The sequence below is a fragment of the Mixophyes fleayi genome, chromosome 1 (genome assembly GCF_038048845.1).
Source record: "Mixophyes fleayi isolate aMixFle1 chromosome 1, aMixFle1.hap1, whole genome shotgun sequence".
In the NCBI taxonomy this organism is placed as follows: domain Eukaryota; kingdom Metazoa; phylum Chordata; class Amphibia; order Anura; family Limnodynastidae; genus Mixophyes; species Mixophyes fleayi.
Window position 1 is genome coordinate 446,911,027 of NC_134402.1, and position 244,926 is coordinate 447,155,952.

General features: G+C 43.3%; 4 protein-coding genes across 16 annotated transcripts in view; 3 read left to right on the top strand and 1 right to left on the bottom strand.

Moving 5' to 3' along the window:
• LOC142101711 (elongation factor 2-like) overlaps window positions 1–21,045 on the top strand; it is a 22,615-nt gene extending 1,570 nt beyond the window's left edge. Inside the window, exons 2-15 of the mRNA XM_075186098.1 lie at window positions 4,508–4,722; window positions 6,727–6,908; window positions 10,076–10,287; window positions 11,044–11,225; window positions 11,846–11,951; window positions 12,048–12,161; window positions 14,452–14,590; window positions 15,021–15,216; window positions 16,069–16,327; window positions 16,748–16,855; window positions 17,436–17,793; window positions 18,718–18,896; window positions 19,372–19,504; window positions 20,708–21,045. Of these exons, the coding sequence (XP_075042199.1) occupies window positions 4,508–4,722; window positions 6,727–6,908; window positions 10,076–10,287; window positions 11,044–11,225; window positions 11,846–11,951; window positions 12,048–12,161; window positions 14,452–14,590; window positions 15,021–15,216; window positions 16,069–16,327; window positions 16,748–16,855; window positions 17,436–17,793; window positions 18,718–18,896; window positions 19,372–19,504; window positions 20,708–20,901 (2,577 nt within the window). The 3' untranslated portion in view covers window positions 20,902–21,045. The remainder of the gene's footprint in view (window positions 1–4,507; window positions 4,723–6,726; window positions 6,909–10,075; window positions 10,288–11,043; window positions 11,226–11,845; window positions 11,952–12,047; window positions 12,162–14,451; window positions 14,591–15,020; window positions 15,217–16,068; window positions 16,328–16,747; window positions 16,856–17,435; window positions 17,794–18,717; window positions 18,897–19,371; window positions 19,505–20,707) is intronic.
• A 19,087-nt stretch (window positions 21,046–40,132) lies between these two features.
• On the bottom strand, window positions 40,133–91,015 carry PIAS2 (protein inhibitor of activated STAT 2). 12 transcript variants are annotated; one of them, XM_075186124.1, is made up of 15 exons: window positions 90,913–91,015; window positions 83,151–83,604; window positions 79,819–79,903; window positions 77,699–77,749; window positions 77,509–77,599; window positions 64,788–64,922; window positions 64,556–64,661; window positions 62,185–62,258; window positions 59,429–59,589; window positions 58,374–58,507; window positions 56,108–56,273; window positions 48,794–48,924; window positions 45,226–45,288; window positions 42,896–42,924; window positions 40,133–41,007 (listed from the first exon to the last, which is right to left on the bottom strand). In XM_075186124.1, the coding sequence occupies exons 1-15, from the start codon at window positions 90,934–90,936 to the stop codon at window positions 40,819–40,821; spliced, it is 1,893 nt and encodes a 630-aa protein (XP_075042225.1). In that variant the 5' UTR covers window positions 90,937–91,015; the 3' UTR covers window positions 40,133–40,818. The 12 variants fall into 12 exon arrangements, 11 of the variants coding, with proteins under 11 accessions (XP_075042225.1, XP_075042249.1, XP_075042210.1 ...); XM_075186148.1 differs by having other exon boundaries at window positions 40,133–40,978; window positions 90,868–90,958; XM_075186109.1 differs by having other exon boundaries at window positions 90,868–90,955.
• Window positions 91,016–102,839: 11,824 nt separating this feature from the next.
• ATP5F1A (ATP synthase F1 subunit alpha) lies at window positions 102,840–111,026 on the top strand. The gene is made up of 12 exons (XM_075186205.1): window positions 102,840–103,018; window positions 104,003–104,081; window positions 104,702–104,871; window positions 105,392–105,565; window positions 106,840–107,006; window positions 108,033–108,181; window positions 108,902–109,053; window positions 109,315–109,539; window positions 109,626–109,733; window positions 109,894–110,038; window positions 110,151–110,301; window positions 110,800–111,026. The coding sequence occupies exons 1-12, from the start codon at window positions 102,959–102,961 to the stop codon at window positions 110,876–110,878; spliced, it is 1,659 nt and encodes a 552-aa protein (XP_075042306.1). The 5' UTR covers window positions 102,840–102,958; the 3' UTR covers window positions 110,879–111,026.
• A 15,345-nt stretch (window positions 111,027–126,371) lies between these two features.
• PSTPIP2 (proline-serine-threonine phosphatase interacting protein 2) lies at window positions 126,372–238,234 on the top strand. 2 transcript variants are annotated; one of them, XM_075186217.1, is made up of 15 exons: window positions 126,372–126,493; window positions 177,495–177,595; window positions 185,202–185,279; window positions 186,277–186,311; window positions 197,315–197,421; window positions 215,547–215,609; window positions 218,223–218,324; window positions 219,619–219,664; window positions 220,168–220,247; window positions 228,164–228,262; window positions 228,699–228,795; window positions 230,238–230,319; window positions 231,375–231,424; window positions 232,852–232,906; window positions 236,314–238,234. In XM_075186217.1, exons 1-14 carry the CDS (start codon window positions 126,461–126,463, stop codon window positions 232,896–232,898), a joined length of 1,020 nt encoding a protein of 339 aa, XP_075042318.1. In that variant the 5' UTR covers window positions 126,372–126,460; the 3' UTR covers window positions 232,899–232,906; window positions 236,314–238,234. The 2 variants fall into 2 exon arrangements, with proteins under 2 accessions (XP_075042318.1, XP_075042327.1); XM_075186226.1 differs by having other exon boundaries at window positions 231,375–231,407; window positions 232,850–232,906.
• The last annotated feature ends 6,692 nt before the right edge of the window (window positions 238,235–244,926 follow it).

The following is a 244,926-nucleotide window of genomic DNA, read 5'->3' on the forward strand; positions in this document are numbered from 1 at the left end:
TTGGGTAAAAAAGAGATTATTAAATTGCTAACCCCTAATATCCCTTATGGCATCATTGAATCATCAACAGCGCACCCTAATAAAATAACGTTCAGTAGAGCGTAGTATACCATGACTGATGCAGGACTATCGCAGCGTATTATAGACCTAAACGGCATTGTTTTTAAAAACCTAAAATATTTAATGAACTTGGTCAGTACTTGAGTCCCATATCGCGTGTGCAGCCTGATTGGTACGGTACAGCAACTCGCACCATTCTCGCTAGTAGCACTGACACATTTTGTTTACAATAATAGAGCAAAAATGCAAGTAGTGATTTATACTTTTATTTTACTCAGCAATTGATCACTTTAAATGACAGTAAAAGAGCTGCAATTCTACTTGCACATAAAAATGCAGAATTCTCGGTTACACACATTTTCAAACGCATGATAAGCCACCCGCCACTTCAAGGCGCTTCTGCTACTAGGGTGGTCCTAACTGTAAACTGTGAGAGTCCCTATTTTTGGGTCATACATACATATGTGTTTTTAAATTGAGCCTGCAGTGTTACAGTGGGTGGTGTACGATATCCGTGCTTTAGGAAATGTTCTATGAGATGCCGTTATTAATGACGTCCTTGAAAAATACATTAACAGCCCAATTTGTCTGGGTTCTATTCATTGTTATAACTGAATATCTTTGTTCAATGAACTTGCTGTTGGAAAAAATGCCTCTAACATGCAGGATTAAATATCATGTCAGTGAATGTTGAACACTAGAACAGATCTGGTATTATTCCTGGGAATTAGGTTAATGAGGCCCGAGGTAAGGATGGGAATCATTTGATGTTTCACCAGAATCTTCGGTGAGATGGTTCCGATGTTCGATGTTTAATCTTGCAGTGTGGAGGATCCAATGTCTCCTTGCCATCGCTAGATTTCTCCTCCGATGCTTAATGATGGTGGACATATAGTGAGACAGTATTTGATAACTGGAGCTATGTTGGTTCCTTCAGAACGCCTCTTCTTTAGGGCTGGTAAAGTTAAAACCAGAAATAGGATAAAGTAGCAGCTACTTTCAAGTTTACTATTTCTTCACAGCGCGAATGAGATAATTTTGGGGCTAATTTATAAGTGCACTGGACTGGAGGTCCCCACACCCCCATTTCCAGATACATTTTTTTAATATTCTCCTCCCATGTTCAATAGTCTTTTCCCCTTGGTGTTGTGAGGCCTATAATTAATCTACCCCAATAGTATACTCCGATATTGCAAAAAAACCCAAAACAAACTCCCAGTTTCAATGTATGTTGTGCTGTTTGTACAGCTTTTGTTATTTTATATGTTTACGCTATTAACCTGTTGGTACCGCTACAAATCAAGTTCAATAAATAAATAAATAGCTCTGTGTGGGCAATAGGGCCAGTGAGCTGTTCCATTACAGTGTTACTAGCTTATTGTTAATGCTTCGTGTTTTGTTTTTTTCTTCAATAACAAGTTTGCATCTTTATGATTTTTGCACCACTTGTGTGTGTATGTATATATAATATTTCTGTAAGCATAGATTTAGATAACCATAAGGATGATTTCAGAAGTAGTGTATTATATATTTAAGCAGCCAGTTTACTTAAAAAAATATAGACACATCTGTTCTAGAGCTAATGTTTAAGACTAAACATCGCTACAACCAATGTGTTGTTTTGAGGTCCCATCACTACCACAAGGTGGTAACTAGGAAATCTCATGGTTCTTCCCAAGAGCTGACAGTTACTCCACCTCTCCGGAGTCCCTTTTTTACGACACCCCCCCAGCTTATTACATAACATGGCTGTGTGCCCTAGCCTATGATATTTTTTTGGGGGGGGACATGCAACACAAGGTCCCCTCTAATCACAGACCAGAACTTATGCTGACTGCTTTAAGTATAGGACCGAATCATCCCCTCGGGTCCCTATGTAAGGGGCAAAGGATCGACCAAACCCCATATCCCATACTCCTCGGCCCTCCAAAGGGTAAACTTGATTACCTGTGTCTTTCTTTTGTCCGAAAGCTGCCCTCACAATTAGGAGGGATTGTCCCGTACTTGCGACGCACATTCTTTTCCCACACAGTGTTTAGACAATTGCAGTATCCCTCGAGTGATACAATATGAAAATGAAGCATATTGTGTCATGTGATCATTACTATATGCAAAATTACAAAATGCACAGAGCAACAATGAAAACCTCGCCCCATAAACTGCACCCTAAACTGTAGACATCGAGTTCTGGTGCTAACGTTTCAGTGATCATTAGGAAAAATGTCTATAATAAGGAACAATACCTATTACTGTAAGTTATTAAAGATATTAGAAATCACTTCAGAGATCCGTATAAGGTATATATTTATATGGAGATCCTCTGTGACTATTAAAATAACGTGGGGTTGAGTGGGTGGGATATTTTTGCTGATTATATAAGAATAAACAGATCTGTACAAGTCAATATATATGTATATATATAGGTGTCTCTTCAAGTAGTTCTTTCTTGTCTTTGATACAAATGGTATATAACGATATCTCCAAGGAGTCAAGACCATCAGAAAGGAATAATCCTCAAACAGAAAGAAATTGGTATCAGTGTGTATATACACAATACATTACGTGTCCCACACACCCAGTGTGAATCACATCACCACACCTTAATCACCAGAACAAGGTGAAATTTTAACCCCATTATTAGCATAATACTAACATGGCATGCATAATAAGGGGCATAGATGCAAGGGTAGACAGTGTCATTTTGCCACTGTATAAATCGTTGGTAAGACCTCATCTTGAATATGCCGCACGGTTCTGGGCACCACTCTATAAAAAAGATAATTTGGAACTAGAAAGGGTTCAGAGAAGGGCGACAAAATTGATAAAGGGTATGGAGTCATTAAGTTATGAGGAAAGGTTAGCCAGTTTAGGCATGTTTACTTTAGAAAAGAGACGTCTAAGAGGGGATATGATTACTATGTACAAATACATTAGGGGTCAATACAGAGAGCTTTCATGGGAACTTTTTACCTCAAGGACTATACACAGGACACGCGGTCACCCTCTAAGGTTAGAGGATAGGAAATTTCACAACCAGCAAAGGATGGGGTTCTTTACAGTAAGGGCAGTCAAGATATGGAATTCACTGCCAGGGAAGGTTGTGATGGCAGATTCAATAGATATGTTTAAGAAAGGGTTAGACAATTTTTTAGCGGAAAGGTGTATCCAGGGATACGACCGTTAATTAAAATGTAGGATAGTAGTGAAAATAGGGTGAAAATAGGACTGCAATACTGGGTCTGGGGGGATTTTCACAATTGAAACAGATTGGCGGTTGCTTACTCTGGATTAATTTCAAATATAAGTGCAGGATCGCAGGAGATCCAAAATAGGTTGAACTTGATGGACTGGTGTCTTTTTTTTTCAACCTCATCAACTATGTAACTATGTATGTAACTATGTAACATGCAAGATAAAGATAGGGGATATATAGGTAGGAGAAATATTGTTCAAAAACACACACAATACAGAAAAAATTGGAACACTATTACGATGGTATATCACAGGTCCCATATGCAGTCAACACTCCTTGCATCAAAATCCTCTCAGTGTGATTCGAATCCGGGGGTATAGGAGAGATATAAGGAGGTATATAGTGTTTTATCTTTTATTAAGACTTAAAAATAAATCCTATACACAAACATAAACATTAAAATTTCCATCCACAAATGCAGCGTATGTAATAGGGGAAAGTCCGCCTACCAGAACTCTGGAAAACAAACAGCGTGTAGCATGCTGATATCCTCTGTCTGCTTTCAGTAAAGATGTCAATCAGCTCTGTAACGGCGGTCCAGCGCCCACGGTAGCCAACGCGTTTCGACCCTATGTCTGTCGGGTCTTTGTCAAGGCTTCCTATATACGCTGATAACAATCCTTTTTATAGTTGTAACGAAACCCTCTTCTTTCATTTATGGCATAATCGTATTTTCTACACGTTATATTTCTTTATCGTGAAGAAAAGCTATGATTTACTGGGGCAGTTTACTAAAGTACTTCAGCCGGGACCGCAGCTATGATAGGAATGTGTGTGCATTGTATATAGGGACCACTCACAGTGGCCGCCCTTGTAAGTCACATTCAGACTGTAGAAGTCTTTGGAGTCTGAAAAGTATGTTTCCATTAATCATTTTCACATATGTGCACAGGTGCTTATTTGGTATTTTAAAATAAATGTTTCATTTTTTGGTCCTCCTTAATAAGTGCAGAGTTAAGGAAATGTTGGGTATGTGCGGAGAGGGTTCAGCTAAATTAAATCACTGCACAGCTCTGGGATCCCCCGTCCTGACCAGACACTGGCTCGTTTCCCTGCATTCAAAAGAACGCTCCTTAAAATACTGACCCTGTTTATTACTATAATGATGCTCATTGCTTAAGGCCGAACCAAGGGCTACAAAGATTTCTATTTTGACATCAGTCTTCACCTAAGTCCTTGTATTTCTCCTCATAGGTGAACTTCACGGTAGACCAGATCCGAGCGATCATGGACAAGAAGTCCAACATTAGAAACATGTCTGTAATTGCTCATGTTGACCATGGCAAATCCACTCTGACAGATTCCTTGGTATGCAAAGCCGGCATCATCGCCTCTTCCAGAGCCGGCGAAACGCGCTTCACAGACACGCGCAAAGATGAACAAGAACGCTGCATCACCATTAAATCCACGTAAGTACCGCCAGTCGTCTGCGGAATGCGTTGGGTCCTACGTAAGTTTTCTATTATACTTCGAGATTTGCTAGTCTCCTGCTCGGGTTTCTTATCACGTTAAGCATAATTTCCTTAGTTGTCTTTAGGTTAATGTGTGCGTGCTTTTTTCCTCATACTGTGTTGTCAAATTGGACGTATATATCTGGTGGTTTGTTTTGCACAGGTTGTATTTATGTAACACACTGCTTAAGCTACCACAAATGCAGACTAGAATCCCGACTGCTGGTCATCGAACTCCAGAGTCAGGCCCAGTTTCGTCCCCTCCCCTAACTCACTGCTGGAAGATTGAATATCTCCGTCTCTTTTTTTAGGAGGAATGGATGTCCTCTTCCCCTGCCTCCTCCACTCCCTTTTTTTAACTTCTCCCTGCAAGCTGCAGCCTGAGGAATTGAAATGAGTTCAAGACAGCGAGTGCTGATTATTTTTAGACTCTGCTTTCATGTAGTCAACAGTTTCCCAACCAACGTGTTCTGTATCCACGTTGAAGCAAATTGGCCAATCACTCTGGAATAAGCATCTGACAGCAGTGTGTTGTATAAGGAAAACTAATAATATATCTGTTGTCCCCTTTACATTAAAGGACCATTTCACTCCACCGTTGATATTCTCTGATATGAACCTTGAAGCTTATATACATCATTCAGGTCTAGCAGAAAACCTTCAGGCCAAGTTACATGTATTTATATCGGACAATGATTAATGAAAAAGAAGTATTCGAGTGCAAGCGGATCTGAAGAAATATCTCTTGATGAATACATGTGTATGTGCGCTCTGATCTGACCAACATAATATACAGCGGGATATGTACAATACATATGAGGAATACAGGGAACGGACCGAAAAAAAGAAATTAAACCGACTAGGGGCGTATTCAGTTAGGTCCGGCACTGGCGGCTGCGCGTGTAAAGTGAAAATATGGCACCACAACAACGCGGATTTCCCTTCACAACCCTATGGAGTGCGCACGGAAATCCGCGATGTTGCGGTAATGGGACTCGTACAGCCGCACGTAATCGCGGACTGGAAAGCTAATTATACATGACCCTGGATGTCACCTGTTAATAATATATTCATTAATAATTAAAATTAAAACTAGAGTCCCCCGACCCCCCACCCCCCAAGCAAGCTTGTCAGTCACTCTCTCTTCTCAGAGAAGCACCTGCTATGGTGGACATATTTAAAGGATAAATCCACATTTTGTGGATTATTTTCTTTTTAGGGAATTAATATGCAAAAGAGACCCAAAGGGTTTAGTTTCCAAATGTAACCACTATCCTCTATGTAATCGTTTGCGGGATACACTCTCTAGCACTCGCCCTTCCTGCAGATTCTGGCTTCTGACCTGGCAGCAGGGTTCAGGCGTTGACCGATTACTGCATATACCCGGCAAACTGAAGGATGAAGAACCCGCAGGAGTGGTAAATGCTCGATCCAATTGTCAAAATTCATTTAATTTTTTTAAAGTGGTTTTATGTTGGCTCTGTGACCTCTCAGTGGTTTATTAAAGGACAAGCAAACGCTCCAAAACAAAATAAATACGCACCTGCCCATCTACAGACAGACAGCCTAACCTGCGAGTGCATGCTGAGAAGAGAGCCAGATTTAGAAAACCTGCCTGTATTCTGGTTTTCAGACCAAATTGGGTGTTGGGGGAGGGAGAGGGGGTTGACCACAAATCTGCTGGGCTCATCTGTCTGAATCCTGCAGTGCCAATAGGGGGCATGCTTTCCAACCTGGCCATCCTAGCCTGCGCTTGCAGGTTTGGGTGTCCGTCCATAGATGGGCGGTTACGTATGTATTAGGAAGTGTTACATGTCCATGTGAGCAGCGAGCGTGTGCACCAACAATCCCAGTACTAGCAAAGAGGGGTATAATGTCAGAGAGTTTCAGCAGACTCTCCCCTCCAAACTGCTAATTAATAATTAATTGCGTTGCTAATGGCATTTTGCATTGATCTTGTAGGGCAATTTCCTTGTACTATGAACTCTTGGACAATGACTTGGCTTTCATCAAGCAATGCAAGGATGGCTCTGGTTTCCTCATAAACTTGATAGATTCCCCCGGACACGTAGACTTTTCTTCAGAGGTGACGGCGGCGCTCAGAGTTACAGATGGCGCACTTGTAGTGGTTGATTGTGTATCCGGTAAGTTCTCCAGTTTGGTGTATAACTGAAAACAGAGCAGGAATCTCCTCTTACGCCCTCCTTCTCTTTCCTCATGAAGTTAATATTGCTTGCATGCTCATAGGTAACATTAAAAAAAATATAATGCAATATTCTGGCCTACTTTAATAAATATATTTTTGTGGTTATCTCTCTCGTTTGATTAAAGCCATGGTAAATCTCAACTCAATGTATACTTTTCATTTATGGAGAGCCTGTGTATGCTCTATAGTTAATCATATAGCCTGCACATGGGAACTAATTAACAAATGAACCTGAGACAATGTCTATGGTTTAGACCGAGTGTTTTACCACTGGTTACATTTTTGTATTAAACAATATTTTAAAAAAAAGCATTTTATATAGTTATATAAAGAAAATACCCCAAGGTGAAAAGACAGAGTTGTCTAGATGTAAGCTCAATAATTAATTCTCCAGTAGATTAATTTGTCAACCAAGTCGTTAATTACATGCTCCAAATAGGACGTTATTGATAAAGTGAATTCAAAATTCCTCTTTAATTAAGACATATTTGCCTACTTCTTATTTTTTCTCTCCGGGAGATCCTGGAAGTGGCCAGGGCGCCACGATTTGCGCTATTATCCCACTGACGTCAGGGACACAATTATGTGATTCGTGGCACCCTGTATGATGCGGGAGAATGGTCTGCTCTCCCGGTAGTCCCACCTCCGAGAGTCTCCCGAACATCCGTGTAGAGTGGGAATTATGAATAAGGGGAAACTCCACCTCTGCAAGGAGATGATTTTAGAATATTATATGCCAACTGTAGAGTGAGAATTGGTCGCAGTGCAGCGGTCGCTGAGTAATGTGTATAAACCAATGTCTGTGTCCATATCGTAGTGGACAATGTTGTGTTTCATGATAGAAACTTTCAAATATATCAAGGGTTATAACAAGATGCAAGAGGGAAACATTCTTTAATGGAAGAGTAGTATTAGAACACGAGGACATGTACTGACACTGGTGGGAAGAGAAGTATTAGAACACGAGGACATGCACTGACACTGGGGGGAAGAGAAGTATTAGAACACGAGGACATATACTGACACTGGGGGGAAGAGAAGTATTAGAACACGAGGACATGTACTGACACTGGGGGGAAGAGAAGTATTAGAACACGAGGACATGTTCTGACTCTGGGGGGAAGAGAAGTATTAGAACACGAGGACATGTACTGACACTGGGGGGAAGAGAAGTATTAGAACACGAGGACATGTACTGACACTGGGGGGAAGAGAAGTATTAGAACACGAGGACATGCACTGACACTGGAGGGAAGAGAAGTATTAGAACACGAGGACATGCACTGACACTGGGGTGGGGGAGAGAAGTATAAGAACACGAGGACATGCACTTACACTGGGGGGAAGAGAAGTATTGGAACACGAGGACATGCACTGACATTGGGGGGAAGAGAAGTTATTAGAACACGAGGACATGTACTGACACTGGGGGGAAGAGAAGTATTAGAACACGAGGACATGCACTTACACTGGGGGGAAGAGAAGTATTAGAACACGAGGACATGTACTGACACTGGAGAGAAGAGAAGTATTAGAACACGAGGACATGTACTGAGACTGGGGGGAAGAGAAGTATTAGAACATGAGGACATGTACTGACACTGGGGGGAAGAGAAGTATTAGAACACGAGGACATGTACTGACACTGGGGGGAAGAGAAGTATTAGAACACGAGGACATGTACTGAGACTGGGGGGGAAGAGAAGTATTAGAACACGAGGACATGTACTGACACTGGTGGGAAGAGAAGTATTAGAACAGGAGGACATGTACTGACACTGGGGGGAAGAGAAGTATTAGAACACGAGGACATGTACTGACACTGGGGGGGAAGAGAAGTATTAGAACACGAGGACATGTACTGACACTGGGGGGGAGGGAAGTATTAGAATACAAGGACATGTACTGACACTGGGGGGAAGAGAAGTATTAGAACACAAGGACATGTACTGACACTGGGGGGAAGAGAAGTATTAGAAAATGAGGACATGCACTGACACTGGGGGGAAGAGAAGTATTAGAACACGAGGACATGTACTGACACTGGGGGGAAGAGAAGTATTAGAACAGGAGGACATGTACTGACACTGGGGGGAAGAGAAGTATTAGAACACGAGGACATGTACTGACACTGGGGGGAAGAGAAGTATTAGAACACGAGGACATGTACTGACACTGGGGGGGGAGAGAAGTATTAGAACACAAGGACATGTACTGAGACTGGGGGGAAGAGAAGTATTAGAATACAAGGACATGTACTGACACTGGGGGGAAGAGAAGTATTAGAATACAAGGACATGTACTGACACTGGGGGGGAAGAGAAGTATTAGAACATGAGGACATGTACTGACACTGGGGGGAAGTAGGTTCAGAGGGAATCTGAGGAAAAACTACTTCACAGAAAGAGTAGTTGTTAAGCGGAATAGCCTCCCATCAGAGGTGGTAGAGGCTAATACAGTAGAGCAGTTTAAACATGCTTGGGATAGACATAAGGATATCCTTACAAAGAATAAAAGATCAAATAGGGTTTGAGGTTATCATAGGTTAAAAAATGGGCAGACTGGATGGGCCAAGCGGTTCTTATCTGCCCTTATATTCTATGTTGAACATAAAAACTGCTTTGTTCGTAAAACTGTTTATTAATAAAGATATTGTGTATTTGAATCGGTGTAAATGTACCTGACTGCAGGGTCCCGCACTGATCAGCTGTCGGCCTTTCATTAATTAATTACTAATTGTGATTGGTGGTTCTCTTTTTACATTTGTAACTGCAGGCCATCAGCCAAAAGTAAGCAAAACATTTATAATAATAACGTTTACGTGTTTCCTAAAGTTATTTTCATCAGCAAAAAACCCTAATGAAATAATTTTTAAAATCACCCATTTTATTAATGTAAAATGGTGTCTGCTGTCCGAGTCTATACCCTGTTTATATCTCTTACAAACGTTTACCAGTTCCATGTGTCTGTTTACTCCCATGTATCCCTATGTATAAGTGTGTACCAAGCAGCAGATTGTCTAGCCCCCTTGTGTGGTGATACGGTTACATCCTGCTTGTGCCAGCACTGAGCCGCCGTCTCCTGCTATTTCTACGTCTCTTTCAGGTGTTTGTGTTCAGACTGAGACCGTCTTGCGGCAGGCTATCGCCGAACGAATCAAACCCGTCCTCATGATGAACAAAATGGACCGGGCGCTGCTGGAGCTTCAGCTGGTGCCAGAGGAATTGTACCTGACCTTCCAGAGGATAGTGGAGAACGTCAACGTCATCATCTCTACGTACGGAGAGGGAGAGACGGGGCCCATGGGGAATATTATGGTAAGCACCACTGTGAGCTGCTCACCGTGGTCTGTGCTCCCGATTTAGAACAGGCATCAAATCTTAGATCGACCTTCTGCGTCATTCTGGTTTCCAGCTGTATTTTTTATTTTACATACTTGGGAGATCTCTGATCAAAGTTGGAGGAAAGTCTCTGGGGTTGCACAAAATGGGAAGAATTCAGTAAAAGCGTAAATGTTTTTTGTTGGGGTTTTCTTTCTGTGATTTCGTTCTATGCCCATAAAATAAAGATACTTAATCCAATATGCTGCCAATTGAAAGCACTATCTCTTCTGAATAAAACAGTACACAGTTGGCTTAATTAGATGAAGTATGCGTAAAACCCATTATTCCCAACCCAACATAGTACAAAAATAATTCCAGTCATTAAGATGAAAACTACTTAAAGAGGTTAAAACTGCCTTTGTTTATTCAGCTTTCGGAACATTTTCGGAAGCGGTTTTGCAGTAAATATAATGATGTCTCACTTTCCCATTTAATTATCTACCTTTTCTTTGTTGTGTGAATATCTTTGTCCTTTCATGATTGGGCAATTTCCTAAAAGACTTGTTTTATTTTCATCACCCTGACCAGTCTGTATAGTATCAAAGTTTTAATTTATTTTTCACACAAGATTTTCGTACCTTTTCAATAAGTTAATGTTCTGATTAGCTGCTTAATTAGCCGGTTTGAATTTGGAGAGTTCTGAATGATTCCTTCTGTGCTGTCACCCACAAACCCTGTGTTACCCCATAGATCGACCCAGTGATTGGCACTGTTGGCTTTGGCTCTGGTCTGCACGGCTGGGCCTTCACCCTCAAGCAATTTGCAGAGATGTACGTTGCCAAATTCTCCGCCAAAGGCGAAAAGGCGCGGCTCCCCCCGGCCGAGCGAGCGAGGAAAGTGGAAGAGATGATGAAGAAATTGTGGGGAGACAAGTACGTAGTAGCATAACACTACTATGCAACAATAACCTATCCCCATAGACACCAATAGCAACAGTTCCACCAGACCCTGTATTGAAAAAATTGTGCCGTTCTTGTAGCTAGAAACATGAAATACAGACAGATTATTGCAACTTTTGCACTAGAAATGGACAGATGGATAGTGCTATAGTAATTATACCAGGCTTCGCTGACCTTTTTCGTTTAAATAAAACAGATCTGACTACATTTTTAGAGCTTTAAGGGCTTGCCGATAGGTTTTCCAGGGAAGAGAGCAGCATAAAGATCTTGTACCACGCCACCGATGACGTCACATGGGCAGCAATAAAATACTCGGTGGAGACTATGAGATAATGATGGAGACATCAAATGCTTGTACTTCGTTGCTGTCTCTGTTGACGGCTCACCGTCTATAGTGTCTATCCATGGTGAGATAATGCTCATGTAAAGCTCTAGTGTTTTAGTCTTGGTAGCACCTTATAATGTACCTATTCCTAGTGAATTGATAGGCTACATTATCAGCTGCCTGCTTCGTGTGTAGCCGTTACACTTTATCCCCTCTTGTGTAGTTAATGTTGCTAAGAACTTATGTCTTGTGACACTTGCGTCTTTAGGTATTTTGACCCAGCCGCAGGCAAATTTAGCAAATCTGCAACCAGTGCCGACGGGAAGAAGTTACCGCGGACGTTCAGCCAGCTTATCCTGGACCCCATCTTTAAGGTATTGGGTAAATTTAATGTTGCCTTTTTAAAAGTTCAGTGTATTTAGGCCATAATATAGATGTTGTACTGAGACCAGCATGCACTTGAATTGTAGGTATTTGACGCCATCATGAACTTCAAGAAAGAGGAAACTGCCAAACTGATCGAGAAACTGGACATCAAGTTGGATGTGGAAGACCGGGAGAAGGAAGGGAAACAGCTCCTCAAGGTAATGGGTCCTTCCACTGGAGCAGAATATCAGGGTCAGCGTGCCCAAATGGGAATCAATATCTTCCCTTAGCTTTAAGGAGGGGGGGAGCACGGACGACTGCACTCTGGAGTTATGCTCCACGGCGGGAGGCGGGTCATATTAAGAATTAATCTCCTCCTCTATCTTACCCTCTCCAACTGCCAGGTAGGATCTGTTTTACAAGTGTCCTCACCATTGCACTATGTGGATATTCCCAGTCCCTTACTTTAGGAGTTAGTGTTGCTCCCAAGTCCGTGCCCAGTTAATAAATCATTCGGGGCTACACACGATACAGGCGGCCATAGTTGTATGCTCATTTGAGATGCTTTATTTCACTACCGACAGGTACACAGAACAACACAATGTTTCGGGGATTTTTCTTAAGATGCATACAGGTTTATTAGTATACTCTAGTACACCTGTCTACAACAAACTTCACAGTAAACTGTAATTGTATGAACTTCCTTGTAGACAGAGGCACGTGTGTGTAATGTGCCTCTATATGAATTAATGTTCATATGCCAAGTGAAACAGCATGGAGACAAGAATTTGTAGGTCTATGTTCAATTCAATCTATGGAGCCTTGCTCGTAGGCAGTTGAAAAGGAAAAGACAAACATCACTTAAAATAAATACAATAAGCGTTGACACCCCATTGTAGTAACATGCTTAAAAATCTTTTGTTATGTCGTTAAGTGAGAGAGAAGCTTTTACAGTATATCTAACCCATACTCTACATCTGTTATGGCTGATAATTCCTGTCCTTTCCCTTCTTTCTTCTCTAACCGTTCTCTTTCAGTTCAGCCCTTATTCTGGGATTATCCAGAGATCCGTGAGGACCTCATGTATACTAATCACACCTTTATTCCAGGTGGATTATGTCTAATGTGTGATTTCTCCGTGTCTGTTCTTCTCCCCGTCTAGGACGTCAGCAGTAATAATTCTTAGTGGCAGGCAGGAGGACATTTTATTTCAGGCACTCTTGCATTTCTCATCCATGGACCCCCCCAGGCGTAAGCAGACGTCCCTCCCCCGGGTTTCAGGATTCCATATCCGACAAAGGTGTGACCATATTCGACAAGTGGGGTACAGCGATAACGGGGTTATATTCTCACTCATTATTCAGAACATGAATTGGACCGAACCATTCCCAATTTTAAGATTTTAAAATATCAGTTTGCAATACAGTGGCATTCTACATTGCTAGTAGGATCTTCAGTGGGACTATGGAATATTTACCAGTCTCTACGCCACATTTAATGCTTAAAGTACACCTGTTGTCTGCACAGAATGGAAGCAGACATTTTTTGGGCAATGTCGGAATTCTCCAAGAACCAATGACAACGCTGAAAGCGCAGCCTATCCATTCCCAAAGGACCAGTGATATCACCGAACTACTTTGTGATGTCACTGGTTCCTAGTGAAATGATCCTTTAAATGGAGCTGGAGGAAAGCTCTGCGGGGCCACATCCGGCTCCAGGGGGACATCTGTTGGACGTTCCTGATCTAAGAGGCAGATTGTCTTCATATTAAACCCCTTCCCTTTGTATAAATGGAAGTAACGCAGGTCTGTGTAATGATATATTGCTATCACTAGCTCTGCCTGGCACCAATGTGTAAGTGGCACCTGCAGAAGATGGTGTGAATAATGGTGAGAATATGACCCCAGGAGCACATTATATTGGGTACTTATTACCATGGAGTTTGCCAGAATTTGTGGCTGGCAGCTCCGATTTGTCACATGGTGCTGAATAAGCGTTTGGGAGGGGGTGAGAGTGAGGGGATAAGCAGGGGTGTAGTTCCTGTAAGAAATTATTTGTTGGAACTGTGAAGCAAATACAGAAAGAAACTACATGTAATCTTATAACTGCTTGGGGAGCACATTTTCTAGAGAGCTCTGTAAACTAATAATTACTAAAAGAGAATAAGGTGTTCAGCAAGGAGACTGTGGGTTCCATTAACCATTAATAAAAAATATTTTTTTACTCCAGCACTGGTGAAATTATATTATGGTTAACAGTCAGGTTTATAAATCTTTTGTAAGGTCCGGAGTCTGGTGTGGTAGGGGTAACCCTGGTGTGGTAGGGGTAACCTGGATTATAGATATGTCCAGTGCACGGTGCCAGCTGAGATTGTGTATCGTTGACGTTCCTCTTACATCCTGCCTGTGGTACCTGGACGCTGAAGAATGCTACTTCTGATTTCTTTCCTCCTTTGGTGATAAAGCGTTCAGTCCCGGGCACGTGTCATTCTGTATTCCTGTGCTGCAGGCCGTCATGAGGCGCTGGCTGCCGGCTGGAGAAGCCTTGTTGCAGATGATCACAATCCACCTGCCTTCCCCCGTGACGGCGCAGAAGTACCGGTGTGAATTGCTGTACGAGGGGCCGGGAGATGATGAGGCTGCTATGGGTAAGGTCGCCACCTGGGACACTTCAAAACACAGGCATTGTTAGATACACATTGTTGGGTACGGAACAATTTCTTATCTCGACTGTAAATGTATCAAACCTTCTGAAATGGAAAAGTAGAGGTGTTGCCAATCAGATTCTATTTATCTATCTAGTACATTCTAAAAAGCACTAGAATCTAGAATAGATTGGTTGCTATGGGCAACACCTCCACTTTTCATTTTCAGATGGTTTGATATGTTTACCCCTTGTTCGCTTTAGTGTACAGTGTAGCAAAGTGTTAGAGCCTTGTAATACAGAGGTGATTCATATTCTTGTTGCCAGGATATTCTGTTCTGTAAGACACTTGTTCATAAATAGTATTGTGTTTGTGGAAAGATCTGGAGATATCCTGGAGTTTGAACACAACTTTTCTTTATGATATTACATAGGTGTGAAAGCCTGCGACCCCAAAGGTCCTCTAATGATGTACATCTCTAAGATGGTGCCCACATCTGACAAGGGACGTTTCTACGCCTTCGGCCGCGTATTTTCCGGGATTGTCTCGACAGGACAGAAAGTGCGTATTATGGGTCCCAACTACACTCCAGGGAAGAAGGAAGATCTCTATCTGAAGCCTATTCAGAGGTACGTTCACCAGCAGAACTTTGTCTCCTCTGAAGACCATACAACTGCTAACAATTATAGGATCCTTTTTGCACGTTTTATCTACAAACATATTTTCTCCATTAGCCATCTGGGGCACACAGATTTATTAAGGGGGTTAAGTCCAAAGATTAGGGTCCCCTGAGTCCTTCTGGGATGAGCCAGGTATTTGTGCTCTCAGCATGGGAAGTGTGGATCAGATCTTTGCTTGGTCTTTATATCCGTTTAGTTAGGTGATTATGACTACAAAGAGTTTCTGTACTTGAATGACCAGGTTGTGTCTGACACCCAGAGTGTTGCAGAGTGGGGTCCTGGTCTCTTCTCCTTCCTCTCCTGCCGTGTGACCCTATCACTCACCCTTGGAGGTAAGATGAAGCCACAAGCTGCCAGGAGAGTGTACTGACCTGACTGGCTGGTAAACTGCTGTCTGCTCTCCCCTCCGTCTCCCCCGTACACATAAATACTCTGGGTGTTCTCCTAAGCAGCACTGAGTGCTGGACGTATTGGGGAAGCATTTAATCATTAGCATGAAGGGAAACCGCCTTTGTGGCCACTTATTGCCGACATGCCTGAAGGAAGGTATCTGCCATTTGGTTGTGCACAGAAGCCTGGTGCCTAATTCTAATATACCAATGTTCAAGAGGTGACCATTTAGGCTGATCATGGACTCTTGGAAGCTTGTTTTAGACCCATGTGAAGCATATTTCCAATGTGGTGCATGGCACATACCAGCACTCAAATACAGGGTCACGTATGCTGCCCTATTGTACATTCCAACCTCCATCTATAGACTATAATGTCCATAACACATTCTTTTACCTTCTTAACTCCCAGGACCATCCTGATGATGGGTCGTTACGTTGAGCCCATCGAGGACGTTCCTTGTGGAAACATAGTTGGCCTCGTTGGCGTGGACCAGTTCTTGGTGAAGACCGGCACCATCACCACCTTTGAACACGCCCACAACATGCGAGTGATGAAGTTCAGCGTCAGTCCTGTCGTTCGTGTGGCTGTGGAGGCAAAAAATCCCGCCGACCTCCCGAAGCTGGTGGAAGGCTTGAAACGTCTGGCCAAGTCTGATCCTATGGTTCAGGTAGGGTCCGGAGATCCCAACAACATTGTACAATGGGCCGTTTACCACGCAGCACTTCTGTGTAACATCTTAGCTGGAATAACCGTCTCCAACACGCACATCTTAAATGCAGCCGTCTTAGTAATACAATAATATTTGCAGATCGTTTTAATTAACAATTCCCTAACATTTTGCATTTATACGTCTGTTATCTGCACCACCTACTTTTTACATTCTCCTCTAAAAATCTGGTGGCACCGCTTGTTTTACATAATTATGATTAACGGTCACTAATATCCTCATTAATCTACTGCACTAGTTCTAGGACCATGAATTCTGGGTCCATAGACTGCAAACCTGACCTGTCTTGTTCATTTTTGATGATTTTGGATGATGTTGCATTTGCGGAGTTGTAAAATGTGGTCCTTTCTATCTGTTTAGTGTATAATAGAAGAGTCTGGAGAACACATCGTTGCAGGTGCCGGGGAGTTACACTTAGAAATCTGCCTTAAAGATCTTGAAGAAGATCATGCATGTATTCCTATCAAGGTATGAGCCCAGTTTTACACTGTCGTTGCTGAAGAAAGTACGACTTCGCCGCTGGTCACAAGTTGGCATTTAACCTATAGTCTATTTGCTGTGTCTTTCTGTTTCTCTGCTGGTCTTAATGGCCACGTAGAAAGACATTTATATAATTGGTAGAGGAAAAGCATTGAAAGGTTTCTGTAGGTGTTCCAAGTAAATGTCACTACTGACCCCTGAGCTTGCTTGCTGAAGTTCCCCAGTCCAACTTGGACTGTGAACAAGGCTACAGAAGGAATGGAAAGCTGTTTGGAAGAGGTGAGAAAGGAAGCACAGGAACAGTTATCCGTTTCCACTCTTATATGTTCATGTTTTGCCTTTAGTGTTCGCTAATATACAACCTCTGGCTGATACAAAATAAATTTAATGATGGACGTACTCCCTATAAACCATTAAGTTTTCCTATTGAACAACACCAGTTATTTATTGTGATTTTCCTATCTTGTTTTCAGTTTATTAATTAGATGAGCATAAAGTTGATAAATTTCAGTTTGCAGTGTGTATTTGTGTTTTATGTCACTGACTAAGTTTTATTGTTCCCGTATAGAAATCAGACCCTGTTGTATCATACAGGGAGACAGTGAGTGAGGAATCCAACCAACTCTGCTTGTCCAAATCCCCCAATAAGCACAACCGTCTATATATGAAAGCCAGACCCTTCCCTGACGGCTTGGCGGAAGACGTTGACAAAGGAGACGTCGGTTCCCGGCAAGAGCTGAAACAGCGTGCCCGTTACCTGGCAGAAAAGTACGAGTGGGATGTGGCAGAGGCCAGAAAGATCTGGTGTTTTGGCCCTGATGGAACAGGACCCAACATCTTGGTAGATGTCACAAAAGGTGTCCAGTATCTCAATGAAATAAAGGACAGTGTTGTTGCCGGATTCCAGTGGGCCACCAAAGAGGCAAGTTCTTCACCATTGTCTGCCGTTCTGATGTTTGTGCCAACAAATATGGAGATAACTCCACTAGTTACCCGCTGTAGGATAGGGAATTGTGACCTATATAGAGAAGTGGTGCTGAACTGTCCGACAAAGTCTGTCAAGTTCAGTCATTCACTAGCTGTAAATGCCCATTGTTGATTGCTGTTGATCCAGGAGGTGAAAAAGCTTAAACTGAGTTGTAGACAATAGTCTCAGGATAGAAAAACAATAAACCTGCTGCTCCGTAACTGCATTTTGATTTCATTTCTAACCTGAATCAACAACCTGGCATTAAACGATTCAATAAAATTCATATTGTTTTAAGCCATTAAGACATTGAATCCAGGCTGAGACTGATGATCGGAAAATACTTGACGCAGAAGTATTGTAAATTTAATACGCTAGTCAATAGGTTAGAAGAAGGGTTACCTTCTTCCTTTATCTGCAGAAGATAACAAGTAATTCTACCCGTAGCCCTTATTTTGCTGCCTATTTGTGTGATTGCAGCCTTGTTAGTGTTTCGCTGAGAGGATGTGAAATGTCCTACATAAGCTCTTATAGAACAATATGTCAATTGCTGGTCGGACCAAAAATACTACAAGTAGCGTTCATGTGTGGCCCGCATAGGAGGTACATTCAGTCAGTTTGATCTGTTCCAGTGAAGGAACCCAGACGTAGGAGACTGGATGGAAGCAGTAGTCAGTGCAGTCCACCATTTTTCAGTGGAGATATCCTTTAATAATCTTAAAGTCATGACGACCATGGTGGCCGAAAGAGCCAAACCCATTCAATATACAGAATGCAAAGTCACTTATCCTGTGTTCTCCACTATGTCAGATCACCTATATTTTCTTTTTGTACTGAATAGAACAGCAGTTAAATATGGATTTCAATGTCTCTGTGCAGGGAGTTTTGTGTGAAGAGAACATGAGAGGTGCGAGGTTTGACATTCACGATGTCACCCTGCACGCGGACGCAATTCATCGAGGAGGTGGACAAATCATCCCCACAGCCAGGAGAGTGCTCTATGCCGCTGCCCTTACTGCCCAGCCCAGACTGATGGAGCCCATCTACCTAGTGGAGATACAGGTAAGGGCCAGGTAGTTGCACCAGATTCAAATGGAAACGTATCTTGATTTCCGCCTAGATCTACAGTCGTAACTAGGCACAAGTTCCGTGCTCTTCCTTCTTTGTAAACGCTAGTTGCATGCAGGTTGCGTCCAACGTGAATCGGGTTGTTTATGTCTAGATTTGACATTTGAGACATTCTGGCACTTGGCTGGCCCCGTGTGATCAGGTCACAAGATCTAAGTGCTGAGTGACTGGATCCAGCCAATGATGCCGCCTACGTCGTGGCCACATTGATCACAGACAAAGTTGCTGGGAGCTCAGGCTGAGTGACTGGACCTGTCCATGCATGGATACTGTAGGGTAACTTGTCATCGGCCTGTTGGTCTGATCTCATTTCTCTGGCAGCTACTGATTTAGACTTTCTGTTCTGTATAACATTGATTTAATGATTTAAATGTACACAGAAGCTGACCTCTGTATCCTATCTGCGCAGTGCCCGGAGCAGGTGGTTGGTGGTATCTACGGTGTGCTGAACAGGAAGCGTGGACATGTCTTTGAGGAATCTCAAGTTGCTGGAACACCCATGTTTGTTGTAAAAGCTTTTCTTCCAGTCAATGAGTCCTTCGGTACGTTCTTCCAGATCCCGTTACTAAACATTGCTGAATCTATATGGATAAGGTTATTTGGAGGAATTAAATGTCTAGTAAAGCTCTATTTCTGCTACGTGTTACACAATGCAGGGGTGCAGACTGCTAGGGTTAAGAAGTACTGTGTCCATCCATCCCTTGCTCTATGAGAAGGCGTGCACTCAAGAATGGCGCACTGTATTTGAGCATTCTTTTCTACAGGTGTTTTTAATTACAATTGTCGAGGTGTCAGTCTTATGGCAGCAGTAGAAGCCTGGAAGACCTAGTGCTAGTGCAGGAGTTGAAACCAAGCCACTAACTAAAAACCGAAGGTGGATTATAATTAACACTGTACCATTCAGCCTCTAGATTGCCCGTCAACCCAAGTTTTCTGGTCTTTGGGGGGCCTCAGTCGAGGATGAGCTTTTCACCTTACTACAAACTCCCCTTCAGGGGGACTTACATGATGGTCTGAGCAGGATTGTTTTGGTTAAATTTGTTTCTAGACCCCCAAAAGTAAGTAACATCTAGGCCAATATCTTAACCTCAGCACTACATTCCAGTTAGCATAACAGAACACTCTCTTTCCATTTCACCCTCTCGCATTCAGTCTATCACTACTCGTTTTACAAGACAACGTGAATATAGGCTGAAGAGTATAAATGAGGGCTTCAATGTGTGGCCATTTTTCAAAAATCTGATGCGTCCTTGAGCCCTAAATTAACTGTTGCATTGTTTGCAGACCCTTTTGTAGTTCCTTAATCAGTTTTTCATCTATGTCCAGTTTTCACAAGGCATAGGCTGTCCCCAAAGCATATGGAGGTAGACTTACATTGATTGGAAAGGACTGTGTCATTCTCAGTCACTTATGATTTCATTCGTCAGGCCCTTCTGTTGGTTGGGATATGGGAGAGAGTGTGAGACTCTGCAAGCGACCGTCATCCACAGACACATAGGAGACTGGGCTACACTGAACAATCCATGTATTAATTCATGTAAAAAGTTACTTTTTTATTACTAATTAATGGAGGGGTCCTGCACTTCAACCAAGGTGGCTTTGTAGCAAGAAAATAGTTAAGTATTATAATGGATAGAAAACATAAGGAGTACTATGGATTTGCTTGATCATATTATCAGGTAGAAATTACGTAGGTGTATTTTGCTTAGCTGATTCCATGACTCCTCTTCTCTCCCCTACGACAGGTTTCACTGCTGATCTCAGGTCCAATACGGGCGGCCAGGCCTTCCCTCAGTGTGTGTTTGACCACTGGCAGATCCTACCCGGAGACCCGACGGAATCCACCACCCGCCCTGCCCAAGTGGTCGTAGAAACCAGGAAACGTAAAGGTTTGAAGGAAGGCATCCCGCTCCTGGATAACTTCTTGGACAAATTGTAACCAGCATAATCAGGATCCCATTTCTCATTTAACTACACAGCAAAGGCAGCATTCTCTCAGCTGATCCAAACACCCCGCGCATAATTTGCCCAGAAAAAAAAAAAGTTTGAAAAAAAATAATAAAATTAAAAGAAGTGATGTAAATGTTGGGTGTGTAGTGTAATTTCCGTTTCTATGTAAGACGATCTGTAACATTAACCTGTCCTCCGATAGTACTTCTGGATTCTTACACAGTAGTACAGACAGATCCTTCTGACTGGTAGTTGGAAAGAGCCACAGATTTATGATGCATGACCCTGTTGTTTGGGACATGGACCATTTTTGAGTTTGAAGTTCAGCACTTCTGATAGAGGCTTGTGTGTTGAACACATAGATCAGTCAGTGACATAGGACAAACCAGCGGTTCAAAACTTTTTACCAACTGCAATAAGAACAAACCTCTAAAGAAGCATTAGGGAGCACAGGAACGAGGATAGCCTAAAAGACCGGGCCAAGTCATTTAGAGTGTTTATGTGGATTTCCTCCGGGTGCTCCAGTTTCCTCCCACACTCTATAGGTTAATTGGCTGCAGACAAAACTAACCCTACTTTGTGTTGGAGAATATATACTGTAATCTCCAATAGGGCAGGGACTGATGTGAATGACAAATATTCTCTGTACAGCGCTGCAGAATTGGTATATAAATGATGATGAAGTCACTGGACACCTGTTGTTCTAATATTTGAGTGGAGGGTTTAATATGAAGTAATGCATTTGGGTGGACATCTCCTTTAAAGGCAATATAACCTTCTGCCAACATTTGACATGTGAGCCCGTAACTTATTGAACAGTGCCTGGCAGTCACATTTAGTAACCATTTTTCTTTCAATATAGTAATGATGGTGGTATTCCGAGGAGTCTACATAGAAAGAGTTGGTGCTCCACTAGCCTCTATTTTCTAAAGCAGTCGTTGGTCCAACAGTCACATGTTGCAGATGTACGCACAGGAACAGAGATTAGTTTGGTTGTTAATGCTTGTGTAAAGGGGGCGTGGCCTGGACAAGCATAAAGTAGAGCGTATCGTTGCTCTCTGGCCCATATATCCTGCTAAACTCCTGTATGGTGGCTAAGGTGAAGGTTTTGACACAGAATCAGACTCAATAAACTGCAGACAAATTGGAGCTTAGGTGGTGGTCTCGGCACATTAGAGAGGTACCTTTCGCCCCCGTCGGCGCCCTGCCTCTGTGGTGGTAGTTGAAGCAGGAGTCCAGGACAGCACGAGTGCACCCAATAAATATATTTGGCACCCCTTACTAATAGCAGACCCGGTCTGTGTGATTATTGATGCTGGATTTACTATTTGTTACCTCTGTGCTGGCTGACTTGCTGTGGGAGCGTAGTGGCTGGCGGAGAGCAGCTCCCTCGTACACACCTGCTGTGAAGGCTCCTCGGTTTGATCCGGTGGGCTGCATTCATGATCTGCGCTGTCCTCCTGCAGTACACCTGTGGGGGAGTTGCTTGTGGTTGCCGTCTGCTCTTTCTTTTCCTGCTGCTCCATGATATGGCCGCCATATTGCCTTGGGCTGAGGAACTGCAAATCGGGCCTCAAGGTGACAGAGGGGAGGGAGTCTCCCCGTCCTCTTTAACATTATATAACAGCTTGAGCACAGGTACGAGTGTTTACACCTCAGACACCTGTTCAAGTCATTCCAGACTCCTGAACTCCAGAAGCTTGTAACTGTTACTGTGATTGGATCACTTATAAATAATATGGTATAAATTTATTTAAAGGAAATAGCACAGGGCGCTTATTTATATAATTGCCAATGCACTTATTTTTGATATTGTGCATATTTTGATAAAGGAAATCGTTACTTTGTTTTGAAAGCCTTTTGTATATCTTGGTGTAAGGAAATGTCTTGTTTGGGGTTTACAACTTTTCTTGGGGAATTCTTTTCTTTGGAGGAAATGTTTATTCTGCAACTGTTGGAAGAACGACTCATGCTAATTAGACCTTTTGATGTGTGATGGTCATAGGAAGATGTAATTAGACTTGCTGTCCACTGTAAGCTGTAGGAGCTCACAGCAAGGTTTTAAGATGGCACAGATAAGCGTAAATATTGTTAGCTTTGCAATGTATGTAAATCCATGATTGTGTAAACACATTGCATCCTGATTCTAAAAATAACCTGTGTCCTAATCAATATAAAAAGCAGTCTTGTACACTGAAATGTATCTTTCTGATGTTCCATCTGACCTGATCACCTGGTACCTTCAACCAGTGCAAGAGCAAATGAACACCACTACTTCAAGACCTGCTTGAATACATCTTCAAGCTGTAATCCTGTGACCTGCAGATTAGACCTAAAATCTAATCCGTTCTCCGAATGTTTCTGAGGTTGGACCCAGCTTTTCCGGTACCACCGCTCTGCCTGCTACCCTGCATCTCTGGTCAGCGTGACAAGCCAGGGGATATCCATCTACAGCAATCCTGACCCATAGTAAGAGGTCCGGAGTACCAGCCCAGGTACACCAGCAAGGGGATACCCCAGCATTGACAGTTACCCATAAGGAATGTGGTTCTGAGCGCCACAAAGGAGCCCAGTGGTGGCAGGCTCCTCCTACTGTGGCAGGCGGGGTGTATTCAGAATAACGAAAGGGGACGGTGGCAAAGTAAGGCCAGCCAGTTCCCAGCAACAACAGACAGGGTGGCATAGGCAGTCTATCCTGTCAGTTATCTTTTGCACAAAAGGCTGGGAGTGCGTTTCATTCTGTAAAATATGGTGGAGGATGAGTGCAATCTGTCCAGTTGTATTCCGACGAACCGAATCTACAGCTAGCATTATAACCTCTGATGCACAGAAATTTGTTTAACTACAAGGCTGGTGCTCAGCTATACACAAGACTGTAGAATAAATACACTTCAGCATCATTGCAAGGCAATATACTAACTCTCCTAAAACTATGGGCAAGTATAGCCAGTCCGCTGCGGCGGGAAAATTGGAGTTTTGCCATTCCACTACTGCATCTGGCTTGGGAGATACACTGCGCTCAGAGTCGTTGCGGTCCTCCACCTCTCCTTCCTCGCTGACCCATAGGTCACGCTACAACAGGTCTTATAGGTCATTGGCACATCTGAAAAACGTGTAACTGAAAAAATTGGGGAGGTGAAGGCCGACCTCTCCCTTCTCCGTCACAATATGCAGAAAATCAGGGAGAGAGTGGGTGAGGTGGAGACTCGCATATCTATATTGGAGGATGCCTTTGCCTTTGTCCCGGTGGTGGGACAGTTTGAGGGTTTGGAGTCACAAGTTTACCTGTTCAAGCAAAATATCACGGATATCAAAGTGCGTCTACACTGCAATAACATTCGTTTGGTTGGGCTGCCTGAGAAGGCGGAGGGTGCTGCCGCAGAGTCCTTCATGGAGAAGTGGTTGGTTCAATTGTTTGGTACCGATTTGTTTACAGGCCAATTTGTGGTGGTGGAGCGGGCCCACCGCATTCCAACCCAGGCACCTCCACCTGGACCTCATCCCCACACTTTTGTAGCCAAAATCCTGGACTACCGTGACCAAGATCCTGTGCTACGCTTGGCCTTGTAATACAATGGCCAACGAGTAGCTTTGTATCTTGAATTCGCTCTGGATGTACAAAAAATAGGGCTCAATTTATCCCGGTTTAAGAGATTACAGGACTTAGATTCCTTACGCTATGATCTTCCCCGCTTGGCTCAGGGTGGTCTTGGGAGGGCCGCACATCCTTCTTCAATACGCCCTGGTAGGCTGCTGTCTGGATTGACCGTCTGGGTGCTGGTGATCGCTGACCAATGATCCTTGATGACTGCTATTTTACTTCTCTTCCTTGTCTTCGGGACATTTTGGTGCTGAATGTTTATTTGCATCATGTGTTGGAACTGGTAGATATAGTATAACCTCTAATTCTCACTGTCTTAATGTTGTTTATTGTGTTGATAGGACATAATGCTATATCAACGGCACTATAAGATGAAATGGGCTGGAGGGTCCCCAGTTTTAAGGCCGATCTAGATCTCCGTTTGCCCCTTTCCTTTCTCTTTCTTCCTATTCCAACCCTTATTTCTAATATCTTAAATCAAAAATTAATGTTTGGCGGAAGCTGCCCCTCTGTCACTGGATAAATTTGATAAAGATGGCGGTACAGCAAAAATTCTTATATATACTCCAGCAATCACCCATATATATGCCACCTTCCATCTTCCGCAGCATTGACCAATCCTTGGTCTCTCTGATTTGGGTAGGGGTGAGGGTTAAGCTCATCTTCGTTGTATAAGTCTAGATTCTCTGGTCACTGGTAGCCTGGCGCTTTCTATCTTGAAATTAGGCAGCATGGTGGCTTAATGGTTAGCACTTCTGCCTCACAGCACTGGGGTCATGAGTTCGATTTCCGAACATGGCCTTCTCTGTGGAGTTTGTATGTTCTTCCCGTGTTTGTGTGGGTTTCCTCCGAGTGCTTCGGTTTCCTCCCACACTACAAAAACATAGGTTAAATGGCTGCTATCAAATTGGTCTATGTGTGTGTATGTATGTTAGTAAATGTAGACTGTAAGCTCCATTGGGGCAGGGACTGAAGTAAATAAGTTTTCTGTACAGCGCTGCAGAATTGGTGACACTTTATTTATAAAGAGATGATGATATTATGTTGCCTTTCAGTTTGCCCATCTGAAAACATGGGTCTCTGATCCTGATTATCACAACCTACATTGGGAATTAGTGCATCAATTTAATGCTAATTATAGGCTTTTACAGTCACTGCTCTCGGAACAGCTCAATTCACTGACTTCCCTGCTGCCGATAAAAGCAATTAAGATTTAGACAGTTAGTAAATAAAATGGTGGCATATACCAACACTGACCTATGCACACCTATTTGGGGGACAAGGAAGTTAAAGGAATTGGACACAGTGGAAGGGTCCAGGCGGTGGTCCCAATATGGTGTAAAGGTTCTTGGTCAATTATATTACGCGGATGTTCTGAAATCATTTGATCAGTCGTCTAGGGAATTTTCCATACCCAGAACCTTCTCTTCCATCCAACTGCGACATGCTATGACAACACAATTTAAGGGGAAACCAATGGTAATTCTTATAGCCCCACTAAGAAAGCAACTACAGGCCCTTGGTAACAAGGGTTTGATTTCATATATGTACTCACATTTCCTATATGAAATATAGGTCCTCTGACAAAAACTGGGGGATTGTCCTGGACAGCTCTAGAGGCTACACAGCTACTGTCACAAACATGCTCTCAGCTGCCGCGAGTTTGGGGTGTTTGCTATATGAGGTCACACGATTCCAGCCCGCAGTCTCTTTACCTATCACACAGGTTATAGACCTACTGAATCTCCCCAAACAGTGCTCACACACCCACACACTTCAGGTTTGCCACCACCTATTGAATACGGGCAATAGGACCCCAATATACTGTCCCACAAGGCTTCTAGCTATCCACAGACTAGCAAGACCCACCCCAGCAAGCCAAGGGTTAACTCTTCACACCTCCAGACTGTTACACAAATGTAAATGCAAGCACACTCAGCTTGTTAATCAAATGTATCAACAAATAACACACTGGCATTCAAAGGGTTAACTTGGTCGAGCTATATTCTTCTTAACAGGCTAATGGATTCATTAGAGAATCAAGGACGCAACATATTAAATTATAGATGTAATATACAAAAGTACAGGGCATACAGATATAATAATAATGAATAAACAATAGATTAACATAATAAGCAAAAACTGTTTAAAATAAAAGGAATTGAATTTAGAGCATAACATGCAGATAAGTGATATATTCTGGCCAAGGGAAATTGGCTTGGAATATGGACAGCTTATCAATGTGAATTCATTTCTCGAAAAGTCCGACCATATGCTGTACCTGGTCTCAGCCTTTAAAAGACACTTCCACACCTCTTTCTACCCCCAGGCGTTTGTGGCCTGTGACACTTTTTTCAATCACCATTTGCATGTTGCCTGATTTACTACTCAATTCTACTATGTGACCTAACTTTTCTGTGGAGAGTCACACAGGCCCAATTTTATTATTAACAAATTCCCTATGACTCTGTCCATCTCCTGATACCAAACACCTAAATACAGTGTATTTGCAGAGCTTACACTCATTTCCTTAACTTCTCTGTGGGGCAGAATTCTTAACTTGACGTATGCGCTGCTCTTCATCCTGCTATTGAGGAACATGTGGTTCATCACTACTTTTATTGATTTTAAGTGGCATATTTTAAACTGAATTCTTCTTATCTATATCACATATAGCCAAGTCAGCAGATGGCCTCTTTGAGCCAGACAACATGCTGTTCGGGTCCTAAAAGTCTATCCAGGTGTCACAACTCCATTCCAGGCTAGGCCATATCTCACAGCAGGAGTTCGTTGAAGCTGCCATAGGTGACACTCCTCTTCTCACACTGGAATGTGCAAAGACGCATACACCAGACTTTCTGTCTTCACATTTTACACTTTAGTAGCTGAACTTATCAATGGATTAATTTAATATAACATATTTACACTGCAGTTAAGATTTATCCCTTATTCCCCACAATTATGTGATGTGTTAACCCTTATAAAGTTTTCTATGTTCACGACAGCGTCCTTAAAGTTCCTACAAATACAAGTTTTCATTTTACATAGGGGCTTATCTGACCCCTATTAAATTGGAAAAATTCCACTGAGAATACTCCTAATTGCCCAAAATGTAATTCAGACATTGGTAACTTTTGGCACTTTCTTTGGGAGTGCCCCCGCATACAAAATTTCTGGCTCGGGTCACCCACTGTATTAAAAAAACCGGAATTGGGGGAGTAGTTTAGCATTCAGTCTGGATGGCCGCTTGTTAGAGATGCTCTCCCTTTGCCCACATTACTAACCCGAACCCTCGAAGGCATATTGCTTGAAATAAGTCGATTACTGAGGGGGAGAATTGGGGCGTCTGTCTCCTCCATTTAGAGGTGTTTTATCACCTCTAGTGCTGCCTATGGGTCCGGACCAAGTGACTCCCCTGTTCCGGCTTCACACTACTGCGCAATTGGGATCGATGACCTGGGAATTCTGGAGAGTTGGGTGACTGAACAAAATAAAGGCTCTCCATCGCCCTAAGACTGGGCTGTATAAGATGAAGTGGCCTCCTCTGTGTGCAGCTCATCAGCACAGCTGCGGGCGGCGGTGTGGGAGACACGGCGGGACTCGCAACCCCCTGTCTCCATCTGCCCTTCCTTACCAGGCTGGATCCCCTGAGCACCGGGCGTAATCTGCCAGAGCAAAGCCTCGTGGTCCGGCGATACCGGAAGTCAGTTGCCATCACAGCCTTCACTTCTGGTCCCACATATATACAGATATCCAGCCGGACTCTATCCTGAAGGCTCCGGCAGGTGGCGCTGTCATCCTCTCCTGCGTTGGTAGGCTGCAGCTCTGGTCTGGTCTCCTCGCATAACGACCATTTCAGGGCATTATCTCCTGCAGGATGAGGTCACTAGGCATAATGACAAATTGGTAGACCTAGAAGATAGATCACGTTGCAACTATTAAAGTGATTCTATCGTTTTCAAATAAGCATTGCCCAAGCGATTGTATTGTGTTTCCAATGCACAAAGTGATTTATTTTAGCAGATGCAAATTTTAACAGTTCAATACATGATTATAATATAATACAGTACAGTACAGTAGTTCACCCTGTGGTCAGAGAATGACTGAAGCTAGTGGGAGCACAGCTATGATTATATACATTCAGTGTTACAGAGAGAACAATGGAGATGACGTGGCTTGCTTCTATAGGTCCAGACTTCAGGTGGGTCCAATGTAAACAGGTCATAGGCTAGTTCAAACAACCCCCTCTAAGGCTGAAGGTCAACATTCCAGATGATTCTCCCGCTCAGAAACCAGTTACAACTAGTCCATTAGCATTTTATAGTTTGGTATCACTCTATTTATTCAATAACATCAATAACTAGAGTATGCAATATGCGAATGAACCGGACAGCTGCTGATGAATAGGGGATTAAAATGATATCAGACATGACACCTTTCCTATAACCTGAACCTTAAATAACACTAAGGTGTATATATAATCATAATATATAAACTAATAATAAACTAGATACTATCTGCTCATAAATCACTGTATAACGGAACCAATATGAATATGAATTATATAAATAACTAAATGTTGTAATGCGAGTGTGTGCGTGCTTATTTTACCGTGCGATCGCAGTATGCCATGTGTAGCGTGGCATACTGAGTGCAATCTAACACTAAAACAATATTAACCAATATACTTTCGTTCATCCAATTATATGACTTCGACAGTCCACCCTTTGATAGTATATAAACTATCACCTTAAAGATGTTATATGCAGGATCTCAGTACCACGTTTCATTGCTATGTAATGCAAGTCCCCCTTGGTGTATGACCACGCTGTTTGTAGATCTAAACAAGTTATCACAAGAGAGAGTCTTAATCCTCAAAACGATTTCTTCTTTTACTAAAGACCTCTGGAGCTTGGAGATGACCTTTTGTATGCCCTTCAAGGGTGCAATAAAACATGTACTACATTATTTGGAAGGGTGCAGAGTACAATAGAACATGTATCAGTTATACAGAATACTCTACTACAGTTCTTCAAGTTTAACAGGTTCATCCGTCCAACGCATGTCTTTAAGCTCAGAATACATTTAAACACTTCATGTTCATCAATAACATCATCCTATGTCTATCAATAATGTCATATACAATCTCCTTCAGCTTGCGTTAATATACACACTTCTAATAATGTCATCAGTTCTTTTCATCAACACTTGTGGGCGGGCTATTGTCTGCTCGTTATTCCCAGTCTCCCAATACTCAGGTTTCTTTGTGCGTGAAATAGCGGTTGGCTTGCCAAACATTGGGAGACTCCAGATTAAGGGACCTAGGTGTCGTACTGTTCCCCTAGTGGCCTCCCACACATAATTCGGGTACCTCAAGAATATTTAGTGGAAAGAGAACTAATCCTACTTGATATAATCACTGAGGCACGTGAGAGCATGCCCAGCACTTACTTTGGTCTAAAACCTTACCCACCCAAGAATGATAATCAATCATTCTCAAGGATGCCTGCTCAAGTCCAAATATTACTGGGCTGGCATCGCTGGGTGTACCTCTCTTTAACTATGTGGTCAACATACTTACGGACGTAATGCTACTCAGACAATAGCCCCTCGCACTTTCTCCAAGGTTTCCAAATTTTCCTTTACCCCTGAATTGAATAGAGTAATTGGCCGGACCGATTATGCTGCTAACTTCTCCTTCATCCCCAATACCTCATTATCATTCATCATCATCATCATCACCATTTATTTATATATATCGCCACTGATTCCGCAGCGCTGTACAGAGAACTCATTCACATCAGTCCCTGCCCCATTGGAGCTTACAGTCTAAATTCCCTAATATACAGAGAGAGAGAGACTAAGGTCAATTTTGATAGCAGCCAATTAACCTACCAGTATGTTTGGTTTTTTTTGGAGTGTGGGAGGAAACCGGAGCACCCGGAGGAAACCCATGCAAACACGGGGAGAACATACAAACTCCATACAGATAAGGCCATGGATGGGAATTGAACTCATGACCCCAGTGCTGTGAGGCAGAAGTGCTAACCACTTAGCCACCGTGCTGAACCAGCCTCTGTCACCTGTCGACAATCAAAAGAATTGACCGTCTCGAAAAGAGAACGTGATGAGAGAAACACAGAACAGGAAAACTACAACTTCATGATGGACAACTGTCTTAGCCTCTGGCTCAGGTGCTACTAACTGCATTCGAGGCCTCCTAGAACAGATTCATGAGTGCACTTGGACCCTTCTTTGAGTGTTGGCCCCTCTACAGTGGGTGAAATGGGCACCAGTGTGTTTCTGCTACCCTTAAAGCCGTGATGCTGGTAGCCTACACCTGGTACCTGTCTGTCAAATAACCTGAGCCTAAGAAATTACTGTTCCAAAACTTACTCTCCCAATCCAACATCATGACAGTTAGTGTGACTTTTCAGGAAACAGTGTTTTGGACATTCTCAGTTGCTGTCTCACCATTTACCTCCTCTCAAGGTCTAATCTAGCCTCTGTTAGGAACCCCTCCAGCCGGCACAACACAACCCGGAGTCTACTCTGCCAGTCAGGTGTTCACTGGAGCCCCTGATGGTGGGGACAGACTGGGCTGCAGACTGACAGAGGGTCGTGAAGTGTGTACCGGCTGGGGAGAACCCAGGCAAGAAGAGTCAGGTCCACGCAGAGGTCAAGAGCCGGCAGCAGGTAGCAGTATCGATGAACAAGCTGAGGTCAGAGGTCACAGGCAAAGTAGCGGAACGGGTAAACAAGCCAAGGATCAGGGTCACAGGAAACACGAGCAAAGTCCAATACAAAGCCAAGGGTCATACACGGGAAGTCAAATATAGATATCAGGATACAGGAACTGGAACAAGCAGGTCAGCAGACTGGAGCACAGAAGCTATAACCATCAATGAGGCAGCAGACCTCATTGCCTTAAATACAGACACAGACCAATCAGAAGTTGAACACACTCCTGCAGGCTAATTTACTAGTATCCAACAGGGCCAATCAGGGCTTGCCCCTGACCTACACAGTTGCAGGCTAATGCCTGTTAATAAGCCTAATAGAATCAGCCCACAGGCTGCCTGCTATGCGCATGCGCCCGGCTACCAGCACCGCCGGGACGCAGCGCTAGTGTACTAGCGTCCTTCCGTTTCCCTGGTGACGGCCGGACAGGAAGAGGAAATGACGTCTCGGTCGTCAAGGTGACGGCCGGGACGCTGGGGCGCATGAGAAGCGAGCCGCGGCGGCTGTGAGTACCGCCGCGGCTCGTGACAGCCTCTCAGTTACAATCTCATCTCAAGAGGGGTCAAGAACATCTTAAAAATTGACAGGTTAAGAGGCAGCCCAGGAGTGATCTTTGGTAGTGGGGAAGGACTAGTGGCCAAAGCTATCAACCACTTCAATCAAGTTCCAACTCTCATTCTATTCAATTCGTTCTACCTAGTACTGTTACTTTATGTTCACACTGGTTTGTGGCTAATCGAAAGTATGTAATTTGTTACCACTACTCATACATTATACATCTATTATCAATAACATGAATACCCCTATCACCTATTATAACTCTAGGGCTATCACATTGAATAACAAAAGCTTTGAGTATGACACAGTAATCCATTAGACACATTTCAATACACCTTTACCCAGACATATTTCATTGGTACACCAGTGTATACTTGAGGATCCTGCATGGTGGTAATTGGATGACGTGGATTTGTTTTACCTGGAGAAAAACCCATCAGCAGGAGGGATATAGGTTGGCGCTATTGGTATAATTTTCCTGACATTCTCTTAATCAAGATAGGACGTTGCCATCCTACTAGCTTGAGAAGAAATGTCTGGTGCACCCCAATATGCTCTTACCAGCTTGCACATACCTTCTGTACCCAGCTGAGCCAGACCATGTGCTGCCTCCTCTGGGTCTGGAAGATACACTCTGGGAGCTACTGGTCTTCCTTGTCCATCTCTCCAGAGTCCACCAGACTCCTCACCACATCTCTTCACCTTCCAGACAGTTTATTCTTCAGGTAACACAAATCTTCATATATTAACCAATATGTGTATGCGTGCATGTGTGTGTGTTCGCATTTTAAAACAATACAACGAAAAAACAAAACAAAACATAGATTTGTCAGCTGTCACATAAAACCCTGCTGTCTATTTGGCAGCTATGTTTGCCCTGGTGTGACAGCCATGTATGGTCGTGTGTGTAAGTGTGGACTTTACAAGCAGCTATTTCAGTTGGTAATTGTGTCACTGTTTAAAGTCCTCTATGTAGTGTCCTAATCATGTACTGGTATTGCTATAAAAAAGATTTTTCAGTAAACTCAACGTCACCCCCTAGACTAGAAAAATGCTGAAGACCAACGTATATCAATCAATTTTCCCTCTGCCAACTCACATGCCATTCTCAGTACCTCATATTCAGCTACTTGACTAAGTGGGAAAGGCAAAGGGGTCTATTTCTATAACACTTTCTTCAAATTTAACAGTATCCAGTACATGCCTGTCTAACAGTGAAAAATATAAAACACAAAAATTCTACATTTTCTTGGGTTTCACATTATGTCATATCTTGTGGCAAAAATCCTACTCCAATGTTCTACACAGAGATTCATATCTGTATGCCTACCCTCCAGCAATCTCCTGTCCTCCCCACCCTTTGTGCATACATATAAAGGCACATTTTGCTTAAATTTTTCTCTATTAACGTGAAGGGCCTGAATTCCCCTAATAAACGGAGAATTGTACTTAAAGGCGTTGCAGCTCATGGTGCAGATATTGTAGCCATCCAGGAGAATCATTTTTCAAGCCATTCCCCGCCACAATTCCATAACTCTACTTACCCCACTTGTGCTGCTTCAGGGCCATTTAAGAGAAACGGAGTAGCTATATTGATAGGTGATGTGTCCCTTCAAAATGGAGAAACAGATTTCTGGCAAGAATGGTAGATACTTAATCCTAGTGGGGAAAATTGGCCGTCAGTATATTACATTGGTCTCCCTCTATGCTCCAAATACCTGGCAGCTCCCTTTCCTCAGAAAGCTGTGCCAGGCTGTCCATTAAGTCAAACAATGTTTCTATGTATGGGTGACTATAACGTAGCCCCAGTTCCGAAGTTAGACTGCTCATCCTACCCTCTCAAAACAATCTATGTCTTCATTTAATGCTGTTTCTCTAGCGTTCTTTCAAGTGTTATCAGAATACGACCTGTATGATGTGTGGTGGGTGTACCATCCGGGTGAAAGGGATTGTACGTATTTTTCACATGTACATAATTCATACTCTAGAATTGATATGGTTCTATCTGACAAATGATCCCTCCAATGTTTTAAAAAAATTGAAATCCTTCCTATTACGTGGTCAGATCATGCCCCCATGGTGTAGCACCTGGAATCCATTGCTGGGAGCCAACCATTTAATTTAGACCCTGGAGATTAGCAGAACACATACTGGCTAAGATGGAGGGCTCTCAGATAATGAGAGATGCCTTAAAATCTTACTTGGAGACTAATAAACCTGAAGATACCACTGTACATACACATTGGTGCGCCCTTAAGGCCGTTATGAGAGGGGCAGCAATACAGGGTGCAGTGACAATTCGGATAACACAAGCAGAGGTACTGACTTCTTATGAGTCACTATTAGCGTTCCTAGAAGTCCCCAAGACATTAAGGCTGAATTAGCACAGCTGCGCAGGAAAATTAACAAAATTTCATTGCTACAAATAAATAATGCCATAGCCAAGCTAAACCAGAGATTTTACACATTAGGTAATAGAGCTAGAAGATTGTTGGCCTGCAAACTTTGCGGGAAGAATGCTATCAATAGGATCAAATCTATACATAACCCACAGGGCATCCATATTTCTAATCCTATCTCTATAGTGAACAGGTTTGCCTCTTATTATGAGGACCTGTAAAACCTAAAGAAAGACAGAACTCTGACCCAGCCCTCAATAGAGTCAATTAATAATTTTCTCGCCTCTGTCTCACTTCCATCCGTATCTCCTAAAGATGTTGAGGCTCTGTGCTCGGACTGGACGAAGAGATTAAGGTCGCTGTAAAAGCTATAAAGCGTGGGAATGCTCTGGGTCCGGACGGATTTACCCTGGACTTCTATTCCTCCTTCCAGTCCGAGCTAATTCCGGTTCTCACTAAATTGTTTAACTCTGCCACTAAGGATACGTTCTTTCCGGCAGAAATGCTTGAAGCCCAAATAAGTACCATCCCAAAACCTGGAAAGGATCCCTCGCATTGTCACAATTATCGACCTATAGCGCTTCTTAACTTCGATCTTAAAATATTTGCTAGGACGATAGCCAACCGATTAAATCCTATTGTACCGCAGTTAATCCACCTAGATCAAGTGGGATCTGTACCTGGAAGACAGGCCCCAGATAATACTAGGAGGGTCCTGAACATCTAAAAAGACTCACTCAGCTAGTTCTGTTCCCTTATTATTAGTGTCTTTGGACGCAGAGAAAGCGTTTGATAGAATCCACTGGGAATATATGGTTACTGTCCTTTCTAAATTCGGTTTTGGAGGTTCTTTTCTTCAATCCATAGCTACCTTGCACATTATCCCCTCGGCCAGGATTCTCAGCAATGGATTCCTCTCCTCTGCCTTCCAAATCACTAACAGTACCAGACAGGGCTGCCCCCTCTCCCCTCTGATCTTTGCTCTGGCTATAGAACCCTTGGCTGCTAAGATCAGCTCAGCTGAAGAGGAGGGCATGGTTATCGATAAATATCACCATAAGATTTCTTTTTGCTGATGACGTACTTCTATTTATAACAACTTTATAACTTGTCTCAAAATATCTCCCTACTCGACACCTCTGTTCTGCACAAAATCTACGTCTCTCTTCCACTCTCATCACATCCTCCCATGCTCGGTTACAGGACTTTTTTCGGGCTGCACCCACTTTGTGGAATTCCCTCCCTCGCACAGTAAGACTTTCCTCTGGTCTACAAACCTTCAAGCGTTCTCTGAAAACCCACATCTTCAGACAAGCTTAAAATATTCCTCAACCACCATCTTAATCTCCCTAGGTTACCCTATTACCACCCTCTACAGCTAACACAGGAGAACAACCCTCTGACCAACATTGGTACACACACAGCCCTCTTAGTACTTTTACCTTTGCGTTCTAGCTGGTCCAGTGTGCAATATGATGTAGCACATGTCCTTGTGTTTCAAACTCCCATTGTCCCATAGATTGTAATCTTGTGAGCAAGGTTCTCTTACCTCTCTGTCTGTATGTATTACCCAGTATTGTTTTATTAATGTTTGTTTCCAATTGTAAAGCGCTACAGAATTTGCTGGCGCTATATTTTCCCCCTTCACTCTCAACTCCTACTGACAATCGTATTTTACCGATTCCAGCTGCCTGGGAATCTGACCTAAATATTATTATTTCAGATGAGATCTCGGATAAAGTCTTCCTAAACATATATAAGATGTCAAAGTGTATTAATCTTTCGTAAATGTTGACTTAAATTGTTCATAGGTTATATCTTACCCCAGATAAGTTGCACAAAATCTGGCCATCAGAATTGAAATATTGTTGGAGGAATTGTGGTGAAATTGGTACGCTTATGCATATCTTTTGGTCGTGCTCGAAGCTTCGGTCATTGTGTACTGAAATCTTTCATTTAATTTATCAGGTTTCCAAAAATAATATTTCTCCTTCCAGATATGGCATTACATCAGCTGTATCCTCAACATCTCAAATGGCACAATAATCACTGTGTCACTGGACATATTCTTATTGCAGCAAGATCTGCAATTGCCCAGAATTGGAAATCACCACTAATTCCAGCTCTCCCTAAATCATTAACAAGTCCAACATAGCTACGAAATTAAAACCATAGGTTTTAAACAATCTACAGGGGCTTCCTCCCTATTTATTGAATCTATTCAAAATTTCTTTGAAAGCTTCAACTTCAAAACTTCAGGTTTTGGAGAAATGATGTTGCTTCATTTATGATACGAGAGCATCAATAATGGGGCATTTTGATGTCAGAGCAATTTTGGATAGTCTTCAGCGTCCAATCGATATCTCTGCTTTGTTTTTATGTTCGTTAGAGTGGAAAATCCTTGTTTGCAAAGGTAGGTTGTTGCAAAAAGCAACAACTTTTTGACTGCCTCATGTGCAATTTTGAATGCCTTTGCAGCTGTTGACATCCAAAAATATGACAGATCTGCTTTGTTTTCAAATTCAATAAGTGCTTCATTATTGCATCGAAGCTCAAGAAGTGCCTCTGCCAATCCTTGAGGCTCTTCTGGTACAACAGCAATTTCACACTTAAAGGGGTCTACCATCCAACTGACAGCATGTGAATCGGCAGCATTACCCCTAGGAATTTCATTTTTTACCCGTATCCGGCCCACTGGTCTAAGCAGTGCCGATTGTTCAATATATTTAATCTGCTGTTTGTATTCTGCGCCCACTGCTATATCTGTAATATGCTCTTTTAAAAAACCTCAATAAAAATCATTCGAGATAAAAAAAAACCCCGAACAACTGAATTGAGGTTCCTTTTCGGTCACCGGACGCTTGTCTTTTTGGACTGCATCTGAAGAACAGGGTCAACGAGCTGACACTAGGTTTCTCAGTTGTTTATGATAGCTAAAGTTAGCATAGCGAGACTCTGTCTGGGACCAGCAAGTCCCATGATAAAAAATTGGAAAGCATTAGTCAACACTACTATAGGGGACGAGAGGTTTGTGTATACCAGCAGACAGGTTCTAAAGAAATTTGACTCTATGTGGTATAGGTGGCTTGAGTCTCCATATGCACTTGCCTCCCCGAGGCGGTGGGTCCCGAATGATTACATTTGCTGATCCTCATGTCATATGTCACACACTTTGTAAAATGCATCCATTGTCTAGTTGTGCCACTATGGCTCATGGGTAGATTATGCTGGCCTTATTTTTGTATCTGGATGGATATTTATAGTTGGGCATGTTTAGTTTATGTTCCTTAGTGAGTTTAGCACATATGATGTAATTCTGCGATGTACTTATATAGATAATTCTCCTGATTTATTGAGTTATACTCGCGACTGTTTTTCTGTGTTTCTTTTCTTTTTGTATGTTTGTATTTTTGAAATACCAATAAAAAAAAATTGAATTATAAAAAAAAAATGCTTGTGTAAAACTTTACAGGTGACTACTGGCTACGTGTAATTAAAAATTGGACACATGTAAAGGATTTTTTTTTTTGACTTTCGTTTCCACTCCAACTGTACTGAGCTTGCATGGGAACGCTCCTGATCCGCCTCTCCAAGCGCAATTATAGGATACGCTCAACTCAAAATACGGGTGGAAGTGGTGCGCGTGCAGCGTGACAAATGTTTTCCACAAGTCACAGATTTATATGTAAGGACCACAAGAAAAGACTTGAGGTAGTCCCTAGGCGCCTGTTTGTTGTAATCATTAAGGTATATGTCAGAGACCAATAGGTATTTAATTAGGTCCATACAAGAACACAAGGGTTAAATGGAGATGTATACTCCATATTCCAATATCATGGTACTGGTTTAAATTAATAATACATGCAGCAGGTAAGCTGACATTAAAAGTTTTGATTCCAAAAATGAACACAATCCGCTCGTTTTGCAGTGATGGCACAAAGTATATAGTGACTTACAGGAATCTAGCCGATATAAAAGGTTCTATTCATGAACACAAATTACTCACTTAAACGTGATAGTCCAGGTTGATAGTACAAGTAATAAAGTTCAGCCCGATGGTGTGTATCGATTGAAACAGGTCCCGAAGGATAATGAATATTTGTAGTATCACACTCTGTGGGTAATATTCCCCGAACTGATCACATAATAAAAAGTCAATAAGATGGATGCGAGTCACTGAACGCCAAAGGTGCACAAGGCTCCGGTGTGTCACAGGAGGGTAAAGAAGGTGAACTTACCCCGCTCCTGGAGGGCCCGCTCTGCAGATGCCTATTTCAGGAGGCCGCTAAGTGGTTCTCCGTCCGTGTTGCTCGGCATCCAACTGTCAAGTGAAAGTACGTGATCCGCGCATGCGCATGCAGCAGTGTGTATCCGATCTGTACAGACGTGCAGTTGATGTGGCAATACAAAAGTGTAGATGATAGTTGATGCTGGTAAATCCGTTTGGAATTCCTTTCCTACGCGTTTCGCCCAATAATAGGCTTCCTCAGGGATGTGTGGAGGACAAAGGCCACTTTGCCTCCCTTATATAGTTGTTTAAACGGAGTTGACCAATAGAAAGTTTTTATAGTCCAGATGTATTAATTAGGACTTTTCAATGGGTAAATTTAATATATGTTTGCAACTTTTCAACATTCTCGATCTCTATTTAGGAATATCATATATATTCAATACCATGTACAATAATTTGCTGCCATATATTGAATTTACCCATTGAAAAGTCCTAATTAATACATCTGGACTATAAAAACTTTCTATTGGTCAACTCCGTTTAAACAACTATATAAGGGAGGCAAAGTGGCCTTTGTCCTCCACACATCCCTGAGGAAGCCTATTATTGGGCGAAACGCGTAGGAAAGGAATTCCAAACGGATTTACCAGCATCAACTATCATCTACACTTTTGTATTGCCACATCAACTGCACGTCTGTACAGATCGGATACACACTGCTGCATGCGCATGCGCGGATCACGTACTTTCACTTGACAGTTGGATGCCGAGCAACACGGACGGAGAACCACTTAGCGGCCTCCTGAAATAGGCATCTGCAGAGCGGGCCCTCCAGGATCGGGGTAAGTTCACCTTCTTTACCCTCCTGTGACACACCGGAGCCTTGTGCACCTTTGGCGTTCAGTGACTCGCATCCATCTTATTGACTTTTTATTATGTGATCAGTTCGGGGAATATTACCCACAGAGTGTGATACTACAAATATTCATTATCCTTCGGGACCTGTTTCAATCGATACACACCATCGGGCTGAACTTTATTACTTGTACTATCAACCTGGACTATCACGTTTAAGTGAGTAATTTGTGTTCATGAATAGAACCTTTTATATCGGCTAGATTGCTGTAAGTCACTATATACTTTGTGCCATCACTGCAAAACGAGCGGATTGTGTTCGTTTTTTGAATCAAAACTTTTAATGTCAGCTTACCTGCTGCATGTATTATTATTAATTTAAACCAGTACCATGATATTGGAATATGGAGTATACATCTCCATTTAACCCTTGTGTTCTTGTATGGACCTAATTAAATACCTATTGGTCTCTGACATATACCTTAATGATTACAACAAACAGGCGCCTAGGGACTACCTCAAGTCTTTTCTTGTGGTCCTTTGATATCCAACCAGGGGGAGGGGTCCCCCCCTTTTACACTGTCCCCATCTTTGGCAGCCACCTCCTACTGAACTGGGTATTAGCGCAGATATAATCCCTTTTGTCCACTAATATCACAGATTTATATGTGCCACACGTGGACTTATGTCTAAATCTGGTCCAGGGTGAATATTTCACTAGGTAATTATAACAGCTTCATATTTTTCTAATATTATGCTGATGATCACCGGGCATTTACCAGTGAAGTGTATATGTTTTTAATAAACAAACAAAAAAAAACACAACAAAACTGTGTATGGGTTGTGTAAAGATTTATCAGTTTATGAAACAGCAGCCAACAAACCTGAACTGTAATAACAAGGAAACAAAAGATTTAGTCAGATAGCACTTGCAGATGTGCTTTACAAACACCATATGCAGGGTCTTCTGACCTAAACATAACAATTTCTAAGGAATTTTTATTGTTTGGTCCAAATGTTTAAATAATCCAGACGCTGCAGGGGCCGGGCCTGGCTCACTCTGTCATAAGTCCAAGCCCTGCCCATTTCTGTAATAGCCACACCCTCTGTGCTAATAGCTCCACCCCTAACACCACCTTAAACTTAATCAAGTTGCAGCGTGACTCCAGGTGGATGAAATGTAGAGATCAAAATGTAAATGTGACCGTTCGCTGCATGTCTTAAATAACCTGCAGATCTTGTCATTCTGAGAGCATAATAAATCAGGGGCTTTAAGATACTATTTGCTGTTTTTTGTTTTTTTTTTATAAAAATACTTATTTACAATTAACTTTTCTTTAATTACACATATTTACACAAACTGAACATGTGCAAATTGCAGATCAACAAAACAAAACCCGTATAGGAAATGTCCACTCAGACCTAGTGCTTTCTTCAAACAACAAATAAGAAACATGACCCAACACTTGTTGAGGTCTTATTCTGTACACAAACCAATAAATAACAAGAGTTATGAGTGTCTCACGGAAGCATCTTGAGGTGCCGGGTTCCTTGTAAGTGCTTCTGCCTCTGCGTGAATTTAATGGAGGGCGATTTGCGGTTAGCGCAATATTCAAGGAAGCGGCTCATGACTTCGTCGCCGTGAAGAGGAATGGTTCTGGTTTGACGAGCTGAGTTGTGACTACCCAAAAACATAGGGGGATAGTACTGCTTGAAATAAATGGTACTCATGAGAATACAAGAATTTATCACGGTAACAATATAACACTCCAGCTATCCTCACTCTGATGTGTCATAGAACAAAATGGCTGCAACATCCTACAGCAATAGCTAAAAATAGTGGAAGACGACTACAGGAGGAAATTAAGGGTATGACATGATTTGTATTATAACTGGAGAGACATAGTTTGCTTACTTCTGCTCTAAAGAACTTAGTTTAAAGGGACAAAATCCTGAAACAAAATGTATGTTTATATACAGAGTAGAGTTTGGTATTTAATGTTACAAAAGATGAATTAAGTTTATGCTTTTCTATCCGTTCATGGATTTCAAATCACTGTTCATTGAAATAAACGGCTTTGGAGGAGAATAATCAGGTTTTACTTGGCGATATATGTGACTATCTGCGCTATACACAGTATCATTATACATCCTGTCAAAGCTGCATTCACCATGCTTGGTGAGGGCAGCATAACGGACATGTAAAATAGGATTTAATAAGTCTATGAACACGCCAACAGTACACGAGTGATCACGAGACAAGTCATGAATTTAGTATGTTCTACTGCCTTGTGGCCACTCTGATCACTTGTGTGTGTACCTTATAATAGAATCTTAAGTGTCAATTAAACTCAGTTCACCCAATGGGGAAGACAGAATGAGGGGGAGGGGGCGGGGACTACAAAGATGGAAGCTGGGGGTTCCACAATATAATCACAACAGTATAAGTATAGGCATTAATCTATATAAAGAAAACCGATAACTATAGAGCTGCGATGCAATCTGAATATAAATTATACATATAGGTTAGGCTGAGAACAATGTCACCTACAATTAGATGCCCCCCTGTTGAGGGTATATAGAGTGCAAAATGGACTACAGAGAAAGGTGAATCCATCCATCCAGAGATGCATAGAAAAGGAGATAAATATGTGCGATGGAAACTTAGAATTAACATGCTATAAATGACTAGCGACACTGCATCTTGAGTATGTAATACGGTTCTGTGCAGCTCAATGTGAAAAGGACGTATAACTCCAGAGGAGCCACAGGCAGGAAACATCATTACAGAGAATGGAAAGGTTAAGGTATATAGGTTAGAAAAAGACAAGTTTGTTTATTGTGCCAAAGAAGCTCCGTTATAAGTGGACTAACATTTATAGCTAAATTCAAGGTCAGTACAATGGTTTGTCTGATCTACTTCACAGCAAGGACCATACAGGGAATAAGAGGTTATCATTTGCCAATTATTTCTAGATAAACGCAATTAATTGCAAGCTATAAAAAAAAAAAGATTTAATTGGATGGACCGGTATTTATTTTTTAAGCTATGTGCAACAGAAAGACAGACTCCTTGTATTAGAGTATGCTGAAGATAGGGCGTTAAATATAACTCGTACGGAACACGAGAAGTATAATGGTGATGTACAGTCAGTCTATGACCTCAGTGGGAGTAATAGAAACATTTCAAACACTGAAGTTGCCATTATCACTACACAGCTGCCAACCGGATTCACTTTAACGGATCACAAGTAAAAAGCAATTCACGCTCACCTAAACATGAGAGAGTCCACGCTTTGTCGTCTAAGTCGCGGAGTTGTCTTTTATTATGCTTATCGTTAACTATGTATGTTTAGCAATACTGGAACAATGCCATTAACAATGTAAGTTATTGCCACAAAAAGATTTGCAAAAATACATTTCTTGAACACTAAGTTACTGAGCCAAGGTTAATGGAATTTTAAAACAATTGCAAAGGCATAAACTGACCATTAAAACACAGAGAAAAGGAGTTAGATTGGCAGGTATGTAAATATGGTCACTTCTGTCCCCCAGAAAGAAAAAAAAATTGTAATTTAGAATGAGGAGCCACATTTACCTGAGAATCACCTGAGGTACGATCCAAACCTAGAGAAAGGGAAGAGTCGGAGTTAACTTTCAGGAGACAGATGATGCAGTTCTGCTAAGACTGTCACAACAGGAGATCGGGTGTTGGAGTGATGGGTACCAGCTAAGTACTGATCTATACTAATTAATCCCCAAAGTTGGATACTACTTTTTGTTTTTTATACTGGCCTTCTGCAATTGCTGCTAATGAATTCATTGTTCTGATCAGCACAATAGCTTCCAGGACAGAGACGTAATTCAGACGATCATCTCACTAACTTGCTCCAGTCATAAGCAAGCAGACAAAGAGTCTGCAATAAACGGTCTCCGCAAGGTTGGTGTCACACAGGTGCTATTCACACTGGCGCTTTTCCAGCAACTGAATTTTCCTTGCAGGTGTAGCGCTTAAAACCCTTGTGTGATGGGCTCTGCTCGTGTGTAATGGATTTTAAGTGGAGAGCATAATATTAATAATAATTAAATAATAATTATTAAACACTTTGTCTAAAATACTGCTGTCAGCGTTTTGAGTGACATCCTCTCTCCATGTTACTCTAAGAAAAATTATTGTGCATTCACTGTGATGTGAATAGTGTCTGTGTGACACCACCATAATCCTAGAGATGCTTTCCGAAGTATATTAACAAGAACAGGCCCGGAGCGGGGGAGGTTGGAAGCGCCAGGCCCGGAGCGGGGGAGGTTGGAAGCGCCAGGCCCGGAGCGGGGGAGGTTGGAAGCGCCAGGCCCGGAGCGGGGGAGGTTGGAAGCGCCAGGCCCGGAGCGGGGGAGGTTGGAAGCGTCAGGCCCGGAGCGGGGGAGGTTGGAAGCGCCAGGCCCGGAGCGGGGGAGGTTGGAAGCGTCAGGCCCGGAGCGGGGGAGGTTGGAAGCGTCAGGCCCGGAGCGGGGGAGGTTGGAAGCGTCAGGCCCGGAGCGGGGGAGGTTGGAAGCGTCAGGCCCGGAGCGGGGGAGGTTGGAAGCGCCAGGCCCGGAGCGGGGGAGGTTGGAAGCGCCAGGCCCGGAGCGGGGGAGGTTGGAAGCGCCAGGCCCGGAGCGGGGGAGGTTGGAAGCGTCAGGCCCGGAGCGGGGGAGGTTGGAAGCGCCAGGCCCGGAGCGGGGGAGGTTGGAAGCGTCAGGCCCGGAGCGGGGGAGGTTGGAAGCGCCAGGCCCGGAGCGGGGGAGGTTGGAAGCGCCAGGCCCGGAGCGGGGGAGGTTGGAAGCGCCAGGCCCGGAGCGGGGGAGGTTGGAAGCGCCAGGCCCGGAGCGGGGGAGGTTGGAAGCGCCAGGCCCGGAGCGGGGGAGGTTGGAAGCGCCAGGCCCGGAGCGGGGGAGGTTGGAAGCGCCAGGCCCGGAGCGGGGGAGGTTGGAAGCGTCAGGCCCGGAGCGGGGGAGGTTGGAAGCGCCAGGCCCGGAGCGGGGGAGGTTGGAAGCGCCAGGCCCGGAGCGGGGGAGGTTGGAAGCGCCAGGCCCGGAGCGGGGGAGGTTGGAAGCGCCAGGCCCGGAGCGGGGGAGGTTGGAAGCGCCAGGCCCGGAGCGGGGGAGGTTGGAAGCGCCAGGCCCGGAGCGGGGGAGGTTGGAAGCGCCAGGCCCGGAGCGGGGGAGGTTGGAAGCGCCAGGCCCGGAGCGGGGGAGGTTGGAAGCGCCAGGCCCGGAGCGGGGGAGGTTGGAAGCGCCAGGCCCGGAGCGGGGGAGGTTGGAAGCGCCAGGCCCGGAGCGGGGGAGGTTGGAAGCGCCAGGCCCGGAGCGGGGGAGGTTGGAAGCGCCAGGGAGAAAGGAAGTGAGGAGTGAGCAAGTAACCAGACAGACAGGAAAGCCCCAGCAGTAACTTTGTACAGAGGGTGTACAGGGGCCCATCATATATGTGTCTTATCTTCCAAGAGACCATTTAAAAAAAATCATCTTTTTACCCATTACAGTATAAAAATTCCCAAATAGATCTGTTCTATAAGAACACACTTATAGAATCATCAAGCCATATGGAACAAAATAATCCTCAGCTTAAAAACAATCATTAGCTGAGTGATGGGCTTTCAAAGAACTACAAGATGATGACTTATTAACTTATCGTATTATAGAACCGGACGACAAGGTGGGGTGGACTGGTTCAACAAGATAGGATAGACTATAAAAGATGCCAAAAGACACTCCTGGATAAACATTTCTACAAACTTATTATACTACAAATTTTATTTAAATCAGATTTTAGGATAGATTTTCTTATGTACAAATGTATGTAAAATAATGAAAAAAAAAACAAAACATTTTTTTAAAATAGATACTAGGTAACTATAGGCAGCACAGATGAGAGGCGATTAATATACACACCTGCTTTGTAATTATGTCTACTATAACGATTTGCAGTTCTCTCTCGGCTCCTGAAGAAATTACCTGTAATGAAACTCGTCAAGCAAGAACTGGTGCTATCTGACTAACTTTCACCATAGGAATCTGTATGCAATCCCTGGGTCCTGGGTGCTCTAGTGCGGTTTTCTACTTGGATTGACATTTTCAGTGATCACTACTTTTAAAAAAAGACAACTGTTAAAAAAACCAAAAACAAAGTGTGTGCGTGTCTCTAAATCTCTCTCTATATATCTATATCACATGGTGCCGAACAAAGATGGAGGACGGGACTAATACAGAGCTGATGGGCTTGGTCAGCAAGTGCCTGCTGCCCGCATTTACTCCCAATGCTACAGGGATTCATGGATTCCGAAAGGGGAGAAGCTGGCAAAATAGGATTTTTTATACTTATGTAAAATCTGTTTCCCTTAGTCCACTGGGGGAACTCAGAGACATTGGGGTATAGAGTAAGGAAATAGGCAATGAGCACTTTAAGAAACTTGCTAACTAGCCCTAGCTCCTCCCCTCTACACCCCCTTTCCTGATTAGGCTTCAGTTTATGTTTAACCAAGCCACACAGAAAAGGAGACAATAGAGACACAAACAACAGAGAAAGAGGAAAACACCAACATTCTTTTTAACAAAAACACAACGTCACACAAAAGGAGAAACCAGAGCTTTAAGGGGGGCTGTCAGGCGTCCCCCCAACGGACTAAGAGAAAAGGTTTTTTTATGCAAGCATAAAATTCTTATTTTCTCCCACATCCAATTTGGAGACAATGGGGGTATTGGGGACATCATGGGTGGGAATGCTCAGACAAAACAACACAAAGCACTTTTCTCACAAATCTGGCATCTCCTGATGCAAACACATAAAACCTGTAAAACAGAGTAAAGATGTGAACGGGGGACCAGGTGGCCGCTTCACACAGTTGCTCAGTCAAGACACCATGCCGCCCAGGAAGCACTGATCGACCTCGTTAAATAAGCCCTAAGATTATCTGGAACAGGCTGCCCATCCGCACTATAAGACTGGCGGATTACAGCCGTACACCATCAAGCAATAATCACCTTAGAGGCTGGTCAGCCTCTCTTGTGTGTGTCACAGAGGACCAAAAGATCCTCAGTCATGCTTCATCTGGAGTCCTACGCACATACATAGGCAAAGTTCGGACCTCATCCAGACAACGAAGAGAAACGTCATCCTCTGGAAACCGACAATTGGTCAGGGCAGGGATGACAATGTCCTAATTTATGTGGAATCTGGACACCCATTTAGAGAGGAGAAGGCCCTATCCTCATGAAAGACAAGAGGAGGAGACTTGCAGGATAATGATGCAACCTCTGAAACTCTACTAGCTGAAGAACTAGCCTTTCACATCAGAAATTTCAAATCCACTGTGTCCAAAGGTTCAAAAGAGAAATGCTGCAAAGCATTCAACAGAATTAAATTCCTAGGTGCTACCAGAGGCAAATACGGAGACTACATATGAAGCACCTCCTGAATGAAGGATTTCACATCAGGCATCAGAGAGAGTCTTCTTTGAAAGACAGAAAGAACAGACACCTGACCCTTAAGTGAACTAAAAGCGCAAACCAGCGTCCAGCAAGAACATAAGCGACCTGGACAATCGAATAGAGGAGGTAGGGTACCCCCTTCCTTTCACACCAGGCATAATTTATTCTCCAGACACGACAATATATTTTAGCTGAACCCGATTTCCAAGCCCGAAGCATGGTCTGCACAATACGCTCAGATAAGCCCTTAGCGTGAAGAATCATGGTTTCAACATGTTGTTAAAGCCAGATGTTCTAAACCGAGATATAAAACGGTCTTTGACTTAACAGATCTGGCCAGAGCGGCAGACGCCATGACCGACCATCCGCCATGAAGAACGTTGGTGTACCAGGTCCTCTGAGGCCAATCCAGTGCCACTAGAATGACTAACACATTCTCTCTTTACCTTCTTTAAGAACCTTGGAAGCATGGCTACCGGTGGGAACAAGTAAACTAAGCGGAACCGCCAATAACAGACATTGTGTCTGCTGAGACAGCCAGATCTCTTGCCCAGGAGCAAGATGGTCTGATGGTCTCAAAGGCAATTTTTCGCTGCATATGGAACAGGTGAACTTAGTCATAGAAGTCATTCCAGCCTTAGCCCTCAAGGATCTCCCCCTATCTGACATGATAAAATACACAGAAAAGACAAGCAGCACACAATCAAAGCAAAGAAAGTGAGCCTGCAATACGGCCAAAGAGTCCAAACAGTCTAAGGGACAAAACCACCCCACAACCCGTCACCTTACAAGACAAGGGACAGAAAATGGAGAATCTGGAGCGCCAAAATGGCTACCTATTCTGATGTCTGCACACAAGGTGTGAGAGACCATCAGGGAGGACGTACAGGGAGAGGGAAAGAAGCACCTATCCCAGGGCCCAGCACTGGATACAGCCGTCCAGCAGAACAGCCACCTATAGCCAGCTCCCCGGAGTTGTCCAGCGATGGGAGCTGCAGTAGAGGCACCTCTGATCCTCCGCTCCAAGCAGCGCACAGCCTTACACGCTGTGCGCTGCAGAATTGAAGTAGGTGCCAACAAATAGCTTCAGCCGTCAATGCAGCTCAGATAAGAATAGAGGCAAGAGCCTGGAAGCCGAAAGAAATAAAATAAACTTTAAACTGAATCAACAGAGTAAAAGGGGCTGCCTAGCAGAGTGCCTACACAGGAAAGGGGACAAGGAGGGGAGGAGCTAGGGCTAGTTAACAAGTATCTTAAAGTGTCCAACGCCTATTTTACTACTGTATACCGCAACGTCCCCGATCTCCCCCAATTGGACATGGGTGAAATTTACATGTCAATTGAACCGGTTATCTCTAACATTCAGTTTGTTAGTTATTGACACGCTATGGGACATTGCCATTAAAAATTCACTCTCCTTGGCTCAAAGAGACAGCTACACAAGAGGAAAAGTTATACATAATCTGTGTTTTTATTTCCATTGGCATTACTACAGCCTTTTGGAGGAATGGTTATTCATGATACCATCTATTACTAGGGTAGCATGGTGGCTTAGTGGTTAGCACTTCTGCCTCACAGCACTGGGGTCATGAGTTCAATTCCCAACCATGGCCTTATCTGTGTGTGTTATTAGTATGTTTTCCTCGTTTTTGTGTGGGTTTCCTCCGGGTGCTCCGGTTTCCTCTATAAAAATAAATGGTGATGACGATTACTGGTGCATTCGTTTATATATACACTTCAGACTGTTAAGAATTGCACCTGATTAATACCAATTTATGGTATTTCTCGGTGTGTTTACATTTTATGTATAATTTTTTTTTGCTGTATGTAATCTTTTTAAAAAAAACTTGTGTTTTTATAGTCATCTATCCTGAATTGGTGATAGATTTTCTCTAAAATCTCCTAAATGCTTAAAAAACACTGATCTTGTTCATGCTTTGTGGTGTTACAATGTTTGCCACAACCACAGTGTCACCCAGCTCCCACGGGTGCTGCACGGTTAAATAACATTATTAGTTTGAAGAGAACATACCTGATAGTTCTTTGGTGGGGTTAAAGTTCGGTAAACTAGGGAAGGGAATAGAGTTATCCAGGAAAGAGGGTCGCTCTTCTGCACCGCCCATTTTCCCCCGTTTTTCCGTTGATGGCTTGTGTGTTAAAATCCTTTTGTAAACAAAATGATCACAATGTTCTTTATTCATTAGGTAAGTAAAATAACTATTTAATCCCCTCCCTTTCGAAGAATAGTACAGTCATGGCCAAAAGTTTAGAGAATGACACAAAAGAGGATTTATGTACTTACGTTAAATCCGTTTCTCTGATTCCGTCTGGGGAACACTGCTTACCATGGGTTGTGGAGGGAGCTGGGGGAGTTGGCACCTAACTAGTTAAACTTTAGTACTGCCGACAGACCCCTCCCCTCTACAATCCCCCTGCCCCCTCTTGTTCAGTTAATTAAAAAGCCCAAGGAAAAAAGGCCAGTCAAACAAGAGCACACAGAAGAAAAGCAGAATGAAGGGATCGCAGTGTCCCCCAGACGGAATCAGAGGAACGGATTTAACGTAAGCACATAAATCCTCTTCTCTTTCATCCAGTCTGGGGGACACTGCTTACCATGGGGACGTTCTAAAGCAGCCCCCTAAGGGTGGGACTACTCTGAAAACCCCGCTCGTAAAGCAAGAGCAAAATTTGCATCCGCAGATGCAAATACATTAAACTGGTAAAATTTTGTAAAGGTGTGGACAGAGGACCAGGTGGCTGCCCTGCAAAGCTGGTCTGCAGAAGCCCCATTTCTCGCTGCCGACGACGCCCCAACCGATCTGGTGGAATGGGCCGTAAGTCTCTCCGGCACAGGACGGTTAGCCTTTATGTAAGCTTGCTTGATGGTTGACGTAATCCATCTTGCAATGGACTGTTTTGAGGCTGGCCAGCCTCTCTTATTAGCATCATAAAAGGACAAACAGAGAATCTGTACGTCTAATCTGAGAAGTTCTTTTAACATAAATGCGGAGAGCCCTAACCACATCTAACTTTTCCATAGACTGATGATCCGAATGGGAAGTAGATAAGAAGACCGGAACTACAATTTCCTGGTTAAGATGGAAAGCCGAAACTACTTTTGGAACGAAGGAGGGGAGGGTTCTTAACACCGCTCTGTCCTCGTGGAAAACCAGATATGGTTCCCGACAAGACAGAGCTCCCAATTCTGAAACCCTACGTGCAGATGCAATAGCCAAAAGAAAAATGACCTTCCAGGTCAACCACTTCAAATCTGCCAAAAGTAATGGCTCAAAAGGAGGCCCTTTAAGCATATCCAGTACCAGGTTACGATCCCATGGTACTGTAGGCAGAACATAGGGAGGCTGAATATGCAAGACTCCCTGGAGAAAAGTCCTAATATCCAGTAAATCCGCCAATTTCAGGTGAAAAAAATACTGAAAGTGACGACTTTTAGGGAACCTAACCGAAGCCCTGCTTCCAGGCCATCCTGAAGGAGAAGCCAACAAGCGAGGGAGACGAAAGGAGGACGAGTGACATGTCCTATTTTCGCACCATCTGATGTAGGCTCTCCAAATCCGGTGATAGATGCGAGCTGAAACTGGCTTTCTGACTCGCATCATAGTGTTCACTACGCTGGAGGAAAAACCTCTAGCCCTCCAGAGGCTGGCTTCAACAGCCATGCCGTTAAACTGAGCGGAGGTAAATTCTGGTGACGGAAGGGGCCTTGCAGAAAAAGGTCATTTTGAGACGGAAGACGGTAACCCTGTCCTTCCGGCATAGAGATTATGTCCGCATACCAGACTCGGAGCGGCCATGAGGGAGCTATTAGAATTACTGGCAGACCGCCCTGCCTTACTCGTCCGAGTACGCGAGGAAGCATGGGAATCGGAGGAAACAGGTATCCCAACCTGAACTCCCATGACATCGTCATAATGTCCACTGCCACCGCTAAGGGGTCTCTTGCCCTCGCGCAAAAACCTGAGAACCTTTCTGTTGTGTCTGGAGGCCATGAGATCTATGTCCGGAAGACCCCACCTCTGAACCAGAGACTGGAAAACTTCCAGGTGGAGTGACCACTCCCCCAGCATCATCTGGTTTCGACTTAGGTAGTCCGCCTCCCAATTTCTTATTCCTGGAATGTATACTGCCGATATAGCTGGAACATATTGTTCTGCCCAAACCAAAATTTGAGCTGCAATATTCATTGCAGCTGCACTCCTGGTTCCTCCCTGTTGACATATGCCACGGCCGTGGCATTGTCGGACTGAACGCTGACAGGGTGGCCCCGGAGAAGGGACTGTGCTCCCCGGAGGGCCAAGAGAATGGCCTTCAATTCCAATACATTTATTGATAGGGCTGATTCCTGAACCGACCAACGTCCCTGGAGTCGGAGGTGCAGGATTACTGCCCCCCAGCCTTTCAGGCTGGCGTCCGTCGTGGCTATGATCCACGACCATGGTGCGAAGGATCTGCCCACATTCATGTGATCCTGAAACAGCCACCACTGAAGAGATTCTCTCGCCCTCTGAGATAGAGGTCTTCTGAAGTTCCAGGTGTAGGTGTGATCCTGACCACTTTGACAATAGATCCCACTGGAAACATCGAGAATGGGCTCGACCGAAGGGAATGGTCTCGAAGGAGGCCACCATCTTTCCGAGTAGCCTCATGCACAAGTGCATTGAGGGGCTGGGAGAAGACAAAACCTGAGTAGTTACAGTCTGAATAGAGCTGATCTTCTCTTCTGGGAGAAACACCCTTTGTTTGCTGGTGTCCATGATGAGTCCCAGGAAAACCATGCGCTGACACGGAACCATCTGGGATTTTTTTGAATTTATCAGCCATCCGTGGCCCTCGAGAACCGCCAGGGTGAGGGATAAGTGATGACGTAGGCAATTCTCTGTGGAAGCCTTGATGAGTAGGTCGTCCAAATAAGGAACGACCTGAACTCCCTGCAGGTGAAGACATGCTGCCATTATCGACATAATCTTCGAGAAGACCCTTGGCGCTGTAGAGAGGCCGAAGGGGAGGGCCCGAAACTGGTAGTGGAATGATCCCACTGAGAATCTGAGAAGGGATTGATGGTGGATCCAAGTGGGAACGTGGAGGTATGCGCCCTTTATATCTATGGACGCAATGAACTGATCCTTCTCTAGGCCGTTTATTACTGACCTTAGAGATTCCATCCGAAATCTGTCCACCCTTAAGTGAACATTGAGGCCCTTTAAGTTTAGGATGGGACGAAAGGAGCCGTCCGGCTTCTTGACTAGAAACAGGTTGGAATAAAAACCCCTCCCACTCTGGCAATCTAGAACTCTGCAGATGACCTTCTGAAGCAGAAGAGAAGCGACACAATCCTGTATAGCCTGTCTTCTTGATGGATCTCGGGGTAGCGGGGTCTGGAAGAAACGCTGTGGAGCCGGGCCCAGTATTTCAGCCATAGCGTACTCCTTGCTGAAATAGAGGCCGCCTGAATGGAAGAGGAAACCGCCGCTGAGTTCTGGGCCGCCTCATAAAGATACCCCGAAGCCTCCTTTAAATGCAAAGCTAGGGGAAGAAATTCGGAGTCCTGTAAGGCCTCTGCCAGCTGGTCTGCCCATGCCTCCATGGCTCTAGCCACCCAGGCTGAGGCAAACGTAGGTCTGAAGGCAGAACTCGCAGCCGCAAATATGGATTTGAGCTGGGATTCAACCTTGCAGTCATTGGCGTCCGGAAGGGACGCTGAACCAGGAGCTGGAAGTAAAGTATGTTTTGCCAAGCGAGCAATAGGGATGTCTACCTTGGGAATACTCTCCCAGCGAACCACTTCTTCCTCCTGTAAGGGATACAGGGAAGAGAACCTTTTGGGGATAGAGAACCTTTTCTCAGGTTGTTTCCATGCCCCTTCAGCAATATCTTTAAGTTCTGCGGAAGGGGGAAAACGGCTGGCCTTCCTTTTGGCCTTTTTAAAGAGACTTCTGTCTCTGGGAGTAATATCCTCTGGCTCTGGGAGATCCAGCGCCTGTCTTACCGCTAAAACCAAATAGTTAATAAATTGGCTTTTAGGATACTCTCCCTGTTCCGAGGGATGACCTTGGTCAGGATCCGAATAAATTTCTCCCTCTTCCTCAGAGTCTGAAAGGACCATAAGGGGATTAACAGATCTAGGCCTCTTTCTTTTAGCAGGCGGGATATTAGAGGAATCAAGCAACTGGTTAAGATTGTTCAAACCCTTTATAAAGGCTGTAGACCATGCCGGATTTGTAGCAACAGGGGCTGGGTCAGTCTGTAATGATGAAGGTCCCGGCAAACTCGAACCGCTAGAGCCTGAGGAAGCCGGGAGGTCTAACTGCGTATTAGCATTACTAGCTACCGAAGTTGCCACAGTAGATAGCAACTGATTTGATTGAAACACCATCTGAGCTAAAGAGGTAACCGACTGTGTCAGGGAGGCCACCCAGGGCGGTTCCTCCGTCGGTGGGGCTGTAACCTGCTGGGTTTGCGCAGTGGGAACCCCTGCTTCGCATGCAGTGCAGAGCGCCAAAGGGTCCTTTTGGCCACAAGGTAATTTTACATGACATTTGGAACATTTGAAATATTTTGCTATAGGGCCCTTTCCCTCATCTGTCATTTTTATAAAGGAAGGCACACCAAGCACACAGACAAAATTATCAATCTAGCTGAATAAACAGATAGAGAGAAGAGAGAGAGCGAGAATAAAGTATGGAAGGAACAGAGTGAATAACAATTAATCAACTGATATATTTTTTAAAAGTTGTACTTGTAAATTTAAACACCATAAAATATTTAGGCTATTAGGAGACTATAATGTAAACCTGCTAGCCCAGTATTATAACAATCAGAAATGTGTTTAACTAAAGCTGATACTTAGCCCAAGGGCCATAAGGGGGAGAAGTCCAACAGCAGTCCTGTGCTTTCTCCCTCAGCTCTGTTCCTCTTCCCGGGCTTCTGCTGGCGCCAGAACCTTGGGAAAGACCATCTCTCTTTCAGCAAGGAGGGGGGAACTCTATGTTTTAGCTCCCCCCCCTTCAATTTTGGCGATATTCTTATCAAAAAGGTTCCAAATAAAAACCTTGCTTTAAGCGTGGGAGAGTAGTGGAGACCTCTAGGACAGAGGTCTCCGCAACGGAAGATATCCGACGCCCCCCCCTATGTATGAGGGGGGGATTTTGGTATGGCCCCCTTCCTCCGCTGCCTGACGAAAACCAAGATGGCCACCGGCGTCTTCACAATCCGATAACCGGCGTTCTATGCCTGTAATGGCAGCGCCGGTTATCGGGGAGGCTAGAGGAGTGCAGCGGTCCCTGGGACCACTTGTCACTCCTCAATCAGGCACCCATCTCCTTTTCCTCCAGTCCCTGTCAGTGAGAGCCGCTGGCTCTCAGCTGACAGGGGAATGCCTGCGCTGCCCTGCTGTGAGTGTGTTCTCTATAGTAGAACACACTCCAGCGCTGCCACCTGTGAAAAAATAGAAACAATAAAAGAAAATTTCTTAAATTTACACTAGTACTAAAAAACACTGCCCAACTCCAGGGCACCTAAAAAAAACTGAACAGGAAGGGGCAGGGGGATTGTAGAGGGGAGGGGTGTGTCAGCAGTACTAAAGTTTAACTAGTTAGGTGCCAACTCCCAAGCTCCCCTCCACAACCCATGGTAAGCAGTGTCCCCCAGACCGGATGAAAGAGAAATATTATTATTATAAGTCTGCTGCCTAAGATGGCAATTTGCATATACTCCAGAATGTCATGAAGAGTTATCAGATGAATAGCAATTAATTTCAAAGTCCCTTTTTGCCACGGCAATGAACTATATCCCAAAAACAACATTTCCATTGCATTTAAGCCCTGCCACAAAAGGACAAGCGGACATCAGGTCAGTGATTCTCTTGTTAACACAGGTGAGAGTGTTGACGAGGACAAGGCTGGAGATCACTCTGTCATGCTGATTGAGTTAGAACAGACTAGAATCTTTAAAAGGAGGGTGGTGCTTGAAACTACCACCATGGTTACCTGCAAGGAAACACGTGCAGTCATCATTGCTTTGCACAAAAAAGGCTTCACAGGCAAAGATATTGCTGCTAGTAAGATTGCACCTAAATCAACCATTTATCGGATCATCAAGAACTTCAAGGAGAGGGGTTCAATAATTGTTAAGGCTTCAGGGCGCCCAAGAACGTACAGCAAGCGCCAGGACCGTCTCCTAGAGTTGATTCAGCTGCGGGATCGGGCCACCACCAGTGCAGAGCTTGCTCAGAAATGGCAGCAGGCAGGTGTGTATGCATCTGCCCGCACAGGGAGGCCAAGTTTTTGGGATGATGGCCTGGTGTCAAGAAGGCCAGCAAAGAAGCCACGTCTCTCCAGGAAAAACATCAGGGACAGACTGATATTCTGCAAAAGGTACAGGGATTGGACTGCGGTAAAGTCATTTTCTCTGATGAATCCCCTTTCAGATTGTTTGGGTCATCTGGAAAAATGCTTGTCCGGAGAAGAAAAGGTGAGCGCTACCATCAGTCCTGTGTCATGCCAATAGTAAAGCATCCGGAGACCATTTATGTGTGGGGTTGCTTCTCAGCCAAGGGAGTGGGCTCACTCACAATTTTGCCTAAAAACACAGCCATGAATAAAGAATGGTACCAAAACATCCTCCAAGAGCAACTTCTCCCAACCACCCAAGAACAGTTTGGTGATGAACAATGCCTTTTCCAGCATGATGGAGCACCTTGCCATAAGGCAAAAGTTATACCTAAGTGGCTTGTGGATCAAAACATAGAAATTTTAGGTCCATGGCCAGCAAATTCCCCAGACCTTAATCCCATTGAGAACTTGTGGTTAATCCTCAAGAGGCGGGTGGACAACCAAAAACTAACAAATACTGACAAACTCCAAGCATTGATTAGGCAAGAATGGGCGGCCAGTCAGTCAGTATGTGGCCCAGAAGTTGATTGACAGCATGCCAGGGCGAATTGCAGAGGTCTTCAAAAAGAACGGTCAACACAGCAAATATTGACCCTTTGCATAAAGCATAAGCCTTTGACACTTATGAAATGCTCGTAATTTTACTTCAGTATAACATAGCAACATCTGACAAAAAGGTCTAAAAACAATGAAGCAGCAAACTCTGTGAAAAACAATAATTGTGTCATTCTCAAAACTTTTGGCCATGAATATACTTTGTTGGAATTCCAAAGGTGAACATCAGACCCTGCTGAATTCAGCAAATATAATGAAAGCAATGTGGCCTACGTATTTAGTGAGGGAGGAGACAGCAGAACATCTATTCAGATAGAACACCATAACATTTCTCAGTAAGCAGTATTGGTAAAGCAGAATGAGTAAAAAGATCTCCGCACCGTTCTTGGTTCAACAATGAATTGGCCAATAGGAGAAAATCCTTTTTACTCGGCGGCTCATCTTCCTCTTCAGAGGTACTTTCCACAGTTAGGTCTATGACTTCAGCCTTCTTACTCTTTCCAGTGGGCGTTTTCACAGAGTACACCTCACCGATAACTGGAGACCCTGCAACAGAGAGGAATTGTTTATATCAAAGCCATATACTGTCATGTTAATGCCTGAATTATGCTGGAAGGTTGTGCACACCTATGTTTTCTTAAACTACCTAACTGCAGATAAAACCAACTCGGTGAGAGATCTACAGTTTTAATCGGCCAATGTTTTTCAACAGTCGCTGGCAGATAAGGGTTTATAATCTTATTTAATTCTGTGTGCGTTGAGGAGGAATTGGGGAAACCACTGTAGGCAGAAACTCTGGGAACTGACAAAGTATTGCCTTGTCGGGATAAAGAGACACACCTTGAGCCAGATTTGTATATTCGAAATGCATTGACAGCGAGAATGGGGGATACGATACACAGTGAAGACAACTCCGAAAGACTCACAGGACGGCACTCTGCGTTCCTTTCATGACTGTTTTGTGTTGAACGGGATAACAGTACATCTATACAGGGATCGGATATATTACATAACGTTGGAATGCTTTTATCCATTTATATTTTGGTAATAAAAAATGTTTGTTCATTTTTCAGAAAATTTCACAAATGACTCTTTCCTTTGAATGAAATAAGCCTCTTTCAATGTTTAACTGAAAATGCAAAGGAATCACATAAGTGTTTGTTACATCTGTATAAGTGGTTGATTACTCTAGAAATCCACCTTTAAAATAGAAGAAGAGACACGATTATTATGTCTGTGTAATTAAATAAGAGGAATTCTATTTAACCTTTAAATACATTTGAATCACACTGGTCAAAAGTTTAAAGGGAAATAAGATGAATTTTCCGATCTACTACTTATTAAGTCTCTGACATTAATCTGCACAATGATATTTTTCTGTTGTTTGGTTTCCCATATGCGACACTGGAAAAAGAGAAACTCGTACGTCTAACACAAGAAGATTATTAGACGACATTTGAATTGAAGATGTTCATATATGTGTACTGAATGTGTTTATTCATCAATCCATAGTATTGTTTAGTTTACCACAAGCACAAAGTACACTTTACTTGTTTGTCGACATAAGAGGGAGACACTACCCAAGAAAACACACTGTCCTTTATTGTAGGGTGTTCGTTCACCATCGCCATTTATTTATATAGCGCCACCAATTCCACAGCGCTGTAGAGAGAATATTTTTTTTTTGTCATTCAGTTCAGTCCCTGCCCAATTGGGGCTTACAGTCTACAGTCCCTAACATACACACCACACAGATAAACTAGGGTTAATAAACTTCCCAGATAGCAAAACCAGAGGGCAGACGGTGGGAACATTGCTACACTTTCATGCTGCTGATGGTGTCACGCAGAGAGAAGTAAAAGTAGCAGAGGGAGGAATTGTCTCCGACAGACACTAATGGATCGTCCAAACCTCTGTCACTATGTAACATATGGACTGCAAAAACCACATGCCCCTACATTGGTCCCATAGATAAGCGCTAACGGCATCCAAGTGATCTGAAGAGGGAGCCCCCACCCTTATATGAGCGTTAGCGATAGTGGCTGCAGGTTTTACTATGGTGGGTAGGGGCGATGAAGGATTGTCAGAGGGGGCCAAGTCCTACTATCTAATGTCACATACCCGTGACACTGGCACGCAATGCAATTATAACTGTGAGCATGGGGAGTGCCTTGTCAGATACATCGCAATCAGGAGGCAGGGGATACAGTTAAGGCAATACTCTCCCCTCTCACCTTTATTTAGCATCTACCGTCTTGGTGGCAGGACTTATACTGGACCATGCTGTGACCCCCATAAAAATACACTTTTCAGTCATTCTTTCCATAGTCACAACCACGCAACTAGTGCAAATCCAGAAATATAAAGAATTGACTCAACTTGGTCCCCCGACTATACCAATGCCAAGTATGTGTGCTTGACTCATTCAACTTTAAACAGTATGGTAGTTACCTTGGAAGGTTTAAGCTTCAGAAGTAGGAGTCATCATATACCTGCATTAATAGCACTAAGAAAGGTGACCAGCAGGTGTCAGTGTTCCTCAATTACCCAACAAACAATAAATAGAACCCAGAACCTTTTAGACAGTGTTTAATTCTACATAGCATAGGACCATTTATAGCGCTTAGCCTTTGTGTGAGAACATACCTTCAATGGCTGGATGTTGAGAGCTTGGCGAGGTCAGTATCTTTTTGTTTGGTCTCATGGGACACCAGGAGCCATCCTCCTGGAACTGGATCTCATCTGCGTCTGAGCACTGATTGAGAATCTCCATGAAGAGCCTGTAAAAGTATTCAGATTTCTTCTAGTAATTTAAATGCTTTCTACTGATCCTGCAATACTTTAAGGTCGGAGAGGATATGATAGGAAGACGCACAAATGTCTTCATTCTACTCAAATCACTCGTAGAAACTCTCCCAGATTAGTCAGATCACTTGAATCCCTGATAGGAGTTTCTATTGGGCAAAACCACTAATTATATATTTGGTAAATAAAATGAAAGAGCAAATGGCCCAGTACAGGATATATCACAAAAATAAATAAATGAAAAACTACAGTAATGATTAGAAGGATTTACAGCCGAATTTCCAATCAAAATACTTCACTTATATTATTGAATTTTTATCCCTTACAAACTCTGTAAGAGTCACAGGAACATGATATCTGGACAGAATTAAAAGTAAACTAACCTTCCCCCTTGTGTATAACAGGACGGCCTACCCTGCTCCCCCCCACACTTCCTCAGTGCCAACGCTCGTATCTGGCAGACTAAGGCACAACAGCTCTATTGCAGATTTATAGGCAAGGGGAAGGTTAGTTTAAGAAGGGGCTGTCTGAAGTCTATAACCCCATTAACAGACTGGATAGTTCCTTGGTTTCAATGTGAACACATAAGCCAGCAGTACACAGCAAAGTGTTCCTTCCATGCACAGCAAATAATTGCCAATGGAAACAGGTATTAACGTATAAACTCTAAGGTACTTACTGACGGCCTCTGTGGTGCGTTGCTCTCTGTTCATCAGAACTTAAACACATCTCAGAATAGTGGTCAATTGATCACCATGGAGAACCCCAATGTCAGTCCTCACAAAAGGACCCACTGATCCCTATTGTGAGGACAACGCACTGAAGTAGGCTGCAAGCCAGTAGGTGCCCTTCTGACCCACAAGACATCCCCGTTTAGTAAAGACATCTGTACGTACCCGTCCAATATTAGAATTTCGTAGCCTGCCTTCTTGTCGCACACGGGGCAGATCCAGGTGGGCTTCTTCTCGTTCATTTGCAGGTACAGTACGGCGTCAAAACATTGTAAGTGCGTGCAGGTGACAGCTCGGCAAGGAAAGGTTAATCTCATTTTCCCAAGCTGAAGAGCGTAATATTGCTCAATCAATTTAAAGCTTCTAGATCTACAACGTACTGATGTATATTGCTTAGCGGAACTTTGATTTAGCACAGAAATAGAAACACAAATGACAATCTCTGAAAAAGTAAAAGGTTTCAACATTGTTCGAGCAGTACAACAAAACTACTTTATTGTATTCGGTTAAAACAAATATCACACGCTTTAAAAGTGTTAGTACCGTCACTGTCACGCTATTGTTAATATTCGTTATTTTAGTACAATCTCTGTGCCATTAACACCAATAACGTGCAGTAAGTTGGTAGTCCCCATCGTTCCCATGTCTAGATCACAGAATCTAGAATTCTCAGGAGTCAGAGTCTGGCGAATTGGGTTAAAGATTTCTACTGACACCGTTTCATCGGGCAGCCTTTTATCTAAACATCTGCCACCAGATTATAAGTTCTCTGCTCATTTTGGACACAATGATCTACAAATCGTTAACTTGATGTTACGTAGGCAGGGAAAGGACGGACCCACGGCAATGCTTCTACTAACAATGGCTGTATTCCACAACTGGATTTTAACAATCCTGAAACTTATTTATATCATCTAATGAAATATATTCTTCAACACTGGAGCGGAACAGTCACATGGATATAGTCAGATGGATGTTAAGAGTTCAAGCTATAAATGTATTCTTTGATATTAAATATCTAGGACCACTATACCGCAAAATAAAAGATGCCTTCCTCTTGCGTTTATGGTAACAAGGCAATGTGTCTAAGAGGGCATGCAATCATCTAAACTGTAAGCATTACATTATCTGCTCCTTCCTGTTTCAGCTACCTGGGTTATGGAAGGAATCATATCTTACATAGGCTTTGCTTTCTTAGAATGTGTACAGGGCAGTATCTATGTGCAGTAGTCATGTTACCAATGTGACCTCGGTTTCATACAGACGTACTCTTGTACGATTTGTGGGAAATGTGACTTTGTGTCATCTGAAACAACAAGATGGCGTTTGTTAGACGCACATAATATTTCTTTAGTAGTCTGGTCCTCTTGTGTTCACTTCATGTGGAAATAGTCTTTTTATGGGAGGTATGTTTTGTCTTCTTAGGCTCTCACCTTTGTGTCCTATGACTGAACTGTGTGCACTATATGTAATAAGTGATTTCCCCTCTACTCTCTATTTATATCTATATATTTGTTTTACCTTCGACGCTCAACGAGCCTCAGGGGTATACATTATCCTTTCTTCTTCTTTATATCAGGTGACTAACTTGTAGAGGCCTTCAGACCAGAGTACGTGACTTAAGGGATTTACGCCCATCAACCTGGTCTCGTTCTTACCAGCATGACCAAGATTTTCTGGTGGAGTGGAATGTCTCTTCCCTTCAGTGTCTACTTTGGGGGTAACTTCATAGGACAATTGCTAACCTGACTACCTTAGACACCAGGTACTAGATCTAGTCTTGGAATTGTTGGTGGCCTTCTTTCTCAGGTCAAGCATTCTTCTTAGTGGCTGAATGGACCGTTGCACAAGTGATCGGGGAGATCACTCGGTGGTAATCAGTATTCCTGCGCTTGGAATACGACACCCAATATGGCGACAAAAAACCATGATGACTGAAATAACGACATCAATTAAATTTACTTACCTTAACACAGATTTTCAGAAACAGTGCTAAGCGACTGGTGTCAATTCCGAAGATACTGGATGCCGGCGCCTGAATTTGACGACACGCAAGTGAGCGACATCAACATATAAAGCAGCATTTTAATGTAAGGGTTAGGCTGCGGCTGGTGCTACTGCCGCTTTACATTTACACATTTGAATGTTGGTCACCTGTGTGATGTCAAACTCAGACGCCGCTATCAGTATCTTCGGAATTACCACCAGTCATATATCAGTGTTTTCAGAAATGTCCGCTGTCTGTGTTAAGACTACATTTAAATAATGTCATTATTACAGTCATTGTGGTTTTTTTTTTGTTGCCATAGTGGGTGTTGGTACCCCAAGCTCCGGAATACAGTACCCAGCCCAGATCACAAACCTCCACCCACATTAGGCATGGCAGTGAGAAGACTGACGGGAACAGCACAGGCAGGAGGGCAATGATAGTCTCCTACCGCTGGAATAAGCCAAAGGAAAGGACAGAGTGCCCAAAAAAAACCCCAGTACATTGTGCAAAGGGATGCAAAGAGGGGAAAGAGACACCTCATATAAGGAATGAGTCTCACTCAGTCCCAGCTAAATGTACAGGCAGCAAGGAGGTGACTATCAATCTAAAGGGGAAGGCAGCATATCACATCCCCTGAAATCAAATACCTAGGCTAACTAGTGCAAATCTACACTAATCATGTGGGAGAACCTCTCTCCCCAGGCAGGACAAACTAAGCCAAAGGCTACTTTCTGTAGCAGGAGTGTCCGGAGCTAGGAATAGGTGTCGGGTTAAAGCTTCATTATAGGACTGTACTGCCACCCAGTGGACATCTGCGCTGGTACACAGGCCTGTTCCAAATAATACAGAAATCTTACAAGACCCTGCTCTTATTAGCAAAGGTTTCATGCAAGAAAATAAGTAAATGTACTTACTACAAAGCCGTACTTACAGGGCACATCAACGAGACACGCAGGCTGGTTGTAGCGATCTCACTATCCGGATCAGCGGTCATTTTCTCCTTTACTGAAAAAAATAATTCCCAAATATTACAGGGTTATGAAAACAAACGGAAAGCATTCCAGTGCATCACACACACACTACACCAAACGTAGGCAACCTGGCAGGGACCGGATATTGGAGGTCACAGTTCCCTAAGTCCACTCTGTACATTGTGCAGGAATATAAGAACAGCTGTTTAATATAGTCAATGTTTAGCGAGCTGCCTTACCTCTAACTTGAATGAATAATATACGTTGTATGCAGTAGTATAATCTAATGTCCTTGTGAGCACACACATTAAAAAGAAGACAAAGCTTTGTAATCAATCACAGTATACGATCATCACAACATACTGTTAGCAGTAGGTCTTGTAGACCTGATACATATCATGGGTTAATTACTTTCCCATATCTGAACAAATTCCTCTTACATTCAGATCCAGTATAAAGTGTTTATGGTTATTGTTTAGTAGCACTAAGCTCAGTATATATGTAGTTTTTTTTTGTTCATGCCTCATTTTATTGTATTTAAATAGGGGGGATTGTTAAAACGTAGCAATCCCAACCATACAGATCATCAGGAATATTACAGTTCACAAATGAACTGAGGCATAGGTATATAATGCCAAAATCAACAGTTATTTGTAACAAGGTTCTCGAAAATCGTACTGTACTTTTAAAGGCTGACAATCATAGAGCAGTTTTCCGAAAACTTATGGTTTCTAAAGTTCATAATTACGCCCTATGGTTAAATTTAGATTTGAAGAAAAAAAATGAACGGTAAATAGTGTCGCAAATCACATGTACAAGCGAACTCAGATTCATCAACTTAAATTTGAACATTTTATTTAATTTCTTGCCAAGTTCAAAAATGTCCATGTATTTATATTAAGTGTATATTAAGTGGCTGGGAGCATCAATTAAGTATAGTGTTCCAGGTGCCGGCAGCTGCCTGCCTGACTGATAGCAGCCACGTGGAGGTCACAGACAATGAAATCAAGGAAAGAGGAGGAGAGAGCGTCGTGTGCTCTTCCTACGTATTAAGGGGCATGTGAGATCTGATGGCATGCATGAGGAATTTGGGCAGATCTAATGGCAAGTGGGGAGGTTGATGGACATGAAGGGCATCTGGCAAGGTCTGATGGCATTTAAGGGGCATGTGGTGAAATCTGGTGGCATGTGGGGAGGCTGATGGGCATGTAAGGGGCATGTGGCGAGGTCTGACGCATATAAAGGGCATGTGGGAATGTTCGATTTGCATGTGGAGAGGTATAATAGCATGTGGGGAGATCCCATGGGGATGTATAGAGGTCAGAGTGACATGACTGTGGATGCAGTATCAGTTTGAGCTACTATGAAGAGACTATTTAAACCTTAGCCCTTTAAACCTTCCTCTGCTGGACACAGTAGCGAGGTAAGTGCTGTGCAGTGCAGAGCTGATTTGATGATTATTTTGAACATTTTGGCAATGTTGGGAATTTTATTTTTTTGCTTAGCAAGTTATTGTAAATGATGTTACATTTTCAATGTATGTGTGTATGGTAAGTAGGTGCATGTTTATTCTGGATATATGTATATGCACACACATATAGAAGGTAAAGTTGGCTCTATTCAGTACCTATAGATATTTCTGGCACTTGGTCCATGACTGGTGGGCCACACCTGACTTACAGCATTTTCAAATGTCAAAACTATTTTGTATTGACAAAAAAAAAAAAAGGGAGGCGAGATATACTACAACATCTTAATTGAAGAAGTTTAGAGACATTTTGTACACACTTTCTAAAATTGAGCTTCATCATGAAGATTAATCTTTAGAAGGAAGTTATGAGATGTAAAAAATGGTCCTTACATATCGGTCATAATCTGTGGTCTGCATTGAAGAATTTTGTAAGAACTTTAAAGACCACAGATCGACGAGAGTGAAGAGTATTCCCTCCCTCACCAACACTGTAAGAATCTGCAACATTTCAGGATGTATTGGCGTCTGGTCAAAGTACAATACAGTTTGTATAGGAAAATAGCGTCTCAACGCCATATTAACAAAGTTCATTATTATGTCCACCACCTATAGACCAGATATCGGGAAATACATGTGGAAGTTATTAACTGGTAGTTGGAAAAGTGGAAACTACAGGTTGTTACGATGATCAATTAGTTGTTTTTTTTTATGGTAAGCAGTGTAATGAATGCTAAAAACCATTCATTACAATTTTGTATGCTCCTTTTGTCTAATGTGGAATGTTATCAAGTAAAACCAGAGTGTGTACTGATGAAGAAGCAGCTGAGAGATGGACTAGGTACAATATACCATAGACTCACTTAGTGCTCGGGAATGGTCTGCATTCCTGATGCCTTTCATCTTTAGCTTCTGTAATAAGGCTGCAGACGTCAGCTGGCGGACCAAGTACACGGACACGGAGTAATTCTACAGGGCAAACGAGACAGATGTTTGAATGTGATTTACAACTAAGGCAATGGAACCTAGAACTGAAATAAGACAAAGGAATGGCAAAGAATAGCCTGCAGGTAATAGTACTAGAAACTCGCCCACCTTTCCGGCGTCTGAAGCCCAGGAGATGTACACTTGGTTGGGCACAGAAGTACACAATCGAACTAGCGATGTAATGTTCATTGGCCCGTGTGGTCGCTTCTGGTCAAAGCCATTTTTTGGTGGTTTGCAAGATCCCTGCAAGAGTACAAGACAAGTACACTGGACAGGAGAACATAACCACATAGATCTGAAAACAGCACCCTTGGACTGTGTACAGAGGTGAAGGGTACAGCTCACACGTGTCACTTACCAGACCATGCATTATGTCATTAATGTAATCTAGTATAAACTTTAAAGGTATTAGCACTCAGTGAGGAGTTGGCCATAAGCATACAGAGGTAAGCGGCTATAGGACTTTACCACTTTACCACAGGTCACATAATTCCACAGTAGTACTGTTCTATAGTTTTTATTTTTTGCTTTCCCTCGCGTCCCATAGAGATGCAAGGAAAAATTAGCGGAGATTTTGGTACCGTATCAGCCAGCAATGTGCGCAGCCGGACAGCAAGGCGATCTCCGGCGGCACCTCGCGACTAATTCAACCTGTCTCTATATAGATCATCATCTCCTTCACTTTTGCAGTTTTCCATTACAGATCTCTGATCTCTCCTCTCTAATCACAATCCAACCTCTTATCATATTGACTGTTAACATATTGTCTTCTATCATTATTCACATAAAGGGGATTTTGTGTGTCTATATTACATCAATATTTTTACTCTATTTTTTATTAACAGTTACCGCTAAGGAAACATCATGACTCCGCACACAATATATGGCTAAGAATCCACACTTCAGTCTCAGACGAAAACATTGAAATATACCATGCGAACGGTCTGTGCAGGACCAGGTAAATGAGTAATGGGGCAAGCTCTAATTTAGGAGCATAGCAAACAAAACAAAAAAAACCCAAAAACAACCACCCACTGCTGAAAAGAAAATAGAAAAGAGGATTTATATACTCACGTTAAATCCGTTTCTCTGATTCCGTCTGGGGGACACTGCTTACCATGGGTTGTGGAGGGGAGTTCGGGAAGTTGGCAGCTAGCTAGTTAATCTTTAGCACTGCTGACAGACCCCTCCCCTCTACAATCCCCCCGCCTCTTCCTCCTCAGTTATTTAAAAAGCCCCAAGGAGATTGGTCAATCAACCAAGAGCATACAGAGGAAAGGCAGAAGGGAGGGATCGCAGTGTCCCCCAGACGGAATCAGAGAAACAGATTTAACGCGAGTATATAAATCCTCTTTTCTCTTTCATCCAGTCTGTGGGACACTGCTTACCATGGGGACATTCTAAAGCAGCCCCCTAAGGGTGGGACCGCTCCAAAAGCCCCGCTCGCTCGTAGAGCACTACAAGCGAAATTTGCATCCGCGGATGCGAATATATTAAACTGATAGAATTTGGTAAATGTATGGACAGAAGACCAGGTGGCTGCCCTGCAAAGCTGGTCAGCAGAAGCCCCATTTCTTGCTGCCCATGATGCCCCTACCGATCTGGTGGAATGGGCCGTAAGTCTCTCTGGCAAAGGACGGTTAGCCTTTATGCAGGCTTGCCTAATGGTTGCCGTAATCCATCTGGCAATGGACTGTTTTGAGGCTGGCCAGCCTCTTTTGTTAGAGTCTGTTCGTCTAATCTGCGAAGTTCTTTTAACATAAATGCGGAGAGCCCTGACCACATCGAACTTTTCCATAGACTGTAGATCAGCCTGAGAAGTAGATGAAAAAACAGGAGCTACAATTTCCTGGTTTAAATGGAAGGATGACACCACCTTTGAAACAAAGGAGGGAATCGTTCTCAAAACCGCTCTGTCCTCGTGAAAAACCAGATATGGTTCCCGGCAAGACAGAGCTCCCAATTCCGACACTCTGCGTGCCGATGCAATCGCCAAAAGAAAAACAACCTTCCAGGTCAAACACCTAAAATCTGCCTCCAGTAAAGGCTCAAAAGGAGGCCTTTTAAGCATATCCAGTACCAGGTTAAGATCCCATGGTATAAAATGATGGCTCTATCTGCGCTGACCAGTATTATGCTGCCACTGTTTCCTAAATACAACCTATCAATGTATGCATGTCAATCTAATATTAAATTTTAAGGTAACAGATTTGGCGCTTATACTCTAATCAGTAATAGAAGTCCAGGTCACTATGACAATTCAGTGGAGGTATAGCATTCCTACAGTTCCACGTTTCAATATGCACTGTCCCGGAAAAAGTCTTCAATATTTATATTCTCAGGATGGAAAGTCAATATAATAGTCACATGGAACCAAAGTTTAAAATATCCATCGATGTTCACATAAAAATAAACAAAAAAGATTGTGTTATCGTTTATCAGATGAACAAATATAAGGACCTTATCACGATCAATAATCATCCACCACCCGTGTGGTATATCTGTATAGGTCACCACAATGTGTAATATTTGATTCCACACCAAAAAAAACGCACTTACATGGAGTATATCTCTAATCCCAATAATATTTGTAAACCACACGTGGAGATCCGTCTAGGACTTCACATTAATCTTGCAGTATATTCTCAAGAAGAAAAAGAGAAACAAATGGTGCTCCACATGGTGCGTTATCTCAATTAGAAAACTTTTAATATACACCAAATAAAACCTCTAAAACTAACACAGAATCGTAAACCGCAATCACTGATGGTCCCGATGAAGCTGGACTCTTACCCTGTGTGGGTTGGTATAAAGCGTGTAGAGAAACCTTTCTATCCTTCCCCGCAGTTCAGGTAGCCGGCTGGTTACTCCTGCACGCTCCATAAAACTCGGGCACAGATTCCTTACAACTTCAGCGACCCGTGATTGGTCTCTCAGTCACTTTCTTTGTCGACGCGTTTCAATTGCAAACAATCTTTATCAAGGCAGTATAGTGACAATACAAACATTGGACCTTTAAAGCGCTTCCGCCCAATCATATTGATCCAAATTAACATATAGTTACCGTGACAACGGATCCGAAATTCCGGTATATAGTATTAAACCGTAATTAACATCTCTTTTAAAGCATCCTGACAATTATAAAATGATTCAAATAAAACATTTCAAATAAAAACCAGTAAAACAAACATAAAATCTTTTCTTGTCCTTTCAGCATTAAATCACATAACGTACGGTTACCATGGTGACCTAAATGTGTGGCGGATTCTCTAAACAGATAAAAAGAATACTAGAATTAGTCCTATAGCTAACTAATTAAACCCTTAGGGGAATATTCCACATCAACCACAACGTACCAACGAGGGTAAGTATAAATCTAATAACAGAAAGTTCTACAATATGTTCCCAAAAAATTCCCGTACATATTTACTCATTTATAGGAGTTTAAAGAGGTACCATGATAACTTTTCCACTTGAATGTTTAATATTAAGGGATCTTAAATGTATGTGTCCCCACATATTTATACAATCTTAAAGTGAAAGAATATAAATTCTTAAAGGGATAATCTTAGGTTAGTCTTATTATCCACACCAACACTTCATATATAGGGACCTTAATACACATTCCCTATTCTAAGATAACTTCATAGGAACCATTTAACTTCAAAGTCCGAGTTTAAACCTCTCGGTATAAGAGTATCCATGAAATAAATGTACTTCATTTCCATCTTGGCTAATTCTCCTTTTGATTCTTTTTTCCTCCAATCCCCCCAAACTTTCTTAAGGCCACAGAAATATTGAATTGATTAAATATCAGACTCATGATCTTTTTTACAGTGTAATGATAGGGAATGCAACTCATACCCTTTCCTAATATTCCTTATGTGTTCTGCCCAACGTTCTCTAAGTTTTCGACTAGTTCTACCTATGTATTGTTGTTTACACATACACTCTACCACATAGATACAATTATTGGTATTACAAGTAATAAAATCTTCAATCTCATAGGTTATACCAGTGGTATTAGATATAACTTCCGTTCGTTTAGTAACATCCGATTTTATACTCCTGCATACTATACATGAGCCACACCTAAAAAAGCCTTTAGATTTATTCAATGTTTTTTGGGGTTTGGAGGTTACACTTTTCACCAACATATCTTTTAATGTTGGTGCTTTCCTGTATATAAAACCCGGTCGTTCCTTTATGAACTCTCCTAGATCCCCATCCTTCCTCAGAATGGACCAGTGTTTTTTAATTATTTTTTCAAACGGTCTATGATAAGGATTAAATTTCGTGATGAATGGTATACCCACTTTCTCTTGGATAGTCTTCTTATTTGAACCCTGATCTGATTTGGGTATGAGAAGTTCATTTCTTTCTATTTTTTTAACTTTTTCAATCACTTGATCTAATTGATTATCATCATATCCTTTCCCCACAAATTGTTTTTTTAAATTTAAAGCTTGTTGTTCATATACTTCTACTTTAGAGCAGTTACGTCTCATTCTTTGAAGTTGGCCTATGGGAATGTTTTCTAGCCACTTGAAGTAATAGTTGCTATTCCTCGGAATGAAGGAATTAGAATCAGTTGGCTTACTATAGTTCTTAGTACATATTTTCTCATATATGGAGATTTTTTTCTGCAGCTCAAAGGAACGGCCATGGGGACCAGATTCGCCCCCTGCTACGCCAACATGTTTATGGGGTGGTGGGAGGAACATCAGGTAAAGAAGCACCCCATGGCGGGGGGCGAATCTGGTCTCATGGTACCGTTTTATAGATGATATTTTTTTTGTCTGGAAGGGTGATATACCTTCCTTGGTAGAATTCTGTAACCAATTAAATGATAACCCCTATAATATTCATTTAACATTTGAAACCAGTCAACAGGAGATACATTTTTTGGATTTACATACATATATATATAATATATATATATATATATATATATATATATATATATATATATATGAGAAAATATGTACTAAGAACTATAGTAAGCCAACTGATTCTAATTCCTTCATTCCGAGGAATAGCAACTATTACTTCAAGTGGCTAGAAAACATTCCCATAGGCCAACTTCAAAGAATGAGACGTAACTGCTCTAAAGTAGAAGTATATGAACAACAAGCTTTAAATTTAAAAAAACAATTTGTGGGGAAAGGATATGATGATAATCAATTAGATCAAGTGATTGAAAAAGTTAAAAAAATAGAAAGAAATGAACTTCTCATACCCAAATCAGATCAGGGTTCAAATAAGAAGACTATCCAAGAGAAAGTGGGTATACCATTCATCACGAAATTTAATCCTTATCACAGACCGGTTGAAAAAATAATTAAAAAACACTGGTCCATTCTGAGGAAGGATGGGGATCTAGGAGAGTTCATAAAGGAACGACCGGGTTTTATATACAGGAAAGCACCAACATTAAAAGATATGTTGGTGAAAAGTGTAACCTCCAAACCCCAAAAAACATTGAATAAATCTAAAGGCTTTTTTAGGTGTGGCTCATGTATAGTATGCAGGAGTATAAAATCGGATGTTACTAAACGAACGGAAGTTATATCTAATACCACTGGTATAACCTATGAGATTGAAGATTTTATTACTTGTAATACCAATAATTGTATCTATGTGGTAGAGTGTATGTGTAAAAAACAATACATAGGTAGAACTAGTCGAAAACTTAGAGAACGTTGGGCAGAACACATAAGGAATATTAGGAAAGGGTATGAGTTGCATTCCCTATCATTACACTGTAAAAAAGATCATGAGTCTGATATTTAATCAATTCAATATTTCTGTGGCCTTAAGAAAGTTTGGGGGGATTGGAGGAAAAAATGAATCAAAAGGAGAATTAGCCAAGATGGAAATGAAGTACATTTATCTCATGGATACTCTTATACCGAGAGGTTTAAACTCGGACTTTGAAGTTAAATGGTTCCTATAAAGTTATCTTAGAATAGGGAATGTGTATTAAGGTCCCTATATATGAAGTGTTGGTGTGGATAATAAGACTAACCTAAGATTATCCCTTTAAGAATTTATATTCTTTCACTTTAAGATTGTATAAATATGTGGGGACACATACATTTAAGATCCCTTAATATTAAACATTCAAGTGGAAAAGTTATCATGGTACCTCTTTAAACTCCTATAAATGAGTAAATATGTACGGGAATTTTTTGGGAACATATTGTAGAACTTTCTGTTATTAGATTTATACTTACCCTCGTTGGTACGTTGTGGTTGATGTGGAATATTCCCCTAAGGGTTTAATTAGTTAGCTATAGGACTAATTCTAGTATTCTTTTTATCTGTTTAGAGAATCCGCCACACATTTAGGTCACCATGGTAACCGTACGTTATGTGATTTAATGCTGAAAGGACAAGAAAAGATTTTATGTTTGTTTTACTGGTTTTTATTTGAAATGTTTTATTTGAATCATTTTATAATTGTCAGGATGCTTTAAAAGAGATGTTAATTACGTTTTAATACTATATACCGGAATTTCGGATCCGTTGTCACGGTAACTATATGTTAATTTGGATCAATATGATTGGGCGGAAGCGCTTTAAAGGTCCAATGTTTGTATTGTCACTATACTGCCTTGATAAAGATTGTTTGCAATTGAAACGCGTCGACAAAGAAAGTGACTGAGAGACCAATCACGGGTCGCCAAAGTTGTAAGGAATCTGTGCCCGAGTTTTATGGAGCGTGCAGGAGTAACCAGCCGGCTACCTGAACTGCGTGGAAGGATAGAAAGGTTTCTCTACACGCTTTATACCAACCCACACAGGGTAAGAGTCCAGCTTCATCGGGACCATCAGTGATTGCGGTTTACGATTCTGTGTTAGTTTTAGAGGTTTTATTTGGTGTATATTAAAAGTTTTCTAATTGAGATAACGCACCATGTGGAGCACCATTTGTTTCTCTTTTTCTTCTTGAGAATATACTGCAAGATTAATGTGAAGTCCTAGACGGATCTCCACGTGTGGTTTACAAATATTATTGGGATTAGAGATATACTCCATGTAAGTGCGTTTTTTTTGGTGTGGAATCAAATATTACACATTGTGGTGACCTATACAGATATACCACACGGGTGGTGGATGATTATTGATCGTGAAAAGGTCCTTATATTTGTTCATCTGATAAACGATAACACAATCTTTTTCGTTTATTTTTATATATGTGAACATCGATGGATATTTTAAACTTTGGATCCATGTGACTATTATTGACTTTCCATCCTGAGAATATAAATATTGAAGATTTTTTCCAGGACAGTGCATATTGAAACGTGGAACTGTAGGAATGCTATACCTCCATTGAAGGGTCATACAGTGATCTGGACTTCTATTACTGATTAGAGTATAAGCGCCAAATCTGTTACCTTAAAATTTGATATAAGATCCCATGGTGCTGTAGGTGGAACATAAGGAGGCTGAATATGTAAGACCCCCTGAAGAAAGGTCTTGATATCTGGCAAATCAGCTAATTTCAGGTGAAAAAAGACTGAAAGTGCCGATACCTGAACCTTTAGGGAACCTAAACGAAGCGCTGCTTCCAGACCATCCTGAAGAAAAGCCAATAAGCGAGGGAGACGAAAGGATGATGTGTGACATGTCCTATTTTCACACCATCTGATAGAAGCTTTCCAGATTCGGTGATAGATGCGAGCCGAAACTGGCTTTCAAGCTCTCATCATAGTGTTCACTACACTGGATGAAAAACCCCTAGCCCTCCAGAGGCTCGCTTCAACAGCCATGCCGTTAAACTGAGCGGAGGTAAATTCTGGTGACGAAAAGGACCTTGTAGAAGATAGTCTTGTGTCGGAAGACGATATCCTTGGCCCACCGCCATGGATATCATGTCTGCGTACCACACTCGACGAGGCCACGAGGGAGCTATTAGAATCACTGGCCGGCCGCCTTGCCTCACTCGACTGAGTACTCTGGGAAGCATGGGAATCGTGGGAAATCGATAACCCAGCCTGAATTCCCATAACATGGACATCACGTCCACCGCTATTCCCAAGGGATCTCTTGCCCTTGCGCAAAACCTGGGAACTTTCCTGTTGTGGCTGGAGGCCATGAGATCTACATCCGGAAGACCCCACCTCTGAACTAGAGACTGAAATACTTCCGGGTGGAGGGACCACTCCCATGGCATCATCGCATTGCAACTGAGGTAATCTGCTTCCCAATTTTTTATTCCTGGAATAAACATCTCTGATATTGCTGGAACGTACTGTGCTGCCCAAAGGAATATCTGAGCTGCAACCTGCATTGCGACTGCATTCCTGGTTCCTCCTTGTCTGTTGACATATGCCACGGCCGTGGCATTGTCAGATTGAACTCTGACTGGGTGGCCCTGAAGGAGAGTCTGGGCCCCCCGAAGAGCTAAAAGAATTGCCTTCAATTCCAACATGTTGATTGATAGGGATAATTCCTGTAGTGACCAGAGCCCTTGGAGCCTGAGGTGCAGGACTACCGCCCCCCAACCTCTCAGGCTGGCATCTGTTGTGGCTATGATCCATGACCATGGAGCAAAGGATCTGCCCACCGCCAAGTGTTCTTGAATCAGCCACCACTGGAGCGATTCTCTCGCCCTCGGAGACAGAGAGATCCTCTGGAGATCCAAGTGTAGGTTGGATCCTGACCATTTCGTCAGCAGATCCCACTGAAAACATCGAGAATGAGCTCGACCGAAGGGGATGGTATCGAAGGAGGCCACCATCTTTCCCAGCAGCCGCATGCACAACTGTATTGAGGGGCTGGGAGAAGACAAGACCTAAGTTGTAATCCTCTGTATTGAACCGATCTTCTCGGTAGGCAGGAACACCTTCTGCTGGCTGGTGTCCATGATGAGCCCTAGGAAAACCATGTGTTGACACGGAACCATATGGGATTTCTTTAAGTTTATCAGCCATCCATGCATGGCCCTCGAGAACTGCCAGGGTGAGGGATAAGTGATGACGTAAGTAATTCTTTGAGGAAGATTTGATGAGCAGATCGTTCAAATAAAGGCACAACCTGAACTCCTTGTAGGTGAAGACACGCTGCCATCACCGACATGATTTTCGTGAAAAACATCGGCGCTGTGGAGAGGCCGAAGGGGAGAGCCCGAAACTGATAGTGGGAGGACCCCACTGTGAATCTTAGGAGAGACTGATGGTCGCTCCAAATGGGAACGTAGAGGTATGCGTCTTTTATGTCTATGGACGCCATAAACTGATCCTTCTCTAAACCGTTTATCACCGACCTCAGGGATTCCATCCGAAATTTGTCCACCCGTAAGTGCACATTGAGGCTCTTTAGGTTTAGGATGGGTTGAAAGGAGCCGTCCGGCTTCTTGACCAGAAACAGATTTGAATAAAACCCTTGTCCCTTCTGGTGGTCTGGGACCCTGCAGATGACTCTTTGCAAGAGAAGAGAGGCGACACAATCCTGTATCGCCCGTCTTCTTGATGGATCTCGGGGTAGTGGGGTTATGAAGAAACGATGTGGTGCTGGGCCCAGCAGGTCTATCATGTACCCCTTTGATATAATGCCCTGAATCCACGGATCTTGAGAGGACGCTGCCCAATGTTCCTGAAACAAAGACAGACGTCCCCCCCACTGGCGCCCCCCTCCTGCAGAATAGAGTGGTTGTCAAGACGCAGGCTTCTCCTGGGTCTTGGAGGCCTGGCGCCTAGCTGCAAACGAGGATCTTCCCCTGACAGAGGAGCCTCGAGCATTAGGTTGTCTACCCCTAAAGGATTGTCCCCTAGGCAAGGAGATCCCCCGAAAGGGCTGACGAAAGGAGTTGACCCGAGGTTTCCGGCCCCTACTAGAGAATACTGGCAAGGAAGTGCTTTTGCCACCTGTTGCCTGTGAGATCATAGTATCCAATTCCGGGCCAAACAAACTTGCTGCTGAAAAGGGAATGGTCTCAACAGACTTTTTTGATTCCGCATCTCCTTCCCAGTATTTCAGCCATAACATTCCTCTTGCTGAAATAGATGCAGCCTGAATAGAAGAGGATACAGCCACTGAGTTCTGGGCCGCCTCATAAAGGTACCCCAATGCCTTTTTCAAATGCAAAGCCAGGGGAAGTAAATCAGAGTCCTGTAAGGCCTCTGCCAGTTGGTCTGCCCATGCTTCCATGGCTCTAGCAACCCAAGCTGAAGCAAATGTGGGTCTAAATGAAGAACCCGCAGCCGCAAATATAGATATCAGCTGGGATTCCACTCTGCAATCATTGGGATCCTGCAGAGTTGCTGAACCTGGGGCTGGTAATAAAGTATGTTTTGCCAAACGGGCTATTGGAATATCCACTTTTGGAATACTCTCCCAGCGAGCCACATCTTCCTCCTGCAATGGATACAGGGAAGAGAACCTTCTGGGAACAGAGAACCTTCTATCAGGCTGTTTCCAGGCTCCTTCTGCAATATCCTTAAGTTCTACAGAAGGTGGAAAACGGATAGTCTTCCTTTTGGCCTTCTTAAAGAGACTTCTGTCTCTAGGAGTAGGATCCTCCGGTTCTGGGAGGTCCAACGCCTCTCTTACCGTTAAAACCAAATCCTCAATAAACTGGCTTTTAGTGTTTTCTTCCTGTTTCAAAGGTTGAACTTGGTCAGGATCAGAATTTATTTCCCCCTCCTCTTCTGAAAACCCCTCAGAGTCTGAAAGGACCATAAGGGTATTAGAGGATCTAGGCCGCTTCCTTTTAGCAGGCGGGATGTTTGGGGATTCAAGAAACTGGTTTAGTTTATCCAAACCCTTTATAAATGCTGCGGACCATGCCGGTTCTGCGGCAACAGTGGCCTGGTCCGTAAATCACTGAGGTAGGTCCTGGAATAGACGTTCCCATAGAACCTGAGGTAGCCGGGAGGCCCACAGGAGAATTAGCATTATTAACCACGGAGGCTGCCACACTAGATAGCAACTGATTTGATTGTAAAACCATCTGTGCTAAGGAGGAAACCGATTGTGTCAGGGAGGCAACCCAGGCCGGTTCCGCCGTCAGTGGGGCTGTAATATGCTGGGTTTGCGCAGAGGGGACCCCTGCTTCGCAAACAGAGCAGAGGGCCAACGGGTCTTTCTGCCCACAAGGTAGTTTAACATTACATTTTGAGCATGTGAAATATTTTGCTATAGGGCCCTTTCCTTTATCTGTCATTTTATAAAGGAAGGCACACCAAACACACAGACTTAAATTGAAAATTTAGCTGTTATAGAGGAGAAGGAGAGAGGCACTGGAGAGAGAATAGAGTGAGAAACAAGTAATCAACTAATCTTGTATAAAAGTTGTACTTGTACTACATTAAAACACAATATAATATCCTGGCAGGTAGAAGAACTACAATATAACCTCTACTAGCCCCCTCTGTATACAGCAAAAATCAATAAAATTGTGTATATAAAAGAGTCAGATACTTAGCCCATAGGCCAAACAGGGGAGAAGTTCATCAGCAGCGTTCTGGTGCCTGCTCCCTCTGGTCTGTGTCCTTTTCCCTGGCTTCTGCTTGGCGCCAGACCGGGCTAGTCCACTTCTTTCACGAGAGCGGGGGAGCTCTATATGTTTTAGCTCCCCCCTCTCTAATATGCCGTCTCTCTTTTCCTCATGTTATGTAAAAAAATAAAAATAGATATGTGGCAGAGTAGTGGAGACCTCCAGAGTGTAGGTCTCCGCTGCGGTTAGTACCTGATGCCCCCTCCTATGTATGAGGGGGGATCTTGGTATGGCCCCCTTCATTGTTTCTCCTCTGTCCTCCGCGGATCCAAAATGGCCGCCGGCATCTGTAATCTCCGATAACTGGCGCTCTATGCCTGCAGTGGCAGCGCCGGTTATCGGGGAGGCTCCAGGAGTGACAGCGGTCCAGAGAGACCGCTTGTCACTCACAATCCAGGCACCCCATTCTTCTTCTCGCTCCTGTCCCTGTCAGTGAGAGCATCTGGCAGGGTAGTGCCTGCGCTGCTGTGCTGTGAGTGTGTTCTCTATAATAGAACACACTCCAGTTCTGCCACCTGTAAAAAGAAAGAAATAAAATAAAATAAAGTAAAGTAAAAAAAATTAAAAAAAAAATATGCAGTAAGCTAAAACACTGCCCAACTCCATGAGCACCTAAAAAAAACTGAGGAGGAAGAGGCGGGGGGATTGTAGAGGGGAAGGGTCTGTCAGCAGTGCTAAAGTAAACTAGCTAGGTGCCAACTTCCGAGCTCCCCTCCACAACCCATGGTAAGCAGTGTCCCCCAGACTGGATGAAAGAGAAAATTGGGGGTGAAATTAGCCCCAAATATTAATACATAAATGATATGTATGTCGCAGATATATATTCATTCTAACATAACATAATGGGCAACTCAAACCATGAATTTTCCTTATAAAAGCACACTCCACTTCAAAAGTTAACAGGGAAATGCTGGACTTTACACTGCATTTCTGCAACCAAAAGCCAAATTAGGGGTTTGTGACCGGCTCCCTTCTGCAATAAAGTTTCCATATCCATCATGCCCCCAATTACATCATTCTGTGATGTCATACCCACTCCCCGCCTCTAGGTCCACCGAGAAGCCAATGTATTGTGAGGGGAGTATCACACGTAAATTACATGAGGGATAATGGGACAGAGACAAAGGCAACAGCAACCTTATGAATGAAAAATACTGCAGTCTATTCACTTCTACAAGTCATTCAAAATATGGACATGGACATATCAAACAATTATCTACTAAAAGTTTACATCGGAGAAAAAGAAAATAAAAATATAAAATGTGGTGTTCCGTATAAACCACTATAAAGGTCGTTGGATAAATGTGCTTTTTAATAACTCACCGGCAGAACAAAGAGCTTCCCGTTGATTTTAATGCCCAGGTCACTGGGGTAGCTATCCTCCTGAGGGCAACTAGTCTCTGTTAAACACATCCTGGTTCCAGCGGACACAAGAGTACAGAAATCAGTGAAATGATTCACATAAAAACACAATATAAAGGGTCCTATAGCAGATGAACAGAAGTGACTGTACCTCATCTGAACTTGTACGGAATAATCTTTTCTCCCTCCGGGCATATAATCCCTGTGGATGTAAATGACAATGGATGGTGATGTTACAAAACATGCTGTTCTCATACTTGCCATTTACTGTAGTCTACTTTCTCTATAAAATGCACCAATGGTCGTCGCTGCACACAGTGCAGTCTGATCTGTCACAGCACTGCAAGAATGCAGCCCTATCAGTCACTAGTGTTCTCACCAAGAGACTGTGCTTCTAAAACAGAATCTGTGCCTCAGTGATGTCACTGGTTCCTAGTGAATGGATACTGGTCCAGCTCAGGTAATAGCGGCGTCCACTGTACGTAGGTGACAAGTACACTTTTACAGAAATATTCTGCAAATATTATTTAAGTTCTCTACATAACTGCAGATTATGGTCCTGAGACATCAAGGAACGCAATTTGCATTTTAAAAAAACGGGCGGAAATTGCATATACTCTCTATGACTAAATGAGTTTGATGTCACCTTAACCAGCCTGTCCCTCGTTTCTCATCATAATCATCATCATTTATTTATATAGCGCCAACATATTCCGTAGCGCTTTACAATTGGGGACAAACATAATAAACTAATAAACAAACTGGGTAAAACAGACAAAGAGGTGAGAAGGCCCTGCTCGCAAGCTTACAATCTATGGGACAATGGGAAATTGACACATGAGGTTAAGTCTACATTTTGCAATTTGGCCCAGCCAGACTGCAAAGGTAAAAGTGACTCATAAGCTAAATGAACCCGTCACACAACAATGTTGGTCAGGGGGCAGCCGTCCCGCGTGAAACTGTGTAACAGGCTAAAGGTAGCGAGGTTAAGAGGGATGCCGAGGAATATTATAAGCTTGTCTGAAGAGGTAGGTTTTCAGAGAAACTCACAAATTGTGAAGTATAACCATGTACTTTTTATAGCCCTGTTAATTTTCACCAGCTCACCAGAGTGCAAATGCAGTGTCTAATTACATGTGGATAAGGGGACATTATAGCCATCTGGGGGACACTGCTGCCATGAGGTTGTATAAGGGGTGGTGGAATTGGCACTTGTTAACCTGTTAAATGTATTATGTTGACAGAGCTCTCCCCTCTGCAACCCGCTGTAGCCTCTCAGTTTAATTATAAAGCCCCAAAGAAGGGGAGTCAAACAACCAGAAACCAAACAGCAGAAGGGAACGAACGCAGTGTCCCCCAGATGGAATCAGAGAAACGGATTTATCTTAAGTATGACAATCCTCTTTCATCCGATCTGAGGGACACTGCTACCATGGGGACATTCTAAGGTAGCGCCCCTAAGGGAGGGACTGTTCTTAAAGACCGGCACACAGAGCATTACGACCAAAACTGGCTTCTGCAGACGCAAAAACATTGAATTGCTAACATTTGGTGAAAGTATGGACTCTGCACTTACACCTGACCTGTAAGATGGTCCAAGTGATACTCTAAAAATCACATACCCGAGAGATGCCCAGAACTTGAAACTGCCGAATGTACGTGCACTTGACCTCTGCATGCCCTTACTGAACATTGTCTACATGCATGCGCTGCTTCCCTCCCTTGTTCCACCCGACAAATCGTAGGATGTCAGGAGTGTCATTTGTGTTCACTGGTGAATAATCTGTTTGATCATCACGTAATGTGATTTGTGGTATTTCCCACAGACAGAAAAACAATATCACAGAGTAGACAAATCACTGTTAACATTTATAAAATATCTGATGGATCGGACCATAAAACATCTTTCACAGATAGGAATCGCTTTTTACTTAAGACCAATGACAAAACGATTGGTACAAGCAATTTGTCTTTCTGCTCACCCTGCTGTGAAAAATGGAGGAACCCAGGGAAAATATGTACGGGGATGTTTCTTAGACTGTTATGCAGCTTTAAAAATATTTAACTTAACTTCTGTCCTTTAATGACAATTTACTATAAAGCATAATCTTCACACACTCTAGGCGTTTTATTTTTCTTTAAATCACAGTAACTATAAATTCCCTCACAGAGATACGCATAGACTGGGCCAATCTGCTGCATAGAAAGAACAGCACAATAGGTTGCGCCTGCCGAAACAGCAAAAATGAGCGGGATTGTCAATGCGTTTACCTGGAGATGCAGATCTCTCGCACTTGCTGTGGAGTCAATGCAAAGATAAAGTATCTCTCTTGAACCATATTACCAGTCTTCTGAGCTGAAATCAAACAAGCAAACGATCAACATAACATAGTCCTCTTCTGTACAGGGCAGAAAATTAAATTGAAATACAAACTTCAGGAGTTCATGGAGGAGTAAGCCTCCGCCACCAACTCGTTTGGATCGCACACTACAAACTTACCATTCATATCTAGGAAACTCATAATTGAAATCGGACTGAGCCCCGAATTGATTGGAAGTTCTAGCTCGTGATCTACTGAGCGTCGATTGGTTAGCGGTGATCATGTGACCGCCTCCCTTTCTATATAAACATCGTCTACACTGGTCAGTGTTACATGTGCCTCTGATGAAAAAGCTATACACGAGAAACGCGTCAGAAGACCCTACACGATTGGCGGAAGTTTTTTTTTTTTTATCATCCAAGCAACAAAGAGGATGTTATATTGACATCATCACAGAGACTGGCTGTAGGTCCTTCCTATACTTAAGAGCTGAAGGAACCGATAAGTATCTATTCTGCATCTGTATGTTTGCTGTGACTGGTTCCTACTAGTACTCTGAGGACTGCCTGCTCCCAGTGCACCTGGGGCTATTTGTTTCCAGCATTAGTGCATTATTTTTCAAGCCAAGGAAAGGACTATTTAATTCAGCATTTGCATCTGTGGTGATTATAATACTATCCTACCTCTGGAAGTTGCTCAAGAGATAAACAATTAATGTGCAATGTGGATTAATATACCGGGACTATCCAATTATTGTACATAATATATCAAAAAGGATTCCTGTTTATTATTGTCTGCACATTCCTGTTTTTATTAGGAATGTGCAGTTTGTATGAAATATTACAATAAATTATACAATTTCTCTAAGCTTTGTGCTCCTCTCCCTGTTTAACCTTTCTATCACAGCCAGCAGTAACTTTTTCAGCAATTTGTGCTACAGTAGCTCTTCTGTGGGATTGGACCAGACAGCTAACCTTCCCTACCCACACATCATTGAGCCTTGAGTACCGATGACCCTGTCGCTGGTTCACCGGTTGTCCTTCCTTGGAGCACTTTTGGTAGGTACTAACCACTGCATACCAGGAACACCCCACAAGACCTGTCGTTTTGGAGATACTCTGACCCAGTCATCTAGCCCTCAATCTGGCCCTTGTCACAGTCGCTCAGATCGTTACACTTGCCCATTTTTCCTGCTTCCAACACAACAACTTCAAGAACTGACTGTTCACTTGCTGCCCATTATATCCGACCCCATGACAGATGCCACAGTAATGAGATAATCAACGTTATTCAATTTGCTTATTAGTGTTTTGAATGTTGTGGCTGATCAGTGTATATCTATCAGCAGCATAGCCCCTTTACAATTGGAAACAAACAGTAGTAAAACAAGACTGAGTATTGACAAAAAACATAATCGGTCCCTGCTCGCAAACGTAAAATCTATAGCATACAACCCAATCATCCTGATCGATGGGAAATTAGGGAGGTATTATCTGTTCACTGCTGAACGGGTGCTGTGCAGGGGAGGACAAAGCAAGGCAGTCTAACACTTCAAAATCATTAAGTGGGACTATGCCCCAATCGTGCCATGGCCACGCCTACTGTCTCGATGCAGCCTACCCAAATGTTGGGAGGTATGCTATAGTAGTAATATTATATTAAGTATGGAACTACTTAATAGCATGGTGGCCTAGTGGTTAGCACTTCTGCCTTACAGCACTGGGGTCATGCGTTCAATTCCTGTCCATGGACTTATCTGTGTGGAGTTTGTATGTTCTCCCCGTGTTTGCGTGGGTTTCCTCCGGGTGCTCTGGTTTCCTCCCACACTCCAAAAACATACTGGTAGGTTAATTGGCTGCTATTAAATTGACCCTAGTCTGTGTGTGTGCTAGGGATTTAGGCTGTAAGCTCCTACGGGGCAGGGACTGATGTGATTGAGATCTCTGTACAGCGCTGCGGAATTAGTGGCGCTATATAAATAAATGATGATGAACTATCATACTATATAATCACTACTCTAACCTTTCCTTTTAAACATTGTATGCATAAATCAATAATTGATTGTAAATGTATTGTTACATTCTGAGCGCAATCTCTGTACCATTTTTGAGGAATACAATTTTATTTTTTTTATTTTTTTTCATGTATACTGTGTAATATACAAATGTTTGGGCTCCCAAGAGCAAACGGCCTGTTTCACCGAGTGTCTAGGGGAAGTTAACACAACCTTTAAAGGGTAGAAAAACTTAACCAGCATTACTGAATTCATAAAGATTAATAGAAACAAAAGCAGTGAAGGGGGCATGTGCATAGGTTTGGGCATCCGCTTAGCTATTATCACCTGACAAATAAGACAGAGAGGATATAGTGTTACATATACTTGAACTTTGGCTTCTATTTTTAGTGTTAACCTGGTATCTATACACAACTTGCCATGCCTGCTTAGGAACCTAAGAAGGATGCAGATAAAACGGGAGTCATGTTTGGGATCCGTGGAGAACCACAGGATAAATACATGTTAGAATGTTAGGTAATAGAAGTACACAAAGCCTCCGCATCATTTAGGTGCATGTAAAGTATTGCAATTAAGAGCTAGGAAGAGAGGCCGCAGAAAAGATGTACTTAATGTGACTGCATTACTGTAACTAAGTATAGACAATGCAATCCAGAGAGAAGCATCACACTTATAAAATAACATTACCACACTCAGCACCATTGAAATTCAATGAATATAAATACATGGTAACATTAATAAATGTAATGAATACATTCCTTAGTGTGTATACCGGGCTACCATGTCACAGTGATCAAACTCAAGATTTAGGGAACTACCACCATTCTGAATAGGGGTCCCTGTGACACAGAAAACAGGTTAGCAACATTTAATCAAACTGTGATACCAGGAACCTCAATTTATTATTAATCTGTATATGGCGCCAATATATTATATAGCGCTTTACAGTTTAATCATACACATCAGCCCCTGCCCCTAATGGAGCTTACCAGCTAAATTTTCTGAGACACACTATCTTAATATTGCATTCTTTTGTCTTCATGTCTTACATTCATAGTGTGATCTTAGTACTTCCCAAGCTTTCTCCTGCACAAACCTTTTAACAGCTTTAAGAGAAATAGGTGTTTACAGATAAATGCTACAAAATATAACGTTTCAGAAATAAGGATGGCGAATGGAGGTACAGAGATACTTGTTCCCTACACAAAACTCTAGAAAAAGCTATGTTTTACCATAGTGTGTACCTCATTACATCATCGTGCTCTTACCCAGGCTGGTTGGCTTTATGAGGACATCAAGCACATCATAGAAAGGAAGACTTTGGAGATGAACATCAGGATGTACAGGTGGAACTGATGGAGAACATGGCTGTGAAACAAAGTGAGGCTTGGTAATCTGTATAGCTGTGCTTGAAGGAGATGCTGGTGAGTTAGGAGCTACAGATGTAGAAGGCAAGGAGTGGATCCCGGCCACTGCAAGATCTGAATCCACTGGAGAGATGCTGTCCAAGTTGACACTTGATGAGCCCAGAGCGTCTTCTAATGAGCGAGGAAACCTTCTTCTATACAGGTCTTTGATTTTATTCTGAACAGCAGGACTGCATCCATTTTTCAGTAAATGGAGAGCTCGGGCGACAAGGTCGTGCTTGCGACCGCTTTTGTTGCGGCCAGCGAAGCCCAACAGAACTTGCAGTTCTGACACTCGAAAGCTTGATACCATATTCTGCAACAAGAAAACAAGCTGTCAGAACACTGCTAACTAAGGCGTAATTCCTATTGGTTGACGATGGATGTCCAGAGTCACTGGATACTTAAAAGATTGTGCTTGCTCCTAGACTTAATTGACTTCTTCCTTATTTCTACATGATTTTATCACTACTTTACATGAAGCTAACGAAGAGTGATGCTGGTCATACAGTCATTTAGGCAACTTTTACCTCTACATGTGTGGACTTAAACAGACTATCATATAAAGTCAAAACCTTCACATTATTTTTGGGCACGTCAGTAAATATGGATGGCAGATGACTGGCCTCAGCCCATCTGTACAATCATCTGCCAAACCCAACGTGGTCTTGTCATGTGTGTCCATGTTTGAGATTGTGGGTGTTATCTAGCAAGATCACAGTTAAAAAGGGGCTTTCTACTAACCCCTGTACCAAATTCCCTCCCTTTCCAATAACAGTACTTTTGTGCGGTCCTGTACCATGTGACCTTTTCAGCAGGGTCGTGGCAAAGACATAACTAGGACCGCTGATCCCCTTCTACAATACTCGTGTCTCTCCATAGCAGGATATCCGCCGCAACTGCTCCATCTGAAGGTTAAGCTGCTGTTTGGGATCTAACCCTCTACAGTGACACGATCCACTAAAGGTAACAAGCAAGGAACACCATTCAAAAAAGTCCCTGGGACAGCTCCATTCAGCCAACCAAAGTTCATCCTACAACCTTGCCCAAAAGACGAGGCTCTGTGACTCTACAGAGAAGGGGTGCGAGTGTGAGGAACAATCACTGAGCTTGCAGATTCTGATTAGTCCTTCCACTCACACTTCTTGTCTGAAGCCATTGTATAGTGGTGAATCTAAAAGGTTTGCCGGATTAGGTGGTAATGCAGTCTACTCTGCCATTATGTTAAGAAAAATACATAGAGGAATTAATGGGCACAATAAGTACAGTTATATGCGTAGGCATACCATTACACACACTATAACTATATATATATATATATATATATATATATATATATATATATATATATATATATATATATATATACACACACACACATACAAATATATATACATACACACATATATATACACACACACACACATACATACATACATACATACATACATACACTCTGCCATTACATTAAAAAGAAATAATGCAGAGGTATAGGAAAAAAAACATGGAAAACGTTAATATAATACAGAATTGAAGACATGGACACATTACATCAGTAAATAAATGAGACTTTAATGAGACTATGTATTTTCACATGTGCTAACAATACATGTTCTCTACACTTGCATACAGGAACACAAATGACACATGGAGCATTTAAAACAGGTTTATTATTGCTTCGAGATCATACAATTAAATATACACTCCCAGAAAGGCGTCGCTGTAGGAGCTATCAGCAGGTTGTCGGACAGATGGTCCTGACTGCATACCCACTGCAGAATTGGAACGACATCGGTCCATCGTTGAAGAACATTTTTTGTCCAATTTAAAATTGAAATAAAACGATACAATGCGCTTTGGAGCGATAACCGTTCATCGCTGCAGAGTACACACTAATGCGATATCGGGCCGAACAGTCAATTATCATTTGATTGGCCCGATAATCGGCTGAAAACACTGCACTGTGTATCCAGCCTAACACAAATCACATCCTTTTAATGGCAGGGGTCACAGTAATGAGTTGGTCAGAACAGAGACCAAAAACAAAAATAACTGAAAATGTTGAACAAATACAAGGGGTCAATTTGAAAACGGTATTTAAGGGCAAGTACTCAGATGTAGCTGTACACTGGTCTGAGATATGACTAAACATTACTATACCTCTATAAGGACCACAAGCGTCACCACACATAATACTGACGTTAAAAGCAGGACTTCCAGCAGGGACTGTCTGGAGAAGTCAGAACTGCAATTACTGGCTGTTTAGCACCGACAGATCCCTATTCTGAGCTGTACTGAGCTTTGCTTCTCAGCCTGTACCCCCTAGCAGGACATGTTCTGAGGCTCAGTCAGTATTGGTTAATTAATCTATTTCACTAGCAAATACATGACTCCCCCCCCCTTTGGAAATCTGCACATGCTGGTATCTTGTAAATGGTTTTTAGTTCCATATAAAATAATTCCATATATACATTTAGCAATAACAACATCATATTTAATTTAGTTTCACAATATTGCAGTTTCCAGTTGGAAGACAAGTCCTTACATGCAGAATTTATTTGACAGGAATCGCAATATAACTGAAGGCCATGGACTGAATAGTGTCTATGTGATACACAGATCTGTGATATAATAATGCTGACAGGAATTAGTCAGCACTGCGCTGTCAGTCACGTACAGCAGATTGTCAGCTGACTCCATAAAGTTACAACAAAGCTCAATCAGCTGCACGCAGGGCTATACTGAAACAAGCGCTGCACCAGGAAAGGTTCCAACATTCAAATAATACTTAAAAATAACAACAACTTTTGATCTAAGCAGCCCGAACCAAGGGACACGTATTCACATTGCTTGACAAAGCTTTGTTAATCTGAGCAATTTCAAGATGTGAGAAATAGTTCCATAAACAGCACATATGACCATCACTTCCTCGAATACAGAGGAAAGCAAGCTGTGGCTGTTGTGGAACTACAACTTGCAGCCTCCCCCTGCAAACCAAGAATTTCGAAAAGCTGGGGAGCTGGAATCCTAATCCTGTTTAATCTGAATGGTCTTCCATTGATATACATGTTGAGAGAAAAGCACAAGTGTCTTATGTTAAGGACTTTGTAAAGGTTTGAACATAGGAACAACACACACTTAGGGGCATATTCAATTGACGGCGGGATCGCCGAAAATCCTGCGCTCCAAAAATATTATCGTTAATACAGTAATCCTGCGCGTAAAAACCGTTAATACGGTAATTTACTCGCTGGATTTCAGCTCGCAGCTCCCTGAGCTGCAAGCTGAAATCCAGCGAGATATTACCGTATTAACGGTAATATTTTTGGAGCGCGGGATTTTCGGCGATCCCGCCGTCAATTGAATATGCCCTTTAGTATTCAGTTTTAGGTGGCACAACCCAGTGCCCAAAGATTACTTACCTAGGGTCCAGCATTTGGTCTAACAGGTGGGCACCCCAAAACCCTACGCTTGCCTTTAGCAGGATGTGGGGGAACCCGAAAGCCTCTATGGTGGACACCAGTAAGTAACCTTTTGATACTGGCTTTGATTTAGGATATCTGACCCAAAACTGAATGTTTATCGTTAGCTGGAATTATCCTTTAAGGCTGGTGCCACAAGGGCATTTCTGAAAGAAAACATAATATGGTGTCCTGAACGTCCCGAGAGAAGTCTTTTGGTTGCTAGGATGCCACATGTACCCTCAGGGGCGGATCTAGAAAAGTGCTCTACCCGGGGCGATTTAGGCCCCACCCTTTTCTAAAATCTTAGGCTGCCGACGGCTGCACACTAAGTGCAGGTCCGTCCAGCCGTGACACGCAGGGACAGTGTGCTGCTCTGATTGTGCTAAACACAATCAGAGCAGCCGAGCAGCACACTGTCCCTGCGTGTCACGGCTGGACGGACCTGCACATACTGTGCAGCCGTCGACAGCAAGTGTCTGCTAGGGGGGGCGATCGCCCCTATCACCCCTCCCCTGGATCCGCCACTGTGTACCCTTCAGAACATTCCATAGGCCAAAGTCACTCAGGCATTCTACAATTACACTGTTTTTTTTAGAAAAGTGTGATAAGGAAACTGCGTTCCCCAAAGAATCTTAAGTAACGCTACACAAGCTTCTCTATGTCATCGTAACACTACACTAAGGGGGGTATTCAATTGTTAGCGTTAACGGAAAAAAACGAGCGCTCAAAAAATCTTAGTGTTAATACGGTAATTACTCGCGGAATTTCAGCTCGCCGCTCCCTGAGCTGAAATTCCGCAAGTAAACTACCGTATTAACGCTTTTCGCGCGCAATATTACCGTATAAACGGTAATATTTTTTGAGCGCTCGTTTTTTTCCGTTAACGCTAACAATTGAATACCCCCCTAAGGGGAGATTGAATTCCCCCCCCCCCCCAGAATACCTCCATGGAAAACCTATTACCGTTAATATGGTCATTTTAACCCTGCTTTCTGCTCACGGCTCCGAGCACAAACCAGTTGAAATTACTGTATTAACGGTAATTATGCGCTCTATTACCGTAATATCTATAATAGTGCGTAGGCCACCTTACTTTTTACAGTCACTCGGCCAACTGAATTCTCCCCTAAGACTTGTTATATGGACTGAACACTGCATATTGCTGACTGTAATGGATTCCCAAAAGCAACCGTTAAGTATGTGAAATATTTGCATGTGACAGAGAAACAGCATTTCCAGTGAATGACATTTATCACTACAAAAAATCTATTTTCCTGGCTAGTAAGTAAGAGCCCCCACCTGCACAAAAAAAAAAAAAAAGTAAAAAAAAAAAGTGACATTTTAAACAGTGCACGCACGTCTGTCATTTGACTACACAGCACAGGAAAGCAAATTATATCTTGCAGAATTTGTTTTCATAAAGATTAATCTAACCTAAAACCTAGCAATGCTCTGAAGCACTTTGTGGAGCTTTTTAATTTTACCCAAAGTTGTGCAGTCTTCAAAAATAGTCTTCTCTGACTGCACTGTACAAGCACCTAAAAATGTAACTTTTAAATGCTCTGCAACATACCATGAAAGGTCACGCCAAAGATAATGAAACTCCTGTTATAGATATATGCCAAGAAAACCTGGCAAGGCTGGTGGAGGAGGAGGACTGGCGGGAGAGGGGCAGAAGGGCATTCATTATAACAAGGCTCAACTTTCTTTGGTGATGCAATTATTGTACTAAACAGACACCTTTATTATGGTTGTGAGGCTATTTAGTGGGTCTCACTAATCCATGCCCACAACTCATTTACCTTCATGGATTGACGAAAGGAAATATGTAAAGCTGGTTATTTCCCATATTCAGCGTCCTGGATAAAGAATCAGTCTGTAGCATCAATCATTAATTCAGCACAAGTTATTGCAATTGGAATATAAATGGATAAAAACTGAGAAAACTAGCTCACTGGTCGTGGATATTTTGGAAGGTCTGTCCCTCTCTATTAGCCAATTAATTAAGAAAAAAAAAAGTCTCCACGCAATAAGTAGTAAGACACATCTCCTCCGCCCAATTAATTATCACAGTTATCAAAATGGTGCTTTGACTACAATAGAGCACAAAAGGATGAAAGGAGCTGAAACTCAAAAGTAACCTGCAAGCAAAACGCTGGGGGCTGGGTATTTCTAAAACTGCAGGGTACTGATGGGAAACTTACATTATGGTCACCTTTAAATACCACTGGGTAGAACAAGAATAATTCAAATACAGCATCACATCACATATCTTATTGCTGTGAACAGAACCTTTGTGTGCCCACATTCTAGAGCAGCACAAATGAGGAACTGAACAAGTTGTTGCTGAAAAACATTTTGCTCCATAACAGTGTTTGCGATAAGTGTGAAAGTGGCTGTCAGACAAGCTACACAATATCCTTAGATAGGTAACTTGAATCTAAATATTTCCAGCTAGAGTCTAACTTTCCAGGGGTACAACCTTTTTATTCTCAATAACACCACCCAGATTTTTACTACTTTAATAACAAGCTCCTATAGGATTATGCCTGAAAACCACCGTCACCCTGTGCCACACTACCTCTACCATTCCCTTTCAGTGTCCTACAAGATACACCTACAGCACCCTTTACCTGCTCTATGTTATTCCTACAGCAGAGGTGCCCAAAACTCAGTCCACAAGAGCCACTAGCAAGACATGTTTTCAGGATTTCTGTCTGTAGGAACAGGTGGCATAAATACTGACCCAGCCAAATAGATTAACTCATCTGTGCGTGATTAAATAAATCCTGAATCATGGAACTGTTGGTAGCTCTTGAGGACTGAATTTTGGGCACCTCTGCCCTACAGGTATATTCCCCTACTCCATTTACAGGTTCTTACCCCTTACTCTGGGGCCACAGGATACCCCCTAAAGGTTCCTACCCTTACTCTGGGCAACAAGTTACCCCCTCCTACAGGTTGCTACCCCTACTCTGGGCAACAAGTTACCCCCTACAGGTTGCTGATCCTAATCTGGGGCCACAGGATACCCCCTACTGGTTCCTACCCATACTCTGGGGCCACAGGATACCCCCTATAGATTTCCTACCCATACTCTGGGGCCACAGGATACCCCCTATAGTTTTCCTACCCCTACTCTGGGGCCACAGGATACCCCTATAGTTTTCCTACCCCTACTCTGGGGCCACAGGATACCCCCTACAGGTTCCTACCCCTACTCTGGGGCCACAGGATACCCCCTATAGTTTTTCTACCACTACTCGGGGGCCACAGGATACCCCCTATAGTTTTCCTACCCCTACTCTGGGGCCACAGGATACCCCCTATAGTTTTCCTACCCCTACTCTGGGGCCACAGGATACCCCCTACAGGTTCCTACCCCTACTCTGGGGCCACAGGATACCCCCTACAGGTTCCTACCCCTACTCTGGGGCCACAGGATACCCCCTACAGGTTCCTACCCCTACTCTGGGGCCACAGGATACCCCCTACAGGTCCCTACCCCTACTCTGGGGCCACAGGATACCCCCTACAGGTTCCTACCCCTACTCTGGGGCCACAGGATACCCCCTACAGGTTCCTACCCCTACTCTGGGGCCACAGGATACCCCCTACAGGTTCCTACCCCTACTCTGGGGCCACAGGATACCCCCTACAGGTTCCTACCCCTACTCTGGGGCCACAGGATACCCCCTACAGGTTCCTACCCCTACTCTGGGGCCACAGGATACCCACTACAGGTTCCTACCCCTACTCTGGGGACACAGGATACCCCCTACAGGTTCCTACCCCTATTCTGGGGCCACAGGATACCCCCTACATGTTCCTGCTCTGGGGCCACAGGATACCTACCCCTACACTGGGGCCACAGGATACCTACCCCTACTCTGGGGCCACAGGATACCCCCTACAGGTTCCTACTCTGGGGCCACAGGATACCTACCCCTACTCTGGGGCCACAGGATACCCCCTACAGGTTCCTACTCTGGGGCCACAGGATACCCCCTACATACAATCACAGACTCTGACCCCCCTCCTGTCACTGGGGTATTTCAGACACTGAAGGGTTAAACGTCCCCCAATAACTGCCCGTGTGAGTGCGGGGACCGCACCATGGGAGAGCGCCCGTCACCGACACCCGGCTGCCCCGCTCTCACCCGCAGCTGCTCGGGATCCGCCATTTTCTCCCGGCGCTCTCCTGAGCCGGGCGGCAGTCACGTGACGGGGATCGGGGTTAGTGCGGGGGGCGGGGCGGCGGTTTTCGCGCGCACAGCGCGTGACCCAGACACTTCCCGCCCCCAACATAAGGCAGCGCGAGCACGTGAACGGCCGATCAGATCGATCTGTCAGTGACCGATGTGGTTGTAGCGGGAAGGGGACTCCATCATTATTCAGTCACATGGGAAATGGGATCACAGCTGTGTCCTGGCTGCCCAGGGACAGTCCCAGGGGTTAGAGGGTTGTCCCAATTTTTCAATATTAACCAACTGCATAATAAAATGACATGTTGTCACCCTCATAGATGTGATTCTATAATCTTATCTTATAATTTAATGTTATTTTCTGCTCTATTTATTGACTATAATGCAAACCACAAGTTATAACTGTGAGACCCCCTATGGGTGGATGTACCACCTCCCCAATATCCCATTTTAGGGACTGTCCGGAGGTCCCAGCGACCGGGACAATGGTGGGAGGTCTGTCCCGCTCACTGGTGAACGGGAGCTGGGAGTGATGGAGATGTCTCCTGGGGAGGGGTCATAGGCAAACCGAGGGGGGGGGGGGGGTTACCTAGTGCCTGGGAACCCCCCTCCAAGCCTGGGGCACTGTATAATTGAGGTGGCTGAACCCTGCCCCCGCTTCACACGGCTCTGCGTGATAAGGGAGAGCTGCGTGCACCTAACAGTAGTGTACGCAGCACTGTCCATGTATATTATAGGCAGGGCCGGATTAACCAGAGGTCTAACTGGGCTACAGCCCAGGGGCCTCGGGCATCCAGGGGGCCCTTGACAGAGCTCAGCATAATTATTGAACGGGGGGGGGGGCGGCCCGATCAATGCTGAGCTCTGTCACTGCAGTCCTCCTTCTCCGGTGCTCAGTAATCCATAGTTGCCTACTCTCCCGGAATGTCCGGGAGACTCCCGAATTTTTCTCAGTTCTCCCGGACTCCCGAGAGAGCAGGCAAAAATCCCGGATCCAGCGTCTCCCCGTTTTTGTAGATGGTGGGGGTGGGGCTAACCGCGGCATCGCGGTCCCGCCCTCTGCTGCGATTGGCCATAATTTCTCATGATTGACAGGGGGTGGAGCCTAACGGCACATCCCGCGTGGCCACGCCCCCTCGACGGACCCCCTCCCGGACGGCTGGCTTTAAAAGTTGGTAAGTATGGTAATCTCCTTACTGGGGAGATCTCACAAGAGTGTCACGAGATCTCCTCAGTAAGCAGCTTACAGCGCGCCGCGGAAGGAGGACTGCAGTGACAGGAGAAGGTAAGCGTTTGGGGGGCGGGCGGTTGGCTAACAGGGGGGCCAGGCTGCTAACGGGGGGGCCTCAGGGGGGAATGGGGACACCCTTAGCCCAGTGGCCTCCATTCCGTTAATGTACTGTCTTAGTACTGTCTAATATTATAGCCACGCCCCCATGCATGCTGGTCACGCCCACTGGCGGTGTGGTGTGGAAACCCCCCTCTACAAATCCTGCGTTTGCCCCTGGGGGTGATAGGGCGGCATAGTGCGACGCAGTTGTGCCCCCCTTTTCTGGGGTGACCTGAACATGTCCCATATTTAATTTTATGATTTACCTGTGTGACCCCCCCTAAAAAAAAATTATGAACAGAAATGGCGCTAATGATAAACCCGAACTAATATTATATCACAAACATGAACGAACAAATAATATATACAATCTTCTTTTCCCCTTTCTACCTAAAATGTGGCATACTAAAAAAAATTGTTTTAATAGTACTTAGGGGGGAATTCAATTAGGTTTCCAGTCCACAGTAGCGCACGTTACCGTGAAAAGTGCGCAGTATTGACGGTAATACGGTACCGCAATAATGCAGATTTTCCTTTGCAACCCTATGGGCTGCGCGCGAAAATCCACGTTATTGCGGTACAGTGGATTGCCTTTGCGGCCCGTTCCGGTGCGTTACTGCAGACAGCAAACCTAATTGAATACCCCCTTAGTGTCCATAAAATCCCTGTTGTTTCATTGCTGCACTTCCAAGTTTCAATGTCAGGATCCCAAAACAGATGATTAAGAATTGCATGAAAAAAATCCAAAACACAACATAGTGTGAATCCGTTTAGCTCAACTTGTTAAATTACTTTCAAATCCTTTAGTGAGGAAATATATCTCATATTGTGATACCTTATATAAAAATAATATTTAGGAAAGTGTTTCAGATAGATTTAGTGAATCAGTATAATGTGGGTACAATTTCCATGTACAATTACAAGACATCCTTCCAAAACTCCTGTGTGTCCTAAGTGGAATATTCTTTGCTTCTTTGTCAATGTTTTATTCTTCTTAATATTTATTATTTGCCTCCAAATGAAAAAAAGAATAGCACTCATAGTGCATTAACTTTTATTAAAATACATAAATTATTACAATTACCATTTAAAACACTGCAACACGTATGGGGTTGGACTCTAACCCCCAGCAGAATGGCATATGCGTTAAGCAACAAAAACTCCTTTGATATTATTTGGGTTGCCGGTACTTTTGCATCACGAACACTCTCAGCCCTGTGCTATTCCCAGCAGCCGACGCGTTTCGATTAAAAAATCTTCATCGAGGCAAATGTTTCCTGTGGGACCAGGGAAAAAACCTTCCTTCAAGCCAATACTTCTACCTCACCTTCCAGGATAAAGCCTTATATTCGGGTCTAAGTGCTAGAACCCTTCCTATTCCCGGACCTATTCCTATATGCAGCAAATAGTCGAATAAAAAAAGCGCAACAATAGATTCTAGTTTATAGGAACCGTAAGAACAGTTGTCCGTACAGTTACCGGCACTCTAATTTAACACAAAAAAATTATAGAAACTGCAGCGCTCAACCTCTATCAATAGACTTTATATAAATGGCTACTGCATGCATATTATATATATACAACTCTCAGATAATCTGAACACATATAGTTATGTATTATATATTTGTATATTCAAAAACTGTTATGTTTGACAGTATGAACAATGGCAGTTCTGAATTCAATGACTCGGTAGATGTAAATAATGTTACGTCCTCGGTTTTTCTGCAGAAAATTTCAGTACTTTTGTCCCAATCCTGTGTTATTTTAATAGGTGGTCTTGTGTAACTGATGTGTTACCAATTTACTCCCAAAGTCAATCCGCCGGCTGCCAAAGGGAAATAAATGGAAAATACTGTTGTATAAAAGAATCGTTGTAAAATTTATATAATTTAATCAAACAAAAAGTTAAAAGCTCTTACACCATGTAAATAAAGAGATGTGTTCCTTGGTAAGGCTTTACAATGATGCCTCGCTGTGGACTCCTAATCCCCATTCATTCTCCTTAATTGTCAGGTGGTTAAAGACATTATTTTGATTCAGTCAATTGCAATTGTTTGAGGACTCTAATGTATATATTTACTAAACTGCGGGTTTGAAAAAGTGTGGATGTTGCCTATAGCAACCAATTAGATTCTAGCTGTCATTTTGTAGAATGCATTAAATAAATGACAACTAGAATCTGATTGGTTGCTATAGGCAACATCCCCACTTTTTCAAACCCGCAGTTTAGTAAATCTAGCCCTAAATGAGACTGACTCCCAATGAACATCAGTCTATCTTCAGTTATATATTAGGTCGAATCCAAATGCTGTTAACCTCAACGCGTTTCGTTCCCACACAGGACTTTTTCAAGTGGGTTGCAATCATAGGCAAACCAAGGGGGGTTTCCTAGTACCTGGAAACCCCCATCTCTCAGCCTGGGGTACTGTATGCTTGAGGTGGCTGGACCCTGCCCCGGGACCAGCCACTTTGCAGTTTGTGTGCAGATCGTTTCTGTCTGCACTGTTCACAACAATCTCTCCCGACAAGTATTGAAAGCAGAAAAAAAGGGTTTATTCTACCGCACCAACTATAGGATTCGGTCCCAGTGTTAATACATATATATTGATGATAATAATAAATCATTAGACATATTGCGCTGGGGTGCTACCTAGAAACATGATCGTATCATATTAGGCAGAAAAAGACAGAAGTTTCTTTTAATTAGGTGCACTCAATCCTCTGGTATTCTCAATTAAATTGAACAAGTATTAGTACCCACTTAAAACATAACCTTTATTGACTTGTATATAAAAAGCGAAATATAGGGTAAAATTGTGCTCATAGATAAAAAATGTGATTAAAATGATCTGGATGCACGTCGAAGTTATACCTATATGGTTTTATTTTATAGACCATATGGTATGGAGGTTTAAATTGGACAAACCTGCAGATATAAACAAGGAGTGATTATATAGATGCCCTTCAGTCCCATGGAGCTATTATAGCGAATCCATGCTGACTGTTGGTATAGGCTTTAAGTTGTCTGTTAGTCACTTAACTTCTTAAATAACTACAGCATGCTGCAGAAAATTCACACCACTTACATACTCCTATATAGTTTGGAGTTCTCACACAATTCGTATCCTGTCAGGGCCGGATTAAGGGAATGGAGGCCTCCATTCCCCCGTGAGGGCCCCCCCCGTGATCTGAGCTGCGCCCCCCCCCCCCCCCGGCACTTACCTCCTTCTCCTCCTTCCCCTGTACGCTCTTTACTGAGGAGATCTCGTGAGAGTGAGACTCACGAGATCTCCTCAGTAAGGAGACTACAGCGCGCTGGGGAAGGACTGCAGTGAAAGTGCTCAGCAGCACTGATCGCGCCGGGGGCGCCCCCGACCGATCTCAATACTGCACTTTCAAGGGCCCCCTGGATGCCAGAGGCCCCTGGGCTGTAGCCCAGTTAGCCCTATGGTTATTCCAGCCCTGTATCCTGTATATCTAGCCTGAAATAGCGGCACTCTGCAATCCTAGATACGATTTATAGGGTGTGAATTGTTATCTGTCCTCCAGTCCCATAGATCTATTATAACAAATCCATGAAATCTGTTGGAATTAGCTTCAGGTGGTCTAATAGCCACTTGACTCTTATGATATTTATAACATGCTGCAGAAAATTCACACCATTACCATACTCCTATATAATTTGTAGTTCAATTGTCTCTCACACTATTCGTATCCTATGTATCTAGCCTGAAATAACGGCAATCTGCTATCTTGGATACTACGATTTATGGGGTGTGAATTGCTATCTGCCTAATGGTCCCCTTCTAACTCTGGGTATATAGGGGTATAAACTGCATTTGCCAATTCCTCCAAGTGTTAGTTATATCTTGTGCATCCAGCTGTAACGCCGACGCGCGTTTCGCTGTCTTGCTTAATCAAGACAAGTAGACAGGATACGTTGACACTTCTTATATAGTGTGTTTCGTATGAACTGGCTTACCTCACTGCAATAACATCTATTTACTATTGGATGTTCATCTTAAGTGGCAGTAATATCTTCCAATGGGGCAGTATTATAGCTCCTCCCGTCGATTCTCATTGGTATGTTATCGGTCCGGGTCTGAATGGCAATGAATGAAACTTTTTAACCCAAATGTTATATCGTATTTCGTCTCGACTAAGATAGTAAACATGGTTTTAGATATTACATTTCCCCACTTTCCACTGGGCTTGATCAATCACAATGCTATTCGGTGGTGATTTAATCCCTTTAAAAAGCTATACCTTATATCTCCGCCCATCGCTTTCTTATTGGTCCGATATCGGACCAAGCTAAAATGGAAATAAATAAGATTTGTATAAAATAAATAAATATTGAAAGCATCAAGAACAGGTGGGAGAGAGCAGGACAGTCTGCCAACTGTTCTGACACACTCAGTCCTGATTGTAGGGACAGTTGGGAGGTATGTCCCGTTTCACACGGCTCTGCTCAAAAAGGAAAAGCTGTGTGGCCCTAACAGTAGTGCACGCAGCATTGCCTGTGTATATGATGGGGATAGGAAGAGTTAGAGACCAGCCAAGCACTGTCTAAAATTATAGCCACGCCCCAAAGCATGCTGGTCACGCCCACTGGTGGTGTGGCAAGGAAACCCCTCTCTACAAATCCTGCGTTTGCGCCTGGTTATATAATAATGAAATGGATGTCTTATATCAGGTTGCTTAATTCCATTCAATTACTAATTAGCATTTCTGAACCTGATTTTCGTGTTCGCAAATGGTTCTTTTAAACTTGCTACTGTAAATGATTATATATATATATATATATATTAATTATGTTATGTAGATTATATTATGTTACAGATTAAAATGATATATATTGATATATGGTCACTGCACATATGAGATGTATTGTGATGGTATGTGTGAGTTGATTGTTAAGACTCAGACAGGCAGACATACTTTGACATTCCTAAACCAAGGTGCAAATTAAAATTGATATAACAACGCTTCAAAATACTGTAGAATGAAATAGGCTATGGATTATCTTTTGTTGTACAATAAGCATCATAAATCTACCAACTATATAATTTAATAGCACATACAGTTCACATATTGTACTTAAAGTACTACTGTCCTCTACAGGGGCGAACACAGGAGGGTTTTCTGGTTCTCCAGAAACCCCTCCCCTCCGCGAAGGAACGGTACTGTACAGCAGCCGCGGCGCTGTCAAAGAAGCGTCCGCGGCGGTGCTGTACTGCCGCGGACGCTTCTTTGACAGCGCCGCGGCTGCTGTACAATTCATAATCGCCGAAATGGAGCTGCTGCGCATACGCGGCCGCATGCGCAGCAGCTCTCTCTATTTTTTTTGGGGGGGGGGAAAGGAAACTCCCCCTTAAAAATCCTGCGTTTGCCCCTTCTCTACTGTCCAAAGTTAGTATTGTTGTCCAAGACTAAAGGAGGAATCAATTATTTCTATTGAGATTGAGGAAGCTATATAAGGTGTGCAAACTGAGAAATTAATTTGTATCTCTTTGGTGGGTAAAGAAAAGCTGTACCCAATGGGATACCCGTGATTTAAATCCAGGGAATCATTTATTTTTGCCAACCTTGTTTATTGAAGTTAAGTAAATCATTTTTTTATACATATTTTTTTGTCAGTTTGTCATTCTTTCTTTGTGCTAGAATTTCAGGATTGTAATATTTCTATTTTTGTACAATTTGGTGCTGTGACCAGCATTATTTTTGTGAAATCTCCTCAGAGAGGGAATTTTAAATGACTGTGTACATTACCTGTATCATGTGTGATTTGTAGTATTGTTGTGAATTGTGTTGAGACCATTACTGCATGTTTCAAATTACCTGTTCTTTAACTGCAATGTGTAGCAATAACAAAAGTGATATTTTGCAATTCAAGGTTCAACTTAAGTGTAGAACACAAGGCCTTTCCTGAATGTGTATTTTTGGTGCCCCAAAACCCTGTTGAACAGCACAGAGGAAGTGCATAAACGCTTTTAAAATGCAGGGCTACAAGGGGTTACTAGAGTCTGAGGAAGACACAGTGGGAATGACAGTTGAACTGAAAGTACTTACCCAGGAGGATGTGCAGGAAGGAGGAGTGTGTGATATAGCAACAAGAAAGGGGAAGCTGACATGAGAGACTGATCTGCTGCTGGAATTGGTGACATTGCCTGCACACACGGCTGGAGAACGGCTGGGGACACACAGTGGGGCGTCCAACACAGTCTCCATGACCTGCAGAACCTTTTCAAGGTAAAATCCTAGCCTGCAGTGTACTGCACACACCCCATCGTCAGAGGGAAGAGTAATGAGAGAACAGCGCCATCTTGTGACTGAATTGAGCAACAGTCCTATGTTTTGTTATTATCTTTAACACTGCCTACAGTTTAACATCTACCTTTTAGAGAGAAAGTACAGAGACTTAATCGGGATTATTCCCTTCTGGAAACCTCTGCAGAATATTTAAACACTACAAAATTGCTGTGCACAGTTCAACCCAGGACTGAGTGTAAAATATGGTAACATTACCAGGGATAATATTGGTGCACCAAATGTTTTAGATGAATGTTAATGTTAAGTGATTTACCTTAAAATTGATTTATTGATATTGAAGATGTTATCGCTATTGTGCCTTATACTCACCAGGTGTATATTATATGTTAAATGCTATTGTGCTCTATGCTGATCAAACGATTATTTTGTCATTAACATTGGGCTGAAGGGGTCAGTGGCGCGGTGGCTTACCAAAATTATCCTTACCGCATTCTTAATAAACCCAAGTTGTTTGACCAATCCTTGTCCCTTTCATTGAAGTATTTATCTCCTGACCACCGGATATCCGAACAGAAAAGAACCTGACTCGTGTCTGGAGGACAAGGTAAGGGAAGGAAATCCCATCCGTCTTGACCACCACATATTGATTGATTTTTAATTGTGCTAATTACAGACATATTTGTATGTGATTCATTTCACTTGATTGTGGTACAGTTATTGATGTTAAAATGTATTCATTCTTTCTTTAAGTGTGTAGAAGCTACAAAAGTAATATTTTGTAATTGTGTACTACAGTGCAGTTCTTGAAAATGTGTTTATGACTGTAGAGGAAATTGTGGTAGCACTATTTGTAGTAATAGCAGGTACAATTTTATCTCTCTGTGGGTATTAATAATCAGCATGTAGTCTATATTTAGAAAGAAAAGAGTAGAACATGTTTAAAAAGGATGATCAGCCTCATTATCAAGCATTGCACAAATTCTAAAATAAATGCCTGTAAACAAGGCAAAACCGTCAGTAGCAGATTTAAGAGAAATATTTGTTAGAATGCCGATGACTTGGGCTCCTCAGGCTACAGTTGCAGCTTTTGAGAATTGCCTTTTTTTTATAAAAAGTTTTATTTTTATTTTCTATAGACAACTGATATACAATAAGTATATAACATAATAGTAAATATAGAAACAACATGATTAATAGGTCTAGTTTTGGTTTGTGGAAGAAATAAAACATGAATAATAAAACATTTGTTTTAGTGGGGAATGGAGCTGTGGGGGACAGAAGAGTAGAAGGGGGACTACATGATAGGGGCATGGTTTTTTTGTAATTGGCTTTTTGTCTTGGGGGAGATTGGGAGGTTGGATAAAGGCTACCAGGCATGGGAGGTTGGTCTCAAGTTACCAGGTATGAGAGGTTTCACTCACACTGGTTGCCATGTATGGGAGGTTGGACTCAGGTTACTAGGTATGGGAGGTTGAACTTAGGTTGCCAAGTATGGGAGGTTGGTCACAGGTTGTCAGGTATGAGAGGTTGGTGGCAGGTTTTCAGGTATAGGAGGATAGACTTGGGTTGCAAGGTATGGGTGTGGGTGTTTCGGCTCGGAGTGTCAGGTATGGAAGGTATGGAAGGTTGTACTCAAGTTGCCAGGCATGGGAGGATGGTCTCAGGTTTCCAGATTCAGTATTTCAGGTATGGGGCATTGGGTTCAAGTTGCCAGGTATGGGTAATTGGACATGGGCTGCCAGGTAGGAGAGTTTAGGCTAAGGTTGTCAGGTATAAGAGTTTGAGTTATGGTTCCCAGGTATAGAAGAATTGGTAGGGTTGTCAGGTATGAAAGATTGGGCTCAGGGTGTCAGATATGGGAAGTTGGTGGGCTTGGGGTGTTAAGTATGGGAGGTTGGTGTCAGATATGTGAAGTTGGGCACAAGGTCTTAAGTATGGGAGGTTGGATTAGTGGTGTTAGGTATTGGAGGTTGGGGTGTCAGGTATGGGAGGTTGGGCACAGGGTTTCAGGTATGGGAGGTTGGGTGTCAGGTATTGGAGGTTAGAGTCAGAATGTCAAGTATGGGTGTTTAAGCACAGGGTGTCAGGTATGGGAGATCGGGGTCGGGATGTCAGGTATGGAAGGTTGGGCTCCGAGTGCAAGGTATAGGAGAATGGGTTTGGTGTGTCAGGTATGGGAGGTTGGGCACAGGGTGTCAGGTTTGGGAGAACGGGGTTGGAATATCAGGTATGGCAGGTTGCTGTGTCAGGTTTGGGAGATTGTGGTCGGGATGTCGGGTATGGGAGGTTGGGCACAGGGTGTCAGGTTTGGGAGATCGGGGTTGGAATATCAGGTATTGGAGGTTGGGATGTCAGGCATGGGAGGTTGGTGTGTCAGGTAAGGGAGTTTGGGCACAGGGTGTCAGGTTTGGGAGATCGGGGTTGGAATATCAGGTATGGGAGGTTGGTGTGTCAGGTAAGGGAGTTTGGGCACAGGGTGTCAGGTTTGGGAGATTGTGGTTGGGATGTCAAGTATGGGAGGTTGGGCACAGGGTGTCAGGTTTGGGAGATCGGGGTTGGAATATCAGGTATTGGAGGTTGGGCACAGGGTGTCAGGTATTGGAGGGTGGTGTGTCAGGTAAGGGAGTTTGGGCACAAGGTGTCAGGTATTGGAGGGTGGTGTGTCAGGTAAGGGAGTTTGGGCACAAGGTGTCAGGTTTGGGAGATCGGGGTCAGGTATGGGAGGTTGGGGTGTCAGGTATGGAGTTTGGGGTGTCAGGTATGAGAGTTTGGGCACAGGGTGTCAGGTATGAGAGATCAGGGCTGGGATATCAGGTATGAAAGGTTGAGCTCCGAGAGCAAGGTATAGGAGGATGGGTTTGGTGTGTCAGGTATTGGTGGTTGGTGGGCTTGGGTTGTTTAATATAAGAGATTGAGCTTGGGATAGCAGGTATTAGAGGAAGGTGGGCTCCAGGAGTCAGATTTAGGAGGTTGGTGGGCTCAGGCTGTCAGGTATGGGATGTTGAGGGGCTCAGGGTGTCAAGTATGTGAGGTTAGAGTCAGGTAGGAGGTGATCAGTGTGGTATGAGAGGTTGGATTCAGGTAGGAGGTGACCCCCGGGTCTCAAATATAGGAGGTAGGAGGTGACCCCGGGTATAAGGTATAGGAGGTAGGAGGTGACCCCCAGGTATTAGATATGGGAGGTAGGAGGTGACCCCTGAGTATTAGATATGGGAGGTAGGAGGTGACCCCCGGTATAAGGTATAGGAGGTAGGAGGTGACCCCCGGGGTATGAGATATGGGAGGTAGGAGGTGACCCCCGGGTATCAGATATGGGAGGTAGGAGGTGACCCCCGGGTATAAGGTATAGGAGGTAGGAGGTGATCCCCGGGTAACAGATATAGGAGGTAGGAGATGACCCCCGGGTATAAGGTATAGGAGGTAGGAGGTGACCCCCGGGTATAAGGTATAGGAGGTAGGAGGTGACCCCCGGGTATAAGGTATAGGAGGTAGGAGGTGACCCCCGGGTATAAGGTATAGGAGGTAGGAGGTGACCCCCGGGTATAAGGTATAGGAGGTAGGAGGTGACCCCCGGGGTATGAGGAATGGGAGGTAGGAGGTGACCCCCGGGGTATGAGGAATGGGAGGTAGGAGGTGACCCCCGGGGTATGAGGAATGGGAGGTAGGAGGTGACCCCCGGGTATCAGATATGGGAGGTAGGAGGTGACCCCCGGGTATAAGGTATAGGAGGTAGGAGGTGACCCCCAGGTATTAGATATGGGAGGTAGGAGGTGACCCCTGAGTATTAGATATGGGAGGTAGGAGGTGACCCCCGGTATAAGGTATAGGAGGTAGGAGGTGACCCCCGGGGTATGAGGTATAGGAGGTAGGAGGTGACCCCCGGGTATCAGATATGGGAGGTAGGAGGTGACCCCCCGGGGTATGAGGTATAGGAGGTAGGAGATGACCCCCGGGTATCACATATGGGAGGTAGGAGGTGACCCCCGGGTATAAGGTATAGGAGGTAGGAGGTGATCCCCGGGTATAAGGTATAGGAGGTAGGAGGTGACCCCCGGGGTATGAGGAATGGGAGGTAGGAGGTGACCCCCGGGTATAAGGTATAGGAGGTAGGAGGTGATCCCCGGGTAACAGATATAGGAGGTGACCCCAGAGCTGCACGTGGACCTGTCACATGACGTCATGACCCTGCACTGACACTTCTGTATGCTGTGTGTGTGTGTGTGTGTGTGTGTGTGAATAAAGTTGTGTGTGAAGAAGCCGGGAGGGGGCGGAGCCTGGCGGGGGGCGGGAGTGACCTTCCCTTCACATCCCCGGAGCCGCAGCGCCATCTTCTCAGTCTGCGCGGAGAGGCGGACACGGGACACCCCGCTGTGCACAGACCGAACACCCGCAGGAATCATGCTGTCAGTCCGCGTAGCCGCCACCCTCGCCCGCTCCCTGCCCCGGCAGGCCGGCCTGGTACGTCCGGGACCCCCACCTTCTATCCGTCACCCCCCGGGTCCTTCTCGGGTGTCCTCTGCGGCCTGGTCTGACGGGCGGCCCCCGGCTCAGGGTGACAGCTGGCCGGGCACGGCGGGGGGAGGTGTGGGCTGGTGGTCCAGGAGAGATCGGGGATCTTATTTATAGCCTAGGCCCCGGATGTCCCGTGAAGGTCAATGCCGGCCGGAGCCCTGGTTCCCGCTGACAGGAGGCGGCTCCTGGGGGCCCCTAATAATCTCTCATCCTGCTTTATTAGGCCGGACCATGCTCCTTCCCCGGGTCTGCAGCCCCCGCCATGTGCATGGTGTCAGATAATGTGTCTGGGTGTAATATCCACGGAATACAGCCTGGGACTATTATTATTATTATTATTATTATTATTATTTCCATACAGTCTTTATATCTAATGTTTTTTTACTGCTATGTGATGATTGCAGTAGCTCGTTTTGGGTGCATGCTTTGTCTCCTTTATTATGTTTATTTATAATGACCCTACTAGTAAAGACAGTTTTTACTTAAGCTGTTATTTAAATGCATTTGAAGTTTGATGCATAATCCATGGCTGGGCCTATTTCTGTTGCTGTGAATGGTTATACTTCCTCCATGACGCCCTGCAGCCTCCTGCATTGGAAATGATTTGTCTATGTGGCTGGATGGTGCTGGTAACGTGTTCTCTGCTCTATGCCTTCAGGCAGACTAACTGGCTGTGTCAGTTAATGATGGGCTTGCTGGGCTCTGTAGTTATCTGTGGCCGGAGTGTCAGAAATCACACTAGTAAAACAAACCACCTTGAGACTTGTGAGGGCCTCATGTTGCTCTGAGTCTTTGTCCTTCAGGCCTCTCCTTGTTACGGTGCTTTATATGTAATGTGTTCATTGGTTGCTAGTTGAAGCAGTGTTTTAAAAGGTAGGGACTTTATTTTTCAGTTGCAGGGTTTGAATATCCCTATTTTTTTCTGCATAGGTGTCCAAAAAATCCCTTGGCGCAGCTTTTGTTGCTACCAGGAATATCCATGCGTCTGGCTCATGGCTTCAGAAGACCGGTAAGTGTCTCCAAGTGATCTGACATTGTCCTTTATGTACTCAATGAGATTTAAACTTCAGTGTGTCAGAAGACTTCTCTGGCCTGTCAAGGACATCTTCATAGGTTGTGACATTCTAGTGACTTTGAATGTATAATAACCTTTAGCCTGAAGTATTTAAACTTCAATTTATTCATCATCCTTGTCATAAATACTAGTTTGTGAGTGAATCATTTTGCAGCTAAATGTAGGGCAATTGTTGCAAGTTAACTGACCACCTCCTGTGACTTCTGATGTATGTACCCTTTCAAGATTGACTAAAGCTGTAATACTTGCTCTGTGAATTTCATTCATTCAATATTTTCCTCCTAGAAGAGTTCTGGAGCAAATACTTTTTTTTTTTTTTTTTGACATTAATATTTTAATGCAAATCTATGTCCCAACACGAGTAAATGGAGTCTGCACATGCTTCTAGTGTTGGATAAATATGAATTATTCCCATGGGGATATAGTGTTATGGATTGCATGCTAGTATGAGACTAGGCTAACATTGTTTAACATTTCAGTACCTTTGTAACTTAAAAGGTGACAGTTGCTGTGTTAACTCTGCTGTTTAATGCCTGTGATCTTGTTTATTTCAGGCACTGCTGAGGTGTCCTCCATTCTTGAGGAGCGTATCCTTGGTGCAGACCTCGGCGCTGACCTGCAGGAAACTGGCCGCGTGCTTTCCATTGGGGATGGTATTGCCCGTGTGTATGGTCTCAGGAACGTCCAGGCAGAGGAGATGGTGGAATTCTCTTCTGGGCTGAAGGTATGTCAGCAGTTTGTACTTGTATAAAGTTTGCCAGATACTTATGGGCCAATGTGGGATATCGTGTGATCTCAAGACTTTTTTCAGATCTTCATTTCTGTAAGAATACTTAAGCTCTAGGGAATCTAATCTAAAGCAACAATAAGTGTAATCTAGTTATGCAACAGAGCTTGTCATATTCCCCCTTTTTAATAAGGGATTGTTCAGTTTAACAATCTATTGTAGATTTGCTTTTTTAATGCTACTCTTGTAAAGCCAGCTAGGACTAGTAGTGATTTGTCCACTGCGAGAACCAGCTCACATGTCTGTTGAGACAAAGATGCAGAGTGTAGATCTGGCACTGTTGCCCATTGAAGTACTGGATACCTAGGGGAACATGGAGGGATGTATTGGGATGGGGGGGATTAAATGTGAACTTGGCTTAGTATGTTCAGCTTGTGTCTGTGTCAGAGCTTCGGTGAGTGCCGGCTGGTTGTAAACCAAATACACGTGTGCTTATCTCTTCAATCTTTAATACTAGGGTATGTCCTTGAACTTGGAACCAGACAATGTTGGTGTTGTGGTGTTCGGTAATGACAAACTCATCAAGGAGGGCGACATTGTGAAGAGAACCGGGGCCATTGTGGATGTACCTGTTGGTGAAGAGCTTCTTGGCCGTGTCGTGGATGCCCTGGGTAACGCTATTGATGGCAAGGTAAGCTTGTAATGTCCTATGGCTGCTGAAGGCGTTTGTCCTACTTCAGTCTCTTTCAAAGCAGATGGTTTAGTGTATGCGACACCGTCTACTCCACCCATTGAGGCATTAAACTGCACTTATTTATGCACATATACAGATGTCTTCATTGGGCAAGCTCATGGTGCACCATCAGAAATGTGACAACTATGTACAGTGTAAATGTCACCACCTGCATAGTCCACTGCAACATTTGTATCCCCTTCTTAGCCACTAGGCATCTGCCTGCGTTTAGGATTTGTGTGGACAGCTTTTCTGCATACTTATCAAGAGCCTCTAGAGGAGATCCCAAAAGGAAGCACCAGGGACATTTAGTAATTTGAATCTGTGTGACTTCACTAATTAAATCAGCTGCATCATCCCAGAACAAAGCAATATTGGGGCAAGACCACCAGATATGGAGAAATGATCCCCAGTTGCCACATCCCCGCCAACATGGGTCTGATGTGGTCCCGTATATTGTGTTCAGCTTAGTTGGGACAGGGTCCCGGTTTTCTTTAATCTGTAATCATCTGGGTAAAGTCTTTGCCTAAAACTGACCACCTAGGTCAGGCTTGGCTAACCTGTGGCACTCCAGGTGTTGTGATACTACAAGCCCCAGCATGCTTTGCCAATATATAGCAGCTTATTGCAACACCTGGAGTCCTACAGGTTAGCCAAGCCTGACCTAGGTCTTTCAGGTTTTCCCAATACATCTTAGACCTGTCTTGCCCTGGCTGTACATGTATTGTCCCAAGTCATTCAGAACATCCAGCATGTGACATGAGAACTTAGGTGCTATGTTTACAGTAACGTAAACAGAGGATGGCACACCACTTGTGTTGCTGCTAACAAGAACTTTACATAAGATATTTGTCCTTTGTATCATGTCTCATGCACTGAAGGCAGCCATCTTGTAAGCCAATAGTGCCATAAATGCAGCTTATTGATTTATTTATAGCCTTAATGCAGGTGCAGCCCAGGAAAATGTCTGCCTTCACTGAGTAGTGGACATGACAGGGTTGAAATGCTTGCATGTTACTATGAGTTGCCAGTGAGCACAACTAATGCAGGGCTTTTGTGTAGAAGCTGGATGCACACTGGTTATACTGACCAGGAGTCCTGCAGTGTTCTGGCTGCACTCCCAGAACATGGATTAAGCACTACAGCAGATATTTCAGTGTTTACTGGTCCTTTCTCAGATGTAATAGTGAGTTTAATATGTATAGTGTTCAATATCTATTGTTTTTTAATAGGGCCCACTTGGATCAAAAATCCGCAGAAGAGTCGGTCTGAAGGCCCCAGGTATCATCCCCCGTATCTCTGTGCGGGAGCCCATGCAGTCTGGGATCAAGGCTGTCGACAGTCTGGTGCCCATTGGCCGTGGGCAGCGTGAATTGATCATCGGTGACAGGCAGACTGGGTAAGACATGTTCAGTACACACTGTATAATGGTTGTCTGATCTTTTACTGTGTAGTATGAGTATTTCAAGTGATTTCACAACATGTGGCCCCCAAAACAACCGCATATGGCTATACATAGGAAAATTATGGCCATTATGGGGTCATCCACTATCTGGCTGCTTGTCATCCATTAAGGCTGGCCCTGTTGATTGACATGGTAATTCTGGCTGAGGTGCATTATTCTGTTGGACGTCATTAAACCCTTAGCACCCCCTGATGTCAATCTGTAGCACCAAGGGCCCCCCACAACAAAAAACTGTTCTGTACATTTATTTGGAAGTGGCTTTACCTCCTCCTGGCAGACTGTTATGGGTGGCCTCTGATCCCAGTTGTGTAGCTAGGAACCTTTAAGTGTTTTCCGAGACACTAACAGTAAGACATAGCATTCAGTATGAACACTGTTCTCAGTGCTGAAACGTGACTCTTCCAGGACTGCTGCCAGAGGGGTAAAAGGACTTCATCTGCTCTGTAGATGCAGTGCAGCAGAGACAATTTGTAACTGTGATCTAATATTGGCTAGCATTTGGTCATACTACAAATGACTTTGCATTGCTGAGGTATCGGGTCACACAATATTTATTAACCAAAACCCATAAACAAGGCACCAACTCCTCACCTTTTTTTTCCCACTAGACCCCACCTTAGTCCTACTATAGACTTCTGCACACTTGCAATTTCAGAATCCTTCTTTCAAAAAACAAAAACTTGTTCTTGGCTGTCTAATTTCACCAGAGCTTTTTGTGTAAAGAACATGCTAAGCATTGTGTACCTAGATTAAATGGGTAAAGAGCATCTGATTCTCATCTGAATAACCTAGAGAAAGCGTTATCGGAAACCTGAAAGGCATGTATCTTATACTAAATGACATCAGTGTTCAGCACCTCCATAGTAGATCAGGAATTTGCGTGTGTGTAGTATTCAATATATACAATCATGGTATATGAGATGATTCTCTTCTGATTATTTCGTATTGCACGTTTCATAGAAAAACAGCCATTGCAATTGATACAATTATCAACCAGAAGAGATTCAATGATGGGACTGAAGAGAAGAAGAAACTATACTGTATCTACGTTGCCATCGGTCAGAAGAGGTCCACCGTGGCTCAGCTGGTCAAGAGGCTGACTGACGCAGGTACAGCTTGCTTGGTTTTTATGGGGGTGAGGTGTTTGTTTGTTTTTATACCAACTAAGGAGTACTAGTGAAGTGGGCAGTAACAGATCTGGTTTCATTCCAGGTAGACTTACTTTAACAAAGGGTTACATGTTTCTACTAGTAAACCATTGTAAGTAGTATATCCCTGTCCAGTAACACACGACTGACTTTCAAACTTCCAGTGGGCACTTAATACTCGCTATAAACTTTAAATAACCCCATCCAATTATGCTGGATCTGTCCTTGAACTCAAAGGGGCATATTCAATTGTTGGCAGAAACGCCGAAAAGATCGTTATTACGGTAGTTTTCTCGCTGGATTTCAGCTCGCAGCTCCCTCAGCTGCGAGCTGAAATTCAGCTTACTATTACCATAATAACGGTAATAGTTTTAACGCCGCGGGGATATTCAACAATTGAATATGCCCCAAAGTGCACTATAAGGAGACATTAATAGCTAAATTGTAAATCTGTAAAGGGAATATTTCATGATTCAAGTGTATCTGTTGCTTAAATATCATTAATAAACGTGACTACGACTGGTGATTTCAGATGTGTTCTATGCTGTTGCACCGGTCACTGGTTCCCTTTGACGGTTTAAGCGATGTTGTGTTTTACAACTGCTATCACATTTATGTTCTAGTTATTTGCTATAAATAGACCCAATTATGTTGAAACATGGCTGTTTTCTCTTTGGGCAGATGCCATGAAATACACAATTGTGGTCTCTGCCACCGCCTCTGACGCTGCTCCCCTCCAGTACTTGGCCCCATACTCTGGCTGCTCCATGGGAGAATATTTCAGGGACAACGGAAAACACGCTCTCATCATTTATGATGACTTGTCCAAGCAGGTAAGTGTCTTCCTTTGACGTTCTGTAGATTGCGCTAATGATGTGGGCAAACGTTCATTTCAGCATTCTCGGATAGCAGGACTTGCCTACAGGGCTTTATATAGATAAATGCTCTTATCCAGAAATGGGCTGGAGAGGTCCTTAACACCAAAGCATTGTAGGTTTTCAGTGGTGTGCAGGAGTCTAAACGTAACTTAAACGAGACTTCCAAGAAAGAAACTGGAGCTTGTACTGTGTAATTACCCGATCCTGTCTCTCCAGGCTGTGGCCTACCGTCAGATGTCTCTGCTGCTGCGTCGTCCTCCTGGTCGTGAGGCCTACCCTGGTGATGTCTTCTACCTCCACTCCCGTCTGCTGGAGAGAGCCGCTAAGATGAACGATCAGTTTGGTGGAGGCTCCTTGACCGCTCTTCCTGTCATTGAAACTCAAGCTGGAGATGTGTCTGCTTACATCCCAACAAATGTGATCTCCATCACTGATGGGCAGGTAAGTGTCTACTAAAGCTTAGACTAGACTGAAGATGTTATGTACATGTATGTTGCAGGGGTTTAACTTGCCTTTCCCTCTTATAGATCTTCTTGGAGACTGAGCTGTTCTACAAGGGTATCCGGCCTGCTATCAATGTCGGTCTGTCTGTGTCCCGTGTCGGTTCTGCTGCTCAGACCAGAGCCATGAAGCAGGTAACGTTGAACTTGCTCGCTGCATGCAGGGGCTCGTTTGTTATGTTACTTGTAGTCATCTGGAGCTATTAGGATTTTGTATTGGTCTTTTGAAGTTATTTATCCAGCTGCTCTTGAACCCAAAAATCTCTGGATTAAGTACCGATGTTTCCAACCACAGGTGGCTGGTACCATGAAACTGGAGCTGGCGCAGTACCGTGAAGTAGCCGCTTTTGCCCAGTTCGGCTCTGATTTGGATGCTGCTACCCAGCAACTGTTGAACCGTGGTGTGCGCCTGACCGAGCTGCTCAAGCAAGGACAGTATGGTAAGCGCTAGGCCCCATCCAACGTACTCTGCAGAACGCGGCTTTACTCTAGCATTACGAGTGGTGGTTGAAGCTTAAGGTTGTACATCTGGATATCTGCGTTCTCTTCCAGTTCCCATGGCCATTGAAGAACAGGTAGCCGTCATCTACGCCGGTGTTAGAGGTCATCTGGACAAAATGGAACCAAGCAAGATCACAAGATTCGAGAGCACTTTCCTGGCTCACGTTAAAAGCCAACACCAGGACCTCCTTGCCAACATTAGGTATGTGGTTTTTGTTAACAAAAAATGTGGCTCATTTTGGCCATTGCAGTAACATGTTTAAGTGTACTGGGAACATGAGTACCTGGTTATGGGCACCTTTCTTTTAGAGGTTAAAGTGTCACCGTTTATGTTGGATATTTACACAATACTTAGTGAGAATTCTTTCCTTCTCAGTGACCCAATTGCATACATGTTGGTATACTACATCTACCAGTTGTATTTCATGCTGCTATAGGGTAATAAATTGTAGCCTAGTCAGTATAGAAAAATAATACTGGTCTTTAAACTGCTGATCAGTGTTACAATATGTATGTGAATATATATCACCTCTGTATAGTGCTCTTCTGACCTGTTCTCAGTGATGCCAGCTCGTAGACAAGAGGATTGTGAGTGTCTGCTGTAACACAGCCTTAGAATGCTGACAAGCTTAACACTATTGGATATGGAGTTTTAATGATTTTCTGTGTTCTGATTTGTAAATGGTTTTTCCTTCCTCAGAACTGAAGGGAAGATCTCAGAACAGATGGACGTGAAACTGAAAGAAATTGTAATAAATTTCCTGTCTACCTTTGAATAAACGGCCGCCAGTCTCTGAAGCCAGTCTGTGGATGTTGCTGTTCCCGTGTGTACCTGGTTCCATTTTCACTAAACTTATTGAAGCACTCGTGCTTTTAATGTACAGAAATTTCTCAATTGGAGAGTAAAAATGTTCCATGAAAACCTTACTGCAGTCTCCATGTCATTTATTGAACGAGTGCAGACCACGTTGTTACGTGGCTTTTATTCAACTAGCTTGCAAGCTGGGCGGAGAGGAATATTAACTTTGGTACGGATGTCCCTTTAAACCCCCCCCCTCCCCCCTTCCCTTCAGATTATAGCAGTTTAACCTGTACACAGTGATTAGGATGCCCACCACTGGTTCTGAGTATCCCCCATCCCCCCTCAATTTCATGTCTCCTGGAAGATCACGGCCATTGGGAGACATCTGCATTAAGTGCAGATATAAAAGCTAAACATAACTTATTTACTACCACTTGTGCTAAAAATAGACCATCTAAATTCATTCGTATTGGTAACAGTGTCGGCCTGTAAATCAGTAAACCAAAAAGTCTAATGGTGAACAACGATTAAGTTCTCCATATAACGGATATGTAATACACTGTTACATGTAACAGCTGTGATTAGAGACTATACTGTAAATGGAGTAATACCCCGTTGCTGCCAGAGGAAACTGATGTCTAATTTAGCCCTATAAGTTCCGTAGATATCACAAAGCCTCTAAATTTGGATAGAACAGTGTTTAGGAGACCACTGCCTGAAGCATCTTCATCCAAGAGGTCACTTTCTCTGTAGCAACAATATTCAAGGCTAATGGAACCCAGCATCGGTACCTGATCAGTGGAAATGGTCATTGATAAACAGCTGTGTTTGGTCAGTAGATGCTGGAAACTTACAGCTCAAGCCCATGTAGCATAGTGTGGTTAGAGCCAGGGTGCGGTTACTGCTGTACCAGGAGATGGTCCACGTGGGTTGGTTTGCGCACTGTATGTAGAATAAATTGGTACAAATAAACCAGGGCATGGATGTTAGTCCGGTAACCAGTAGTATATATACCAGAGCCATAGGTGGAAGACCTCTAATCATCACTTGTTCACACTCTGACTAAGCGTCAAGGACACCTGATTGAGCTTAAACACAGTAGTTGTAAAGTATATCTCACAAATGCTGATTGTGGCTGGATCACATAGAAAGTGCATTGCTGTGTTACTCCTGCCAACATGTATCAGAATCTGTGTAAAGGGAGCTCTGTTTTACCATGTGATGTATCATTCCATCTGTACTTTCAGAGGATCACTAGTACCTCAAACTAGTGTGTAAAGGTCAGGACTCTTGAGCAATAAACCATCACTGCTTGAAGATTCTGCCTGTGACTTACCTGCTGTATCCTGTGACCAACAGATAACAACTTACATTCTAATCCATTCCCCAGCAGACCTGTGTTAAACCCAGTGTCTCGACATTCTACCCGTGGCCCAGCAGTCCTTAACCTTAGTGAGTGGTCAGGAGGTACCATCCAGCCCACAGGAAAGAGGCGCTGCAGCAGCTATACCAGCCACGCAGAAGTAAGCAGTTCTGTGTGGTACAAAGAAGCCCAGTTGTGGCAGCTGAATTCTACAGCTATTGCACAGTTGACATTTGCAGTCGGTGAGTGTCCGCTGGCCACATGCTACCAGTAGGAGTGGTTGGTAACAGTCTTACTGACTGAGAAGGAAACCAAGATAACCTGTGCAGGAATAATATCCTTTCTTCCCCTAACACTCTGACTGGCAAAGTAAGCCTATCTGGTCCCGATGACTTGGCAAACCTAATTTTAATAGCATATGATGCATTAAATGTCCACATCAAATTGTCTGTAACTTAAGGAGTAATGCAACAATCCAGTTAATTGCGTTTCCTAGAGGTTCCTCCATGCCAGCAGTAACAAATGTGTTAACTGACTTACATGGATATACTGGTGAAAATACAATTAACAGAATTTTTGGAAAGAGTTGAATTTGGTAGGAAAGTATTGCAAGCTGTAGTTACCTCAATCCCATGGTGGATTTAACTGCATGGGTACAGACCCCACTAGCCACCCTGGAGGGACGGCAAACGAGGATTTTTACTGACTGTTTCTCCGTCATCCACTCTGGGGGACACTACTACCATGGGGTTGTATGAGGGCACATGGAGTTGGCACTTAAATAGTTAACGAAGTTTGCTGCTGACACCTCCCCTCTGCAACCCCACAGACCTCAGTTTTGTTTAAGTGCCCAAGGAGTTGTGCTGTGTCAGTATTGCTGTGCAGTACTTGCTGCTAGATTAGATTTTTATTTTCTTTGTTACTGACGTGTCAGTGAGATTAGGAGTGGATTAGTCTTATGTTTTGCACTGGTTCATTTACTTTTTAAATGGAATATAGATGTTTTGTCGCTATTCTCCTGCCGGCGCTGCCTCTGGCATAGAGCGCAGGGACTTTGTCTGAGGAGCAGCCATTTTCAGGAAAATACCAAGTCTCCCGGCGGGAGGCAGGACTTGAATTTTATATGGCCACAATCTGAGCACAGATTAAAAAGCTGCAACGCAGAAGAAACAAAGGAGACCTATGAAGAGCAAAAACCTCCAGGGTAGGATAATCATCCCCAAAGCAAAAGCCTCCAACGCGGGGAGTGTAACGAAGACCCCCCCCCCCCTCCCCTACACACTGATTGGTACACTCCAAAAGGGGGAAAATTCAGCTGAAGTTTACCTCAGAGGACTCCTGACTGATATAATGGAGAATCAAACTGCTGCTGACATCACTTCATTGAAGAAGCAATGGCAGCTAAGTATCCTAGTGAGCCTAAGTCAGCAGAGTTATATGTATGTATAGAAAGGGCATATTCAATTAGCTTTCCGGTTCACGGGATCGCGTGGGAACGGCCCGCGAAGTCAATCCACGGTACCGCAATAACGTGGATTTTCGTTCGCAGACCCATAGGGTTGCGTACGAAAATCCGCGTAATTGCGGGACCGTATTACCGGCAATACTGCGCATGTTTCGCGGTAATGCGCGTTACCGCAAACCGGAAAGCTAATTGAATATGCCCCATAGGGTTATAACTAGACTCTATCTGCACTTAGATGAACTTTCACAATATCTTCCAGTTTTACATTATTACCACAGATATTTATATTACTATTTTGAGGCTGTAAACCAGAGTCAGAACTAGTAATTATTTTACTGTACTTTTCTCTGTGAAAGTTGCCTAATTTGTATTTCTTTAAAAAAAATAAAAAAAAAGATAATGTAGATAAGAGTAAGAATACTTGTACAGAATTTTATAGCTGTTAACAATGTTCTGTCAAATTATCTGTCAGGCAAAAAGTCCAGGGGGCTGTTTGTGCTCAGTGTGACCCTGTCCTCAGCAGCTAAGTACTGGATAATAACTAGTTAATGAGGTTCCTTCTGGTAATATAGAGAATACTGGCTATGTACAACACAAGGACAGTTGCAAACTGGTAGAGATGCTTACTCCAAAAGACGTCCAAATCACAAGATCTCCAAAAAATAAAATCATAATCGCAGGACGGAACCTTCCACTCCTCGAAACTGCCGGGGTAGGGGGTCACCTACAATTATTCAAATATTAGTGGACGGGGTCCACCTGAGAGATTTGGATCTTGGGGATCATGTCCAGAGCGGCAGAAACCAACCAAGGGGCTAAACCAACATCTATGAATTGACACGTGTCGGATGGGGTCAGTCCTTTGTTTTTACATTAGGAAGCTCCCATTATAAATTTAGGGTATTCCCCTTTTGGCTTTCCACAGCCCAGCGAGTTTTCACAAAGATTATTGCATTAATGGCAGCATGTTTGCATGCCTTGGGAGTGAACATTCCACATTTGGACTATTTTCGCCTCAAATCCTTATCAGGTCCTTTTCTATATTGAGTACTAGCGATAGAGATGACCGCACTAAGTGGGTTATTAGAACAAACAGTACTTAACCCCAATGTCATTAATAATGTATTTTCAGAATTAATTGCTTATGTCTGGAGGGTGCTCCCTTATACTTATATATTTGAATAGAGGGCAGAAGAAGAAAGGGTATATATAGAGGCACTCCGGGGTATAAAATTAAAATAACATTTTATTAATATACATTAAAAATATTGATTCATACAACTAGCGAAATATAAATAAAAACATGTGCGTTTGCTGTGCTTCTCATGTACTGCTGATTTTCATATCTATAGCTAGATATCTATGCACCAATCCATTTCTTAAACCAAGCTCAGTTTTAGCAATGATAGTTTAGGTTTCAATCACGCTAGCTATCGCACATATATGATATAGACCTCCCAGATATGTTACAGATTCAATAAGGGGGCAATATTAAGCTAGCGAATGGCACTTGTATTTGTGTCCTATCTATGTTGTTTGCGATATAACAACATATTGATACCATCTGATTAGAGTCACGATAATTCAATTAGCTGGTCTTCTGCAAATAGAATACTCCAGTATATATCTGACTAGCCCTAAGAGCATTACACCTATGTTTGAATAATGAATGACTGCTGAACGAGTCTAGTTGGGAAGTAGAATCTCAATATATACTAACTGATATCAGATGCACACAGCTTAATCGCCGCTCTAATAACTTAGTGAGCGACCCTGTCTTCTACATTATTCAGGTAGTTTCTGTAACTCATTACCGTCTTTTACTTTATAAATAAATGTGTTATCAAGCACTATTACATTGACATTATCGGTAAATGAGTGACTTAAACAGTTACATACTAATCAGCAGAATAATACTTTAATTAGAACACCAATTGAACACTAATTATCCAATATAAAGAAATAGCGTGAGAACACAATGATTTTGCAGCTAGATCTGCATTTTATTTTCACTTTGCACATGTTTTTATTTATATTTCGCTAGTTGTATGAATCAATATTTTTAATGTATATTAATAAAATGTTATTTTAATTTTATACCCCGGAGTGCCTCTACATATACCCTTTCTTCTTCTGCCCCCTTTTCTATATTGGCATCTTACCCTGACTATTCGAATTCAGGAGCAACATGGTTGGATAATCAATTATTCCACATCCTAGTTGATGCCCTCGCATCAACTGGGTGAGATTTCTAGGATTAATAATGGACACCACTTTTCAGAAGACCTGTTTCTAGAACCTTCTCTACAGATCCCTACAACTCTCTGTACGGTTGATTAATCTGGAGTCACCCTTGTCTTTCCATGCGCTTGGACCTGGGGATTCTAGGGTTGATGGCATCGACATTCAAAACCCTTCCATACGGTCGTGGAAATCCACTCTTGTACATTCCAGTGGAATCTACTAAGACAATGGTCGGCTCCCCCTTATTTCATCTGGAGACCCAACGAATCGGACTCTCCAGGGAGACTCGTCAACCTCTGAAATGGTGGTTGGTTCAAGAACTTCTGATGATGGGCCGATCTCTTCTCCTGTGATGTTGGATTCTGGTGACCACAGATGCCAGTCTGAAGGGCTGGGGAGCTGTTGCTCTCCAGCTTCGTCTCCAGGGTCTATATTCTTTCAGCGCTGGTTGGCTTTACCCCCTGACATTCGTACTTTCTTTCAGAGGGTGATTCATGTTTAGCCACCGAACATTCCTTCGTTGGCCCCATGGGATTTTAACCTGGTTATTGAGGTTCTTCAGCACCCTCCATTTAAACCCCTGGTGTCGGCTGATCTGTGTTTCTTGACGTGGAAGGTAGTGTTTTTTTCAAGCCATTGGAATCTACTCAACGTGTGTCGGAGCTTGGAGCCTTGTCCTGTAGGGTTCCTTATCTGGTGTTCCATGAGGATAGGGTGGTTCATAGGACCAAACCTACTTTCTTGCCTAGGATGGTTCCGGCCTTTAGAGAAGGGATTGCTCCTTCTGGACCTTCTTCCTCTGTTAGTCTGAACGTGGTCCGGGTTTTATGGGTTTAAGTGGACAGGATTTCTGCTGGTTGCAGGTCTGACTTTTTGTGTTTTTGTTCTTGTTTTTGTTCTTGTTCTTTACGATTCTCGTAAAAGAGGTTGGTCAGCCATCAAGCAGACCATTGCTCATCAGATTAGGTCTATGATTAAGCTTGCTTATGTGTGTAGAAATCTGTGCCTCAGGTTCTCACAGCGCACTCTCTCCGTGCGGAGGGGGCTTCTTGGGCTGCTTGCCAAGGAGCATCTACAGAGCAGCTGTGTAGGGCGGCGACCGGGTCCTCAGTTCATACCTTTACAAAGTTTTGCCAGTTCAACGTTTTTGCGTCTGTGTTCCTGTATTTCGGCCGCAGTGTTTTGCGGGCTGGTAGACCAGAGCATTCCCTCTCTTAGGGGCTACTGTAGAAGGGTCCCCATGGTAGCAGTGTCCCCCAGATGGAATTGGAGAAAGATTTAACGTAAGTACAAAAATCTCTTGACTCCATTGGGGGCCACTGTGAGACAGTGGGCTATAGTAGGTGGACTAGGAGTTTAGACACTTATCAACTTGTTGAATATACACTCCGCCCTTACTGTGCCCCTCCTCTGACAGGAAGCTCAGTTTTTAAGTGCCCTAGGAGCTTTGCATTTGTATGGGCTCCTGCCCATGCTATGGATGGATAGATTATCATGTTTTTATTTTCTCCCTTTTAGGGTGTCAGCGCGGGAACAGTGTTAAGACCCAGGGAGTAAATAGCCTGTCTGCTTCCTTCACGATGGGTCCCTGCATGTGGGTGGGCAGCCTGTCGGCTCCACTCACACAATTGCCTGCAGGTGAGCGGTACGCACCTTCCCCTAGTAACGAGCATTGGGTGATGGCAAGAAGAAGTCTTCTTCAGCTGTTTACCACAGGGTATGGAAGGTATACATCCTCTGGTGTGAATCTCACGGCTTTCACACTTCCCGTTTTAGTCTTTCCCATTTGCTTTCATTTTATGCAGGTGGGATTGGACAAGGGACTACATCTTGGTTCTCTCAAGGTGCAGGTCTCTGCACTTTCCATATACTTTCAGTGGCGGCTGGCAGTTTTTAGGAACGTGCAGACTTTTCTTTAGGCAGTTTTACACGTTCAGCCCCCCTTTGTCCATCTGGTGGAACCATGGGATCTCAATCTCGTGCTGAGAGCTCTCACTAAGGACCCCTTTGAGCTGTTTCATTCTGTGGATTTACGTCATGTTACCTGGAAGACTGTGTTCCTTTTATAGCCATCGCCTCCGCTCGCTGAGTATTGGAGCTGGGAGCACTAAACTGCAATCCTCCCTTCTTGGTCTTTCATGAGGATAGGGCGGTGCTCCACACTAAACCTTCCTTTGTTCCGAAAGTAGTGTCCAGGTTCCATTTGAATCAAGAGATTGTAGTTCCAGCATTCCGTTGTCCTTCAACATCTTCAAGACTTTATCTTTGGATGTGGTCTGTGCCCTTCGGACTTATGCTAATCGCACTGCTCCTGTCCGCAGGACGAACAAACTTTTTATTGTATATGATGTGCATAAGAGGGGTTGGCCTGCCTCAAAGCAATCCAATGCTCGTTTGATTACATCCACCATTCAGTCTTGCCCTGTGCTGGTGACTTTGCAGACTCATTCCAACAGGGCGGTTGGCGCAGCGTCACGATTCTTTGGCGTAGCAGTTGTGCCGTGCGGCATCATGGTTGTCTATCTATACTTTCTCTAAATTTTACAGGGTAAAAAGGGAAAAGAGGATTTTTGCAAAATCTGTTTCTCTGACTCCACTGCGCACCCTTCCCTTGCTCTGTATTCAGTTCTGTTAAAGTTACATTGTTCCTGATTTTGCCTGGTTGGCTTTTCTTCTCTGCAGGCTGCCCACCCTCATGCAGGGACCCAGTGTGAAGAAAGTAGACAGGTTATTCACTCCCTTGGTCTTAACACGGTTCTTGCGCTGACAAACATGAAAATCTATTCCTATTTATAGTATGGGCAGGAGTCCATACAAATGCCCACCTACTAAGGCACTTAACAAAAACTGAGCTACCTGTCAGGAGGAGCATAGTAGGGGGGAGTGCAGCGGCCAGCTGGGCTGGGGAGCAGGGGTGCACCTGTCTCCCAGGCCGGTCCCATAGTGGGCTACTTTGGTTTGGGTCACTGGACCACCTGCAATTTTTTTTCTTTTAAAATGTTCCTAATAGGCTGCTGAGTCGAGTTTTGTCCTCCAGGCTAAAACTGCCCTCCCCTGAAGGAGTGTATATTCAACAAGTTGATAAAGGCCTAAACTCCTAGTCCACCAACTATACCCCACTGACTTGCAGTGGCCCCCAATGGAGTCAGAGAAACAGATTTTACGGTGAGTAAACATCCTCTTTTGCATTTCCACGAGAGTGGTTAATGGGTCTGTACCCATGCAGTTAAATCCACTATGGAATTGGGGTAGCTACAGCTTGCAATACTTTCTTACCAAATTCAACTCTTCCCAAAACTGCTGTTGAGCCTATATTGTTTAGCAAAAGTAGACATGGAGTTCCTTCCTGGTGCTTTAAATTGTTCCTGATGGTGCTAAAGCTTTTTCTGCCCACAAAGGAAAGAAGACCCCCAATTTCAGTGGGCATTCAAGATACCTGCTGGCTGTTTCCTCTTGTTTTAACAATGCCATTTCTAAGCCAACTTGCTATATTGATTATTAGTTCTTAAAACAACCTTTGCTATCATTTATATATAAGGAGCCACCAAACTGCAGACAGAACATGAAATGCACATGGAAACAGATCGAGGACATACAAGGTTTATGGGGAAGGTGCAGAAATGAGGTGTGTGTGTGTATTATAGAGCTGTTTGTGAGCGCTAACAATATAGAGGGAGAGGGCAGAATGGTAGCTGGTAGTACCCAGGAGCAGTAGTATCAGGGGGTAAAGGCTATAGCAATGAAGTGGATTTTGAGAGAGCTCTTGAAAGGTTGATGGTTGGGGGGAGTCTGGTCAGGCAGGGGTGGTGACAAGCTTGGGACGTGGGAGTGACAGGACAGTTGCAGCTCAGAGGCAGGAAGTGTTGGCGAGGGCTTCGAAGGTTGGGGTGAGCGGCTTGAATTGGAATCTGGACGCTATAAGGAACCAGTGTAGGGATTTGAAGAGCAGTGTGTTGAGCAAGAGAGATCAATCTTGCTGTGTGGCATTAAGGATGGATTGGAGAAGGGATCGGTGATGCCAGATAGAAGGTTGCAGTAATCAAGGCCGACGATAATGGTTTTGGTACTGTCCTTAGTGAGAATAGAGTATATGCTAACAATGTTTCTTATGAGGAGGTGACAAGTCAATACAAGGGATTGGATGTATGAAGTGAAGGGTAACGCAAAGGTTGTGGGTATGGTAAATTGGGGCGAGTCGGATGACAATGAGGGAGACTAAAGGGGTAATAACGGAAGAAGGGAGACTGATGCACATGTTAAACTTTAAGTAGCATCTTGTAGTTTATACAATGTAAGTCCCAGCTTTCTTGCACCCCCATTTCTAGTTCTTTACATTAATTTCAACTTTTAAGGTGCGTCCTATGGTTGCTGATGCTTGGGGAGAATTTGCCTATAAAAGCTGTGTGTTGATAAGCTTCAACCCAGATAAAAAGCCTAACAAGGATCATGTTAGGACTGGCCAAAATCGGAAGACTTTGGCGTGACTTGATCAACGTAAAATATTTTGCAATATATGGAACTAACATTTCCTTTTTTTAAATACATTGACAATGTTCATTCCTTAGAACAAACCAGCACCAATGTTTAAGGACCGTTGAATGAAAAATTCAAAAGTAGTTGGAGCAGTATTAATTGTGTATTTGCTGAGTGCAAAGAATTCATGTTTTTTTGGTAATATAAAAATCTATGTTTAAAAGGGCTTTTGGCACCATCGAGCATGAGACATACCAATCCGCCTAGCTGAAGTAATTCTCCTAAGAAAAGAACTTTTACTGTTGCCCATATAAGAGGAAACTCCTCTAGGGGTTCAAACAGATCCAGTCAGAGGACTAAATGCAAATACCACAGGTCTCCTGAGATTTAATGGTTGTGAGGAATCTAGCAGTAAATTTTATCTTGTGCCGGATTCACGTCTAGGATGGAGTTTAGTGCAAAATCCTGAACCTTGAAGAGAAGTGATCACCAAATCTTTCTCTAGCTCATCTTGTACTTGAACTTCTAAAACCAAAGCTCTCTGTGCTAATCTCATGGCACCAAAAAGTAAGAAAACTTTTTCCAAATTCTACTATAACACACTTTAGTGGTGGGCTTCCTGGCTTTTAGCTGAGTATCAATGACCCCCTCAGAGAAACTATGACTTTGTAAATGTACCCTTTCAATCTCCATACACTCGGACATAAATTGTGGGATTGTGGTCAACTTACCGGACCTGGTAAAAGATAGCCTCGTCCAATAAGCAGTGCCATGGACTCTTCTTTATAGTTAGCGTCTGAGGAAAACCATGCCCTCCTTGGCATGAAAGGTTACACTGCAACCACTTCTGCTTTGGTTCTCTTTAAAAGTATCAGGCGGAGAAAAGACATATCACAGTGTGACCTCCCAGGTCCCTATCAGCAGGTCCACTATCTCCACTGCTGGACACTTTCTTCTTGACAAGAACCTGACTACCTTTCTATTTGCCTCTGTGGCTGTGTAATCTGTCTGGAGTTGCCCAAACCCAAAAGCTAATAAACTTAAAATAACTTCCTGTTACAGCTCCCATTCCCTCGGATGTATTTTGTTCTTGCTCTCAAGGTCTGCTGTGAAGAACGTTTGCTCCCTTATTCATCATTCACCAACTTTTTTCTACCTACCTGGTGTTTGATGGAAGACGACGGTGTCCATGTTGTCTGAATTTGAAGGTGACTGTGAGCAATCTGTGAGAGAATTGCTGGAATTCCCTGCCAGACTGACGTATTTTCCAGGAAATTTCTGCGTCTATTTTTTCTATCTTTTGTTGAGTCAGACGGACTGACAACTGCTTGGAGTCTGTCACTTGTGGTCTTGTCGTGGATTGGACTTGATGATCTCTTTCCTAGTTGATAATCGATCCAGGATTTTAGGGAGTTAGAATGACTTGTTCTGGTGAAACAGCTGTGAGTTGCCTTCTACTAGAATGTCATATAGATAAGGATATAGCTGGATACCTGTTAATCTCATAAGATATAATTACCTAGACTTTGGTAAATGGGAGAGGGGCTGCGAAAAGCTGAAAAGGCAGTTCACAATGGAATATAGAGGTAAGCGTGCTTTAAATCTATGAAATCCCCTGGCTTTATTGCTGCTAGGACAGACGTCAGGGAGCCCATATGAAACTTTTATGCCTTGATAAAACTATTGATGTATCTGAAATCCAGGATTTATTTTCTGTACACATCTTGGTTAAAAAAGTAAATGGGGATAAATTTCTATCCCTCTTTCTGCATTGCAGAGAATTTTATTTCCCCTTTTATTGTCTACCCATTTTGCTTCTGAACGTTCCCATTTTTGCCCCTATTCAGTTTCAGAACGCTTTGCTGTCCCTGCAAGTAGGCAGTCTAATTAAAGAGCTCATCTCTTTTTATTCCATTAACCTCATTAATTTGGGTCTTCCCTGAATTCAACACTCTCTAGTATTGGATTGGAACTCAGCACATATTTCAGCTTACTTACTGGCTTCCATAAAGTCGCTCGCCCCGTGCCAGTTGTTGGTGTCTACCACCTTGTGCAACCTGCTTCTACCTCCAGTGTGCCATTTACCAAGGTGGTTTTTTTGCAAACGTAGAACGGAGGAATTACCGACACATCGAGACTGGGACTGTCCCAATGAACGTCTTCCTGACAAAACTCCTCACTGTACAGTGTACTCTCCCTCTCTTAAAGACCCTAGTGATGTCTGACTACATCAAGGACAATTTGGAAAAAGGATTCATTTCCAAAACTGGGACAAGTTTCGTCTTTGTTAAAAAGAAAAATGTAGGTCTGCGCCCTTGTATAGATTATTGTGGACACAATGCCAGAATGGTGAAGAACCATTACCCGCACTCTGAGGTATTCGATCGCTTCCAAGGGGCTTCTATTTTCACCAGATTGAACCTCTGTGGTGCATAGAACTTGGTCTATATAAGGAATCGGGGTTCCTTATATGGGTTATGCAGCACCGAAACTGTTTTACAAAATATCATTAATTACATTTTATCGAGATTTGCTCCATCATACTTCTCCTTTAAACTTCTACCCACTGAAGGAACTAAGCTATAGCAGACAAGGAATAGTTGTCTGAAGAATGGAGACACCTCTTAGAGTGGGTAATGTTTTTGGTCACGGTCTACACAGGTCATAAGAGCCTAATGCCGTACTTCCCGACAGGCAAGGTGGTCATTATACTTTTGTTGTTTTACTTAGGTGATAACCTTCTGATCTGGCTTTAAAAATCATAAAGAAGATACTGTGACCCGATCATTGGACTCTTTGGACAATGAGGTCTCTTATGAAAAGTGTCCTACACTGGATCCCATATGTGGTCTAACTGCCACAGTGACCAATCTCGTCCTTCCTCCTCCGGGGAAGACTCTTATTTAAAAAAAATAATTAGGCCAAGATTACTGCGTTGCGCTAATTTTTTCTCTGCTACCCAGGAGTCAGGAAGACCTAAGAGCTTCTCTCCAGAGACTTCATGTGACCTTGACTCTGCGGCCACATAGAGTCCTCTTCTGGTAGGTTCCGGTGCTCCAGCAGTTGGTCAGCCTTCTTGATCCCGTCTTATGCCTTTTTTTAAATCGATGATGACCAAAACGGGAACCAGGTTCCACTTCAAAAATACTAATGCCCAGAGTGAACCTGGTGTTAAAGACATTGAGCAACACTTATCAGTCAGTACTCTAATGCCACCCCTAGATGGCGATAAAGGTAACCTTTTCAGAGCCTTGTAAATAAGTCCATTTCGTCATCTCCATAGAGTACTATGGCGATGGCTATTGCAATATCCAATCTCTCCAGTGTTAAAGCATTAGGTCCTATACTCTATCTTGCTACAACCCTGCAAAAACTGTGTTTTTTCAGAAATAGGCCCCTAAATAATATAGATGTGGATAATCAATTTGGAAGGTCTGAAACTGGACAGATATCTTTGCCCCTTCTAGTTTTGTGAAAAGGCTACCTTGCCTCTGGCCAAGGGCAGGAGGATAGCTGGGTGGTAATCTGCTCAATTTGCACAACATTGTTTTTATTTGTTTATTGTTAGCATTTTAATAGTTAATTAATTGTATATTATACAGGTTAACCATGGGCTCAGTTAGAACTGAATTGCTCCCCATGTATATATTTTATACAAGTTAACCCATGCATGATACTCATGCATTCTAGTCAAATCAAGCTACTTAAGGTGTTAAAAAGGTTCTTGTCATGCATTTGGGCCATAGCCCAGGCCTCAACCACCAACCACTCCCCACTGTTACCCCCGGCAACCACCAACCACTCCCCACTGTCACCCCCAGCAACCACCAACCACTCCCCACTGTCACCCCCGGCAACCACCAACCACTCCCAACTGTCACTTCTCCTTCAAGAAATATATATATATTTTTTTAAAATCTTTATAAACACTTTTAACAATTACCAAATTAAATTAACAAATTAAAAACATCTTAGTATACCAAATTTCAGCCCTTTCTGAATTTTTTTGCCCACACACACACTAAGAATTTAGTAGGTCAGTGTATAACTCCGCCCAGCAGGTGGCGCTGCAGCTTGGTTTTATTTTACACGCACACACACGCCACTAGACATTTATATTATAGATAGATAGAATGCAATGAGTGATAGAACCACGAAAAGCTAGAGGTCTATGGGGCAAGTGGATAAGAGGCAGTACAGATAGGGGGCCTTGCAGTAAATGACCCCCCCTTCCCAAATGAGCGGTAAAGAAGAGCAGCATCTGGTATTAATCGGGATCTCTGGAAGATCAGGTTGTAGGATGACTATGATTTGACGATGTGCGCTGGTATAGACCAATTAGCGCAATTGGACACCATAGGATTTAGTTGTTTGACCTGGACAACAAAACTGGATATTTTAAATTTGGTTACACGCATGCGTTGAGCCATTAGATTTTCCAGTGTATGGGAAACACCCAGAACGAGTGGCTTTACTTCATGATAGTTAAAAGGGTATTATTATATTTCAGAAAATACATTAATATGTACACAAATGATTCCATCTTATCTTCCTCTGAAGTATGGCTGACCTGCACATTAAATTTTAGAAAATCATCATCATTTGTTTATTTATAAGACGCACAGATTCTACAGCGCTGTACAGCAATGTTACATCAGTACCAAACATCATAAATACAGTAATAATACATAAATACAATAATGCATATCTCAGATAATACATATGTGCAAATTTGCATAAAACAAATACAGCAATACATGTAGCTAACATAGCAAAGAGCACAATACAGTATACTATATGCAGCGAACAATGTAACAGCGACATACAGAAAGGAGACAAGGGGTAGTGAGGACCCTGCTCCTGAGAGCTTACATTTTATGGGAAAGGGAGAGGCAGATGGCAAAGCAAGCGTTTACAGGGGAAAGGCGAGCAAACGGAGGTGGGTTTTTAGGGAGAGTTTGAAGGATTTAGGATTGGGGGATATTCTTGTAGAGTGAGGTTCCAGTGGTAAGCTTGGACCTTGGAGTGAGAGGAGGTGACAAGCAGGAAGGAGAGCCATAAGTCCATGGTGGAGCGTAGGGATCGAGCAGGGGTTTGTCTTGAGATAAGTACAGTGAGGTAGGGAGGGTGGCATTGTGGTGGGCTTTATAGGTGAGGCTGAAGAGCTTGAACTGAATTCGGAAGGCAGTGGGAAGCCAGTGGAGGGATTTGCAGAGGGGCTCAGCAGGTGGGGAGCGTCAGGAGAGAAAGACTAGTCTGGCCGTAGTGTTTATGTTGGACTGAAGGGGGGCCAATCAGAAAGTTACAGTAGTCGAGGTGGGAAATGCTGAGGAAGTGAACCAGGGTTTTAGTTACATCCAGAGTGAGGTTGGGAGGAGATTTTTGCAATATTGCGGAGAAGGAAGTGAAAGGACTGAGGAAGGGCCTTAATGTGAGGAGAGAAACTAAGGGCAGAGTAGAAAATCACACCCAAGCAACGGGCATGGATTGACCGTTTTTGATTGACAGCTGACAATTGGCAATAAAAATAACTAAACTCATTTAAATGTAACACCTTGAAAAGCTGAATCTTTAAATATCATTATTCTATGGGCAGCACGATGGCTCAGTGGTTAGCACTTCTGCCTTACAGCACTGGGGTCATGAGTTCAATTCCCGACCATGGCCTTATCTGTCTGGAGTTTGTATGTTCTCCCTGTGAGTATTCTGTACAGCACTGCGGAATCAGTGGTGCTATATAAATAAATGGTGATCATGATGATTATTCTCATGTCATTTTAACACTGGCCAGCAGAGGTCACTCTGCAGACACCTTTCAATGGGAGCATTGGCTCTCTGTAGAGTTTTGAACTGGTTCAGTATGTTATACTGAAAGGGGCAGGGCGCAATAAAGAGGGAAGGACATTTGAGGAACTAATTATGACACTGTTCTTGTCAGCGTTTAATTTAGTCTTCAACAAACTGAAGTTTGCAGCAGTTCTCACTTCTCACCCTCAAACTGAGTTGGGTTCACCATGAAAGGAACTTTCTTTAAAGACAACTTTTGGGTGAGTGATTTTTATTTTTATTTTTTAGAGATGTAAACTGTGCCATAGGGAACAAGAAATCCACCTGTAGCTCTCAGCTGCTGTGGAACTACAAAGCTCAGAGACTGGCAGGTCTTCCTGGGACTTGTAGTTCCACAACAGCTGGAGAGAGCGACATGCATTCCTAGAGTGTGACACCTGAGTATGGCTCTCATGATGTATGGTGGGCATCACGTACACCCCTCTGAGTGTCTACAGATTAATTATCTTTGTGGAAGAGGACAGGGGATGTGTAATGTCTTTCCGATCTTCGCTTTGTATTTTGTTGTATCAGGTGCAGCAATCAAATTATTCCAACAACCAGGTACTTTGTAAAAGATACCTTGTCATAGATATTTGTGCTATCATCTTCAGATTTATGGTATTGTGTTGCAGGTAAGGGTCCTGAAAGCATCATGTCAAATATCACAGAAATAACACACATGGAGAGAACTCAGGTTTTGAAACTTTGAGTAATGTCTGAGCTTCCTCTTTCCTCTGTTCACTTAGCAGTCATACTGTAGGACAGTTCCCCTGAACCGGTGGATCTTGTTTCGTGCAGCGGCGTCAGAGTTGAATGAATTGTGGAGACTGAGCATCCTGTCTCGTTTTGTATTGTAAAAGCCAAAGTAAGAGGCTGATTTAGAGTTGTACACGAGTGCATTTTCACGTCGTAAATTACACATCTTACACAAAGATCTTCCGCACGGCGCATGCACGTGAGATTTTGCGTCAATATTTTAAGCTGCTCCTATCTGATATTTGCACTTCAAAAGGGGGATCGGGGGTGTTTACGTGCAGGTGGAGAACAGTGGGTGGAGTCGCACTTTAACTTTGTCCTTGCGCTGTTTGGGTAAGGGTAAATTATGCACCTTGCAGAACATGCGTTTATACGCTATATTTAAGGTTCATAAGATGCATGGTACATGATACACATATGTGCAAAACCAAGTGGGCAGATGAACATTTTTCACATATATGTAAAACGGTATATTTTATCTCCAAGTCTAAATCACCCCCTAAAGTTAATATAATGTCCTATGGTCATTGCTACAAAAATAAAGAGGGCAGTTATCATTTTACTTTCAGCTTTATTGATATCGGTGTAGACAGCCCCATAGGGTCTCTGCAGGAGTCTTACACAGACCCCAATCTCAGCTGGTAGCATCTCCTCCCTTCACCCAATTAGCTGAGCTCAGACTTCAAAACTATTAGCTAATTGGTGATAACAAAGAAAAGCAATAAGTCGTAAAGACTTTCACTGCAGCCAGTAACTTAAAATATGTAATTAAAAATACAGGCTTTAGTATATAACACAAACCTACAGAGTTAGCAACATGAGCCGTGTGCGCAGTTATGGCAAAACAGTGTCTGTTTAAAAGGAAGGATGAAGTGGTGATAGTTTATTTTTTTTCTTAATGATTAATACCTTACAGACACTATTTGCTCCATGAGAATCGCACAACGTTCCAACACTTCTTATGGCTGAAAAAAGGACATTTAGTGGCAACATAACAAAAAAGCCACTGTATAAACACAACGTTAAGAATTGTTAGCGATGGTTTTGAAACGCCCCTTCTTTAATACGTTGTGGGTTGTGGAGAACAATTAGTCACAGACTAAACCTCTTCATGGACCATGACTCCTGGTATATTTACTAAACTACGGATTGGAAAAAGTGGAGATGTTGCCTATGGCAGCCAATCAGATTCTAGTTATCATTTATTTAGTACATTCTACAAAATGAAAGCTAGAATCTGATTGGTTGCTATAGGCAATATCTCTATTTTTTTTTCAAACCCTCATGGAATTTGGAAATCTAGAGGTGATTTCCAGCACGTAGGCGTTACCCGCACTCTGGAGCACAAAGTGAGCGCGTTCATACATTGAAACATACACGGATACAGGGAAAAATGTGTTGATGTCTCAATCCACCCAAACGACTCCCAATCTGTACAAACCGTGCCTGAGCCTCTGGTCCAGGTAGACAGTATACCTCCAAAAAATTAGAATCCCGACAAAATAAGCCCCGCCCTAGTTCCATCCAAACCCCACCCTTGTGGAATTCAAAAATCTGTCCCACAAAAACAGGGATTATTAGGGGCTGTGACACTGATCCCTTGTCAAGGCATATTAAAAATCCTAAACTGGGACAGGCTCTTTCCCACCTTTCAATACATACTGCCTGCAGCATTTACACACATTTTCTGTTTTTAACATTAGAAATATAGATCAATTACAGCACTACACAAATGCCCTAACATTCATAACAATGCTTGTTCTCCCATCTACCACATAACGCTGAGAGTCCTCCAATCAGAAACTTTCTCTGGCTGCCCGTGAGAATCACACGTTCTACAGCTCAGAAACATGACCTGTAGGGATCACTGATCCCTATTCCAATCTCCATTGGTGGCTTGTTGAAGTTTGGTGAATTCTTAGAAAATTGGGACCAAGTCAGAAATTAATTTGTTACCCTCGAATCTCTAAAATCCCCCCAAATTTCAGATTCTGCAAATCATTTCACCCATCACGATTGGTTTAAACGCCGATCCGATAGACACCAAGCCTATCTTACAAGGTGCTTCCCTTCCCATGTAGGTATATATAGGAACTAACGCATGTTATACAATATAGATATACTCTTATACTCTTTGAGTCCTGTATCCTCCCTGCCAAAGTTAAAAACCAGCAGAACAATTTTTAGAAGTAATAGTTAACAGCGGACTTTGACCTCGCGTTGTGTTTGCAAAGAAACATCAAGAATTTAGAGACTTGGCTGTAGTATGTAGCTAACAGTATGTAGTAATGCAATATGTACTATACATGTGATTACACACACCACTGATCCGGGACACTTTATACTAGTAGGTTCCTCCATAAAATCATCAATTTTAATGTCAAATTTTAATATAAAATGCAGAATCTGGCAAACCTGAAACTCGGAACTAGAGATTGTTGAGTGTATAAATATTAATCATCATCATCTACTGCTACGTACTAGTGCCCTAAACAGTGCGCTTATAACCTGACGTTTTAATCGTATGACATTACACTAGCCTCATATCCCCCATTTTATGTACAGTAGTCATTAATAACCTCATCATAAATATATTGCATGTTAAAAAAAAATGGTAAAAAAACTCTTTTTTTTTTAAAATGATTTTAACAGGTGTTAATGTATTTAATAATTTTATTTTGTTTCTGTGCGTTCTGATGGGACTTTATATAAACATATCATTGTGCATACACACAATGTGTTGAGTCTGTCTGCATACGTCCGGTGTCGTATAGGCAGAGTGTACTTATACCCGTATTCCACTAGAAACGTTTCTTCAGATCCTGTACTTGTTGGATACAGGCGTACCCGCCTACATTTTCCGTCTGCTTTTAAAAAGCACAAATTGCGCTCACTTTGCGTTTCTTAATGAATCGGGGCCCACAATGTTTTTAATGATTCTATAAATGTCCAATAAAACATAGAGACATGAGTCATTTTAATACAGAAAATGTGTTTCTCTAGATATCTGCATTTATTAACATCACTGGAAAATACTCGTCCGATCCTCATCCCGCGCACTGGTTTTGACATATTTTGCTGGGTTCTCAGACTATTGTTGAAATTTCAGTTAGCATAAAAGCCGCATATACCTACATCCTGAATTATGGTGAAGTAATTGTTCACAAGGGCACAAATCATCATCATCATCACCATTTATTTATATAGCGCCACTAATTCCGCAGCGCTGTACAGAGACCTCACTCACATCAGTCCCTGCCGCAAATGAATGCAAATTAATACTACTTTTACATTGCTGCCCCGGCAATATCCCGGGTATATGAACCCGGGATATTGCCGGGTGACAGAGCCTCCCACCCCGACAAATTCTCAGGTCGACTGGGTTCAGTGCACTGTTCAGACTGGTGTCTACCCGGGTCGGACTCGGGAATAACCCTGCAAAAGTCCCGGGTTCATTTCTGGGTCATCCGACCCGGTAGATGCAGGGGTCCCGGTCATACTGAGCCTAGACCCGGGTCGTTGGGGCTCCCCCCAGTAATAACCCGGGTTTTTGAGTCGGTGTGAACGGGGTATAAGAGAAGGTAAAGGAACGGTGGCAGAGATCACTGTAAATGGAGCATCAGATATCCCAAAAGACATTGGATATTGTAAAAGACATCTCTACTTTTGGGTACAATGTGGTGCCCAATCGCTTACCCATTCTTGTCCACTCTCTGGGAATGTCCGGGAGACTCTCGAATTCCGGGTAGGTCTCCTGGACTCCCGACAGAGCAAGCCATTCTCCCGAATCCTGCCCACTTCCTAGTAGAGTGGGCGGGATGGAAGCCTCAATGGCGCGATTTGCAGTGAAGTTCGTCATTTTGGCCCCGCACCCTGCGGAAAAATGATACTTTTGGGTCATGGTGTTGTGGAGTGGGGCTCAGTGACGCGATTCACTGTGCTCCTCCCACTTCTACCCGCCCCACTTCATTCCCCCTCTGTGATCTCCATGAGGGTAACACTACAAGTTGGTAAGTATGCTCTCGCCTGTATACAGGGGAGGGCTGGCAAATTTCAGCCTCGGCTCAGCAGCCTATTAGGAACATTTTAAAGGAAAAATAATTTAGGTAGCCCGGTATGGACCGGCCCAGGGGACAGCCAGCCCACCTGCCCAGCTAGCCCTGTATACCAGGTGTCCTCGGCATGATACCATTTTTTTCTCCACCAGGATGTTGTCACTTCTCTGACGTATTTGGATTTGAATGTTCCATTGCGGCGACTATCAGCGCTGGGGATTTCAAAGGTGACTGCGTCGGGGACAAGAATTTGTTTAGAAACTGGTTCTGAAACTGGTTTGTCAAATCAACTCTACATTTCAAAACTGTGCAATAACATTACAAACTTAAGATGGACTAAAAGATTTGAGATGAATTCCAGTTTCGACCATGTCCCGGCCAGGTTCATTCCCGCTGGAGCTTGTTGGAGTTTCAGTGGTTAAATTGTAGAGAATTTTAACCGGTTTTATGTGCGAAACGCGTTTAATCTGAGGGATTGCATATCGGCAGCTGCGTAGATTAACCTTGTTTTCATCTATGCTACAGAAGACAACTCTGCCAATCTCTTGTACTCGGCATCACTAAAATTAAATCAACTGAAAACTACAATTGTTTTTATAAATATCTTTCTTTTTGCTTTAATTGCAGTAAGGTTTTATTGTATTTTCTTCACAATTATATTATTATTTTCCTATGGGTTTTGAGTTATTAACATTGCAACAGTGAAAACAAATGAAAGAGCAAAAAGTAGGTGACCATAATATTTGTATAATGATGAGAATTGGACTTTTATATATATAATAGTTCCACAGGTGTTACCTTTAATACCCGTGGCTGTGATCTACTGATCTGCTCATTGTACTCATTAATAGACGAGGAAATAGAAACAAATAAATTCAATGTAATCCTTTTGCCCTCTGGGTTTCGGAGCTTCTGATAAGAATTGTTCACAATAGTTATTTCTATGTTCTATATGGGGGGAGTGAGAGATGTTTTTAAGAGACAGATATGTCAAGTGTGTTAATGAAGTCATATAACTACATTGTATGATGTGTATATAGTGTCATACTGAAGAATAGATAATAAATAAATATAATGATGTACAGAGAATAAAGTACATAGATTACAAAATACGACCTCTGGTCTTATTATCAACTATCGCAGCCTGAAATATATTTGTTATTTTGCCAAGCCAAGGATTTCTTACAGATTAATTCAATTGCATTTTTTTTACCGGCCTGGGGCTGGTTTGGAATTATGGCAGGGTAGTAATAGTAAATTTTTGGGGACCCCACGCTTTTTGTCTCCCAGATTTTGCTACTACCAGCCTAGACTGGCAGCACTAGGGTTAGTTAAGCTGTTTGAGGGAAAACTTATTTGATTTTACGTTTATTGCCGTTTTTTATTGTTTACATCTGTTCATTTATGTCGACATTTTGAATGTCGACATTACAACTCTGTCCACATTATGACACTGTGCCATATGTGTACACATTTTACATGTCGACATTTTAACTGTGTAGACATTATGACTGTCGACATTACGAATGTAAACCTTTCGACTACATTCCATGAGATAATTAGGGGTAGATTTACTAATTCTTCTAAAAAGGAAAAGTATCAGTGTTGCCCAAAGCAGCCAATCAGATTCTAGCTATCATTTTCTTGAACGTATTACATATATGATAGCTACCATCTGATTGGTTGCTATGGGAAAGAAGCTTTGATAAATCTATCCTTTGGTCTGATACTTCTACAGATAACAAGATATTCATTTTCATTGGTATTTTCAAAAGTACCCTTAATAGTGATTAAAAACTCTACAGCAGGTGCCTGAATTCTTCAAGACCTTTATAGAATTTACACTGGCTTCTTACACAAAGGTCCAGAATTTAGGGCTCTATCCGGCTGTTCCGAGGGTGGGAATGGAGATAACTAATGGACAGTCTAGCACTTTAAACCGGCGTTATATACTGGTCACACTAGGGCTGATTGGGCAGTATCTAGATTGGTTACACGTTTTGCTCACAGAGGTATATTTATATAAGGACGAAAGGGCTTCTCCCTAGACCTGAAGGGGTCATCGCTGGTGATTAGCAATGCGGTCGCTGGTCCTAACTCCACCGGCGGTAGGTCCGGTGGCTTATGCCAGCTGTAGACTAAGCCTATTGAACAAGGGTTGCAATATCTGTACCACTGCAATGTTTATTCTGTTATTGTCATTCCAGGAAAAACAAAATAATTAAAAAATAGTTAAAATCAGTAATCTGGGCATTCAGGTCACTTTGTATGCGGAAACTGGATAGGCGACTCACAGATATGGTCAGAGCCTGGCCCTCACCACTGCAGCCCAATATCACCAAGGCAGCGGAGTATCGCTCAGATGCCTTAGCAAGATTTTACTGTTAAACATACTTGCCTGCTTTCAGGCACTGCAGTCCAGGAGAGGGGCGTGACTACAGGAAGGGAGGGGGTGGGGCATGGCCAATTGCGCCAGTTTGGCCCTCCGTCAGAAATGCCGTTTTGTGGAGGGGCAAAATTACGCGTTTCACCGTGAATCGCGTTATTGTGGCCAGGGAATTGCGGGATACGGGAGACTTGCCTGCTCTCCCAGGAGTCAGGGAGACCAACACGGATTTCGGGAGTCTCCCGGACATTCAGGGAGAGTTGGCAAGTAGGCTGTTAAAACGCAGTGGAAAAATATATGTGTTTCTATTGTTGTGATAAATAGAATCATCCTTATCTCCGCACTTTAATAAATATACCCAACAGTCTGAGCAGCTGACTCACATAGGACCTATATGCAGGGTCAACAGATCCACACAACTCATCTTACTGATATTGATTCTACTTTCAGGGGCATGTTTGGCAGCAATATTGATTGTCTCAATAAGTTCTAAAACCGATCTAGATTATTTGAAGTTTTACTCCCCCCCCATAGACTCACAAATGATTACATGGCAAAATATTGTCCACCTAGTGCATACATGGGTGCATAGCCCCAACCTTTCATGGGCAGTCGCCCGGGGGCCCCATGAGCATAGGGGCCCCATAGGCTTGCCAACTTTTTAGTATATTATTCCGGGAGATTTAGTCAGAACCTTTAAAACCCTCTTTATTAAATCGTTTAGGTGGACTCATAGTTTCCGAGTGTCTCTCTTGTCTCGGACAGTCTTTGGTTTTAATAATTTGTCATTGAAATGTCCCTATTTTTCAATATTGACAGATAAGATAAAATCCCTTTTTTTCTTCCTATTACATGCAGTGCTTTGCATTTATCTTTATCCTACAGGGTTTATACATTAATACTTGATGGGTAAATGTATTTAAAATGCAAATTCTTATGTTATGAGCTCATTCAATAAACAGGATGAGATGGGGATTATAGAAAAAGTCCCCGTTTTCTATTTTAAGATGTTGGAAACAAGCTCTGCAGCCAGCCGTCAACCAGGGATTGAAGCAAAGGGGTATATTTACTAAACTGTGGGTTTGAAAAAGGTGGATATGTTGCCTATAGCAACCAATCAGATTCTAGCTGTCATTTTGTAGAATGTGCTAAATAAATGATAACTAGAATCTGATTGGTTGCTATAGGCTCCACTTTTTCAAACAAGCAGTTTAGTAAATATACCCCAAAGTCTGGTTTCACAATGCGCACAGAGCGGTTTTCCTTTCCAGTGGGCTCCTCTCATCAGAAGATGCAGACATGTGAACACTCCCCTCGGAGGCCGCCATGTTGTCATGCGTGATCTATGTGAACTTCTTAAACACAGGAGTTTTTTTTGCAGATTCGGAGACTCGCACGTTTTTTAAATTTGGGACTGGAAATTAAACAATACAACCCCCTCCACCTAATACAAAGTTACCCCCACCAATACATAGGATATATTGTAGTTTGAAGTCATCGGGGAGGGTGTCAGTGGATGTTCATTACCACGAGGACTGGTTCCCTGGTCGTATAACCGGCAGAGGCAGTTTAACAGGATACCTTTGTACCACTGAGGATATCGGAATATATGTGAGGTATGAAGAACAAGTGACTTTTGTCCTCTATAAATAAAGGTAAAAGGGACAAGCAGACTCTAATGTGCTGGAATATTTTAAGATCATTATCTATGATCAGTCACAATCGTAAAGCTCTGCGGAATTTGCTGGCGCTTTATAAATAAATGTTGATGATGTTGATGATGATTTTCAACAATACTTAACCTACTGATTGTTGCCGCTACTGAATAATAAATAGCGCCCCTAATGTTAGCTATAATTTAATAAGTGCATTCTGCAGCTCTCATGCTCACTGCAGCAAATAGTATTTGAGGAGACACATTTTATAAGAGGACATGACCTGTCCATTCATATAATAGTGTAAATGAGGACAGCAGCGGCATAAGAAGGACGGTGCAATGTTTGGGCTGGGGCCACCCTTCCTGATGCACTTTACTATATATTGTAAAGGCGGAGGAGCGAGGAGAGAAATAGATGTACCTGACGAGAAACAGCGCATCTAGAAGAGCTAGAACCAGTCGATAGAGCTCAGTGTCCTGTGCATTGCTGGGGTTATATCAGTCAATAATAATACTGCCTGATAGAAGATCTGTTCTCTGGCTCCTTTTCAGTCCCCATCTCCAGTGTGCCCCCTCTGTTGGTCGGGTAGGTGGAAGCCACAGACTGAGAGTTATATAGTGGAAGGAGCAGGGTCTCCAGCAGCACAGAGTATATCAGGAGATGAGTGATGTGTTAGTGAGGACAGGGCTGTATGTGACAGGTGCAGTGACATGATGTGAGGAGGGGAATGGAGGCAGCAGGAAGCCATAGACTGAGAGTTATATAGTGGAAGGAGCAGGGTCCCCCAGCAGCACATAGTATATCAGGAGAGGAGTGATGTGTTAGTGAGGACAGGGCTGTATGTGACAGGGGCAGTGACATGATATGAGGAGGGGAATGGAGGCAGTAGGAAGTCACAGACTGAGAGTTATATAGTGGAAGGAGCAGGGTCCCCAGCAGCACAGAGTATATCAGGAGAGGAGTGATGTGTTAGTGAGGACAGGGCTGTATGTGACAGGGGCAGTGACATGATATGAGGAGGGGAATGGAGGCAGTAGGAAGTCACAGACTGAGAGTTATATAGTGGAAGGAGCAGGGTCCCCAGCAGCACAGAGTATATCAGGAGATGAGTGATGTGTTAGTGAGGACAGGGCTGCATGTGACAGGGGCAGTGACATGATGTGAGGAGGGGAATGGAGGCAGCAGGAAGCCATAGACTGAGAGTTATATAGTGGAAGGAGCAGGGTCCCCCAGCAGCACAGTGTATATCAGGAGATGAGTGATGTGTCAGTAAGGACAGGGCTGCATGTGACAGGGGCAGTGACATGATGTGAGAAGGGGAATGGAGGCAGCAGGAAGTCACAGACTGAGAGTTATATAGTGGAAGGAGCAGGGTCCCCAGCAGCACAGAGTATATCAGGAGATGAGTGATGTGTTAGTGAGGACAGGGCTGTATGTGACAGGGGCAGTGACATGATATGAGGAGGGGAATGGAGGCAGCAGGAAGCCACAGACTGAGAGCTATATAGTGGATGAGCAGGGTCCCCAGCAGCACAGAGTATATCAGGAGATGAGTGCTGTATTAGTGAGGACAGGGCTGCGTAAGACTGGGGTAATGAGGTGGTGAATGGAGATAAGTAGAAACCATAGATTAAGATGTGAGGCTCCTGTCACAATGATGCAGGAAGATTATGATCTCTATCGCTTCTCTACAGGAAAAGTAGTTCGTGCAACATGTTCTTATTTAGATGTAGGATGACAACATTGTCTGTAACATGAACATATTGCACCAGTTAGTCTCAGAACTTTGTCAGCAACTTATCGTAAAACTGTACAAACTCCCCCCTGGGTTCTGTGGGAGGGAAATTATAGATACAAGCTCATTGTGACCTGGGTGACCCAGCTTTCTGCTTCAAAGATATAGGAGCAAAAGTCATATCACATATTTGTGTTGTCCCTGCTTTCTCTTGGACTGGTGACAATAGCGCTACATACAACAAGCGTTACTTCACCTGACTTCTATCCTTCCACCACATTACGTGTTTGCTATTTGTAACCTCTGAGGTTTAGTGTCTTAGTCTCGAAACCCCTATTTCTGGTGTTATTTTTATAAGCCTATAGGACGGGACCGTTGTCCATCTCAGCGTAAAGCTACAAATCTAGCAGGAAATGGTCTGAGGGTAAATGACACTAAGTATTTTGGCTGATTGCAGAATGAACATTGTACTGTTGTATTACAATTAGCAGACAGAAGGAGTTCCATCGCCGAAACTTTACTAGTCTAAAATAAATGGTGATTCTCATAAACTATTGTACACAGTTCCTTTTATATATCCTATTTTCTGTTCCCTTATTTCTGACTGTCCGGCACCTGGAGAGATCACATGCTGTATATATATATATATATATATATATATATATATATATATATATATATATGTGTGTGTGCTGGGAGTAGGGGGAAATCTCCCCTTCCGGGAGTTCGAGTGGATTCCATGAAATTCTAGAGCCTCCTGGAAATTCCAGGAGCGTTGACAAATATGACTTGAGTACTTAAAAAACCCTAAAACAGATGGAGGAACTTTATTTTGTGTGCACAACATTATACCCCACGCCCATCTCCGCCCCTTGGAATTACAATTACAAAGAGAAATTTAAAGGAAAATTAGGGAGAAAACACATACTTGCCTAATTTTCATACCGCCTCTCTCGGAGATATGGAGGGGACATATGATATGAAGAGGGAGGCATGAGTTGATTTGCTTTAATCAGTTTTGTGTAATAATGTAAACGCAAGTTAAACCTAACCTTTGGAAGTGAATGGACATTTTGTTTGTATTGAATTATGCACAAATGTCTCAATCTGTTATTATTGCTTCTCTATTTAATTCTATTCAAACAAAAAAATTTTTTTTTTCTACGTTGTTTTTTTTTTGTAATCAGAGATCGATGAAGTGGTAGATTAACTAATAAACGCAGATGATCAGTTATTTTTTGGGAGCACTTTTTTATAAATATTCACTGTGCTGAAAACTTTGGTTATTTAGTATTAAAATTTAGGGGTAAATTTATTAAGCTGCGGGTTTGAAAAAGTGGAGATGATGCCTATAGCAACCAATCAGATTCTAGCTGTCATTGTGTAGAATGTACTAAATAAATGATAGCTAGAATCTGATTGGTTGCTGTAGTGTTAATTAGGTGTCGTCTGTAGCTTGAATCTGACTGCGGGGCCTATATATGAAAAAGTGGCGATAATGATGATTTCTTTTTCTTATTGTGTGAAGAATGAAAAAGTTAAAAATAGATAAAAAATATTTTTGAAAATATTTAAAAACCAGTAAACTTGGAATAATGCTTTATTGAAAGATTTTCTATTGTTTGCTACAAACACTGTTGCGACTCTTGTACAATAGGCTTCCCCAGGGGGAGGTTATTGTTGTCTGGGTGACTCTTAATCGAAATATGCAATAAAGCCCTATCAACCAATCAGATTCTAGCTATCGTTTATCTAGTACATTCTACAACAGTGTTTCACCAACCCACTCCTCAGGACCCCAGTGTATGTTTTCCAGGTGACCAGTGAAATAATTAGAACCATCTGTGGATCTGTTACAATGTGTCAGTCAGTAATGATTACACCTGTGCTCCAGTAAGTAGATATGGAAAACCTGCACTGTTAGGGAGCACTGAGGACTGGGTTTGGGAAACCGTGTTCTAGAGAATGAGAGCTGGAATCTGATTGGTTGCTATGGCACCTCCTCTTTTCATTTTTAGATGGTTACCCCTACAGCTTTAAAATGACAGTAAAGTTCATATTTATTATAGAAATGGGATGACAAAAGACTAATATAAACCTTGGTAGGGTGTGTTGTCCTGAGTGGATTTGTTCTATGTGTGGGTTTGTTACAAGTGTATACATTACTTTATATAGCATATAAGAGTTACACAAGAGTTCTGTTGTACATCAGATGAAAAGGAGAAATTACCAATCTCTTCAGCCTCTGTTACACCTACAGCTAATTATTTCTATACCATCTCTTTCCTCTGTACTGTCTTTCACTGTATCAATACACCCAAATCTATCTTTCCTCCCCTAACTGCTTCCTTTTCCCTATCTCTCCTCTCTCTTGGACATCTTATCTTGAATGTCCCAGCGTTATCTTTAATACTTTGATGAGGGACATTGTCTATGCCACTTCCAGGGCTCCCCCTCTCTTTCTGTGGATAACACTACTCTCTTCTCTGTCCCTGGGGTCATCCTCAACTCCTCACTCGCCTTCAAACCTCACATTGTGTCTCTCTCTAAATCCTGATGCTTCTACCTCTAGAATATATCCAAGATCCGTCCCTTTCTCCCCATGGAAGCCACAAAACCTCTTATTCACTCTCTTCTAATCTCTTGTCTTGTCTACAGTAACCTCTGTCTCTCTGGCCAACCCATCTCTCGCTGTGCCGCTCTTCAGTCTATCCTCAATGCCGCTGCCCACCTTATTTTTCTCTCCCGCCGCTCTCTCTATTCTGTCCCTCTCTGCCAGCTGCTACTCTGGCTCCCTGTGGCCTACAGAATTAAATGTAAACTCCTCACCCTCACCTACAGAGCTCTCCTTCAATCCTCACCCCCTACTTACAAAGCCCTCAGCCAATCCCAACACCTACATTTCCAATCTCATCTCTACCCACACTCCCTCACGCCCCCTTCACTCCTCGGGTGTAGTACCTATTAACGCTACTGACTACCCCGACACTGAAGAGGATGGCATGAGGACTCCGAATATGTAGTACAGCGACCTGCAAAAAAAACTACTTACCAGTATGCAGATGACTTGATGGAACGACTCGCTCTGTAGCCGACTCTGCAAAGTGACGTCATTAGAAAACGCGACTTCTGTTAAAGGGGTGATGGACAGACCCGGCTGTCATTAATGTCATGTAAGTCTTATTTTAGGGGTGAGGGGCATTAGGGTTAACCCTGACCCTAACCCCTAAAATAAGACTTACATGACATTAATGACAGCCGGGTCCGTCCATCACCCCTTTAACAGAAGTCGCCATTTCTGATGATGTAATTTCGTAGAGTCGGCAACAGAGCGAGTCGTCCCATCAAGTCATCTGCATCTTGGTAAGTAGTATTCCATCACCCTCTGTAAGTCTTGGGGGTAAATGTTTGAAAGTCCGATTTCTGCAAGTCGCCGGAAATCGGCCACTTTGCAGGTAAAATTTAAAGCGGCGATGGCTTGTAAAGGCAAGTTTGCCTTTACAAGTCATCGCCCCTTTAAATTTTTACTGCAAAGTCGCCGATTTCCGGCGACTTGCAGAAATCGGACTTTCAAACATTTACCCCTTGGCTGCTTCCCTAGCCCTGTTTTCCTGAGCTAGGCCAACTTCACCATTGCTCACTCTGTCCTGTAAATAGCTTTATCTGCATTACCAAGTTATCTGTGTGTAATCTACTACTTAGTAGATGTCTGCTCGTTGTATAATTATGTTTAGTCTTTTTACTTCTTATGTAATGTACTATGGATGGTTGCTCTTGGTGTAGGTATTCTATTTAAATTTAATTTATGACGCTGCAGACCTCTTGTGGCACCGTATAAATAAAAGATAATAATTATAATTTGCGGATCCCTTGAAAAAAACCCCAGTAAAACCAGGTTGAGGTAAATTGTGTTTACAGGTCTAGGGGCAAGATTTACTAAGCTGCGGGTTTGAAAAAGTGGGGATGTTGCCTATAGCAACCAATCAGATTCTAGCTGTCATTTTGTAGAAAGTACTAAATAAATGAAAGCTAGAATCTGATTGGTTGCTATAGGCAACATCCCCACTTTTTCAAACCCGCAGCTTAGTAAATCTAGCCCTAGGTCTTTTCATTTTATCTTTAATTCATATCAGGATAGTGCCATATATTTAAAAGCTTAAGACATTAATGAAATTTTCATGACAGGAGACACAAATCACAAATAACGTTCTTTTCATCTAAACACGATTTTATTAACTGTCAAAAAAGGCACAAAACATAGTTGCATATTTAGAAAACGTAATATATTCTTTAAGTTGAATCTTTCATTCTAAATAAAACAGGTTGATCCAGAGGAAGGCAACATCCAATGTTCCTTAAGATGAGAAAAATTCCTTCCTGACCCCATGACTCTGCGTCAACCGATAATATTGTGGTATTAATGGCATAAGCCTTCTATAGTCTACTAATGTCCAAGCCTTCTTAAATGTTTCTGCAGTATCTTGTGAGAGAATTTCCCGTTTCAAAGCTCTTACTGTAAAGAACCCTTTTTGTAACCGGAGAGGAAATCTCTTGTGTGGTTTGTAGAGACCCCATACTGAACAGATTGTCACAGACTTTTCAGAATGGGCCATTAATATGTTTATGTGCAATATCCCTCATTAATCTTCTCTTTCCTATTATAAATAACACACAAAGTATTTGCTCATAACTGAGACTTTTATTGACCTTATTAACTTAGTTGCCCTTCTCTGCCCTCTCTGCAGTTTCAGGATATCTTTTGGTGAATTGGTGCCCAATAATTTAGTGCACATTCAATGTGACCACTCACAAGAGCCGTATAGAATACTTCTCTCTAATGCATGATAATATTCAGCTGGCTTTAGATGCAGCAGATTGACATTGTTACATCTATGATGTACACGTATACCCAGGTGCTTCTCCATCATAGATTCACCAGGTAGTATTCTACCTAAGATCTAAGGTTTGCATTATACACTTTGCTCCACATTAAACTTAATCTGCCATGTTGCTGTCCAGTCTCCCGTTTCTCTACTTTATTTGATTATTTCCAACCTCTATGTCTTCAATAAACAAATTAAACAGCAATGGTCCCAAGACAAACCCTTGAGATCCAGCACTTATAACTTTACTAAACTTAGAAGATGAACTATTGATAACTCTCTGGACATGATCTTTTAGCTAGTTTTCTATCCAGTTACATATTGTGTTTTATGGACTAACAGTCTTTAAGTCGTACATTAAGCTTCTGTATAACACAGTGTAGAATGCTTTTGAAAAGTAGATTTGTTTGTTGAGATGAATCTTTCACAGATACATGATGTCTGGGGATGTTATATTCTAGGATCCCTTAATAACCTCTCAAATAGCTTTCCAACTATATATAGATGCAAAACCGATCGATAGTTACTAGGCTAAGACTTCAATCTCTTAATATAGGTACAACATTTGCATTTTGACAAAACATTGGCACCATACATTTGCTTTGCCATTGATCAACCCTCTGAACCGCTTTTGTACAGTCTCCTTACATCTGCCCCGCATAGCGGTTTTTCCTCTCCTACTTTGACACTCTGTGGCATCCGACTTCCTTCCTCTTCCTTTTATGGGTATTGAGACTCTGTGAGAGGAATCAGCTGGCAATTTATCTAAATCATCTACTCCACCATCATCTAACTTGTCCTCTCTCTTCACACCTAGATTAAAAATCTCTCCTCTAGAAGAGTAGAACCCCGTTCATGAAGGTGGAATATACGCTTAGCAAAGAGATTGTACAACAATAACCTTCATTTTTGTACCAAGTCTTTACCAATGTATTTATCTCCTTAAGCTCTCGCTGTCTTGTCTGTGTTGCACAGGGCACTGGCTTTATTGCAGAGAACATAACGTTGGTGGTCCTCTACTTCAGTGCTAAGCCTGGCTGTTTAGGACGCTCCACTTTCCATTCCTTCTGTGATTGGTACTAGTATGGACTAAGACAGTTGGGTCAGGCCTAGCCCCAATAAGCAGTCCATTCACCTGAGCCACCGCTTCCAAACCCTAACACCAGGGAGACAGTGAACCATGAGGTTGAGTTGATCCCAGTGAGAGATTTGCTTTCCTAATAATAAAATCCACTGTTACCACCACCCAGGGGCACTGAGAGGAGACATTTGTACCTTGGGCAGGTGAAAGTGACTGCGCAAACCAACAGATTCCTTGTGTGGAAGCAACCTGGGGAGGTCTGCACTTTAGCACCACCTAGGCTGCACACAGTGTCGGCTAGTGCCAATGCTGCACACAGTGTCGGCTAGTGCCAATGCTGCACACAGTGTCGGCTAGTGCCAATGCTGCACGCACAGTACCGGCTATCACCAGTGCTGCACACAGTGTCGGCTAGTGCCAATGCTGCACGCACAGTACCGGCTATCACCAGTGCTGCATTCACAATACCGGCTATTGCCAATGCTGCACGTACAGTACCGGCTATTGCCAATGCTGCACGTACAGTACCGGCTATTGCCAATGCTGCACACAGTACCAGCTATTGTCAATGTTGCACTCACAGTACCGGCTATCACCAAGGCTGCACACACAGTACCGGCTATTGCCAATGCTGCACGCACAGTACCGGCTATTGCCAAGGCTGCACACACAGTACCGGCTATCACCAGTGCTGCATTCACAATACCGGCTATTGCCAATGCTGCACGCACAGTACCGGCTATTGCCAAGGCTGCACACACAGTACCGGCTATTGCCAATGCTGCACGCACAGTACCGGCTATCACCAATGCTGCACTCACAGTACCGGCTATCACCAATGCTGCACTCACAGTACCGGCTATCACCAATGCTGCACTCACAGTACCGGCTATCGCCAATGCTGCACACACAGTACCGGCTATCACCAATGCTGCACTCACAGTACCGGCTATCACCAATGCTGCACTCACAGTATCGGCTATCGCCAATGCTGCACTCACAGTACCGGTTATTGCCAATGCTGCACTCACAGTACCGGCTATCACCAGTGCTGCACTCACAGTACCGGCTATCACCAATGCTGCACTCACAGTACCGGCTATTGCCAATGCTGCACTCACAGTACCGGCTATCACCAGTGCTGCACGCACAGTGCCGGCTATCGCCAATGCTGCACTCACAGTACCGGCTATCACCAATGCTGCACTCACAGTACCGGCTATTGCCAATGCTGCACGCACAGTGCCGGCTATCACCAATGCTGCACGCACAGTACCGGCTATCGCCAATGCTGCACTCACAGTACCGGCTATTGTCAATGCTGCACTCACAGTACCGGCTATCGCCAATGCTGCACTCACAGTACCGGCTATTGCCAATGCTGCACGCACAGTGCCGGCTATCACCAATGCTGCACTCACAGTACCGGCTATCGCCAATGCTGCACGCACAGTACCGGCTATCACCAATGCTGCACGCACAGTACCGGCTATCGCCAAGGCTGCACGCACAGTACCGGCTATCGCCAAGGCTGCACTCACAGTACCGGCTATCACCAATGCTGCACGCACAGTACCGGCTATCACCAATGCTGCACTCACAGTACCGGCTATCACCAATGCTGCACGCACAGTACCGGCTATCGCCAATGCTGCACGCACAGTACCGGCTATCCCCAATGCTGCACGCACAGTACCGGCTATCACCAATGCTGCACGCACAGTACCGGCTATCACCAATGCTGCACGCACAGTACCGGCTATCGCCAAGGCTGCACTCACAGTACCGGCTATCACCAGTGCTGCACGCACAGTACCGGCTATCGCCAATGCTGCACTCACAGTACCGGCTATCGCCAATGCTGCACGCACAGTACCGGCTATCGCCAATGCTGCACGCACAGTACCGGCTATCGCCAAGGCTGCACGCACAGTACCGGCTATCGCCAATGCTGCACGCACAGTACCGGCTATCGCCAATGCTGCACGCACAGTACCGGCTATCGCCAATGCTGCACGCACAGTACCGGCTATCGCCAATGCTGCACTCACAGTACCGGCTATCCCCAGTGCTGCACTCACAGTACCGGCTATCACCAATGCTGCACTCACAGTACCGGCTATCGCCAAGGCTGCACGCACAGTACCGGCTATCGCCAATGCTGCACGCACAGTGCCGGCTATCCCCAATGCTGCACGCACAGTACCGGCTATCACCAATGCTGCACGCACAGTACCCGCTATCGCCAATGCTGCACGCACAGTGCCGGCTATCACCAGTGCTGCACTCACAGTACCGGCTATCGCCAATGCTGCACGCACAGTACCGGCTATCGCCAATGCTGCACACAGTACCGGCTATTGCCAATGCTGCACGCACAGTGCCGGCTATCACCAATGCTGCACGCACAGTACCGGCTATCCCCAATGCTGCACGCACAGTACCGGCTATCACCAATGCTGCACGCACAGTACCGGCTATCACCAATGCTGCACGCACAGTACCGGCTATCGCCAATGCTGCACGCACAGTACCGGCTATTGCCAATGCTGCACACAGTATCGGCTATTGCCAATGCTGCACGCACAGTGCCGGCTATCACCAATGCTGCACGCACAGTACCGGCTATCCCCAATGCTGCACGCACAGTACCGGCTATCACCAATGCTGCACGCACAGTACCGGCTATCACCAATGCTGCACGCACAGTACCGGCTATCGCCAAGGCTGCACGCACAGTACCGGCTATCGCCAAGGCTGCACGCACAGTACCGGCTATCGCCAATGCTGCACGCACAGTACCGGCTATCGCCAATGCTGCACGCACAGTACCGGCTATCGCCAATGCTGCACTCACAGTACCGGCTATCGCCAATGCTGCACGCACAGTACCGGCTATCGCCAATGCTGCACGCACAGTACCGGCTATCGCCAAGGCTGCACACAGTACCGGCTATCGCCAATGCTGCACGCACAGTACCGGCTATCACCAATGCTGCACGCACAGTACCGGCTATCACCAATGCTGCACGCACAGTACCGGCTATCACCAATGCTGCACGCACAGTACCGGCTATCGCCAAGGCTGCACTCACAGTACCGGCTATCACCAGTGCTGCACGCACAGTACCGGCTATCGCCAATGCTGCACTCACAGTACCGGCTATCGCCAATGCTGCACGCACAGTACCGGCTATCGCCAATGCTGCACGCACAGTACCGGCTATCGCCAAGGCTGCACGCACAGTACCGGCTATCGCCAATGCTGCACGCACAGTACCGGCTATCGCCAATGCTGCACGCACAGTACCGGCTATCGCCAATGCTGCACGCACAGTACCGGCTATCGCCAATGCTGCACTCACAGTACCGGCTATCCCCAGTGCTGCACTCACAGTACCGGCTATCACCAATGCTGCACTCACAGTACCGGCTATCGCCAAGGCTGCACGCACAGTACCGGCTATCGCCAATGCTGCACGCACAGTGCCGGCTATCCCCAATGCTGCACGCACAGTACCGGCTATCACCAATGCTGCACGCACAGTACCCGCTATCGCCAATGCTGCACGCACAGTGCCGGCTATCACCAGTGCTGCACTCACAGTACCGGCTATCGCCAATGCTGCACGCACAGTACCGGCTATCGCCAATGCTGCACACAGTACCGGCTATTGCCAATGCTGCACGCACAGTGCCGGCTATCACCAATGCTGCACGCACAGTACCGGCTATCCCCAATGCTGCACGCACAGTACCGGCTATCACCAATGCTGCACGCACAGTACCGGCTATCACCAATGCTGCACGCACAGTACCGGCTATCGCCAATGCTGCACGCACAGTACCGGCTATTGCCAATGCTGCACACAGTATCGGCTATTGCCAATGCTGCACGCACAGTGCCGGCTATCACCAATGCTGCACGCACAGTACCGGCTATCCCCAATGCTGCACGCACAGTACCGGCTATCACCAATGCTGCACGCACAGTACCGGCTATCACCAATGCTGCACGCACAGTACCGGCTATCGCCAAGGCTGCACGCACAGTACCGGCTATCGCCAAGGCTGCACGCACAGTACCGGCTATCGCCAATGCTGCACGCACAGTACCGGCTATCGCCAATGCTGCACGCACAGTACCGGCTATCACCAATGCTGCACTCACAGTACCGGCTATCCCCAATGCTGCACGCACAGTACCGGCTATCACCAATGCTGCACTCACAGTACCGGCTATCGCCAATGCTGCACGCACAGTACCGGCTATCGCCAATGCTGCACGCACAGTGCCGGCTATCTCCAATGCTGCACGCACAGTACCGGCTATCACCAATGCTGCACGCACAGTACCGGCTATCACCAATGCTGCACGCACAGTACCGGCTATCACCAATGCTGCACGCACAGTACCGGCTATCGCCAATGCTGCACGCACAGTACCGGCTATCGCCAATGCTGCACGCACAGTACCGGCTATCGCCAATGCTGCACGCACAGTACCGGCTATCGCCAATGCTGCACGCACAGTACCGGCTATCGCCAATGCTGCACGCACAGTACCGGCTATCGCCAATGCTGCACGCACAGTGCCGGCTATCTCCAATGCTGCACGCACAGTACCGGCTATCACCAATGCTGCACGCACAGTACCGGCTATCACCAATGCTGCACGCACAGTACCGGCTATCACCAATGCTGCACGCACAGTACCGGCTATCGCCAAGGCTGCACGCACAGTACCGGCTATCGCCAATGCTGCACGCACAGTACCGGCTATCACCAATGCTGCACGCACAGTGCCGGCTATCACCAATGCTGCACGCACAGTACCGGCTATCGCCAAGGCTGCACGCACAGTACCGGCTATCGCCAATGCTGCACGCACAGTGCCGGCTATCACCAATGCTGCACGCACAGTGCCGGCTATTGCCAATGCTGCACTCACAGTACCGGCTATTGTCAATGCTGCACGCACAGTACCGGCTATCGCCAAGGCTGCACGTGCAATCTCACAAAATGAAGAGGTTATAAAGGCAGCCAAACTATAGGATAAATCAAATACTTAAATGAGTCTATACAGACCGTGGCTTGAGAATATAAAATAATGTTTGAAATGAACAAAGAGCCTGGACCTAGAGCCGCCACAGGCTGAACATTCAAGTGACGTTTTCACTATTTGCAGCTTTTTTTTGTCGGACCCACAATCCTGTAAAACTAGGCCCCAGACTGAGCTTCACTTCCAAACATGGCATTGTGGCCGCGCTGCTATGAAATCGTTAGGCGGACCATGATGGAGTATGTGTGCCAGTAGAACAGCTCTGTGCGTTTGTAAACAAACTTTATGGAATGTGATTGGTAGATTCTAATACAACAGCACCTACAGTGCGCAATTTTGCACGGAAAAAATAGTAAAAGGGGCTAAAACCATTCTATATTTGGAAATGTATTTTGTAAAAGCACAGCTTTCCCTCTCCATACCAGCATTGTGAAGGTCCGTTCCTTTGAAACCCCTTTCTTCTGGGGGTCCTACCTGGAAAAAAACAGGGATTAGAGCAGGGCATATTGTCTCTGTCATTTCATTGACATAAACAAATTTAAAAATCTTTTTCAAATATCTGTTTCAAGGAAACAGCCCTGTAAGACGAAGTTTTCAACAAATAGATGTGTTTTCTTTAGTCTCATCTAACCAGATTGTCCCCTTTGGGGTGATCCTAGAACCTGCCGTCTTGGCCCTTGGATGTATAATCACCATGTGTTATACATTCCTTCTGCATTAGTTGAAATGTTCAGTGTTTATATCCAAGGGACATGTGGAAATGAGAATATGCTATTTAAACCATGAGGAAACTAAAATGAAGATAAATAAATAAATTTGTGCTGTGCAGCCATGTAGAACCTGGACGACATTCCTTTTTTCGCTTCGTTTTTCTGCCACTGTGTCATTAGGACCAATCAGAGGAGACCCTGTGTGTTCTTTGATTGGAAGACATGTCATGTGTACTGCACATTGTGCCATCCAATCAGAGGACACACCGCGTGTCCTCTGATTGGATGGCATGATGCAGTGGGCTGCCGCAGTATTAGTTCATTGTGGAGTCAAAGAACTACCGAGGAGGCGGAAGGTCCAGACGCCAATTGTCTGGGCAGCGGTTACTGTGGAGGATTCGGAGGGGGAGAGAGAGCTAGGGATGGGGGCTGACAGTGGAATCACACTGAGGATGAGATACTTCCGTCCATGTTGGGAAGAAATTCTTTATTTCCTAAAACCCAATCTCTGCCCTAAGATAGCTGAGTGTCCGTTTTGCACAGATTGAACCATACTTTTCGGAACACTGGAATATAAGTTGTACATAACACACTATATTTTTTTCTCTTCCTTTGGGGGTTCACCTCTGCTAAGTATTGGGGCTCCCAGCATTTCCAGGCAGTGAACCGTGGCCGCAAACTTATTTCTGTTTCTTTTATTTTGCTATAAGAGATGGCGATGAGTTGTGAAGGTTTTTGTCGTCAATTGGCGCTACAGAATAACGCCCAGCAAGAGGCCGAGCTAGACGTAATATGGCCAGCAAGGCGCCATATGATATACTCCACCCAAAAGGATGTCCTAGGTGTGCTCAGCAAAATGCCCTGGATGTGCCTGGCTCAAATTGTACCCAGCAAGATGCCCAGGATATGCCCTTCAGGATGCTATGAATGTGCCCAGCAAGATGCCCTGTGCCTAGTAGGCTATGCCAGCTTTTGCACACATCGGCTCCTTCTTCTCCACTGATAAATGCCCAAATGAAATCCTGACAAATTGCCACTAGGGCGGCGCCAATGCGGTAGGCTCGACATCTCTTTTCCCCCTCCCCGTGCGACTGGATCCCATGACCCCGCTAAGCGCCGTTTCCTATTGCGCTCTAGCTGGACTAATAAGTATAATGTGTCATTTAATTCCTATTTCCCTATAGACTGTAAACTTCCGTCTGTCTGTTAATACCCAGTATTATTTTATTACGGTGCTGTTCCCAAGTGTAAGCTGCGTATAGCCTTGTTGCTGTATAAATAAATGTTAATAAAAAAGAAACAGAAAAATAGCTGTGTGAGAAATATTACCACAGACACGTGAATTGTCACGGAGGACACAGATATCAAGGTACGGACAGTCCCTGCCCGTACGATTAGAGCCTAGGGACTAGTGAGGTAACTGAGGCGTGAGGCACAATGGAGAGCAGAATATATTAAACCAGAAGATCAAATTGCAGCAAACAGATATCAATCTCTGACATTCACTGATGTATATTTACCATGAATATTTTCCTGTTCTTCCTGGTACATAAAATCATGATATTTATGTGGCTGAGAATGACTCAGATGAACGTCTCTTTATACAAACTGCAGGTAAAAGGAAGTCGTGGAACCTCAGCAATGACATGTGCCGAGAGATGAGCCTTATTGCCTGGGGTGAGATCCACCCTGTCACTGTGTAATGCTGGTCAAACAAGTTCTATGGCTTCTGCCACTGAGCAATGTGTGCTACACCTTCCATTGACTTACACATATTGGGCTGAATTCATTAAGGAAAGTAAAGGAAAATAAATGAGTAACTTTTCACCTTGGCAAAAACCATGTTACATTGGAGGGGGAGATAAATTTAAAAAGCGGGGACAGATTTATAGTTGGGGTAGGTCATGTCCTAGATCAACGTTAAATTTCAGTGGAAAAATAAATCTATTAAGTATTGGTGTGCTAGATGAAAAAACAGCCAGTATTTAAGTTAAGTGCAAAATAATAAACTAATTTGCACCCCTTGCATTGTAACATGGTTTTGTCCAGGAGAAATTTAATTCAATTTTTTTTTTGCCTTACTTTCCTTAACGAATCAGGCTCATTGTCTAATTTAGCAGCCAGAGAATTTACAGAGACAACATATTTCGAATGGAGAAAAAGAGAATGTGTCTCAGGCAGAGAACAAAAAGATGCTCTAACTCAGCAGCCAATCAGCTTTTACCTAGCACCTGATTGACTGATATCAGAGACAGCACGTTTTTAATATTGTATTAAATAATCTCCTTGTAAAAAAGAATTTGGAACCAAGGGGTGTATTTGTTAAAATGCATAGCGGGGAAGTTTTCCCCAAACAACACACACTGTGACATAACCTTTTACCAAACCAAATAAAGACAGGGACACCAAATTAAAGTTGCAATGAATGACGGTATTTATTAATCTTTAAACTAATAGGACTGTAAGGTGGACGAGAGCAGGGCAGTCAGGAACGCGAAACCAATAAAGGTGGAAAGGTCAGACCATAGTACCACCAACCCAGGATCATACCTTATCTATTGGCCGGTGCTAAGATCAAGTCCAACGGCAAGACTACGCCCCCTATTAACTCTGCCAGTATAAACCATACAAAACTGGCCCAATGGTCCTCCTAACATACGGACCAACCATAGTATGACACCATAACCACAGGGGGGTAGTGACCTATGACAAGATCACCCGACCACCATATGCACAGTTACCGACTGCACTGCTCTCCTACTCTAACCAACTACAACTCCAATGTTGCCCATGAACTTGCAGGGAGGGTGGGAGGAATCCGGAAGCAGGAAGAACTATAACCTGTCTGCACTGACTTATAACTGTGTATAAGTCCCAACCCCTTCCTGCTTCCATTGGCTGAAACTCTAGGAATCCACAGATAATAGGTTCTTTGGCCAGTCACTCACCCGCATGATTTTAACTGCGTTTAGTCTAATGGACACACTTCTCTAATATCTGGCGTCTATCGCCGTATCCCACTATTAAATGCGCTCCGAGGCAGTGATACAGGCCTGGGCGGTGACGATTAACTATCCCCTTCAGCGGGCCAGTCTAAGGGGATACGTGACTACCTGACTCTAGCTGGTTCACGTATTTCTTTTTCCACCCTTGGTGGCCTGTCCCCCGTCCGCGGGGCTTCTGTTTATGACCCCATCGTACCTTCCCGTTGAAACTGTCCTTCCTGAAATCAGGACAGGTGTGACAAAAATACATTAAGTGCTGTGCGAAGATGTGATATCTACTGATGTTAAATTTAAAACACCTTTTTTTATTGTTACAAATTTTGTATCTGTAAGAGGAAACTACGGGGTATGTATGAAACCTCTGTGTTGAATACCGATTGGAGAGCCTCTCTTGTCCTGTATAAATCAAGCTGTGAACTTTCCCTCAATTTTTTTCCGGTACTACGGTACCGCAACATAGCGGATTTCTCCTTCCACCTCTTTGGGGGTGAAGAGAAATCCGCAATGTTGTGGGGACGCCGAGTGCCTTCGTGACCACTCTGGGGGCACTCTGAACATAACTGAATCTTCCCCTAAGAGTGTTACATCTGTAATGCGAAAATAATTCTCTAAAACAGTCCTGACTCGACTGTGGCGGTCAGGGGCGGAGCCTTTCATTTTAGGGGTGGAGTTTAACAAATTAGGGCGTGACTTTGACAGTCAGGTTTATCCTCATTTGCATATCAGCAAGTTATCAGGAAGATATTTGTATCAATGATTACTTTTTATTCATCTTTTTACTGACAGGTGTTACTTTGACCTTTTTTTACTGTCAGTAAATGTGTGGATAGCCACCAGTCATACCACGAGCTAAGAATGGTACTTTGTCTCATGCGGCCTAATGGCGGATGCCGTTTCTGGGCTTGTCAGCAAAAATTACTGGTGTTGTTGGCATTGTAATAAGCTGAAAGTGTCACTGTACATTCCAGCCATCCCGATTTCAGAGGGACAGTCCCTATTTTAGGACTTCTGCTGTCCCACCCAAGAACATATTTGTCCCCCGGGTGGGAATGTTGGGGAAAGGGAGGTATGTAACGGAAAGCCTAGTGCTTTTCAGCACTAGGTAACCGCCTGAGTGGGTGGCCAGGCTCCCAGGGCACCATGACCACGCCTCCTTGGCAACATGGCCGACGACAGACATATTAGGAGGTAGGTGTCAGTGAGTGAGTCGCTATGTGACTCACAAGATGTAATAGCGCCCTCCCCTACACTTGTTAATCTCCGCCCCCGGAGGGGCTGAGGATGGAACGGTATAGTGAGCTGTACATGTACTATATAAAGTACTCCGTCAATGGTGCACTACTGTTTAGCTGGGTGGTGATAGACGGCCCCCTTTGGGGACGAGCTGCGGGTCAAAGTATTTCTCCCTGGGTGCACACCCTAATGAAATATGCTACCTACAACGTAAACAAACAGGAGAGGAAAAATGTAAAGAATTGCATATTTTACTGCTTTGTTTTTCTTCTCCTTAAGTAGAGATATACTGTACCTGTGTTTTTCAACAAAGAAGCTTGCTAAATCTTAACTGACTGTAAGAAATTGTAAACACAAAAATACAAAAGAGAAAACAACGCCTGATTCCACATGCACAGTCTAGAAATAATATTGAATATAATAGGAAAATTTATCTGCTGTCACGGGCACTAGGAGTCTTTACCCAGGGATCACCAGGTGATAGGCTTACCAGAGCAGTATAGGTGGTAATATGGTACTCTGGTAGCAGGGTGATCACGGAACAGGAAATAGCAGATGATGAGATGCTCAGGAAAGTCTATGACTAGCAGCACTGGCAATATGGAGGTAGTAATACACGAGGAACTGTATGGACAAAGGACACGTGAAGGTAGTCAGTGGTCTGCGGTAGCAAGTTGTACCACTGCTATAGTGAGGAGGAATGTCCAACAGAAACGAGGAGGTGATGAGAGTCAGCGGTCTGCGGATAGCAAGTTGTACCGCTGTTATGTGAGAGGATACTGGAGCAGGTGAAACTGGAAACAGGGGTCAGTGGTCTGCCACTAGCAAGTTGTACCACTGAATATATATGTGAGGAGGTGCACGGGGAGAGACTGCAACACAATATATACACGGGCACCTTGACTTTGATCCACAGTAATATGCACAATATAAATGTATAAATGACTGAACAACACTGCCAATATAGAAAGTCTCTTGAAGTAATCCAGCATGAGATAACACAGTCAATGATGGCAATAGACTCAGCGGATAGTACACTCCAGAGGAGAACCAACACAGTCCAGCAAGGTATGCAATACACAGCACAGTCAATGGGAAGTATGCATACCGTGGTTCAGGAGAAGGCAGTCAGACAGAAGTGCAGAGATACCTGAACGGCAGGAGGCCGGCAGGATGCAAAGTCCCTGGATGGGTGAAGCGGTGGTCTAGCAGGTGCAGCGCACAGGTAGGTAGACCAGCAGGGAACCCAGGAAGGCGTGGAGAGCGGATCAGCAGTAGATGGATGCGTAGCGCTGAGAAGTAACAGCAGCGGGTCTCTGCGGGAACACGGAGGTAGCCAATAGCAACCAGCAGGTGCAGTAACGATGGGACACCAGAGCAGAGTTGAACTGGAACAGTTGATCACGGAGAGTAGCGGGTAGCAATAGTGGCAGCAGACTCAAGGAAACACGGGAGAGTTGACAAGGGCTGAAGACTGAAGCGCACAGAGGCGGCGGATAGGAATCAGCTAAACAGTCACGATGAAACACAGACGGGTTGCAGGTTGAAGACTGTAGTGCACGGAGGCAGCGGATAGGAATCAGCTAGCAGTCACGATGATGAAACACAGACGAGTTGCAGGTTGAAGACTGTAGTGCACGGAGGCAGCGGATAGAAATCAGCCAAACAGTCACGATGATGAAACACAGACGAGTTGCAGGTTGAAGCCTGTAGTGCACGGAGGCAGCGGATAGGAATCAGCTGGCAGTCACAATCATGAACAGGTGAGTGGATGTGAATGAAAGACTGTAGTGCACGGAGGCAGCGGATAGGCATCAGCTAACAGTCCCAATGATACAAGGTAGAGTTGAAGTGGTTAGAAGACTGTAGTGCACGGAGGCAGCGGATAGGCATCAGCTAACAGTCACGATGATACAGTAGATGGTAGAAGTGGTATGGGAACCACAGTAGTAGAAGTGGTTTGGAAACCACAGAGGTAGAAGTGGTTTGGAAACCACAGGAATCAGCTGGGCTGAATAAACGAGGAAACACAGGAACACCTTCAGAGACTCATGGGGAATGAGACTCCAAGATCAGGCAATGTGGTGATGACCACAGGTGCTTAATATAGGGAGGTTGCCTGATCTGCCAATTAAGTTAAAGGAACATACACTGGAGGTATAGAAAGGGCTGCGCATGCGCAGTCCCTCAGGATGGAGGACGGCCACGGTTCCTAAATGTCCGGGAAGAGGCACTCACGGTCCGGTGAGTGACAGTACCCCCCCTTTTAAAGGTGGGCACAGAACGCCTGGAACCGGGCTTGTCCGGATTTTTGGAATAAAACTTCTTCAAAAGGGCAGGAGCATTAAGATCTTCAGCCTTGATCCATGAACGCTCTTCAGGACCAAAGCCCTTCCAATGAACGAGGAAACGGAGGACTCCTCGCGAAATTTTTGCATCCAATACCTCAGTAATCTCGAAATCCTCCTCCTGATGAACTTGAACTGGCTGTGGAGCTGAGGGAGGAGTTGAGAAACGGTTGATGATGAGAGGTTTGAGTAACGACACATGAAAGGCATTGGAAATCCGAAGATTCTTAGGAAGAAGAAGTTTAACACATACTGGATTGATAACTTGAATGATCCTATATGGACCAATAAAACGAGGGGCGAATTTCATAGATGGAACCTTCAAACGAATATTTTTGGTAGATAACCAGACGCGATCTCCAATTTTTAGTGGTGGAATAGCCCGCCTCTTCTTATCTGCGAAAGACTTATATTTGTTAGATGTCTTCTTTAAACAGGTTTTGACCTGAGACCAGATATTTTTAAAGGTCTGACAAGCAGTCTCCACAGCAGGAACTTGGGTGGGAGGGAGGGCAGGAAATTCCGGAAAAGACGGATGGTGACCGTGAACCACCAGCACTTGACTTTTTGAAGATGACTCCTGAGATCCATCTTCAACGTCCAATGACGTCACGAACGCCCGATGAGGAGGAAGGCGTTCAGACTGAACCTTATCACACAGATCCGTAGATGAAGGATCCTGTGGAGGAGGACCTGGTGGAATACCCGAATGCTGTCTTTTGAATGAAACCATTTGAGAGAGACAACGATGATGACATTCAGCTCCCCAAGATGTAACTTGAGAAGTGCGCCAGTCAATCTGGGGAGAATGACATTGAAGCCATGGAAGGCCTAAGACAATCGGACTTGTCGTAACAGGAAGAATTAAAAACGAAATCTCTTCATGGTGTAGCCCACCAATCTGAAGCGTTACTGGAGACGTACTCTGGGTGATGAGACCATTGATGAGACGTGATCCATCCATAGCAGTCACCGTAATCGGTGTTTTCAAAGTAATCACTGGTAGGGACAATTGATTCACTAGGGATTTAGAAATGAAATTTCCTGCTGCTCCAGAATCAATCAATGCCTGTGACTCAAAGGATTTGGTAGCAAAGGAAATCGTAACATCAAAAGCGCAGGCTTTTAATTTCGTAGAAGATGGAGAGGACTCCAGGAACCCTAACCTTATCTCCCCAGTATTGGTTAGAGCCCGGCATCTCCTGGGACAAGAATTGAGCATATGCGTAGAATCGGCACAATAGATACAAAGTCTATTCTTTATTCTTCGGTCCCTCTCCTCTAAAGTTAATTTGGAGCGACCTATCTCCATGGGTATCACCGGAGATGAAGCTGGATGAAATTGAGGATTTGAGAGAAGAGGTGTTTTAACCGAAGTTGTTTTCTCAGGTTCTCTTTCACGAAACCTCAGGTCTACACGATGGCAAAGAGAGATCAAATCTTCTAAAGAGGAGGGTAGTTCTTGTGAAGTCAGTGCGTTTTTAATTTTATCGGAAAGCCCCTGCCAGAAGGCGGCAATTAATGCTTCAGTGTTCCACTGAAGTTCAGAGGCTAAGATCCTAAATTGAATGACGTACTGAGCCACAGTGCGAGATCCTTGGCGAAGTCGGAGAATGCTGGATGCAGCGGAAATAACACGACCTGGTTCATCGAATACACTTCGGAACGTGGAAATAAATTCGGCACTATCCTGTAACAATGGATCGTTTCTTTCCCACAGAGGGGAAGCCCATGCGAGAGCTTGTCCAGAAAACAATGAAATAAGATAGGCCACTCTGGAACGATGGGTAGAAAAATTTTGAGGTTGGAGCTCAAAATGAACTGAGCATTGAGTAAGAAAACCCCTACAAGTTTTGGGGTCTCCATCGTATTTTGACGGAGTAGGCAGGTGAAGCGTGGAAGCCGTAAACACCTGGGATGGCACTGGGGAAACGGAGGAAGGCACAGGAGCATCAACAGTAGTTGTGGCATCTTGCACGGACGTTCTTTGGGAAGCTAACGCCTGGTAACACCGCAGTAAATGCCGTTGGCGAACTTCCTGTTGCTCAATACGGGTAACCAGATGCCGCAGCATCTCTTTGGCTGTAGGTTCCGTATCTGGGTCTGTCATGGCCTGATCTTACTGTCACGGGCACTAGGAGTCTTTACCCAGGGATCACCAGGTGATAGGCTTACCAGAGCAGTATAGGTGGTAATATGGTACTCTGGTAGCAGGGTGATCACGGAACAGGAAATAGCAGATGATGAGATGCTCAGGAAAGTCTATGACTAGCAGCACTGGCAATATGGAGGTAGTAATACACGAGGAACTGTATGGACAAAGGACACGTGAAGGTAGTCAGTGGTCTGCGGTAGCAAGTTGTACCACTGCTATAGTGAGGAGGAATGTCCAACAGAAACGAGGAGGTGATGAGAGTCAGCGGTCTGCGGATAGCAAGTTGTACCGCTGTTATGTGAGAGGATACTGGAGCAGGTGAAACTGGAAACAGGGGTCAGTGGTCTGCCACTAGCAAGTTGTACCACTGAATATATATGTGAGGAGGTGCACGGGGAGAGACTGCAACACAATATATACACGGGCACCTTGACTTTGATCCACAGTAATATGCACAATATAAATGTATAAATGACTGAACAACACTGCCAATATAGAAAGTCTCTTGAAGTAATCCAGCATGAGATAACACAGTCAATGATGGCAATAGACTCAGCGGATAGTACACTCCAGAGGAGAACCAACACAGTCCAGCAAGGTATGCAATACACAGCACAGTCAATGGGAAGTATGCATACCGTGGTTCAGGAGAAGGCAGTCAGACAGAAGTGCAGAGATACCTGAACGGCAGGAGGCCGGCAGGATGCAAAGTCCCTGGATGGGTGAAGCGGTGGTCTAGCAGGTGCAGCGCACAGGTAGGTAGACCAGCAGGGAACCCAGGAAGGCGTGGAGAGCGGATCAGCAGTAGATGGATGCGTAGCGCTGAGAAGTAACAGCAGCGGGTCTCTGCGGGAACACGGAGGTAGCCAATAGCAACCAGCAGGTGCAGTAACGATGGGACACCAGAGCAGAGTTGAACTGGAACAGTTGATCACGGAGAGTAGCGGGTAGCAATAGTGGCAGCAGACTCAAGGAAACACGGGAGAGTTGACAAGGGCTGAAGACTGAAGCGCACAGAGGCGGCGGATAGGAATCAGCTAAACAGTCACGATGAAACACAGACGGGTTGCAGGTTGAAGACTGTAGTGCACGGAGGCAGCGGATAGGAATCAGCTAGCAGTCACGATGATGAAACACAGACGAGTTGCAGGTTGAAGACTGTAGTGCACGGAGGCAGCGGATAGAAATCAGCCAAACAGTCACGATGATGAAACACAGACGAGTTGCAGGTTGAAGCCTGTAGTGCACGGAGGCAGCGGATAGGAATCAGCTGGCAGTCACAATCATGAACAGGTGAGTGGATGTGAATGAAAGACTGTAGTGCACGGAGGCAGCGGATAGGCATCAGCTAACAGTCCCAATGATACAAGGTAGAGTTGAAGTGGTTAGAAGACTGTAGTGCACGGAGGCAGCGGATAGGCATCAGCTAACAGTCACGATGATACAGTAGATGGTAGAAGTGGTATGGGAACCACAGTAGTAGAAGTGGTTTGGAAACCACAGAGGTAGAAGTGGTTTGGAAACCACAGGAATCAGCTGGGCTGAATAAACGAGGAAACACAGGAACACCTTCAGAGACTCATGGGGAATGAGACTCCAAGATCAGGCAATGTGGTGATGACCACAGGTGCTTAATATAGGGAGGTTGCCTGATCTGCCAATTAAGTTAAAGGAACATACACTGGAGGTATAGAAAGGGCTGCGCATGCGCAGTCCCTCAGGATGGAGGACGGCCACGGTTCCTAAATGTCCGGGAAGAGGCACTCACGGTCCGGTGAGTGACAGTACCCCCCCTTTTAAAGGTGGGCACAGAACGCCTGGAACCGGGCTTGTCCGGATTTTTGGAATAAAACTTCTTCAAAAGGGCAGGAGCATTAAGATCTTCAGCCTTGATCCATGAACGCTCTTCAGGACCAAAGCCCTTCCAATGAACGAGGAAACGGAGGACTCCTCGCGAAATTTTTGCATCCAATACCTCAGTAATCTCGAAATCCTCCTCCTGATGAACTTGAACTGGCTGTGGAGCTGAGGGAGGAGTTGAGAAACGGTTGATGATGAGAGGTTTGAGTAACGACACATGAAAGGCATTGGAAATCCGAAGATTCTTAGGAAGAAGAAGTTTAACACATACTGGATTGATAACTTGAATGATCCTATATGGACCAATAAAACGAGGGGCGAATTTCATAGATGGAACCTTCAAACGAATATTTTTGGTAGATAACCAGACGCGATCTCCAATTTTTAGTGGTGGAATAGCCCGCCTCTTCTTATCTGCGAAAGACTTATATTTGTTAGATGTCTTCTTTAAACAGGTTTTGACCTGAGACCAGATATTTTTAAAGGTCTGACAAGCAGTCTCCACAGCAGGAACTTGGGTGGGAGGGAGGGCAGGAAATTCCGGAAAAGACGGATGGTGACCGTGAACCACCAGCACTTGACTTTTTGAAGATGACTCCTGAGATCCATCTTCAACGTCCAATGACGTCACGAACGCCCGATGAGGAGGAAGGCGTTCAGACTGAACCTTATCACACAGATCCGTAGATGAAGGATCCTGTGGAGGAGGACCTGGTGGAATACCCGAATGCTGTCTTTTGAATGAAACCATTTGAGAGAGACAACGATGATGACATTCAGCTCCCCAAGATGTAACTTGAGAAGTGCGCCAGTCAATCTGGGGAGAATGACATTGAAGCCATGGAAGGCCTAAGACAATCGGACTTGTCGTAACAGGAAGAATTAAAAACGAAATCTCTTCATGGTGTAGCCCACCAATCTGAAGCGTTACTGGAGACGTACTCTGGGTGATGAGACCATTGATGAGACGTGATCCATCCATAGCAGTCACCGTAATCGGTGTTTTCAAAGTAATCACTGGTAGGGACCATTGATTCACTAGGGATTTAGAAATGAAATTTCCTGCTGCTCCAGAATCAATCAATGCCTGTGACTCAAAGGATTTGGTAGCAAAGGAAATCGTAACATCAAAAGCGCAGGCTTTTAATTTCGTAGAAGATGGAGAGGACTCCAGGAACCCTAACCTTATCTCCCCAGTATTGGTTAGAGCCCGGCATCTCCTGGGACAAGAATTGAGCATATGCGTAGAATCGGCACAATAGATACAAAGTCTATTCTTTATTCTTCGGTCCCTCTCCTCTAAAGTTAATTTGGAGCGACCTATCTCCATGGGTATCACCGGAGATGAAGCTGGATGAAATTGAGGATTTGAGAGAAGAGGTGTTTTAACCGAAGTTGTTTTCTCAGGTTCTCTTTCACGAAACCTCAGGTCTACACGATGGCAAAGAGAGATCAAATCTTCTAAAGAGGAGGGTAGTTCTTGTGAAGTCAGTGCGTTTTTAATTTTATCGGAAAGCCCCTGCCAGAAGGCGGCAATTAATGCTTCAGTGTTCCACTGAAGTTCAGAGGCTAAGATCCTAAATTGAATGACGTACTGAGCCACAGTGCGAGATCCTTGGCGAAGTCGGAGAATGCTGGATGCAGCGGAAATAACACGACCTGGTTCATCGAATACACTTCGGAACGTGGAAATAAATTCGGCACTATCCTGTAACAATGGATCGTTTCTTTCCCACAGAGGGGAAGCCCATGCGAGAGCTTGTCCAGAAAACAATGAAATAAGATAGGCCACTCTGGAACGATGGGTAGAAAAATTTTGAGGTTGGAGCTCAAAATGAACTGAGCATTGAGTAAGAAAACCCCTACAAGTTTTGGGGTCTCCATCGTATTTTGACGGAGTAGGCAGGTGAAGCGTGGAAGCCGTAAACACCTGGGATGGCACTGGGGAAACGGAGGAAGGCACAGGAGCATCAACAGTAGTTGTGGCATCTTGCACGGACGTTCTTTGGGAAGCTAACGCCTGGTAACACCGCAGTAAATGCCGTTGGCGAACTTCCTGTTGCTCAATACGGGTAACCAGATGCCGCAGCATCTCTTTGGCTGTAGGTTCCGTATCTGGGTCTGTCATGGCCTGATCTTACTGTCACGGGCACTAGGAGTCTTTACCCAGGGATCACCAGGTGATAGGCTTACCAGAGCAGTATAGGTGGTAATATGGTACTCTGGTAGCAGGGTGATCACGGAACAGGAAATAGCAGATGATGAGATGCTCAGGAAAGTCTATGACTAGCAGCACTGGCAATATGGAGGTAGTAATACACGAGGAACTGTATGGACAAAGGACACGTGAAGGTAGTCAGTGGTCTGCGGTAGCAAGTTGTACCACTGCTATAGTGAGGAGGAATGTCCAACAGAAACGAGGAGGTGATGAGAGTCAGCGGTCTGCGGATAGCAAGTTGTACCGCTGTTATGTGAGAGGATACTGGAGCAGGTGAAACTGGAAACAGGGGTCAGTGGTCTGCCACTAGCAAGTTGTACCACTGAATATATATGTGAGGAGGTGCACGGGGAGAGACTGCAACACAATATATACACGGGCACCTTGACTTTGATCCACAGTAATATGCACAATATAAATGTATAAATGACTGAACAACACTGCCAATATAGAAAGTCTCTTGAAGTAATCCAGCATGAGATAACACAGTCAATGATGGCAATAGACTCAGCGGATAGTACACTCCAGAGGAGAACCAACACAGTCCAGCAAGGTATGCAATACACAGCACAGTCAATGGGAAGTATGCATACCGTGGTTCAGGAGAAGGCAGTCAGACAGAAGTGCAGAGATACCTGAACGGCAGGAGGCCGGCAGGATGCAAAGTCCCTGGATGGGTGAAGCGGTGGTCTAGCAGGTGCAGCGCACAGGTAGGTAGACCAGCAGGGAACCCAGGAAGGCGTGGAGAGCGGATCAGCAGTAGATGGATGCGTAGCGCTGAGAAGTAACAGCAGCGGGTCTCTGCGGGAACACGGAGGTAGCCAATAGCAACCAGCAGGTGCAGTAACGATGGGACACCAGAGCAGAGTTGAACTGGAACAGTTGATCACGGAGAGTAGCGGGTAGCAATAGTGGCAGCAGACTCAAGGAAACACGGGAGAGTTGACAAGGGCTGAAGACTGAAGCGCACAGAGGCGGCGGATAGGAATCAGCTAAACAGTCACGATGAAACACAGACGGGTTGCAGGTTGAAGACTGTAGTGCACGGAGGCAGCGGATAGGAATCAGCTAGCAGTCACGATGATGAAACACAGACGAGTTGCAGGTTGAAGACTGTAGTGCACGGAGGCAGCGGATAGAAATCAGCCAAACAGTCACGATGATGAAACACAGACGAGTTGCAGGTTGAAGCCTGTAGTGCACGGAGGCAGCGGATAGGAATCAGCTGGCAGTCACAATCATGAACAGGTGAGTGGATGTGAATGAAAGACTGTAGTGCACGGAGGCAGCGGATAGGCATCAGCTAACAGTCCCAATGATACAAGGTAGAGTTGAAGTGGTTAGAAGACTGTAGTGCACGGAGGCAGCGGATAGGCATCAGCTAACAGTCACGATGATACAGTAGATGGTAGAAGTGGTATGGGAACCACAGTAGTAGAAGTGGTTTGGAAACCACAGAGGTAGAAGTGGTTTGGAAACCACAGGAATCAGCTGGGCTGAATAAACGAGGAAACACAGGAACACCTTCAGAGACTCATGGGGAATGAGACTCCAAGATCAGGCAATGTGGTGATGACCACAGGTGCTTAATATAGGGAGGTTGCCTGATCTGCCAATTAAGTTAAAGGAACATACACTGGAGGTATAGAAAGGGCTGCGCATGCGCAGTCCCTCAGGATGGAGGACGGCCACGGTTCCTAAATGTCCGGGAAGAGGCACTCACGGTCCGGTGAGTGACATCTGCGTTCCCTTTTGGTAGTGGGCGACGTGAGCGGAAGTTGTGGACAGGGGACCCCTAATCCTCTAGAAGGTAGAAGCAACAGAATGAATTCCAAGGCCTTGAGGGGAGAAGGGATGGATGGCAGGATTGTGCGTTCAGTGCCCGGTGTGTATACGGGCAACGTAGCCAGTCTGGGTGATATGAAAATTATATATGAAAATTATATTCTTATTTTATTCATGTTAGGAACCCCTCCAGCCAGTACTGCACAACCTGGAGTCTGCTCTGCCAGTCAGGTGTTCACTGGAGCCCCTAGTGGTGGGGACAGACTTGGCCGCAGACTGTCAGAGGGTCGTGAAGTGCGTACCAGCTGGGGAGAACCGAGGAAAGCGGTGAGAAGTCCAGGCACGGGTCAATGGCCGGTAGCAGACAGCAAATCCAATAAGCAAGCCGAGGTCAAGGGTCACTAGCAAACAGAAAGGTCGGTAAACACGCCAGAGGTCGGAGTCACAAGAAACACAGGCAGGGTCCAATCCAGGCAAGGGGTCATACACGGGTAATCAATAGAGTCTCCAACGGACAGGAACAAGACACAGAGCAGGTCAGCAGAACTGGGCAACAGAAGCTATAACCGGCAGGGAGGCTAAGCCCTCCCTGCCTAATAAACAGGCACTAGCCAATAGGAGCACAGCATAAATCAGCCCTATGGGCTGTCATAGTGAAAAACCTGGAGCATAGCGCGCGCGCCCGGCTGAGCCTAATGCCGGGACGCGGCGCTACCAACTGCAGCGTCCCGACCGTTGCCTAGGCAACGGCCGGGACTAATACCGGAAGTGGCGTCCCGGTCGTCATAGCGACGGCCGGGGCGCGGGTGAGTGAGTCGCGGCGGGGCCTCATAACAATTCACCGAAATGGTTACAAACAAATGTTCTGTCCAGAACAAAGATCAATACCTCCAGTATCAATATGTTAAACAATAGCTTGCGGAAAGTGACTAAAACAAACTCTGCAATCCAGGTGATTACTGCGGTAAATGGAGTAAATTATAAACAGCATATATGTAAAGGGGGAATAATATGACCATAATAGGATTATATGACCATAAGACAAAGTGTCAAAAAAGACAGGTAGAAAGAATTAATAAATAATCAATAAAAGTCCATGAAGAACAAAAAGTGGGGGAAGGTGGTTTGTTATCCTATGAGTCGCAGCCTTGATTGGATGGTGGAGATGGTAACATGCATTATGTAAAGTTCAGGGGAGATGTCTGTGAGTTTGCAGAAGTAGCAGCAATTAACCACACAGATGAAGCTTGTGTAGGCTGTTATTAGGACCCGGTTCCTGTCTGAACACACAGTGATGGTTTGAAAGACGTTCCAACTCACAATTTTAGTTTCAGCTCTTCAGGAACTCTGGGTTCCTCTGTCTGTTTCTCCTTATTGATGGACCATCTCATTCCCTCTCTGCAGGAGCTGGGGAGGGCTAGCAATGTAGCCTCTTGGTCTTAGTAAAACGCTCTGCGCACAGTAGGGCCACAGAAAGTGCCACTGTGTGTTGCCGGCGGTTTTCAGCCTGTTTCATCCCAGCAAGCCGGCAGTGATTCCTTTGTTGGGATATTCCGGACAAGCCCCCTATTGTAGAGGGGCCTTTTCAATAAGGAATGGTGAAGGAATAAATGTATAAACGAACGCGTTTCACCCGCGATTCAAGAGGGCTTCCTCAGGGATGGTGTCGTGTTGATGCTGGTTCTAATCTACAGTTTTTAACCACTCTTAAAAAAAAGGGGAGTTTCATTATTGAGATAAATATACCTATTATATTTGTATCTGTATTCAGCCACCCGAACACAATTATGATACTTTCCCATAGGCAGCAAACAATTGCAAAACTCAAGTACATATTCACAGGTGATAAAACAAGCACTACGCCAATGATAGATGAAGAGAATTTCTGTTCTAATTTTCTGAGATATGAGAAATTACTCATATCAGACGTGAAACAGTGGTGGGAAACCACAACCTTAAAAAAATACATTGAAAATTACTTAACTCCGAGGGGTCTTAGGTTAAAAAAAAAAAAAAAACAGCCTTCACTTCTGACGACCCCTTCTTTCTTGTAAAATGGAACAAAACCCACACAGATCATCAAACGTATTTTAGAAGATAGAGAAGCCTCCCTTTTTAAAAAAAAAGAACATACAAAAAAAGAATCAAATAAACTGGTTTCAAGTTACATAACAGAAGAAAGTGAAAATAAGCCAGAAACATGTCTAGGTGACAAACGTGAAGGTTTTTTTTTCTACTGTAACCACTGTAATGCTTGTAAAAACCACAGGATGTGGTTCAATGAGATCCACTAAAACCTTTAAGTCCAATATAACAGAAAGGAAGTTCAAAGTTAAAGAATAAAACCACGTGTGACACCAAAGGGGTCTTTTCCCTAATAGAACGCTCCTGTGGAGTCCAATATTTAGGCCGCACCATACTCAGCCTACACATCAGAATGTCAGAACACCTTGGAAATATCAAACAACAATTGGAAACACACAGGGTCTCGGATCATTTTTCCAAACATCATAATCATGATCCTACCACACTAAAGTACTGTGGCATTGAGAAAGTCCCTAAACACCGGCAAGGAGGAGATTCTATTAAACATATTATTAAAGTCATTTTATCGCTTACCAATAAAACAATGTTCAGTGCGATTGCTGTGGTTTCAAAGCACAAAGGTATTTAATTGCAAAATATAGCAGGATTTACAGCAAGCCATTATTACGCATTAAAGATGTTACAATAAAGCAGGAAAGTATAAAAACACAGAATACATTATATTTTCTAATGATCTTCACCCAGGATAAGATAACGTCATGTTGTCTGTGTAGTCAGGCAAAGAGAGAGAGCCTTAGCTGGTAAAACAGCTTGATAGTATCCAGTTTCAGTATAGAAAAAAAACTACTGATGATGTCATGGCATGTTTTCATTGGTTCAGAATTCAGGACAGTCCAGTGTAATGCAGGTCATAGGGTGGGGGGTCAACTCTCCAACAGGAAACTGACCCAAACCAGTTCTAAATAAATTTAAAACACAATGTCATTGATCATCCAATCTTTTATTTTCCATAACTATTGATCACAGGAAGCGATCGGAAAGCCGAAAGTTGCGGATTTGAGATGGTAATGTGTAGATCAAAATGACCAGAGAAGAAACCCGCTGGATCTATGATCTACATATTCTCCACCCCAAGGGACAAAATTTAAATTTGACTTGGGCACATTCCTTAATAATGACTATTTTTTTTTAGAAAATAGCTCTGTCACCTCAAGCCCAGAGCTCTTAACATGTCACTGGTTACTAAATGTACTAAATTTACTCCCTATATTAGTTGCACATTTATTTTAGGATTACAATTCTTATAGGAGGACCATACCCTCTCCACCTCCTTAAAATCTTTTACTGAGGTTTATTTATGGTTATTTTGTGTGTACTTTGTGTATATTGTGTAACATTAAAATGCTAATTACTCTACTGACATCCAGAGCATATGTCAATCATTGTTGACTCGCCTGCAACGATTGGCTGAGCAATCAAACTTACTTTTTTTCAGGAGTGGTTAAAAAGCATACATGAGAACTAGAGATGTTCACTGACCCCTGTGTTTTGGTTTTGGTTTTGGATCTGCATTAACTTCGTGTTTTGGTTTTGGTTTTGCAAAACCGCCCTCATTTGTTTTGGTTTTGGTTTTGGATCTCTATTTTTTTTCTAAAATCCATTTTTTTTTATAAAATCACATAATTTGGCTTCTTCAATAACATCAATTTCCAGTCATTTCCAGACACTTTTTGTCAAGTGACAAGAACACTGCTACCCCTCCTGTTTCTGTATGAGCAATGGCATTGAGCAATGTCACTGGAGACTGGAGAGTGACAAGAACACTGCTACCCCTGTTTCTGTGTGAGCAATGGCACTGAGCAATGTTACTGGAGACTGGAGAGTGACAAGAACACTGCTACCCCTCCTGTTTCTGTGTGAGCAATGGCACTGAGCAATGTCACTGTTGCTGTTTATCATTTACTCCATTTACCTGGATAGCAGAGTTTGTTTTAGTCACTTTCTGCACGCTATTGCTGAACACATTGATACTGCAGGTATTCATATTTGTTCTGGCCACGTAGGAACTAAACACACAATCCTACGTACCTCCTCTCCCCCTCAGGGCATTGGAATTCATTCTATTGTGATCCAGATATCTCCACGCTTCTGTGCATGCTGTACCAGCCAAGTTCTCGTGTGGTATGACAACGTCCCTCCTGTTCTAAACGTCAATACTTAGTGAGCACAAATCCAGGTTTAATGATTGCCTGCTTGTTAGACCCAACCAGGATACAAAGTATGGAATCCACTGACGCGTTTCGGTAATAATCGTATGACTTTCTCAGAGATGTCATACCACACGAGAATTTGGCTGGTACAGCATTCACAGGGGTGTGGAGATACTTGGATCATAAAACCATTCATCAGGCCGTGTGGATATTCAGAAAGGGGTTTTTCTCGTTTTGATATGACGTGCTACTCCATGTTGCTGTTTAAGTCCTGCATGAGCGCTTCAATAAGATCTGAAGCACAGTAAGAAATATCCACAAATCATCGGTTTATATACATTTACCAATTGAGCAGGCCACTCGTCTTGCGGTATAAATCTATTCCTGCTTTTTATGTTTTATGAGAGACCTCTTTATACTACTGAAAATTGCGACTTTGAGGAACTCAATTTTATATATGTTTTACTATAAGATCATACTTACCAACTCTTGCAATTTGCTTTTCCGGGGGGGCAGGTGGCCACGTGGGTGGCGGGCTTGAAGAATGGTGTCTTTGGCCCCACCCCCTAAACTGTCATAGCCATTTTGACCTATAACAGCAGGGGGCGGGGCCACGATGATGCTTGAATCGCGTCACTAAGCCCCGCTCCTTCATTGTAACTTACCGAACTGACCAGGATTCGCGAGGTTGCTCTGCTTTCCCGGTAGTCCGAGAGTACTCCCAGAAATTCAGGAGTCTCCCAGACATTCCTGGAGAGTAGGCAACTATGTATAAGATACACCCGAGAGACCATGGATATGTGAATAATTAAGCTATGTACATTGTTGCAACCAGAAGTATTTTTTATTACTATCTTGATTATTATCTTTGAGACTAATTTATTTATTGTTTATTGTTGCTTGGTAATTGATTTATTAATAAAATGTATTTTATGAAACTAATACGGACTCAATATTTATGTAGGTTTTTATCCATTATCTAATCTTCAGTCTCATGGCCCACCTTTCAATTCTACAAATTATTAGGTTCATTTGTAGGGATTGGCACTCCCTCGAGAGGGCGCCACACAGGATTTTTTTTTCTTAAAGTAAATGTAGAGTGAACCCTGGACTATGACCGCAAGAACTAACCTTCATTTCATAATAGCTGAGAGATGAACCTGGTTCTCGATGGCTGTTATATAGGCGACCTCTTTCATAAGGGATGTTGATGAGCTGTGTGCACAGCAATTGATTTTGTTTCTTGACAATCTGATAATCTTAAATTCACACTCTGTTGTCCCAGACCCTCCATTGATTTCTTGGATGTGACCCTGTCACAAATATCTCTACATCTACTTTATATAAGAAAGTGGATTCTAGTAGTTACCTTCAATAAAAAAGTGCATCATGTAGACCTTGGATTAATAATGTGACCAAGGGGCAATTGATGAGTAAAACAAAATTGTTTAAACAAACAATTCAAAGTGCAGGCTAATGAGAGGCTAAACAAATGTAGGGATAGAGGATTGTCTGACGATCAACTGGAAAAAAGTTATGCATAAGTGAAAGAGATGGATTGGGGCTCTTTGTAAATGAAGAAAAAAGAAGAAAAGAAGATGGAAGTTTCACATTTTAATAGTGCATTTATCTCGAGATTTAATAGGTGGTTCTATAAGATCAGAAATATTAACAAGACACATTACAAGACAGTTAACATTCTAAAACAAGATTTCGTTTTAAAGTGACATCCTACTGGGCGATCCGGTGGTGATTATCTAAAAAAGTCACAGATCTCAGAAACATTTGAGAAATTTTAAAACCATAGTGGGCCTGACTCATTAAGGAAAGTTAAGCAAAAAAAATTAGTAAGTTTTCTTACTCAAATTTTCTGGATAAAACCATATTACAATACAAGGGGTGCAATTAGTTTATTATTTTGAACATAAGGAAAATACTGTCTGTTTTTTTTCATGTAGCACACAAATACTTGATAGCTTATTTGTACACTGAAATTTGAAGTTGATCTAGAAAATGCCCTACCCCAACTATAAATCTGTCCCCACATTTTAAATTGACCTCCCCCTCCAATGCAACATGGTTTTTCCTTACTTACTTACTTTTGCTGAACTTTCCTTAATGAATCAGACCCAGGGTCTCTAAACACTCTGAGACGTTTCATCACTCAGATCTAACACAACTGAAGGTGTTTGGAATATAATACATTCAGCCAGTAAGAGGTGGTGGTCGGTATAGGTATTTATGTAAGCGATAGGACTATTGGATTCATGAATCGGAGTTTCTATGCCCAGATGGCTTAAATAAAACAATAGAATTAAATGGACTCATCTGATGACTTTTTTGTAAGCCATACACATATAGAATAGTTGTAGTTGTATTTGTCTAATACAAGGAATAGATGAGAAATAGGGAATTGAAATATGACAAAAAGTGGTTTCAGAAGAACACTCATAGGTCATAAGATCTAAAAATAGTGAATTGATGTATTTTTCTTGTTTTAAATACAGTAGTGCAGGCAGCATTGCCCATGTATATTATGGGGATAGGAAGAGTTGGAGAGCAGCCAAGCACTGTCTAAAATTATAGCTACACCCCCATGCATGCTGGTCACGCCCACTGGCGGCGTGGTGTGGAAACCCCCATCTACAAATCCTGCATTTGCCCCTGATTTATGTATATATATATATATATATATATATATATATATATATATATATATATATACATATACATACACACTTTAAATGCATTGTAACATTTTTAAGCATCTGTTTAACACATTGTTCTGATGTTCATGTGCTGATTATCTGGGTTATGATTCAGTGAGTTTTATTCAGTGAGGCTAACCATGACTGCATTGCAGAAATTTGCAGATTTTAACATGCGTGGTTGCTTCTTTCACACATTTATAGCCACAAGACATAGACATGACATGACATGACATCAAGTGATCTCACATAGATAGGCCATTCGTGGGGTGTGTGGTTGTTGTTGTGGGGACTTGCAGCATTTGGTTTATATTGGGCGTGCAGTATACAGTATTAAAAATCTCCTGCAATGAATTAAAGTTCATTCAGTACTATAGGACTATCAAAGCCATCAATTATTACATGATCAAGTCAAGTGATCCTGATGCTGTGAGTTTAAAACTTCTTTTTTTATATTATATAAATTTTGTTATATATTTATTTTGTTAGGATTTTTTCTATTATGTCTGTTCAGCAATTAATGTGATTGCACAGGTGTGCATCCATTGTCTATTTAAGCAGTGTAATCACTGAGTTTATTAATATGGTTCCCTCTGAAGTAGTTATATTAGGCACAACAAAACGCGTTAGGTTAGTGGAGAGCACATGTGTACTTGAGAATTTGCAAATGATATGCACATCTTTGGCACTGCCTCTATTGGAATGCTAAGACTAGGCTTTGGAAATTACAAACACCAAGTGAAAACTCATTATCAGCTAAATTCTAAACAACCTTCATCATTATCCGGAGAACATAATGAAACGCGTGGAAAGCACATGTGTACATGAGAATTTGCAAATTATATGCACATCTTTGGCACTGCCTCTATTGGAATACTAGGACTAGGCTTTGGAAACTACAAACAGTAAAAGTGGAAACTTGTTATCAGCTAAATTCTAAACAGCCTTCAACATTATCCGGAGATTGTACACCAATTACTGCAGAACATTGTGAGTCCTAAGGAAGGCTGATTCTGGTGTAAGAGTTAGCTACCTTTTATATCATCCGCTTTTGCTTAAAGATTGGTGTTTTTAGTCCTTTGGAGATTGCATATTACATCCTATAACGCGGGACTCTTTTTGTTCCAAAAGGTGACTATGTGCTCAGAAGAAAAGTGGTTTTTAAACCACTCTCCAGTAATGAATTTGATCTATCTTTAGGACTGAAGCTGCTAAAATAGATTTGAAAGAGGCTGTACACACGCTATATTGCTATTATTTATCATTTCGACATTGATGGCCAAATACTGATGTTTTAATTGTTTTTTATACGTGTTTTATCATAATAATTTTTCTTGACATTTTTAATTTGATATGAAGTCATAGTTCAATATTTTCTCTTGTCCGTGAATGTGGGATTTAGGAGCTGTTTTCTCTGTTTATTTTTGTTTTTAGTATAGCGGACTAGTATATTCTTTTTAATACTGTTGTCTCCTAGAATACACACCGTTTAGTGATTTGTGCTCAGAACGCCTAGGTCTTTTTTGTGTTCTTTAAGTTTTGTTGTGTAACAAATTGTAGTTTAAAGGGATTATTGCTGGTATGATACAGCTAATGTGAACTGCCTAATCCCTGGCAGCTTTCAGCGGGTGTATGGGACATATCCACTCCTGTTAGATGTGCCCACGCTAATGGGCACAGGTTTCAGCCTGCGCTGAATATACCACCCGCACACCAGTAGCTGTGGTGTGAGTTGTAGTGTTATTTGTGTACTGTATGGTACATTATACCAGGTACTGACTCGTGGTGTTTACCAGCTGTACGATGCAGCTGACCTCATGTGGCGCCCTAGAAATAAAGGTTATTATTATCGTATATATAATAATAATAATAATAATAATAATATTAATAATAATTATAATAATAATAATAATAATAATTAATGGTAATGAGTGTACTAGAATACGCTCACTGGGCTTATATAACCAAAAAGTGAAAATGCAATTTAAAGCAAGTAAGTTTTCAATGTAGAGAACCTAAATGACAGATGGTAGGAATATTACAGTTTAAAAAAAATCTAAAATACACATAGTATAGAGCTATTAAAGGCTGATATATTAAAGATAGTCAAAAAATAATTGATTGCTTTATAGAGGTATTGAACTGGTTTGAATACATTCATAAGAAGAATTGGTGAGAGAAAAATGATAAATTTGAATGAAGCTATAATAATATTTATATATGGGCAACTTAATTGCGTGTATCTCAAACAGACCGGTGGGATTACATAGGAAGTTTGACCTCCTCCAGCCTCAAAGTACAAATAGTGATTATTTTTTATCTTCTGATTAAGATAAATAAAGCTCCAGGTCCAGATGGCATACACCCAAGTGTCCTTATGGAGTTAAACTCGGAAATAGCTAGACCGCTATTCTTAATTTTCAGAGATTCAATCTCATCAGGCTCAGTACCAAGGGATTGGCGAATAGCAGATGTGGTGCCGTTGTTTAAAAAGGGGACGAGATCCCAACCAGTGAATTATAGACCTGTAAGCCTGACATCAATAGTGGGGAAACTACTGGAAGGTATTTTAAGGGACAGTATTCAGGATTACTTGGTACGCAATAAAATTATTAGTGGGAATCAACATGGATTTGTGAGGGATAGGCCATGTCAAACTAATCTAATTAGTTTCTACGAGGAAGTTAGTGGGAACTTAGACCAGGGCAGGACAGTAGATGTGGTCTACTTAGATTTTGCAAAGGCCTTTGATACAGTGCCACACAAGAGGTTGGTTTACAAAATAAGGGAACTGGGTCTAGAAATCAAAATTTGTACTTGGATCGAAAACTGGTTAGAGAATAGGGAACAGAGAGTTGTGATAAATGGAACATTTTCTAATTGGTCAAAGGTCTTAAGTGGAGTACCTCAAGGTTCCGTGCTGGGACCACTCCTTTTTAATATATTTATTAATGACCTTGGTGATGGTTTAGAGAGTAAAGTTTCTATTTTTGCAGATGACACTAAACTCTGTAAGGTAATAAAATCAGAGCAAGATGTAGCTTCTCTACAGAGGGACTTAAATAAACTGGAGGATTGGGCGGTTAAATGGAATATGAGGTTTAACACAGATAAATGTAAGGTTATGCATTCAGGGATCAAAAACAAGAACGCAATCTATAAATTAAATGGAATTAATTTGGGAGAATCTATAATGGAAAGGATTTGGGAGTGCTCGTAGACAGTAGACTTAGCAATAGTGCTCAATGTCAAGCAGCAGCTGCAAGGGCAAACAAAGTATTGGCATGCATAAAAAGGGGCATAGATGCAAGGGAAGACAGTGTAATTTTGCCACTGTATAAATCGTTGGTAAGACCTCATCTTGAATATGCAGTACAGTTCTGGGCACCACTCTATAAAAAAGATAATTTGGAACTAGAAAGGGTTCAGAGAAGGGCGACAAAATTGATAAAGGGTATGGAGTCATTAAGTTATGAGGAAAGGTTAGCCAGTTTAGGCATGTTTACTTTAGAAAAGAGGCGTCTAAGGGGAGATATGATTACTATGTACAAATACATTAGGGGTCAATACAGAGAGCTTTCATGGGAACTTTTTACCCCAAGGACCATATACAGGACACGTGGTCATCCCCTAAGGTTAGAGGAGAGGAAATTTCACAACCAGCAAAGGAAGGGGTTCTTTACAGTAAGGGCAGTCAAGATATGGAATTCATTGCCAGGGAAGGTTGTGATGGCAGATTCAATAGATATGTTTAAGAAAGGGTTAGACAAATTTTTAGCGGAAAGGTGTATCCAGGGATACGACCGTTAATTTAAAATAAAGGATAGTAGTGGATATAGGGTAAAAATTGGATTGCAATATTGAGTCTGGGGGGATTTTCAAAATTGAAACAGATGGGCGGTTGCCTACTCTGGATTAATTTCAAATATAAGTGCAGGATCGCAGGAGATCCAAAATAGGTTGAACTTGATGGACTGGTGTCTTTTTTCAACCTCATCAACTATGTTACTATGTTACTATGTTACTATGTAGTTGACCAAGTAGCACAGATGTAATGTATTCTGAAATCATCCTGATTATATCTTAGCATTCATTCTAAGGGGAAGACGTGTCTGGGGTGCGACATGTTGGGGTTTCCTACACAAAGTTTTCTCAGAAAGTGTTTGGAAATGCACAAACAACACAGAGGAACAAACATTGGACAACATCTAAAAACTTCCAGGAATAAACGACTTCTGCTGCACTATCTCTGCTACTTCTCTATCTACAGGGAACACTTCACATAGGTGTTTCTCTAAACTCCCTTATCTTTGTGGCTTTCACTTTCAAAACTCCACAGAACCGGCGTTGACCAAGGTTGTCAATGATCTGATCACTGCTAAAAACAAACGCCATTACTCTCTCCTAATTCTCCTGGATCTCTCTGCTGCATTTGACACTGTTGACCACTCTCTCCTCATACAAACGCTACAATCCCTAGGTCTTAAAGACACTGTCCTATCCTGGTTCTCATTCTACCTCTCTAATCGTTCTTTCACTGTTAATTTCTCTGGAGCCAACTCTGCTCCGCTTCCTTTATCAGTAGGAGTCCCACAAGGTTTAGTCCTAGGTCCTCTGCTGTTCTCTATCTACACCACTTCTCTTGGAAAACTAATAAGCTCCTTTGGATTTCAGGATCATCTCTATGCGAATGATACACAACTTTATCTATCCTCTCCTGATCTCTCGCCATCTGTGTTGTCTCGCGTTACTGACTGTCTTTCTGCCATATCATCTTGGATGTCTTCTCGCCAACTCAAACTCAATCTTTCAAAAACAGAGTTAATAATATTCCCACCCAAAAACAGAAGCTTCCTGCCTGACATTTCTATTTCTGTTGATAACATGACCATAAATCCCACCCCATAAGCTCGCTGCCTAGGTTTTATCCTTGACTTACAACTATCCTTTGTTCCCCACATTAACTCTATATCTAAATCATGATCATACATCTAAAAAAACATTTCCAGAATACTCACATATCTGACACAAGACACCGCAAAAACTTTAATTCATGCACTCATCATCTCCCTCTTTGGCTATTGCAATTCCCTCCTTACTGGTCTTCCCAAAATCAGACTCAAACCCTTACAATCTATTTTGCACGCAGCGGCTAGATTGATTTTCCTTGCAAATCGTTCTTCCTCTGCTGAGTCACTCTGTCAGTCTCTACATTGCTTCCTGTTTTTGACAGAATCCAATATAAAATTTTTCTACTAACATACAAGGCCATCAACAAAACTGCACCAACATACATCTCCTCACTTGGCTCAAAATATCTCCCAACTCGACACCTCCGTTCTGCACAAGATCTGCGTCTCCCATTAACTCTCATTATATCCTCTCATTCCCGTTTACAGGACTTTTTTCGGTCTGTGCCCACTGTATGCAATTCTCTCCCTCGCACAATAAGACTTTTCTCTGGTCTACAAACCTTCAAGAGTTCTCTGAAAACTCAACTCTTCAGGCAAGCTTATAATATTCCTAAACCAGCCTCTTAACCTTACTAGGTTACCCTAATACCACCCTTTACACAGTTCACACAAGACAACAACCCTCTGACCCCAGACCAACATTGCTGTGTGACTGGATCACATAGCATAAAAATCACTTTTTACCTTTGCAATCTGGCTGGGCCAATATGCATTATGTAGATTTAAACTCATGTATCTGACTCCCATTGACCTATAGATTGTAAGCTTTCTAACAGGGTCCTCTTACCTCTCTGTCTGTATTACCCATTATTGTTTATTACCATATCTTTCCCCAATTGTAAAGCGCTATGGAATTTTGTACCGCTATATAAATAAATGTTGATGATGTTGATGATGATGATTGAGGATTACATAGGAAGGCATAGGAATTTTAGCATGGTACATGAATATTTAGGAATACATGGAAAGACTAGGGCAGACAGGAGATCGAGAAAGAGAGAGGGAGAGAGAGAGAGAGAGAGAGAGAGAGAGAATGAGGGAATTAAACAGGAATAGATAGGAACACAGGGAGACACAGGATGAGTTAGGAGGATTTAGGAAGTCGTGGGATGGCATAGAAAGACGTAGGAACAATTGTGAAGACACAGTTAGGCTTAGGATGACGTAAGAAGACATAAGAAGACTTAGGAAGACATAGGATGACACAGGGAGATATGGGAATATGTAAGGAGACATGGGAGGATATTCAAACTACTAGAAATACATTGGAACATACAGGAAGACTTAGTCAGACATAGGAGCTAATAGGAACACGTAAGAACCGACAGGGAGATATAGGGTGGCAGAAGAAGACTTAGGAACACATTTTTATTGGGGTGGAATAACTGATAATAAAGACAGATTTTTAATCAATTGATATTGGCTTTAATGGGAGAGATATGTTAGTAAATTTTTTATTTCATGCAAATGAGGTGTCCGCAGTTGTGTAGCCCATCCACCAACATAAGATCTGTGGGCGTTTGATCTCTATGATATGAAAGTGGGGCCAGCTTAATACCTCTTAATAACATCCCCCCTTTTAAGTCCTGAATATACTATATACAAATTACCTCTCCCTCTGATACACAAAGCCGAGAGCTGGACCGAACTGTTTAAGCCAAGGCAGCTTCTGCATGTCACAGGGGGGAAGGTTTTTTTTTAGCAGGACCCTAGAGAATTGGCTGCTATAGTTACCTCTAATAGTGCTGAATGGACTGACCCCTTGTGCGTTATGAGTCTGCTGACATACACACGCATGCATGCACACGCACCTCTATATTGGTGAGGGCCAAGTAAGGGATCCAAAGTTGCTAATATTGGCTAATTGTTTTAATTAATTGTGTTTTAATAATAGTCAGTTGTGAAAATTCCATATACTAAAGAAATGGGAGATGAAAACATCTAACACCGGCCAGGAAAGGTCTATAATATCACACATTATTATTGCAGGTAATGTATTGACAAAAGTCAGTGGTTTGGGGTGAACTTTTGAAGCTCCTTGTTAGCAACTTATAAATGATTGTCTGAAAGCAAATAGATGGTTAGGCAATACAACTAATATAGTATATTGTATAGGATAGTACACCTTACAAGAAAATGCAAAATTGGCACTCTTACACCTTACCCATTTGCCCCCCTCCCCAAATATGCTGCTAATTTTTATTCTTGTGGACTCCAGGGAAATTATTTGTAGTTACCAACAGTAAGTGACTTCACAAAAGAATATTTTTGCTGCAGATTTGCTCTTTTGTACGAACAGAAATGAGCCTTAGTTAGTACTAATTACATTTTTCTCTCTCCTGTTACCCGCAGAGCGAGGATATTACGAGCACCGCTGGGTATGAATGTCTCCTCCAGCACATGAATGAAGGACGGAAGAACTGCAAAGAGTTTGAAGATTTCCTGAAGGAACGGTGCGTGCGATGCAATAGTAGTGATCAGCCAAGGAGAAAACACATGGGGGGTTACAGTATATACAATGAGGGCTATCACAGCAACAAACACAGGATTTTTATATGCAGCATATTTGATATATTCACAGTGCACATACAGTGTGACATGCACAAGAGTCTATGAATGCCAAATGCACATGATAATTATATCTTCAATATGAATCCTGACCTAGAATAGTCTGCAAACTACAGTGTACAGTAAAAATTAAATGTTCACTGACCCCCTGTGTTTTGGTTTTGGATCTGGATTAACTTCGTGTTTTGGTTTTGCCAAAACCGTCCTCGTGTGTTTTGGTTTTGGTTTTGGATCCCTATTTTTTCTAAAATCACTATTTTTTTTTCTAAAGTCACATAATTTGGCTCTTTTTTTTGTTCCTACATTATTATTAACCTCAATAACATTAATTTCCAGTCATTTACACTAGAGATGAGCGCACTCGGATTTCGTGAATCCGAGCCCACCCGAACGTTGCCGATCCGAGCCGGATCCGAGACAGATCCGGGTATTGGCGCCAAATGAAAACCTGAAACTGAGGCTCGGAGTCATAATCTCGCTGTCGGATCTCGCGGTACTCGGATCCTATAAATTCCCCACTAGTCACCGCCATCTTCACTCGGGCATTGATCAGGGTAGAGGGAGGGTGTGTTAGGTGGTCCTCTGTCCTGGTAGATCTCGTGCTGTGCTGTTTAGTTCTGTGCTGTGCTGTTTAGTTCTGTGCTGTGCTGTGTTCTGCAGTATCAGTCCAGTGGTGCTGTGTGCTGTGCTCTGTCAATTTCGAGTTCAGTGGTGCTGCTGGGTCCTGTGCTGTGTCCTGTTCAGTCCAGTGGTGCTGTGTCCTGTGCTCTGTGCTTCTAAGGGCATAGTTGTTTCCCCATTATTCCCAAGTGTTTAAAAAATGAAAAAAAAATAATAAAAAAAAAATAATAAAAAAACAAAAAAGTAATTATAACAAAATTTGCAAAACCAATCCTGTATAAGCCCATTGGTACTGCAATATTACCAAGTTCACACATTCTGCAGTATCTTGTGCTACATATAATGGAGACCAAAAATTTGGAGGATAAAGTAGGGAAAGATCAAGACCCACTTCCTCCTAATGCTGAAGCTGCTGCCACTAGTCATGACATAGACGATGAAATGCCATCAACGTCGTCTTCCAAGCCCGATGCCCAATCTCCTAGTACAGGGCATGTAAAATCCAAAAAGCCCAAGTTAAGTAAAAGTAGCAAAAAGAGAAACTTAAAATCATCTGCGGAGAAACGTAAAGTTGCCAATATGCCATTTACGACACGGAGTGGCAAGGAACGGCTTAGGCCCTGGCCCGTGTTCATGACTAGTGGTTCAGCTTCACTCAAGGATCTTAGCCCTCCTCCTCCTCCCCCCCCCTACAAAAAATTGAAGAGATTTATGCTGTCAGCAACAAAACAGCAAACAACTCTGCCTTCTAAAGAGAAATTATCACAAATCCCCAAGGCGAGTCCAAGGGTGTTAGTGGTTGTCAAGCCTTGACCTTCCCATCACTTTACGGGAAGAGGTGGCTCGGGAGGAGGCTATTGATGATGTAGCTGGCGCTGTGGAGGAACTTGATGATGAGGATGGTGATGTGGTTATTGAAAATGAGGCACCAGGGGGGGAAACAGCTGATGTCCATGGGATGAAAAAGCCCATCGTCATGCCTGGTCAGAAGACCAAAAAATGCACCTCTTCGGTCTGGAGTTATTTTTATCCAAATCCGGACAACCAATGTATGGCCATATGTAGCTTATGTAAAGCTCAAATAAGCAGGGGTAAGGATCTTGCCCACCTAGGGACATCCTCCCTTATACGTCACCTGAATAACCTTCATAGTTCAGTGGTTAGTTCAGGAACTGGGGCTAGGACCGTCATCGGTACATGGACACCTAAATCCCGTGGTCCAGTTGGATACACACCAGCAACACCCTCCTCGTCAACTTCCTCCACGATCTCCATCAGATTCAGTCCTGCAGCCCAAGTCAGCAGCCAGACTGAGTCCTCCTCAATACGGTATTCATCCGAGGAATCCTGCAGCGGTACGCCTACTACTGCCACTGCTGCTGTTGCTGCTGTTAGTCGGTCATCTTCCCAGAGGGGAAGTCGTAAGACCGCTAAGTCTTTCACAAAACAATTGACCGTCCAACAGTCGTTTGCCATGACCACAAAATACGATAGTAGTCACCCTATTGCAAAGCGTATAACTGCGGCTGTAACTGCAATGTTGGTGTTAGACGTGCGCCCGGTGTCCGCCATCAGTGGAGTGGGATTTAGAGGGTTGATGGAGGTATTGTGTCCCCGGTACCAAATCCCGTCGAGATTGCACTTCACTAGGCAGGCGATACCAAAAATGTACAGAGAAGTACGATCAAGTGTCCTCAGTGCTCTAAAAAATGCGGTTGTACCCACTGTTCACTTAACCACGGACATGTGGACAAGTGGTTCTGGACAAACGAAGGACTATATGACTGTGACAGCCCACTGGGTAGATGCATCGCCTTCCGCAGCAACAGCAACAGCTGCATCAGTAGCAGCATCTTCAAAATGGCTGCTCGTGCAAAGGCAGGCAACATTGTGTATTACAGGCTTTAATAAGAGGCACAACGCTGACAACATATTAGAGAAACTGAGGGAAATTATCTCCCAGTGGCTTACCCCACTTAGACTCTCATGGGGATTTGTGGTGTCAGACAATGCCAGTAACATTGTGCGGGCATTAAATATGGGCAATTTCCAGCACGTCCCATGTTTTGTCCACACCATAAATTTGGCGGTGTAGCATTACCTCAAGAGTGACAGGGGTGTGCAGGAGATGCTTGCGGTGGCGCGCAAAATTGCTGGACACTTTTGGCATTCAGAAAGTGCCTACCACAGACTAGAGGCACATCAAAAAACCATGAACCTGCCCTGCCATCACCTCAAACAAGAGGTTGTGACGCGCTGGAACTCCACCCTCTATATGCTGCAGAGGATGGAGGAGCAGCAAAAGGCCATTCAGGCCTACACAGCCACCTACGACATAGGCAAAGGAGTGGGGATGCGCCTCAGTCAAGCGCAGTGGAGAATGATTTCCGTGTTGTGCAAGGTTCTCCAGCCGTTTGAACTTGCCACACGAGAAGTCAGTTCCGACACTGCCAGCTTGAGTCAGGTCATTCCCCTGATCAGGCTGTTGCAGAATCAGCTGGAGAAAGTGAGGGAGGAGCTGGTAAACCATTGCGATTACACCAAGCATGTAGCTCTTGTGGATGTAGCCCTTCGTACGCTTTGCCAGGATCCGAGGGTGGTCACTCTTTTAAAGTCAGAGGAATACATTCTGGCAACCGTGCTCGATCCTCGGTTTAAAGCGTATGTTGTGTCTCTGTTTCCGGCAGACACAAGTCTACAGCGGTGCAAAGACCTTCTGGTCAGGAGATTGTCCTCTGAAGAGGACCGTGACATGCCAACAGCTCCTCCTTCATTTTCTTCCACATCTATGGCTGCGAGGAAAAAGCTCAGTTTTCCTAAAAGAGCCGCTGGCGTGGATGCTGATAACATCTGGTCCGGACTGAAGGACCTGCCAACCATTGCAGACATGTCTACTGTCGCTGCATTGGATGCTGTCACAATTGAAAAAATGGTGGAGGATTATTTTGCTGACACCATCCAAATAGACATGTCAGACAGTCCATATTGTTACTGGCAGGAAAAAAAGGCAGTTTGGAAGCCCCTGTACAAACTGGCTCTATTTTACCTGAGTTGTCCCCCCTCCAGTGTGTACTCGGAAAGAGTTTTTAGTGCAGCGGGGAACCTGGTCAGTGAGCGGCGAAGGAGGTTGCTTCCTCACAACGTTGAAAAAATGATGTTTATAAAAATGAATAATCAATTCCTCAATGAAGTACAGCACTGCCCTCCAGATACTACAGAGGGACCTGTGGTTGTGGAGTCCAGCGGGGACGAATTGATAATGTGTGAGGAGGAGGAAGTACACACTGTAGGGGGAGAGGAATCAGAGGTTGAGGATGAGGACGACATCTTTCCTCAAGTAGAGCCTGTTTAGTTTGTACAGGGAGAGATGAATTGTTTTTTTGGTGTGGGGGCCCAAACAAACCAATCATTTCAGCCACAGTTGTTTGGTAGGCCCTGTCGCTGAAATGATTGGTTTGTTAAAGTGTGCATGTCCTATTTCAACAACATAAGGGTGGGTGGGAGGACCCAAGGACAATTCCATCTTGCAACTCTTTTTTTGGCATTATGTGACCATTCAACAGTTGTTTGCCATGTTCAAAAAGTAAAACAAAATGTCAACAAATTCAAAAAATTAAACCAAAAGTAAAATGCCCTGTCATTATTTAAAACAAGAGGTATTGACGTGCTAGAATTACTGTAGTGTTTATATGTTATAAACACTACACTTGGAAGTTGGAGGAGGTATTGTGGCCCCGGTACCAAATTTAGTACCAGGGCCACTCCACTATGCTGTCCAGATAGAGGTGTATCAGATATTAAACAACGTTGACTGTTGCTGCAAAATTTTTAAATAATATTGTGGGGCACACTACACTATGCAGTCCATAAACTTTTTTGGTCGAATTCAAACCCGTGGAGGGTTTTTTAATTACATTGTGGCCCCGGTAAAAAATTGTGTACCGGGGCCACCCCACTACGCAGTCCAGGTACATTTGTTGGTGCGATTCAGACCAGTTCAGGGTTTTTAAATTATATTGTGGTGACCACTCCTCTACGCAGTTCAGGTACAATTTTTGGTGTAATTAAGACCAGTTGATGGTTTTCTTATTATATTGTGGTGACTACTCCTCTACGCAGTCCAGGTAAATTTTTTGGTGCGATTCAGACCAGTTCAGGGTTTTTAAATTATATTGTGGTAAACACTCCTCTACGCAGTCCAGGTACATTTTTTGGTGTGATTCAGACCAGTTCAGGGTTTTTAAATTATATTGTGGTGACCACTCTTCTACGCAGTCCAGGTACAATTTTTGGTGTAATTAAGACCAGTTGATGGTTTTCTTATTATATTGTGGTGACCACTCCTCTACGCAGTCCAGGTACATTTTTTGGTGTGATTCAGACCAGTTTAGGGTTTTTAAATTATATTGTGGTGACCACTCCTCTACGCAGTTCAAGTACATTTGTTGGTGCGATTCAGACCAGTTCAGGGTTTTTAAATTATATTGTGGTGACCCACTCCTCTACGCAGTCCAGGTACATTTTTTGGTGTGATTCAGACCAGTTGATGGTTTTCTTATTATATTGTGGTGACCACTCCTCTACGCAGTCCAGGTACAATTTTTGGTGTAATTAAGACCAGTTGATGGTTTTCTTATTATATTGTGGGGACCACTCCACTACGCAGTCCAGAAAGATACCTTGTTGCAACGTTTTGATAGATTGTAAGCTTGCGAGCAGCCTTCTCACCTCTTTGACTGTTTTACCCAGTTTGTTTATTAGTTTATTACGTTTGTCCCCAATTGTAAAGCGCTACGGAATATGTTGGCGCTATATAAATAAATGATGATGATGATAATAACAATATTGTGAGGTGTTCAGAATACACTGTAAATTAGTGGAAATGATTGTTATTGAATGTTATTGAGGTTAATAATAGCGTAGGAGTGAAAATAAGCCCAAAAACTTGATTTTTGAACTTTTTATGCTTTTTTCAAAAAAAATCCGAATCCAAAACCTTTCGTCAGGTGTTTTGCGAAACAAATCCGAACCCAAAACCTCAAGAAAATCCGAATCCAAAACACAAAACACGAGACACCAAAAGTCGCCGGTGCACATCCCTAATTTACACTCAATTTTTGATAAAGTGACAAGAACACTCCTACCCCTCCTGTTTCTGTATGAGCAATTGCACTGGAGACTGGAGAGTGACAAGAACACTGCTACCCCTGTTTCTGTATGAGCAATGGCACTGAGCAATGTCACTGGAGACTGGAGAGTGACAAGAACACTGCTACCCCTGTTTCTGTATGAGCAATGGCACTGAGCAATGTCACTGGAGACTGTAGAGTGACAAGAACACTGCTACCCCTGTTTCTGTATGAGCAATGGCGCTGGATCTCCTGGGGAGGGAGGTGCTTATGGAATCCAAAACCCGCGAGATCCGACAACACAACAATGACGTTTTGCCTCGATTCAGAACTGAGGATGCGCGAAAGTACCGAGCCGGCTCACAAGCCTACTCGGATCTCCTAAGTTCGGGTGGGCTCGGTTTTCAGAAAATCGAGCCTGATCATCTAGTAAAAATAATGTGTAGCTGCTTGAACTCCCACTGTATTAAAACCGTCAGGCAGAATACGGTGTCTTCACTCCTCTATGACGAATTTCACTATTATTCCCAGCTGTCAACACCGTCCCTGGCTCTCGATGGCAACAGACAACTTGAACGCTGTGTGCTGCTTCCTCATTTGAGGAGGAAATCCTGTGATGTCACCGCAGTGATGTCAATAGGACTTCCTCTAGCAGATCAGATCTGTAATATCCAGTTTCTACTGAATTATTCGTCAAAATGGGAAATCCATCAAACAAACCAGAGTCTCGCTAATTTTAAAAAAAAAAGTAGAAACAATAAATAAATATGTTTACCTGGATGCACACCTTCATAGTTAAAAGAACACATATTAGTCATCGCTGTACTCGGGAATTGGCTGATTACCTCTTAAGTTAATTTCATTTGTTGACGTTAACTGTGCAAAAGTTCAATAAAAGGCAGAATCTTGGAAAAGTATAGTTTCCCCTAATTTTGCCTATTTTCCCATATATATTATACTTAAAATAAAAATACAGTTATTCCAATATGCCACCAGAATAAAGCCTTATCTCTCCCCAAGAAAAACAGTATAAAATTTACACTGGCGAACTAAAAAAATAGTGTGTTAAAAACCTCCAGTCATGAAGTGGTTAAATGGATGGACTCTGTATCACCACCTGGTGATTATAACTGGTATTGCAGCGTCTTCTGTTTTTTTATCACGTGCCAGCTGAGTGATACCCAATATGAAAAATATACAGAAATAATAACGATTACATATCATTGTTTTTTATTCTGTTGTTTCTGTTCATGCCACCCTGTCACAGGATTGTGTATCCGGTGATGGCGTTAACAGAACGGGTATCGTGGTGGTACAAGAAGCCCGGCAATGTATAAGAAATTTGAGGTCAAATAGCTGAGAATGTGTCAAAGAACTCAGAGTGCATTTCTGCAAAACAAGGCTACAAAACTGTCAGTCACTCTGTGTCTCTGCTAGACATGTCTGCCGCATGTATAAGGCAATTTGAGCAAAAAAATCACTGGCTAAAACGCTTGTTTTCACTGGTAATAGGTCCTCTGATAAATCTGATTCTTAATTTTAATTTATTAAATATGAATATAAAAAAAACCAAAAACAATCTCCTACCCCCACCATCTGCACACAAAAAAGTAAATTAAAAACAAAAATGTGAAAAAATAAAGAACAGACTGGATGGATCTGTGAGTTATTTTGTGCTGTAGTTTCAAAAGGTATTATTATTTTAATATTTAATGTTCGTCTAACTTCCTCTTTTCCGCAGGGCGATAATAGAAGAGAAATACGGGAAAGATCTTGTTACTTTATGTAAGAAGAAACCGTGCGGACAAACAGAATTAAAGTGAGTAATCAGTTCCCTGATTATACTTTTAGATAATTCATTAAACTGATTTACTACTTGTCTGACATTCATCCCTCTCCAGTACCAAATACTTCCCCCATATCAGCTCAGTCCACAAAAAAGGGTGCCCCTGCGTGTTAAGTGTTACATACGTGAGAGTCGCTTCAGTTGCATTTCTGATAACGCCTCTTTATGTTGTGTTACGGCATAGAGTCTGCACGCATGCAGCAAGACGCTTACATTGTGCCTCTTATCAGTGCAGTCAATTGGTAACAGAGCCACCGGCTACACGGGAAGACCAATTGGGCAAGCTGTTCCTAAATCGGACAACAGCTGCCCACATTTTGCGCGAGAGTGGACGCATTTATGGCAAAAGCGCCACTTCTGCTTCTATGCGTTTACCCCAATAATAATTCCAATAACCTCCATTGTTATGGGATCTTAACTACAAAAAATGCCAAGGGCAAAACCATTTTAAAAGATGACTGTCTGCGGTTGTCTGGTGTTGGTGTTTGGTTGGACAAATGCAACATCTGCTGAGCTAAGCACGAATTGCTTAATAGGCTTTAATGGCAGAAGTGCAATCACTTAAGAAACAACAGCTATATGTAATACTTGGAATTTAAAAAAAAAAGTTTTATAGTTCTTCCCCTTTTCAGTTTCATTTTTTCACCCGCGTCCAAATTTTCGCAAACTCTTTAAATGTTGTGTTCCTTGTATTTAGGAACAAATTCTTAGTTTTGTCCTAGTGATGCCCTTGAAGGCACCTACAGGTTCTTTGAGTGGTGATTAATTTAGGAACAAATTCACTGTCTCCTAATGACAGGAATCCTAAGTCACTGAACGGGGTTCAGCCAACGTGGATTGAGCTGGTTTAGATGCACTTTAGGGGAGGTGAAAATTCTGGACGAAACTGGGATTTAATAAACCTAGTCTAATTAATCTGACAGATGGTTTAATGTCTTCAACTAACATGACCTCTATTTTTTTTCCGTAGCACTCTCAAAAGGGCACTGGATGTCTTCAAACAACGTAAGTACTTGATTGACAATGATGAGAGTACTTTTTACTGTAATCTGTGTATTTGTCTTGTTTACACGGCTCACAGCCGTCCTCTGTGATCTACGATCCTCTGCGATGTACAATCCTCTGCGATGTAGTTGCGTCTGTGTTCCATTACTCTAACAATCATAAAAATTTGTATATTTGTGTTTTTGGCCGGGCCAGTAGGTGACTGGGGTAAGTGACCTGCCAATAATGTAAAACAAATGAATCAAAAGGCACCTATCTGCTGTCCTGAGGTTCTCTTTCCTAATTCTACAAGGCTGATAAGAGATTGGAGAGGAGCCAATCAGCAATTAGGTCTTATCTGTCTAGGGCACATTTTGGATTTGGTGAATGAGCCCTTCTGTCTGCGACTCATTATGTTGAGTTCTACCTGATGAAGGACAGTATGTGTGTGGTGGTCGAGACAGATGGGAGTTCCTTCCCTTACCTTGTCCTCCAGACACGATTCAGGTTCTTTTCTGTTCGGATATCCGGTGGTCAGGAGATAAATACTTCAATGAAAGGGACAAGGATTGGTCAAACAACTTGGGTTTATTAAGAATGCGGTAAGGATAATTTTGGTAAGCCACCGCGCCACTGACCCCTTCAGCTCAATGGTAATGACAAAATAATCGTTTGATCAGCATAGAGCACAATAGCATTTAACATATAATATACACCTGGTGAGTATAAGGCACAATAGCGATAACATCTTCAATATCAATAAATCAAATTTTAGGTAAATTACTTAACATTAACATTCATCTAAAACATTTGGTGCACCAATATCATCCCTGGTAACGTTACCATATTTTACACTCAGTCCTGGGTTGAACTGTGCACAGCAATTTTGTAGTGTTTAAATATCCTGCAGAGTTTTTCAGAAGGGTTAATAATCCCGATTAAGTCTCTGTACTTTCTCTCTAAAAGGTAGATGTTAAACTGTAGGCAGTGTTAAAGATTATAACAAAACACAGGACTGTTGCTCAATTCAGTCACAAGACGGCGCTGTTCTCTCATCACTCTTCCCTCTGATGCTGGGGTGTGTGCAGTAAACTGCAGGCTAGGATTTTACCTTGAAAAGGTTCTGCAGTTCGTGGAAACTGTGTTGGACGCCCCACTGTGTGTCTCCAGCCGTTCTCCAGCCGTGTGTGCAGGCAATGTCACCAGTTCCAGCAGCAGATCAGTCTCTAATGTCAGCTTCCCTTTTCTTGTTGCTATATCACACACTCCTCCTTCCTGCACATCCTCCTGGGTACGTACTTTCAGTTCAACTGTCAACTGTCAACTGTCATTCCCACTGTGTCTTCCTCAGCCTCTAGTAACCCCTTGTAGCCCTGCATTTTAAAAGTTTTTATGCACTTCCTCTGTGCTGTTTAATAGGACTTTGGGGCACCACATGTGCATTTATTTAAATGACTTCCAGCAGGGGCAGGCTGGGTGGCAGGGGGGCATCTGCCCCCAGGGCCGGTCCCATAGTGGGCTGGATCACTGGGCCACCTGCATTTTTTTTCCATTAACATAGGCTACTGAGTCAAGTCTTGCCCCCACGGGTTCCAGTAGGGTGCAGACTGAGTCAGGCTGTCATGAGCGCCGATTCTGTTGTTTAGGGTTGAGCTACGAGTTGGTCTATGAGGATTGTTGGTTCTCTACGGCCGCTCTTTTCCAGTCTGATCAGGGGTAGGCAGCAGTGAGTTTGCCATTCACTCCCTGGGGTGAAAAGTGTCTTCTTGGCCTCAACCACTACCAGAGCTGGATTATAGGTGGGGCCGTCGGAGCTCCACATGCCAATCAGGTCCCCACAGAACAGGTGCCCCCACCCGTGGATGGGAAATGTGAAGGAAATCCATTCTCCCACTGTCAGACACAGCTACTGTAGCGGCTTGTTCCCCGATGTTCTAATATCACTGTGACAACACATGTCACATGGTACAGGGGAAGCAATAGGGTGTAGAGAGTGTGTTAGATGGGGCATGTGGGGTATAGACTGGTGAGGAAGGGGAATGTGGGGTAGGGAACGGTGAAGAGGGGGCACTTGGGGCACAATAAAGGGAGTGGGGCATGTGAGATATGTGGGCCATTGTCAACACAATCATAATGACTTCAAACCGTCCTGAGTTAGGTGGTTCAGGCCCAATTTGAGGGCTTTGTCCCACCAACCCGATTGGGACAGCATTGTCCCGACGGGTGGGAGAGTTGGGAAGTATTGTCTTGTTGAACGGGTGCCGTGTGGACTGGTGTTCGCGGCAATGAAGAGGTTTGGAGCGGAGGGGGGAGAGAACGGTAGCACTAGCACTTCAAAAGGACTGGTACGTGTAATCATTTGCCCTGACTCATGATGTCACAGGGATGAAATATGGCGGGCAAATTTAACATGGGCACAGGACTGGCATAATCAATGATGGCACAACATAGGAACAGAGAGGTGGAGTAGTGAATGAGGCAGAGGGTGGGTTTATGAAAAGGGGTTGATATATTGCACACTGCTGGGTATGATGTACCCAGAATAACGAAATTGGGACAAAATAAGCCCCACCCCTGTTATGCCCAAACCCTGCCAACAAATGGCCAAAAATTGTTTTAAAATACACCCAATTTTTGTTAAGCTCCACCCCATTTTGGTCCATGAATCGGGATAGTCCAGGCAAAATCGGGACTGTCGGGAGGTATGTTCATTGATATTAAAACTTACCTGTACTGAATAACAAAATGCTGGAGGTTCCACACTTTTTAGTAATAGACTAAAGGAAAAGTGGAGGTGTTGCTCATAGCAACAAATCACATTACAGCTATCATTTATCTACTACATTTTAGAACATGACAGCTAGAATCTGATTGGTTGCTAGGGTCAACATCTCCACTTCTCCTGTTTAGAAGGTTTGATAAATCTACCCCTACATTTTTTCTTGGACAGCAGTTACAGTGACACCTGCGGGTTACCCTGACCAGGATACTGCAGGAGAAACAACATAAGAACAAAACTCAATAAAAATAAAAACATTGTATGTATTTGTAAAAAAAAACAAACGGCAAAGTTCAATTACACTTACAAAACTTTTCTAAAGAAATTTAAATGTATCAATCATTTTCCTTGAACAATTTAGCATCCCTACAATATAATATTATAAGATAATACCTGCAAATGATCCCAGCAGAGACAGACATTGACTCGTTTTACAGTATGGCGTCATTGGACGATGGGTAGAGTGGGGAGGGCGTTCCCTACAAGTGAGGTTTATGTGCATGATTGAGCCTAGTTTTGTGCTTAAGTAGAAAAACAAAATTTAATTTTGCAACAGTTTTATTTCATAAAGTTAAACCAGTGTAAAGTGTACGTTTAGGGCCTGATTCACCCAGAACGCAAAACGAACGCATTGTGCGTTTTTTTTAAACGCCCATAAATAGGTATATGCACGCAGAGAACAAATCTAGCGAGCTGTGGGCCCCCGGTGCAGGGAAGCGGGGGGCCCACAGCTTGCGATTTTCTCTTGCAGTGGGCCCCATTATCTCCCTGGAGCCCGGTGCACTGCATCTTATGCACCAATGGTAGTTCCGCCACTGTACGCACGTCCTTATTCAACACAAAGCGCATTTAAAGAGACGTCTGTTGATGAGTCTAGGTGCTCAATACACTGCGGGATATGTCCAATACATCTCTCTATTCACACTCCATCCTGCCTACTGCGATTGGCCAACGATCGTCGCCTCTCCTCCACTCTGATTACCTCTTCTCACTCCCGTATTCAAGACTTCTCCTGCGCTGCCCCCCTTCATTGGAACCATCTCCCTCGTTGTATCAGAACATCCCCCAATCTGTGCAGCTTCAAATGGACATTAAAAACCCACCTATCTTAAAAGCCTATAAGTCATCCGCATAACTACACACCTTGTCGGTTACCTCTTCCTCTCTCCCCTTCCTTCCTTCCTTCTCCTCACTTCATGTGACACTGTCCCCATTTCACCCCTTGTGTCTTCGGTATGTCTGTCCTTACCTTTAGATTGTAAGCTCCTTTGAGCAGGACCTTCTCTCCTCCTGTTTCCACCACTTTTAACTTTGCTCTCCATCTACTCCGCCCACCTCCTTCTTGGTCCCACTCTCGCTTTTCTCTGCACCTTTCAGTGACTCTTCACCTGTTAGCTGCGCCCACAGTCTTGGGCACAGGTATCCAGTTGTGCTGAATATCCCTCACCCTTTCAGACTTTTTTTTTAGCTGTGATTTGAGCTACCTGAATATAGTGCTACTTGTTTATTGTACCGTACTGTTTTACCTTGTACTGTCCTATTGTTTGTTCCTGTACAGACCTGCAGACATTTTGTGGCGCCCTGTAAACAAAAATTAATAATAATAATGCATATGTGGAATATAACTTTTCTATATATTTTTTTCCTCCATAAAAGACATTTACGAGCATGTTATTAATGTCTGCTGTACATAAAATATATTTTTACAGTTGCTTGATTGCAAACACATGTTCTAGCAGCATACACAGCCGTCATCATTAGTAATCGGCACCTACACCTGATCAGTAGCTGGAGCAAGTGATACGACAGAAAAACATGTACCTTAGAGATGTCCAAAGCATTGACTATATGCCCAGTCTCCTCTCCGTCCTGCCCCTGAACTCGCAGGCTGTAGTAAGGGTCCTTTGCACTTGAAGATGAATTGGACGTTGTTGCGTTCTCTGGTGTATGGCTTGTTTTTGAGCATGTGCAGAGTGATTTTGCGCAAAATACGGCACGTTTTGGCATTTACGTTCCTTAATGATTCAGACCCTTAAAGAGGATCTCCTTCCTTTGCATCACGGCACTCTGCCCCTGTAAAAAGACATGAGATGCCAGAGAGCAGATCTTGCCCCTTTTCAATCAATGTGATGCTTTTTCCACTGTTCACCTCTGTAACGGTGCCAGTCTCATTCCATACTCAAATGACCATAGAGTCTAGACGTTGTTATGAGTATACACTCCACAAGTCAGAGTATTAGTGTAGAACTCTAGTGACTCCACCCTAAATCATTATTTCATCTATGTACAAAGTAAATTCTGACTTATTTAGACCCGATGCCCACTCACGGGCACATCCGGGCACTCGGCAGGTTGGGTGTACTAGTATGGTCGGCCAATGATCGACACATTGTGAGATCATTCTTATTGGCTGGCAGGATTTTACTCCAGTTCCACTTATCGTTTGATTGGACTTGGATTGGGATTGGCAGGCGTTTTGGGCTCTAAAAAGTCCTAATTTTCCAAACTGGGACATATATTTACATTTTTAAATATATATCACAGGTACATTTCACAGTGAGAAGCATATTTCTGTGTGTAGCATGTAAATCATGATTGAAGTGAAGCAAGTTAAAATTTAACAATTAAAAGTACATATTTGATAAGATGTTATGTATGGGCTTCTAGGTTGAAGGAACAAACACTCTACTGTATTTAGTTTTATCTACTGTACTGTTGATTTAACTTCTGTAATTAACTCTGAATCATTTCTGTAGAGAAGTGAGTCTGTTATCAAAGATTATTAGTATAGTAATGCAATATAAAACAGGAACTGAAATGTGACAATCTCCTCTCCTCCTCGTGTGCAGATTCAAATGACAATCAAATTCCTTATTTTGTCATTGTGAATGATGCCACGTTTAAATAACTCATGATCCTTGAAAGATTTAAAGCACATATCCCAAGTTATGAAGATGGGGAATCGCTACAATGTGTAATGGGTTCATTTAGCACTAGAAGGCGTTAGCAAAGATTTTCTATCACTAATTATCACGAAACTTTTTGCTGTTTGTAAATGAGCCGTTCTGAGTCTTCAACTGCCAATTTCAGGCACAAATCCTATGTCAAGCATAATTTTATTCCAGTAAGCTACAGTATCCAGCATAATGCTTTTAATTAGGAATAGTGAGGATTTTTGTTAGTGCAGTTACTTTTTATTGTCCTGATTACAATGTAATATATTTTACAATCTCCATCTGCTATTTGAACCCTATTTGAACCTTATTAGTTTTTATCTCCAGTGATGTATGAAGAAAAGGGAAGTCATGTCATTTGACTAGTTTATTTGAGAGTAATATCTTGAATTAGTCAGTCTATTCCATAAAAGATCTTCCCGGCGGCCGGAGAGAGAAGCACCACCGGTATTCAGGTTGATGAAGTAAGTGGAGAGCTCTAATGGTGTTGTGTTTGCCTACGTCTTTTAGGCACAAAGTCTAATGATTGCATTTTGGAAATGTGCCCCCTAACCTGTTTAATTTACAAGATATTCTGACCTCGATATTTAACATTTTGCCCTTGACATTCAATCTGTTGCCCAATCCTGTCCCTTCCAACTATGCAACATCGACCGCATCCGGCCCTTCCTATCTCAGGATTCAACCAAAACCATTATCCATGCGCTCATTTCCTGGCTTGACTACTGTAACCTTCTCGCCATTGTCCTTGCATCATGAAATCAGTTATGGTTCATTTGATCGCTCCAACCGTTCCTTGGATAACTGTGGTAATTCTACAGCTAATACACGTCGACGAGCGCTGACCTTTCCCCCCCCCCCCCTCGGGATGCGTGGTTTTATCAGACCAGACCAATCCAAGGTGCCAGACAATGCACTAAAAGGAGCCATTGTAATTCCCAGCAAAAAGCGAGTTTGTCGATGAGCTTCGAATCAGCCCCAATTCACAAAAAATTATAATATAGTTAGGTACCTTTGTGCCGATTACAAACACTGTGTGCAATACTGCTGAAACAGCAGCAAAGTGGACGGTAATACATATACACGTCTATTTAGACATCCATGCTTGCATTACTTCTGCAGGCAATGTTGTTCTTTGTTAATAAAACTGTTGTCTTTATATGGTTCAAAATTTTTTTAAATACTCCTCCACCGTTCTTTTTATGTTGATAGTTGATAGTAGGATCAGGAGGTGTCACTAATTCTGGTCAATTCTTTTACAGTAGACAAGACCAGGGGCCTGATTCATTAAGGATATTAAATGAAGAGGATCCTTATTTCAGTCTCCTGGACAAAACCATGTTACAATGGAAGGGGTGCAAATGTGTGTTCTGTTTTGCACAAGAGTTAAACACTAACTGTTTTTTCATGTAACACACAAAAACTTGATAGCTTATTTGTACACTGAAATTTAAAGTTGATATGTGTGTGTTACATGAAAAAACAGTCAGTATTTAACTTATGTGCAAAACAGAACACACATTTGCACCCCTTGCATTGTAACATGGTTTTGTCCAGGAGACTGAAATAAGGATCCTCTTCATTTAAGATCCTTAATGAATCAGGCCCCAGATGTCAAAATGTTGTGCCGAGTCATCTGCATCATCAATGGGTGTCTAAGATTTTTGCAAAGCACACAACAGTATATAGCACATATAGGTAACATTGGTACATAGCGGTAGCTGAAAGGAAAAGTAGTGTAAGATGAAATTGTCCTTGGGCCCTCCCACCCACCCTTATGTTGGATCTTAAAAAGGACATGCACACTTTAACAAACCAAGCACTCCAGCGACAAGGAGTGACACATTTGAGGCTGATGTTCTTGGTTTGTTTGGGCCCCCACAAAACAAGCTAACAATGGGCTTAAGGCAACAGTGCTATTAATGAACTCTACTGTGGCAAGATGTTGTTGTCATCATCCTCAGCCTCATCCTCACCCTCATCAGTTTGTACACCATCCTCACACATTATTAATTCATCACCGCTGGAATCCACCAGCATCTCCTGCACGTTCCTGTCATTTTTTATAAAGCTCTGCACCACTAAATGTATTGTGTGAGCAAAACAGGGAATGTGATGGAGTTCACCTAGCTGTAATGCTCTCACAATATTGGTGGCGTTATCAGAAATGACATATCCTGAGAAGAGTCCAAGCAGGATTAGCCATGTTGCAATGGCATCCCTTAGTTTTTGTAACAGATTGTCAGCTTAGTGAAGCCGGTGATACAAAGAGTAGCCTGCCTCTGAAAAATGTGACGTACTTGGGTACATGCTGCTGCTGTTCCTGCTGGTGATGGTGAATCACCAACCCAGTGGGCTGTCAAAGTCATATAATCTTTAGTTTGCCCAGTTCCGCTTGTCCACATATCTGTGGTTAAGTGTACAGTGGGTAGAATGGCATTTTATAGCCCAATAATTACATTTTTACATTTATACGAACCTTCTGGTAGAGGTGAGGAATAGCTTTTCTAGTAAAATGATGTTGTGATGGAATTTGGTAACAGGGTCACAAGAACTCAAGTAATTGTCTAGAACCAGCTGCATTAATAGTGGATATTGGAAGTAGATCTAATACTAGCTTAGTCACCATGGCGTCTGTGATCCGCTTTGCGACTGGGTGACTGCTTTCATACTTGCTTCCTCTTGCAAAGGATTGTTTAACAGTCAATTGTTGTAAACTACTAGTAGTCTTCCTCTTGGTCTGCTTCTGGGATGAAGATTCACCCCCAGCAGCAGCAACAGCAGCAGCAGTGGGACTAACGCTCAAGAATTCTTCTGAGGAATCCAGGATAGTGGAGGAGTCATCTCGCCTTAGCAACTTGGATGCAGAACTAACTCCGATCGCTACAGAGGATATTGATGAGGATGGTGTTGTGGGTGTAGATTGCAGGTGTCGGGATCTAGCTGAAAGAAGAGACAAAGCTGATGATGGACTGCTTGTTGTTATTTTTTAGCATAAGATTTTCCCAACAGCTTGCCATGAACCCGCTTCAAATGGCTTAACATGGATGAGGTTCCTAGATGGTTAAGGTCCCTAACTCTACTGACTGTGGCTTTACAAACGCTACAAATGGCTAGACCACTGTTGTCAGGATTTGGGTAAAAATAGTTCCACACATAAGAGGTGGATTTTTTGGTCTTATGCCCAGGTATGACAATGGCCTTCTTCTTATCACGTGCAAGGACTGCTTCCTCTGGTGCAGGACTTACACAAACAACATCATCCTCATCAACATTCTCATTAGCGCCCTCGTCAGCTACACAAATATCCCCCTAATACTGTTGCAATTCCAAAGTGGCATCCTCAATTTGTGTATCACTGGCTACACTTGGGTTGTTCATGCACACATCTACAAAAATGCTGAAAGGGGCCTTCTTTATGGGTACACTATCAGACAGGTCAGGATTATATATAGCACTCATGGATAGACTCTCCTCTTGGATTTGTGTCATTCTGAATCAGAACATACATTTTCCTCTAATGCCTTACTGTTTTCTTCCAGCTCAGCTTTTACATGTAAAAGTATTTGGAAAGCACTTTTGGAGTCCTAATGACAAGGTCTTGCTTGGTCATGACTGACCTTAGAAGAAGATGCCTCAGTGACAGTTGCAGAACTAGCACTCATAGAGAAAGGCGAAGGCCTCATTCTTTCCTTTCCACTGGGTGTGTAGAATGGCATGTTGGCAATTTTATTTTGTTCTGCAGATAACTTTGCCTGGATTACAGGTCTTTTTTTCTTGACCAAGGTAAACAGTGTTTTTTTACATTTTTGTTTCCCTGACTTAAAAACACTATGCACTTAACCTAGGCTTTAGCAGATGATGTAGAGGGATTACTATCCTCATGACTGGTGCCAGCAGCTGCTTGGTGCTCCTGGTCTTCTGTGTACTGCTGTGATTCCATTTTGATAACACAGCACAATGTGACTGCAGATTTAGAAGACCAAGCCTGCCAGACCTATTATTTGTATTTCAGCAATGACAATTAGCAATGAAGCAATGGAGCTCTCCTCCTTGTCTTTTACCTATATAACACAGTACAATGTGACTGCAGATTTAGAAAACCAAACCTGCTAGACCTATTATTTCTATTTCAGCAATGATAATTAGTAATGGAGCGATGGAGCTCTCCTGAATGTCACTGGGGACTTTGAAGAACACTTCTACCCCTTCTCTTTCTTTTCTACCTATGACGCTACCCAACTGCACTAGAGACTGCCAAGAACTGTGTCCCTCTGTGAAATGGCGCTGGATCGCCGTTGAGGGCGGTACTTATAGAATTCAAAGCTCGTGAGATCGAGATCCGATGGCGTAACAATTAAGTTTTGCCTCGTTTTCAATTCCAAGGGCGCGCAAATGTACCGAGCCGGCTCGGCTCGATATTCGAATTTGGTAATTTCGGGTGTGTTCGATTCTCGGGGAACCGAGCCTGAGCATATCTAAGTATGATGATGTCCAGAGGTCAGGTCATGTTGTGGGAGGGGGTGTCTGGAACGATTTGATGCCATCAAAGTAAATTTGCTTCACAGTTTGGACATTTTGCTTCTTTTAACCAATTTTCATGTATTTAAATGTACCTAGATAATGACCCTAGGCTGGTCAGTAGGGCCTTCAGGACGCAAGGCAAAAATGCTCAGTCAAGGTCTATGACCAGGGAAGGATTTTGGTCTACAATCATGTTAATTAATCCCTGCAAGGTGTCTTCTCATTTGGCCTTTAGGCGCTTGTAATAGTTCCTCATATGATTGATTTTCTACAACTTTCAGTGTTACCTCTTTAAGGTGGGCAATGACATCTGCTATTTCCTCGTGGCATGGACCTCAGAAAATATCTTTTTAAAGTCCTTCTTTGTAGATAAAATAGAGAGAACCCAACTCAGTTGAGGATACCACCTTGTTCCCAGTAGAGGGTGCCAACTTGTCTGTCTTCAAATGAAATGTTCATTTCTGTGAATTTGCTTCCTCAAATCGAATGAGGGACATTTATCTTCTCGTCCATAATGCAAATTCAGCTGACGTTAGTGACCTCCTGGAGCTCTGAGGTCATATATTATATATCCCTCTTGAATCAAACCCAAGCCAATCCTTCTCAAATTTTAAGTACATTTTACCCCATTTAGATGTGATATAAAATACGAACTTAAATGTGAATGTGAAAGGTTTGTTTGAACATCAAGAATTTGGTAACCACTGTGTCATGAAGACGTTCCAATGGTTTTTGTCTCTTTTAACAGAACTTTTTATTTTTGGCAGAAATTGATAATATCGGTCAGAGTCACATCCAGCTGGCTCAGACACTACGGGATGAAGCCAGGAAAATGGAGGAGTTTAGAGAGCGGCAGAAGGCAGAGAGGAAGAGGGTAAGAGAATTGTATTATGATCATGTTCAGTGGTCAGGTCATGTTGGGGGTGTAGTGTCCTATGTCTGTATAGAGTGTAATGGAATTGTATTATGATCATGTCCAGTGGTCAGGTCATGTTGGGGGTGTAGTGTCCTATGTCTGTATAGAGTGTAACGGAATTGTATTATGATCATGTCCAGTGGTCAGGTCATGTTGGGGGTGTAGTGTCCTATGTCTGTATATAGTGTAATAGAATTTTATTATGATCATGTCCAGTGGTCAGGTCATGTTGGGGGTGTAGTGCCCTATGTCTGTATATAGTGTAATAGAATTGTATTATGATCATGTCCAGTGGTCAGGTCATGTTGGGGGTATAGTGTCCTATGTCTGTATATAGTGTAATAGAATTGTATTATGATCATGTCCAGTGGTCAGGTCATGTTGGGGGTATAGTGTCCTATGTCTGTATATAGTGTAATAGAATTGTATTATGATCATGTCCAGTGGTCAGGTCATGTTGGGGGTATAGTGTCCTATGTCTGTATACAGTGTAATAGAATTGTATTATGATCATGTCCAGTGGTCAGGTCATGTTGGAGGTGTAGTGTCCTATGTCTATATACAGTGTAATAGAATTGTATTATGATCATGTCCAGTGGTCAGGTCATGTTGGGGGTATAGTGTCCTATGTCTGTATATAGTGTAATAGAATTGTATTATGATCATGTCCAGTGGTCAGGTCATGTTGGGGGTATAGTGTCCTATGTCTGTATACAGTGTAATAGAATTGTATTATGATCATGTCCAGTGGTCAGGTCATGTTGGAGGTGTAGTGTCCTATGTCTGTATACAGTGTAATAGAATTGTATTATGATCATGTCCAGTGGTCAGGTCATGTTGGAGGTGTAGTGCCCTATGTCTGTATAGAGTGTAACAGAATTGTATTATGATCATGTCCAGTGGTCAGGTCATGTTGGGGGTGTATTACTGTATGTCTGTATATTTATAGCGTAACAGAATTGTATGAAAAACATATCCACTGGACAGATCTTGGCAGGTCACTTATGGGGAAGACTATTTAGCAATTTGGTAGGTCCCCAATGCCTCTTCGGGCAACACCATCTCAGGATTACAAAATGGAGCAAAACAATTAGAAAAGGATTTATTCTTGGAATAAAACAAATTGAATTAAGTATATATTATTTATAAATGTTATGTTAGTCCTAGAGAACCAGTTGTTAGCAGTTTAATGGAAGTAAATTTCAAACAGGCAAAGCGAATGGTAAGACTGCTGCCACACAAGCGACTTTGGAGAAAGGTGCATTGGTGTGACACACACACCCCTGCATTTCATAATGAGTCATAATCAAATAAAACATTGTTTCCTCTTACACCATCAGTGTGATGAAGCAAAACATGAACGCAGCTATCAGCAGATCTGTGTCACAAAGAGGAACTGTACAAAGAAACTGCTGTTTATACGTAGACACTGATAGTAACGATTGAGCAGTCCTTTATAAAAAAATAATCAGTGATAGAAAATGCCAACCAACAACATCATAAAGAGCTTTGGTGGCGACACAATGCAGACCCCAGATCTCTGGTGGAGACACAGTGGAGGCCCCAGATCTCTGGAGGTGACACAGTGGAGACCCCAGATCTCTGGAGGTGACACAATGCAGACCCCAGATCTCTGGTGGTGACACAGTACAGACCCCAGATCTCTGGAGGTGACACAGTGGAGACCCCAGATGTCTGGAGGTCACACAGTGGAGACCCCAGATCTCTGGAGGTGACACAGTGGAGACACCAGATCTCTGGTGGTGACACAGTGGAGACCCAAGATCTCTGGAGGTGACACAATGCAAACCCCAGATCTCTGGAGGTGACACAGTGGAGACCCCTTATCTCTGGTCATGACACAGTGCAGGCCCCAGATCTCTGGTGGTGACACAATGCAAACACCAGATCTCTGGTGGTGACACAGTGCAGACCCCAGATCTCTGGTGGTGACACAGTACAGACCCCAGATCTCTGGTGGTGACACAGTGGAGACCCCAGATCTCTGGAGGGGACACAGTGGAGACACCAGATCTCTGGTGGTGACACAGTGGAGACCCAAGATCTCTGGAGGTGACACAAGGCAGACCCCAGATCTCTGGAGGTGACACAGTGGAGACTCCTTATCTCTGTCATGACACAGTGCAGACCCCAGATCTCTGGTGGTGACACAGTGGAGACCCCAGATCTCTGGTGGTGACACAGTGGAGACCCAAGATCTCTGGAGGTGACACAATGCAGACCCCAGATCTCTGGAGGTGACACAGTGGAGACCCCTTATCTCTGTCATGACACAGTGCAGACCCCAGATCTCTGGTGGTGACACAGTGGAGACCCCAGATCTCTGGAGGTGACACAGTGGAGACCCCTTATCTCTGGTCATGACACAGTGCAGACCCCAGATCTCTGGTGGTGACACAATGCAGACCCCAGATCTCTGGTGGTGACACAATGCAGACCCCAGATCTCTGGTGGTGACACAGTGCAGACCCCAGATCTCTGGTGGTGACACAGTGCAGACCCCAGATCTCTGGTGGTGACACAGTGCAGACCCCAGATCTCTGGTGGTGACACAGTGCAGACCCCAGATCTCTGGTGGTGACACAATGCAGACCCCAGATCTCTGGTGGTGACACAGTGCAGACCCCAGATCTCTGGTGGTGACACAGTGCAGACCCCAGATCTCTGGTGGTGACACAGTGCAGACCCCAGATCTCTGGTGGTGACACAGTGCAGACCCCAGATCTCTGGTGGTGACACAATGCAGACCCCAGATCTCTGGTGGTGGCACAGTGGTGACCCCAGATCTCTGGAGTTGATACAGTGCAGACCCCAGATCTCTGGTGGTGACACAGTGCAGACCCCAGATCTCTGGTGGTGACACAGTGCAGACCCCAGATCTCTGGTGGTGACACAGTGCAGACCCCAGATCTCTGGTGGTGACACAATGCAGACCCCAGATCTCTGGTGGTGACACAGTGCAGACCCCAGATCTCTGGTGGTGACACAATGCAGACCCCAGATCTCTGGTGGTGACACAGTGCAGACCCCAGATCTCTGGTGGTGACACAGTGCAGACCCCAGATCTCTGGTGGTGACACAGTGGAGACCCCAGATCTCTGGTGGTGACACAGTGCAGACCCCAGATCTCTGGTGGTGACACAGTGCAGACCCCAGATCTCTGGAGGTGACACAGTGGAGACCCAAGATCTCTGGAGGTGACACAATGCAGACCCCAGATCTCTGGAGTTGATACAGTGCAGACCCCAGATCTCTGGAGTTGATACAGTGCAGACCCCAGATCTCTGGTGGTGACACAGTGGAGACCCCAGATCTCTGGAATTGATACAGTGCAGACCCCAGATCTCTGGTGGTGACACAGTGCAGACCCCAGATCTCTGGTGGTGACACAGTGCAGACCCCAGATCTCTGGTGGTGACACAGTGCAGACCCCAGATCTCTGGTGGTGACACAGTGCAGACCCCAGATCTCTGGTGGTGACACAGTGCAGACCCCAGATCTCTGGTGGTGACACAATGCAGACCCCAGATCTCTGGTGGTGGTACAGTGGTGACCCCAGATCTCTGGAGTTGATACAGTGCAGACCCCAGATCTCTGGTGGTGACACAGTGCAGACCCCAGATCTCTGGTGGTGACACAGTGCAGACCCCAGATCTCTGGTGGTGACACAGTGCAGACCCCAGATCTCTGGTGGTGACACAATGCAGACCCCAGATCGCTGGTGGTGACACAGTGCAGACCCCAGATCTCTGGTGGTGACACAGTGCAGACCCCAGATCTCTGGTGGTGATACAGTGCAGACCCCAGATCTCTGGTGGTGACACAGTGCAGACCCCAGATCTCTGGTGGTGACACAGTGCAGACCCCAGATCTCTGGTGGTGACACAATGCAGACCCCAGATCTCTGGTGGTGACACAGTGCAGACCCCAGATCTCTGGTGGTGACACAGTGCAGACCCCAGATCTCTGGTGGTGACACAGTGGAGACCCCAGATCTCTGGTGGTGACACAGTGCAGACCCCAGATCTCTGGTGGTGACACAGTGCAGACCCCAGATCTCTGGAGGTGACACAGTGGAGACCCAAGATCTCTGGAGGTGACACAATGCATACCCCAGATCTCTGGAGTTGATACAGTGCAGACCCCAGATCTCTGGAGTTGATACAGTGCCTACCCCAGATCTCTGGTGGTGACACAGTGGAGACCCCAGATCTCTGGAGTTGATACAGTGCAGACCCCAGATCTCTGGTGGTGACACAGTGCAGACCCCAGATCTCTGGTGGTGACACAGTGCAGACCCCAGATCTTTGGTGGTGACACAGTGCAGACCCCAGATCTCTGGTGGTGACACAGTGCAGACCCCAGATCTCTGGTGGTGACACAGTGCAGAACCCAGATCTCTGGTGGTGACACAGTGCAGACCCCAGATCTCTGGTGGTGACACAATGCAGACCCCAGATCTCTGGTGGTGACACAGTGCAGACCCCAGATCTCTGGTGGTGACACAGTGCAGACCCCAGATCTCTGGAGTTGATACAGTGGAGAACCCAGATCTCTGGAGGTGACACAATGCAGACCCCAGATCTCTGGTGGTGGCACAGTGCAGACCCCAGATCTCTGGTGGTGACACAGTGCAGACCACAGATCTCTGGAGGTGACATAATGCAGACCCCAGATCTCTGGAGGTGACACAATGCAGACCCCAGATCTCTGGTGGTGGCACAGTGCAAACACCAAGCCGTCTCTCTCCGGTGCGGCTTTGGCTGTACTGGAAAGCTGTCATAATCGCGGAATCCCAAGAGAGTCTGCATTCTCATGTATACAGCACACAAACATAGCTGCCCCTGCTCCGTGTAGATGATGAGTACTCTTCTTGCATGGGGCAGTGGTCGTGCTTGCCTAAAGTTTGTGAAGCTTGGCTGTACAGCATCTCGTTAACTTTCCATTCCACCATTGTATCAGAATATTAAAGCCTTCTCCACTGTGCTTTGTGCATTATTATCATCTTACATCTGCTTTTACTACAGAACAGACAGACACACGACTGTAGTATGATGACATAACCAGCAAAAACTCAATCTGCTTTCACTAGTACCGGTTATCTCTGTACAGTACCGGTTATCTTGGTGGGGTTCTCCATGTTTCATGTGTGTACAGAATCAACCATCTGTTCTATAAGATAAGAAGTGTCATCTTGAATGCAAAGCAGAAACTGTTATCAGCAATTTAATGGTTTTGGAAAGAGGAACTTCTCTATATGTTTTTTAATATGCAACGCCAATTAATAGTAATTATTATTTGCATTTAATCTTAGCTATGCTATTCATTGTGTTACAAAGATGAAAACGTTTATTGCAGGTTTGGAAGTAGGAATTCTAATTCTAATTGTTAGACGATATCCAAAATTTTCTATCACTGTTTAAGGTAGTGATAGAAAATATTCTCAAGTTATCTAGATAAGATCTTCGGGGCAGCTGTGATATCATCTCCAGGGGCTAGTAAAAAAGTTCAACCCTTTATCATCACTAACATATTATTTTCTTACATAATGGAATCGAAATCGATTTATCTGGGAATTGTGACCACAGATTAACACAATATAATATTGTATCTCATGTCAAAGTTAAAAAACAACTACTCTAAAACATTTCTTAATTAGTTTTGAACAAGAAATAGAGAATAACTGACTACATAAGTATTCAATCCCCCTCCCTCACTCTCCTGTCATGTTTTATTACTCGAAGCACCTTTAGCTTCAATCACAGCTATGACCCTACTTGGGAAAGTCATTGTTGATTTGTAAGATGCAGTGGGGACATTGGGGAAAGCAATATGTAAAACGGGGACATACAAGATAGACAAAGTAGATGCAGACATGACAGCAAAGAGTGTGAAGAGCTCTGCTCATGAGAGAACTTACAGTCTGATTGGACAATTGAGGAGAGGGTTAAAAAGCTCACAGCCAGCACTTGCCACAGCTCAAACCTGATCATTGTTGTGGCTAGCGGCTACTGTCATAAGCTTGCAGAACAGGTAACAGAGGTCTTCAATTATAGCAGCCGAGTCTCCCGTAGAGCTTGTCGCGTTCACGGGTACTCACATGCCCCAAGGTCTTAACTTTATCGTAGTATAAGCTCATGCGCAATAGCGCAGCGAGGAAATAGGAGGCGGCAGGTAGGGTGATAGCGGATAGTCAGAAGCAGGCCGAGGTCAGGGGTCCGTAGCAGATAGAGTGGTCAAAAAACAGGCGATGGGTCAGTGCTGGCAGCGAGCCGGAGTAACCAAATAACAAGCCGAGGTCAGGGCAATCAGAGGGCAATCAGAGTCCAGAGCAGGCCAAGGGTCAGTAACAGGAAATCTCTAAGAGGTCAGCAGACTATATGAGCAGGTCAGCAATCCAGAGGGAAAAACGCTATAACTGGCAATGGAGGCTAAGCCCTCCCTGCCTTATATACTGGAAAGGACCAATCAGGCAGATCAGACAGGACACTCCTCCTATAGTTCCAAGAAGTAAATATTAATTCATTAACGGGGCGCCTCCTACCATGAGGATGTAGCTAATAAGTGCTTAATATTTGCGGACGCGCTCAGCTGCCTATCATGCCGGGGCATCATGGAGATGGCCGGGACGAAGCCTAAAAGTAAACAATGAGCTGAGGCCGCTTGGGGCACCGCCGCGACTCATAACAATAGTAGGAAGCAATAACTATTACTCAGCCTAATAACAAATGTCTCAAACATATTAAGTTCTCGGGATAACATTATCACATAAACTGAACATCCACAACATTAAAACCACTGACAAAGTTAAATGAATAACATTGATTATCTCGTGTCAATAGCACCTATGAAGGGGTGGGATATATTAGGCACAAGTGAAGAGACAGTTCTTGAAGTTGATGTGTTGGAAGCAGGAAAAATGGGCAGTGTAAGGATGTGAGCGACTTTGACAAATTGTGATGGCTAGATGTTGGGTGTTCCCGGTATGCAGTGTGTCACGGGCACTAGGAGTCTTTACCCAGGGATCACCAGATGGTAGGCTTACCAGAGCAATGTAGATGGTAATAGGGTACTCTGGTAGCTGGGTGATCACGGAACATGAAATGATGGCCGATGAGATGCTCAGGAAAGTCTATGACTAGCAACACTGGTAATAATGAGATAATAATACACAAGGAACTGTATGGACAAGGACACGTGAAGGTAGTCAGTGGTCTGCGATAGCAAGTTGTACCACTGCTATAGTGAGGAGGAATGTCCAACAGAAACAAGGCGGTGATGAGAGTCAGCGGTCTGCGGATAGCAAGTTGTACCGCTGTCTGAGTGAAGGAATGGAATCCAAGTGGAGGTATCCAGGTAGTCAGTGGTCTGCGGTAGCAAGTTGTACCACTGCTATGTGAGAGGAGGATGGAACAGGTGATACCGGAAACAGGGATCAGTGGTCTGACATCAGCAAGTTGTACCACTGAATATATATGTGAGGAGGTGCACGGGGGAAGACTGCAACACAGGATATACACAGGCACCTTATACACGATCCACAGTAATATGCACAATATAGATATATATATATAAATGACTGAGCAGGTCTGCAATCAGAAAGTCTCTTGAAGTAGTCCAGCACAATGATAACACAGTCAATGATGGCAATAGACTCAGCGGATAGCAGACTCCAGAGAGAACCAAACACAGTCCAGCAAGATATGCAATACACAGCACAGTCAATGAGAAGTATGCATACCGTGGTTCAGCAGTAGCAGTCAGATGGGATAGTAGCGGTACCTGAGCGGCTGGAGACCGACTGGATAGGAAGTCCCTGGATAGGTGAGGCAGCGGTCTAGCAGGTGCAGCGCACAGGTGAGTAGACCGACAGGGACACGAATCCACAGGAGTCAGCAACACGTGGAACTGGACTCATAGGGAACCCAGGAGAATGGAGATGATCCAGCAGAGGGTAGTAGATGAGATACAAATCCAAATGCTGACAGGAGGGTAGAGACCAGTGGAACACGTGAAGGCGGGGAGAGTGGATCAGCAGGAGATGGACGATAGCGCTGACCACAGCGGCAGGACTCAGCGGCACACGGAGGTAACCAGTAGCAACCACAGGAACCAACAGCGATGGGAAACAGGAGTGCAGCGCAGGGCAGGAGCTGTAGATCACGAAGTGTAGCAGATGGTAATGAAAGCGGCAGTCTCGAGGAAGTCACAGCAAAGATGAGATGGACTGTAGTGCACGGAGGCAGCGGATAGTAATCAGCTGGCAGTCACGATGTTGAACACAGGCGAGTTGCAAGCAGGAGACTGTAGTGCACGGAGGCAGCGGATAGTAGTCAGCTGGCAGTCACGATGATGAACACAGGCGAGTTGCAAGCAGGAGACTGTAGTGCACAGAGGCAGCGGATAGGAATCAGCAAACGGACTTGATGAGAAGCAGGAGAGTGAAGTAAAAGCTGGAGTGCACGGAGGCAGCGGATAGCAATGAGCAAACAGTCACATTGATATAAAATAACGTTGAAGTAGTTTAGAAGACTGTAGTGCACGGAGGCAGCGGATAGGAATCAGCAAACAGTCCTGATGATATAGTTGATGGTAGAAGTGGTATAGAAGACTGTAGTGCACGGAGGCAGCGGATAGGAATCAGCAAACAGTCCTGATGGTAGAAGTGGTATGGAAACCACAGGAATAGAAGTGGTTTGGAAACCACAGGAATCAGCAGCGCTGAATACACGAGGAATACAGGAACACCTTCAGAGACTCATGAGGAATGAGACTCCAAGATCAGGCAACGTGGTGTTGACCACAGGTGCTTAATATAGGGAGGTTGCCTGATCTGCCAATTGAGTTAAAGGGGTATACACTGAAGTATAGAAAAGGGCTGCGCATGCGCAGACCCTCAGGATGGTGGACGACCACGGTTCCTAAATGTCCGGGAAGAGGCACTCACGGTCCGGTGAGTGACAGTACCCCCCCTTTTAAAGGTGGGCATAGAACGCCTGGAACCGGGCTTGTCCGGATTTTTGGAGTAAAACTTCTTCAAAAGGGCAGGAGCATTAAGATCTTCAGCTTTGATCCAAGAGCGCTCCTCAGGACCAAAGCCCTTCCAATGAACGAGGAAGTGGAGGACTCCTCGCGAAATTTTTGCATCTAGTACCTCGGTAATCTCAAAATCCTCCTCCTGATGAACTTGAACTGGCAGCGGAGCTGAGGGAGGAGTTGAAAAACGGTTGATAATAAGAGGTTTGAGCAAAGATACATGGAAGGCATTAGAAATCCGAAGACTCTTAGGAAGAAGGAGTTTCACGCATACTGGATTGATAACTTGAATGATCCTATATGGACCAATAAAACGAGGGGCGAATTTCATGGATGGAACCTTCAAACGAATATTTTTTGTGGATAACCAGACACGATCTCCAATTTTTAGTGGTGGAATAGCCCGCCTCTTCTTATCAGCGAAAGATTTATATTTGACAGATGTCTTCTTTAAACAGGTTCTGACCTGAGACCAGATATTTTTAAAGGTCTGACAAACAGTTTCCACCGCAGGAACTTGGGTGGGCGGGAGGGCAGGAAATTCCGGAAAAGACGGATGGTGACCGTAGACCACAAAAAATGGAGTTTTGGATGATGACTCATGGTACATGTTGTTATGGGCGAACTCAGCCCAAGGGAGTAACTCTACCCAGTTGTCTTGATTGGCTGATGAAAATATCCTTATAAAAGTCTCAAGATCTTGATTGACACGTTCGGTTTGTCCATTGGATTGCGGATGGTAAGAAGATGAGAGTGCTAATCGTATGCCCAAGGTTTTACAAAGGGCTCGCCAGAATCTGGACACGAATTGTACTCCTCTATCAGACACAATCTCAGATGGACATCCATGGATACGGAAGATCTCTTTAATGAAATGTTCAGCCAGGATAGACGAGGAAGGCAAACCAGACAGAGGGATGAAATGAGCCATCTTCGAAAATCTGTCCACTACCACCCAAATAGTGTTATGGTTCTTACTAGGTGGTAAGTCAGTAACGAAATCCATACTAATATGGGTCCATGGTTTGGACGGAATGGGTAGTGGTCGCAGCAACCCTGCTGGGGTTCTGCGGGAGGATTTGAATTGCGAACATAATTCACAGGAAGCAATGAACTCTTTGACGTCTCTCCTCATTGAAGGCCACCAGTAACTTCGAGAGAGGATCTCAAAAGTCTTGTGTTCACCGGCGTGTCCAGAAAAACGAGAGGCATGGAACCACGAAAGGATTTTCCTCCTTAGAGTAGGAGGCACGAGGGTCTTCCCAAATGGTAGCGTTTTGGTGGATGAAGCAGCCAGTGAGATACATTTGGGGTCTAGAATGGTATGGTTGGAAACCTCTTCTATGTCAGAGGACGTAACAAAGGCTCTAGATAAGGCATCAGCTTTTTTGTTCTTGGCAGCTGGTTTGAAGGTAATTATTAAATCAAAACGGGAAAAGAAAAGAGACCATCTTGCTTGACGAGGGTTCAAGCATTGGGCAGACTGGAGATATGACAAGTTCTTATGATCCGTGAAGATCGTCACCGGATGGCGAGCTCCCTCCAACAAGTATCTCCATTCCTCTAATGCGGCTTTGATAGCCAGTAATTCCTTGTCTCCGATGGTATAATTCTTCTCTGCGGGTAGGAGACCCCGAGAATAGAAGGCACAAGGGTGGAATTTTTGCTGTTCCGAGCGTTGGGAGAGAATAGCTCCTAAGCCCACATTAGAGGCATCTACTTCTAGGAAGAAGGGGAGTGTCACATCAGGCTGACGAAGGATTGGAGCCGAAGAGAAGGACTCTTTTAATGTTTGAAAGGCTTGAATAGCCTCAGTTGACCATTGCTTGGGATTAGCCCCTTTTCGAGTCAGGGCCACAATAGGAGATGCAATGGAAGAAAAGTCTTGAATGAAGCGTCTATAGTAATTGGCAAAACCTAAAAAACGCTGGATCGCACGAAGAGTAGTTGGCTGGGGCCAATGTAGTACAGCATTTACTTTGTCAGGATCCATCTTCAGACCAACTCCGGAAACAATATACCCCAAGAATGGAATCTGGGGTAATTCGAATGAACATTTTTCTAATTTACAGAACAATGAATTTTTCCGTAGCCTGGAGAGGACTTCTGCCACATGTTGGTGGTGAGAAGGCAGGTCCTGTGAAAAAATCAATATGTCGTCCAGGTAGACGACGACACATACATATAATAAGTCCCGAAAAATCTCATTGATGAAGCCCTGAAAAACAGCGGGGGCATTACATAGCCCGAAAGGCATTAACAGATATTCGTAATGCCCGTCTCTGGTGTTAAACGCTGTCTTCCATTCGTCACCGGAACGGATTCTGATTAAATTGTAGGCACCACGAAGATCCAACTTAGTAAAAATACGGGCTCCCTTAATGCGGTCAAATAGCTCAGTGATCAACGGAATAGGATACCGATTCTTAATAGTAATGGCATTGAGTCCACGAAAATCTATACAAGGGCGTAATGATCCATCCTTCTTTTTGACAAAGAAGAACCCAGCTCCAGCGGGCGAGGTGGAAGGTCGAATGAACCCACGCTGGAGGTTCTCCCGTATATATTCAGATGTAGCTTGAGTTTCAGGTAACGAGAGTGGATAGACCCGGCCCCTGGGAGGAGTCTTGCCAGGAAGAAGATCAATCGGACAATCCCAAGAACGATGAGGAGGAAGACGTTCAGACTGAGCCTTATCAAAAACATCGGTAAATGAAGCATATTGAGGAGGGAGTCCCGGTGAAATAGCTGAGATGGAAGCTTGCTGTACCTTGAGAGGAATGACTTGGGAAAGGCAATGATGGTGACATTCAGACCCCCAAGACGTGACTTGAGGGGTGCGCCAGTCAATCTGGGGAGAGTGACACTGAAGCCATGGAAGGCCTAGGACAATCGGACTTGTCGTCACAGGGAGAATTAAAAACGATATCTCTTCATGATGCAGAGCACCAATCTGAAGGGTTACTGGAGACGTACTCTGGGTGATGAGACCGTTGATGAGACGTGATCCATCGATAGCCGTCACAGTAATGGGAGTTTTTAAGGTAATCACTGGTAGAGACCATTGATTTACTAACGATTTGGAAATAAAATTTCCTGCTGCTCCGGAATCAATCAATGCCTGTGACTCAAAGGTTTTGGTAGCAAAGGAAATAGTCACATCAAAAGCGCAGACTTTAGATTTCATAGACGATGGAGAGGACTCCAGGGACCCTAACTTCACCTCTCCAGAACTAGTTAGGGCATGGCATTTCCCGATCTCTTAGGGCAGGAGCTGAGGACATGAGTGGAATCAGCACAATAGATACAGAGTCTATTCTTGACTCTTCGTTTCCTCTCCTCAGAAGATAACTTGGAACGTCCTATCTCCATGGGAATCACAGCGGGTGACACTGGACGAAATTGAGGGTTAGAGCGAAGAGGTGCTTTAGCAGAAGTCGTTTTGTCAGCCTCTCTTTCACGAAATCTCATATCAACACGATGGCATAGAGAGATCAAATCTTCAAGGGACGAAGGAAGCTCTTGAGTAGTCAGTGCATCTTTAATTTTATCGGAAAGCCCCTGCCAGAAGGCGGCAACTAGGGCTTCAGTGTTCCACTGAAGTTCAGAGGCTAAGATCCTAAATTGAATGACGTACTGGCCTACAGTATGAGATCCTTGTCGCAGACGGAGGATGCTGGAAGCAGCGGAGGTCACACGACCTGGTTCATCGAACACACTTCGGAATGTAGAAATGAATTTGGCACTATCTTGTAATATTGGATCGTTCCTCTCCCACAGAGGGGAGGCCCAAGCCAGGGCTTGTCCTGAAAACAAAGAGATAAGATAGGCCACTCTGGAACGATGGGTAGAAAAATTTTGAGGTTGGAGCTCAAAATGGACTGAACATTGGTTAAGGAAACCCCTACAAGTTTTGGGGTCTCCATCGTACTTTGACGGAGTAGGCAGGTGAAGCGTGGAAGCTGTAGACACCTGGGATGGCAATGGGGAAACGGAGGAAAGCACAGGAGCTTCAGTAGTAGCTGTCACAGTCTGTCCAGATGTTCCTTGGGAGGTTAATGACTGATAACACTGAAGTAACAGCTGTTGGCGGGCATCCTGTTGTTCCACACGGCTAACCAGATGTTGCAGCATCTCTTTGGCGGTAGGTTCCGTATCTGGGTCTGTCATGGCCTGATCTTACTGTCACGGGCACTAGGAGTCTTTACCCAGGGATCACCAGATGGTAGGCTTACCAGAGCAATGTAGATGGTAATAGGGTACTCTGGTAGCTGGGTGATCACGGAACATGAAATGATGGCCGATGAGATGCTCAGGAAAGTCTATGACTAGCAACACTGGTAATAATGAGATAATAATACACAAGGAACTGTATGGACAAGGACACGTGAAGGTAGTCAGTGGTCTGCGATAGCAAGTTGTACCACTGCTATAGTGAGGAGGAATGTCCAACAGAAACAAGGCGGTGATGAGAGTCAGCGGTCTGCGGATAGCAAGTTGTACCGCTGTCTGAGTGAAGGAATGGAATCCAAGTGGAGGTATCCAGGTAGTCAGTGGTCTGCGGTAGCAAGTTGTACCACTGCTATGTGAGAGGAGGATGGAACAGGTGATACCGGAAACAGGGATCAGTGGTCTGACATCAGCAAGTTGTACCACTGAATATATATGTGAGGAGGTGCACGGGGGAAGACTGCAACACAGGATATACACAGGCACCTTATACACGATCCACAGTAATATGCACAATATAGATATATATATATAAATGACTGAGCAGGTCTGCAATCAGAAAGTCTCTTGAAGTAGTCCAGCACAATGATAACACAGTCAATGATGGCAATAGACTCAGCGGATAGCAGACTCCAGAGAGAACCAAACACAGTCCAGCAAGATATGCAATACACAGCACAGTCAATGAGAAGTATGCATACCGTGGTTCAGCAGTAGCAGTCAGATGGGATAGTAGCGGTACCTGAGCGGCTGGAGACCGACTGGATAGGAAGTCCCTGGATAGGTGAGGCAGCGGTCTAGCAGGTGCAGCGCACAGGTGAGTAGACCGACAGGGACACGAATCCACAGGAGTCAGCAACACGTGGAACTGGACTCATAGGGAACCCAGGAGAATGGAGATGATCCAGCAGAGGGTAGTAGATGAGATACAAATCCAAATGCTGACAGGAGGGTAGAGACCAGTGGAACACGTGAAGGCGGGGAGAGTGGATCAGCAGGAGATGGACGATAGCGCTGACCACAGCGGCAGGACTCAGCGGCACACGGAGGTAACCAGTAGCAACCACAGGAACCAACAGCGATGGGAAACAGGAGTGCAGCGCAGGGCAGGAGCTGTAGATCACGAAGTGTAGCAGATGGTAATGAAAGCGGCAGTCTCGAGGAAGTCACAGCAAAGATGAGATGGACTGTAGTGCACGGAGGCAGCGGATAGTAATCAGCTGGCAGTCACGATGTTGAACACAGGCGAGTTGCAAGCAGGAGACTGTAGTGCACGGAGGCAGCGGATAGTAGTCAGCTGGCAGTCACGATGATGAACACAGGCGAGTTGCAAGCAGGAGACTGTAGTGCACAGAGGCAGCGGATAGGAATCAGCAAACGGACTTGATGAGAAGCAGGAGAGTGAAGTAAAAGCTGGAGTGCACGGAGGCAGCGGATAGCAATGAGCAAACAGTCACATTGATATAAAATAACGTTGAAGTAGTTTAGAAGACTGTAGTGCACGGAGGCAGCGGATAGGAATCAGCAAACAGTCCTGATGATATAGTTGATGGTAGAAGTGGTATAGAAGACTGTAGTGCACGGAGGCAGCGGATAGGAATCAGCAAACAGTCCTGATGGTAGAAGTGGTATGGAAACCACAGGAATAGAAGTGGTTTGGAAACCACAGGAATCAGCAGCGCTGAATACACGAGGAATACAGGAACACCTTCAGAGACTCATGAGGAATGAGACTCCAAGATCAGGCAACGTGGTGTTGACCACAGGTGCTTAATATAGGGAGGTTGCCTGATCTGCCAATTGAGTTAAAGGGGTATACACTGAAGTATAGAAAAGGGCTGCGCATGCGCAGACCCTCAGGATGGTGGACGACCACGGTTCCTAAATGTCCGGGAAGAGGCACTCACGGTCCGGTGAGTGACACAGTGGTTAGTGCCTACAAAAAGTGGCTCAAGGAAAGACAACCGGTGAACCAGCAACAGAGTCATGTGCGTCTTAGGCTCATTGATGCGCATGGGGAGTGAAGGCTAGCCCATCTGTTCCAATCACACATAAGAGCTACTGCAGCACAAATTACTGCTGCATATGGGGCTGTGCAGCCATAGACTGGTCAGAATGCCCATGCTGACCCCTGCCATTCACCAAAACTGCCGAGAGTGGGCACATGAGTGCCATAACTGGACCATGAATCACTGGAAGAAGGTGGTCTGATGAATCACGTTTTCTTTTACATCATGTGGACATCCGTGTGCGTAGTCTACCTGGGGAATAAATGGCATCAGGATGTACTATGGGAATGTAGGGCAATTTGGCGGAGGCAGTGTGATGCTCTGGGCAATGTTCTGCGGGCAAATCTTGGATCCTGGCATTCATGTGGATGTTACTTTGACACGTACCACCTACCTAAACATTGTTGTAGACTAAGTTCACCTCTTCATAGCAACGGTATTCCCTGATGGCAGTGGCCTCGTTCAGCAGGATAATGCCCCCTGCCACACTGCAAAAATTGTTCAGGAATGGTTTGTGGAAAATGACAAAGAGTTCAAGGTGTTGGCTCCAAATTCCCCAGATCTCAATCTGATCGAGCGTCTGTGGGATGTCCTGGAGAATCAAGTCCGAGCCATGGAGGCCCCACCAGGCAACTTACAGGACTTAGAGGATCTGCTGCTATCGTCTTAGTGCCAGATAGCACAGGACACCTTCGAAGGTCTTGTGGAGTCCATGCCTCGACTGGTCAGAGCTGTTTTGGCGGCACGCGGGGAACTTACACAATATTATCCAGGAGATTTTAATGTTGTGGCTGATCGGTGTATATTTGCATATAACATAAGATGACTTTTCAGATTACATCTCCTTGCATTTTAGGTTTAGTGGATATTGATATAGTTTGAATGCCAAGTAACCAAACAGACGTATTAAAGTAATAATTTATGTCCGATGGATTATATTCACCTAATTTATGTTACATTTAAGAGATTTAGATTGCTAAAAGATGGTTTTTAATGACAATAATGATTTCACAGTGGAGACAGCTCCATTCTATGTCATCCAATGATAATAAATATTATTTCACTAGGAATGGGAGGCATCATTGAGGTGTGAGCCCTGAGGTGCCTCAGTGATATGTCTAGTCCTTAGTAAATTGATAGGCTGCATTCTCTCGATGTATATCACTGTAGGTAACAAATTGTTTCCTTCACTGTATGCAGGAAATAGTACATGTTAAAGAACTTTATCTATACTGTAACTCATAGTATCAGGAATGTGTCATCTGATCTGATGTTATGACTAGCCTTAAGGTATGGTAAACATGGTAAACGTGTGGAACTTTCCATTCATTTATTTTTTTTTGTCATAAATGGACTAAGCTTCAGGACCAAACAAGGGGTTTCCCACTGGGAGAAAAACTAAGGAATTTGAAAATATCATACTGAAAACGTAGTAGAAGCCTGGAACCAACTTGCAGCAGATGTCCATGGAAATACAATCCTGATGTATGCATGTTTCATATATAGATGCGTTACTCTAATTAGAGCAGCTGGTTATAGATTTTGTCAGAGGAGAGGAATGGGTGCAGGCTCCACATTGTTCATGACGGGGTGTCTGTAGCTGTGGGAGGTATTTCTGTTAAGCATTTGAAGGGGGGGGGGGGTGTGAACAGGAGAAGTAATAAGAACCACCTTTCTTTCAGTTGGAAATGATAAGGTTTGTAAAATTGCTCAAGATCCGTCAGGCTGGATGGGACCGTTGCGGAACAGCAATTTTCAAATAATTTCACAGATTATTGATGAGATTGAGATCACTCCATGGCTTTTTTTTAATGCTCTGGGTCGTAGTCCTGATGGAATATACATTTTCTTCAGTTGCAGTTGATTTTTTCTCCCATAAAGTGCATATTTGTGACCCGTTTTCTCCCATCTCTGCCATGGATCACTGTAACAATATCAGAGTTGCCGTTTCATCATCATTATCATCAGTTATTTACATAGCGCCACTAATTCCGCAGCGCTATACAGAGAACTCATTCACATCAGTCCCTGCCCCATTGGAGCTTACAGTCTAAATTCTCTAACACACACACATACACACAGACAGACAGACAGAGAGACTAGGGTCAATTTTGATGGCAGCCAATTAACCTACCAGTATGTTTTTGGAGTGTGGGAGGAAACCGGAGCACCCGGAGAAAACCCATGCAAACACGGGGAGAACATACAAACTCCACACAGATAAGGCCATGGTCGGGAATTGAACTCATGACCCCAGTGCTGTGAGACAGAAGTGCTAATCACTAAGCCACTGAGCTGCCCAAAATGACGCTTGGTGGCCTCAATAACAAGTGCCCTTCTTGCATTCAGGTTCAATTTTCTAGGACAGGCTATTCTAAAAAAAATGAAGTTGTGCCATTTTATCTTAATTTATTTATAATGGACTTGTAAGTGCTTCAGGGGTATTATAAATCTCCAAAATCTTCTCATATCTTTCCTTCACTGGTACTGTTCAATAACCTTTTCTTGGATTTGCTTTGAATGTCCTGCGATCTTCATGATGAAGCTCTTACTTGGAAGTTCATTAACAAACTCTCTCAGGCAGGTGTATTCATTGTTAACTCTGTTGGAGCACTTTAATTGTACACAGGCGGATCCCAATAAATTAATTGTGTGACCTCTGTAGACAACTAATTGAACCAATGTTTATTTAAGTATTTTATCAAAAGGGGTCAATTATTGGCTGTTGTTATTTGTAGATCACTAAGAAAAAGCTTTAAACCAGGTATTTTTGTTGCTCTTTTTCAGATAGAAGCTGCAATGGATGCAATGCACAAACAGAGACTGATTCAATACAAGAAGGCAATGGATGTATGTATTAAATTGCTATTTGTATTAGAGCTATAATGGCCCAAGAAATGTGTCTGTCTTATTTTTGTGACACCAAAAATACCATTTGCTTCTGTGAAACCAAGTAGCATTTACTGGCTTTGTATGTTATAAAAAGCTGCCTGTTCTCGGGACAAGGGGGAAGTACAGGTTGAAGAGATGTCATAGCTTCTGGTGCAAAGTTTGTAGAAAAAAATAAATCTACCAATACGTATTGCTTGTACGACCATCGCACTAATCACTGTGGGCGTGTTTCATCATGGCATATCTGCCGATTTTGAGCGTATCGTACACGAAATCACTCTGAATCGGGACATACGCCAGTAAACGCAGCCTTGTCTGCTCCGTCTTCAAACGCAAAGAACACTTATAACAGCTTATGATGTCTGGGAGTGATCGGGCGGAGAAGGGTTGTTTTGCCATAGTCAGTGTACAATAAGGGCGAGCCAAACTCTAGCGCACGCAACCGCGTCCTATCAAGCTTTGGGCATCTCAAAGTTACTTGTATTTCTGCCGTATCTCTTGCTCCAGCTACAGGGCTAGTCTGAGTCCTGATCAGTAGTGATGACAGTCTGGTATACATGCTATAACATGTGTTTGTAATCAGGAGCAACTGTAAAAATTTATTTTATGTTCAGTAGACATTGAGAACATAATAATAGATGTATTTCTTGGGGAAAAAAAGAAATAGAAAAACACTTTTATTTTTTTAGAACTGTTTTATCATTAATGACTATATTCTTAACAAGTGACATTAATTCCATTTCTTTGTGTGTATTATTTTGCAAATATATAATCCACATAATGTATTGGACGTATCCTGCAGCATGTTATGAAGAAGAACACAGCAGACCTACACCCGGTTACAACAGCACACGGGTCTTGAGATCCGTAACTTGATGATTTTGGGAGTACGCAGAGCCTAAAGACGTGCGTATAATAGTGAGGCAGGTTGTGCATAGTATCCACGCCTTGATGAATGAGGCCATATCTGTCTCTTCTGTGACAACATCACCGAGCTGCCTGTGGCAAGTGTCTGCTTACTAACCGTGGACACTAGGGGCTAGATTTACTAAAGGGCGGTTTGCTCAAACCGCCGCTTTTCGGCTATTTTTCCGGCGGTTTCACTAAAAGCCCAAACCACCGTCAAAATGGGCAGAAATGACATTTTTCAAAACCACCACTTTACAAACCGCCATCCCGATTTTAACAATGATGATCAGACAAACAGCCGGATTTACTAAGCTGGGTTTTCAAAACCGCCGCAAAACAGCCAATCAAACGGCCAAAATAAAAGAGGTGGTTGTGAATGGTGAGATTGCTCAAACTGCTGCTGATTGATCTATTTTGCCATTCAGAACATAAGAGAAAGCACCATTGACATTTAAAATATTTAAAAAAACATTATTTATTGATAAAGGGACAAAATGAATTTAATATTAACTTATGGGCGAATTTTTTTTTTTTTTTTTTTAAATAGACACTATTATAGCATTATATTATGTGGGAAATGTGAATATATAATATTATTAACTGATTGTTAATGGTGGGTATAATTATTTATGTTGCACAATTTGTCATTACATATTGTCCGAAAAATATAATAATTAAATAATTGTATCCCCTTAATATAATGAATTTTTTTTTTCCCCCCTCATAAGTTATTATTTAATTTATTTTGCCCCTTAATCAATATAATGACATTAAGGAACGCAATATGAACGCAATTTGCATTTCAAAATAAATAAATTCTAACACGCGTACGTCCGTATTCAAATACAAGCGGATCTGAAGAAATGTTTCCTGTTGAATACGGTACGTAGGTACGCTCTGCATATAAGGCACATGCCATATGTACACACTGCAGGATACGCACACTACATATGTGTAATATAGTCCCATCAGAACGCACAGAAAAAAATAAATTTTTAACATTTTGTTGCCTGTTAATAACATAATCATCAATAAAACTACATTGATAAAAAAGGTGTTTTTTTCATGTTTTTTTTACATGAAATGCATTTATCGGGAGGCTCTCAATGCGTACTGTATATAACATGAATTTTTACAGTTGCTCTTAACTGCAAACACATGTTGTGGCATGGATACACTGCTGCATGCGTACTCCCTTGGCACGCGCTCACAGTACATTGTCTATGTTACTCCTCCCCTTCCCCTCCCCGTTCTACCCTTCAAATAGTAGGCAGTCGGAAGTGTAATTTGCGCGTGACCATAAAACACACGCAGCTGCATCAGGCCCAATATGAGCCCTTTGGAGCAGTGCAGATAATTTTGTGGTTGTTACGTATATATATGGTGTTATAAAAGGCACCAGGTAAACAACACAGGGCTGTAATGTATCCCCCCTACCCACAGTGAATGACACACTTAACATATACATTGAGGAACATTTGTGAAAACTGGTTCAAAGGGGGGAAAAAAAGAGGTGTTAACCATAACAACCAATCAGATCCTGTCATCTTTATAGTGCAGTTTAGAAAATGAAAACAAACATCTGATTGTTTGCTATGGCCAACAGTTCCCTTTTCCCTGATTCTACCCCCACTAATGGAACCGCTTTTGTGTTCCTGGCAGTGTAAGAAGACTTATGAGCAGAAGTGTCGGGAGAAAGAGGACGCGGAGCAGAATGTCGCTCGTTGCAATAAAAACAATATGAATCAAAAGCAGCAGGACAAGGTAGGTGTAATATAGGTGTAATATAGGTGTAATGTGTGGATGTCACCTACGCACAATGTTGGCCTCTGTTTCCATCAGTCACAGGAATGCAGCCGTTTGATTGGCTCGGAGCTGCCAGCAGGTGACAAGTGACCATTAGTATAAATATTCCAAACATGTACCAGGGGCAACAACTGTAAACCTCAGCCGAGGTATTATGTTTTATAGGATGATAGAATCATTATTCCAAAACTGGCGGATTCCAAACGGTTCTGAGACCTGGCAAACGTAGAAACGTTCACGCCATTGTGAAAAAGTCAAATATTATATGCCTGGATCTGACAGGCGAGACTGAGATTTCAGACCAAAATTTTTGTATTTGCACCAAACCTAAGCCGCCTCTTTGAAGTGAACGCATCCCAAACTCCTCACTACCATCCATGTGCGCTTTATCAACCTTGCTTATCGCCTGTACAGTGTTCTCCTACCACGCTTGTCTGGATCCCAAGAGAATTAATTGACTCCTCTTGTCCTTATATAGTCTGTCCCCTTGATCCTGCCCTCACCCATGACCTGTACATAGTCATCACCACCTCCTTGGTTAGTTGACCATTAGTGGGGCCAAATAGTTAGGTACACAAACCTCTCAGCTTTTAATTTCCTTCGGGCTTAATCCATCCCTAAATTCTAATTCTTCACAATGATGGCAAAGAGCCGACATCTAAGGATCAGAAAGTGACCTATGAACTCTTGGCTGCCAGTAACCTGGGGCGACAATGATGATCGCGATCCCTAGAGTAGAAACGTTGCCACCTCAGTGGCTCCATTATAATATTAAGGAGTTCCTAAGAGCTCGGCCCATTATACCAACATAAACAAAAGCCTCCATCCATCATTTTATTATAAAAGAAATATCAGTCAGTAATGATAAAGTTCTACTGTCCTGTGACGCAGCGTTCCTCCGATCTGGAGGTCAAGGGGGAGGGGCACCGACACATCACTGCAAACACACAGTGATGTGTCGGTGCCCCTCCCCCCTGAACATCTAATTCACATGAAAAGAACATGGGCGGGGCATCGACAACACTGCAATTGTTTGAAATAGGCAAACTGTACTAGCAAAGATGAGCGCAGCTCTGCGGATTGGAGAAATCCTGCACCCTGAATAAGAACGATATTTTTATCATAACTTAGGTGAACTCCACCCTAAGCTAAATATTAAGTTTTGGGTGCAGTGACTCTTGTCATATTTCCTTGAATCATGTGTAGAACTATGTAGGTGATATATACATTTGTTTTCTATTATCTGATTCAGATTTATACAAAACTGGCCCATTCAAAAGTGACCGCAGAAGATGCTGGTGAGTATTACAGTATATAATACATATTGCATTTTCATTGCCAGATTTATAAATATTTTGACTTATTTGACGTATTTCCAGTTAAAATGTCTCTTTAGAGAAGTATACAATGAAGTATACGGCAGTGGTAGACGACCTGTGCCTTTGCAGCAGTTGTGGGACTACAAGTACTAGTACCCTTCCAGCTACAGGTCATTGTTACCTATGAGACTGCAAGCCACCCAGAGCATTTTGAGGCTTCTGTGCACTGCTTTCTTCCTCCATGCCAGAGTGATGTCAGATAGTGAGGTCCCACCCCCAGCGCAGCATGTATCAAAGCAGATTAGGCAAATACCACATAAATATATTTAGTTAAGTACAGGGGCGGAACTCTGCATTGTCTGTCTCCATAGCAAAACTTGGGGAGTGGGGGGGGGGCGCATTTAGTATTTGAATTTTCTACAGTGGGCTGGTTCTGAAATGTTCCGGACCTGGAAGCTTTTCATTATTTTTTTGTTTCCCAGATAAAACTTACCAGCAAAATATCAACCTACTGGATAAAATCCGGGAAGATTGGCAGAAGGAGCACATTCTGTCTTGTGTGGTAAGGTACAATTTAATGTTATGATGAGCGTTACACGATCTTGTGTGATGGGGCAGCACGGTGGCTTAGTGGTTAGCTCTTCTGCCTCACATTGAGTTCAATTTCAGACCATGGCCTTATCTGTGTGGAGTTTGTATGTTCTCCTCGTGTTTGCGTGGGTTCCCTCCCACACTCCAAAAACATACTGGTAGGTTAATTGTCTGCTATCAAAATTGATCCTAGTCTCTCTCTCTGTCTGTCTGTCTGTCTGTGTGTGTGTGTTAGGGAATTTAGACTGTAAGCCCCAATGGGACAGGGACTGATGTGAGGGAGTTCTCTGTACAGCGCTGCAGAATTAGTGGTGCTATATAAATAAATGGTGATGAGGATAATACAGGTGCAGCAGGCACCTTGCAAAGTCAACGAAGCATCATTCTTGGTTGATGGTGCTGGAAAACGTTGTCTCACGAGTTCCAGAATATCCGATAAATGCACATTTGTGTTAATATCTGGCGACTGAGAAGCCAATAACTAATGGAGAACATCAGTCTCATTTTGAAACCATTGGGGCGACCACACATTTTCTGCAGATGGGGGTACTGTCGTTCCGGACGACACCCCTCCTATTAGGAAAAACAAAATTCTGCGACTCAGGTTAAAGGCGATCAGTCAGTAGCACTGCGTTGCGATTAGCGTTGACCTAGTCTTCAAAGGGAATGACTGTACCCAAACCATGGCAGGAACAAGGGCCCCACGACATTACTGAACAAACAGAGCCCATCACTGTTGGAAACAAGCACTCGGGGCTGTAGAGCTCTGTAGTCTGGCAACACATAGGCAGCTATGATACGCCGCTACGTGGAGTTCCTGGTGGAAGACTTTTGATGAAACTTCATGCTCAAATCACAGGTTGAAATTTGCAGTCAATTGATCTTCAGTTGCTTGTCTGGAGTTTATGCTGCTGCTCACTGCTGCCCCCTGCTGGTCATGCTTTTCCCTTTCAGTCCCACACTGACATCACCTTCATCATCATCATCATCAACATTTATTTATATAGCGCCAGCAAATTCCGTAGCGCTTACAATTGGGAACAAACATTAATAAGACAATACTGGGTAATACATACAGACAGAGAGCTAAGAGAACCCTGCTCGCAAGCTTACAATCTATAGGACAATGGGAGTTAGAAACACAAGGGCATGTGCTACATCATATTGCACAATGGACCAGCTAGACTGCAAAGGTAAAAGTACTGAGTGGGCTGTGTGTGACAATGTTGGTCAGAAGGTTGTTGTCTTGTGTTAGCAGTGTAGAGGATGGTAATAGGGTAATCTAGGGAGATTAAGATGGTGGTTGAGGAATATCATAAGCTTGTCTGAAGAGGTGGGTTTTCAGAGAATGCTTGAAGGTTTGGAGACTAGAGGAAAGTCTTACTGTGCGAGGGAGGGAATTCCACAAAGTGGGTGCAGCCCGGAAAAAATCCTGTAACCGAGAATGGGAGGATGTGATGAGAGTGGAAGAGATACGCAGATCTTGTGCAGAACGGAGGTGTCGAGTAGGGAGATATTTTGAGACAAGTAAGGAAATGTGTGTCGGTGCAATTTTGTTGATGGTCTTGTATGTTAGTAGAAAAAATTTATATTGGATTCGTTGAAATACAGGCAACCAATGTAGAGACTGACAGAGTGGCTCAGCAGAGGAATAACGGTTTGTAAGGAAAATCAATCTAGCTGCTGCGTGCATAATAGATTGTAGGGGTTCAAGTCTGACTTTGGGAAGACCAGTAAGGAGAGAATTGCAATAGTCGATGCGGGAGATGATGAGTACATGAATTAAGGTTTTTGCACCAGCGCTCTTGAAACATCAGCAAGTTGAGCTGAAGCTCCTGCCAAACAAGCCCCAATAATCGCACCTCTTTCACCGTCGCTGAGGTTTCCTCTTACGGCCATATTAGCCAAAATTATAGGCAATCAGCTCAGTCCAGAATCTTTATACATGACTCTGACAGTGCTGGGATGTGATTTGCTTAATGAACGCATGAGCTGCTCCTGCAGAGACCCTTACTCTCAATATGCTTGGTGACCCTCATTTACCCTGGTGCTTCTATTTATTGGTACACGACCTGCGTATGTGTGTTAGAGATGAGCGCACTCGGATTTATGAAATCCGAGCCCACCCGAACGTTGCCGATCCGAGTCGGATCCGAGACAGATCCGGGTATTGGCGCCAAATTCAAATCTGAAACTGAGGCTCTGACTCATAATCCCGTTGTCGGATCTCGCGATACTCGGATCCTATAAATTCCCCGCTAGTCGCCGCCATCTTCACTCGGGCATTGATCAGGGTAGAGGGAGGGTGTGTTAGGTGGTCCTCTGTCCTGGTAGATCTCGTGCTGTGCTGTTTAGTTCTGTGCTGTGTTGTTTAGTTCTGTGCTGTGCTGTGCTGTGCTGTGCTGTGCTGTGTTCTGCAGTATCAGTCCAGTGGTGCTGTGTGCTGTGCTCTGTCCTTCTGAGTTCCGTAGTGCTGCTGGGTCCTGTGCTGTGTCCTGTTCAGTCCAGTGGTGCTGTGTCCTGTGCTCTGTGCTTCTAAGGGCATAGTTATTTCCCCAATATTCCCCTGTGTTTAAAAAAATAAAAAAAAGTTATTTAAAAAAATACCAAAAACTAATTTAATTTTTTTTAATTACCACAAAATTTGCACAACCAATCCTGCAGTATAAGCCCATTGGTACTGCAATATTACCAAGTTCACACATTCAGCAGTAAAAGTCCAGTGGTACTGCAATATTACAAAGTTCACACATTCTGCAGTATCAGTCCAGTGGTGCTGTGTCCTGTGCTCTGTCCTGCTGAGTTCCGTAGTGCTGCTGGGTCCTGTGCCGTGTCCTGTTCAGTCCAGTGGTGCTGTGTCCTGTGCTCTGTGCTTCTAAGGGCATAGTTATTTCCCCATTATTCCCAAGTTTTTTAAAAATAAAAAAAAAGTAAAAAAAAAAAAAAAATTAAAAAAAATAAATAAATATATAATTATAACCAAATTTGCAAAACCAATCCAGCAGTATAAGTCCATTGGTACTGCAATATTACAAAGTTCACACATTCAGCAGTAAAAGTCCAGTGGTTCTGCAATATTACAAAGTTCACACATTCTGCAGTATCAGTCCAGTGGTGCTGTGTCCTGTGCTCTGTCCTGCTGAGTTCAGTAGTGCTGCTGGGTCCTGTTCAGTCCAGTGGTGCTGTGTCCTGTGCTCTGTGCTTCTAAGGGCATAGTTATTTCCCCATTATTCCCAAGTTTTTAAAAAATAAAAAAAAAGTTATAAAAAAAATTAAAATAAAAAAATAAAATAAAAAATAATTATAACCAAATTTGCAAAGCCAATCCAGCAGTATATAAGCCCATTGGTACTGCAATATTACCAAGTTCACACATTCAGCAGTAAAAGTCCAGTGGTACTGCTATTACAAAGTTCACTGATTCAGCAGTATAAGTCCAGTGCTACTCTCCTGTGCCGCATATAATTTTTAAAGGCTTTGCCGAGTGTGTGTGGCTTAGGGGTACGCTCTCTTGTGCTACATATAATGGAAAACCAAAATTTGGAGGATAAAGTAGGGAAAGATCAAGACCCACTTCCTCCTAATGCTGAAGCTGCTGCCACTAGTCATGACATAGACGATGAAATGCCATCAACGTCGTCTGGCAAGCCCGATGCCCAATCTCCTAGTACAGGGCATGTAAAATCCAAAAAGCCCAAGTTCTCAAAAAATAGCAAAAAGAGAAACTTAAAATCATCTGAGGAGAAACGTAAAGTTGGCAATATGCCATTTACGACACGTAGTGGCAAGGAACGGCTTAGGCCCTGGCCCGTGTTCATGACTAGTGGTCCAGCTTCACCCAAGGATCTAAGCCCACCCAACCCCTACAAAAAATTTAAGAGAGTTATGCTGTCAGCAACAACAACAAAACAGCAAAGAACTCTGCCTTCTAAACAGATGACATCACAAATCCCCAAGGCGAGTCAAAGGGTGTTGTTGGTTGTGAACCCTGACCTTCCCATCACTGTACGGGAAGAGGTGACTCCATCCAGCATTTGCAGCACGCCCTCTGCGTATGCTGGAAGGATCACCCACAGTCCAGTTACAGATTTGGCTAATGAAGGTGTGAATGTTGTACACTGGGAGGAGGATATTGATGTAGCTGGCGCTGAGGAGGATGTTGATGATTATGATGCAGACAGATACCAAATTGCCTTTCTCAATTTCTATTTATATTCTAGATTATATAACGGCTGAAAAGTTTCCTGTTTTACTCCTAGTGGAGAGGGGATCTGATGCAGACAGATACCAAACTGCCTTTGTCCATTTCTTTGTATATTTGAATTTCTAGTTCTACAGTCTATGCAGGCTACTTTATTTATATTCAACTACAAGTGTAGGGCGGGGGGGGCATAGATAGCCACCAAAGTAACGTGGTCCATTTAATTTCACTTTCTAGCTCAACAGTTTGTGCAGCCTGCTTTTTTTATCTTCAAAGTATTTATATTTACAAGCCTTGCAATCTAAATTAACTAGAGGGAGTGACGTGGTAGAACTCCAAAAGGCAGTTTGGAAGCCCCTGTACAAACTGGCTCTATTTTTTAACTGAGTTGTCCCCCCTCCAGTGTGTACTCGGAAAGAGTTTTTAGTGCAGCGGGGAACCTGGTCAGTGAGCGGCGAAGGAGGTTGCTTCCTCACAACGTAGAAAAAATGATGTTTATAAAAATGAATAATCAATTCCTCAATGAAGTACAGCACTGCCCTCCAGACAGTACAGAGGGACTGTGATTGTGGAGTCCAGCGGGGACGAATTGATAATGTGTGAGGAGGAGGAAGTACACACTGTAGGGAGAGAGGAATCAGAGGTTGAGGATGAGGACGACATCTTTCCTCAGTAGAGCCTGTTTAGTTTGTACAGGGAGAGATGAATAGCTTTTTTGGTGTGGGGGCCCAGACAAACCAATCATTTCAGCCACAGTTGTTTGGTAGGCCCTGTCGCTGAAATGATTGGTTTGTTAAAGTGTGCATGTCCTATTTCAACAACATAAGGGTGGGTGGGAGGGCCCAAGGACAATTCCATCTTGCAACTTTTTTTTTGGCATTATGTGACCATTCAACAGTCGTTTGCCATGTTCAAAAAGTAAAAGAAAATGCCAACAAATTCAATAAATTAAATCAAAAGTTAAATGCCCTGTCATTATTTAAAACAAGAGGTTTTGACGTGCTAGAATTAGTGTAGTGTTAAGATGTTATAAACACTACACTTGGAAATTGGAGGAGGTATTGTGGCCCCAGTATCAAATTGGGTACCGGGGCCACCCCACTACGCAGTCCAGATACTTGTTTGGTGGAATTCAGACCAGTTGAGGGTGTATTTATTTTATTGTGGCCCCGGTACCAAATTGGGTACCGGGGCCACCCCACTACGCAGTCCAGATACTTGTTTGGTGGAATTCAGACCAGTTGAGGGTGTATTTATTTTAGTGTGGCCCCGGTATCAAATTGGGTACCGGGGCCACCCCACTACGCAGTCCAGATACTTGTTTGGTGGAATTCAGACCAGTTGAGGGTGTATTTATTTTATTGTGGCCCCGGTACCAAATTGGGTACCGGGGCCACCCCACTACGCAGTCCAGATACTTGTTTGGTGGAATTCAGACCAGTTGAGGGTGTATTTATTTTATTGTGGCCCCGGTATCAAATTGGGTACCGGGGCCACCCCACTACGCAGTCCAGATACTTGTTTGGTGGAATTCAGACCAGTTGAGGGTTTTATTATTATATTGTGGGGACCACTCTATCTATACCACACTACAACTCTATACCACTCTATTTAATACTTTAATTCTATTTAATACTTTAATTCTATTACTAATTCCCATAAAGAGGAACTGCCGCCTCTATTTAATACTTTAATTCTATTAGTAGTTACCATAAAGAGGAACAAAATAAACCAATTTTACCAAAAGTATAATATGACTTAGACTTACAAACACTACACTTGAAAGATGCTGCCTTTAAATGAAAAAGTCAGTCTTCATTGCACGACTATGTGCAACAGGGACAGTTTTTTGGTTTACAAAGTCAACCAATAACACTTCGACCCTGTCTGTCTTTAACATACTTGATGGGATCTCAATGACGAATGGTCTGTACCATGTTTGGAGGAGGTATTGTGGCCCCGGTACCAAATTGGGTACCGGGGCCACTCCACTATGCAGTCCAGATAGAGGTGTATCAGATATTAAACAACGTTGACTGTTGCTGCAAAAATTTTAAATAATATTGTGGGGAATACTACACTACGCAGTCCATAAACTTTTTGGCTGGAATTCAGACCTATGTAGGGTTTTTTAATAATATTGTGGTGACCCACTCCTCTACGCAGTCCAGGTACATTTATTGGTGCGAATCATACAAGTTCAGGGTTTTTAATATATATTGTGGTGACCCACTCCTCTACGCAGTCCAGGTACATTTATTGGTGCGAATCATACAAGTTCAGGGTTTTTAATATATATTGTGGTGACCACTCCTCTACGCAGTCCAGGTACATTTATTGGTGCGCATCATACAAGTTGATGGTTTTCTTATTATATATATTGTGGTGACCCACTCCTCTACGCAGTCCAGGTACATTTATTGCTGCGAATCATACAAGTTGGTGGTTTTCTTATTATATATATTGTGGTGACCCACTCTTCTACGCAGTCCAGAAAGATACCTCGTTGCAACGTTTTGGACTAATAACTATATTTTGAGGTGTTCAGAATACACTGTAAATTAGTGGAAATGCTTGTTATTGAATGTTATCGAGGTTAATAATAGCGTAGGAGTGAAAATAAGCCCAAAAACTTGATTTTTAAACTTTTTATGTTTTTTTCAAAAAAAATCCGAATCCAAAACCTTAAATCCGAACCGAGACCTTTCGTCAAGTGTTTTGCGAGACAAATCCGAACCCCAAAAATAATGAAAATCCGGATCCAAAACACAAAACACGAGACCTCAAAAGTCGCCGGTGCACATCCCTAATGTGTGTGTGTGTATATATCTAATATATAAATGCTTAGTGGCGTCTGTCTGTGTGTGTGTGAAAAAAAAAAAAACAAGTTGCAGCGCCACCTGCTGGGCAGAGTTATACACTGACCTACTAAATTCTTAGTGTGTGTGGGAACAAAAAATTCAAAAAGGGCTGAAATTTGGTAGGGCTCAAACTCATTTTCGTGAGGTAATTTTACCTCATGAACACACATGTGTAGAGGCGTGCGTTAGTGTGTGTGTGTGTGTGTGTGTGTGTGTGTGGAAAAAACTATTTTCTCAGAAAGGGCTCATCCAATTGACCTGAAATTTGGTATACTGACATTATTTGACAAAAAAATTAGATTAGTCAAGTCAGTTAACTTCCATCATCCCCCTTTCCCCCCGTGGGAGGGGTAGTAAAGGCTAAATTTACGAGTTGAGGGGTCAAACTCATTTTCGTGAGGTAATTTTACCTCATGAACACACATTAAAAAGGCCGCTTGCGTCGGGAACTAACACTCTTCCCCTGAGGAGGCCTGGGCTAGGTCCAAATGCATGACAAGAACCTTTTTAAGACCTTAAGTAGCTTGATTTGACTAGAATGCATGAGTATCATGCACGGGTTAACTTGTATATATCTATAGATATACTGTATATTATGGAGTGCAGTGTTCTATGTATAAAGCATTGGATGCCTCCTTACTGTCTACAAGTACATGTATAACAGTGAAAAAAATATATGTATAAATACTTTTTATGACGCATTTGTTTATGACATTTGAAGGATGCAGCACACAGCAATGATTGAATGAATGAATGTGCAATTTTTTAATCAATGACTACAGTTCTTTGTGTATCTTAATTGTCTTTGACAAAATGTGTTTGCAGTTTTTTGAGAACCAGGACTGGGAGAGGATAAACTACTACAGAAACGCAGTGTGGACGCACGTCAATCAGCTGTCGCAGCAGTGTGTTAACAGTGACGTGGTGAGTGTCAATAGGAGTATATCATTCTCACTTCCACTAGTGATCAGGACGGAACGGGAATCACAAAGGAAAACCTAAACATCTACCCAGATAAAAGAAATAAAAATTTAAATCCAAAGAATAGTGCTATTCGTAGATTTATCAAACTTCTAAAAAGGAAAAGTGAGGGAGTTGTCCACAGCAGCGAATCAGATTCCAGCGATCATTTTATAGAATGTACTAGATAAATGGTAGCTAGAATCTGATTGGCTGCTATGGGCAAGGCCTCCACTTTTCCTTGATAAATCTATCCCACTGTCTTTACTCCCAATTACAAGCTTAATGATGATCAATTAAGATAAATTATGGTCCGTGCCAGCATGTCACTACGTAACGCATGTCTTAGGCGGTATCAGATATGTTTGTATCCTCACATGTTGTTCTTCTCAACTTCTAGATGTGTGAAAAAGTCCGCAAAGTACTGGAAGGATGTAATATCGAGAAAGATATAGAATATTTTACAGAAAACTATAAAACAGGAGATAAACCACCAGGTCGGTCTTTTCAGCCATGTGTCATCGCCAATTGTAACCATGTCAGTGATGTCTGTGTGTTCCCATGGGCTGGGGGCGTGCACAGGGATTGGATTATTTATTAATCAATCATTAAATCATTCTTGGGAGTCCTGCTCAGTTACATGAAAAAAGCTTTTAAATTGTGTTAATCAAAACGGCACGTGTACTTCACATGTTCAGCCTCAAATTACACAGGTAAGGGTAACAGCAAAACAAGTGAGGGATTGAGAGAGAGATAAATTAGGACGAGAGAGAAAGTAAGTGGAAGTGAGCACAGAGACTGAAAGGAGGAGGACAAGATGTATACTCATAGTTGCCTAATCTCCTGGAATGTCCGGGAGACTCCTGAATTTTTGGAAGCTCTCCCGGACTCCTGGGAGAGCCGGGCAACCTCCCAAATCCTTCCCGCTTCGTTGGTGAAGTGGGTGGGGGTGGGGCTAATCATGTCACCGTGGCCTGCTGTAGAAGACCGAAATTGGTATTGTACAGCAGGGGGCGGGGCCAGGATGACGTGATTAGCGTGGCCACACCCCCAAGCCATGGCTAACTTTGGAGTTTTCCCGGTGGGGTGATCTCCAAAGTTGGCAAGTATGTGTATGCTAGAGAATCCAGATTCTAGAGTGTAACTTACCATCCATCTAGCCTGATCCTGGTGCTACCCTCGAGCCTGTTCTCCAACTGCACACCTCACCTGTCCTCTCTGAGAGAGCCAAATAGCGATTCGCTGTCCCGGCATGGCTTGGTAATCTTGCTGGAGTGCCACCTACAGCCACTCCTAAAATACTGCCTGTAACTAGGTACTAATCTTGCCTTACAATTGGCGTTACCAAGTATGTTATGTACTGTAATGAACAATTATGTTTGCCATGTCTTATGACCCCCTCCCCCTCCCCTAGATGCAGAGCTCACATCCAGCATTACAGGGGAGCCTCTGGATTAGATAAAATACATTTAAAATTAAGATAAAAATATAACCATTACCTATCAGAGCATATATATCCACTAGTACTTTTTTGTTACTTTTTGTATACTATGAAATTAATTATTTACTGACAATAGCAAAGTGTACATTTTGTGGTTTCAAATGTGGACAATGAGCTAAATGGCCTTTTTGAAATGCACTGTGGGATAAGGGGACCAAGAAACGTGTTCAACGACATTTTGCAATCCTGGATTGTACAATCTGGTGGTGGTGACACATGTTTATAATTAGAAAATTCTCATAAGCAAAAGAACCTTATTACAATTGTGAAATAGAAAAAAACCAGAGCCTATGAAAAACACCCGGAATTTTGGCCCTTATCACAATGTGTTAGAAGGTAGAAATATACAAGTGAAATAATACTTCTGACACAGGAGATTACACTACAATGAACTGTTCTCATTACCATGTAACAATGTCTATATTCTGTGTTTTCCAGCTCCGATCCCTTATGAAAACTACTACAATAACCAGAAGAACTCAGCACCTGCAATAAGGACGAATTACCCACCACCCCCTACGTATGTATAGCTGTCCCATCTTTGTGAATGCAGTGGTTAGAGTGATACATATCCCCCTGGCCCCCTCCCCCGCATCTCAGATCCCAAGATTCTCTAGGCAGACACGTACAGCCCTGCGCAGGATAGTCCTCCTCGCTGCTGAACGACTTGTTGCTTCACTGATGGCAACTTCAACTTGACATTTAGGGGGAAATACATTTTTACATGAAGTTCACGTTTAATTCTCCCACATTGGTTTCTAACCTGACATTACTTAGAAGTTGAGGTTTTCACAATACTTCTCCGTCCTAATCGCTCAGACTTATTATTAATGCTGCAGAGAAGCTGCTAGGTTTAAATAGTTTATTTCTGTTCAACCGTATTTATCTACAGTATATACCACATATTAGTAATATTTCTAAATTAATATGCAAAAGCTATTTGGTCAGGTACAGTTACTAAATCAGTTGATATCAGTAATACTTGCTAATACATTTGTTGGAAGGTAACGCACATAATGTTTAGTATAATATTTGTATAACTGCAACAAGCTATAGCTAGATGTAATCGTTCGGAGCACAGTAAGATTGTGACAGTCAGTCAGTATATAGATATGTTAAGCTGGGTACACACTAATGCAGTCTTACTTCAGATGCAATTTCTGTAACGATTTCACCAATGATTCTAAGTCCCGATGATCACACAGATCCATGTGCACACACCTACACGATTTACCTTCAGATCTGTGATCTTCAGCTCTCATAACCATCTGCTGAAAAGATTGTGACTCTATACACACTACAGATATCTGCCTACACTGCTGGTAGTGAGTGCGTACACACTGCCACATTTGCCCGACATCGTTCCATCATTGATCGTGATCTTTAGGAAGTTTATAAAACCAAACCAAACGATGTGATGTGTTATGGTAGATAAAACATGCTGGTGGGAGCAATATCTGAAGAAATGGTTGTGAATCCTATGATCTGCATGATAACTGCATTAATGTGTACCCAGCTATTCAGTGTCCAGATTTTTCCTCCTCGTATTTACAAATGTCATTATGTGTTTTACAGACGAGGAGTCCCGCAGCCCCCCATCACTGAGCAAGCTGGTTGTCTGGAAGGTGATATATTTGCATAGTGCAGTTTGATAGTCAAAATGTCTCCATTTTTGTATTATGTTCACATCTGGAAAAGAGAAGACTTAACTGATATGTTCAAGTACTGAACTGTAGCCATTATTGCAATAAATGGGGAAGAATATTTTCCAGTGAAGGTACACAGATAAGGGTTACACATGGACAGCATGGTGGCTCAGTGGTTAGCACTTCTGCCTCACAGCACTGGAGTCATGAGTTCGATTCCCGACCATGGCCTTATCTGTGTGGAGTTTGTATGTTCTCCCCGTGTTTGCGTGGGTTTCCTCCCACACTCCAAAAACATACTGCTAGGTTAATTGGCTGCTATTAAATTGACCCTAGTCTCTCTCTCTCTCTGTGTCTGTGTGTTTGTTAGGGAATATTTAGACTGTAAGCTCCAATGGGGCAGGGACTGATGTGAATGAGTTCTCTGTACAACGCTGCGGAATTAGTGGCGCTATATAAATAACTGATGATGATGATGATGCAATTAAATGACAACTGAAAACAAAATTTACAGGTAGAATACATACTAAATTAAAAATGCTGCGTTCCAATAACCTGTGCCATAACTGGCCTGGCCAACGAGTGAGAATTCACCAATCAGCACACAGCGTTCCAGTTACCTAGAGGACTGCCGGCCTGATTCAGAGTGAGAGATGCACCCGTTTGCGTAGCGTATCTTTGCGTTTTTCCACACTGCGCATACTCAGAAAGGGAGCGGAAGCAACTGCGGCTAATCAGACCTGTGACCTTTTGGCACTTACGACTCCTTACGCATGACTGGGGCAGTAAGGGGTGTTCTATCGTAGGTAATGTACAGTGCGCACGTTTTTGAGCAATTGCGTACAGACTCAGACTGGGCCGTAGTGGCAGATACAGCAGAAAAAGCAGATTTATTTGCCGATGATTTGCAAATGTTTATTGAGTCTTTCAAACAATAGTAAACGTATTTGCTGAGCGCTATGTAATATTCAGAAAATTGCAACAAAATGTCTCTTATGTAAAAAGAATATACAGTTTTATTACTTTGTTTAAGCTTGAAATGTTAGAAATATAACAGCATAATATCAATTTAAAATGGACAATATAGTCAATCAAGTATTATGGAAACACTTATAGCATACAATTGAGGAATAGCCAGTCCTATATCTGCACGGAGTTAAGAGAATAAATATCAAACAAGAGAACCGAACTTTAGGATATAGAGTCTTTTGCTTTCTTCTAAGGCTAAAATACAGCAATCAAACGTGGAATCTTCGTCTTTGAAGAAATATAACATCTAGTAAACAATAGAAACAGTTTAACGCGTTTCTCTGTTAACTCGCAATTTCATCAGAAGCAGATCGAGATGTATTGAGACTTATCAGAGGATGAATATTCACTAACGAGCTTATTTCTTTAATTGTCAGATGATCCTGCTTATGCGTCGGTGGGAAATTTCAAATTGTATCAATAACAGAGAATGTGAGTACCCTACGTGTTATGTATCAATAATAGAGAATGTGAGAACCCTACGTGTTATGTATCAATAACAGAGAATGTGAGTACCCTACGTGATATGTATCAATAACAGAGAATGTGAGTACCGTACGTGTTATGTATCAATAACAGAGAATGTGAGTACCCTACGAGTTATGTATCAATAACAGAGAATGTGAGTACCGTACGTGTTATGTATCAATAACAGAGAATGTGAGTACCCTGCGCGTTATGTATCAATAACAGAGAATGTGAGTACCCTACGTAATATGTATCAATAACAGAGAATGTGAGTACCCTACGAGTTATGTATCAATAACAGAGAATGTGAATACCCTGCGCGTTATGTATCAATAACAGAGAATGTGAGTACCCTACGTAATATGTATCAATAACAGAGAATGTGAGTACCCTACGTAATATGTATCAATAACAGAGAATGTGAGTACCCCACGTGTTATGTATCAATAACAGAGAATGGGAGTACCCTGCGTGTTATGTATCAATAACAGAGAATGTGAGTACTCCACGTGTTATGTATCAATAACAGAGAATGGGAGTACCGTACGTGTTATGTATCAATAACAGAGAATGTGAGTACCCTACGAGTTATGTATCAATAATAGAGCATGTGAGTACCCTACGAGTTATGTATCAATAACAGAGAATGTGAGTACCCTACGAGTTATGTATCAATAACAGAGAATGTGAGTACCCTATGAGTTATGTATCAATAACAGAGAATGTGAGTACCCTATGAGTTATGTATCAATAACAGAGAATGTGAGTACCCCACGTGTTATGTATCAATAACAGAGAATGTGAGTACCCTACGAGTTATGTATCAATAACAGAGAATGTGAGTACCCCACGTGTTATGTATCAATAACAGAGAATGTGAGTACCCTACGTGTTATGTATCAATAACAGAGAATGTGAGTACCCTACGCGTTATGTATCAATAACAGAGAATGTGAGTACCCTACGTGATATGTATCAATAACAGAGAATGTGAGTACCCTACGTGTTATGTATCAATAACAGAGAATGTGAGTACCCCACGTGTTATGTATCAATAACAGAGAATGTGAGTACCCTACGTGTTATGTATCAATAACAGAGAATGTGAGTACCCTACGTGTTATGTATCAATAACAGAGAATGTGAGTACCCCACGTGTTATGTATCAATAACAGAGAATGTGAGTACCCTACGTGTTATGTATCAATAACAGAGAATGTGAGTACCCTACGCGTTATGTATCAATAACTGAGAATGTGAGTATCCTACGTGTTATGTATCAATAACAGAGAATGTGAGTACCCTATGAGTTATGTATCAATAACAGAGAATGCAAGTACCCCAGGTGATATGTATCAATAATAGAGAATGTGAGTACCCCACGTGTTATGTATCAATAACAGAGAATGTGAGTACCCTACGAGTTATGTATCAATAACAGAGAATGTGAGTACCCCACATGTTATGTATCAATAACAGAGAATGTGAGTACCCTACGTGTTATGTATCAATAACAGAGAATGTGAGTACCCTACGTGTTATGTATCAATAACAGAGAATGTGAGTACCCTACGTGTTATGTATCAATAACAGAGAATGTGAGTACCCTACGTGTTATGTATCAATAACAGAGAATGTGAGTACCCTACGTGTTATGTATCAATAACAGAGAATGTGAGTACCCCATGTGATATGTATCAATAACAGAGAATGTGAGTACCCTACGTGTTATGTATCAATAACAGAGAATGTGAGTACCCTACGTGTTATGTATCAATAACAGAGAATGTGAGTACCCTACGTGTTATGTATCAATAACAGAGAATGTGAGTACCCTACGTGTTATGTATCAATAACAGAGAATGTGAGTACCCTACGTGTTATGTATCAATAACAGAGAATGTGAGTACCCTACGTGTTATGTATCAATAACAGAGAATGTGAGTACCCTACGTGTTATGTATCAATAACAGAGAATGTGAGTACCCCACGTGTTATGTATCAATAACAGAGAATGTGAGTACCCTACGTGTTATGTATCAATAACAGAGAATGTGAGTACCCTACGTGTTATGTATCAATAACAGAGAATGTGAGTACCCCACGTGTTATGTATCAATAACAGAGAATGTGAGTACCCTACGTGTTATGTATCAATAACAGAGAATGTGAGTACCCTACGCGTTATGTATCAATAACTGAGAATGTGAGTATCCTACGTGTTATGTATCAATAACAGAGAATGTGAGTACCCTATGAGTTATGTATCAATAACAGAGAATGCAAGTACCCCAGGTGATATGTATCAATAATAGAGAATGTGAGTACCCCACGTGTTATGTATCAATAACAGAGAATGTGAGTACCCTACGAGTTATGTATCAATAACAGAGAATGTGAGTACCCCACGTGTTATGTATCAATAACAGAGAATGTGAGTACCCTACGTGTTATGTATCAATAACAGAGAATGTGAGTACCCTACGTGTTATGTATCAATAACAGAGAATGTGAGTACCCTACGTGTTATGTATCAATAACAGAGAATGTGAGTACCCTACGTGTTATGTATCAATAACAGAGAATGTGAGTACCCTACGTGTTATGTATCAATAACAGAGAATGTGAGTACCCCATGTGATATGTATCAATAACAGAGAATGTGAGTACCCTACGTGTTATGTATCAATAACAGAGAATGTGAGTACCCTACGTGTTATGTATCAATAACAGAGAATGTGAGTACCCTACGTGTTATGTATCAATAACAGAGAATGTGAGTACCCTACGTGTTATGTATCAATAACAGAGAATGTGAGTACCCTACGTGTTATGTATCAATAACAGAGAATGTGAGTACCCTACGTGTTATGTATCAATAACAGAGAATGTGAGTACCCTACGTGTTATGTATCAATAACAGAGAATGTGAGTACCCTATGTGATATGTATCAATAACAGAGAATGTGAGTACCCCATGTGATATGTATCAATAACAGAGAATGTGAGTACCCTACGTGTTATGTATACCAGAGACCAATATAGCACATCCATATGAAACATTCATAAATTACTTATATTGGGGTCATCCTTAGTGTGTAAACATTCTACAGGTCTCTGACATCACACCCCCACGCATTTTGACTTTGCACCTGGTGTGTGCATGAATGCAGGTGTGTTGTGTGTTCCTAGGCTGCTTTTTAGTCCCAAAACAGCCCATTATGGCATGGTAACACCCATCACATGAAGTCAAGGCACGCTTTGGATGGAGATAACACTTTAAGCTCCTGCGTTTGTCCATTTCATATATTGGGAGATATGGCAGTGTGCAGTATAGGACTATAACCGCTCCTCTCTTCTCTCTCTACTAGGTAACGGATCTGGAACGGTTTCGGACTCTGTCCCTTTCACTCTCAGGGATGAAGATACGAATGTCTTAGTTTATATTTGTAGTTAAGGTTGTAGGACCGAACCTGCTGGGACCTTTAGTAAACGTCTTACATCTGACATAACGTTTCAGTTTAGCTTTGAAATAGAAAAAAACCCAGCGCAACACGACCCACAAGTCTATTCTGCTGTGATGGGAGCCAGCAGTCCATGCGTTTAATAGAAACAAAAAAGGTGACTCTTAAGGTTATCTTATATGACCACCAGATAAAAAGATGTCGTCACCTATATCCACTGTCTTCAAGAACCCAGACATTGATTGGCAGCTAGTGTTCTGAAAGGGTTCTGCAGCAGCTGTGAGGTTTAAGTTAGGCAGGCCTGGACCACTGAAGCTGTCCAGGTGTTGTGAAACTACAACTCCCAGCATGCTTTGCCAGCCGATAGTTTGCAGGGTATGCTGATATACACATATATATATTTATATATACATATATATATATATATATATATATATATATATATATATATATGTATGTGTGTGTGTATGACACAGACCCCTTTCACATCTCTCCTCTCCACCCTTCTCACTATCTTCCGTCTACTTTCTCCCACCCCCTCTCACACATCCCCTCTTTTTCTGTCCCCCATTTTCTCTCTTAACCCTTCTTTTACTTACCTCCATCTCAGTACCCTCACCCTCCATTCACCCCTACCCCCCATCTTTCTCTCCTCTCTCCCTCAGTTGTCTCCCTCACCAGGTAGAAGACTGATTAATGACTACATCTGTGTCCTGGAGAACCAACAGCCATTTTCTTGTAGCACATCTCCTGAGGTGTGCTACCAGAAAATGGCCACCACCCTTCAGCAGTAGGGGTTGGGCTATAGAAAAATGGCCACACCCTCCAACGCTTCCACCATGGTGATTCTGCCCACCACTTCTCTGGCCGGACTCCAGGGGGTATCCCGGACACCCTGGGAGTATGACAAGTATGATCGAATTACCAGCCCAGGCTTGGTTATCCCGTGGTGTGGGAGGACCACCACCAAATCATTACTTGGGTGACGGCAATATGAATATGAGAGAGGGATGACCAGGAGTGGACAACCCCTTTAAATTTTATCTGTCGCCATAAATGAACATTTTGTGATACAGTAGACATCACAAATTACATATATCCCAATATTGCCATATCTATGTTGTCTAGTGATTTTTATCAGTCTCCTTCCACTGCCATATTATTCAGCTTATGCCGAGAAGGCAGATTCCACGGGCGTTGATGTCATTTAAAAAGAAAAATGTCTTCTGCTGCTGTAGTTTTGGGAAAAGGCCATTAATAAAGTTGTCAGCACCCACTCCCGATATACGTAGGGTCCATCTTTACTAGAAATGTTCTGTTAAAGAAATAGGCATTTAATTGCATCATTGAGGGGTTGGGGTGACAACTACGGGTGAGGAAGGGTTACAAAGAGGTGTACACAAATTTTAGACATGAGCCATTACTAATATATTGTTACATATTTGCACTTATTAATTTAAGAGGGAGTCTATATATTAATTGCCATACTGAGATAAATTAAATATCCATTTACTCCAATGAAACGGTGTCTCTGGTACCCAAAATCATCATTGCAATAGTCATCATCCCGAAACAACGTTTGAACATTGGATCCACCGGACATGGGAGTACCTTTAATTTACTTAGCTAAATATATATGAAAACACATAGGTTTATGTACTGTTTAAAGTATGTTTTGCGCTGTAAGTTCCTTTTCTGTGGTGTTTTAACCAATATAGGTGTATGTTGGAATGACTGTCAATTTTATGCATTTGCATTGTTGAGTAATGTGGTTGAAGGAAACTGAAATGTAGTTTAATGTTTATATAAAGACAAATATACCATGTGACTTGCTTTGTATTGTGTTATATGTGGAATGAAATGAACATTGGAAACAGGAGAATAAATAACTTTACGTTTACAAATATTCAGAAAGCAAAAATTGGGACAAAACAAGCTTGGTCCCCAGTCTGTCCAAGGCACGCTGCAGTCTGCATAACCACTCCCCCACATTTCAGAGAGGCCACTCCCCACCCAGATTGGACACGCCCTTTTGGGGTACAAATGTAGGGACTGTCCTGACAAAACTATTGGGAAGTATGAAAGTGTTTTATAACCCAGGTTTCTAAATCAATCTAAGGTTAAACCCTGCAGTTTGCTGAAGTACAACCCCCATCCTCACAGATCCACATCAATCCCTACATTTCCTATTGTAAAATTAAGCCATGACTTCAATCCACACCCTGGTACAACCACATCACACCCCTTTCTGACTGACCACACCCCGTTTGACTGATGGAATTCGGGGCTGTCCTGCAAAAATCAGGACTGTTAATGGTATTATTTGAATCTTAGGTTCCTAACCTATGGTACGTGCATTCCAAGGGGTGACTCTGATAGATTCATAGGGGTACTTTATTGACGCAAGTATAATTCAAAATAACTTCAAGGGATGGATTTATCAAACTACTTCACTTTTCCTTTTATCGCATATTAAACAGTGTTAAAAAAACATTATCAAACAAAGATAAACAGCCATCGCACACAATAAAATAATTACGTTCTGGGAGAATTTTGTAACTTTAAATAACCTACTTGGAATTTAACTTGTTTGAAACTTGAATAATTCAATATACCTGAGGTCTAATCATGTGTAACAATATCGGTTCTTTTTAAAGTTACATAGAAGACTTGGAAGATGGAAGAGCGCATTCAGGAAACCCCAATATATGGACAGCATCCAAAATTAGGTCATAGTTCTACTGCATATTAGTATTGGAGGCAGTATATCTCAGCTACCTCAGCGCTACTGTTTTGTTAATTTGCGTCAATGACCGATAGTTTTACAGTCACTGTAATAGGCCCCATAAGAGATTAGAATTATCTAAACAGGTGGAGCTGTGATTCCTCCCACACTCCAAAAACCTACTGGTAGTTAACTGGCTTCTGTTTGTGTGGTAGGGAATATAGATTGTAAACTGCACTGGGGCAGGGACTGATGTGAATGGCTACATGAGAATGTAGACATTATATAAATAAAGGATAAGACACCATGAAATGTAATAACTAGGTCCTTCTCAATCTTCAATAAAAAAAAAGGGCTTTATTCTTCTATTGGGGCAATGATTACATGCGTAGCCTGATTATTGTGGTTTGGACCTGTGATCTAACCAGGCTACTCGTACTTTTGGTACCAAACTAGCTTGTACTTGACGACTTGATTACGAGTATGAAGCTGGTTGCTTCCTCTAGCCAGGTCTCAAACTGCAAGATCAACTTTTCAGACACTTTCAACATTAATATCCCAACAACATCAGAAGATGGTTTGTCGCAATATTTCCATTTTAAGTGGCAATGATCTAGCATAAATTATCTATGAATAATTGACAATCTCTATTCACTTAATTTCATATCTCTATTGAAAAGCATTCAAGCAGACTTGACGAGATGAACACCCCCCCCCCCAACACACTTTACTTGACAAAATAGAATTAACATACTTAAAATGCAAATATTACCCTATATCAGGCTTGGCTAACCTAAGGCACTCCAGGTGTTGTGAAGTCCCAGCATACCCTTCCAGTAATAAGCTGCTATATATTGGCAAAGCATGCTGGGGATTGTAGTTTCACAACACACAACACCTGGAGTGCCACAGGTTAGCCAAGCCTGCCCTATATTATATAATTAATGCAAATGATTGCAATAGATACTCCCTGCTCCTTTTTCAAATCTCTCCAAGCCATGTGAATCAAATTTTCAATACAAGTACCCTAAATTGAAACTTGATTTTGATGATGAATCCTATTGCCCTGGACGGGCTTGGGTCCCAGATCACCTTAAATACTAACATGCAGGGAATTTAGCTGGATTAATAGATTGGTACTCCAACACAGGTCATAAGCAATGGGAACAACTACAAGCCTTCCTCTCACCTCTCCCCCGATTGCTGTGAATGCTGAAAGATAAAAATTGACAATTTTGTTGGTGAGGATTTGGAACAGATCATTTAATGATATAAACATTTACTCCATCCCTACAAAACAGAAGTGGAAGTTGCTCAATCAATTTATAGTTTCAGCTGCTATAACCAGCAAAGGAACTATTTCTTCTTGTACATATAAATGCAGAAATCTCAGTTGCACACATTTGCAAATGTATGGAAAGCCACCCACCCCGTTCTGCTATGATGTGATGGGGAGAGGACAGTTACAAGATAAAGATATACTCCCTAACGATTTTTTTAGACTGATTTGCATATAATTAACTGTCTCATTTTATTCACACCTTACTAGGATAGAGTCTTTCAGCCTTATTTAAAGTTGGGTTTATGTCAATTTTTGTGAAGTTAATATATAGGCATTTCTGTATGGTTCCTGCAGATCAAGGTGTGTATCTTAGATGTACGCTTGAAGATATGGAACGAGAGTAAGTATGGGTCAGATGAGCACAGTAAGGGTACGCTGCACGTTCCCTGCGTATTCAGGTTGTCAAATGTATTTCGTAGTCTGTTAAATATATGGATATTAGAAGTCATTGAAGAGTCATGTGACCATATCAAAGCGTGAATCTGTATCAACAACCTGTTTCCTTCAAGAGGGAAAAAAACTCCGGCGCTCACAACAAGGAAATGTACTTCAATAATAGAAGGAGGAGAGAACTGTACAGCTGACCAAAACAAAGAGTAGCAAATACACCAAATAATATAATTATATTTATAAATATAAAATTCTTTCTCCACTTGCCACTGTAGCCGGTTCAGGGTCTATTGCAAACCCTAAAAGAAAAAGTAACATACAAAAATGAACCGCGCTGTGGAGAGTGAAATATACAATCATAAAACAATATGGTGGATGGCAAAGATGGTTCAATGTATATAAAATAATCAATTTATTACACCACAATCAATGACACACACATATATAAAAAACCATACTGATAAAACAGAAAACAAAATATAAAATATACAAAATACAGTGGAATAAGCTCCCAGTGGGCTACAGGGTCTAATAAAATTTAGCTCAGTCAATGGAACCCCAATAGCTGAACATACCAAAAAACTAATAGAGAATCCTCCATAGGTTGTTAGAGAAAATAACCCATTCTCAAAAATCAGAACCAGTCTGCCGGAGAAACGATCCCCAATGTGGTCTACTGTTGGAAGTAGGTATGAAGAATAAATGATTCCAGACAAGTATTTCGGGAGTGTTAAACTCCTGTAGTGAATGAAGTACTCACGGAGTAAACAGTTCACACTCCAAGGAGGAGGGGGATAAACAGAATAAGTTGTTTGCTTACCTTTAAGTATTCTAAATCAGGGTTGTCCAGCCCGCGGGCCGCATGCGGCCCAGCACGCCTGTAAATGTGGCCCAGAAGGAGTTTTGGTTGTGGCAAGGGGGCAGCACTGTTAATGGAAAAAAAAAATCCTGCAAAAAAAAGAATAGAAAATACTTACCTTGCGGTCACGCGGTCACGCCAGCTGGTACTCCGGCTCCCTCCCTTGTCTCCTCCTCCATGCGGTGACCAGTGAATGAACTGGTCCTGGAGCATCATGGACCTTATCTCCCTGCTATCTACTTCTACTTGTAATACTAATGGGGCATAATATATTATTCTCTTTGGCCCATTATAAGTTGTTATCCCTTAACTAACATAGTGGTGTAATTAGCAAAACAGGTGACAATTTGGGGTCACAGTGATGTATATGTCAGGTACCGCAGGCCTGGTCAGGGCACCCTGATATACAATGCCTGGCTTAAATGCACTTTATTGATATTGCATCGAAACAATACAAAAAGTGATTATAGTATAATAACTAGAGAGGATTTTTTGAACAGGGCGATTGAAAGGTAAGTATAGGGGTATTTGAAAAAAAAGTGATATATATATGTAACCCCTGGGGATGCTGCAGTTGGACTTGAGCACCCAGGGGCTAATAATCACACTTGCATCAGTAAGAAAAGAGATGCATATAGCTATTTACCAGTCAAGGAGAAGGAACTACATCTCCCAGAAAGCTGTTATGAAGAGGGGGCGGAGCCTAAGAAGACTGAGAAACCTGAGGGCGGAGAGAGAGAGGGAGAGAGGAGCATCCTGGGAGAGACTGAGCTGTGTGACCAGTTCAGATAGGTGACCCTAGGCAGAAGGGCACTGGATGAGTGATCTGAGCAGAGAGAGCAGTCTGCAGAGATATCAAAGCTGGGTGCAGTTCTGAACAGAACCTGCTGGAAGCCACAGTTTGAAGCTGTAGGAGGAGGTTTGCATGCATCTCTGAAGAAGGACATTTTACAAGTCAGCCATTTTGGAGATAATCAAGTTCAGACCTGTGACACACTGGTGCAGATAAGTTACTGGTTATTTTTATCTATCTGTTGTTGTTCAAGTGGGGTTTGGACTATATCTGGCCACAAGGGCTGAAGAGTTAGGGATAGATGGGTGGGCAGGTAAATATGCACCAAGTGTGTGTCTAATCAGCACTTGTGGAACTACAAGTCCCAGGATACAAATTAGAAAGGATTTTACAGTTGTTGCTAGAGGAGGGTCTGCATACTGTGACTGCTGTACCTCACTGCAAGTGATTTAAAGACCTCCAACATCTGCAAACTGGACACATGATGTTTCCATGCCATGCTGCATACATACAGAAGGGCCCCAACTTGCAGTGCACTGCTCTATTTGTGTGGTGTGTTTGAATACTGCTGTGTGTGTTTGGCAGTACATTGTAGGGCTATAAGGGAAAATATATAAATTCACCCTGCAAGATATTCACAGTATCAGGAGCAAGTAAGATATCTGATATATTTTTTCATGTGTATAAAGCTGTGACAGTTAATGGTTATATTGTTATATATTATATTATATTGTATGCTGTTATTGATTTATTGCGAGTTTTTGTGTTAACTTGGTGTGCATAGTAAGAAGTGGTGCGCCACTTTCATCCACACTGTTTTATTACTGTATTGTATTGTTTGCACTATTATTTCAAATTATACCAAAGTATATTTTTCTATAAAATTACAAAGCTGCATTTAGGATTTCCATTTAAATAAATGTGCCTGGCTGGCTTTTGCAGCACACATTTTGTCACAGAGTGTTAATACTGGGCAGGGGGTTTCCCGAATCTCCCCCTGGTGTATCTTTGGAACACCCCCCAGAAGAGAAAGCAGAGATTCGGGTGGAGGCACTGAAAACCAAGTACCAAGGTGAGAAGCATCTGCGTGGTTCAATATATATATATACCCTCACAACGCTTAATACACAAGGGGGTGTTACAGTGGAGGCACTGCTGAGATACTGAAGACACACTCAGTGAAACCCATCAGCACAGACGTCATGGATAGTATAAGAGAAGAAGTGTTTCTGTGGTGTGAACAACAGACTGTGGCCCCAACTCGATGTTTAGGGATCTATGGTGACTCTCAGGGAGTGACAGATGAGGAAGTCCTGCATGTGCTCCACAGGATTTATGGGGTAGAACATCCTAAAATCCTTGGATGGAAAGGTAGAGATCAGCATAAGACCAGTCTGATCCTCTGTGAGACGCAAGCAGAATTGGATAAAGATTTTCTTCCCTCCCTCGTTTCTGGGCCACAAAAACAACAATGGCATATTGTGATACCGTTAAAGCCAAAACAGCTAGTCGCAGCACCTCTTAATGCTGAACTTCCAGATGGAGATATTAACCGACAAGTATTCCCTCAGGCCAGGGAAGAGAATTCTCAGTCACCCTCCAGTACTAGGAAAACTGATGAGGATCAAAGCGAACTGTTCCTCACTGCTGTACAGAAACTGGTAGACCAGTTAGGAAAGTCACAGCATGAAGGGGGCTACAGAAGGCTCCGGCTCTTCTCAGGAATAAAACCAGTCCCTACTGGGGAAGAAACTTACGAGGCATGGAAAGAGATGGCTTCCCAATACCTGGAGGAATGGCATTGCTCCGAACCCTATAAGAGACAGCGGATCGTTGAAAGTCTGCGAGGTCCCGCTGGAGAACTAATCCAAGCTGTACGGAGAAGTGACCCCCAAGCCACTGCACGACACTACTTAGCGACTCTAGATCAGGAATATGGAATGGCAGAGGATGCAACAGATCTGCTCTATCAGCTACGCCACACCTATCAGGAGTCAGGGGAGACATTGTCCAATTATATCTATCGGCTGGACAAGCTGATCCACCTTATTGTGTCAAAGAAAGGAATACCCCTAGCAGAAGTAGACGACAGGCGTATGCAACAGTTGTTACGGGGTGCTCTGTCCCATGACCCAGTAGCGATGAAGATAAGAAATGCTCAACTGGGACAACCATCACCTACTTTTCTTCAGTTGATACAAGATGTTAAACAAGAGGAAGCTATAGTTAAATCCCGAGAGAGGGTGACCAAGAAAGTCAAGGTCGTACAGTCAAAGCCCGAGGCTGACCTTCCCAGCACTGAGTTAATGAAGATTGTGGAGAAACAAGGTGAGCAGATTGCTCAGTTGTTGGAGATGCAGAAGCAGATTCAAGCACAGATGCTGAAATACCACACTACCGAGCAACTGCAC

What these genes read in the sequence shown, in the direction of transcription:
- PIAS2 (XM_075186109.1), bottom strand. Translation starts at nt 90,936, where the DNA reads ATGGCGGATCCCGAGCAGCTGCGGGTGAGAGCGGGGCAGCCGGGTGTC. An exon ending in GTGACGGGCGCTCTCCCATG is followed by an intron (nt 83,605 to 90,867) that starts GTGCGGTCCCCG and finishes TTCTTGTTGCAG; the next exon opens with AATATGGTATCAAGCTTTCG. An exon ending in TAGACATAATTACAAAGCAG is followed by an intron (nt 42,925 to 45,225) that starts GTGTGTATATTA and finishes CCCTTTCTCTAG; the next exon opens with GTTTGGATCGTACCTCAGGT.
- ATP5F1A (XM_075186205.1), top strand. Translation starts at nt 102,959, where the DNA reads ATGCTGTCAGTCCGCGTAGCCGCCACCCTCGCCCGCTCCCTGCCCCGG. An exon ending in CTCATGGCTTCAGAAGACCG is followed by an intron (nt 104,082 to 104,701) that starts GTAAGTGTCTCC and finishes TGTTTATTTCAG; the next exon opens with GCACTGCTGAGGTGTCCTCC. An exon ending in AATTCTCTTCTGGGCTGAAG is followed by an intron (nt 104,872 to 105,391) that starts GTATGTCAGCAG and finishes CTTTAATACTAG; the next exon opens with GGTATGTCCTTGAACTTGGA.
- PSTPIP2 (XM_075186217.1), top strand. Translation starts at nt 126,461, where the DNA reads ATGAAAGGAACTTTCTTTAAAGACAACTTTTGG. An exon ending in ACTGGATGTCTTCAAACAAC is followed by an intron (nt 186,312 to 197,314) that starts GTAAGTACTTGA and finishes TATTTTTGGCAG; the next exon opens with AAATTGATAATATCGGTCAG. An exon ending in AACAGGAGATAAACCACCAG is followed by an intron (nt 228,796 to 230,237) that starts GTCGGTCTTTTC and finishes TGTGTTTTCCAG; the next exon opens with CTCCGATCCCTTATGAAAAC.